This window comes from Hemitrygon akajei, chromosome 29, assembly GCF_048418815.1.
Source record: "Hemitrygon akajei chromosome 29, sHemAka1.3, whole genome shotgun sequence".
Lineage (NCBI taxonomy): Eukaryota > Metazoa > Chordata > Chondrichthyes > Myliobatiformes > Dasyatidae > Hemitrygon > Hemitrygon akajei.
This window is the reverse complement of record NC_133152.1, coordinates 14145933-14434290: the sequence shown is the minus strand read 5'-3', so window position 1 is coordinate 14434290 and position 288358 is coordinate 14145933. Positions and strand designations below refer to the sequence as shown.

Here is a 288358-nt window from a genome sequence, read left to right as displayed (position 1 = left end):
GCATTTAATTAGAGCAAGGGGAATTATGAGGCTATCAGGCAGGAAATTGGAGACTTAAATTGGAAACAGATGTTCTCAGGGAAAAGTACGGAAGAAATGTGGCAAATATTCAGGGGATATTTGTGTGGAGTTCTGTATAGGTACGTTCCAATGAGACAGGAAAGTTATGGTAGGGTACAGGTACCGTGGTGTACAAAGGCTGTAATAAATCTAATCAAGAAGAAAAGGAAAGCTTACAAAAGGTTCAGAGAACTAGGTAATGTTAGGGATCTAGAAGATTATAAGGCTACTAGGAAGGAGCTTAAGAAGGAAATTAGGAGAGCCAAAAGGGGCCATGAGAAGGCCTTGGCGGACAGAATTAAGGAAAATCCCAAGGCATTCTGCAAGTACGTGAAGAGCAAGAGGATAAGACGTGAAAGAATAGGACCTATCAAGTGTGACAGTGGGAAAGTGTGTATGGAACTGGAGGAAGTAGCAGAGGTACTTAATGAATACTTTACTTCAGTATTCACTATGGAAAAGGATCTTGGTGATTGCAGTAATGACTTGCAGCAGACTGAAAAGCTTGAGCATGTAGATATTAAGAAAGAAGATGTGCTGGAGCTTTTGGAAAGTATCAAGTTGGATAAGTTGCCGGGACTAGATGAAATATACCCCAGACTACTGTAGGAGGTGAGGGAGGAGATTGCTGAGCCTCTGGCAATGGTCTTCGGATCATCAATGGGGACGGGAGAGGTTCCGGAGGATTGGAAGGTTGTGGATGTTGTTCCTTGATTCAAGAAAGGGAGTAGAGATAGCCCAGGAAATTATAGACCAGTGAGTCTTACCTCAGTGGTTGGTAAGTTGATGGAGAAGATCCTGAGAGGCAGGGTTTATGTACATTTGGAGAGATATAATATGATTAGGAGTAGTCATCCTGGCTTTGTCAAGGGCAGGTCATGCCTTATGAGCCTGATTGAATTTTCTGAGGATGTGACTAAACACATTGATGAAGGAAGAGCAGTAGATGTAATGTATATGGATTTCAGCAAGGCATTTGATAAGGTACCGCATGCTAGGCTTATTAAGAAAGTAAGGAGGCATGGGATCCAAGGGGACATTGCTTTATGGACCCAGAACTGGCTTGCCCACAGAAGGCAAAGAGTGGTTGTAGACGGGTCATATTCTGCATGGAGGTCGGTCACCAGTGCTGTGCCTCAGGGATCTGTTCTGGGACCCTTACTCTTCGTGATTTTTATAAATGACCTGGATGAGGAAGTGGAGGGATGGGTTAGTTATTTTGCCTAATGACACAAAGGTTGGAGGTGTTGCGGATAGTGTGGAGGGCTGTCAGAGGTTACAGCAGGACATTGATAGAATGCAAAACTGGACTGAGAAGTGGCAGATGGAGTTCAACCCAGGTAAGTGTGAAGTGGTTCATTATGGTAGGTCAAATATGATGGCAGAATATAGTGTTAATGGTAAGACTCTTCGCAGTGTGGAGGATCAGAGGGATCTTGGGGTCCAAGTCCATAGGACGCTCAAAGCAGCTGCGCAGGTTGACTCTGTGATTAAGAAGGCATATGGTGTATTGGCCTTCATTAATTGTGAAATTGAATTTAGGAGCCAAGAAGTAATGTTGTAGCTATATAGGACCCCGGTCAGACCCCACTTGGAGTACTGTGCTCAGTTCTGGTCGCCTCACTACAGAAAGGATGTGGAAGCCATAGAAAGGGTGCAGAGGAGATTTACAGGGATATTGCCTGGATTGGGGAGCATGCCTTATGAGAACAGGTTGAGTGAACTCAGCCTTTTCTCCTTGGAGCGAAGAAGGAGGAGAGGTGACCTGATACAGGTGTATAAGATGATGAGAGGCATTGATCATGTGGATAGTCAGAGGCTTTTTCCCAAGGCTGGAATGGTTGCTACAAGAGGACACAGATTTAAGGTGCTGGGGAGTAGGTACAGAGGAGATGCCAGGGGTAAGTTTTTTACTCAGAAAGTCGTGAGTGCGTGGAATAGGCTGCCAGCAACAGTAGTGGAGGTGGATACGATAGGGTCTTTTAAGAGACTTTTGGATAGGTACATGGAGCTTAGAAAAATAGAGGGCTATAGGTAAGCCTAGTAATTTCTAAGGTAGGGACATGTTCAGCACAACTTTGTGGGCCAAAGGGCCTGTATTATGCTGTAGGTTTTCTATGTTTCTAAATGTTAAACTGTATTATTATCCCATTTCTGGCCTCACTAGTGGGTGACATGGCTAAAAATCCTGAGATCACAACCCTGGAGGTCCTGTCCTTTAACTTAGCACCTAAATTCCTGAACTCACTTTTCAGGACCTGTCACCCTTCTTACCATGTCATTGGTGGTGATGTGGACCATAACTTCTGGTTGCTCATCCTCCCACTTAAGAATGCTGTGAACTCAATCCGAAATGTCCCTGGCCTTGGCACCTAGGAAGCAACATACCTTCCAGGAATCTCGTTCTCATCCACAGAACCTCCTGTCTGTTCCCCAACCACTGAATCATTACAGTTTCCCTCTTCTCCCCTACTCCTTCTCTTCAGAGCCAGACACAGTGTCAGAGACATAACCACTGTGGCTTTCCCCTGCTACATCATCTCCCCCAGCAGTATCCAGAGCAGTATACCTGTTACTGAGGGGAACAGTCACAGGGATACACTGCACTGGCTGCCTACTCCTTCTCCCCCTCCTGAACAGTACTTGATTCGTAACAGATCTTCATTGTTTAATCTTATTCTAAGCAATTTCTCAAAAAAAAAGTAACCAGTGCATTTATATATTTGCATATACATTATTCTGATTAAAATTTCAATTTCTGATTGTTATCTCTAATGGCAGTTAGAAAAGCAGAAGTATCTATTAAATGTGTTTCATTCAAAAATGAACTTTTTGTATCTACTCCGATCTCCATTACATTGATCTAATTTTTACATTTTCAATGCCAATTTATTTTCTCTTTGTAGCCAATTAATTCAGCTGAAGGGATTCTCGTATAAGCTTCAATTTATAAATGAAATCAAATGAAAAAACAAAATCACTTTACTTAGCCTGATATACACATTAAATCCATCTATAGAAGGGGACAGTCTGTGGTGTAAATTCCAATTACAATTCCGGTAATGATCTTTGGATAAGATCTTGCAACTTATACGATGGAAATTCTTGCAATGTAAGTTGATTCCTCTTGGCACCATTTAGTTAATCTCTTATTAATGTTCAGTGTACATTGATCTCAACTCTAAAATCAAAGTGGTATTAAATGTAACATTCCAAAACAGACACATCAAAATGGAATTGTGTATGGAAGGGGAGGGCATGACTGGGACTTGAGCTCCCACACACAGTTTGTATACTCTCCTCATGACTACGTGGGTTTCCTCTGAGAGCTCTTCTTTCCTCTCACATTCCAAAAAGATGCACAGGTTAAGGTCAGTAAGTTATGGGCTTGCTATGCTGATACCAGAAGCATGAAGGCACTTGGGGACTGCCCCGGCCCATCCTCGGACTGTGTTGGTTATTGCTGCAAATGACACATTTCACTATGTTTCAGTGTTAATATTTGTAACAAATAAAGCTAATTTTTCATCTTTAATCTACAAGATAAAACTGGCCAGTTGCCACCAGATCACTCAGCTCAGAATCACTGTAACCCGCATTCTATTTGTCTTTTAATGATCTGAGTGAACTTATGTATGCATTCCAAAATGGCATTTTACTCAATCTTGGTACACGTAATGGAACAACCAATACCAATACGTGTCAAAAGAATCGTAAGTGTTATCTGCAATGCTGTTAAGTGGAGATTACTTATAAATAAGTTACTCAATTGCTCAAATTGATTTCTGCCAAACTTGGCTCAGACACAGCAAAACTCAATATTGATCAATGGACTGAATTCAAATGGTTAGATGTGAGTCACTTCCTTTAAGATCAGAGCAACATTTGATGGATTGTGGAATCAATTTGCCTGGCGAGAACTAAGAAAAAGGGGAACATTTCCCACTGGTTGGAGTCAAACTTACATAATGGAAGATGAATGTGTTTCCGACCAAATGTCTAAGCCCCAGGATGTCAGGAGTTCTACACAACAGTTAGTAGTCCCTACCAGCTTCAGAAATGATCTTCCTTCCATTATGAGATTAGAAATGGAAGGTTTGCTGATGATTACACACCATCCAATTTCATTTGTAATTCGTTTAGAAAATTATGCTTACTATGCTTACATGCATCAAAAACTGGACAACAGATTAAGTGGCAAGTAATGTTCACCTTCAGCCAGAGGGAGACTAACCATCCACCATTGATAGTCAATGGCATCATGTCCAGGCATACATTATGCTTGACAGCCTACATCTCATTGGACCAAACCAAATAAAAATCATGTTACAACAGCAGCGTAGACAGGATAAAAAACTAAAATCAAAATTTCTGAAATAATTGGAGATATACAAAACAATATAGAGGTATTAATACATTAAGCACATGAGGAACATTTTTATAGTAGATTTCACTAGAGATAGATTATGAAATCATCCACTTTGGACTTAAAACAGAACAGGCTAGCTTCCAAATGGCAAAAGTCCAGCATTAGTGGTTGTCTAAATCCAGGTCCACAGAGCATTTAAATACAATGGACAGGTGCACCAAACAACCGAACAAACAAAATGCTAGGCTTTATGTCAGGAAGGTTGGAGAACAATAAAACAGATGATATGCTACATTAAAATAAACTTCTGGTTAAAGCATATCTGAAGACATGTTCTCCTGACTGAGGCATCACAGGAGAAGGAACATCAGAATTTTGCGGCAGCAGATGTTGTGGATGGAGGTCTCTGTACTCAAGTGATCGTGCCCGCTTTCTCTCCTAATGGTGGGGAGAGTTTGCTGCCGACTCTCGAGTCGGAGAATATCGAAATATAAAGCGACACAGCCAATTGTAACACCATAACAGTGACTGTTAGTCTCCGCTTTCGCCATGAAATGGGCAACACCTCTCCATCCCTTGAGAGAGGGAGAGGGAGAAGGAGACTGTGGCATGTCTAATGTTTTTCTGTCATTCATTCCTTGGGGTTCTCTGTTTTTTGTGGATGGCAATGAAGAGCAAGAATTTCAGGTTGAACACTCTATACATTCTCCGATATTAAATTTAAACCATTTAAAGATCTATGACAATGGCAACCATCACTTCAGAGAATAATTTGCTTTGGAGTGACTATATTGCAAATACACCAGAATGATAATTGGACTCAAGGAGTAAAATTACAATCAGAAATTACACAATCCAGTTAGATGTATCCATTTATTTTAGAATAATCTGAAGAGTTACCAAAGACTTTAATGAACGTTCTTAATAATTAATCAGTAACAGGCAAAGTGCTGGATGTGCAGACAGCTAATACAAAACTATATACAAGAATAGAGTATGGGATATGTCCAATGTATTATGAACCTCATAAAACTTAATTTCAGTGGTAGGAAAAATAATAGAATTCCTACTAAAGGACAAAAATGAAAAAAGTTCAGAAATAGAAAGTATCATAATGAATAGTCACTGTGGATTTCAAAATGGAAAATCTTGCTAATTAAACTCATAAATACAGTACCTAAAAAAGTATCCACCTCCCCTTGGAAGGTTTCATGTTTTATTGTTTTACAACATTGAATCACAGTGGATTTAATTTGGCTTTTTTGGCACTGATCAGCAGAAAAAGACTCTTTTGTGTCAAAGTGAAAAGAGATCTCTACAAAGTGATCTAAATTCATTACAAATATAAAACAAAATAATTGTCTGTGTAAGTATTCACCCCCTTTAATATGACACACCCAATCATCACTGGTGCAGCCAATTGGTTTTAGAAGTCGCATAATTAGTTAAATGGAGATTATCTGTGTGTAGTCGCGGTCTTTCAATTGATTGTAGTAGAAATACACCAGTATCTGAAAGGTCCAACTGCTCTAGGATGGGGAGGATAAAGTGTAGGTTAGGGTATGTGTATGTGTACGGTTGGGTGAAGGGATTTAGAATGTGAGTCCATCGCATACGCCGGAGCAGAAGGTGGCGGTAATGCACCATTAAGCTGGGTGCCAACCGCCGTAAAACAAGACGGAGAGAGAGAGAGAGAGGTCCAACTGCTACTGGTAGAGAACAGTGTTAAAGGTATATTGGAATGTGGGGAGAATGATCAGGGGAGGAATTAGTTTTTTTAAGGGCAATGGAACTGGAAAGACGACTTTAGGCAGTCAAGTGAATGGACAATGAGGGACAGTAAATCCTGAAGATGGCAGTAATGCAACAATGTGGATGACAACTGCCGTAAAAACTCAAAGAAGAAGAAGAAGAAGGTTCAACTGCTGGTGAGTCAGTATCCTGGCAGAAACTACACCATGAAGCACAAGTCAGGAGATGGATACAAGAACATTTCCAAGTCACTGAATATCCCTTAGAGTACAGTTTAAGTCAATCATCAAGAAATGGAAAGAAAATGCCACAACTGTAAATCTGCCTAGAGCAGGTCAAATCTGTGTGCAGACATCAATCCAGTTGAGAATTTGTGGCTGGACTTGAAAAGGGCTATTCAATTATAATCCCCATGCAGTCTGACAGAGCAAAATTTGAGTAGTTTTGTAAAGAAGAATGGGGAAAATTTGCAGGGTTCAGAAGTGCAAAGCTGATAGAGACCTATCGACACAGACTCAAGGCTGGGATTACTCAAGGCTGTAATTGCCGCCAAAGGTGCATCTATGAAGTACTAACTTGAAGGGGATGAACACTTATGCAATGATTTTTTTGTGTTTAATAATTGCAATAAATGTAAGCCAATTTGTTTTCACTTTGACACAATTGAGTCTTTTCTATCAGTGTCAAAAAAGTGTAACACATGAAAACTTCCAAGGGGGTGAATACTTTTTATAACCACCGTATGTGCAAATACATTTGTCTCTCAAAGATCTTTATGAAATTGCAAGTTGTATTATTAGTTACTGCCCATGACATCACTGGCATTTAGGGTAGCAATGAAGGTCCTTCATCTCTGTCTGTCCTTTGACTCTCAGATGTAGAGGGAATCTTCATTGCTATTTCTGTAATAATTTGTTTTTACCAATCAAGGTTGATAGCCCTGAGCTAACCCCTGAACCTGGAGGATCATTCTTAGTCAGGCCTCTACTCTTCAACCTGTTTTGCATGAGTGACCCTACCAAGATCCAAAGCATAATGTCCTGACTCCAGCCAACATAGATCTCTGGGTCATTGAGGCATGCAAGTTTCCAACCATGACAAGGTTGTAGTCCCTTGAAAGAAGTTGTATTATAAAGTTAGTTTAAATGAAGTAGGCCACTTTTACTGATGGGAATCCTCCAAGTTGTGGGGTAAATGAACATTTGGGCCTCTGGTAGAGTCAGATTGGTCCAGATTGCCATTATAAACAAACATGGAAATGAAATGCTGAGGCTCCCTGATTGAACAGCTGCATTTTTGTCAAGGATCATGGTGATGGACAACAGCAAGGCAAGGCTGAAGTTTCTAGGCATGGTGGCAGTGGATGTCATTTATTTGGGTTTTCAGAAGGCATTTGATAAGTTGCCACACATGAGGCTGCTTAACAAGAAAAAATCCTATGGTGTTTCAGGAAAGATAATGGCATGGATAGAGGAATGGCTGACAGGCAGGAGGCAGTGAATGGGAATAAAGGGGGCCTCTTCTGGTTGGCTGCCAGTGACTAGTAGTGTTCCTCTGGGATCAGTATTGGGACTGCTGCTTTTTACATTGATTGTCAATGGTTTAGTTAATGGTATTGATGGCTTTGTGGCAAAGTTTGCAGATGATACGAAGATAGCGGAAGGGGTAGGTAGTGCCAAGGAAGCAATGCTATTGTAGCAGGACTTAGACAAATTGAAAGACTGGGCAAAAAAAGTGGCAGATGGAATGCAGTGTTGGGAAATTAATGATAATACATGTTGGTAAAAGGAAAAATAGTGTAGACTATTAACTAAATGGTGACAAGGGTTGAGCATCAGAGTTGCAGAGGGACTTGGGAGTCTTTGTGCAAGACTCCCAGAAGTGTAATTTACAGGTTGAGTCTTTAGTAAAGAAGGCAAATGCAATGATGGCATTTATTTGAAGAGGAAAAGAGTATAAAAACAAGGAGAAAATGCTGAAACTTTATAAGACACTAGTCAGTCTGCACTTGGGGTATTGTCAACAGTTTTGGGCCCCATACCTCAGAAAGGATGTGTTATTGGAGACACTCCAGAGGAGGTTCACGAGGATGATTCTGGGAATGAAGGAGTTAACATATGAGGAGTGTTTGGCAGTTTGGGGCCTGTACTCACTGGAATTTAGAAGACTGCAGTGGGATCTCACTGAAACCTACTGAATGTTGGAAGGACTAGATAGGGTGGATGTTTCCTATGGTGGGGGTATCCAGAACTAGAGGGCACAGCCTCAAAACTGAGGGGAAACCTTTTAGAACAGAGGTAAGGAGGAGCTTTTTTTTAGCTGGACAGTAGTGAATCTGTAGAATGCTCTGCCATAGACTGTGGTGGAGGCCACATCTATGGGTATATTTAAGGTGGAAGTTGATAGAATAATTTCCTGGATGGTCAGGGCATCAAGGGATAGGCAAGAAAGCAGGTGTATGGGGTTGAGTGGGATCTGGAATCAGCCATAGTGGAATGACAGAGCAGACTTGATGGGCTGAATGGCCTAATTCTGCTCCTAGGTCTTTTGGTCTTGAGGAGAACCAGATGCCATGTAGACTCCAGGGTGTACTTGTTCTCCCTGGTAGATACAATGGTCAGACAGACCTGGGGAAGTAGCAAGGACACTCCAGCTAGCAGACACTGATAGGCCAAGTCTACAGGCTACAACTTAATAAGTTAGTAAAGGAAACAGAACACTAACAGCTACTTAGCAAATAGCTCAAACAATGAAGGTAAAGTAGGGATATATTTTTATAACACTTAAGGAATTGACACAACTAACATTAATTACATTGAAATGGAACCAATGCCCTTAACTGCACACAAAAATGTTGGAGGAACACAGCAAGGCAAGTATCTATGAAAGGGAATGACAGTTGAAAGTTCTGAATTTAGACCCTCCATTAGGATTGAAAGGATGGGAGGAGAAGCCAAATAAGAAGGTTGAGGGGTGGGGCGCGAGTACACACTGGTAGGTGATAGGTATAAACAAGTGAAGGGGATGTGGGTGAGAGAGGAGGGATAAACTGGGAGGGAATAGGTGGAAGAGGAGGAAGCGCTGAAGGAGGAGGAATTGGGCAGGAGAGGACAGTGGACCATGGAGCAAAAGAAAGGAGCAGAAGTTAATGGCAGGTGAGTAGAAAAGCAGTGAGGGGGGAACCAGAATGAGGAATGAAAAATCAGGGAAGCAGGAGAGGGATTACTGGAAGTTAGAGAAATTGATGTTCATGCCATCAGGTTAGAAGCTAATCAAATGGGATATGAGGTGTTGCTTCTGAATTTGGCCTCAGCATTGCACTGACCTCTCCTATCAGATTCCTTCTTCTTCAGCCCTTTATCTCTTCCACCTATTCTCTCCCAGCTTCTTGCTTCATTTCCCTTCCCCCACCAACCCACCTTCCCCCTCACCCAGTCTGACCTATCATCTGCTTTCCCTCCCTCACCACCTTATTCTGGCTCCTGTCCCTTGTCCAGTTCTGATGGAAATGTTTCAGTTTAAACACTGACCACTTATTCCCCTCCACAGAAGCTGCCTCACTGGTTCAGCCTCTCCGGAATTTTACTTGTGTTGCTCAAGATTTCCAGTATATGCAAAACCTCTTGGGTTTGCATAATGCCCTTATCTTACTGAATCAATCTGAAATGTTTTATAATATCAACAAACTTGGGAACACACATTAAGAGCACATAGATAAGATTGTTTTAAAAGTTGCTGGTTTACCTGTTGGCTCCAAATAGAAAATTTGCTAAGATGTTATGGGCCAAAGCCAGGTTCCTAAGGTAAATAGCTTGCATAGGAATACAAGATGAGGTCATAGAACATTACAGCACAGAAACAGGCCTTTTGGCCCTTCTTGGCTGTGCCAAACCATTTTTCTGCCTAGTCCCACTGACCTGCACCTGACCCATATCCCTCCATACCCCTCTCATCCATGTACCTGTCCAAGTTTTTCTTAAATGTTAAAAGTGAGCCTGCATTTACCACTTCATCTGGCAGCTCATTCCACACTCCCACAACTCTCTTTGAGAAGAAGCCCGCCCCACCAATGTTCCCTTTAAACTTTTCCCTCTTCACCCTTAAACTATGTCCTCTGGTTTTTTTCCTCCCCTAGCCTCAGTGGAAAAAGCCTGCTTGCATTCACTCTATCTATACCCATCATAATTTTATATACCTCTATCAAGTCTCCCCTCATTCTTCTACACTCCAGGGAATAAAGTCCTAACCTATTCAACCTTTCTCTGTAACTCAGTTTCTCAAGTCCCGGCAACATCCTTGCAAATCTTCTCTGCACTCTTTCAACCTTATTAATATCCTTCCTGTAATTTGGTGACCAAAACTGCACATAATACTCCAAATTTGGCCTCACCAATGCCTTATACAACCTCACCATAATAGTCAGAGATATTAGCAGCAGAGACATATTCTTTGAGAGTTCTGTGTTCACAATCCTATGAAGGATGCACATGTGAATATTCCACCAAAGGTCATCTCCCTCCCCCTCCACCTTGTATTGCACTTTCTCATTGGAGACATTCATCTGCACAAAGCATTTCCTGCAAAAGGGACTCTCCTTTTGCAAGAATGGCATTCTGTGGCATCTTTCCTTCTGTCCCACTCCACAGCTCATGCCAAAATTCCCCAAACCAGTCTACTGTCCTTCAGAAAACTCTCTCTGCCTTGCTCTCTCTAGAACCTTCTCTAGATCCCATTATCTTGATTGGCTGACACACATTCCCAAGCTGAACCGGCTTCTTTAGCCAAAAGCAGTCTCTGTTATTTTTCATATTTATCTGAGCACTGCCATTCATCCATCATCTGAGATGCCTGCTTCACCCAAACTATGTATTCTTTCCCCATCACTTGTGGGCTACACTCCAGAGAACACTCCCAGCCTGAGATAACTTTAACATTTACAAACCAGCAATGTAATAGCTGACACCAGCTCAGAATTCCTATCAGCCAGTGAAGGACTCATTAAATCGTCACATCAGACAACTCCTTTCCCTCACTTCACGGAAATGAGAACAACTGGTCTTTAAAGTCTTCGCCCTCAGCTCCTTTACCCTCCTTCTCTAAAAAATGGACTGCCCATGGCCCCACCTCTCCGGGGTCTCCATATCAGGCAGTGTGTCTTCAGTTACATCACTGCTCATCTGGACTAACACGACATCTGTTCCAGCTGACTGGTCAAAACGCTGTTCGATCCGCATAATTCCCCAATATTTTTGCAGAACTCAGTACTCTGAGCAACAAACAAGAGAAAATCTGCAGATGCTGGAAATCCGAGCACCACACACAAAATGCTGGAGGAACTCAGCAGGCCAGGTAGCATCTAGAAAAAGATTACAAGCAACATTTCAGGCCGAAACCCTTCAGCAGGACTGAGTAACAATTCATCGGGACTTTGAACATCCACCCAGCTCGGAACACAAGCATTATTTGTGGATAATCTCTTTGAATCACACCAAACTTTAATCCCTGCGGCGTCCATAATAATTACGCTAATCACTTCAGTTCAGTTCAGTTTGTTTATTGTCATTTAGAAACCACAAATGCAATGCAGTTAAAAAATGAGACAACATTCCTCCAGAATGATATCACAAAAGCACACGACAAAACAGACTACACCAGAAAATCCACATAACGTTTGTCAATCCCCAAATCCAGAGTCCGGAGAGGCTGCTGCGTATTAATATCGCGCTACCATCTTAGCACATTTCCCGGAAAGGAGCTCCAAACCCACCAGATAAAACAAGACTACCCAGACACACCAAGTCAGGAGACTCTACCACCCAACAAACCAAAAACTAAAGCTACAAGACCTACACAAAACCACATAGTTACATATAGTTATAGTTAACATATAGTTACAACAGTGCAGACAATATCATAATTGATTAAAAAAAAAAGACCATGGGCACAGTAAAAATAGTCCAAAGATGTTAAAAGACTATAAGTTTGGAAGAAACCACCACACAGTTTCCACAAGTCCTCAGGGTCCCGACAGACTCACCATCCCACACCGGCAGCAGAAGGGAATACCCCCACTATGGACTTCCAAGGCGCTGCCGGACTCATCCTCGCAGACGCAGCACACAATGAAAGCTCCGTCAGACCCAGCCTCACAGATGCAGCACACAGTGAAAGTGCCGCGACCACAGTGGACTCCGAGTCCATCGAACCTCCGAGCATCTGGCCATTCCCTCCGGCACAGCCTCTCTGAGCACCACCCTTTGCCGAGCGCACTATGACGCCCCCGCCGACATGACCCCAAGGACTGGGGGCCTGTTCTTCTCAGCAGAGACCCGGCCCTCACAACAGCAGCAGCAACGAAGAAGGCCTTCCTGGAGATTTCCAGATGTTCCTCCGTGCTCCCACGTCCGTTTTTCATCAGATTAGGATTGTGCACGGTACCCCCGCTTAACAAATAACAGAGATCAATTCCGGAGAGGCCGCTGCAAACTGCGTAGCGCCACCATCTTGCCTGTTATTGCCACTTTCCACGACACTAGTTTAAACACTGGCTCAAACACACAAACCGCTTAGCCAATCTTAAACCAGCATTCAAACCGCATCTGAAATCTCCGATCGAAGCCCCCACAAAATGTAACCTTGTAACTTGAGATCAGCATGAGTGCAGGAAGCAACACCAGTGGTGTGTTGATCTACTGGAAAAGGAGTTAAAGGAACTGGGTGAAACAAAATATTTCACAAGAAATCATAATACTCCAAATGTGACACAACTAAAATTCTATACAGTTGTAACATGACTGTGACTGTTTTACTCAGTGCTCCACTTACTGAGGGCAAGCATGCCATAAGGCTCATTACCAACTTATCCACTTGTGTTGCTACTTTTAGAGAATTATGGACTTGCACCCCAGGACAGGACCCAAGTGCGGAGGAATGGCAGGCTCTCTCTGTCACAGCAGTTACTGGCACCGACTCAATCTAGGTGTGGAGGACAGCAGGTTCCACATGAAGAAATAGAAAGAAGAGATTAGATATAGGAATACCAACAGAGACTCGGAGGAATGACTGACTGAGTGACACCACGAGACAATTCATTTCCTCCAACACAATGACTTCATTAAGACACTAAATAGTTCTTTTCAAATAATCATGGAATGCGGAAAAAAACCATGCCAGTCACAATTATCTTGACAAGATTAAACCAAAAGTACAAGAGCTAACAGTTCAAGTCAAGCTTTATTGTCATTTCGACTATAACTGCTGGTACAGTTGTGCTGCCTTTATGGCAGTTATTTAGTTTATAATATTTTCGCTTAGTAATTCATTTGTTAGTATTTTTTAGTTAAAGTTAGGATTGTTTAAGTAAATTCGTTGTCTGTAATATATCGCGGCATGCAATGACATCACATCCGGTTTCGCTGCGTCTTGTGGGAAAATACCGGTTTGGGAAAGACGCAAGGGTGGGGGCCACACATGTGCCAGTCCAGCACGAGAACAGTTGTCTTTCTACGCACCAGAAACATAGTGAAAGCAACGCTGTAAGTCATAGATAATCAATATGTTGAATTAAAATGTTAACGCCGATCCCGTTAAAAGTAACGACGGTCGATAAGGTTTATGTTTTCGTTAGTTAAAGAGTTGCGGATAGTTTGTGTTGAATTTTTTTTAAGCAGTCAATGGCGTAGATAGATTCTGACTGTATGCTGCACTTTAATGTAATGTAGTTGTTGTAGTTTTACCTTTGCAAGTATTCACGATGTAAATGTGATATCTAGAAGGAAACAAATACTGTACCAATCTTGTATTGTTTTATCAACAGTTTTCACCATACGTTAATGTGGAAGAGTGAACAGTAAACGGTTAATCTTACTGTGATTCTGTCTTCATTGACAACGGTTTACCTCGACGTTTAACTCGGGTTCCGTTACACCCGAGCGAGAATGTTACAGTAATAATGAGACAACGTTTTTCAGGACCATGGTGTTACATGACACAGTACAAAAAACTAGACTGAACTACATAATAAAAAAAACACAGAGAAAGCTACACTAGACTACAGACCTACACTGGACTGCATAAAGTGCACAAAAACAGTGCAGGCATTACAATAAATAATAAACAGGACAGTAGGGCAAGGTGTCAGTCCAGGATTCGGGTATTGAGGAATCTGATAGCTTGGGGGAAGAAACTGTTACATAGTCTGGTCGTGAGAGCCCAAGTGCTTCGGAGCCTTTTCTCAGACGGCAGGAGGGAGAAGAGATTGTATGAGGGGTGCATGGGGTCCTTCATAATGCTATTTCCTCTGCGGATGCAGCGTGTAGTGTAAATGTCCGTGATGGTGGGAAGAGAGACCCCGATGATCTTCTCAGCTGACCTCACTATCCGCTGCAGGGTCTTGCGATCCGAGATGGTGCAATTTCTGAACCAGGCAGTGATGCAGCTGCTCAGGATGCTCTCAATACAACCCCTGTAGAATGTGATGAGGATGGGGGGTGGGAGATGGATTTTCCTCAGCCTTTGCAAAAAGTAGAGATGCTGCTGGGATTTCTTTGCTATGGAGCTGGTGTTGAGGGACCAGGTGAGATTCTCCGTCAGGTGAACACCAAGAAATTTGGTGCTGTTTACGATCTCTACCGAGGAGCCGTTGATGTTCAGCAGGGAGCGGTCGCTCTGTGCCCTCCCGAAGTCAACAACCATCTCTTTTGTCTTGTTCACATTAAGAGACAGGTTGTTGGCTCTACACCAGTCCATTAGCCGCTGCACCTCCTCTCTGTAAGCTGACTCATCATTCTTGCTGATGAGACCCACCACGGTCGCATCATCGGCGAACTTGATGATATGGTTCGAGCTGTGTGTTGCAGCATAGTCGTGGGTCAGCAGAGTGAACAGCAGTGGACTGAGCACACAGCCCTGGGGAGCCCCCATGCTCAGTGTGATGGTGTTGGAGATGCTGTTCCCGATCCGGACTGACTGAGGTCTCCCAGTCAGCAAGTCTAGGATCCAGTTACAGAGGGAGGTGTTCAGGCCCAGTAGGCTCAGCTTTCCAATCAGTTTCTGAGGGATGATTGTGTTGAATGCTGAACTGAAGTTTATGAACAGCATCCGAACGTATGTGTCTTTTTTGTCCAGGTGGGTTAGGGGCAGGTGGAGGGTGGTGGCAATGGTGTCATCTGTTGAGCGGTTGGGCCAGTACGCAAACTGCAGGGGGTCCAGTGAGGGGGGGCAGCAGGGTCTTGATATAGTTGTAGTTAAGATAAAGATTAGTAAATACAGGTGCTTAAGAAACCTAGAAGCTCAATGATCTACAGCTAGCCACAGGCCTTCAGGGCTCATGACACCAAGAGACCTCTGTATATCAATGCTCCTAGGGGGCTTTCCATTTGTTGTATACTTTCCTTTTGCATTTGACTTCCTTAAATGTGCACCTCACACTTGTCCAGACTAAACTCCACCTGCCATTTCTCCAACCAAATCTCCAACTGACCTATATCCCACTGACAAACTTCCTGAGTATCCACAAACAAAAGGTAAAGTCGGAGGGGGGGGGGGTAAATTGCACTACTAATTGGGGACAATTTCACAGCTGCATTTAGGGGAGATCAATGGAGAAGTCAGATACCGAGTCCGTTTGGGTAGAACTCAGGAATAGGAAGGGTGCAATCACACTGATGGGATTGTCCTACAGATGCCCTAGTAGACACTGGGACATTGAGGAACAAGTGTGTAATCAGATTAAGGAAATGTGTAAAAATAATATGGTTGTTGTCACTGGGATTTCAACTTCTCTAATAAACACTGGGACCTTCTTAGTGCAAGGGATTCAGAAGGAGCAGAATTGTTAAATCTGTACAGGAAGGTTTCTTAAATCATATGTGGATAATCCAATCAATATGAAGAGTGGCCGTACTGGACCTAGTGTTGGGTAATAAGCCTGGCCAGGTGACTGATCTTTCTGTGGGTGAACAGTTAAGGGAACAGTGACTACAACTCCTTAACTTTCAGGATAGCTATAGATAAGGAAAGGAATGGTGTTTGTGGGAGAGTTTTAAATTGGAATAGGCCAAATTACATATGAGGGCATTAGGCAGGAACTAAGAAGAGTTGATTTGGAACACCTTTTTTCTGGCAAGTCCGCATCAGACATGTAGAGGATGTTTAAAGATCAATTGCACAAAGTACAGGAAAGATATATTCCTGTTAGAAGGAAGGACAGAGATGGAAAGATAAGAGAACCTTGGATGTCTAGAGAGATGATGAAGAAAAAGGAAAAATAAGTAAAACTTCAGAAGTTGGTATCACATGAAGCACATGAGGAGTATAAAGAAGCCAGAAAAGAACTAATGAATTAGGAAAATCAAGGGGCCATGAAAAGTCTTCGGCAAGTAGCATCAAGGTGAATCCCAAGGCATACTATAGAGATAGACATCAAGAGCAAGAGGATTCCTTGGGCGAGAGTGTGACCACTCAAGGATAAAGGGGAACATTTGCTTTAATGCGGAGAATGTGAGTGAGGTACTTAAGAGTATTTTCCTTTAGTATTTACCAAGGAAAAGGATATGGAGGATCAAGAGATCAGTGTAGAGTATATAAATATGTAGGACATTTAGACGTCAAGGAGGAGGAAGTGTTGGGCCTCTTAATGTGTATTAAGGTGGATAAATCCTCAGGACCTGATGGGATTTTCTCCAGGTTATTGAAGGATGCAAGAGATGAGATTGCTGGCCCCTTGACCGGTATCTTCATGTCCTCTCTAGCCACAGGCGAGGTCCAGGAGGACTGGTGAGTGACTAATATTATACCTCTATTTAAGAAGGGGATAATGGAAAATCCAGGAAACTATAGACTGGCGAGTCTCATGTCAGTTGTAGAGAAATTTGTGGAGAAAATTCTTAGGGATAGGATACATGACCTAATTAGGAAAAGCCAGTATGGCTTTGTGTGTGTCAGGTTGGGCCTTATCAACTTGATTAAGTTTTTTGACAAGGTGATGAGAGAGATTGATGTTGTCTACATGGATTTTAGCAAGGCGTTTGACAAAGTCCCTCATGGAAGGCTAATCCAGAAGTGGTAACACTTGCACTCCTCAGTTCACAAATAGAATCTATAGATTCTACAACTTTATACTTTTCCAAATTATACTCTGCCAGATTTTGCCCAGAACACATTTATATCTTTAGAAACTTGTGCTCTTCACAATTTATTCCTAGCTGCGTTTGTGTCATTAACACATTTAGTTACTATGCCTTAGTCCTTTCTTTCAAGTTGCAGTTGTTCACTGCAAAGGGCAGCACAGAAATGCCCTTTGGCTCGCTATATTTGCTCTACTGTGCATTAGCTAACTAGTGACAACTTTTCAATTTCAATCCTATTTTAATCACTTAGCCCACCGAATTTCAGTCGCCATCTACAATGTCAACTTTATTGTCTGTTGGCTAAATGATTCCTTATGGCCCTTTTATTGATGACGCAGTAAAACGTTCTACAATAATGAAGTGGGGTCTCAGCCCGAAATGTCGACTGTTTTCTTTTCTCTTTACTCTTTTCCTAGATGCTACCTGGCCTGCTGAATTCCTCCAGCATTCTGTATGTGTTGTTTTGGATATCCAGCATCTGCAGATTTTCACGTGTCAGCAACGATTACCTTCCTTTATAATTTAATGTTAGGCTTCCTTATTCATAAAAGAATCAATAACTTCCTTGTATTCACTTGTACTATTCATACCTCTGCTGGTCATGCACTTAATGGGTTGTTAAACCTATCCTCCCGAACGGCAGTTACTAAGAAACTCCCATGAATGAGTTTTTGAGGTCACCAAAGTGGTCAGATGGGGGTCAGGCTCCCACTCGAGTATCCCCCGCCCTCACCATCATCTTCAGTCATCAGATATCAGCAGCAGAGACTGGCAAATCGCCCAAGAGTAGTGTGTACCTAGTGGGCTAGGCACACATACCCTTACATTAATCAGTACTGTGTTGCACAAATAAATCATATCAAATCAATTGTAACTCATGCTAAAATCAATCCTGGACTTTCATCATGACAAAGGCAAGCTTGTGGATAATCTGACTAGTAATCTATATAAATTTTAATACGTTGGCTCCTAGATAATTTTATTGAATTAATTACTTTCTATAGCAATAGTCTGGTACAGCTTTCATAAATTCTTTAAAAATGCACTGTGAACCCGCCTGAACCGGGGTTTTACTCAATTTGAATATGATTTTATTTTCTATTTATGATTTAATGTTTGTTGAATTATACATAGTCATCTGCTACTTGTGAATTATTTCAGAATCTGGTTTATTATCACTGGCATGTGTTAGGAAATTTGTTAACTTAGCAGCAGCAGTTCAATGTAATCCATAATATAGAAGAAAAAAATAATAAATAACTAAATCATTTACAGTATATGTATATTGAATAAATTAAAAATTGTGCAAAAATAGAAATATATATTAAAAAGTGAGGTACTGTTCACGGGATTAATATCCATTGAAGAATCAGATGGCAGAGGGGAAGAAGCTGAGTGTGTGCCTTCAGGCTTCTGTACCTCCTACCTGAAGGTAACAGTGAGAAACTGGAGGTTTCTGGAGGTCCTTAATAATGGACGCTGCCTTTCTGAGACACCGCTCCTTGCGGATGTCCTGGGTACTTTGTCGGCTAGTACTTGGGGAGCCGACTAAATTTACGACTCTCTGCAGCTTCTTTCGGACCTGTGCCATAGCCACCACCCCCCCCCCCCCCATACCAGACAGTGATGCAGCCTGTCAGAATCTTCTCCACAGTACAACTATACAAGCTTTTGAGTGTATTTGCTGACATACCAAATCTCTTCAAAGACACTGCCTTGTCTTCTTTATAGCTGCATTGCTATGTTGAGACCAGGTTAGATCCTCATAGATCTTGACACCCAGGAACTTAAAATTGCTCACTCTGTCCACTTCTGATGAGAATTGATATGTGTTCCTTCGTCTTACCCTTCCTGAAGTCCACAACCAGCTCTTTCATCTTACTGACGTTGAGTGCCAGGTTGTTGCTGGACACCACTCCACTATTGGCAGATCTCGCTCCTGTACTCTCTCTCGTCTCCACCTGAAATTCTACCAACAATGGTTGTGTCATCAGCAAATTTATAGATGGTATTTTAGCTATGCCTAGCCATACAGTCATGGGTATAGAGAGATAGAGCAGTGGGCTAAGCACCAGTGTTGATCATCAGCGAGGAGGAGATATTATCACCCATCCGCACAGATAGTGGTCTTCCGGTTAGAAAGTCGAGGGTCCAATTGAAGAGGGAGCTACAGAGACCCAGGTTCTGTAACCTCTCAATCAGGATTGTGGGAATGATAGTGTTAAACACTAAGCTATAATCGATGAACAGGATTCTGATATAGCTGCTCGTATTGTCCAGGTGGTCTAAGGCTGTGTGAAGAGCCAGTGAGATTGCGTCTGGCGTCGACCTATTGTGGCGATAGGAAAATTGTAGTGGGTCCAGGTCCTTGATGATGAGGCGGGAGTTCAGTCGGCGGCAGGAGTTTTGTTGAACTGTAGCTGGATATCGGTTGCTCATTGAACCATTTGATTGTTATCCTGTGATCTAGTTCTGCGTCTTTATTGTAACTGGTTTTAATGGGGTGTTGGGAGGCAACTGCGTATATATGCCCCTTACAGGTCCACAGAAAAAGATTTACACATCGCATAAATGCGACGTCCAGGAGGGGCGGGGCGATAAATCCCAATAGATGCAGCTGTTGCTGCTGTTTAAAGAAGGCTCGACTAACTGCAGCTTCAATGAGTACATTCCCATTGAGGCTGCTCGCAACGCTCGTACTCGAAGGTGGGAGGAGAAAAGTGAGATCGAACTGCTAAAGAAGGGGTTAATAGAAACTGCAGGCACGGAATCTCCCCGTCAGGCTGCGAGGAGTTCTCTCTCCTCCTATTCTGGCACTCACTTCAGTCTGATTGCCGACATCCCCGAGTGAGCAGCTCCTGTTGCCCCGGCACAGAGGGTCCGTCTCCTGAGTTAACAGCCTACCTCGCGGTCTTGTCGCCGCGGCAAGGGCCATGTGCCTCCGTTTCGGCTGCCCGTGTGCCTCGGGGCTGGGCTCACCACAGCAACAGTTGTACCTCTCGGTGCCTGGACCGCTGTAGAGAAGCCCCGCCGCCTCGGGTGGTCGCAGCCGGGGCCGGAGGGACGTTATTCGCTGGTCATGGAATACATGTTCCCCAAGAGGAAGCTGCTCAAGACTTTGCTGACCCTGTCGCTGCTCTTCGCCACCGTAGCCTTCATCCAGAAGCTGAAGTTGGGCGACGGGCTGGGGCTAGGGCTGCGGGTGACGGCGGACGCCAGGTTGATCCCGGCCTGGCACGGTACCGAGAGCGGCCCGGCCCGGACTAATGGCAGCATTGACGGAGGCGGGGAGGTGGTGGCGGGGGCGACCGTGTCCGGCAGCCCAGCCACTGTCGCCGCTCCCCGAACCTGGACCGTGACGGTGACCAACTGCAGCCAGAATGAGTCGGTGCGCGGCTTGAGCTGGTTCTCGGCGCTGGACGCCAAGTTCCAGGAGTACGTGCTGTACCGCCACTGCCGCTACTTCCCCATGCTGCTCAACCATCCCGAGAAGTGCGCGGAGCCCACCGACGTCCTCATCGTCGTCAAGTCGGTGATCGAGCAGCACGACCGGCGGGCTGCCGTCAGGGAAACGTGGGGCCGGGAACGCAGCATCGGGGGTCGCAACATCAGGACTCTCTTCCTGCTAGGCACACCAAGCGACGGCAAGGATCAGCGCAACCTGCAGAAGCTTCTGGAATACGAGGACCTTTTGTACGGCGACATCCTGCAGTGGGACTTCATAGACACTTTCTTCAATCTGACCCTCAAGGAGGTCAATTTCCTCAAGTGGTTCGACATCTACTGCCGCCGCACCCACTTCGTCTTCAAGGGTGACGACGACGTCTTCGTCCACACCGAGAACCTGATGGAGTTCCTGGACTCGCAGACCGATAGCCCCCGGCGCGACACCCTGTTCGTGGGCGACATCATTTTCAGGGCACAGCCCATCAGGAACATTCAGAGCAAGTATTTCATCCCCAAGCAATTGCATGATAAGCCCTATCCGCCGTACGCGGGCGGCGGCGGATTCCTCATGGCGGGCCCACTTGCCAGGCGCCTAGTGGCCGCCTCGGAGAGCATCGAGCTCTACCCCATCGACGACGTGTACCTGGGCATGTGCCTGCAGAAGGTAGGCGTCGAGCCACAGTTGCATTACGCCTTCAGGACGTTTGGGGTCGTCAAGCGTCGGGTGAGCCCCATGAACAGTGATCCCTGCTTCTACAAGAACCTGGTGGTCATCCATAAACTCAGTCCCAAGGGCTTGCTGACGATGTGGAACACAGTCCACAACCGAACTCTCATCTGTGCCAAGAAATACTTTATAAACCTAAACGTGTAATCTTCTCACCGAATAACTTGATTCCAGACTTTCCTGTACGTTAGAAATGTAGGTACTCGGTGTGAGTTGGGAACGAATCGTTTAGAATCAGTGTGGTGTGAATGGTGGGAGTTATTCAGCTCTTATGTTTTGAGTGTGGATAAACCGAGTAAAGGTACTTTTTTTAAAAAAAAAGTAAGAATTGTATATTTTTGAAGTTTATTTTTACACTCTAACGTCCACAAATAACTTGTCAATTGGCACCGAGTTTAGTATTGAGTTTTTTTTAAAGGAAAGGGAAACCGAATCAGAGGCTGAGAGCCACTTGTCTCTTTTTATAGATGAAAACAATTTCTTCGGAAGACCGGATATGATTTGGATAATGACACTAGGTAGCACTTGGTGACTAGGATATAGAAGTAAAATTAATGTAGCGAAAATGATTTGCAGCTTAAGTGATACTGATCTCCCAGACACCGGGTTGAAGGAATAATTTTAACTTGCTTTAAAAACAAACCACATATCATTGATTGTTCCTTTACATTCCCACCCCACCCCTTTTGTATAAACAGGTGTCTGATTTAATTTAGCGCGATGATTGTAATTGTGCATAAACTTTATGGATACAAATACTGTTTTAAGATGCTCCGTTTTCAATGCCCCAAACTCAGGATATTTTTATTATTGATTTTTGGCAGCTGATGAATAGCAGGAGTCAAATTTCAGAGATCTTGCCTTTGACTTGGTTTGCTGTCAGATAGATTGCATCCTTGTTTCTGATTTGAAATAAAGGATCTTTTTGACCTGAATTTAACTGCAAGGTGATTATTTCTAGGGGTAGGAGGTGAAGCAAGCAATCTGATGCAGCTTTCTTGCTTCAGTTCAAAGCTGGCCTTTTCAACCAAAAGGTTGCTGTTGTTTGGTAATAAACTTGCATTTAGAGGTGGATTATTGCCCTTGCTTCCTGTTAAGAAAATCTGCAGTTGATGTTCTAGTAATGAAACCGCCAAGGTCTTTCTGATTATATTGTAGTGGTGGACATGGTCATTGGATGAATGTCATTCCTTAACCTTTTAGGAATACATGAAAACCATGCAGTGCTGTGCACAATCCTGAAAATAATCATTGGCAAATGGTTATTCCTGAAGCTCATTGCCAAGCAAATTTGTAAAATGTTTAGCTGACAAAATAATGGGGGGGAGAAGGAAAAAAAGGGAAACGGTAACATCCTTCTTGTGTAATCTCCCCCATATCCTTTCAAGTCAAATTCTTTTTTTTTCCGTTGTTTAAACCTTTTGGTAATTGTGATCTTTAGATCATTTATAAGATCAAATCAAATTAATATATTGAATTAATAGGTCTGGAAGTTTTGATAGTTTAATATTCTGTAAAATGTTGTGCTTGTTTGACTGGTCAGGGCCATTAATTTCTGTCTTAACTTCAGATGCTGCTCCATGGTCCTGATGAAGGAGCTATGGAATTGCTGAGGTGCACAGAATTTGACATTTGTGCTTCTGCCTGTCATTGTTGTTTCCATCTCCTACAAGTGAAACTGTGTCTTAATGAAGCATTCCACATTGAAGCAAGTGAGCCAGAAAACGTGTGACATGATTTGTCATGATTTATGGACAAATGTTTGAAACATTGTCAACAGATAGTCCTTCCAAACTGGCAACCATCCTTAACTATAATTTGAAGAATAAGTCTTTAGTATTTAAAACTATTTGTCTTGAGGTCTAGGATTTTTTTGGCAAAATTTGAAAATAACTTGCAAAAATGTTTTTGATTTGTTAGATTAATTTTATTCAATGTTTGAGAATCTTGCCAACATAATCAAAATTTAACTTGTACTTCAATATGTAATAAAGTCCAAAATTACTTTCTTTACATTTGTGCTGCCTGCATTTTATTGAGCTCTGTAATCTATCAGAGCATTGAGTAATGCTCAATTGTTTTCTTAAAGTTTATGTATCAAATATGTACAGTTACTCTTGATAACAAATTTGCATTTAAAACTGAAGTAGGGGTGTATTGACTTACTGCCTTCTGTAGTGAGAAATGTACAAATTCCAGATTGTTCCAGGTGAGGTTGTTTTGGTTTAGAGGAGTCATGTTTGCAGGAGTTGATGAGTGTTGTTGGTGTGAGAGTAGTTGGCATGAAGCCTTTATGTGGATTGTGATTTAGCAACCTGCTCAGGGTTTGTGAGAATGGTACACAGGTGTATCCTGGTCATTTTGTATTGGGAAAAGCTTTACCCTGGTAATTCTGCTGTGTGTGTGTGCTGGGCTATTGCCAAAGTTTTAGTCAGTCTGGCTGATGGCTCACCCTCTTGCAGTGGATGTTGCCTGGTAGACAAACATCCAGAATAGAATCCTCTTTATAGACGAACCAAAATGATCCCAGTCACAGTCTGGTATCCAGACTATGCATTCTTAAATCTGCAGAAGTTGTACTCTGAGACCTGGCTGGTGTTGAAATGAGCATAGCTTTTCTTGTAGATGATTCTAAATTATCTTGGGTATAAATCTTAGCTTTCAAATATGAATTTGTTGCCTTTTAGGGTGGGGTAGAGTCAAATACTTGTTAGTCCTGGCATATCTGGTGACAAGAATAAAATGAAACAGAAAAATAAGTGTTTTTGTTCTGAGGAGTTTTAAGAATCAAGGGAAACCAGCAGCCCAAGTTACTCAAAGTATTAATTTTTTTATTTTAATGTGAGAAGTACAAATCAGTTTACACTCAGATGGAAACATCAGTAAAACCCATTTGGCACTTAGATCTTAATCCACCATTCAGTGGGAGTCTGGCTGACCCTCCATCTCATTTCCATTTTCCTGTTTTCTCCCTGTACCCCGTGAATTATTTTCTTTGTTCATTGTTCAAATGTATTCAGTCATTTATAGTAATCTATCCTTTTACACACTGTTCAAGTTAGTCTAATTGGTTTGTCCTCTCCCCTCTCTAATTAGTTTCCATTTGCCATCTCCAACCTGCAGCCACCATTCAGTAAACTGAGCTGTGAACATTGACAACCAAAGCATCCATTGCAATATTACAATCAAAAACCAGCCAGAGTGAACCTTCTTGTTCGTGGATCTTACTTGCAGGTTACTGAAACTCTTAATTTCCATGCATGGGCAGTAAAGTGCAAAAAAATTAGCAAGCTGGACATCAGCTGCAGTGTGTTTGATATCCTGTTCTAACATCGAACACAACACATACTGAGATGGGGGACTAGATACATTCCACAGCAACACACAGAATCTGTGTGTGTGTGTGTGTGTGTGTGTGTGTGTGTGTGTGTGTCTCTCTCTCAACCAAGAAACTATCAACCTCTGCTTTAATGACTTGGCCTCCACAGTCATCTGTGCAAATGAATTCTATAGATTCACTACCTCTTGGCTGAAGAATTTCCTGTTCTAAATGGGCACCCCTCTATTGAAGCTGTGCTCTTTAGTCTTGGACTCACCTGCTATAGGAGTCATCCTCTCCACAACCACCCTGTTGAGACCTTTCAATATTCAATAGACTTTAATGAGAATTCCCCTTTAGCCAGAGAGTAGTGAATCTGTAGAATTTTTTTCACGACAGGCATCTGTGGAGGCCAAGTCATCGGGTATATTTAAGGAAAAGGTTGATAGATTCTTGATTAGTCAGGGCATGAAGCGATACAAGGAAATGGCAGGGGATTGGAGCTGAGAGGGTAAATAGGCCAACCATGATGTAATAGTGGAGAAGACTCGATGGGCCAAGTGGCCTATTTCTGCTCCAATATCTTATGGTCTCTTCTGGTCTTATGGTCCACGTGACACATCTACCTTCAGACCTTTTTGCTTCCCAAGCACCCTCTCCTTAGTAATAGCAACGATACTCCCTTCTGCCCACTGACATTTGAACTTCTGGTATACTGCTAATGTCTTCCACCATGAAGGTTGACACAAAATACTTACTAAGCTCTTTCACCATTTTTTGGTCCCCAATTACTAATTCTCCAACATCATTTTCCAGTGGTCAGTCCTGTATCCACTCCCACCTCTCTTTGTACTATTTACTTATGTATTTAAAAACTTCTTGTATCTTTTATATTTTTAGATATCTTGCCTTCATATTTCATTTTTCTCCTTGTGGTTATTTAGTGCTATCTCTCTTGCTTTTATGCTGTCTTTGACTTCCCTAGTCACCCATGGTTGCCTTATCCTCCCTTTAGAATGCTACTTCAATTTTGTGATGTATCTATCCTGCGCCATTCAAATTACCCACAGAAACTCCAGCCTTTGCTATTCTGCTGTCATCCCTGCTAGTGTTCTCTTCCAATCAACTTTGACCAAGTCCTCTCTCATGCCTCTGTAATTCCATTTTTTTTCTCCACTGTAATACTGCTACATCTGACTTTATCTTCTCCCTCTCAAACTGCAGGGTGAATTCTATCATTCTGTTCCCCGCCCCCGAAGATTCCTTTTACCTTAAGCTCCCTAATAAAATCTTTCATTACACAACACTCATCCATAATGGCCTTCCCTAGTAAGCTCACCCGCAAGCTGCTCTAAAAAGACATCTCACAAGGAAATCTGCAGATGCTGGAAATTCAAACACACACAAAATGCTGGTGGAACACAGCAGACCAGACAGCATCTATAAGGAGAAGCACTGTCGAAGTTTCGGGCTGAGACAGGGTCTGGGCCCGAAACGTCGACAGTGCTTCTCCTTATAGATGCTGCTTGGCCTAAGAAGACATCTCATAGGTATTCTAAAAATTCCCTCTTGGGATCCATGGAATAGGATTAGCCAATCGTGATTAGAAGGACATGTTTCTTTTTTATGTGCTTTTAGTTTCTTATAACTACACATTAACGGAACTGTTAAATATCTGATTACCAAACATACTTCAAAATCATGCACTTGCCTTATGCTAGGGATAAATTGTCAATTGGCAGTCTGGAGATTGAGAGGTAATGAGATGCAGACATTGGAAATGAAGCCCTTCAGGGTGCTCATTTCCGGTGCTTAAGCTCTCATCACCTCTTAGGTTTTCTATGTCAAAGCAGATCTTGATCCTTCTGATGAAGGGTCTGGGCCCAAAACGTCGACAGTGCTTCTCCTTATAGATGCTGCCTGGCCTGCTGTGTTCCACCAGCATTTTGTGTGTGTTGTTTCTTGATCCTCCAGATTGGTATACACAAAACACATGGTGTAGGATGAATGCACCAATGTTGGTATAGCCTAATTGTTTTAATTCCATTGGTTTTGTGAAGGGTCTGGGGATAACTCCATTTTATTTTCTTTGCAATGGGTACAATCTTTTGTACCCATTTAAGATTGTTGATGCTACAGTTGCTCTGATGTTAGATCATCTCTTTCTGCTCTTCAGTAGTTCCCTGGACTGTGCTGTAATGGCAATCAAATTGAATGAAGTTTCTGAAGATGATGACATTTGATAACTAGTCAAACATCAGTCACAATCTTACACAGCTATAAAAAATTTTTAAAAAAATTATGGCTGGATGACTGAATAATGAGAGATTTTAACTTGTATCCTTATAAAATGAATTTTGTTATACTTATCCAGACCACCTTCAAGAAGACGAGAACAGTACTCCAACTCTCTATCCCTGCCTGTATCCTAGGTCTATATTTCTAATTCGTGTAGATTACCTAAACAGGAAAATGCCCAGAAATGCTGGGGTTTTTTTCACACTGTATTTCAAGAACTCCTGTTCAAATGCCATGTGACGAAGTATTGGGGTTTGCCAGTACTTGCCAAAGTAATTATGTTTTTAAAAAAATATATAATTTGGGACTGGACCAAAATGCACACGTAAGACTGTGCTGAGCCTTGCATATAGACAAATGTGAATGGATGTGTAGATATACTCAGAGCAAGCTGGTATGAGCTGCTTCGTGCTGAAACTTTCAGCTAGGAAATATGAAGATTGAGAAAGCGCTTGAAACAGAAAACCAACAGCTGTTACAGTGTATTTTATAAATATTGATGGCATTGTAAATGACCATTTTTCATAGTTTAAAATTTCAACCTAATTTAGTTACTAAACTTCTAAATTTTCCATTAGATAATTGGAATTGGTTTATTATTGTCACATACTGAGATAGTGAAAAGCTTAATTTGAACACTTGATATGAATCAAATCATTGAGGGTAGAACAAGATAAAACAATAGAGTGCAGAATATGTAGAACACGTGAAGGAGAGGCCTGCATGCCCCAAAGGGCCTCAGTCTCCTCAGGAAGTAGAGGCGAATCTGGCCTTTCTTGTACACAGCCTCTGTGTTGGTGCTCCACTCAAGTCTGTCATCCAGGTGCACCCCAGGTACTTGTAGGTCTTCAACACTCCTATGTCTCTCATCATCAAGAGTAACAGGGTACAATGCGGGCTTAGTCTTCCTAAAGTCCATCACCATCTCCTTTGTCTTACTGATGTTGAGTTGCAGGTGATCCAACTTGCACCATTTGACAAAGTCTTCCACCAGGGCCCTGTATTCATCCTCCTATCTGACTATTGCTGTGTTATCAGAGGATCTCTGCAGATGGCATGACTCAGTGTTGTATCTAAAGGCCAAGGTATACAGGGTAAGCAGGAAGGGGGCAATACAGTCCCATGTGGGGCCCAAATGTTGCTTATAGCCATGTCTGGCATACAGCTCTACCCGTCTGCCAGTCAGTTAGTCCATTATCCAGGATACAATGGAAGTGCCAATCTGCATTGAATGGAGCTTTCCCCCCAGCAATGAGGGCTGTATGATACTTTATACTTTATTGTCACCAAACAATTGATACTAGAGCGTACAATCATCACAGCGATATTTGATTAAAAGTATTGAAAGTAAGGTAGTGCAAGTCAGGTCCGGATATTTGGAAAGTACATCCCAGATCCGGGTCAGGATCCATTCAGCAGTCTTACCACAGTTGGAAAGAAGCTGTTCCCAAATCTGACCATACGAATCTTCATGCTCCTGAACCTTCTCCCGGAGGGAAGAGGGACAAAAATTGTGTTGGCTGGGTGGGTAGTGTCCTTGATTATCCTGGCAGTACTGCTCCGACAACATGCGGTGTAAAGTGAGTCCAAGGATGGAAGATTGGTTTGTGTGATGTGCTGGGTTATGTTCACAATCTTTTGCAGCTTCTTCTGGTCTTGGACAGGACAACTGCCATACCAGGTTGTGATGTACCCTAGAAGAATGCTTTCTACGGTGCACCTATAAAAATCAGTGAGGGTTTTAGGGGACAGGCCAAATTTCTTCAGCTTTCTCAGGAAGCAAAGGTGCTGGTGGGCCTTCTTGGCAGTGGACTCTGCTTGATACTGAAGGCACTTGAGAAGTCAAAAAAAACATGATAGAAATAGGGGGTTTTGGACACTGGGCCAGAGCCCTATTTACTTGCTCTATGCTTATGTGACCACTGTGCTTTAAAAATAGTGGTGGCTTTGCCCTCTACAGTAATAAACCTTATCAGATCAATACATTAATGATCCAGTAAATATCTGAAATTGATATAGATAGAATTTTTAAAAGTCAGGCTATTGCAATGAAAGATTAATGAGAATAAATAAATTTTGGACTTTTGAGGAAGTGATGTAGAGCAGTGTACCTAGACTTTAGTAAGGTTTTTGACAGGTTCCCTATGGTAGGCTCATTTAGAAAGTAGAGGTGTGTGATCCAGGGAAACAAAGCTGCATTGGTTCAGAATTGGCATGCCTACAGAAGGCAGAAGATGGTAAAGGATTGAGTATATTCTGACTAGAGGTCAGTGACTAGTAGTGTTCTGCAGAGATCTGTACTGGAAGCACTGCCCTTTGGGATTTTAAGGAATTAGTTGGATAAGGAAATGGAAGGGTGGGTTAGTAAGTTTCCAGATGATATGATGGTTAGTAAAGATGTCAATAGTGTAGGGAGGTTGTAAGTTGCAATGGGTCATTGACAGGATGCCGAGCTGAGCTGAGAAGTGGCAGATGGACTTCAATAAGGACAAGTGATACCCTTTGGAAGGTTGAGGCAGAATAGAAGGTTAATGGTAAGTTCTTAACAGTGTGGAGGAATAGAAGGATTTTGCGTTCCACCTAAAAAGATCTATCAAATGTGCTGCACAATTTGAGAGGATGATAAAGAAGGCAATAGCGTGTTGGCCTTTATTAGGGGACTGAGTGCAAGAGGCGACATTGCAATTCTATAAAGCTGAGGTTTGACCACATTTGGAGTATTGTGTTCTGCTCTGGAATCATCATAGGAAGGGACTGGAATCCTTGGACAGGGTGCAGAGGAGATGTACTAGGATGCTGGCTGGATTAGAAAGGATGCCTTATAAGGAAAGGGTGAGTGAACTAGGGTTGTTCTCTTGAGTGAAGGAGGATGAGAAGTGACTTAATAGAGATGTCCAAGATGAGAGGCACAGTTAGAGGAAACAGCCAGACACTTTTTTTCTCAGAGCGGAAATGACTAATACAGGGGAACTTAATTTTAAGATGATTGGAGCAATGTAGCAGGGATGTCAATAGATGGCTTTTACAGAGTAGTAGGTGCATGGAATGTGTTGCCAGCAGTGGTGCTGGAGATGAATACATTTGGAACACTTAAACTTAGATAGGCACCTACATGAAAGAAAATGGAGAGCTGTGGGGGGAGGGTTGGGTTAGATTGATCTTTGAGTTGGTTAAAAATTCAGTACAACATCGTAGGCTGAATGGCCTGCACAAGTCTATGAACAGTTGCAGTAAGTCAAGATTATACAGTTTGGTTAAATTTATTCTAAAGATAATGTTCAGCAGTGGAGGATTAAACAGATTTGAAAGATTTGTAGAATGCTTATGATAACCTCTTTGAGCTAATATATTAAAGTTGGTAAAATATTTGTTTTCACCTTACAATATAGGTATAATGTCAATCTATAGCAATAAGCCAAAATAAAAAAATGTTGCATACTGGGGGCAGTCTTAGGCTTAATTCCACAGGGATATTTTGGAGGAATGCAATTTACAGTATATAGTTAACAAATAAGGAAATGTTTTTTAAAAATCAGCTATGTGACTCTCATTTTGGGGCAAGCAATAAATCTTAACCATTTTACAATAAAAGAAAATTTCCAGTGAGTTTAGAAAGAACAACCATAAGAAGAGGATTAAATGTGATTTGCAACTGACAGGAAAAAATCTTATTCAAGTTCACATTTGAGGTGGAAGTTATATCAATATTGATTTTCTCAGCTATGCCATGAGTGGTTGCTTTAATTCCCTAGGAAGTTAAACACTGATAGGTTGTTTTGGCAGCTGTTCTGCCTATTGTAAGAATCTCTAAGATATTTTTCACCAATTTTCCCATTTTCTTATATTGAAGAACAGTTTTCCTCCATCTTCTTTCTTGGGTTTTTTTTTTGTTATTGCACCAGGAAACATTAAGGCGAGTTTAAACAAAATTTAACCTTTAACTAGCATGGTTAATTTGTACCTGGACCCTCAAATTCTGGGAATTAAATCAACCATCTGCCTTTCTGGGACTGGAAACATCATCTTACAAGGGGTGGAGTGGGGAGGGACAGATGTAGAGTCATCTGAAGGGCTTGATGTTGAAGGAATTTCCCCACTGAGAATAACAGTACAAGAATCTGGACCAGCATTTCAATGAATTATGGCAAGCCAGATTTTCTTTTCATTGTGTGACTTACTTATCCTTAGTTAAGCTGAGAGGCCACAGTAACAATATAATACCCTCTACTACATTTCTCAGTACTTTTGGTCTCTAAGGTTCTGAGCGTATCCTTACTGTTTTATTGCAATGTGTCAATAATCCAGTAATATATATCTTAATGATGGCCCACCTCTCCCAAATGCAGTTGACTGACTCATCTTTTGGTAATTAATGCCTCCCTTAGCTTTCTGTAATGCCTTAGCAGTTCTTTCAAAGCAAACTCTCCTGGCAACCTTTCCTGGCAACTATTGGCTGTGTTTGCAGTCTGTTCTTTGTACTTCGGCTAAATTTCACATGATCTCACCACTTCCTGTAGCCACACATTGAAAATTCAGCTTCTCAAGTTTCCAGAAAACCTGAAAGAATATGTAAGAAATTTCCTCAGAATTGTCTATTTTGTGTCAGTCTTACATTTGACTTTCTGTTGAACACAGGTCCTCAAAATTGCATCTATATTATAAAATACATCATAAAATACATGCATCTCTTGCCTCACCTACTGCAGATTATACAATTTTCCCCCTGTTTGTTTAAGACCACAAATTAATGAGTCCATTGTCATTAATGTAATTGTGTTCTGTTATAAAATTGATAATCACCTCAAAGGTGTTTTTGGTGAGGAAAACATCTGGATTTATCAGCATTTGAACCGTTTCTGAATGGGCTTCATTCTAGTAATAATCAGAGCGTTAAGATTTCCAAAGGGTTTTGAGGATGAATACTGACTGTGTGGAGCCAAGGCTGAAAATTTGAATCGGGCAGAGCCAAAGCATAAGTTTAGAGAAAAAAATAGTTAAACTTCATCACATACATATGGGAGGGAGATTGAAAATCCAACTGAGTGTTGCCACAACAACCTTGCAATTAACATCAACAAAACTAAAGCACTGATTATCAACTACAGGAGGAAGAAACTAGAGGTCCATCAGCCAGTCTCATTAAGGGAGCAAATGTAGAGAAGGCCAGTAGCTTTAAATTCTATGTTAACGTATCTGAGGATCTATCTTGCAACCAACACAAAAGTGCTATTACAAAGAAGGCAGGAGAGCATCTCTACTTTCTCATAATTGCGCAGATTTGGCATGACACCAAAAACTCTGACAAATTTGTATAGATGCACAGTGGAGAGAATCCTGACTGGTTGCATCACTGTCTGATATGGAAACACCATCACCAGGGAATGGAAAAGATTACAGAAAGTGGTGGATACAGCCAGTCCATCACAGGTAAAGCTCTCCCCATCAAAGAAACAATACCCTCTTCTTACTACTATCAGCGGGCAGGAGGAACAGGAGTCTTAGGTCCTGCATTACCAGTTCAGGAATAGTTATTACTCTACAACCATTATGCTCCTGAACCGGTGTGGATAGCTTCAATAGCTACAACTCTGATTTTATGAGCTACAGACACACTTCAACAATTCTATACAACTCATGTTCTCAGTAAATTTTATTTATTTGCAGTTTATCATCTTTTGTACACTGGTTGTATGTCAGTCTTTGTTTATGTATGGTTTTTCATAAATTCTCTTGTTTTTATTGTATCTATCTACCACTGCCAAGGGTGATGGTAGAGGCAGACACATTTAGGGATATTTAAGAAACACAGATAAGCATATGGATGATGGAAAAATGGAGTGATATGGAGGAGGGAAGGGTTAGATTGATGTTAGAGTAAATTATAAGGTCAGCACAACACAATTGGCAGAAGAGCCTAGACTGTGCTCTGATGTTCTATGTTCAATTTCTTCTTCCTGTAAATTCCTGCAAGAAAATGAATCTCAAGCTAGTAGATGGTAATGTATATATGCACTTTGTGAATTTACTTTCAACAGTAAATTTAGTTTGGGAACTTTTCCAGCACTTTCAGCTTACAAATCATGATTTAGAAACTTATTATGGAGTTTGCACTGTATGCCACATTAATATGTCATCAGGACTTATGAGTGTGGGTCTTCATATTACAGCACCCTCTTTAATGTTGGTGTAGTTAAATGCATGTTTTCTGCTAGTTTGGCTATAAAGTCCATTTTAAATAAAACTGGTTGTCTAAAGACAAGGTGGCTGATGGCAAGATATCCAGCAACTATCCAATTACCATGATATATGTGGATTATTGAGTTCTGTTTAAACCGTCTGTGTGGTCCAAACATTTGTCACTGTACTGAGCCAAGAAACAGGAGAATGAACCAGGTTCAGAAAGACGATCAGTGCCTGCAGTAAGAGATGGTTCAACAATCTCCTCAAAAATGAAACTCTGTCTTTGATGTGAACATCCTTGCCTTATTCTAGAGCATATTATCTGTACTTGGTGCTAGGCCAGTTCAGCAAGAGGATGAGAACACCAACTGACAGTTAATGAAATACAGAATATTTGGGAAAAGCAGAACACGATATAATAATCATCATTGGCAAGGAAGAAGACGTGTCCATTTTCAGAAGTCAGAGGTAGTGTGTGTGTGTGGGAAAGTGGTTTCAGTTAGCTATCGTATGGAAGGTGATTGCCTAATTGCCTTGTCCCTATGGCCAAAGTGCTCTACCAATGTCACAATATGGATTTTGTCCTTCAGAACTATAACTAACACAATATTCACTGTGGGATAAATCCAAGGACATTGTAGGGAATTGTATCATAGACTTTATTGACCTTATTAAAACCATTGATTTTATCAACAGGGAGGAATTGCAGAAAATCTTTTGCAACTTTGGCTACCCTCAGGAATTCATTACCACCAGTTGCTACACGGTGGCGTGAAGTCTGAGATTCTCAAGGATGGATACATCATAGACCTAATCTTATTCTAGGCAGTTTCTAGAATAGGTTACATGGTTGGTACAACATTATGGGCTAAAGGGCCTGTAATGCGCTGTAAAGTTCTATGTCTATGTTCTAATCCCAGGGCAAACTGGGATCAAGCAAGCAGGGGTGTATATATAGGAAAAATAACGTGTGTGGCAAGCACTGAAATTGTGCCCCTGTTCAAACATCTGACACCTATCTTTTAGATAACTTTACCATAATATCAGCTCAAAAATGCAAATCAAGCTCATTAATCTTTTAATTAACAAATTATGGCACTACATGAAAATTATAACTGGAGCTTCCTTGCTTTCACTGATGCAAATTGGTCTATGATGGGATCAAAATCAGTTTCTACACTCAGCAGAGCAAGATCACAAGAGTCTGCTTTGACCCATGGAGGCTCTCAAATACAAAAGTTTTAGTTTTAACTTGCTGAATGATCTTTCACAGCTGGCGATAGAAACTGCGACGGTTAACATAATCTGAATAGCAATGGGAAAATTGGGGAAGACGCTCTCATCTCCATACTGAACAACAAATTGAAGAAGCTCGTCAGGTATTGATATTTTCGTGTGGACCTACCTTGATAGCAACATTCTGCAATCCAAAATTTCTTCATATAGCTGCTGTCCATCAACATCAGAGCTGTACAATTCGCCCAAATTTTCGCACTTTAGGTTGTTACTTTTGGTGCCGTAACACAGTCCCTCAACATCGAGAAGGAACCCAAACTTGGCATTAGTGTCGTGCAAACAAGCAAACCTTTTGTGCATTTCTCTGTGAAGACGGTCAAGTGTTCCCTTCATGACTCTTTCCATTTCCTCCTTAGCTGTTAACCCAGTGTCTCTCAAGTTCTCATCAGCCATTCGTTTCTTTCATCTCTGATGTCTTTCAACTTCAATATTCCATTCGTGACAGAGACTGACTCCTTCAAGTGACTCACTGACCTTTCATCATAAAAATGATCTCAGAGGGCTTTCAAATCCAGGGCAGCATTGTGGAAGTTCATGCTACGATCCTGCAGCCTCTTTTGAATATGGTCAATGCAAATGAGTACTTTGTTCCAAGATCCTAGCAAAATCAGAAAATTGTAACTCAACATGCGGTTGTACAGCTGCCTTGCGTCACTTCTTGTTTCACTGGTCTCGTGTTCATTGTCTATCGTGTCTTGGAGAACTTGTATCTCCTCAAGGTACTTGTTGACGGGCTTCGCTGCTTCTGTCTGAAGAAAATTCTTCTTTCACTATCAGAGGATGGCTTGTCTGACTTTAATAGAAACTGCTCAGTGGCGCCCCCACTTTAAGTGGTGCCCAGGGCATGTGCCATACCTTAGAGTAACTTACTTCCAGTAAGAAATCTCTTAGTATCTTTCCTTTCAGTTAGTCCTGACGAAGGGTCTCAGTCCGAAACGTTGACAGTGCTCTCCCTATAGATGCTGACTGGCCTGCTGTGTTCCACCAGCATTTTGTGTGTGTTGTTTTATGATATCTTGCAGATGCTGGAAAACAACAAAATGAACCATTTGGGAAACGATTCTGTAGAATTCAACCATAATAACTACAGTGAATATGAATGCTGTTAGATTCCATCTGTAAACTTCCTACTAAAATCGAATTGCATTCGCAACAACTATAACCTTGTCAAAATCATTCTAACCACAAATCTAAATTAAATTATCTTCCATTAAAGCAGAGATTCCCAACCATGGTCCAATACCATTAAGCAATGTGTTTGTGGACCCCAGGTTGGGAATCTCAGCATTAAAGGAATGATCTTGAAATTATTCTTAGAGATAGTATTTATAATTATCTGGATAGACAGGATCTGATTAGGAGTAGCCAGCATGGATTTGTGCGTGGAAGGTCATGTTTGACAAACCTTATTGAATTTTTTGAAGAGGTTACGAGGAATGTTGACGAGGGTAAGGCAGTGGATGTAGTCTATATGGACTTCAGCAAGGCCTTTGACAAAGTTCCACATGGAAGGTTAGTTAAGAAGGTTCAGTCATTAGGTATTAATGCTGGAGTAATAAAATGGATTCAACAGTGGCTAGATGGGAGATGCCAGAGAGTAGTGGTGGATAATTGTTTATCGGGATGGAGGCCGGTGACTAGCGGGGTGCCTCAGGGATCTGTTTTGGGCCCAATGTTGTTTGTAATATACATAAATGATCTGGATGATGGGGTGGTAAATTGGATTAGTAAGTATGCTGATGATACTAAGGTAGGAGGTGTTGTGGATAATGAGGTGGGTTTTCAAAGCTTGCAGGGAGATTTATGCCGGTTAGAAGAATGGGCTGAACGTTGGCAGATGGAGTTTAATGCTGAGAAGTGTGAGGTTCTACATTTTGGCAGGAATAATCCAAATAGAACATACAGGGTAAATGGTAGGGCATTGAGGAATGCAGTGGAACAGAGAGATCTAGGAATAACAGTGCATAGTTCCCTGAAGGTGGAGTCTCATGTAGATAGGGTGGTGAAGAAGGCTTTTGGAACGCTGGCCTTTATAAATCAGAGCATTGAGTACAGAAGTTGGGATGTAATGTTAAAATTGTACAAGGCATTGGTAAGGCCAAATTTGGAATATTGTGTACAGTTCTGGTCACCGAATTATAGGAAAGATATCAATAAATTAGAGAGAGTGCAGAGACGATTTACTAGGATGTTACCTGGGTTTCAGCACTTAAGTTACAGAGAAAGGTTGAACAAGTTAGGTCTCTATTCATTGGAGCGTAGAAGGTTGAGGGGGGATTTGATCGAGGTATTTAAAATGTTGAGAGGGATAGATAGAGTTGACGTGAATAGGCTGTTTCCATTGAGAGTAGGGGAGATTCAAACGAGAGGACATGATTTGAGAGTTAGGGGGCAAAAGTTTAAGGGAAACACGAGGAGGTATTTCTTTACTCAGAGAGTGATAGCTGTGTGGAATGAGCTTCCTGTAGAAGTAGTAGAGGCCAGTTCAGTTGTGTCATTTAAGGTAAAATTGGATAGGTATATGGACAGGAAAGGAGTGGAGGGTTATGGGCTGAGTGCGGGTAGGTGGGACTAGGTGAGATTAAGAGTTCGGCACGGACTAGGAGGGCCGGAATGGCCTGTTTCCGTGCTGTGATTGTTATATGGTTATATGGTTATTGCAAAGAAGTCATAAAAAATAAAGCATTTATCAGTCTTGTCAGCAAACATGTTTAACTTGAGTCAAACTTGGTGAAAGGGCAATATTTCCCTTTATAGCATTCTCCACCAAGTATAATTAACCCTAACCCCAGTAAAACAGTGTTGGGACACAGTCATTCTTCAATAATTGTGAGGTTGCTGCCAATCTACAGTGATTCATGGAAAACTTGACTGGGACTCCTGAACTCATTTCTTTTGAGACAAATTTCAGCATCAGGAGGCTTTCATTCCATCATTTGGTTACAGTACTAGCTAGTTCCCAGAGGAAAGTATTGCATTAAATTTTGTGATTCAGTTCCTCAGCACACTTTTCTTCAGCCAGTAACATTCGAGTACATGTATGAGAGGGAAATTTTTTACCCATCACAATAGATTTCTGAGACCAAGTAAGGAAGTCCCAAACAGTGAATACATCAGTGGCTACTTTATAGGTACACCTGATCATTAATTCAAATATCTAATCAGCCAATCATGTGGCAGAAACTCATTGTATAAAAGCATACAGACATGGTCAAGAGGTATGCACTCTTCTTGGGCTTCCAGCCGGGTACAGGTGTCAATGTTAAATGACATTTCGATAACCAACTCCGCCACCTTCATCAGGGATGAGGCCTAGGTATGTCTAGTCTGGTGGTATATACTCAACTCCCATCATCCCTCCCTCCTGATTGGTTAGTCCTCAACCAATCAGGTTTCCGCTGCCTACCTTGTTTAAAATTGTGTTCCTATGGTTACTTGGAGTGAGACCTTCATCTTTGTTAAAATTATTATTCTCTAGTCCTAGTTCAATGTCTTCCTTCACCAGGTGGTCCCAAAAGCCATTGGTGCAGCACAGTATGATATAGAGGTTCAGTTAGTTGTTCAAACCAAACATCGGAATGGGGAAGAAATGTGATTTGACCTTGGAATGATTGTTGGTGCTAAATGGGGTGGTTTAGTATTTCTTGAGACACTGCTGATCTCCTGGGATTTTCATGCACAAGAGTCTTTAGAGTTTACAGAGAATGGTGTGAGAAACAAAAAAAACTTGTAGTTCTGTGGCCGAAAACACTTTGTAGATGAGAGAGGTCAGAGGAGAATGGCCAAACTGGTTCCCTTTGGCCTCTTGGCTGAGTCATAAAAAGTCAAGATCAAAACACCCTAATACTCAACCTGACATTCATAACCTCCAGTTCAGGTGCTGGCATCTGCAAAGTGTTTTAACTGTATTGCAAAACCAATGACTTGGATTAATTTCCTGCTGCTCTCTGTCAGGCGTTTGTATGTTCTGCCTGTGACTGTGTGGGTTTCCTCCCACAGTCCAAAGACATACTGACTGGCAGGTTGAATGGTCATTGTAAATTGTCCTGTGAGTAGGCTAGGGTTAAATCGGGGGTTGCTTAGCAACGCAGTTTGAGGGGTCGGAAAGGCCTATTCCACACTGTATCTCAATTGATCAATAATAAAAAAATAAAGTAAAATAAAATAATTTAATCTAGACATCTGTCCTCCAACTCATTATTAGCATTGCCGTGGATAGATGTTGAATAGAGTGCCTTTTCCTCCCTCTATTCCCTTTGATATTATGTTCTTGTTCTCTTCCTGTTAAAGTTGTGAGCAGGCTTCTCTATCGTCACTATTTGTATGAGTTTCCGGAAGCTTGTACTCATCCTGCAGCTGCAGTATGCTGGTGAGTGATTACGCTTTGACACTCAGGAGTAGCTCCTAAGTTAAGGAGCAGTTGGCACAGAATCTGCAGAAAATCTTTTGCCGTAATACTTGTGTTCTTCCTTGTGTGCACAAGCATATTGAAAAGTAGTTTGGCTAGATTAAGAGGAATGCTGTTCTTGAGTAACATCACTTTTCTGTTTTGGTCTGATTTGTAGTGCTGAGTATTTTGACATTCTCTGCTATGGCATGTTAGTAGTGAGAAGAGGACATGTCTTGGATGGTGATGAAGATGCAAGCAAAAGACAGGCAACTATAGGCCAGTTAGCTTAACATCTGTAGTCGGGAAAATGCTTGAAGCTGTCATTAAGGAAGAAATAGCGAAACATTTAGAAAGGAGTGGTTCCATTAGACAGATGCAGCATGGATTCAGAAAGGGCAGGTCCTGTTTGACAAACTTACTGGAGTTCTTTGAGGACATAATGAGTGCAGTGGATAGAGGGGAACAGGTGGATGTCGTATACTTGGATTTCCAGAAGGCATTTGATAAGGTGCCGCACAAGAGACTTATGAATAAGATACGGATGCATGGAGACAGAGGAAGTGTATTGGCATGGATAGTGGATTGGTTAACCATTAGAAGGCAGAGAGTTGGTATAAATGGGTGTTTCTCTGGTTGGCAGTCAGTAGTAAGTGGTGTTTCACAGAGGTCGGAGCTGGGCCCGCAGCTGTTTACCATTTACACTGATTTGAAAGAGGGGACTGAGTGTAGCATAGCAAAATTTGCTGATGACACTAAACTGAGTGGAAAAGCAAATTGTACAGAGGGCGTGGAGCGTCTGCAGAGGGATATAGATAGGTTAAGTGAGTGGGCCAAGGTCTGGCGGATGGAATACAATGTTGGTAAATGCGAGATCATCCACTTTGGGAGGTATAATAGAAGAGCAGAGTATTATTTAAATTGTGAAAGATGGCAGCATGCTGTTGTGCAGAGGGACTTGGGAGTGTTTGTGCATGAATCGCAAAAAGTTGGTTTGCAGGTACAACAGGTTATTAAGAAGGCAAATGGAATATTGGCCTTCATTGCCAGAGGGATTGAATTCAAGAGTAGGGAAGTCATGCTGCAACTATGCAGGGTACTGGTGAGGCTGCACCTGGTTGATTCCAAGGATGAAGGGGTTAACCTATGAGGAGAGATTGAGTTGCCTGGGATTTATATTCTCGAGTTCAGAAGAATGAGAGGGGATCTTATAGAAACATACAAAATTTTGAAAGGGATAGATAAGATAGAAATAGGAAAGTTGTTTCCACTGGTAGGTGAGTCTAGAACTAGGGGACATTGCCTCAAGATTCAGGGGAGAAGATTTAGGACGGAGATGAGGAGAAACTATTTTTCCCACAGTGTGGTGAATCTGTGGAATTCTCTGCCCGGGGAGGCAGTTGAGGCTTCCTCACTAAATATATTTAAGAAATAGTTAGATGGGTTTTTACATAGTAAGGGAATTAAAGGTTATGGGGAAAAGGCAAGTAGATGGACCTGAGCTTATGGACATTGAATGGCGGGGCACGCTCAATGGGCCGGATGGCCTACTCCTGCTCCTATTTCTTATGTTCTTATGTTGTAAAGTGTTAGAGCTCTCAGCCACAGTCCAATCTTCAGCTGCATACTGTGTAGTCCCTACCACACCTGTTCCTCGTTCCTCACCATTTAAAAAAAAATCCATGTGTCCATCTTGAATGCAGAATAGCTGCTCGCCCATTTCTCTACATTCATTTCCACCTGCTCTGTTGCCATCTTCACTCTGCCACATGTCCAACTCCTCTTTGAAATGTAATCACACCTGGAAACTATCCCCACTGAAGTTCAGAGTAGTGGTGAACTTAAGTCGCAAATCTACAAATACATCATCTACAAGTGGGAAGAGAAAGATATATAGAGGCACCTCAGAAATTCATTACTAGTGAGCAGTTTCAAGTTCTTGGGTAACACGCACAACACGCTGGATGAACTCAGCAGGTCAGGCAGCATCCGTGGAAACGAACAGTCAATGTTTCAGGCTGAGACCCTTCGTCACGACTGAAGAGGGAGGGGGCAGGGGCCCTATAAAGAAGGTGGGGGGAGGGTGGGAAGGAGAAGGCTGGTAGGTGCCAGGTGAAAAACCAATCAGAGGAAAGATCAAGGGGTGGGGGAGGGGAAGCAGGGAGGGGATAGGCAGAAAAGGTGAAGAAGGAATGTAAGGGGAAAGCATTATGGGTAGTAGAAGGAGGTGGAACCATGACGGAAGTGATAGGCAGCGGGAGGAGGAGGCAGAATGAAACTGGGATGGAGAAAGGGAGGGGGAGGGAATTACTGGAAGTTGGAAAATTCAATGTTCATGCCAAGGGGCTGGAGACTACCCAGACGGTGTATGAGGTGTTGCTCCTCCAACCTGAGTTTGGCCTCATCATGGCAGTAGAGGAGGCCATGTATGGACATAACTGAATGGGAATGTGAAGCAGAGTTGAAGTGGGTGGCAACCGGGAGATCCTGTCTGCTGTGGCGGACGGAGTGGAGATGCTCGACGAAACAGTCCCCCAATCTGAGTCGGGTTTCACCGATGTAGAGGAGGCCGCACCGGATGCAATAGATGACCCCAACAGACTCACAAGTGAAGTGTTGCCTCACCTGGAAGGACGGTTTAGGGCCCTGAATGGTGGTAAGAGAGGAGGTGTAGGGACAGGTGTAGTGCCAGGTGGGAGATCCGTGGGGAGGGACATGTGGACCAGGGAGTCTTGGAGGGAACGATCCCTGCGGAAAGTGGAGAGGGGTAGAGAGGGAAAGATGTGTTTAGTGGTGGGGTCCTGTTGACGGTGGCGTAAGTTGAGGAGGATAATGTGCTGGATCCGGAGGCTGGTGGGGTGGTAGGTGAGGACAAGGGGAACACGGTCCCTGTTTTGGTGACGGGAGGATGGGGTGAGGGCCGAAGTGTGGGAAATGGAGGAGATGCGGGTGAGGGCATCATTGATGATGGCAGAAGGGAAACAACGATCCTTAAAGCAAGAGGACATTTGAGATGTCCTGGAACGGAAAGCCTCATCCTGGGAGCAGATGTGGCGGAGACGGAGGAATAGGGAATAGCATTTTTGCATGTGGCAGAGTGGGAAGAGGTATAGTCGAGGTAGTTATGAGAGTAAGTGGGTTTATAGAAGATGTCAGTGGACAGTCTGTCCCCAGAGATGGAGACTGAGAGATCAAGAAAGGGGAGAGCAGTGTCCAAGATGGACCAAGTGAATTTGAGGGCTGGGTGGAAGTTAGAGGCAATGTCGATGAAATTGACGAGCTCAGCATGGGTGCAGGAAGCAGCACCAATGTAGTCGTCAGTGTATCGAAGGAAAAGTTGGGGAGCAGTACCAGTAGAGGTTTGGAGCATAGACTGTTCCACATAATCAACGAAGAGGCAAGCATAACTGGGGCCCATGCAAGTGCTCATAGCTACACCCTTGGTCTGAAGAAAGTGGGAAGAGCCTAAAGAGAAGTTATTAAGTGTGAGTATCAGTTCCACCAATCGGAGGAGTGTGGTGGTGCTGGGGAACTGGTGAGGACTTCTGTCAAGAAAGTAGCGGAAGGCTTTGAGGCCTTCTCATGGGGAATGGAAGTGTATAAGGATTGGGCATCCATAGTGAAAATGAAGTGGTTGGGACCAGGGAACTGGAAGTTATTGAAGAGGTGGAGAGCATGAGATGTATCCCAGATGTAGGTGGGGAGGGACTGAACTATGGGTGACAAAATGGACTCCAGGTAGGCAGATACAAGTTCGGTGGGACAGGAGGAGGCCGAAACTATGGGTCTACCAGGACAGTCAGGCTTGTGGATCTTGGGAAGGAGGTAAAACCGAGCAGTGTGGGGTGTGGAAATTATGAGGTTTTTTTGGCTGAGGATGGAAGATCTCTGGAGTTGATAAGGGCAGTGATGGTATGGGAGACAATGGTTTGATGTTTTTTGGTGGGGTCCTGTTCCAGGGGTAAATAAGAGGTGTTAGAGAGCTGCCATTTGGCCTCAGTGAGGTAGAGGTCCGTCCGCCAGACTACTATGGCACCACCTTTGTCTGCGGGTTTGATGGTGAGGTTAGGATTAGTGCGGAGAGAGTGGAGGGCAGTGAGGTTGGAACAGGAGGGAGGAGTGGTGAAATTGAGACGGTTGATGTCTCGGCAACAGTTGGAGATGAAAAGGCCGAGTGCAGGTAGAAGGCCCGGAGGAGGGGTGATGTCCAGGGGGAGGAGGAGGGTTGAAGACAGGAGAAGGGGTCATCAATAGGGGGAGGGGAATCCTTGTTAAAGTAGTAGGCTCGGAGATGTAGGCGACGGAAGAAGAGTTCAGCGTCATGGCGGGCACGGAACTCACTGAGGTGTGAACGGAGGGGGACAAAAGTGAGGCCCTTTCTAAGCACAGAACGCTCTGCCTCAGAGAGGGGAAGGTCAGAGGGGATGGTGAAGACATGGCAAGGGTTGGAGCTGGGGTCAGAGGAGGGTAAAGAGTGGGAGGTCTCAGGAGGGAGAGGGGTGTTGGGATGTTCAAGGAGAGCGGGTTTGGGGAAGGATGAGGGATCGGGGAATGGAGGGGGGATGAGGGTTAGAGGGAAGGTTGGGAGTCGCAGGGAGGATAGAGGGTAGTGGAGGAATAAGATGAGCGGTAGGAATCAGCGGCAGTAAGAATGGTCCCAGTCTGGAGAGGATCAGGACCTCGGTCTGAGCTGGATCTAGAGCTGGGGGTGGCAGAGCCTGTGGCCTGCAGGGCGCCAGAACTGAGGTCCGAGTCGGAGGCGAGTGAGTCCATGGCCCGCCGGGGGCTGGTGCCTATGTCTTGGAGGCCGTGGTTCCAGTTGGGGTCAGAGTCAGAGGCAGATGGGTCTTCGGCCTACCGAAGGCCTGAGAAGTTGTAGCCCAAGGGGTCGGGGTCCAGGCTGGAGGCGGGCGAGCTTGTGGTCCTTCTTGGACGCGAGGAAAGAAAAGGAACGGCGGTTGGAGGCGTGAATCCGGCGGAGAATGAAGTGTAGGAGAGGTCCATGGCAGATGGTGGAGAGCGAGGCCCGGAGTAGTTGCAGCGAGAGGGACAGGGCCTGTAGGTATCTCCGCATGATGGTGAGTGTGGCGCGGAGAATGCGGTGGGAGCAGTGGTCAATAAAACGGAAGTACCTGGGATCCTCGCTGGGCCCAAACTGGGAGGTCTGGAACCAGAGCTGGAATCCCTGTGGTACGAGATGGCAGCGGAGACACGTTCCCAGGAAGTCAACGTGGCTGTGGTAGTGGGACTGGGTCAGGATGTGGTCGAAGAGTCGGAGAGAAGCGGAGATCACAGAGGGGGAGCAGTGAGAGAGGGTCTCACTGAACTCCTATCGAAGGGAAAATCCTGGGTGTTCTATCTGGGTCCAAGATATTGATGCAATCACAAAGAAGGCACGTCAGTGCTGTACTTCATTAGATGTTTGAGGATATTTGATATTTTACCAATTCCTACAGATGAGCAGTGGACAGCATCTGATGTGTTGCATCTATTTCTTCAGCGGCTTGATTAGGGCATGACTGCGCAAGTGCGTGGACGTCGGCCAGTGAGAACAGTTTGAAAAGAGATACTCTATAGAGCGGATGATGGAGTAGAGGCAGACAGAGTAGGAAGGCTTTGGCTCAACAGGCTTCGGCGATAACAGGACGAGGCGAGGTAGGTTGCCTGTGTAGAACACAGACAGGAAGAATATGTGTGAGGCCGGTGTTCTGTGCTGGGTGTCAGATGTGGGAAGTCCGGACGGCCACATCGGCTCCAGGTGCGTCAAGCTGCAGCTCCTTAGGGACTGCGTTAGGGAACTGGAGATGCAGCTCGATGACCTTCGTCTGGTCAGGGAGAGTGAGGAGGTGATAGGGAGGACCTTGCCCACAGAAGGCCAAAGAGTGGTTGTAGATGGGTCATATTCTGCATGGAGGTCGGTCACCAGTGGTTTGTCTCAGGGATCTGTTCTGGGACCCCCTACTCTTCATGATTTTTATAAATGACCGGGATGAGGAAGTGGAGGGATGGGTTAGTAAATTTGCTGATGACACAAAGGTTGGAGGTGTGGACAGTGTGGAGGGCTGTCAGAGGTTATAGCAGGATATTGACAGGATTCAAAACTGGGCTGAGAAGTGGCAGATGAAATTCAACCCAGATAAGTGTGAAGTGGTTCATTTTGGTAGGTCAAATATGATGGCAGAATATAGTATTAATGGTAGGACTCTTGGCAGTGTGGAGGATCAGAGGGATCTTGGAGTCCGAGTCCATAGGATACACAAAGCTGCTATGCAGGTTGTCTCTCTGGTTAAGAAAGTATACAGTGCATAGGCCTTCATTAATCATGGGATTAAGCTTAGGAGCAGAGAGGTAATGTTGCACCTATATAGGACCCTGGTCAGACCCCATTTGGAATACTGTGCTCAGTTCTGGTCGCCTCACTACAGGAAGGATGTGGAAACCATAGAAAGGGTGCAGAGGAGATCTACAAGGATGTTGCCTGGATTGGGGAGCATGCCTTGTGAGAATAGGTTGAGTGAACTCGGCCTTTTTTCTATGAGCGACGGAGGATGAGAGGTGACCTGGTAGAGATGTATAAGTCGATGAGAAGCATTGATCATGTGGATAGTCAGAGGCTTTTTCCCAGGGCTGAAATGGCTAGCACAAGAAGGCACAATTTTAAGGTGCTTGAGAGTAGGTACAGAAGAGATGTCAGTGGTAAGTTTTTTACGCAGAGAGCGGTGAGTGCGTGGAATAGGCTGCCGACGACACTGGTGGAGGCGGGTACGATCAGGTCTTTTAAGAGACTCCTAGACAGGTACATGGAGCTCAGAAAAATAGAGGGCTATGGGTAACTGTAGGTAATTTCTAAGGTAAGGGCATGTTCGGCACAGCTTTGTGGGCTGAAGGACCTGCACTGTGCTGTAGGTTTTCTGTTTCTATAGCCTGGTATGGAACTTTCAATGCCAGGAATGCATAGGAATGAAAGAGGCTGCAGGGTGTTATAGACTCAGCCAACTCCATCTCAACACAAACCTCCCCACCATCAAGGACAGCTTCAACAGGTGATGCCTCAGGAAGGCAGCATCCATCATTAAGGAACTTCACCATCCAGGCCATGCCCTCTTCTCGTTACTACCATCAAGAAGGAGGCACAGTTGCTGGAAAATACACGCTCAATGATTTCAGATTAGTCTCTTCCCCTCCACCATTAGGTTCCAAATGGTCTATCAACCCATGAACACTACCTCATACCTTCAATTTGCACTAATTGTTTTTATGATTTATAATTTATCAATTTTATATCTTTGTACTGTATTGTCACTGCAAAACAACAACTTTCATGTCATACGTCAGTGATTATAAATCTGATTCTGATTCTGAAAGTGGAAGTCCATCTACAGGAGTGACAAATAGGTCATCCTGCTATGTGCTGCAGGAAAAGTCATTGCTTCAGTATATAAAGGATAAAAGAGAATCGAGGATAGATATAGGACCACTACAAAATGATGCTGGAGATAATGTAATGAGAGATGGCAGAGGAACTGGATGTGTATTTTGCATCAGTTTTCACAGCAGAAGATGTCTGCAGTATACTGGACATTTAAGAGTGTCAGGGAAGTGAGGTTTGTGCAGTGAAAATTATGACTGAGAAGGTGTTCAGGAAGCTTAATGGTCTGAGGGTGGGTAAATCTGGACCTGATGGAATGCACACCCGTATTCTCAAGGAAGTAACTGGAGAGATGGTGGAGGCACTAACAATGATTTTTCAAGAATCGATAGATTCTGGCATTGTACCAGAAGATTGGAAAATCACAACTGCTACTCCGCTATTTAAGAAGGGTGGGAGGCAGCAGAAAGGAAACTATAGACCTGTTACCCTGCCATCTGCCACAGGGAGAGTCCTCCTCAAACACTGATCAAGTTGACAAAGCCTTGGAGCTCAACTGCATGTGCACATACACAAGTGCCAGATGTATATTGTGAGGTTGGGTGACCTTGGTTTGGGATAGGAGACACATGAACAATTTCCCATTCATCCTGTAGACATGCTTCAGTGAGAAGCTTGCTGGAAATAATTAATATTTAATCCATAAGACATAGGAGCAGAATTAGGCCTTTTAGTTAATCAAGTCTGCTCCTCCATTTCATCGTGGCTGATCCATTCCCCCTCATCACCATTCTCCTGCCTTCTCCCCATAACTTTTCACATCCTGACTTGGCGTGTCATCTAAAACTTTGACAAACCTTCTGTAGATGCACAGTGGAGAATATGCTGACTGGTTGTGTCATGGCCTGGAATGGAAGCACCAATGCCCTTGAATGGAAAAGCCTACAAAATATAGGCCCAATCCAGGTAAAAGCCCACCACCACCACGGGGCACATCTACAAGGAGTTCTGTGACAGGAAAGTAGCATCCATTGTCAAGGACCCTCACCCCCAGGCCATGCTCCCTCCTCGCTGCTGCGACCAGGAAGCCTTAGGTCCCATCATCACCAAGTTCAGGAATAGTTGTTACCCCTTAACCGTCAGGCTCCTGAAGCAGAGTGGATAACTTCACTCATCCCAACACCAAGGTCCCAAATGATTCAACAACCTGTAGATTTACTTCCAAGGACTCTACAACTCCTGTTCTCGATATTATTTATTAGTAATTTATCTATTATTATTATTTTGCTTTTGCCCAAACTGTTGTCTTTTGCACTTTGGTTGTTCATGCATCTTTGTAGCTTTTCATAGATTCCATTGCATTTCTTAGTTTTTATTGTGAATGCTTGCAAGAAAATGAAGGTCAGGGAAGTATATGGTGATATATACAGTATGTACCTTGATAATAAATTTACTTTGAAATTTTGAAAGCTATCTTAGCATATTTCTATCAAACTTTCTGAAGCAAGTAACTGAGGATCTAAAGTGGGGTTTTTGCTCCTGTTCAGATGTTAAATAGCATAGCTAGAATGAATTCACACAAAGCCCAGGGTGTGTCTTCAGAGCAAACTTTCTCTTTATTACGCGCTGACATCAACCAGAGTATCAGTCATCCTAGAGTAAATGCTCTCAATCCAAAGTTTTCATTATACTTGTACTGTTTTCTTTATCTACTACCCTTCCCCCTCTCTACTCCCCATGTGCTATGGTAAAGCCTGCTGTGACCCTCTTTAGTGTCAAGCTTCAGTACCTATGAACTATTTGAGCAAGGTGTAAGTCCACTTTTACCTTAAATGTTCAACCCTCTCAATGGACTCGTAGACCAGCTTGGCTCATTAGCTAACAGCCATGTGATTTCAGTAGTGAGAAGGCCACCTTTCACAAGCAATACATGCCTAAGGTCAGTCTTTGGTTGTCCATTGGAATCAATGATGACATCCACTCCTTTAACGGTAAGATCTTTGATGACTATACAGTCCTATCCTGGACCCACAAGTTCTATTGCAGGTGGGACATGTATATGTGGTAGTAGTGGTGGTAGTGATGGCAACCACGGCTGCATTTCTCCTGGCTCTCTTCTGGTTGTTCTTTCCATCTCCAGAATATGAAGCCCATTCCTACACAGCTGTCACCAAGTGTTACGGTCAGTATCTAGGGTCAGTATGATTTGGGGTTCAACCAAACAGGAACATCAGGATGTTCCAATTAAAGGAACCTCATTCTGAGTGAATGCTGTGTAAATACTGCCCATACACAGTTATTGGTAGCCCAGAAATGACAGATTGTATACCAGCATAAAATTATAAAGTAAGTACATTTACTAATTTTTAACTTTATCAAACAGTTAACAGATAAAAAAAAATGTTAAAAGGGCCCATTACGGTTAAGCCAGTCTAAATGTGCACATAAACATTGGAGCTCGTTTCTGTAGTTGCTGGGAGTAGCTTTGCTCATGGCACTGAATTCTCCTGAGCAATCACAGGTAGAACTTCCCTTCTTGAAACCCTCCACCTCATGAAGCACTCCTTGCAATGGGGTCTCCCCTTCGGATGGCGTCTTCCTTGGTGCTCTTCTCTCTGCATCTCCTGCCCAAGAAAACCCAAAACCAGACTATTGTCCTTCAGAAAACTCCTCCTGCCCAGCTCTCGGGAATGTTCCATGCCATCCCACTCCTGATTGGCTGACTCAACATTCCCAAGTTGGACAACATGGCTCCTTATCGTTAGCCGAAGCCAAAACACTCTTACCAGCAGGGCACACTGCTTTTACAGAAAACTGCTAAAATAAAATACCTCACAGCATAGCAGTAGAAATCTTAACCAGGGCATTATATATGTATAATGGTGAGCTACCATCCTGGAGACTTATGAAGAAGTTACTGGGCTAGTAATAATGTAAGAGTTCCCATTAGCCTACAGTTTGTTGCTAGAACTACCGCTGGTTTCCAGAATTTCACTTTCCATGTAATGACAATTTAATAAAGTAAAATTATCTGGGGAATATAATGGGAAGCCAATATGAACAGGTTGATTTAGGCACCCAGTAAAAGTAGGACATTACAGTGCAAAAACAGAGCTTTTGTTCCATTAAGTTTATTGTGGTGAATTTCTCCATATAAAGTACCCATTCTGGCCTCCTCTCCTGTTCATGACCTAGTCCGTTTAAGACTCTTTCTTTCCAAACCACTATGTAACTCAATTCTTTTTGGCCATATTTACTGTCACTAACTGATGATTTAATAGTTTATTCATTTGAGACTTCCTGTATCTGTAAGAGTGGCTGAGAATCAAATGCGTCACAGGGTAATTGGGAGCAACAACAGTTTTTTCTTGTCCAAAAATTGGAAAGGAAGAACCTGCCTTTGGAAATTTACTTTATTCGGGTAACAAGTTTAATGAATTATCTGTAAACAGAGGCTGCCTTGACATCTTATTAGCAAGCTATGATTTTTTCAGACTCTGAATCTATCATGTTGTGTAATTCAATGTATTCAAAGCACAAGAGGTTTCATTTTCCATCAACCTTCTCATTATGTGTTTTGGTATTTTAGCTGTTCCATCACCATGGTTCTGGCGAGAACACTCAGGAATTAAAGGTTATCTGATATCTACCCCATATTACTTTATGCAATTAGTAAGTGAAAAGCTGCAATTGCTCAGGTAGTACCTGTGGAAAGGGGAAAAACTCCAAGTTAATGTTTCAGATCAATTACCTTTCCTTAGATTCTCAGGGTTGTATACTGCATACATACTTCAATAGTAAATGTACTTTGAATTTGACTTAGAGAAACCACATGCGCAATGGATAACTGCTTTGTGGAACTGCTCAGCTTCTCCTATCGTATTCCTAATCTTATCTCTATGTGAATTCAACAAATTTCAGTTAGCCAGCCCTTCCAGCTTGTTTAACAATATCCAGTTTTGATGAAAGGTCATCAATCTGCAACATTAATTAAATCTTTCTTTCTCCGTGGATGCTCATTGACCTGTTTTCTTCTCCAGAATTCTCTTCCATTTTAGCTTTCCCACAACTGTAGTGTTCAGCATCTCAGTTCCAACATCATTTGATTTTAATTATCTTTCTTCTGTCCTCCTCCATTCATTATTCATACCTCCTTTAGTTGAGTTACAATTAATAAGCCCCTCTCAGCTGACACCAGCACTATCTGAATAATTCTCTCTCTGTCTCTCTCTCTCTCTGTCTTGTGTGATTACACCCTATCACATACATCATTTTGCTCTTTTCACTCCCTTCTCACACTTCACTAACTCAAAACATCATTTCTGACTTGCCCTGGTTCTGATGACAGGGTGTAACTCTGTCTCCCCACGGATGCTGAGTATCTGCAGTATTTATTTTTTTTATTTTATAGCTTGAATCCTACCATAAAAGCTACAGAGAGGATTACAGCAGCAACTTGTTCTCTATAGAAAAATCATAGTTGAATTTTCTTGGATATGGTTTGAATAACCATTACTTCCTTAAGTGTAAAATACAAAATAATTTTTTTTTCCTTTTTAAATCTTTTTATTAATTTTAAGAAAAACATAAGTGAAATATGAATACAAAACGTTTGAGAGTACAAAATTAATAGTTTAAATAGACAATCAGATATGTAATAATCAATATATAAAGCCTCCCAAACTCATAGTATTAATGTAAAAGAATCGAAAAAGAGAAAAAAAACCCCCAAAAAACTAAAAGAAAACTTAAAAAAAAAACTAACCAATATGGGCAATTGCATAATGTTAAATACATACAGTAGTGCCGATAACTCCGAACCTCCTCCAAATAATTAAGGATAATAACCGTAAGGTTTAGGATCAGACCATTTAACTCATATGAAAATGTTGAATAAATGGTCTCCAAGTTTCCTCAAATTTAACTGAAGATAAAATAATTTTATTGCTGAACTTGGCTATAACTGGATAATTATCAGAAGATATCTGCCATAATCATTTTGTTGACTTTATCTGCAATTTCCTAAAGCAAAGAATCTTTGGCTGCAGTGTCTCAGGATGTCTCTGTTATTATTGCTAAATCGAGAGCCTTTGTCTCCTGAGCTGCCCTAAATCTAGAGGGGTTCTGTCAACACGAGATGAGGAGGATGTTTAAACTCTTATACCTAGATACAAAAACGCTTAGGTTAATGTGGGTATTAATGTCTGTCCAATAAAGACTGGTGTCCACTAATTTTGCTGCTGCATCAAGACCTCACTAGGTGAAGCCCATATCATGGCTGGTGTGCACAAAGCATCATAGAAACATAGAAAACCTATAGCACAATACAGGCCCTTCAGCCCACAAAGTTGTGCCGAACATGTCCATACCTTGGAAATTACTAGGCTTACCCATAGCCCTCTCTTTTTCTAAGCTCCATGTACCTATCCAAAAGTCTCTTAAAAGACCCTATCATATCCACCTCCACCACCGTTGCCAGTAGCCCATTCCACGCACTCACCACTCTCTGAGTAAAAATCTTACCCCTGACATCTCCTCTGTACCTACTCCCAAGCACCTTAAACCTGTGTCCTCTTGTAGCAACCATTTCAGCCCTGGGAAAAAGCCTCTGTCTATCCACACGATCAATGCCTCTCATCATCTTATACACCTCTATCAGGTCACCTCTCATTCTCCGTCGCTCCAAGGAGAAAAGGCCGAGTTCACTCAACCTGTTCTCATAAGGCATGCTCCCCTATCCAGGCAACATCCTTGTAAATCTCCTCTGCACCCTTTCTGTGGCTTCCACATCCTTCCTGTAGTGAGGCGACCAGAACTGAGCAGAGTACTCCAAGTTTCCAATGCTGCCTTATTCTAACTTCTCTCCTAATTTTTGATCGCTGACTCCCAGCACCAGTGACAGAGACTGCTTGGGTTTAAGGCACTCATGGTGGTACTTGTAATTGCGACTTGAGGACTGCACCAGCATCAGGCATTACCAGGTAGGTAGCTATACCCCGAGGGTTACTGAGAGATGTTTGAAGTTTGGGCTAGGCTGCAGGCTGGAAAGTTGGGGAGTTGCAGTAGGCGAGAGATCCTGCAAGAAACATGCTTCTCAGACCAGCAACAGGAGCTCCAGTGTATCCAGAGTGCCTGGAACCCCCTGATGTCCACTGTAACCAACTCTGTGAAAGGATTCTAGCTTGATCGGGGTGACCCATGAGATTCAAAGTTATTCTACACAAATAAAAGGTGTTCTTGGATCGGAAACCCCACCTAGCATCAGTGGTAAAGACAGAGTGATACAGCGAACTTAAGGTCGATATTCAACAGAATACACATGACCTGTAGAGCAGATGCAGGGTGCAGAGACTACAAGAGAGCTAGAAGTTCCTGGGTAACCACAATATGCTTGGAATCTTCATTCCTGCCATCTATGGCCAAACATATTAGGAGAATCGCACCTTGAGCACTCACTGACAGTTTCAGTCCCATTCCTCTCCGCATAACTTTACAGAACTCTTCAATCTTGACACTATCCTTCGGAATAAGCACCAAATCTCAGTCTCAAATCAAAAATATCTGGTTCAGTTTCACCAACATCTCTGATTGAAAAGGAATTGTAATTGCCCTGAAAAACAACAAGGCCTCTGCAGGAGATAAAATTCCTGCTGGATGGGAATATCAATCACAAATTCACTTTCTCATTGTGCATGTTTGTGAAGAGGACCTCAAATTTTGTCCTTGAGCTATATTTGCATTTCCACATGTTTGAAAGCAAACTTTCAAGTCATCATCAACTCGTATGTCGATGCATAAAAGAAACGGACACACGCTTCACACCCAGTAAATAAAGGCCCTACAGAAAGCTTGATCCTACCATGTGACAATGCCTATTGATGGTTCCTCATCCACAGGGAGGTCCTGGAAGATGTGAACCACACAGAGGAAGTTATTAAAGCTTGTTTTCCAAGCGTCATTGAATATGTCCGTGCCAATGTCTGGGACTCCTAGGCCCATATCAACTTTGGTTCAAAAAGAGCAAGAGAAGGCATTGACAACCATGTGTCCGCTTGTCAGAAGCATACCGAAGTTCAGCAGAAGGAACATCGTGTGTCCTTGCTGTCAAGCACTTTCTGCCCCGTTACAGGGGAGTCTGAGGCCTGCACATTTGTCACATTATCCATTCACAAACAGAAAGATGATTCATCCTACTGGAAGTTGCTGGTGGAACCAAGATAAGAGAGCAGAGGAACTGAATGAGAGTTTACAAGCTGACAATTGAGATAAACAGAACAGCTGTTTTCCCAAATGATTCTATAAATGTTGTTCTGCCAAGTTTTGTCAAAATTCAGTGAATATTTAGTTAGAATTTAAGTTTGTTAACTTTGATGTTCTCTTTGTCAAACTTTGGAGGTGCATACATTGTCACAGGCCCCTCTTCTATTGTAAAACTGAAACTCACAGGAAGGCATGATAAATAAGAGCAAGAGCTTCGGAATTTCAGTTTAAAGTTTCTTCCAAAAGTTGGCATTTTAAAGGGCAGAAACATCCCTCAATTTTGCATGTCTTGCAAATATTTAACTGGTCATCCACTTGATTTAATTTCTCTCTGCACAGATACCGCCTGATTTGTTGATCTTTTTCCCCAATTTTATTTTTTAATTTTTGAAATTAAAACCTTCTCTCTCAAAGGAAAGAGTCCAACATGACAAAGTTTACTAAAAATTTTCATCCAGTAGATTACAAAATCAGGAAAGAGTTCTCAGAATATTGAACCACTTCAGTGGCAGGAGTCAATATTCCTGATAATTGTGTTCAGTTTGTCTCTTCTCAACCCTCCTCCAACTGACCCAAGGCACTCTTATATCTCTTCATTCCCAGTTCTGCTGAACAGTCCATAATCAGGATATTAATAGTTCCTTTCTTTTACTGATCAATAAATTATGTGTATTTCTAAGAGTTTCTGAATTGTATTCATATGCTGCACCTGAGCCAGAAGCAAGGAATTATGCTATTTCCTCTGACCTGTTAGGTTGAGAGGTACAAGGGATTAAATGCCTTTTAGGAGCAGTGACAACATTCCTCCAATTTGTCTTTTGAAACTTTCCAGAACTATTCCCCTGCAGAAACTGAGATAATCCCTGAAATTAGTTAAACATGACTTTTTTTGTTATCTACAGGTGCAAAAGGAGGAAATGGCAAAATAAATCAAGGGACATTTCTCCAAGGCTTTCATATAATGAGCTCTTTTCAGGTCTGTTTTCATACACACTAAAAACAACACACTTGTAGTATCCTTCAACTATCTGTGAAGATATTTAGCCTTATTAGTTGGTAATATGAGATATGATTTTTCAGAATCAGACTGAATATCACTGGCATATGTCATGAAATTAGTTAACTTTACATATACTATATATATGTGTATTAAATAGTTAAATTAAGATAGGTAGTGCAAAAACAGAAATTTTAAAAAAGTAGTGAGGTGGTATTCATTGGTAGTAAGGTAGTGTTCACGGGTTCAAAGTCCATTCAGGAATCAATAGCAGAGGGAAGAAGCTGTTCCTGAATCACTGAGTGTGTGCCTTCAGGCTTCTGTACCTCCTTCCTGATGTCCTGTGTAGTGGGTGTCCTTGATGGTGGAAGCCACTTTTCTGAGGCACCACTCCTTGAAGATAGCTGCTGCGCGGGTTGACTGTGCTGTTAAGAAGGCATATGGTGTATTGGCCTCCATCAACCATGGCATTGAGTTCAAGAGCCGAGAGGTAATGTTACTGCTGTCAGGACCCTGGTCAGACCCCACTTGGAGCACTGTGCTCAGTTCTGGTCACTTCGCTACAGGAAGGATGTGGAAACTGCAGAAAGGGTGCAGAGGAGATTTACAAACATGTTGCCTGGATTGGGGAGCATGCCTTATGAGAATAGGTTGAGTGAACTCGGCCTTTTCTCCTTGGAGCAACGGAGGATGAGAGGTGATCTGATAGAGGTGTATAAGATGATGAGAGGCTTTTCCCCAAGGCTGAAATGGCTAACACAACAGGGCACAGTTTTAAGGTGATTGGAAGTGGGTTCAGAGGAGATGTCAGGGGTAAGTTTTTTACGCAGAGAGTGGTGAGTGCATGGAATGGACTGCCAGTGATGGTGGTGGAGGCGAATACAATAGGGTCCTTTAAGAGACATGGAGCTTAGAAAAATAGAGGGCTATGGGTAAAGTAAATGCATGTTCAGCACAGCATTGTGGGCTGAAGGCCCTGTATTGTGCTGTAGGTTTTCTATGCTTCTATATCCTGGATACTATGGAAGCTAGTGCCCATAATGGAGCTGACTAACTTTCCAATGCTCTGATTAATTCTTGCATGGGTTTAATTTTCCTTTCAGTTTTGCTTCCTTCAATGAAATAAATCCAAATGTCTTAACAATTGAAATATTTTATCTACAAGTATAGTTTAATGGAAAGGTTGCTTGTTCTATGGATCTTAACGTCTCAACTGTCACCTCTATTGTTCCAAGGCTTCTGTAAACCTTAACAAAACATTACATGCTGTGATCACTTTTCTGTTAGTTTTCTGTTTCCTAGTGATGGTCTCTATATCACGCCAAGTTGTTGTGTGATCTTATTTTCAATGACTGGTCACTCCCACTGGTATATTATTCACAGAATAAAAATGACGACATTAATACCATGTCCTTAATTCAAATTACAGGTATAGTTATTGAAAAATCTTAAGTAGAATTGAAGGGTTTTCAAAAATCATTGATGTCATTAGGATGAAATAAGAGATTAGCTCTATTTGTCACAGGTATATTGAAACCTGCAGGGAAATGTGTCATTTGCATCAATGAGTAATTAATTCCAAAGATGTGTTGGACAGCAGCCCACAACTGTCGCAAAGCTTCCCATGAGCACTACTTACTAACCTGTGCGTCTTTGGACTGTGGGAGGAAACTGGAGCATCTGGAGGAAATCTATGTGGTCACAGGGAGAATGTACAAACTCTTTAAAGATAGCAGAGGGAATTGAACCCCAATCGCTGACATGGTAGAGCATTATCATGCCTTCCTCTGGTCCCTCTAATATCTCTGGATGCAGAGACAGCATATTGTCTGTGCTTTTTGTGTTTTAAGAGAAGAAGTAATAAGAGTAAGTTAGAGACACAGGAGATCTGGAAATCTTGAGCAACACATAAAAAAAGCTGGAGGAACTCAGCAAGACAGGCAGCATTCATGGAGGGGGACTAAACAGTTGATGTTTTGGGCCGAGATCAATGACCGTTTACAGACTGTGTTGGTCATTGACACAAATGATGTACCATATAACCATATATAATGGTTATATACAATGTACACGTGACAAATAAAGCTAATCTTAAAGTCTTTAACTCCACACTGGTTCAGCTTCCACTCAAATACACTTAGGGCAATTTACTACCATAAATTATTATACCAACCAGCACATCTTCTTTGGGTAATGGGACACAACAAGAGCAAAGTTTGGAAACTCACAGAGTGTAAGGGAGAATCGGAGAACTTCACAGAGGTGACATTTATGGTGAAGATCAATCTGGATCTGCCGGACTCCCGTGCTATTGTAAGGTCAGTATTCTAGTGAGCCACATCACCACGGAAGTAGAGAAGGTTTTAAACCAAATAATGACAATGGATCAAAGTTGCAAAGATGTGGTGAATTTGTCTTCCCATTCCATCATGGCTTCCTCTACTGCCAAGGTAAGACCACACTTACGTTGGAGGAACAACACCTTATATTCTGCCCGAGTAGCCTCGAACCTGATGGCATGAACATCAATTTCTCTAACATTGGATAATTTCTCCCCTTTCTCTTCTCTTTTTTCTACTCCCTATTCTGGTTCCCCTCTCACCCCTTCTCCTCACCTGCCTATCACTTCCCTCTGGTGCCCTCTTTCATGCTCTGCTGTCCTCACCTACCAGATTCCTTCTTCAGCCCTTTACATCCCGGCTTCTTACTTCTCATCTGTCTCACCTACCCCCTGCTAGCGTATACTCCTTTCCCTTCCCCCCACCTTCTAATTTAAGCTTCTTCCCCCCTTCCTTTCCATTCCAGTCCAGATGAAAGGTGGTGGCTTGATGCATCAACTGTTTCTTTGGGGTCAATAAAGTATCTATCTTTTTGTATTTGTCCCCATAGATGCTGCCTGATTTGCTGAGTTCCTTTAGCACTCTTTTGGTGTTGCTCAAGATTTCCAGCACCTGTAGAATTCCTTGCGTTTTCGATAACTGACATGGGAGGTTACAAAAGTAATGAAACTAGATTAAAATGGGATATGAAATAAAAATAATCAATTGAGATTGTGGATACAATCTAATAGCTGTTACAGAATCAATGACTGCAAGATTATGCACTTTGGGTTTACAGCATTGAATGGTAAGTGGCAACTAGAAGGGACAAGAAGCTAGCAAAAGGAGGAAGGTGAATGTGTTAATTCATTGTAGACTTCATCCAATATTACTCATGTATGCATATCTAAACAAAGAAATAATTTGGGTATTGATAAAGTTAGTAAGTTATTTGTGAGTGTTCAGTTCCAGGCCGTTAATGATTACCATGTGGCAGAATAGAATATGAAGGAATAGACACTCAGCAGGTTGGGCAGCAACCATGGAAACCCTGATTACTGACACTGTAAAGCAGTACACCAGCCAGTCAACTACCATGCCATACTAGTAGCACTTCCTTCTTTATCTCCCTCCGGCAGCTGAATCCTATGATCACACTTTTCTCCACCCCCATTGGCTCCATCTATTTTTTTCTTCTTCTTCTCTGCCTCCATCTTTCATTTACCTGTCACAGCTTCTGACTCCATCACCGCTCACCTCCCTTACCCGGCACAACCTGTCTGTTGCCTTTCACCTCTCCCGAGTCCACCAATCACTGCAGCATCCGACCCCGCCGTTCTTCTGCTCTTTATATTGGCCGTCCCAGCTCTCCGTTCTCAGTCTCAATGCAAGGCTCAGGCCCCAAACATCAACGATTTCTTTCCTCCCGCAGATTCTGCACGACTCGCTGGGTTCCTCAGGCACGTTGTTTGTTGCTCCAGATTCCAGCATCTACGGACTCATGTGTCCAATCTCTTCCGCTTTTCCTGCAGAATTCAACTTCTTGTATTAAGTTTTGAACTCGGGCTGTGAAGGAGACTGGAGAAGTAAACTGAGCAGCAGTGAACCGGTTCTTGATGAGTAAGTAGGACTGTTGTTCCTAGTTAGTATGGCAATGAAGCAGAGTACACAGGGCAGTAATTAGCCTGATTGGATTTGTCCTGTATTTTTTTTGGCAGCCAGACACACCTGGGCAATTTGCCACATGGATGGATTTATGAAAGTGCTCTAAATGTGCTGTTACAATCTGATTAAAGTTGTAGTTAGTCTCTACTCTGGAACAGGTCCCGAGAGTTATAATCGAGGTGATGTCTGGGTCCACTGCCGCTGTTGCACCTCGTGCTCTCAGTCACGTCAACATGTCACGTGGAGTAAATCAAGTAGGGCAAAGGTGCCTGGAACACACTGCCTGGTGTGGTGGTGGAGGCAAACACATTAGAGGCTTTTAAGAGACGTTTGGATTGGCACATGGATGTGAGGAAGGTGGAGGGATATGGGCATTGTATTGGTAGGAGAGATTAGTGTTTGGGTGTTTTTGATTTGCATTTTCGCTGGCTTGGCACAACACTGAGGACCGAAAGGCCTGTTCCTGTGTTGTACTGTTCTGTGATGGCACGGATCCCAAGAAGAACCTACAGTAGTTAGCCGATTTCCGTCTCGGCTTGAGATTGGTTGGAAGCGCATCATTCTTCGGAAATTACATGCCTTTGTTGGGATGTTTCTAGAATCTTCTCTCCTAGTCAGCTGTTCAATCGTCTGCCATCTTTCACCCCTGGCCTCCTTAACTGTTAAGATGCTGCTCAGTGTTTGCTTGAAAAACAGCTCTCAATCTTCTCTCTAGGCATATTGTACCCTTCTGGACTCAATACTGAATTCAAACCAATACAATTACCGCAGAAATTTTTTCAAAAGTTAAATAAATGTGTGAGGAAATTCCTTTGGAAAGGTAAGATGTCAAGAATATCGTTGGAAAAATTGACATGGAAATTTGACCTAGGAGGGTTACAATTACCAAATTTTAAGAATTATTACAAAGCAAATCAACTTAGATTTATTGCATCTTTTTTTGAAGATTTTATATATTGAAGATTACCCGAAGATTTTATATATTGTTCCGTACCCCGTAACTGGGTGTCTTACCAGCAAAGATAGAAGTGTCCGTTGGAGTCTGGTGATACTATTTTCAACAGTATTTATTAGCAAAAATATACAAAATAATATCAATGCGAATATACGGAGAACATGCGTTAGCAATACTAAACCTAAAAGTGCGGGTATAATAATAATCACTAATGAAACAAGCTCTATCATTGTCTAGGGGATAATGAATTGTCAGATGGAAATATAAAGTTCAGTTCAATTCATGCAGACTGCGGTAGTTGTTTGTTGATGTGTTGCAATTGTTGGAGAGAGAGAGAGAGAGAGAGAGAGAGAGAGAGAGAGAGAAAACGTGTGAACAGTAACAGCTATTATCTTGCCAACCTTCCTTTACGATTTTGATCCATCGATGCGTTGTTGTTGTGGCCATTCACGTATGACCCCTCCGTCCTTTAGCTAGACCGTTCTTCCGTGGTGGACTCGTCACCCAGGCAAGGGTGGACACACACACAAGCCCCCACCGGTCTCGCTACAAAACACTGTGAGTTAAAATTTACTGACCCTTCGTTCGGTCTCCGGTCTCCCACCCTGTCTCGTGGGGGTTCTGATGCTCACTAGCGTTTCTCCTGGTGCGTCTGAGGGGTGTTACCCCAGACCTCACTTTTATCCCCACTCACGGGGTTTCAGGTGTCAATCAGGTTGGGATGATGTAACCCATCAAACCAGCCCACTCTGGTTGCCCCCTGAGGGGTTTCAATGCATAGAACAGTACCAAGTAAACAATCCTTCTCCACAAGACAATAGCAGTAAATCAATGGCTTTTATCAGTAGGAGACGTTCCATCTTAGCTGTGTGTCTCTCTCATTCTCTTTCATGAGCTGTTATCAATAACAACTGCCCCGGCAGCTTTCCTTTGTCTCTCTTACTTCCTTGATAACAGCATCGAAATAGTAGCGATTTGCGATTCTCCAAAGGGGGGGGGGGGCATGGGCGACTCTGCACCCTTCTGCCCATCAGAGTTGTTCATTCTTCGTAACAATTTAAATGGGAATCTAAATTGGTACGGGAAAAGAAAGAATCTCCTATACTAAAACATTTGATTGATTTATGGAATAAGATAAATGTTGATGATGAGACAAAGAAATCTTTATTAGCAAAGAGACCTTTAATTCAAAATAAACTTATCCCTTTTACAATGGATAATCAACTTTTATATAACTGGTTTCATAAAGGGATTAGATATATAGGAGACTGTTTTGAAGGAGGTATATTAATGTCATTTGACCAATTAAAGAATAAATATAAAATATCAAATAACACTCTTTTTTGTTATTTCCAATTAAGGGCTTATTTAAGAGATAAGTTGGGTCAAACAAAGTTATTGCCGAAACCTAATGAAATAGAAACTTTAATTTATAAAGGAAAAATTTAAAAAATTATTTCTGGTATGTATAATTTGATTCAAAAACAGGCAATTAAACAAGGAATTCATAAGTCAAGACAAAAATGGGAAACTGATTTGAATATTAAAATTGATGCAACAAGTTGGTCAAGATTATGTCTTGACAGTATGACAAATACAATAACTGTTTGACTAAGATTAGTACAATATAACTTTTTACAACAAATATATATTACACCACAAAAAATAAATAGATTAAACTCAAATTTATCTGATCAATGTTTTCGATGTAATCAAGAAATTGGTACTTTTTTACACTCTACTTGGTCTTGTTTTAAAATTCAACCTTTTTGGACAAATTTAAGAGTTTTACTGGAACAAATTATTGGAATACAACTTCCACATAATCCAACATTATTTTTACTAGGCGATATTGAAGGGATAAAATCGAAATCCAAATTGAATAAATATCAGAAAGAATTCATCAAAATTGCATTGGCAGTAGCCAAAAAGGCTATTGCAGTTACTTGGAAATCAGATTCATACTTAAGTGTAGATCATTGGAAGAATGAAATTTTTAGCTGCATTCCACTTGAAAAAAATACTTATAATTTAAGAGATAAATATGAAATATTTCTGAAAATTTGGCACCCTTATTTACAAAAAATAGGATTAAATATATAGGTGCTCCGAAGATAAATTCATTGGTTATCTGGGGAAAGAAATAAATATACATATTAAAGCTATTATGAACTCCATGGAGCATGTGGGGATCTTCCGATATCCAGGCATTCTTTCTTTCTTTCTTTTTTCTTTTTTTTTTCCTATAGGGTTATGTTAGGGGGGAGGGTTGATAATTTTTTTTTCTGTAACCTATTTGAAAATTTAATTTAAAAAATTTACAAAAAAAATACTGAATTCAATAATTATCATAGGCAACTCAATTCATCTGCCAATATCAAAACCAGCCATTTTTGCTTTAAGTCATCCAGTCGTATTGGCTCAGGTTTCCTCCCTGCATTGGAGCACCCAATCCTCTAGGGTGTTGTAACTGAGAACAAAGTCACCACGCCAACACTGAAGCTAATGGCTATAGAGTGTTTTATTCAGCAACAATGACCAACAGGCATCATATTAAGATACTCTTGGAAGAAGAGGCCCACACGACCTGTTACATGACATTTTTATATGCTAAAGATCAAAGGTAACGGCAGGACAATTCTATAGTTACAATATATCTACAAGACTTCCTTTGAATAACATATAGTTTTCGAAAACCTTAGTCTTCACATCCACACTCCAGACACCCAGAATGAATGTTAATCCCTGCTGACTCCAGGCTGGGTTCATGCATATGCAGACATCTGGGATCAAATGGAGTATCTCTTTGTTTATGATTGACCTCAACCTCTATCTGCAGGAACCCCATTACTCTGAGTTGTGTTTAAAATTCAAACTACAATCCACAATCAATTTGAAGAATGCTTGCTGTTGAAATTAATATTTGCCATATACTGTAACTTCAGAATATGCCTTAACGGTTCCTCCTCTTGCCCCTTCTGTACAAAAATCAATTTGTTCCAGGAAAGGCCAAACTTTAGGGAGGGTCTAATCAAATACAGCAACAAAAACACCCTGTACTTTTGACTGCCTTTCCCAATAACAATAATTTATTTGATAATAAATGATTGAATTACCATTCTAATTACTTAAATGGGTTATTGCAAAATGTCTTTCCTGAAGGTGGTCACCTGAAGATTTTACTCCACAGTATAAACTGTCGTGAGCAAATTCATTTTGCTGCACACTCTGAGACCATGAAATTTCTTTCCTTATTTCTGCACAATGTGAAGATTCTCATCTCTGGAAGAGACCATCTTCTGCCAAGTTCTTCAAATAAGCATGATGAGTCTCCCCATCCCCCCAAGAGCACAGGATCTCCTTCCTGACATGCTTCACAATTCCTTCACATTGCTTTGAGTGTATCTTAATACCAGTTTTCCCCCTCTTGCTGTCTCATTTTCCTCTCTCTGATAGATCCTTTTCCCTAAATCAGAATCAGTATCTCTTTCCCCTTCACTGACATATGACACAAGTCATGAAATGTGTTGTTTTGTGTCTACAGTGTATTGCCATACATTATAAGTACTATGATACTAAATAGTGCAAACAGAGAGCAAAGTTGTTTTATTTTTGGTCCATTCAGTTGACAGGAGGGGAAGAAGCTGTTCCTGCAATTTTGAATGTGCATCTTTAGGGTCCTGTAACTCCTCACTGATGGAAGTAATGAGAAGAGGGCATGCCCTGGGTGGTGAGGGTCCTTCATGATTGATGCCAACTTTCTGAGGCATCGGCTTTTGAAGATGTCCTCAATGCTGGGGAGGTTAATGCCCATGATGTAGCTGGCTGAGTTTGCAACCCTCTGCAACTTTTAACAATCCTGCATAGTGGTGCCTCCACACCAAACAGATTTTTCAACCAATCAGATTGTTCTCCATAGTACAACTGTAGATATTTGCCACAGTGTTTGATGACATAACAAATGCCCCAAGCTTCTAATGGACTGTAGCTGCTGGCTATGGCCTTCTTTGTGATTGCATCAAAATGTTAGTCCCAGAATAGATCTTCAGAGACGTTGACACACGGGAACTTGAAACTGTTAACTCTTTCCACAGCTGAACCTTCAACAAGAATTGCTTCAATAAGAATTGTTCTCCCAATTTCCCCATCCTGAAGTCAACAATTAATTCCTTGTTGCAATACCACTCAACTAGCTAATCTATCTCACTCCTTTATGCCTCCTCATCACAATTTGGGATTCCATCCACCACTGTGACGTCATCAGCAAACATAGATAGCATTTGGACTGTACCTAGCAACATAGTCATGAGTATAGAGGAGACCTAAGCAGGCATGCATCCTTTTAATGAGCCTGTGCTGATTGTCAAGAAGGAGAAGATGCTATTTCAGATCAGCTTTGACTGTAGTGGTCTCCTGATGAGGAAGAGTAGATGTTCCTGGTGTGCGTCTGCAAGCACTGACACTTTCCCAGGATGAATGTGTTGAGATTGAGTGTGGTCTTGTTGGGAATTGTACAGCTCCTGCTTTAGTCCAATGTTACTGGTGAAGTCCAACCCAACACTACTTCTGTGTTGCCCTTAAGGCATTTATTTAACTTTATTATATTTCCACTTTAAATACTTTGTTTGCAACTATTTCTAGTTAAAGTTAAAGGTTGATAGCTACGTTACAGTTTAATGAAGGTAAAGTTCGTTGTCTGTGACAACGCGTTTTCACCATACGTTAATGTGGAAGAGTGAACAGTAAATGGTTAATCTTACTGTGACTCTGTCTTTATTGGCTCCTGTTTAATTTGGTGTTTAGTCAGAGTTTCAACACACTGCTCGAGAACACTACAGTGAAAAGGCGGCATCATTAGATGTTTCGACAAGTGGTACGATGGCTTTGCGATCAAGCATCAAGTCGTTTGCATCCAGCACCAGGAGCAGTAGGACGTCAGCAGGTATGGCTGCCCTCACAAGAGCTAAAGCAGAAGCCGCCAAGGTGCGAGCGTCATACGCTAACCAAGAAGCAAAACTGAAAATGGAAAAGGCTACCAGAGAAGTGAAAAACCAGAGGGAAAGGCAAGGATAGATGCAGAGCTACAAGTGCTGACGCGACAACGAGAAGCTGATGCAGCCATGGTGGAAACAGAAGCATTGGAAAACGTTGAAGAAATGCACGTTCTAGACAAAACAGGAAAATCTACATCAGAAAGGGCCAAATTGGAACACACCAGCGAATATGTCCAATCTCAGATTGACTTGCAGATTCATTCTTCCTCTCCATACTTACCTGTCGGCATCCCATCTCATGAAAAGTCACAGGGAAGCTTCGTTGCATCGCGTCCACCTGGGGAAGACAACTCACAATTGCAACCTTGCAGCAAACTCAAGTGTGAAAGGGCTGACTACAAATACTTCCCGACACCAAACTTACCAGACCTGGCAAGAGCAGAGACAAAGGCTGAAGTCAGAACATCAAATTCCATCATGGACGTACACACTCAGTCATATGCCCCCCAACATATTCCCCCAGCCAGCACATCACCTGCAGCAGAACCCTTGGCACTGTACTTAGTATGACAAAACCTCATCAATTCAGGACTATACCAGTTTGACAATAAGCCCGAAAATTACCGTGCATGGTACTCCTCGTTCACCAGCGCAGCCGGCGGAGTCCAGCTCACAGCAACCCAAGAGTTGGACCTTATGACTAAATGGCTGGGAAAGGAATCAAGTGAACAGGTGAGACACATACGTTCAGTGTACGTCAACAACCCCAAGCTAGCCTTACTCAAAGCATGAGAGAGACTTTGGGAGTGCTAAGCGGCCCCTGAAATTATTGAAAGGGCGCTATTTCAACAGCTGGACAATTTTCCTAGGGTTTCAGCCATGGACCACACTAAACTAAGAGAACTCAGAGATTTACTCATGGAGATTGAAGGTGCTAAAGAAGACGGCTATTTAATTGGCCTATCATATCTAGATACACCACGCGGAATTGGACCAATTGTGGACAAGCTTCCATTTGGGCTGCAGAAAAGGTGGGTGTCTATTGGCTCAGAGTACAAGGAAGAGAACGGTGGCCGATTCCCTCCCTTTAAGTATTTTAGTAGGTTTGTGTGCAAGGAGGCGAAGAAGCGAAACGACCCTAACTTCATGAATCAAGGTAGCACCACAACTCACACCAAGCCAGTCAAATCCACTTTGAACAATTTTAACATCAATAAACCCATCTCAGTGCATAAAACTGAAGTCTCCACAACTAACAATGACCCTAGCAAGAATTGTCCATTGCACAACAAACCCCACACCTCAAAAAATGCAGAATGCTTAGAAAAAAACCCTTTGGCGCAAGAAAGACCCTTCTCAAGGAAATAGAATATGTTTTAAGTGCTGTTCCTCTACCTCCCACCTCGCTAAGGAGTGTACGTTCCCCGTAAAGTGCTTGGAATGCAACAGCACTGATCACGATGGGGCCATGCATCCCAGCCCGACACCGCAAACTGCCAAGGCTCCTTCACCCTCACAAGAGGACAGCGGGGAGGGAGAGGATCAACCCGATACGACTATTGTCAGCTCGAGCTGCACAGAAGTTTGCGGTCAAGGTCAGTCAAGCCATTCTTGCTCAAAGATCTGCCTCACTAAGGTGTACCCTAAGGGAGCCAAAGATAAGGCCATCAAAGCCTACATAATTCAGAATGACCAGAGCAACCGCTCACAAGTCAGACCAGGGTTCTTCGAGTTGTTCAGCATAGAGAGTAATCCATTCCCATACTACCTCAGAACTTGCTCTGGCATTGCAGAAACATATGGCAGGAAGGCAGAAGGCTTCCAGCTCGAGTCGCTGGATGGTTAAGTTGTCATCTGTCTCCCTCCACTCTTGGAGTACAACGAGGTCTTGAATAACCGATCCGAGATTCCGATGCCAAGCTCAGTGCTACACCAACCGCATCTCCACCACATTGCCAAGCACATCCCAGAACTGGATCCAGAAGCAGAAATACTCCTGCTACTTGGAAGAGACATTCTTAGGGTGCACAAAGTCAGGCAGCAGGTCAATGGACCACACGACTCCCCCTTCGTCCAGCGCCTGGATCTGGGCTGAGTGGTGATAGGAGAGGTGTGCCTTGGCAACATACACAAACCAACAGTTAACATGCTCAAGACCAATGTGCTAGAGAGTGGCAGCCATTCAGTTTTTCAGCCCTGCACAAGCTTTATGTGTATCAAGGAAGCACAACAAAGCTCTAACAAGCGTAATAAAGTAACGGAGAAGACACTGGGACAGTCAGTCTTCGCTCAAACTGAGCACGATAATAAACTTGCTCCATCAGTGGAAGACACCATCTTCTTAAAACTAATGGACACAAATGTTTTTAAGAGATGAAGCAAACAGCTGGGTCGCCCCACTACCATTCAGAGAACCACGCCAGCACTTGCCAAACAATAAAGAGCAGGTAGTCATGGAGGCCCACCCACCTGATAACTGTGCTCCAGCGATCAAGGACCTAGATCTAGGTGGAGAAACTATACCCACACAAAGGAGTTTGGGCCTCCTTTCAGAGATCACGACCGACACATCCACGTTCTCCGTTCCGACCACGAACAAACCATTGTTTTTGATCCCCTGGGCCTACTGGTGCCATTTACGATCCAGGGAAGAGCCCTCCTCAGAGAACTTTCCTCCGAGCTCTCCGACTGGGACACTCCACTATCAGAAGACAAGCTAAGCAGATGGGATGCTTGGAGAGGTCCACTTCAAGACCTAAGACAGCTTCATGTCCCACATGGTGTTCCCCGCTCTCAGAAACCAGCCAAAGCAATAGGAACCTGGATTGATCACGGCAAGGAAGAACAAGCACAATGCTTTGAGAACCTGGTATCTAGTTTAAAGGAAATTGGTGAAATTGTCCATATTTACCTGATTGGAAAAGAAGACACTCGGACAGACTCACTGGCAGTGCCTTTGCACTGTGATGATGATGCTATCGACGTCAGTGGGCAAAATCGATTGCGCCAGCAGATTACTGCTGTATGTTGTAGGTGGCCCCATCCCACAACAGATGTGGAAGTGCAACATGGAGACAATGGACTGGGAACAATGCGCATCACTGCCAAGAGATAATCTTCAGCACACCCTTGTATCCGTCCCAAGTGAGGATGCCATTTATCCATTGGAGGAGAAAACCCTTCAGGATACACATTCCAGTGCTGTCATTATTATGTGGTCTGTGACAATATGTGGGTTGAGACTAATCAGCTGGAGACTGCAGTGTCTTGTGCTGCTGTTGTTAACCTTAATGGAACTATCTATCTACTGGGTGGGGAATAGAGTGACCTGGACTTCTTTACCAAATCATCTCATCTCATTCAGTGTTTTTGACACACGTTCCAGGACATGCATGCTGCTATTCACAAGGACCTAATTTTTATAGTAGCTGAAAGAGATTCTCTGCTATATTACGATCCACTGCTTCCCAGGGGCTTGGTGTCCTACACCCTCCTTGTGGAAGATTGCCAGCTGCAATGGGTGTATTTATGTTTTCAGAGGTAAGTGTAAAAAGGGTGATGCCAGAACATTGGAACTGAACCCAGCCACATCTGTAGTATCAGTGATAAGTGGAATTGAGATATTGCTGACAAATTAGCAATTTGTTTTGGTGTGATTCTAACCAAGTACAGTAAGCTGCAGTTTTTAGGATTTAATTTGTTGAGTGCACAAAGTTATTTTGTTTTAAACTTCTGCAGATGACAACAAAATTTCAGCACTATGTTTGTTTACTAAGACATTAATTGACCTAAACAATGTCAAACTGTTGTCATGTTCTATTCCAGACCAAGACCATTTGCAGAGGTAGCTTGACTTCTACTTAAAGACTGATCTAGAGATTAAAGTTCTGTATCATGTTCATAGTGACCTTACAAAGGTCAGGCAGGAAGCGTGTTGCCCTTACGGCATTTATTTAACTTTATTACTTTTCCACTTTAAATAATTTGTTCACAGCCCGTTCCTTAGCCAGAGCCTACAGCAATTTGGGCATCGAGGGAGAGAGGAAGAGGAGAGCCATCCGCAGTACCACCGATGAGGCAGAGAGGGCCTCAAGGTGGCTGTGGCTCAGGAGAGGGGAGCCATGGAGTCATGTGTAGCCAGCCATCTGGACACAAGCTGGGGTCTGATCAGCCCCGGCTGGGTCACCTGGAGAAGGGTGTATGATGTTGAAAGACCCGAAACACCCGATGATTCCAGGAACATCACTGATGATGCGTCCAGAAGCATCAGTGGATGTATGCACACAGTTTGCAACTATTTCTAGTTAAAGTTAAAGGTTGATAACTACGTTACAGTTTAACGAAGGTAAAGTTCATTGTCTGCGATGTATCGCGGCATGTGATGACATCACCCCCGGTTTCACCGTGTCTTGTGGGTAAGTTACGGTTTGGAGAAACAGAAAGGTGGGGGCCTGCACGTGCAGGATCAACGCGAAAAGCTCCATTTCCACCCACAAAGAAACATCATAGAAGCAACACGTTTTCACCATACGTTAATGTGGAAGAGTGAACAGTAAACGGTTAATCTTACTGCGACTCTGTCTTTATTGACTCCTGTTTAACTTGGTGTTTAGTCAGAGTTTCAACACACTGCACGAGAAAACTACAACTTCAAAATATCCTTTCTAGCCAATTTTGCAATCATGTACCATACTTGTTTTGTAGGGGGAACCAATGAGAGCACCCATTTTCAACACAACAAAAATGTGTGCAGTAAAAATTTCAAGGCAAACCTTTTGTTGAAGCATCTGGCAAGGTGAACAAAAAAGGAACATATGTGAACAAAGTTCTTTGATCTGTGGTTGTGAAGTTATGTTAAAGGTGAGACGAGGAAGTTGATTGAAAAATACACGAGCAACACACAAAACAAAAGCTGTGAACAAACCAAATGAACCTACTTTAACTGAACAATAATGGCCTTTAAAAGTATCATCTGACAAAGAGCTTAAGTTACTTGCAGAGCATTTCCATTTTTCCGTGGGTGAATTCCAAGTGCTCAGCACTGAATGCAGGAAATTATGCTATCACTCAACAAATATAATTTACAAGTCTCACTAGCACTGTAGAGAATGAGATCACCTCTGTTCATACAATATTACATTATTACAATGTGGCATCAGATACACATTGAGCAAGAAAAAAGCTCTTACATATTCTTACAGAATGATAAACTGCTGGGAGTGGGTCAAACAACGTCAGTGGATTTTCAACATTTTGGATTGACTGAGAAGTGTAGGATAGGACAGCCAATTAATGGAGGGATGAATCATAAGCAGGTATGTGATAGGTAGAACCAGCTTAATGGGGAGGGAGATTGATGGACAGCTTCTTACCCTCTGCCATCAGATTTCTGAATGGTTCACCAACATCTTTTTGCACCATTTTGTAACATAAAGTAATTTTCATGCCTTGCGCTATACCGCTGCCACAAAACAACACCCTCCACGACCTACGTGTGGCAACTGTGATCAAAGTCACAGGAGAGAAACATCACATTTTTATATCCTACACAACAGTAACAGTTACCTTATTTAATTAATGGATACAAAATAAAGACCTGGTTTGTTATTCACCAGGCGATTTAATACAATTCCAGTGGTTACAATGACATTGTTCACTTCAATATTTTGGATTGACAATGCTTCCTTTGAATTACATATCTACAGTGGCACGTTGGAAAATAGTCTCAAAAGTCCTGAAGGCAGAGAGCCAGGTATCCAAAAATTAATGTTGTCAGGACCGTCTCTGAGTAATCCAGTGTCTGGAATACACAAAAGCAAGTGGTTGCCTACACCTGTGATCATGTTTGGTATGCCAAGTGACAACATCCGTCTGGTCTGCCAGCAAGTCACAATGGTGCGAATAACTTTGCCCATGTTGATTGGTGCAATGTAATTAACAAAAAACCGTTCTCTCACTATTTATCTTAGTCAAAGTGCCAATATGTTTATTAGCAAAAGTGTGCTGTACTCCATCTACTGCTGAAATTTACAATCCACATTAAGAGCTGAAGACTGCTTCTTGTTTGAACTATATTTAAATAACTCCAGAATACTACCTAACAATACGTTAGTGATAATAAACGTGATATGGGTGGGGGTAAGGGGAGGAGGGAGACAGATGGGAGTATAAGGTATGTGCTGTACCCTGTTAAAGTGAAGGTAGAGAGTGGCTGGAAGCTCATTTTGTTTTATGTGTGTCATAGTTTTGAATTTTCTGGATTTCAGCGATGTTCTGCAACATTTCAAAAACCTAACAGCTATGCTTGGCTTTGCCAATTGTCGAAGGCTTTCTGGACAGTTTCTTGGATAGCTCTTCTGGCACACCCCTGATTTCCTACCACATCTCCCAGGACTCTGGCACTACACTGGGGCTGTACTGGTCTGCTCCAGGAAGATCAACCATTTGGATTCAAACCAGGTTAGATGGGGTAATGGGGAAACAGAGTAGTGGATACATGCCGTAAGCCTTGTCAGGAAAGCTGCTCATGAAAAAGATCTTCAAAACCATCTAGTGAACTCCTACTTGCCTTTTCTTGACAGAAAATCAAATCCTGCTTTCAAACAATTATGTGTTATTTTCTCGCTATTGCTTTTCCTTATCCCTTTTCACATCTCAAGCTAGCATAAGTATTTGCAGGTTTTCAGTAAAACGTTAATTCCAAATGTAGGCCATCTTTTTTCTAAAAAATCTGCTAAAATCTCTTGTGTATGTCCAAAAAATTAACTAGTTTCCCATTGCATGTTTTGGTTCTGTGAAAGTGTTTTTGAGGGGCATATTTGCAGCACTGACAGCTTTTCACAACTTGACCTTCAGTACTCACATTTACAGAGGAAGGTGCTTTCAACTGGATATATCGTGAGTTTGGTCTATGTTTCACACTGGCCATGTACTGAGAAATATACCATATTAAGCCATGTATTGGTCAGCCTGTCCAGTCCTTTGATGTGATTTGGGTTACTGGTTCTTTTAGTTCCTCTTTTTTATTTCACTCTTCTTCCCCAGCATTTCTGACTTTCTTCTTTTAAGAGTTATAAACTCTATATTCTTTTTAACTACATACAGAAGTTTCAACAGTCCACCTTTATGTTCCTTGTAAGATTAATCTCATACTTTATCTTTGCTCTCCTAAGCAAACTCTTGATCTGAAGCAACATGCACAAAATGCTGGAGGAACTCAGCCGGCCAGGTTGCATCAGTGGAAGAGGGTAAACAGGCAACATATCAGACCGAGACGCTTCTTCTTTACCGCATTTTGAACCAGTTGATCCATTTGGATGAAATATGAACTAATCCAAAATCCTCATTATTGCTATTCTTGCTGACCATTTTATTTGCATCCTCCTTACATCTATTTGTAAATTTAGTTCAATTTGCATTTTTCCTTTTGTGCTTTTATTCTGAAAAGATTTGACAATTGGTACATTGGTTTCTTAAGTATCATTTTTCATTGTGACTTCCTATTGCAAATACAATCTTAATGCTTTTTGAATTTAGGACCTAGATCTGGATTGAACATTGCACCTTAATAAAGTTAAGATCATCCTTCACAACACAATAATGAACTAACTCCCTGTTACACAGTACCCAGTTCAGAATAATTGTTTCCTTAATTGGCTCCTCAGCTTATCAGTCCAATAAAAGCCGTCCTATGCAGTCTCCAGAAATCCTCCAAAGCATAAGAAAGGAAAAAAGGGAATGAATTGTAGCAGTGTAGATTAAAGAGGAGAATAGAGAGAGAGGAACACACAAAGAGATAGAAACATAGAAAACCTACAGCACAATACAAGTCCTTTGGCCCACAAAGTTGTGCCGAACATGTCTCTACCTTAGAAATTACTAGACTTCTCCATAGCCCTCTATTTTTCTAAGCTCCATGTACTTATCCAAAAGTCTCTTAAAAGACCCTATCGCATCCGCCTCCACCACCGTTGTCGGCAACCATTCCACGCACTCACCACTCTCTGAGTAAAAAACTTACCCCTCTCATCATCTTGTACACCTCTATCAGGTCACCTCTCATCCTCCATCGCTCCAAGGAGAAAAGGCCGAGTTCATTCAACCTGTTCTCGTAAGGCATGCTCCCCAATCCAGGCAACATCCTTGTAAATCTCCTCTGCACCCTTTCTATGTCTTCCACATCCTTCCTGTAGTGAGGCGACCAGAACTGAGCACAGTACTCCAAGTGGGGTCTGACCAGGGTCCTATATAGCTGCAACATTACCTCTCGGTTCCTAAATCCAATTCCACGATTAATGAAGGCCAATACACCGTATGACTTCTTAAACACAGAGTCAACCTACACAACTGCTTTGAGCATTCTATGGACTCGGACTCCAAGATCCCTCTGATCCTCCACACTGCCAAGAGTCTTACCATTAATACTATATTCTGCCATCATATTTGACCTACCAAAATGAACCACTTCACACTTGGATGACCCCTTGGATCCCATGCCTCCTTACTTTCTCAATAAGCCTTGCATGGGGTACCTTATCAAATGCCTTGCTGAAATCCATATACACTACATCTACTGTTCTTCCTTCATCAATGTGTTTAATCACATCCTCAAAAAATTCAATCAGGCTCGTAAGGCATGACCTGCCCTTGACAAAGCCATGCTGGCTATTCTAAATCATATTATACCTCTCCAAATGTTCATAAATCCTGCCTCTGAGGATCTTCTCTATCAACTTACCAACCACAGAAGTAAGACTCACTAGTCTATAATTTCCTGGGCTATCTTTATTCCCTTTCTTGAATAATGGAACAACATCCGCAACCCTTCAATCCTCCGGAACCTCTCCTGTCCCCATTGATGATTCAAAGATCATAGCCAGAGGCTCAGCAATCTCCTCCCTCATCTCCCACGGTAGCCTGGGGTATATCTCATCTGGTCCTGGTGACTTATCCAACTTGATGCTTTCCAAAAGCTCCAGCACATCCTCTTTCTTAATATCTACATGCTCAAGCTTTTCAGTCTGCTGCGTCAGCATGACATCACCAAGATCCTTTTCCATAGTGAATTCTGAAGTAAAGTATTCATTAAGTACCTCCACTACTTCCTCCAGTTCCATACACACTTTCCCACTGTCACACTTTATAGGTCCTATTCTTTCACGTCTTATCCTCTTGCTCTTCACATACTTGTAGAATGCCTTGGGGTTTTCCTTAATCCTGCCCGCCAAGGCCTTCTCATGGCCCCTTCTGGCTCTCCTAATTTCCTTCTTAAGCTCCTTCCTGTTAGCCTTATAATTTTCTAGATCTCTAACATTACCTAGCTCTCTGAACCTTTTGTAAGCTTTTCTTTTCTTCTTGACTAGAGTTATTACAGCCATTGTACACCACGGTTCCTGTAACCTACCATAACTTCCCTGTCTCATTGGAAAGTACCTATACAGAACTCCACACAAATATCCCCTGAACATTTGCCTCATTTCTTCCATACCTTTCCCTGAGAACATCTGCTCCCAATTTAAACTTCCCATTTCTTGCCTGATAGCCCCATAATTCCCCTTACTCCAATTAAACACTTTTCTAACTTGTCTGTTCCTATCTCTCTCCAATGCTATTGTAAAGGAGATAGAATTATGAACACTATCTCCAAAATGCTCTCACACCTGATCAGGTTCACTTCCCCATACCAAATCAAATAGAGCCTCTATTGTAGGCTTATCTACATATTCTGTCAAGAAACCTTCCTGACCACACCTAACAAACTCCACCCAATCTAAACCTCTTGCCCTAGGGAGATGCCAATCAATATTTGGGAAATTAAAATCTCCCATCACGACAACTCTTATTATTACAGCTTTCCAGGATCTGTTTCCCTATCTGCTGCTCGATATCCCTGTTACTATTGGATCTAAGGCACAGAGCTAAGAAACTGTTTTTGGAAGTCATATACTGGTCGGACATATGGACTAATTGGCAGGGACCTTAGGGTTGTTGACGTACAAGTAGAACTTGGGGTGAAAGCCCTTAGCTCGCTGAAAGTGGCAAAGCAGGTGCATAATCTACTGAGTATTCCAGGTATTTTCTGCTTTATTTTAGATGTGCAGATTTTTTGGGCATTCCAGCAGAAGTAACTAAATTGATTTGCTGTCTATGGTGGAATGACTCAGAAGGCTGGGAAGCATGATTGGACAGAGAAATAGCGAACACTTCAGGTCAATAAACCTCCAACTCTCTCGGTCATACCACCATCCTGGGAGTCCTAGATTGTTCAGGCGTTCAGCAGCCGCTGAGAGCAAGACTCCCCCCTCCTGAAGCCCTCTGATTCTGACAATGTTCAGAAGACTAGGTACCCTAAGGAATGAATGGTTGGTATAAAAACAGCAGTTAAAGCTGCTCCTACACGGGTCCAGTAACCCAAGTTTGATCCTGACCTTTGGCGCTGCTTATGTGGAGTCTGCACAACATCCCCATGATCCCGATCCCCATCCTCATGGATTCCACTGGACGCTCCAATTCCTCACACATCCCAAAAGCACATTTATAGGACACCCGGTGACTACAAATTACTCCTTGTGGAACAGAGTGGCATCAGAACGAGAGTGGAATGGACGGGCATGTTACAGAGAACAGGTGGCAAGGAAGTAAGTGATGGAATGGAACCAATATGAATGGTCTATGAACTGGCATAGACTTGATGGGCTGAATGGCCTCCTAAGTTATAAAAAATATGAAAAGGTTGCATTTGTTCAACTGCATTAAATTTATCAATTACACCACAAAATTTGAGCATGTGCACCAGGTCACTTTGAGAATAGGGAAAGGACAAGGACCAGGACAAGAGTTTACCATCAGCAGGTTAAACACACTGGCAGGCTGTTACCAGAGAAACTGAAATGGAAGAACTTTTGAGGGACATGATTTTGCACTAAAAGGCAGAGGACCCATAATCAAAGAACACAGTTGTCTAAGCTGTAGGACTGAAGGCAGTTATGTACATGATAGCATAATGATTATGCTGTTGAATCGAATAAGCCCTTCCATATGGGAATGAGAGTTGAAATCTCACTATGGTAGCTGGTAAATTTAAATTAAATCTGTCTTGAATTTGAAATAAAACGAGCATCTCAGTATTGGCAACCATGAAATTATCAGATTGTTGTAAAATCCACACTCGGTTCATCAGTTCCCCTGAAGACAGCAAGTCTGATTTCATTACCTTGTCTAGCCTAGACATCACTGGAGTCCCGTGAGTATGATTGCTGCTTGACTGCCTGCTGTTTGGAGGCAGTTAGAGATGGACAAACACTGTGGAAATACTGTACCAATAAAGTCCACACCCTGTGACCAAGGAAGGAAATGAAAGTGGATAGCAATTTTGAAAGAAAGGCTTTGGTGAAATTTGAGCAGCAGGGCAGTGATGGATTAACAGGGCTTGGTGTGAGTTAGGACATTGGCAGCAGAGTCTGAAATGAGATCAACTTTATGGAGAACACCCAACAGACCAGAGGGCACTCATTGGTGGATGGAAATAATGAACTCTATAGATCACCAGAAACTGTGGGGTGTGTTCAAAACCTCTCACCCCTGTAGACATGGTAACAATTCATAATGCTTTCATAACTTTCTCCTCGATCCGCTGTTCTGTTCCTACTGTCTCTGGCAACGAAAATCCTCCTCATTTTATCATAATATCTTAAACTACATAATCCCAGTTTTACTAGGAACAAGTGCTAGGAACCATACCAAAGTATATTGTTAGAAACCAAAATTATTCTCTTATGTCTTGGTGTTGGTCACCTTTCAAACTTAGAGACAGGCATGGCTTAGTAAGAAACCAATTTGGTACGGTTTGGCATACATCCTGTAGGAAAGTACAGATTCAGATTGTTATGAAATAGCATTTAATATAACATTTCACAGTAAAAGCAACTTCTTAATGGTGTTGAACCCCAATTGACTTTCTGATTAGAGTTTTGTTCGATAAGGATATACATTTACTCCATCACCTCACCCAGCTTTTCAATTTCCAAACACAACTGGGCAGTCAAGCCGCTGTTTATTGTTACACCATCTTCAAACCTTCTGGGTCTCCAAAAATCTGTTTCACCTCCAAAATGCAAACAGTTTTGGCTGAACTCCAAGATCTTTGAAGGAATAGTGAAGCCAATACAGATTACGCTTACAACCAAAGGTCCACTGTGTTTCCTCTTCCCACACCAGAGACACCGAATCTAATAGTAATTTCTCAGATGAGAACAATTAACGCCACATGTCACAAACATAAACATGTTACACCTCCAGCTACACAAAAATAATAGGACAAATAAAATGTATTTTTCTTCCTGCAATTTTCCTGTAAGTTGTTAAACTGCAGCATGCAACAATTTTTGAACGTTCTTTTCCTCAAAATTCTGTATCAAACCTCAAATGAAATTAGTCTGTATGGGCCAGCACTCCATTTGGCATGACATCTACTGATGGAGACAAAGGGATACTCAATTGCTTTCCTTACCATGGGCATTAAAGCTCATAAAGTCTATTGCATGATTTTTAAAAGATCAGCTTTATTTGTCACATGTACATTGAAACATTAAAACTTACAGTGAAACGTATGGCTTTGTAACAAAGGCAAACACAAATTGAGTGTGTGCTGGGAACGGTCTGCAAGAGTTGCCATGATAACATTACACACCCAAAACTTACTAACCCGCATGGGTTTGGAATGTGGGAGGGAATCAAAGCACCTGGAGGAAACCAATGCAGTCATAGGGAGAATGTACAGACAGCGGCGGGAATTGAACCCCGATCAACAGCGTTGTTAAGCATTATGCTAGGTGCTATGTTACCATGCCACCTGTATCCTATATCACAAACTTTTACCCAAAACCAAATCAGGCAAGCATACAAGAAGATGAATCACACACAAGAACTCATGAGGCTGAGGTTCTTTCCTCACAGTACCACAGTGCCTTCCAACAATAAAAGTTTATGTGGAAAATGCAGACCATTTCCTATCTCTAAGGTGTTACCTCTTGGCAAAGGCAAATATCAATGAGACAACTCACACCACCTTCAATGCCCCATCACAGCTTTTGGTTAATCGAGTAAAGGATGTTTGAAAATTAAGGCATCATGACAAACAAAAAAAATCCTGGCCTACTTATGGCAGATATTATCTGAAAATCCACCAAATGCACTAGAAGGAGAAACGAACGTCTCAGCATTGAGATACAAGTAATACTCTGGCGAATATGTTGGGCAAACAGTTCATTCAAATCTTCGAAATACAACATTTTCCTTCTGACTCCCATGGATCTCTGACCCATGTGTACTCAAATTTGAGAATGCCAAGGGAACACATTGCGAGTATATAGCATCTCACAAACTGCCCATCCTATCAGCCACCTCCTGCCAGACAAATGATAGAATCTGTGGCTCCCACATTGACCTCATCAGCTCTGTGGATTCTGAAATGGATGGAGCAGAATTACTCTTGAACCCATGTACCAGCTGAGAAGAATGAGGGGAAGAAGGTGATGGGAGAGAGAGTTGAGATATTCTAAGCCAAAATGGTTCTGTGTTCTTTGCAACTCCACAATTTCTGATCTACTGTAAAGACATCATTCTCTTTGCAGCCAGTTTCTCATAATGGATCCCATCTAAAAGTTTAACAATCCTGTGAATTGCACAATGATCTAAATTTGTAAATGTGATATTGGAAGATGCTTTGGATTTTCCTCTTATAATTTTGCATTAGAACACACCATGAGAGTATGTAAGCATGAAAATATGTAAATGCTTGCATGTATGTGCATGAGTACATATGCATAAGCATAGCCATTTTTGTGTGCATCACGGTGGGGACACAGGATGTCAACAGGATGCAACAGGATGTTCAAATAAAATAGAGATCTGTTGTCAGTTTCCATTGCTATCAAGTGACTGGTATAATAAACAAACTACTGGAAGAACGTAGCAGGTCAAGCAGCATTTGTGAAGACAAAAGATGCATGTTGATTTTTTTAGTCCAGACCTTGCATCTGGACTGAGGGGAACTGCAGAATACTGTACAGTAGTACAAGGGAGAGTGGTACTGAGGCTCAAAGGCAATCAGAGGAATTGAGGGGGCAGGGCATCAATAGGCAAATGGATCCAGGTTCATGACGGGTAGGGACAGGCGAACAAGAGAATGAAAAACCTAGGTGGTCAGCTGAGGAGGAGAGCACTGGTGGTGTTATTGGAAAATACGGAGTTAATATCATCGGGTTGTATAACGGTTTGTTTGTTGTGTGCTGTGTCGTATGACATGGGTGATCATGGTCTTTCTACGGACATGATTGTTCTTGGAAAATTTTTCTACAGAAGTGGTTTTCCGTTGCCTTCTTCTGGGCAGTATCTTTTCAAGTTTGGTGACCCCAGCCGTTATCAACACTCTTCAGAGATCATCTGCCTGTTTGCATAACAAGAGCTTGTGATACACACCAGCTGCTCATACAACCATCCATCACCTGCTACTATGCTTTCATTTGACCCTGATCAGTTGGGTGGGGGTGTCTAAGCAGGTACTACACTTATTTCAAGGATGATCTGCAAGTTAGCAGAGGGAAAGAGCATCTGACACCTTCTTTGATAGAAACACATCTCCATCCTACTACCCATGAGGTATAATACCCAAGCTGAATATGAGATGATGTTAAGGGTGGTGATGAACAATTTGCATTTATCATCAACATAGCAATAGAGAAGGCTGCGGGCAGACAGTTTGGTTTAGGAGTGGAAAGGAGTTAAAATGAAGTTTAAGATGGCAGAACATAGGCACGTCACAAAGCAGTAGCCTGGCATTTCAGAACAAAGGAGATGTCCTCTTTTGACAAAGAAAGGGGCTTCTTTCCCTCCACCATCAATGCTGCCTTCAACCATATCTCTTCCATTTCATGCACATTAAACTCTCACCCCATCCTCCCACCACCCTACCAGGGACAGGGTTCCCCTTGCCCTCACCTACCACCCCACCAGACTCCAGCACATAATTACACACAGTCCTTACACACCTGGAGAAGAAGGATGCTCATGTGAGAATGCTGTTCTTGGACTACAGTTCAGCATTCAACACCATAGTTCCATCCAGACTCGACAAGAAGCTCAGAGACCTCGGCCTTGACCCTGCCTTGTGCAGCTGGATCCTGGACTTCCTGTCAGATCGACAGCAGGTGGTAAGAGTGGGCTCCCTCACCTCTTAACAGTGTCCTAAGCCCCCTCCTTTACTCTCCGTACGCACATGACTGTGTCACCACCCACAGCTCCAATTTGCTAATTAAATTTGTTGATGATACTACATTGATTTACCTGATCTCAAATAATAACGAGGCAGCCTACAGAGAAGTCATCATCCTGATACAGAGAACAACCTGTAAGAGAACAACCTTTCCTTCAATGTCAAAACAAAGGAGCTGGTTGTGGACTACAGGAGGAATGGAGACAGGCTAACCCCTATTGACATCACATCAGTGTACACATCATCGAGGATTTCACACGATCTCTACATACCGGCTGTGTGGTGAAAAAAAATCATACCAGCGCCTTTTTCACCTCAGGTGGTTGAAGATGTTTGGCATGAGTCCCCAAATCCTAAGGACTCTCCAAAAGGGCACAATTGAGAGCATCCTGACTGGCTGCATCACTGCCTGGTATGGAAACTGTACTTTCCTCAATCGCAGGACTCTGCAGAGAGTGGTGCGGACAGCCCAGCCCATCTGTAGATGTGAACTTCCCACTATTCAGGATATTTACAGAGACAGCTACGTAAAAAAGGCCCAAAGGATCATTGGGGACCCAAATCACCGCAATCACAAACTGTTCCAGCTGCTACCATTCGGGAAATGGTACCACAGCATAAAAGCCAGGACCAACAGACTCCAGGACTGCTTCTTCTACCAGGTCATCAGACTGATTAATTCATACTGATACCATTATCTTTCTATGCTATATGACTGTCCTGTTCTACATATTATTTACTACAAATTACTATAAATTGCAAATTAAGACAAAGAAGTAACGTAAGGTTTTTTACTCATGTATGTGAAGGATGTAAGAAATAAAGTCAATTCAATAATTCTCTGGAACTTGTGCCATCTCCAACAGGATGCCACTAGCAAGCACATCTTTTCCATCTCCATTTTCTGCTTTCTACAGGGATTACTCCCTAAACGACTTCCTTGTCCTTTTATCCCTCCTGGCACTTATCCTTGCAAGTGGAACAAGTGCTACACCTACCCCTATGACTCCTCCCTCACTACAGGACCCCAAACAGTCCTTCCAGGAGAGGTGACACTTCACCTGAAAGTCTGTTGGGTTTCTATACAGTGTCCGGTACTCCCGGTGTGGCCTCCCGTATATCAGCAAGACCCGAAGCCGATTGGCAGACCGCTTTGCCGAGCACCTATGCTCCATCCGCCAGAAGCGAGATCTCCCTGTGGCCACCCATTTTAATTCCACTTCCCATTCTGATATGTCCTCCCCTGCTGTGATGAGGCCACACTCAGGTTGGAGGAACAACACATTATATTCTGTCTGGGTAGCACCCACCCCTCTCCTTCACCATTCCCCATCCCCTTTTCCCTCTCTCACCTTACCTTCTTGCCTACCGGTCACCTCCCTTTGGTGTTCCTCCCACCCCCTCCCATCTTTCATTCTTCCATGGCCTTCAGTTCTCTCCTATTAGATTCCCCCTTCTCCAGTCTTGTATCACTTTCACCAATCAGCTTCCCAGCTCTTTACTTCACCCCGTCCGCTGCTGGTTTCACTTGTCACCTTGTGTTTCTCCCTCCCCTCCCCCCACCTTTTAAATCTACTCCTCATCTTTTTCTCTCCAGTCCTGCTGAAGGGTCTCGGGCTGAAATGTCGACTGTGCTCTTTCCCATAGACACTGCCTGGCCTGCAGAATTCCTCCAGCGTTTTGTGTGTGTGTTGCTCTACCTTCATCAATGTGTCTGTCGATTTTCTCTTGTTTGAGTTGGGTCCAACGCTTGGTAGAGGAGGTCACAAGGGGAGCTTTGAATGCAGTAGGCCAGGTTGGAGGAAGTGTATGTGAACCTCTGCCTCACCAGCAAGGGTTGTTTAGATGGTGGTGAAGCAGGAGATGAAGTCAACTGTTACACCTGTTGGTTGAAGTACCAGAGGATGGAGTCAGTGGCCGGGAAGGAAAGAGCTGGCCAGGGAATCATGAGGAAAGAGGTTCCAATGACTATTAGAATGGGAGTGGTGGTGGGGGGAGGGGGGGGGAGCAGAAGGGAAGGTTGAGTGATACTGGGATCAGATTGGAGCTGCTGGAAGCGGCGAAGGGTGATGCATTGGGTGCACGGAAGGGAGGGGGAATGGCAAGGACTAAAGAAACTCTTAGAACACAGAAATCTACAGTACATTACGGGCCCGTCACCCACAACATTGCATCAACCATGTAACCTCTAGAAACTGCCTAGAATGATGCAGCTCTATAAAACTCTAGTTAGGCCACACTTGGAGTACTGTGTCCAGTTCTGGTCGCCTCAGTATAGGAAGGATGTGGAAGCATTGGAAAGCGTACAGAGGAGATTTACCAGGATGCTGCCTGGTTTAGAGAGTATGGATTATGATCAGAGATTGAGGGAGCTAAGGCTTTACTCTTTGGAGAGAAGGAGGATGAGAGGAGGAGGAGGATGAGAGGAGACATGATAGAGGTGTACAAGATATTAAGAGGAATAGACAGAGTGGACAGCCAGCGCCTCTTCCCCAGGGCACCACTGCTCAGTACAAGAGGACGTGGCTTTAAGGTAAGGGGAGGGAAGTTCAAGGGGGATATTAGAGGAAGGTTTTTCACTCAGAGAGTGGTTGGTGCGTGGAATGCACTGCCTGAGTCAGTGGTGGAGGCAGATACACTAGTGAAGTTTAAGAGACTACTAGACAAGTATATGGAGGAATTTAAGGAAGAGGGTTATATGGGAGGCAGGGTTTGAGGGTCGGCACAACATTGTGGGCCGAAGGGCCTGTACTGTGCTGTACTGTTCTATGTTCTATTTCCCTACCACACAGCCCTCTATTTTTCTGAGCTCCATGTACCTATCTAAGAATACACCACCACCTCTGATGGCAGTACATTCCGTGCACCCACCACTATTGAAAAACTTACCCTCGACATCCCCTCTGTACCTACTTCCAAGCATAGCCCTCTATTTTTCTAAACTCCGTGTACCTATCTAAGAGTCTCTTAAAAGACCCTATGGTATCTATTTCCACCACCATCACCGGCAGTGCATTCCATGCACTCACCACTCTCTGCGTAGAAAACTTACCCCTGACATCCCCCTTGTACCTGCTTCCAAGCATCTTAAAACTATGCCCCCTTGTGTTAGACATTTCAGCCCTGGGAAAAAGTCTCTGGCTATCTACACAATCAATGCCTCTCATTATCTTATACACCTCTATCAAGTCACCTCTCATCCTCCGTCGCTCCAAGGAGAAAAGGCCAAATTCATGCACCCTATTCTCATAAGGCATGCTCAACAATCCAGGCAGCATCCTTGTAAATCTCCTCTGCACTCTCTCCATAGCATTCACATCCTTCCTGTAATGAGGTAACCAGAACTACCCCCCAAGTGGGATCTAACTAAGGTCTTAAATAGCTTAAACGTTACCTTACAGCTCTTGACCTCAATCCAACAGCTGATTAAGGCCAACATACCATAAGCCTTCTTAACAACACTGTCAATCTGCAGAAGAGCTTTGAGTGTCCTATGGACACAAAGCCCAAGATTTTGCTGATCCTCCACACTACCAAGAGTCTTATCATTAATATTATATTCTGTCGTCAAATTTGACCTACCACAATGAAACACTTCACAATTATTTGGGTTGAACTCCATCTGCTACTTCTCAGCCCAATTCTGCATCCTATTGATGTCCCGCTGTAACCTCTGACAACCCTCCAGACTATCCACGACACCCCCAACTTCTGGATCATCAGCAAACTTACTAACCCACCCTTCTGCTTCCTCATTCAGGGCATTTATAAAAATCACGAAGAAGAGGGGTTCCAGAACAGATCCCTGCAGAACACCATTGGTTACCAACCTTCATGCAGAGTACAAACCATCTACAACCACCCTTTGCCTTCTGTGGGCAAGCCAGCTCTGGATCCACAAAGCAAGGTCTCCTTGGATCCCATGTCTCCTTACTTTCTGAATGAGCCTTGCATGGGGAACCTTATCAAATATCTTACTGATATCCACATACACTACATTCACTGCTCTGCCTTCATCAATGTGTTTTGTTCTATCTTCAAAAAATTCAATCAGGCTTGTAAGGTACAGCCCGCCCTTGACAAAGCCATGCTGACTATCCCTAATCAGATTATGTCTCTCCAAATGCTCGTAAATCCTGTCTCTCAGGATCTTCTCCAACAACTTGCCCACCACTGAAGTAAGACTCACTGGTCTATAATTTCCTCGGTTATCTCTATTCCCTTTCTTGAACAAGAGAACAACGTTTGCAACCTTCCAGTCCTCTGGTAGTTCTCCCGTCCCTATTGATGATACAATGATCATTGCCAAAGGCTCAGCAATCTCCTCCCTCACTTTCCACAGTAGCCTGGGGTACATCTTGTCTGGTCCCAGTGACTTATCTAACTTGATGCTTTTCAAAAGCTCCAGCACATCCTCTTTCTTGGCGTCTATATGCTCAATATAATTGCTATGCTGCCCGGAGAGGCTGCGGTGGTAGGAGGGATGGGGGCAGGGGCAGAGATTGAGAACAGACATGCAGGAAATGCATGTTAGAGTTCCATCAATTAGAACAGAAAGGAAACCACATCTCAGGAAGGAGGATATTTCAGAAGCACTCTTAAGAATTTATAACATGGACATGGAGAAACTGAGGAAAAGGGATGACATCTGATTGTAAAGATAATGGAAATAATTCTGTGCTAGTCATTCACTGATGCAATTTTAAATTGTACATCGTTACCATTTGACGAAGGAGAGACTTTCTAAAATATTTCCCAATGTTGACAAGTATTGTGATAGATGTAAAACTGAGATAGCTACACTGACATATATGCTCTGGTCATGTTCTATATTAAAACAGTTTTGGATGTCAGTCTTTTCTACAATTTCTAAAGCACTCAGAATCAACTTACAACGTAATAAATTGACTGTGCTTTTTGGAATAATTCCTCAAAATATCCATGGTATTTCTGTGTCTGACCAACATGTTATTGCATTTGTTACATTGATAGCTAGGAGGGCCATCTTGTTGAAATGGAAGGATATATCAGCTCCTACTTTGTCACAACGGTTCTCTCACGTGATGCTGTGTCTTGGCTTGGAGAAAATTAGAAGTCGAACTTTTGAACCTTTATTTGATTTTGAGAAGAGATGGGGCTCATTTGCTCGTTATTATCATTTCACTTAACTGATAGATTTCCTCCACAATCTAAATGTAAATTTTTTTGATATCTTTCTTTCTTGTTGGCGATTTGATGTTTATATTTTTAGAAGCTTTCTGTATGACGCATGGCTCCGGGGTTGTACCCCCAATGGGTTTCTTTTTTTCCCCTCACTTTTCTTGCTTGGTAGGGTTTTTTTTTTATTCACAAAATTTTCAGTCTTTAAGATAATTTTTTTTAAGGTTGTTGTGTTGTTACTTTGATGTACCTGTGTTATTTTTGAATAATAATAATAAAAAGATTTGAAAAGGAAATAATGGGTGGGTTCTGGATGAGTTCAGGAAACAGCATCAATGTAGTTATTGGTGTAACTGAGAAAGAATTGGGTACGAATATTGGAAATGGTTTGGACCAAGAACAGTTCCACTTAACTGAAAGGACAGGATTACAATGGAAAGAGAGGTTGTATAGGTCAGGACAAGTTCTGCCAAGTGGATGTGTGTTTTAGTTGAGGAAAACTGGTTGGGTATTTGGTCAATAAAAAAAGCGAGGGCCCCAAGTCTTACCCTGATGTGTGACTTGACGTTTATGGAGTCTGGACATTCACAGTAAAGGTAAACTTACTGGCACCAGGGAGGGGAGTGGAAGTGCATGGGGGTATGAGAGGTGTCCAACGTGTAAGTGTGCCTAAAAGCTGAATGCAGCGTAAATATCAAATGGGTAGGTGTTTTCAAGCCACTGCAACTTGCAGAATTTAACATAAGGAATACAGCTCTGTTGCCAACATAGGCAGAATCCTTGTCAAATTAAAGCCAGTTTTTTTAAAAAAAGATAAATAACACGCTTAACTGTTTAGTTTAAAAAATGTATTACAAATATTTCCGAGACCAAACTAGCACAGATGTATTACATTCGTCACACCATCCGGAAAGTAAACAAAGGAAGGATATTGAAGAAAGCGTTCATCCTGTTCTCCATCAATGGTCTTTGATTCCTCCTGAACACTGCAGAATTTCAACAAAAAGTGCTAATCCTTAACTAATGCTCCCTTCTAAGTTATTTAGCCTCAAGGCTTTAAATAGTCTTACCAGAAGCGCAAAAAAGTACCACAACTTATTGCTTTACTTTTTTCTTTACTTTTTCCAGAATTAACTGTCTCCAATGCAGAAATTGCCTTCTCTCACCTGCAAATTTTTGATTTCCTATATATTTTTTGTACTTCAGTACCTCTTGGGCCCCTAGGAGCATTAGGATCAATGAATTACTTACAAAATAAAGCTAGTTATTTAAAAAGCAAAGCAGCCAACAGATCCACAAAACAATTTCAGGAAAATTATCCAGAGACTCAGAGTATCCCTGCCCCACCACACATTTGTCTACACTAGACACTGACATCATTGTGCACCAAACTCACTGTTATTTTGACAGCAAAATCCAGGTTTGTCTCAGTTGATATACATAAAGTGAATGGACAATTGCATAGGAATATGCTTAGTGTTTATGCATTGACAACTTAACTTCAAGGTCCCAAAGTCCCAATCACAACCTCACTGTGTTTCCTCAGGTTACTTGTTTTTTAGTCTGTTTCCTCTCCATCTGAGCTCATTTTTAAACAGCAGTGGCAATTGTCTCATAGCAAGTTGGTTTAAACAGCAGAAAGACAAACATAATTATTAGGACTTAAAGAAAGACCGTCCTTTTGGAAAGCACAGGCAACTTGAGAACTCCGGTCACAGTCACGCAACAATTAACTCGAGCCAACATGAAGAATTTCACTTCCATTTGCAGAAATTAATGTGCTCTTGCAAGAAAAAACAAACCTTTCTTCGATTAAAAACTCTGTGTTGGAGATAATCAGCAAGGGGAGAGGGAGAGGGGGAGAGGGAGAGAGATAATTTTTCAAGTTGATGGCCTTTTCCTAAAAGCTGGACAGGTGAACAGAGAGCAGTGGGTGTGGGGGGCTGTGTGGCTGAGAGTGATAAAACAACAGGAACCTACGTAATAGGATGGCTGCCATGTGTCATACAACTGATATCCCAGGAGACCTGAAATCCTGTAAACTCTCATTCTTCCATGGATTTCATCTGACCTGGTGGTTCCCAGGATGTTGCTTTTATTTCAGATTATGAGCTTTTAAAATTCTCTAATCTTTTTAATGTTATTATAGTAGCCCTTCATAACTTGAGCTCATCAAACTGATCCATAAATTTAAGTACACTTTTGCCCATTATTGCTTTGCTCACTGGCCAACATTGCCTCCTGGATCACCAACATTTTGATGTTAAAATTCTCAACTTTGTGCTCAATCTTTCATTCCTCTGTAGCCTCCATCACCCATTTGAGATCTCTGTACAAGAGAGACTTATTTCTCTGAGGCAGGAGGGCACTGGAACAACCTGCTGTCCTGTGAAACACGTGCCAAATCTCTCAACTCAGATGGACAAGGTTCTGGCTAGGTCAGCATAACCAGATTCTAATTACTGACTACTAACTCAACTGGTCCGGTTGCATAAATATTGTGGTTATCAGAGCTGCTCAGATACCTGGACACCCCTGTGCTGAGTGACTGATCTCTTACACCTCTCCAGTATTTACAAGGCACATCAGGAGTGTGCTGGGATACTCATCGCTTGCCTGGAAGAGCACAACTCAAGCAATAATCAAGAAGCTCAACAGCAAAGTTAAGTGTTTGAATTACTCCATCAACCACACTAAATATTGGTTGCCACCACCAGGTGAACACCAAGGCAATAGTGTATAGCATCTACCCTGAAGTTATTTGCTAAAGGCAATCTGATAGTGCCTTCTAACCCTGGACAAGAGCAACAAATACTCTGACACACCATCGTTTGTAGTGTCCTCCATATTCATCTTTAACTGCCTCTCCTGTGCCACTGGGTCTAAATCCCAGACTACCTTATCCTACTATACTGTGAGAACCGCTCCTAGCAGAAGCAAAGTAGTGGTTCTAAAAGGTTGCTCAGTACCACCTCAAGGGCAATTAAGGACTGGTGTGACCAGGATTTATCCTGAAATTTGAATAAATTAATACGTATGCAATGGTGGGATCAACTTTCAAGGAACACCAGCTTTTCTTTTTAGCTTTATAAGAACATTGCTTGCATATCAGAAGTCCTTAGATACCCAGAAGAAAATGGGGAGACATTGTGCTCAGCCTAATCTCTACATCATATTTCCTCTCCTCCTTACAATTCCTGCAATTCCCAAAGTTTTGAGGCTTCATGGAACAAAACAAAAAAAGATGCTAACAGTGACCAGGCACTCAGGAGTTGGACTCCGAGATTCATTTCTGGCTGCTGATATGGTCTCAATTCTTTCTGAATATTTCTGAATAACCAGACATTTGAAGACTATCAATGTACACTTAAATTGCTAAAATTAAAATAAATAAAGCCTGCATTTACTAACATATTTAACTGAAATAAGATCACTTAAAAAAATCTTTCACACTGCCTTTCTTTTCATATCATTAACCCCCTTGTAAATGGTTGGTCATTAAGTTAGGATACAAATCGTGTCCAGCGTGGCCTAGTCCCTTAAGTCAGTGCTGAATCCAGAGCTGGAGTGGGAAGTCAGATGAACACACACCATTTTGCTCCTGATATCTATGTCTCAAAGTCCAGGTGTGGAAGCCTGACACATGAAGACCAGCTTGCCAGCAGTTCACTGTGATATGAGTAAAGATAAAACAGAAAGTGGAGGTGATGCAGCCACAGGTATTCTGGAGATGGCTGAACATTCCGATGTTTTTAAACTCTCTACAGAGATGTCCATTGTACTATTTTCTGCCATCTGAGTCTGGCCCAGTCCTCTTATGACAGGTGTTAAGGCCACACCCTTTATTTATTATCAAGTTTACAAAGTGATAAAAGTTATTTTAAACACTGCTCTAACAAGTATATAATGGAATACATATTAGTAAAGGACAAGGAATTGTATCTGTATAGAACCGGTTATAAACAAAAGAATCTGGAACACTTTGCAATCAAGCACATAATAATTGTTGAAATTCTGCCAGATTGCATACCACATGTCATCATGTGTGGAAATATGTTAATATAATAATCTTCATTGAGTGATAAGTATTGGCCAAGCCACAGGAAGAAACTTCCTTGCAATTATTCAAAACAACGTCATGGGATTTCATACTTCTGCATGAGAAGGCAGAATGAGCAGATTTAATATCTCATTCCAAAGGGCTCAACATATCTGGAGTAGGATTTAATCTACAACCTTTATCTTATGGACAGGAATGATACCATTAAACTCAAGGCAAACTAAAATGGATTCTGTGTTTTTAAGCTGATAATTGTGCAACATACTAATGTCTATTGCCAGATTATTACTCAACAACCAGGAAAAGCTGGAGTTTGGCTTTTAAAGTACTTCCTCCTCTTTGTACTCTCTTGACCAGAGTTCATTTCGACCTAAATGGTGATGAATTACCTGTTTTTAGAACAAAAGCCTTATGCAAGTTATTTATAAATTTCAAAAGCTGCTATCGCAATACTTCACTGAGTATCGACACACATCAAAGATTTATAGTGGTTTAGTAATACAAAGTAGTAATTAAATAAAATATATCCTTTCTCTGTCCTTGTGCCTTTGATTTTTCATACCTGGTTCTGCCTGGCCATTGATATTGGGGGATGATTGTTCTTTCATGTCTCATCTAACCACTAGTCAGAACAGGAAACCACATGACCATGAACCAGCAGAAGGTCAGGATTACCATCCAAATGATCACTTGATAACTCTAAACATACTGGAGTGTCAACCCATATTGTGTACTACTGTGCATTCTTCATGATACTTCCATAAACCAGTGCCTGGGTCACATTTGAAATTACTGACATGGGCATATATCATTGTTCTTTCACTTACAATAGCAAACCTGCAGACGCTGGAAATTCGAGCAACGCACACAAAATGCTGGAAGAAGAGTAGATTTAAAAGGTGGGGGGGGGGGAAGGGAAGGAGATCTCCTTTCCAGCCCTTAACCTTGCAAGTGCTACACCTGCCCCTGCACCTCCTCCCTCACTGCCATTCAAGGCCCTAAACAGTCCTTCCAGGTGAAGCAACACTTCACCTGTGAGTCTGCTGGGGTCATTTACTGTCTTCGGTGCTCCCAGTGTGGCCTCCTGTACATCGGTGAGGCCCAGCATAGATTGGGAGACCGTTTCCCCAAGCACCTACACTCCATCCGCCAGAACAAGCGGGATCTCCCTGTGGCCACCCATTTTAAATCCACTTCCCATTCCCATTCCGATATGTCCATCCATGGCCTTCTCCACTGTTGTGATGAGGCCACACTTAGGTTGGAGGAATAATACCTTCTATTCCATCTGGGTAGCCTCCAACCTGATGGCATTAACATCGATTTCTAAAACTTCCGGTAATGCCCCCACCCCCCACCATTTCCCATCCCCTTTTCTCTCTCTCACCTCATCGCCTCCCTCTGGTGCTTCTCACCCCCCCCCCCCCTTTCGTTCTTCCATGGCCCTCTCTTTCACCTATCAACTTCTCAGCTCTTTACTTCATCCCTCCCCCTCCCGGGTGTTTCTCTCTTCCCCCTCCCCCTACATTTTAAATCTACTCCTCAGCCTTTTCTCTCCAGTCCTGCTGAAGGGTCTCGGCCCGAGACGTCGACTGCACTTTTTTCCATAGATGCTGCTTGGCTTGTTGAATTCCTCTAGCATTTTGTGTGTGTTGCTCGTTCTTTAACTTGCGGTGCACTTAATATTTCAATTATATTCAATATTGTAAACATATGACTTAAGATTCTTTGTTTGCTTAAATAATTCGTTATGGGTTATATACGAGATCATTACATTACCAAGTTCTATGTGCATGCCTCACTAAAGAAAAAGAAAGGAAAACAAAGTAAACACATTTTTCTGGCTCCCATGTTTTTTTAAAATTTTGATTAGTTTTTGGAGTTACTAAACATAACGTTACCAACTAAACAAGATCCAGGATCTACTTATCTTTAAGCAATGTGAGAACAATATCACATAGATGGCAGTGCTTCAAGAATACCACCCATACGCACCTTTTCAAGCAAAGCTGTCAACAAATGGTCATCTTGCTGACAAGGACCAACATAGACTTGAAGCTGCAATTCAGATCATTGCAGGGGCAGCAGCATTAATGAAAAGATGTTGAGAAATGACATAATGTCTGATATTACTCCTGATATTGTGTCTACATTCTCAGGTCAGAAGAGACTCTCATGATTTTATGGCCTGCTTTTGGGGCATCCAATAAAATAGTAACGTTTCACTGAGTATTGCCACAAATTACAGAACACGCAATACTCTTGATAAGTATCTCTGTCTCTCTTCCACCCATCTAAGATATTTATCAAGAGCCCTGCATACACAGGGCCCTTAGGATTGTCAAGGATCCCTCCCATCTGTCTTACAACCTGCTTGACCCCCTACTATCAGGTAGGAGTACTGTAGCATTAGGACAAGAACTGTTAGGACATGGAACAGCTTCTTCCCACAGGTCACGAGACTACGGAATGCCCTGCCACCATTTACGTATCGTTCCCTGAAGGTGGAATCTCATGTGGATAGGGTGGTGAAGAAAGGAATAGAGGGTTTTGGGCTAAGTGCAGGTAGGTGGGACTAGGTGAGAGTAAGCGTTCAGCATGGACTAGAAGTGCCGAGATGGCCTGTTTCCATGCTGTAATTGTTATTTGGTTATATGGTTATGAGTCACCACTAGCAGTATACTGTTTGCTTTTTAAAACTTGTGTTGTAAATGCACCTTACACTAAATGTCAATCTACTGGAATAAATGTTATTATTTGTTAATTTATTTCTGGTAATATTACTTTATGTGCTTGTGCATGAGTTATATATACCGTGTTGTACCTTGGTCTGGAGGAATATTATTTTGTTTGGCAGTATACATGAACAGTATGTGCCCGAACAATAAACTTGCTCTTATCCAGAACTTCATCCATATTTATTATGGCTGATGTGTTCATTTAACCAAGATTAAAACATAATTACAAGTAATTGTAGCAAAGAATGCAAGTCTAAAAACATCCAAGCAGTGCGTCATCGTCCAGGACAGGATTGCTCAATTGACTAGAACTCCATTCGCCAACCTGAAGATTCAAACAATCCGTCAGCACTGCTTTCTGGCTACAATGTGCAGACCTCACAATATTCATTCTATTACTTCATCTCAATGAAAATTACATCCTTTCACAAGAGATATCTGACATCCTATAGTCTCAAGAAATGACTGACTAATCTCCATGGACATAGTAGGCACAGACTCAGTTTCAGATCACTTGTAACCAAATTGGTGATATGCTACTGTTCTAATTCCTTTCAAGAGTGAAATATTTGAAGACAAAGTTTAGAACTAGTTACAAATTAAGATATATTTTGTCAACATTGATTTGAATAGCTGCCACTTAACATTTTCTGGCATTCAAATATTAAAACATTAGAATCATTTACTCCAATAAAAGATTTTTCTGCCAACTAACTTAAAAGTTATCAGCTTAATTTTAAACGAACACATCTCATCTTTATGGACTAAAGAAAATAATAACACTTTTACAAGAAGCATGCTGTACAATCCTACTAATACTTTATGATCTCTAACCTCTGTGGGAAATAAAACTGATTTTTCACAGCAAGGTTTTAGCAAGCTGACAGTGGGATTTAAGCACTGGCCATCAAATGCAGAATACCGGCACATAGGAATGCCATCATATCTGATGTCCTAACTGATCTTACTGTCATGGAAGGATGATAGGGCTAATAATCGAAAACCTGTCATCAGAATGGAAAATCAGAACTGTGCAAGTGCTATCAACCACAGGAACCAGAGGAAAGGAACTGTAAAAAAAAATAATGTAGCATATTTGATACCAAACAAGAAATCAGTGCAAGCTCCACTAATTGCAAAGGTGGGTGGACAGAGAGAGGATTATGTTACTTGAAACCCTGGATTGTGTTACTGCATTATAATTCTGCCATACCCTTCTATCTTTCTTAAATAATACAGTGCATACAATTTGTATTTTAATCACTCCAGTAACTTCCTTACAGACTTCTCTGAAGGCTCTTGAAATATAAGAAGGGTGAGAACTTACACTTTGCTCTCATTCCCTAACAAATGGATCTCCTATTGACATAGCATTAAGCAAGCATTTCTGTATAAGCCAGTTGGAAATCAACATGTTCTCTAACAGCATTTATATTAAAATTATAACATATTTGTGATACATGGCTGGACTACCAGCATGTTAAAGTGAAATACTTTTGTGAAGACCCGATTTTGATGAAAACTATCTGCCAACACATGGGCCTCCCTTTTATTTTAAGGGAAGATCGACATGCTCTGGGTATATCCAAATTGATTTTCCGTTTTAGATCTATGATTATTATTCAAATAATATTGAATGTGAAGATGTAATATGAAGGAATGAGACTGGCTTGTTCAGCTTGTTTACATTGAAAAGAAAGGAGTGATGAGGAAATCAAGGACGCTGTTGACCAGATGGGTTAGAAGTACATCCAGCTGCAGCTCCTGGTTAACCACTGTATGGAGCTGGAGTTGTGAATAGATTCACTGTAAACTATTGACGGGGCAGAGATGAGCTCACACAGCACCTTCAGTGAGGTCTTCATACAGCCGGCAAAGAATGCACAGGCAGAGGAAATGGATGACTGCCAGGCAGAGTGGAGAAAGATAAGTGTACACCACCCCTCTCTAACACATAACACTTTGGATTACCAGTTGGGAAGAAGGCTTGTTTACGTATCACCAGAGGCTTCTACTGCACAGCAAGGAAGGAAAGAATTGGAACATACAGATTTTTCTGTGGCTGCAAAGGAAATTCCAGGAAGATTCACTGCTTCCCTGGTACTGGTGCCAAGGATGACTCAGATATTCTGGAGGGAGAGTGCTGTTTTAGTGGTATATAGGGTTAAAAAAAAAAATAAGACACTATAAACCAAATGTAGGACATTAGAAGGCAATTTAAAATGTAGAAGCTCAGAATTAATTGTCTAAACACCACTCAGTGAAATTAGTCTTGACGCCAGGTCTTGACCCAAAACATTCTTGTATCTCTACAGATGATGTCTGCTCCACAGAGCTCTTCCAGCAGTGTTTGCTGACTCAGTAATGTGTTAGTAAGATTAGAAATACACCTAAGTATTGGATGAATACAAGGCTGGAGAGATGGTAAGGAAGGAAGAGATTCAGATTACATGGACATCGGAATCAGCTTGAGTGGCAGGGGACTAGTATAAACTGGGCATTACAATTGGATACAACTGACATGAATGTCCTTATGGGTGTGGAAGCTTGTTAGTGCTATCCACGAAGGTCTAAAGTAAAATGGTGAGAGAACGGAGGAACAATTACTCACATGAAAGTGAGAAAACATGAAGCAAAGGTGGAAGGCAGAATAAACAATGGTGAGATGCAAATAGGCCAGTAGAATAGTAAAGAAATCTAATCATGTTAAAAAGACAGATCTAAGAGCATTATGCCTGAACGTGTGGAATGTTTGCAAAAGGTAGATGAAATAACAGCAAATTTTGATATGGCTGCATGGTCACGGAAGAAAGGAGGTGGACATTTAAGAGTACTGGTCTTTTAAGAGTATTTGGTAGAAGGAATGAAAGCAGAGACTATTTTCTAAACAGGGACTTATTTCAGAAATCAGAGTTGCAAGGGGACTTTGGAGTCCTAATATTGGATTATTTAAAGGTTAACTTGCAGGGTAACTCAGTAGTAAGGAAGGCAAATGAAATGTTAGCAATCATTTTGAGAGAACTAGAACGCAAAAACAAGAATGTAATGTTGAGGCATTGGTCAGACCACACTCGGAATATGGTAAACAGCATTGGGCTTCTAATCTAAGAAAGGCTGTACTGGCATTGGAGAGGGTCTGGGGATGTTCAAGAGAATGATCCCAGGAATGAAAGAGTTAAGGTTATGAGGAGCATTTAGTTGATCTGTTCCTGTACTTGCTGGAGTTTAGAAGAATAACATATTAAATATTGAAAGGCCTAGATAGAGTGGACATGGAGAGGATGTTTCCTATAGTGGGGGAAGTTTAGAACCCAAGGGCAAAGTCTCAGAATACAAGGACCACCCTTTAGGACAGAGAAGAGAATTTCTTTAGCCAGAAGGTGGCGAGTCTCTGGAATTCATTGCCACTGGCAGCTGTGAAGACCAAATTGGGTACATTTAAAGTAGATATTGATAGGCTCTTGATTAGTAAGGTTACATGGAGAAGTGAGAATAATGAGGTTGAGTGGGATAATAAATCATCCATGATGAAATGGCAGAGAATGGCCCAATTCTACTTCGTGACTTATGGCCTTACAGTTTTATTCATTATTTTGGAAGGACAAGCAAAATATGAAAAGGGGTGGGATAATGATATTAGTAAATAAGAAAATCTATTCAGTCACAGAAAATATTTAGAAATAAAGTCACTGCTGTAATGCAGACTTCCAATATAACTCGGAGTCCTGCCATGTGCAGAAGTTCGCTGATGACACGGCCATAGTGGGGTGTGTCAGAAATGGACAGGAGGAGGAGTATAGGAAACTGATACAGGACTTTGTGATATGGTGCAACTCAAACTACCTGCGTCTCAATATCACCAAGACCAAGGAGAAGGTGGTGGACTTTAGGAGATCTAGGCCTCATATGGAGCCAGTGATCATTAATGGAGAATGTGTGGAGCAGGTTAAGACCTACAAGTATCTGGGAGTACAGTTAGACGAGAAGCTAGACTGGACTGCCAACACAGATGCCTTGTGCAGGAAGGCACAGAGTCGACTATACTTCCTTAGAAGGTTGGCGTCATTCAATGTCTGTAGTGAGATGCTGAAGATGTTCTATAGGTCAGTTGTGGAGAGTGCCCTCTTCTTTGTGGTGGCGTGTTGGGGAGGAAGCATTAAGAAGAGGGACGCCTCACGTCTTAATAAGCTGGTAAGGAAGGCGGGCTCTGTCGTGGGCAAAGTACTGGAGAGTTTAACATCGGTAGCTGAGCGAAGGACGCTGAGTAGGCTACGGTCAATTATGGATAACTCTGAACATCCTCTACATAGCACCATCCAGAGACAGAGAAGCAGTTTCAGCGACAGGTTACTATCGATGCAATGCTCCTCAGACAGGATGAAGAGGTCAATACTCCCCAATGCCATTAGGCTTTACAATTCTACCGCCAGGACTTAAGAACTTTTTAAAAGCTATTATTAATGCTTTTTGAGATAGTGATTTAGATGCATATCATATTTTTTACTGAGTTAAGTATTGTATGTAATTAGTTTTGCTACAACAAGTGTATGGGACATTGGAAAAAAGTTGAATTTCCCCATGGGGATGAATAAAGTATCTATCTATCTATCTATCTATCTATCTATCAGAGAAATAAATAAATCATCCATATTAATATAAATCATATTGAGCCTGAAGAAATGACTGCCATTTCTAAACAAGTCTAGCTGGTGAACCCTCATTTTAGATACTGCACCCAAAAAGTAAAATTGAAGCAATAGCGTTCATTATTAAATTAAGATTAAAATTAGCAGGATGAAGGCAAAATATAGTCACAAAACAGGTTGACCATGATGCCCTGTCCAAGCCAGTCCCATTTGCTTCTAAATCTCTGTACCTGTCCAGCTGTCTTTTAAAAGTTGTTATTGTACTTTCTTCAACAAACTCCTCTGGTAAGCTGATTCCACAAAGATACCATCTTTTGTGTAAAAAAAACATGTTGTCTCGCGGGTTCCTCTGAAATCTTTCCCTGCTTGCCTTAAATCTATGCCCTCTAATTCTTGACACCCCAACTCTGGGAAAAAACAGTATATTCACTCTGTCTATACTCATCAAGCCTTATACACCTCTCAGTCTATGCTCCATGGAAGAAAGTCATAACTTGTCTAACCAATGCAATAAATTAGTCCCTCAAGTCCTGGCAGCATCCTTGTAAATCTTCTCCGCACTTCTTCCAGTTCAATAACATTTTTCCTATAGCAGAGCAACTAAAACTGAACACAATACTCCAAGTGCAGCCTCAACAGCATTCTGTACAACTGTACAATGACCTTCTAACGTCTATATCCGATGTCTTGGTATATGAAGGCCAGTGTGCATTAGCCTTCCTCACCACCCTGCCCAGCTGTGACTCCACTTTCAGTGAACCATTTTCCCTTTGACACTTTACTTGCTTTAGCCTCTAAAATTGTCACATACCACAACGTGGTCTCCAGTAGAAAGACTAAATGCAGATTGGGTATTTGCTTTCCTTATGCAATATGTAATATTCAAGAAAAAGCAAGGACCTAATCTGTGATTGAGGAAATTGATAAATTGAAAATACAAGTAAATTACCTTTTCATAGGTATAGTGAGAAGAGTGGAGGTGAAAGAGCACATTTTGAAAAATGCGGTTTTGCATGGGAGAAAAAATTGTGTAAGTGATGGTACCTTCACAATCAATATGTAGAAGATCCTTTAGCTTGAGATCAATAACCAGGACTGTGGATTTCTGCCTAACTGGAAGACAGATTAGTACTTTGAAAGTATGGGTGCTGCTTCAGACTATTTCACAATTCTATTGTGTGTTGTGTAGAGTACCAAGATGAAACAATGATGCGGTGGACATGAGTGGATATTCCATTTCTGAGATTCTTTCCTGGATGTTTTTGTTGCAGAGATGGAGGCTAGAAATTAGGCCTTTATTTTGAAGATTCCGAGCAGGTCAATACAACAACAGAATATCTGGTCACAATGTAGTAAAGGGTGACAAAGCAGCAAGCTTTAACTACCAGCAATTAATCAGCTAATTTACTATTCCTGCAACTTTCACACTTAACTTGCACATTGCAATATACAGTATATTTCTGACTAATCAAGCATGTTCATTAGACCAGCTATAAAGTAGTCACCAGGGACAGCACTAAGTGATTCAATTGTAAATATATTTGTAAGGAGGTTCTATTTGCAAATACTGTATTTTACATTAATAAATGAAACAATACATCTTTTTACGAACTTTACCAGAATTGGCTCACTACATTATAATTAATTTCATACCAGCCATGTAATTCTGTCAATGAATATTGACTTCCAGTAGTTTTTCTTCTCCTTCCTCCCTCAGTGAGCTCAACGGGAAGAATGACTCAAAATACATTTATTATCAAAGTATGCATATAGAATACAGCTCTGCAATTCATCCTCCCACAGACAGCCATGAAACAAAGAAACATCATGCAATTAGTTCAAGAAAACTTCATCCAACATGCAAAAAAATAACAAATTGTGCAAATGGCATAAAGCAAGTGGACAACACATAGAATAGCAATCAAACCAGGAGTCCACTAGTATCCAGTTTAGTTCAATTAAGTTACTTGACCCTCCAGGAAACATGGACACTGACCATGAGAAAAGTTTTGCAATAATCAAGTGCATCTTGAATGTTGAGCAAATAAAAACAAAGTGATTGATTATTTTTGATGGGAACTCTGAGCTGCCTGAATTTTGCTGCCAAATCTCCATGACGCACAAGGTCACTTCCTTCTCATAGAAATCAAAATACATGGTTGCTCAGTTCCAATGACATTTCTAACACCGCAGAAAATTTGCTACCTATAATGATCCTTACAGTAAGTAGTGGGAGAGTGTCTAGATTCTTGACCTTTATAATTATGGTTGTCCATATCAGGTGATTGCCCTCATTATCTCAATTACAACGTTTGGAAACCCAACACTTCAGACCTTGTTCCTCAAGATTTAAGATGGGATTGACTAGTATATGGTTGATGGAGCTAAGATTGTGGCAGGGGGTGATTTCTCATCAGCAAAACAGCTTTATTTTTTCTCTTTAGCATCTCTTTTCTCCTTTTCAAGGTGGCTGGGTTTCAGTTGGGAGTCCATGATCTACAGCTGCACTCTTAATGGGTTCTCATTCCCAGAGCTCACCAATGGGCCACTTTCAATATCTCCAGCAAGATATCCATCTACAGGGTGCAGCCTTGTGGACTCAATTCCTTACTGGTGCCAGCAGCTGAGGCGTTGTGGGAGATAGCAACATTGTGACAACAGGCGTGGCATCTGCAAGCCTTGGCAATTGGGGCAATCACTTTCTCTCTTGATGGTAGGGGAGCAGGGTGGAGTTTGCTACCAATTCTCAAGTCAGAGAAACTTGGAATAAAAACAACACTGCAGAATGTAACATCATAACAGCGAGCTGTTTGTTGGTCTCTCCTCCTGCAGTGGAAGAGGTGGGCGTTGATGCTTCCTGCTGCAACTAGTGAGGGGAGTGGGGAGGGTTGATCCTTTGCTGCTGCTTGTGTGTGGGAAGGAGAAGGGGGCTTTGGGATTCTACCATTTTTGTCTTTCATTCTTTGGGGTTCTCTTCTGTTTCGTGGATGTCTGCGAAGAGTAAGAATTTCAGGCGGTATACTGTAGACATTCTCAATAAATGGAACCACTGAGCTTGTAAACGTCATTTTTTTCCACACGCACTTGGTTTGTCTCCCAGGAATTCAAACCCCTTTTGAACTTGTGATCAACAGCCTTAAATTCCTTTTTAAGAAGTGCCTCTAGTGGACTAATCAGGGGCATACATTATTCACTTAATAGTTCAGAGTCATACAGCATGGAAAACAGGTAATGACATTTCTAATATTTGGCCCCACCTATCCACGTCTACCAGAGCTACTCCCATTTGCTGAGATTTTGGGCAATCTCTCTCCAAACCTTTCTTATCCATGTATTTAGTAAAAAGCACTAGCAATTAGTTTCAAGCAAAGCCTGAACACTTTGTAGAACAAGCAAGCAGTCACCATCGAGTTTTAAAGCCGCTTGTGTCCAGAGTATCCACAAAATGGTTTCTGAATGGAGAATGTCGCAGGTTGTGCATCTTGCTCTCCTGATTGGTAAAGAAGATTGTTTTCTGCAGCTGAAATTGCATTTTAATTGGTACGCATCTGATGACAGGAAGCTGTAAGGTGCATTGCATTCATCAAGGGAAGAACATGATTTAATTTCCCAAGGAGTGCCATCTTTTTTCAGATAATAATGCAATTTTGTTTTACTGAGAATTATGATTTGCAATCATACAGCTATAAAACTAATACGATCCTATTAAAAACAAACACCATTCCTCTCCTTGGTAACTGCTGGTTTCCAGCTATAATCTTGGCACAAAAATGAATTTCAGACTATAAATTCATCAATATTACATATTTCCATTTGACATTGCCCAAATCTGCCAAATTTCAACTCATTCAAGCCTTTATTATTCTAAGAGTCAACGATTCCAATTACTTCCTAGCTGCCATCTCATCCTCTATACTTGAGATTATTGAAAACTTTTGCTTGTGTGCTAATTTGCATCAGGTTGCATCCACCCATGAAGTGTGTTAAGAGTTTATTCTGGATTCCAATTAAAACCTGCTCTTGGTTTTCCAATTCTCATCCTTTTCAAAATACTATCATCTAGTATCTCCATATCTGCATAACCTCTAGTCCTATACTAGTATCCTTCATAAAATTCCTTGATTTTGCCATCTCCCTAAATACAAAACACTGGAAACCATCAGATTAAGCAATAACTACGGAAAGAGAAACAGGGTTCATGTTTCATGTTGAAGACCTACTCTAATTTTTTTGCTTTAGAACTGTTAAACAGTTTGATAATATTCCTGATTGGTGGATCTGGAAGAAATTCAGCATTTAATTAGGAAGAAAATTATTCATGCAAGGCTTACTCAGAGATTGGGACAGACAGAAACACATTTCAAAGTATTTTGAACAACTAAAGTGCAAATCTTTTTTTCCTTTACCTTGCTGGTTTAATTTTAAGTTTAGTTTAATTGAACACCTGCAAGGAAGTACAGGAAATGGGCATTAAGCACCTCAGTATTCTCACAGACTTTTCTTTAAACATTAAAAAAGTGAAGAGTATATGCTTCGTATTTATCTGAGACCTGTTTATGAAGACAGGCCTGGATATTGTCTAGTTCTCATACTGATCAGCACAGCCAGTTCATCCATAAGCAAAATGCAATGTTCTACAGAACCATAGAACATTATAGCACAGAAACAGGCCTTTTGGCCCTTCTTGGCTGTGCCAAACGATTTTTCTGCCTAGTTCCACTGACCTGCACCTGGGCCATATCCCTCCAAACCCCTCTCATCCATGTACCTGTCCAGGTTTTTCTTAAATATTAAAAGTGAGCCTGCATTCACCACTTCATCTGGCAGCTCATTCCACACTCCCACAACTCTCTGCGTGAAGAAGCCCCCACTAATGTTCCCTTTAAACTTTTCCCCCTTCACCCTTAACCCATGACCTCTGTTTTTTTTCTCCCCTAGCCTCAGTGGAAAAAGCCTGCTTGCATTCACTCTATTTATACCCATCATAATTTTATACATCTACACTCCAGGCGTATATGAAACAAATAAAACTTGAGAACCTAGAAATTCTGTAATGGAGCCTCACCCTTCTTTCATAAGAGTGATAGATTATTTTAGCAGTTAGCTCCAAGAACTGGCAGGGACTTATTTCTGGAAGGCTGTACACAGAAGGATAAGATTGGGATTTGTTTCATTTGATGCTTTCGTTTGAAAACAACTTGCTATACAGGGACAGTATGAAAAGTTATTACTGGGACAGAGACCATCAACCAAAAACTTTTCAAGTGGGGATGGGAAGAAATAAAGGGAAAGGATCCCAATGCATGTAGTGCTGCACAGTACATTTAGGAAAGCTGAATGTATAGGCTCATGGAAACTATTTAAAGGATTGCGTAAAATCCAACATGAATTAATGAAGACAGATTAAATGTTACAGGAAACTGTAATAAATACAAAACATCTGACACAGATACATACAAATCAGCAAAAAATATACAATATTTGATTTAAGCTAAACACAGTAGTAGAATCTGGAATAAGCAGATTTAATCTCTAATTACTGAATTAATAACACATCATTCATTTAAAAAGCTCAAAACCAACTTTACTCAGTTGTGTTAAATGCTCTGAAACCATGAATCTGAAACAAAGCAAAATTAAATCAGATTATATAAAATCGTTGAATTACTGTCATATGCTGAAGACTGTTTTGGCAATTTTGTTGTTAATCACCTAAGTAAGGCTTCACAGGACTGCAATAGTCAACATGAGCAGCAGGAATGAAAATCCTTTTCTATTATCACTCTTAGCAAAGTTTGATCAAAAATGCCTGTCAAGTGCACAGCAATTTTGAGTCATTTTAAATTGTAAAAAAACTAGTCAGATAGTTAACCTAGTTCTAGTGATTCAAGGTGATTTTATTCAAAGTATTGAAATTTTTTACTGTTCTTCTAACATTTAATAAGAATAATACTTTTCTATTACTTTGACATTGTAGGACTGAATCTTGCTTTTGATCGGAACAAACACCTCAGATAGCACATGATGAAAAGGAAGTACTTTTTGCATAAACACCACATTCAACACAACCCAGGAAGGAATGGGGGGTATTTAACACCTTTAAAAGACAAAATGTGCATTGCAGATAAAGACACTGAGGCATTACAGATTTCAATGGGGATTTTTTTGCAATTTCGTTTTGCACACATTCCAGTATTTCACTGAAAGTCCAGACTTAAATAGATCAAGAACCAGGTGAAGTTTAAAAGTGTATCTCTTTTCAATTGACATTTCATTATGTGCTCCACCCAGGTAATGATTTAACATCAATGCATGAAACCAGAAATACTGCCTTTTATTTTACTTCATGGATCCCATCATGAACATTTCACCATCAATGTTTTCCTTGTCAAGAGTTTACATAAGCAAAGTTAAGTCACTTCACTGTAAATGAGCCTATTCATATAATGAAAGCAATCAAACTTGTACACCAGAGATTCATGAAAAAGCTGCAATAAGTGTCCTGTTGCCAAGCTTTTCTCAATCTCTTTCAGACTGAACTTCCCATGTAAAGGTCGTAGAAATATTTGCTGCAGATTTACTGCATAAAAATTTTACTACAACTTCATGGATAATGTTTATAGTAAATGAGAGTACTTGCTTTTCCTTATCATGATAAGTTTGATTCAATGCCTCTTAGGTGATTGTATAAAAATTTTACTTTCAAACAGGCTAATAAGGGTTTAAACCTTTTATGTGAATTTAGCACAACTGAGATTTTAAATATTATTGAAAGTGTTAAAAGGGACACTGTGGCTGGTCAGAATGCCTTAATCTGAATAGAATTCACAAATTAGACAACAATATTTTAACCAGAATGAATTCCTCTTGAATAAAACGTGGCAAAATTCCATCTAATATTAAGAACAGTTGAACAGTCCTTATTCCCAAGTCTGAAGATGACAATAAATTAAAAATCATTTGGAATCAGTGATCCATCATCATTAGGTCAATACTATTGAGGACAGGTATCAAAATCTTAACCAAACATTTAGCTAATATGAAACCCTTAGAGTCGTCAGAAAGGATTTGCTGTGGCCACTCATGGACTTATCCAAAAAACTGTCATTTTAAATAATTTAATTATGTGGGCCAAAAGGAATCACAAGGATCTGGCAGTGTTTTTTAATATATAGATTTAGCCAGAGCATCTGACCATCAACCACCAGCTGAATTTTAAGGCTTTGGGCAGGATGGGTTTTGATGCCCACTTTATGGATCTCACTTTAGATCTATGTACAAACATAATGGACCAGATCCATTCCTTCATACAAACTATATGCCTTCTGCAAATTCAATTGTTGCTCTGGCCATCTGTTCAACCAAGCACAAAATTTAAAGGAATGATTCCATATATATATATTATTTTCCCAAAAAGAATGTACTTTAAGGACTCCTATAAATGATTACTCCACAGCTGTATAATTGCATTCTCAGCCAAGATTGGTGAGTCAAAAGATGGCAACAAAAAGTGTAAATTGCACATTGAAGTAGTTCTGTTAAAACAGGATTCAGTAGATTACTTGCTTTCCAAATGTTCTGCTTCTGGTTCCTAGGCATCTTTCTGCTACAAAATAAATTTATTGCACTCCATTTTTTCCTTCGTACCAGTGGAGTTCTTTAAAGAATTAAGTGCTGCCTGAGTAGGTTTTTGTCAGAACTTCAAAATGACTCCAAGAGGTCAGGAGTTCTTTACTTTCATGCTAACAGTCTTGTTAATTATATTGTGATTTTACAGCCCTGTGTGCTTTCACAAATGGCAACGCAAACCCAAATGCTTTGAATTGATGATGTGGAAGCTTCATTAGGCTTGCTGCCTGCCTTGTCCAAACTGAATTCAACGACGATTTGCAGTTCTGCTCGTGGTTTTGTTTAATCCTGCTCTTGGAGCAGGTATTTTACTGCTGCTGGTTGGAGAACGTCCTTTAATTCCTGTAGGTCCTGGCCTAGGAGGAGCTGTAGTTCCTGGTTTTGCTGTATAGGGAAAAAACACGATTACATCTATTAAGAACTTCTAATAATATTCTGATAGTCAGAATAGTAGCTTAAAAAACTCGGGAGCTAATTTTAGTAACAGTCTTAATCCTTTCATCACGGAAGATTCAACTCAAACCAATCCGTTAGAAACGAGGAAGACTGCTTAAAAGCAGAACAAAAACAAAAAATTTCTTCACAGTTAATATGTATAAGTAACTTGGAAAGGAAAGTACTTAATCTCTCTTCAGAGAATGTATTTTTATAATAGGGCTATTATAAACACTATAATATTATTATTATTACAAACACTATTCCTCTGATTACAATAATACCAGCTTTGCTTCAATAAATGTCTATTTTCTTGTCAACAAATTAATTTTTGCAACACACAAAAAGTGCTGGAGAAGCTCAGCAGTCCAGGCAGCATCAATGGAAAAGAGTACAGTTGACATTTTGGGTCAAAACCCTTCAGCAGGACTGCTGAGTTTCGGCCTGAAACATCAACTGCACTCTTTTCCATAGATGCTGCCTGGCCCTCTGAGTTCCTCCAGCATTTTGTGTGTTGCTTGGATTTCCAGCATCTGCAGATTCTCTGTTTGGGAATAGCTCAAAATAGCTTTTGTTAAATAGCTCAGTTTGAACACTGAACATTTGGTGGGTTTGAGATTCCCAGAGCTGATGGCTTGTAGATTTTGATAGTGATTTTTGAAAAAGTGAGTAGAACAGTAGGGACATCTGTCAGTCTTGAGATCATACAGTTATTCCACATTTGAGAAGGACCAATAAATAGAAGTGAGGCTTTAAACAGAACGGCCATTGTTGGAGTGGACAGAGTTGGAGTGGAGAGCTTGAGGCATTGGCTCAAAAGGTTTCACAAAAAGAGGCACAGGTTTCTAGCAAGTTTGTCTCTTCCCTTCTTTTTGCACAATTAGAGTAGTGGAAATGCCAGGCAAGATAGTGGAATGCTCATGCCGAATGTGGGAGAGACCGCCAGTGTCCCTGATGTCCAGCACTGCAAAAGGTGCATCTAGCTGCAGCTTCTTTACACCATATTTGGAAATTGGAACTGGAGCTGGATGAACTCCAGGCCATTTGGGAGGTTGAGGGGTTAATTGATAGGCAATAGAGGAAGATATAACACTCAAGGTGCAGGATTCAGATAACTGGGTGACCTCTAGGAGAATAGACAGACAGTACAGGGCACCCCTGTGGCTGCCCACCTCAATAACAAGTATACCGTTTTGGATCTGTTGGGGGGGGGGGGGGGGGAATGAACTAGCAGAGGAAAGCCACAGCAGTGAGATCTCTGGCACTGAGTCTGGCTCTATGATTCAGAAGGGGAGAGAAGAGGCAAGTAGTAGTAATAGGGGATTCACTGGACCAGTGGTTCTGTGGATGAGAACCATGGTCCCGCCATGGTCAGGAACATCTCTGAGGTGACAGCATTCTGAAGTGGAAGGGTGAGCGGCCAGAGGTCGTGGTCCACATTGGTGCCAATGACAGTGGCAGGAAGGGAGATGAGGTCCTGCAAACTGAGTTGGGTGATAAGTTAAAGGACAGGACCTCCAGGGTTGTGAACTCAGGTTTGCTACCCATACCATGTGCTACTGAGGCCAGAAATAGGAAGATAACACTGTTTAACATGCGGCTAAGGAGATGGTGCAAGAGTAAGGGTTTCAGATTTTTGACTTGTTTGGCTCACTTCAAGGAAACGTGGGACCTGTACAGACAGGATGGTTTGGACCTCAACTAGAGGGGGAATTAATATCCTTGTGGGAAGGTGCTGCCTTGGAGGGTTTAAATTAGAGTTGCAGGAGTATGGGAATCAGAGCTAGGACAGATAGTTGAGTGGATGTAGGGAAAGATGTTGTCAAGCCAAGATACAAAGACAGGAATCTAAAGGTTAAGAATGGTGGAAATAATGTTCTGGGTTACATCTACTTCAATGCAAGGAGTATTGTAGGTAAGGTGGATGAGCTTAAAATATGGATCAGCACATTAGACAGGGCAGCTGACAGAGTGTCTGTAGGGAAATACTTTCAATCTTGTGATCATAATTCCATTAGTTTCAAGATAATTATGGAGAAGGATAGGTCTGGTCCCCAGTTTGAGATTTTAAATTGAAGAAGGGCCAATGTTAATGGCATCAGAAATAATCTGGCAAATGCAGATTGGGACGAGTTGTTTCTGGCAAAGACATGCCGAGTAAATAGGAGGCCTTCAAAAGTGAAATATTGAGGATACAGAGTCTGTATGTTCCTGTCAGGATAAATGGCAAGGCTTAGCAAGTTTAGGGAACCTTGGTTTCTGAAAAATGTTGAGTCCCTGGTTAAGATGATGTTTCCTGCGGTTCAAATGTAGTACGCAATCCCAAAACCTTATATGAAGACTGCTGAATTGAAATTTCATCTACAGGAGGTTGTACAATCAAGTGGAAATTACTACTTAGGTAGAAAGTGTTAATGAATTAATTTGTAGGTTGGAAGTAGGCTCATGATTTCATTAGGCAACTCTTGCTAAGGCCCAAATAGTAACACCATTCATGAATACTTTCTAAAAGCTGCTTTAAGTCTGTGATTTTTAAAAAAAGTTTCCTGAGCAGTATTTACCGGCACCCAAGGCCAACGGCAATGGAAAGCAAAATTTGGTGGCTGAGTATGAGCAAAATATTTATATTTCAACGTTTTTGTATCATCAAAACTAGCTTTTAGAGATGTAAATGGCCACTACTGTTGAAACTTTACATTACCAGCAAGTGCATTGTTTTGGTGGGTATAATGTAGATCTATTTTGTTACCAGATGGATAATAGTAACATATTTTCTTTTTAAGAATGGGATACTAGATAAGCAGCTATGCTCGTCAATGACACACAGGAAAGAACTAATTCAATACTTAAAAGTTGGCAAACAAATGATTGCCATTTTGCAGATTTTTGAAGAGGAGGAACAAGAAAGGAAGACCACTTGGAATTGAGCAACACACACAAAACGCTGGAGGAATTGAGCAGGCCAGGCCGCATCTTTAGGAAAAAGTAAACAGTTGATGTTTGGGGCTGAGATCCTCCATCAGGACTGGAAAGGGGGGGGGGGGGGGGGAGTCAGAGCAAGAAAGTGGGGGGGGGGGGGGAGGAGAGAGGGGAGGAAATAGTACAAGGTGACAGGTAAAACTGGGAGACAGTAAAGAGCTGGGAAGTTGATTGCTGAAAGAGAAAAGGGGCTGGAGAAGGGGAAAGGGGGAAGGAGCACCAGAGGGAGTGATGGGCAGGTAAGGAGAAAAGGTGAGAAGGGGAAACAGGAATGGGGAGTGGTGAAAGGGGTCAGAAGGGGAAGGGCAATTACCGGAAGTTAGAGAAATCAATGTTCATGCCATCAGGTTGGAGGCTACCCAAACAGAACATAAGAACATAACAGAACTCCAGCAACCTAAATATGGCCTCATCACAGTAGCAGAGAAGGCCATGGACTGACAAGTCAGAATGGGAATGGGAAGTAGAAATGAAATGTGTGGCCACCGGGAGATCCCACTTTTTGTGGCGGACGGAGTGAAGGCACTCAGCAAAGTGCTCTCTGAATCTATGCCCTGTTTCACCAATATACAGGAGGCCACACACTAGGAGCACAACATACAGTAGATGACACCAACAGACTTGCAGGTGAAATGTCGCCTCACCCGGTAAGAATGTTTGGGGCCCTGAATGGTAGTGAAGGATGAGGTATAGGGGCAGGTGAGACACTTGTTTTGCTTGTAAGGATAAGTAGCAGGAGGGAAATCAATGGTGAGGGACAAGTTGACAAGGGAGTCCGATCCCCATGGAAAGCTGAGGGGGAACGCAGATAGGAAAAGATGTGCTTGTTGGTGGAATCCCACCAATTACAGTGCCTTTTAATAGTATTCACACCCCCCCCCCCCCAGAAGTTTTTGTGTTTTATTGTTTTACAACATTGAATTAGGATTTAATCTGGCTTTTTTTGACATTAATCAAAAGACAACTCTTGACACTGTTGAAGTGAAAACAGATCTCTACAACGTGATCTAGATTAATTACAAATATAAAACACAAAATAATGGATTGTATAACTATTCACCCCCTTTAAGTCAGTATTTAGTAGATGAACCTTTGGCAGCAATTATAGCCTTGAGTCTGTATGGATAGGTCTCCACCAGCTTTGCACATCTGCTCAAGCTCTGTCAGATTGCATGGGGATCATAATTGAATAGCCCTTTTCAAGTCCAGCCACAAATTCTCAACTGGATTGATGTCTGGAATCTGACTTGGCCACTCCAGGATATTAACTTTGTTGTTTTTAAGCAATTTCTGTGTAGCTTTGGCTTTATGCTTGGGTAACTGTCTTGCTGGAAAACAAATCTCCCAAGTCACAGTTCTCTTGCAGGCCGCATCAGGTTTTCCTTGCATTCATTTTACCCTCTTCCTTCACAAGCCTTCCAGGGTGTGCTGCAGTGAAGCATCTCCACAGCATGAAGCAGCCATCACCGTGCTTCACGGTAGGGACGGGCTGTTTTTGATGATGTGCAGTGTTTGGCCTTCGCTAAACATAACATTTAGTCTGATGGCTAAAAAGCTCAATTTTGGTTTCATCAGACCATAGACCTTTCTTCCAGCTGATTTCAGAGTCACCCGCATGTCCCCTGGCACACTTTAGTTGAGATTTCATGCGAGTTTTTTTTCCCAACAGTGGCTTTCTCTTTGCCACCCTCCCATAAAGCTGTGACTGATGAAGCACCCAGGCAACAGTTGTTGCATGTGGAGTCTCTCCCATCTCAGCCACTGAAGCTTGTAACTCCTCCAGAGTTGTCATCAGTCTCTTGGTGACCTCCCTCTCTAGTCCCCTTCTTGTACAGTTCAAGTTTTTGAGGATGGCATGCCCTTGGCAGATATATATCTGTGCCACATTCTTTCCATTTCTTGATGATTGATTTGACTGTACTCCAGGAGATATTCAGTGAACTGTAAATTTTCTTCTATCCATCTCCTGACTTGCAGTTTTCAATCACCTTTTGTCTTCATGGTGTAGTTTTTGCCACAGTACTGACTCACCAGCAGTTGGGCCTTCCAGATACTGGTGTATTTCTACTACAATCAATTGAAACACCTTGACTGCACACAGGTGATCTCCGTTTAACTAATAATGTGACTTCTAAAACCCATTGGCTGCACCAGTGATGACTGGGTGTGTCATATTAAAGGGGGTGAATACTTATGCAATTAATTATTTTGTGTTTTACATTTGTAATGAATTTAGATCACTTTGTAGAGATCTCTTTTTACTTTGACATGAAAGAGTCTTTTTCTCTTGATCAGTGCCAAAAAAAGCCAAATTAAATCCACTGTGATTCAATGTTGGAAAACAATAAAACATGAAAACTTCCAAGAGGGGGTGAATACATTTTATAGCCATTGTACGTGCTGGATGCAGAGGCTGGTGGGGTGGTAAGTGAGGACATGACGAACCCTATCCCAGGTGTACTGGTGGGAGCATGGAGTGAAGGCAAATGTGCGTGATATGGAAGATATCCAAGATAACAGAAATAGGAATAAGTGAATCCTGAAACAGTAATTAAGACAAATTGATAGACTAAGTTGGCTTATTAATGGAACCTTAAAAGGTAAATTCTGCCATCAAAGGTTGAGTTGTTCTTCACACATCTTCAAATAGCCCTCCACTGAATGCCTTGAAGAGGAAGGAATGATGTTTGCTGACCTATTGGATCAGCAGTGAGTGGGACATGAAGGGCATTAGAAAGGTGGGACACTTTCACTGCCTGAATTCAATGGAGCACGATCATATTTTGTGCACTGCCAGTTAAACATTGCCGAAAACAGTAATAACGCCAGTAAAAGAAATTAGAATGAGAAAACATGTGGTGACAGAAATGATTCAAGTGTGTAAAAATAGTTCATAAGTGTCACTCAGGTGTGAAGGTTGAAATTATATTGAAAGGCTTTTGGTTAAAGTTTTTGCACTTTGCAGATATACTTAGGAGCCGAGAGGTAATGTTGCAGCTATATAGGACCCTGGTCAGACCCCCCTTGGGAGGAATGTGCTCAGTTCTGGTTGCCTCACTACAGGAAGGATGTGGAAGCCATAGAAAGGGTGCAGAGGAGATTTACAAGGAAGTTGTCTGGATTGGGGAGCATGCCTTATGAGAATAGGTTGAGTGAACTCGGCCTTTTCTCCTTGGAGCGACGGAGGATGAGAGATGACCTGACAGAGGTGTCTAAGATGATGAGAGGCATTGATTGTGTGCATAGTCAGAGGCTTTTTCCCCAGGGCTGAAATGGCTGTCACAAGAGGACACGTTTAAGGTGCTGGGGAGTAGGTACAGAGGAGATGTCAGGAGTAAGTTTTTTTTACTCAGAGTGGTGAGTGCATGGAATGGGCTGCCGGCAATGATGGAGGAGGCGGATACCATAGGGTCTTTTAGGAGACTTTTGGATAGGTACATGGAGCTTAGAAAAATAGAGAGCTACAGGTAAGCCTAGTAATTTCTAGGGTAGGGACATGTTCGGCACAACTTTGTGGGCCGAAGGGCCTGTATTATGCTGTAAGTTTTCTATTTTTCTATATCTTTGCCTTTGAAATAGTGGGAGGGTAAATCCACCAGTTTTCAAAATTTAGATTCGAGGCAGAAATGCATAAAAAGGGAGATAACTACACATTGACCAGTCTGACCATCTCTTATTTCTCTACATTGGGCTGAAAGACAAAATGATTACATGTAATCTTTGCACAGACCATCTAGGAAAAAAAAATGCCTCCATCACCAATACCAAAGAATACCTAGATTGAACAAATTATTCTGTTTGTGTAGAAATATGCATATTGCTTCAATGCATGTGATTAAATTGAAGAATAATTTAAAACGCAGCTCTTAAAATGGCTTTGATTTATAAAAAGTATTTTACCTTGGAGTTGTTGGGTCCTCTGTAATGTCTGCATTCTGCGGGAGTTCATTTTACAGCCGTCTTTTCCCATGAGATGAAGTTTCCAGGGCTAAGAAAATTGGAAGAACAAGAAGGCTTCTGTTAGTCACAATCTGTGCAGTGAGCAGCTCCTTGTGGAACTGAGATGCAGACAGAGTGTTGGTTGAAATATGTGTAAACCACACAGGGCGAGCAGGTCACCATGTCTGCCAGATAGCACAATTTTTCCTTTCAATGTACAAAGCCATAGCTTTATTCAAAGACTCAACGTATTTTATGAAGTAAAGGCTTAAAACAGGACCACAGTATTTTCTGCACATTTTTCTCTTAAGACTGTAACGCTGAAGTATTCATGTGTCTCTGCAAACCAGACTTTGATAAATTGGAAACCCTAACAGGAATCTCCCAGTTCTTTGCACAAAAAAAAATCACAAGTTTATCTTCACTGTTCAGTTGGGTTAATCTTACCTTATCTCCACTGCAAGAAGAAAATAAGATGAATATTAACAAAAGTCCCATTCATAGACTACGCCATTTGAAATCATTTAATCAGATATATGGAACCTGATTATATCAATGGAACACCCATCTATTTCATCATTATTTCCTCATGTAGCAATGGCCTTAGTCCTAACAGAAGCATGCCCAATTTCCTTCAGCTGTCACAACTTTGCTGTGCAGTTCTTAACGCAGGGCCTCAGCTCTTTATGACACATCCCTCCCCACCCCCCCCACCCCCACCACGGCAGCCAGAGAAACATATACAGTGGCATGCAAAAGTTTGGGCACTCATGGTCAAAATCTGTTACTGTGAACAGTTGAGTAGAAGAGGAATTGATCTCCAAAAGTCATAAAGTTAAAAACGAAACATTCTTTTCAACATTTTAAGCAAGATTAGTGTATTATTTTTCCTTTGTACAATTTTAGAGTGAAAAGAAGGAAAGGAGCACCATGCAAAAGTTTGGGCACCCCAAGAGATTTGAGCTCTCAGATAACTTTTACCAAGGTCTCAGACCTTAATTAGCTTGTTAGGGCTATGGCTTGTTCACAGTCATTGTTAGGAAAAGCCAGGTGATGCAAATTTCAAAGCTTCATAAATACCTTGACTCCTCAAACCTTCTCCCAACAATCAGCAGCCATGGGATCTTCTAACCAGCTGCCTAGCTCTTTGAAAATTAAAATAAATGATGCCCACAAAGCAGGAGAAGACTATAAGAAGACAGCAAAGAGTTTTCAGGTAGCCGTTTCCTCAGTTTGTAATGTAATTAAGAAATGGCAGTTAACAGGAACGATGGAGGTCAAGTTGAAGTCTGGAAGACCAAGAAAACTTTCCAAGAGAACTGCTCATAGGATTGCTAGAAAGGTAAATCAAATCCCCCGTTTGACTGCAAAAGACCTTCAGGAAGATTTAGCAGGCTCTGGAGTGGTGGTGCACTGTTCTACTGTGCAGCGACACCTGCACAAATATGACCTTTGTGGAAGAGTCATCAGAAGAAAACCTTTCCTGCGTCCTCACCACCAAATTCAGCGTCAGAAGTTTGCAAAGGAACATCTAAACAAGCCTGATGCATTTTGGAAACAAGTCCTGTGGACTGATGAAGTTAGAATAGAACTTTTCGGCCGCAATGAGCAAAGGTATGTTTGGAGAAAAAAGGGTGCAGAATTTCATGAAAAGAACACCTCTCCAACTGTTTAAGCATGGGTGTGGATCAACCATGCATTGGGCTTGTGTTGCAGCCAGTAGCATGGGGAACATTTCACTGATAGAGGGATGAATTCCCTCTAGATTCTGGAAGCAAACATCACACCATCTGTTTTTTAAAAAAAAGCTGAAGGTGAAAAGAGGATGGCTTCTACAAATGGACAATGAAACTAAACGCACCTGAAAATCCACAATGGACTACCTCAAGAGGAGCAAGCTGAAGATTTTGCCATGGCCCTCACAGTTCCCCCAACCTAATCATCGAAAATCTGTGGATAGACCTCATGAGCAGTGCATTGCAGACAGTCCAAGAATCTCACAGAACTAGAAGCCTTTTGCAAGGAAGAATGGGTGAAAAATCCCCCAAACAAGAATTGAAAGACTCTTAGCTGGCTCCAGAAAGCATTTACAAGCTGTGATACTTGCCAAAGGGGGTGTTACTAAGTACTGACCATGCAGGGTGCCCAAACTTTTGCCTCGGGCCCCTTTTCCTTTTTTGTTATTTTGAAACTATAAAAGATGGAAATAAAAAAGTAATCTTGCTTAAAATATTAAAGAAATGTGTCATCTTTAACCTTATGCCTTTTAGAAATCAGGTCATCTTTTATTCACTTAGCTATTCAGTTACAGAAATTTCGACCAGGGGTGCCCAAACTTTTGCATGTCACTGTAGTTATAAAGAAGGCAAGACAGCGGCTATACTTTATGAGGAGTTTGAAGAGATGTGGCATGTCAACAAATACACTCAAAAACTTCTATGCATCATTGTCCGGTATGAAGGGGCTACTGCACAGGACCAAAAGAATCTGCAGGAAGTTGTAAATCTAATCAGCTCCATCTTGAATACTAGCCTACAAAGTACCCTGGATACCTTTAGGGAGTGGTGTCTCAGAGGAGCAGCGTTCATTAAGGACCTCCAGCATCCAAGACATGCCCTTTTCTCACTGTTACTATCAGATAGGAGGTACAGAAGCCTGAAGTCACATACTCAGCGATTCAGCAACGGCTTCTTCCCCTCTGCCATCCGATTCCTAAATGGACATTGAATCTCTGGACACTACCTCAATTTTTTTAATATACAGTTGGCCCTCCTTATCCGCAGGGGATTGGTTCCAGGACACCCCGCTGATACCAAAAAAAGCGAATGCTCAAGTCCCTTATACAAAATAGTGTAGTATTTGCATATAACCTATGCACATCCTCCCATATACTTTAAATCATCTCTAGATTACTTATAATACCTAATACAATGTAAATAGTTGTTATACTGCGTTGTTTAGGGAATAATGACAAGGAAAAAAGTCTGTACACGTTCAGTACAGACGCTACCATCGTAGCCCTTCTGGGAATGCTGATGCCGCCTTGGCATCAGCTGATCCCGATTTTCCAGTGAACTTTAATTTCTTGAGGCTGTAGCACTTTACATAGCTAGCTAGCCATCCCTTACTAGCCTTAAACTCCTTCCTCTCGCTCACAACATAAGTAGCAAACGAATGAGATGCGATGCGAACAAAGCTCAACTTCCGGGTTTACCCGATCTGCAGTTGGTTGAATCCGTGCATGCTGAATCTGCGGATAAGGAGGGCCGACTGTACAGTGCTTCTGTTTTTGCACGTTTTTTAAAAAACCTATTCAATATACGTAATTGATTTACTTGTTTATTTATTATTATTTTATTTTATTGATTTATTTTTTTTCTGTGCTAGATTATGTATTGCATTGAACTGCTGCTGCTAAGTTAACAAATTTCATGTCACATGCAGGCGATAATAAACCTGGTTCAGATTCCGTTACATCTGCTATGTGCTGTGTGAAATAATATCTCTCTAAAAATGTTTTGGAATTATTAAAGATGCTGCATAAAAACACATTTTTGGTGTTAACAATAGAATCCAGTCAGTCTGCTATTGTCTCCTCCCTAGATATTTGAATATTGTGTGTACTGCACCAAGCAATGTGACCAACCTGATTCTGATTCTATTCCTGATGCTTCTCTGGCCCAGCAGTGTAAAAGGTGCCAAGCTTCAGATTTTTACTCCTAGTAATCTTTGGAACTTTGAAATGACGAATCAGATGTGCATTGTTCCTTTTATATGTGGCATTGGGGGGACGTCACGTGATGACGTAGGATCGAGACGTGGAAATACAGCTCTCCCGTAAAAAAACAGTAAAATAATGTTTAAGTGAAGAAAAGTTAGTAAATACTTTTTAAAAATTACTTATAAACTACTCAGGATTGTCTTAAGATATGTCTCCTAAACAGAAACAGAAGAAAACTACTACTTTGAAGACAACACAAGTTGGAAAAGAATCAAGGCCAGCAGCCATGAAAGAGCCTCGGGCTCAAGTGCATTTTACCTCCGGCGATACAGAACAGGAAACTGCGGCAACATCAACCGTATCCAAAAAAAAGAGCAACAGGAATTGCGCATGCGTGAAGGAAGGGGCATGCACAAACACAAGCAACCCAAACTACAAATCCCAGCTATGATCGGAACTGAAAGAGAAAGTGAATATGAGGTGGAATCAGATTCTCTGGATAAATCAGACGAAGATGAAGAGACAAACAAAGAAGAGCAACAGGAAGAGGTTGGAGGTGAAATTGGAGACATAAAAAAACCTTTGGTGCAAATAATGCATGAATTAAAAGCATTAAAAGTAATAAAAAAGATATTAAAAATATGAAGATTATGTTTGATAAAATAATGAAAAGACAGGACAAAATGGACAAGAAAATTAAAAACTTGGAAGAAATAACGGGAGACACCATTGATAGAGTGAATAAAATGGAAGATAATATTTCTGCCTGGACATCAGAAAGAAAACAGTTGTTGGAAAAAGTGGATGTACTTGAAAATTTTAACAGACGAAATAATATTAAGATTGTTGGACTTAAAGAAGGTATAGGGGGAGAGGATCCAATAAATTTTTTTCAAAAATGGATTCTGTAAATTTTGGAAATGGAAGAAGGAACCCAGTTAATTGAAGTTGAAAGGGCTCACAGAACCTTAAGATCAAGACCTCAAGTTGATCAAAACCCACGATCAATCTTGATAAAATGCTTAAGATATCAAGATAAAGAAAAGATCCTGAAGGCGGCTACCCAACGTGCCAGAAAGAGAAACGGGCCATTGATGATAAAAGGGAAAATAATTCTTTTCTATCCTGATATAAGTTATGACCTTTTAAAGAGAAAGAAGGAATTTAACCTAGCGAAAAAAGTTTTATGGGAAAAGGGTTATAAATTTATATTGCGCCACCCGGCAACCCTGATAATTTTTTTGAATGACAGGAAAAGATCTTTTACTGATTATCGGGATGCCGAAGAATTTGCACAAGAACTCCCAAATATTCGCTAACCACAGCCAAAGATTTAAAAGTGAAATGGATTAAAGATGAAGACAGGGACAGTGAATGGAGTTGATGGGTGTTTAAGGACAGAAGAATATTTAAATATATTCTTAATTATATGATACAGGGGGAGAAAGGTAAAAATTTGAGGAATATTAATCGAGAGTAGTGATATTATTTTTTTCTTCTCTTATATATACTTTTTTTATGTTACGGGGGAACTTCGGATTGATTGCTACGGGATTCACGTGTGTAATCATGGCGATTGCCATGACCCGTACAACAGAGGGGGGTAATGTTGTGTTTTTTTTTTATTCACAACATTAGTAGGGGGGTATTTTGTTATTTTTTTCTTTAATCTTTCTTTCTTTGCCTGGACAATCGGGGGGGGGGGGGGGGGGGGGGGAGAGACACATAGCAACACGGAGAATTTTAAAAAGATTCCCCAAGGTACTACGAAAGTTGAAGAGTTAGGTATTACTATAGACTGGAGTAACCCTGTTAAAAATAATAACTAATTTACTGTAAATGTTAATGGGCCGGTGAAAAGAAAAAGAATTTTAACATACATTAAGAAAATGAAAATAGATATAGCTTTTAGTTGCATTCCATTTGAAAAAATTACTTATAATTTAAGAGATGAGACTTCCGGTAAGATGGCAATTGTTTAGTTGCTCCAAACTTTTGCTCCATTATACTTCCTATCTTTGCACTATATGTCTCCCTTTTTAAACCTTAGTTTGTTATTTTATTAGATCTCTTTTACCTGCCTGCGAATACATCTATCTTATAATGGCTACAAAAGGTACTAAAATCGGGAAAAAAGAAACTTTCACGGCTCTGTCGGCTGAGATTCTCGCTATTTTGGAACAACATCGACAAGGTACTTTAATGGATATTAAAACTGAATTTAGAACTTCTATCAACCAGCTGGATTCCAAATTGGATCAGATTAATGCCAGAGTGGATGACCATGCTGAACATTTATCTTGCATCGACCTAACTTCTGAAGATTTAAAACGCCGTGTTCAACATCTCGAAACTTTCTGCTCCAACCTAGCGGAGAAGAACAGTAAACTTACTTCCAAAATGGTGGATCTTGAAAATCGGAGCAGACGTTGCAATCTACGAATTCTGGGTTTGCCGGAGGCCATCGAAAAGGGCTCTTCCATCGAATTTTTCTCTTCTTTTCTCTGTGAGATTTTCGGGAAAGAATTTCTTCCGACTCCACCTGAGCTAGAAAGGGCTCACAGTATTTATGTTCCTCGCGCAATTTTGGGTTCCCATCCACGGCCAGTTATTTTATGCTTTCATCGATACCAGGTGAAAAACCGTTTGATTATGGAGGCACGCCGCAGAGGTACTTTTGCTTTTCAAAATACGAACATTCGTTTCGTGGAAGATTATGCCCCCCAGTTCTGAAGATGCGTGCTGAGTTTAAAGGTGTAATGAAAGTGCTTTTTGATTGTGGATTCAGACCTTCTCTTCAAAATCCAGCCGATCTTCGAATTATGCTTACTACTGGAGAATATAAGTGGTTTAAATCAGTGAAAGAGGCTGAGTTGTTTGTTGGAAATCTTCCAGCCATCTTGTCTTCTTCGGAACCGGTCTGACCTTCTAAAATGGTTGATAAGTACTTTTCGAAATAAAGCTCTTTTTTCCGAACTCAGACTTTACTTGAATAATTCAGACATTAACTATTGAGATTCTAAGGGCTCTAGTTGATCTCTCCCTGGACTTGGAGCATTTTTCCTAAATAGATGATTTAAGTTTAATGTTTCCCTGCGGACTTTTAGATTTTACCTGTGTAATTTATTTTACTTCTGTATAACTTTATCTACAGAGAACTACAATTGATCTTAATTTGTTTTGGAGGCTTAGAGTTTTTTATTGAAGGCCTCCCTGTTGGTTGATTTATAGTATAAGATTTGCTTTTTTTCTGTAAACGGCTGATAAGTACTCTCTTTATATTTATAATTTCCCCCTTTCCCCCCCTCCCTTTTTAAAATTTTTTTTTTCTTTCAATCTTTCATAGTTTCTCGCAGGTAGGTTAGTTTTAGTTTTCTTTTCTGATTTTTTTTTGTATTAAGTTTTATACCTTCTCTGTTGAAGTTGTTCCTATTTGTAATTTTGCTCTCTAGTGCATAAATTAGCTATTATTTGCTATATTATATATACAGAACCTTTGTTAACGATACAGAACTGGAAGTCATTTTTGGGTTAATATTTTTTGTAGAGCTAGCTGCTTTTTTGGGTTGCGAGGATGGGGTGGATTCTCCAGTTCCAACACTACTCACTGTTTCTTTTGTTTTCCCTTGTTATTCAGGGCATGTCTCTGTCCTGATCTTACTGATTTATGTTTACATTTTTGCTCCCAGACTGTTATTGTACTGTTTGATTTTTTATATGCCTGCTACCTTCTATGCACTAACAATTGATAATGGATAATACACTTAAATTTGTGAGCTGGAATGTAAAGGGATTGAATCATCCTGTTAAAAGAAGGAAGGTCTTCTCTCATATTAAACAACTCAAAGCTGACATTGCTTTCCTTCAAGGAACTCATATTCGTAGTTTTGATAATTCTCCGCTTTTGTCAAAGTGGATGGGTCAGCATTTTCATTCATCCTTTGCTGCCAAAGCTAGGGGGGGGGTTTCCATCCTTATTAATTCAAATATTCCTTTTGAACTCCATAATAAGATATCTGATACAATTGGCTGTTTTATTATCGTTTCTGGTAAATTATATAATACTAAAGTTGTACTAGCAAACCTGTATGCTCCCAATTTTGATGATGTTAATTTTTTTGAACGTTTTTTCTCCTCACTACCAGATTTAAACTCATACTCTCTTATACTGGGTGGCGATTTCAATTGTTGGTTAGATCCTAATTTGGATCGATCGTCCTCTGTTACTAGATCACCTACTAAATCTGCTTTAGCTATTCACTCTTTTCTTTCTAATTATGGTATCTCAGATATATGGCGTTTCCTTCATCCTACTGAGAGATTATTCTTTTTTTTCCACATGTTCACCATACCTTTACTAGAATTGACTATTTTTTACTTGATAATCAACTTATTCCATTTGTCTATTCTTGTGATTATCAGAGTATACTGATTTCTGATCATGCCCCAATTACTTTGTCTTTAAACTTTCCTGGTCTCCCTCAGAGGAATAAACACTGGCGTTTTAACTCGACTTTATTATCGGATGATGATTTTCTAAAATTTATTAAGGATCAGATAACTTTCTATTTTAACACCAATACATCATCTGAAATGTCATCCCAGATTGTCTGGGATGCCATGAAAGCATATCTGAGGGGTCAAATAATCTCCTATACAGCAAATCTTAATAGAAAGTCCTGTGCAGATCGATTAGACCTAATTAATCAGATTAAAGAATTAGATCAATTGTATGCTCAAACTAAGAATCCTGAATTATACAAGAAGCTTGTAGAACTTCAAACTAAATTTGATCTTCTGTCTTCTCAACCTGTTGAATGCCAACTTCTTGAAAGTAAGAGTCGCTTTTATATTCATGGTGACAAATCTGGTAAATTTCTAGTTAATCAGCTGAGGCGTTCTACAGCTAAACAACATATTACAAAGATCCGGAAGGAGAATGGGGATTTTACATCGGATCACTTAGAAATCAATGACGTATTTAAACATTTTTACTCTCGGCTCTATTCCTCTGAATCTCTGAATGAGAATATTTCTGTTGATCTTTTCTTAAATAATCTGAATATTCCTTCGCTTTCATCTGATTTTAAAGCCAAACTTAATGAGCCTATATCATTAGAAGAAATATCTTTTGCAATTTCTGCATTGTCTTCAGGAAAATCTCCTGGACCTGATGGGTTCCCCGTAGAATTTTATAAATCATTCTCTTCACTTCTTTCTCCTCAGTTACTCTCAGTACTATCTGACTCATTTAATTATGGTAAATTGCCACCCTCTTTTAATGAGGCATCTATTATTCTTTTATTAAAAAAGGGTAAAGACCCAACAAAGTGTTCCTCGTACAGGCCGATTTCTTTGCTTAATGTTGATGTTAAAATCTTGGCCAAAGTTTTGGCTCATAGATTAGAAACTGTTATTCCCTCTATTACTTCTGATGATCAAACTAGTTTTATTAAAAACCGTCTTCCTTTTTAAAATATTTGGCGTTTATTTAATATTTTATATTCACCTTCAACTGGGATTCCTGAATGCGTTATTTCTCTTGATGCGGAGAAAGCATTTGATCGTATAGAGTGGAACTACCTCTTTGCAGTTTTAGAAAAATTTGACTTTGGTCGAAGTTTTATCTCTTGGATCAAATTGCTGTATCTGTGTCCTACCGCCTCTGTTTTGACTAATTTTCAGCAATCCCAGTTATTTAACCTCAAACGTGGCACTCGTCAAGGATGCCCTTTAAGTCCCTTTCTCTTTGATTTGGCTATAGAACCTCTGGCGATAGCATTCCGAAGCTGTCCTGAACTGACCGGGATTTGGAGGGGGGGTGCTGAGCATAAAGTTTCTCTTTATGCTGATGATTTATTACTTTTTCTTTCAAATCCATCCACATCCTTACCTCCAATGTTTTCACTTCTTCATCAGTTTAGCCAGTTTTCTGGCTATAAACTTAATTTACATAAGAGTGAACTTTTTCCAATTAATAAAGAAGCACAAGAATTAGCATTTTGTGACCTCCCTTTTAAAGTAGTTCATAATCAATTTACTTACCTTGGGATTACAGTTACAAGGAAGTTTAAAGATCTTTTTCGTGAAAATTTTGCCAATCTTTTATATACTACAAAACAGAGTCTGTCACAATGGTCACCTTTATCTATGTCCTTGGTAGGTCGTATTAATGTAGTTAAAATGTATGTTCTCCCTAAATTTTTATATTTATCCCAATCTATCCCAATTTTTATTCCTAAAACCTTTTTTGATTCCTTAGACTCTATTATTTTGTCATATCTGTGGAAGAATAAGCGTTCTAGAATTAATGAAGTTTATCTTCAAAAATCTAAAAAAAAGGGTGGCATGGCCTTACCTAACTTTTGTTTATATTATTGGGCAGCTAACATACGTTGTACTACCTTTTGGTCTTTTTTTCATAGCCAACCCGAGTGCCCTAATTGGGTGGCAATGGAGTTGAATTCCACTAAAGATTTATCTATTTCTGCACTTCTTGGCTCTGCACTCCCTAGTAGTTTGTCTAAACTAATTGTTAATCCTCTTGTCAGACACACTTTGCGAATATGGGCTCAGTTTAGGAAATTTTATAGTTTTTATGATTTTTCCCTATCTTACATAATCACCTTTTTTTTTACCTAGTATGTATGATTCAACATTCTATGATTGGTATAGGAAGGGCATTAGACATTTTTAAGATCTTTTTATCGATAATCGCTTCGCATCTTTTCAACAGCTCTCTGCTAAGTTCAATCTGCCTAATGCCCATTTTTTTTAGATATCTCCAAATTAGACACTTTATTAATCCTTTAATTCCTAACTTCCCTGAAATGCCCGAGAAAAATGTTATGGATTTATTTCTTTCTATTAATCCACTGGGTAAAGATTTAATATCATTTATTCGTGATAAATTAGCATTCTTATGGCGTGCCCCTGTGGATAAAATTAGAATGGCTTGGGAGCATGATTTAAATATCTCTTTATCTGATGAGATTTGGGACTTGATTCTCAAATTGGTTAATTCAACCTCTCTTTGTGCTCGCCATTGCCTTTTACAGTTTAAGATTGTTCACAGAGCCCATATGTCTAAATCTAAATTATCTCAATTTTACCCTAATACTAGTCCTCTTTGTGATAAATGCAAAAAGGGCGAGGCTTCTCTTATTCATATGTACTGGTCCTGTCCTAGCTTAGAGAAATTTTGGAAAGATGTTTTTATAACTTTATCCTGTATTCTGAATCACCACTTAGAACCTAACCCTTTAACTGCTCTGTTTGGTTTTCTGGGTGAGACAGATATACGTTTGAGTTCGACTAAGTGTCGAATATTATCTTTTGCTTCTCTCCTGGCTACATGTCTAATCCTCCTTAGATGGAGAGATGTTGCCCCGCCCACACATGCTCAATGGCTTAATGATATTATGTCCTGTTTAGACCTTGAAAAAATTCATTATTCAATTCTTAATTCGGATATAAAGTTTCATAAGGTCTGGGGACCTTTTATTACTTTCATAACCTTCCTCTTAATTAAGGGTTTTTTTTCGGTCCCTTACTTTCAGCTCTTTTTTTTTGGTAGTAGGCATTATTTTCTTCTGTTTTCAAGTGTATTTACAGTTTTGGGGGTTTGAATGTCCTGATTTATATTCTCTATATTGTGTCATGGTTGGTCTGGAGTTTTTTGTTGTTGTGGGGCTTGGGGAGGATACTAACTTTACATGACTTCAATTTGGGTGCTTTCTCAATTATCTTTTTTGTATTATATTATTATTGTATGTTTATTTCTGCACTGTATTAATTTTTTATTTTGGTTTGGGTTTTTTTGTTATTTGTAGTGTTGTAGAAAATGCATAAAAAACCAATAAAAAAATAATAATTTAAGAGATAAATACAAAATATTTCTGAAAATTTGGCGCCCTTGCTTACAAGAGATAGGATTAAATATATAGGTGCTCCGAAGATAAAATTATTGGTTATTTGGGGAAAGAAATAAATATATATATACTAAAGCTATTATGAACTCCATGGAGCATGTGGGGATCTTCCGATATCCAGGCAATCTTTCTTTCTTTCTTTTTTTTTCTCTTTCTACAGGGATATGTTGGGGGGGAGGGGTTAAGGGGAGAGGGGAAGGGTTGATAATTTTTTTCCCCTTCTGTAACCATTTGAAAATTCAATAAAAAAAATTTATATGTGGCATCATTTTCTTTTCAATTTTAAATTCTTTTTCTTAAACATTTACATGGTAATATTCATTTGATGTGTTTGAAACTGTAGAATGATTCAAATTCTGATCAAAAGAAATGATACACTCTGCTCCCCTCTTCCATTTTGGAATAATTTGCCTTCTCACACCACCATGTCGATGGCTACAAATTGCAAGCATTTCACCAGTAATAGAATTAAGGATGACAGGTCAATTAAACTGAATAAGCTTAAATTTTAGGTGATAGGATGCGTGTGCAAAAACTTGGCAAATGGAGTTTAATGAGGCAAAGTGTTGAGGTCTTGCACTGCAGTAGAAAAAACTTAAAAGGCAGACTATCATCTAGTGCAGGGGTACTCAACATTGTGTCCTCAGACTCCTTGCTTTAATTGTATTGGTCCATGGCATAAATAAGGTTGGGAACCCCTGATCTGGAGGAAGAAACTACAAAAGGAATGGGGTTGGTAAGCAGTTAGGAAGGTAGCACCTTTATTGCTAGGAAAGTTGAAGTTTAGAGAAGCATTGTTGCAATTGTATAGTGTTGGGGAGCTGAACCTGAAGTACTATGTGCAGTTTTGGTTCCCTTATTTAAGGAAAACATGCCAGCACTCGAGGTGGTCCTGAAAAGATCCATCAATTTAATTCCTCGGATGAAAAAAACTGTCATTTTTTAAAAACTAGACTTGTGGTTTTCACAATAATGAGGGCTCATCTTATTGAAAGGTACAACAAAACATGGCAAAGTAGATGTTGAGATGGTTCTTCTAATGGAGGTATCCTGAATGAGGAAATTATTACAAGATAAGGAAGCAGGAGTGTTTTTCTCATTGTACTGAATCTCTGGAATTCTGTATGGAACCCCCCCCCCCCCACCCCCGTACACTCTGGTCCCACCAAACCCGTGAGACTGAATTTTTGTATGCCACTGTACTTACTGCCATGAAGCAGAGAGAGTACAGGGAAAATGTGGAGAACATTGAAATCCTCCAAGATGGATTAATAAATTGTTGTTGATTAGATCAATGCAATATATATATATGTTAGAATGATGTTTAAGGCAGTTAACCAGCTTGCTAATGTGCTATATTCCAGGATTGACTTAATCCATATAATGCAGCAAAATAGGAAAAACACTGTCACCTCTCTGAATGTGAAGAAGTGCTCTTCAGCACTATTAAAAGCTTTGCATTCATGTGTTGAGACCAGCTCTTCGTCACTTTGTTGAATTAATTTGCACAATGCACCTCTTCATTTTAGGCAGACTGCCAGCAACCAAAGACGGGCAAAAAGAGATTACAGGAAAGACCATAAGATATCAAAGCCCAAAGTAAAGTTATTACCAAAGCACATGTATGTCCCATACACAACCCTGACATTCATGTTTTGCGGTCATTCACTGTAAATACAAGAAACATAATAGAATCAATGAAAGACTGCATCCAACAGGATGGGCAGACAACCAATGTGCAAAAGGAAACAAAATGTGCAAATACAAAAGTTTTTTTAAAAAACTAACAAGAATATGAGATGAAGCATCCTTGAAAGTGAGTCCATAGCTTATGGGAACAGTTCAGTGATGGGGTGAGTGAAATTATCCCATCTGGTTCAAGTGTCTAATGGTTAAGAGGTAAAAACTGTTCCTGAACCTGATGGTACAGGTCCTGTACCTCATCCCCGCGACAGCGCTTCATGCAGATGTGTTCAATGGAGGGGAAGGCTTTACCCATGCTGGACTGGGCTGTATCCACTACTTTTTGTAGTCTTTTCCACTCAAGAGCATCTGTGTTTCTATACTAGGCCACGATGCAACCAGTCAATACACTTTCCACCACACATCTATAGAAGTTTGTTGAAATTTTAGACAAAGTGCTGAATCTCTGGAAAGGAAGTAGAGGTGCTGCTGTGCTTTCTTTATAATTGCACTTAAGGGCTGGGCCCAGGACAGACCCTCCAAAATAGTAACACCAAGGAATTTAAAGTTGCTGACCCTCTCCATCTCTGATGAGGACTGACTCATGGACTTCTCGTTTCCTCCTCCTGAAGTTAATAATCAGCTCCATGGTCTTGCTGACATTGTAATGCTCGAACGTACTGGAAGAGCACTTCCGGGTTTTCTTGATTCGCAGTTGGCTGAATTTGCGCATGCAGAACTCGCGGATAAGGAGGGCCGACTGTACACATTCTTAAGATGGAAATTACAATTTGTAACCAATTGCAGTTCAGAAGACATGCATCTAGAAGGAGAGTATCCAGTACTTGCAAGATGTCGCCACTGGTTAGCGGCGCCATCTTGCTGGAATAAGAATGCAGATGGCATGATTAATAAAGTTTGCAGATGACAATGAAATTGATGGTATAGTGGAAATGAAAGGTTATCTGAGATTACAACAAAATTGAGATCAACTAGGAAACTGGGCATGAAATAACAGGTGAAATTTAACTCAAGACAAAAGCAAAATGAATAAGTTAAATTAAAGCAGGACATACACAGTAAAAGGGAAAGCTCTGAAGTGTGTACCACAACAGACAGACCTCTGGCGGGGGGGGGGGGGGGGTCCTCGTTGTTTCCCTTAAAGTGTTAACTAAGGAGGGGTGGTGAAGAAGGCATTTGGATTCTTGCCTGTTCAGTCAGGGCACTGAGTACAAGAGTTGGGATATCAGGTTTCAGCCATACAGACATTGGTGGATCCACACTTGAAGCAGTTGTGGTCATTAGGCTATATTAAGCAAGCAAGGATGCAAAATAAATTCTATTTGTTGCTGGGACTGGATAATTTGAATTATAAGGAGGCATTGGATAAGCTGGGACTACTTTCCCTGGAGCTTGAGACTTGAGAGCATAGGCTTAAATTAAGGAGGATAGATTGCAAAGGTACCTGAGGGGTAGTTATCTTCCACACTAAGAATGGTAGGTATATGACCCAAAGTGGTAGAGAAAGGGACAATTAAAACATTTAAGATATGTAGACAGGTACATGGATAGCAAAGCATTAGAGGCAAATGGGTCAAAAATAGCCCTACTATTCCTGTATAAACATAAATCAAAGAACTGATGCATTAAAGAAAATAGATTTATTTAATAATTCTTAACCAAAGGCCCAAGTAATGGTGTCCTTGTTTGCTGAATTCACTGCATCATAGAAACAAAAAGTATTAATGCAAAGGCCCAAAACTGCAGAGAATCTAATTAATTAACACCGAACATGAATATAGTAACACAAAACTACTGGGGTAATGTGTGGATTTAGCTGCAAGGAACACACAAATTTAAAATCAGAACAGGGAGAGTAGTGCCTTTGTGACTATTTGTGACCCAGTGTGGCACTGGCTGACTAAAATATCATTTTATTCAATGTTAAAAATTAAGTTCCAGTAGAAGCATAGGAAAGACTAATATTTATCCTAGAACATATTGCATGTTTGATCTACTGTGTCAATATTCTTCCATTTACCATCTACTAACAATATGTCAATTTCAAGATGTACATTGCAAAATATGTTGCAGTTCAATGCATAGAGCCATGAGGCACTTAGTTTCATTCAATATACCACTGTATAAAACAGTAAACACCATCAATATCATGGATCTCATTTGAGAGCTTACTTAACAGCAGTGGCAGAAGACCACCTACCCATTCTCCTTACTGAATGGACTTGAATGGTTGAAGAGGGAAACAAGTTACTATGGAACAAGCACCTCACTATTTCTCAACTGAATTTAGTTCACTTGTTCTAGAAGTGGATCCCATTACTACTTGAACACTGTTTTATTATTTGGTAGTGGGACAGCCAGCCAAATAAATGAATGAGAAAACAAATCTGAATTGTATCACCCAATTCTCTTTGGACCATGGCCTTGTTAGTGAACTAAATGCTTGTAATGATTTTAAATAGTGATTTTAATAACATTTTAAAAATTAATTTTGCTAATGACTCATGGTCACATAAGTATGCAAAACTAGTCAACATAGTCAAGTTTGCTACAAGTGCCAAATTTCCTAGTGGAAACTTAAATGGGACAACTATGCAAATGATACCTTTTACACATAGGTTTAAGCTGTCAAGTATATTAAGAAAGCTAGTCTATAGGAAACATTATCAAGTATAATTTGAAAACTACATCATGAAAGATAATATGCAGCATGTTAATTTGAAAACAACTTTTCAATTTCACCCAAGTATCTATTTGCTGTTGAACTGTTTTCTCTACACAGCATTACAAGAGGCAGATCTCTCCTCATAACTCAAGGCCTAGAAATTTGTCAGATGATTTTTCTTCCAAAACAAAAGTACCACTAACTAGAGTTAGCATTAAAGTGTGATTATTCTAAATTGCTGAAATTTTGGTGGCAATAATAAATCTGCAGACATCTTTATTTTTATTCAGATATCTTAGAACAAACAAAATCATACTCACGATGGTTGAGGGCCTCAAGTTCTGAGATATAAACATCACCGATTGCTTGCCCTCGTCTAACCATGTAGATGATATGGCCACAAAAGCATAATACTGTCTCTAATTAGAAGGCTAAGGAAATTCAGCAAGTCTCATTGACCCTCACCAATTTCTAATCGATACACTACTGCTCGGTATAGCAACTGCTCTGCCGAAGAAATTGTGGAGCGTGGACCCAGCTCAGTGCATCACAAAATCTGGCCCTCATTCCATGAACCCTGTCTATACTTCCTTCTGTTTGTGAAACTCCACCCAGACGTTCCATTGGGCAAAGGATACAAAAGCCTAAAAACACAGATCATCAGGCTCAAGAACAGATTCAATCCTCCTCTTAAAAGGATCTTGAATGGATCTTCTGTACAATGAATGAACTTTGACCTAGTCTATTTCTTCATGGCCCTTCCACGTTGTTTACCTGCACTGCACATCCTGTAACTGTAACAGTATATTTTGCATCCCCATTGCTTCTCCCTGTGTTCTACTCTGAAGTAGTTTTGAAATGATCTGAGTAAATGGAATGCAAAATAATGTTTCTCCAATATATCTTAGTACATGTGGGAGTGTGGAATAAGCTGCCATCTAACATGGTAAATGTGGGCTCACTCTTAAGTTTTAAGAATAAATTGGATAGATACATGGATGAGGGAGGTCCAGCAGGTCAATGGGATTAGCGGAATAAAGTTTCGGCACAGACTAGAAGAGCCGAATGGCCTGTTTTCTGTGCTGTAGTGTTCTATGGTTCTATGTGATAATAATAAATCAATTACTTATACTTAAGGCCGAGTTGGGTGTTGAAAATACAACTTGCATTTAAAAAATCTGTTCACAGACATTACAGCAATAATCCAGTAAATCAGTATGCTGGCAAGCAAAACTGAGGCACTTTTTTAATTTCATGTCATCACTGCCATAAGAATGCAATTCTTTGTGATGCATTGCAGAGTTCTGCACTCATTATCACTCTGATGAAAGGTCACTGACCTGAAAGAATTCTTTTCATTCTCCACAAACTCTGCCTCCTGCTGAATATTTTCAGCATTTCCCTGTATCAGTTTTGCTTTACAAATACAACTGCAATCAATACTTTAGCACAAAGATAGCAAACAGAATCAATGAAATGTTCCATGTAGCAATCTGGCTCTGAAGGACAAAGAACCCATGACATGGATGATTGACATGATTTTTGCACATGAATAAAGTCTATCTGAAAACCTGGCGTTCCTCTGCAACCGTAGAGGAATAGAGATAAATGTACTTTTTGGTTAGATTTTAGTATTGATTTTAGCAAAATGCAAGAGCTGCTTATTCACCACAGGAACAGGAAACGTCTATAAGCCAGTCCTCATCAGGGGATTACAAGTGGAGAGGGTCATAAACTTTAAATTCCTCAGTGTGATCATTTCAGAGGATCTGTACTGGGTCCAGTATGTAAGTGCATTACTAAGAAGATACTTCTACTTTCTTAGAAGTTTAAGATGATTCAGTATGTGCATGTCATGTAAAACTCTGACAAACTTCTGTAGATGCACAGTGGAGAGTACAGTATGGTTGCATCATGGCCTGATACGGAAACACCAATGCCCTTGAACACAAAAGTTGACAAAGAGCAGTGAATGCATTTTACCATCATAGATAAAGCTCTTCCCACCAATGAGCAAATGCACAAGGAATGCTGCCACAGGAAAGGGCCCTCGCCACCCAGGGCATAGTCTCTTCTCACGGCTAACATCAGGAAGGAGGTAGAGAGCCTTAAGACCCAGCGGTTTTTCATTGATTTTACTGCGTTTGTCTTTACAGTGAATGACTGCAAGAAAATGAATCCCAGGGTGGTATATGGTGACACAGATGTACTTTAATAATAAGTTTACCTTGAACTTCAAATTGAGACAAGGACAACATTGAGTCAAGATGATTTACACCCAGAAATCCATGCTAAAATGGGACACATTTAGTTCCTGTCGGCACCCAACTTAAATGAAAGCAGCTGATACTGCTGCAAAATTAATTACAAAAGGACATTAGTCACATTCCCACTGCAGAGGAGAGGAACATTTTGTACTGATCAATCTATTGATTGCAAGCCAAATAAAACGGAACTTCTATTATTGAAACCTGGCACCTGTGACCCCATTTGTACTTGGAAATGAGCAATTGTGGTAGCTGCTTAAAATAAATATCATTTGGAGTTTTATAAGGGAAATCTTATTGCTGAATCATTGTGGACTTTGTTGGCTTGAAATGTCGGTTCTGCAGGGCATTTCTCTAACAACTAAATGAGAATACTTCTGTTTATTACTCACACTTGTTGTGCCTATAATATTGAGCACCAGTCCAACTCTCAGCTAGTATTCTGACCTGAAGAGTGAAGCTGTTCTAAGCAAAGCATATTTTGTACAGAGGTCAGATTGAGACAAAACTCACTCAACTCAAAACAGAATGGCAGCAGGCCATTGACTGGAAATCAATCATTACTGCGGGATGAGATGGGATCTTGTGCACCATCTAGACATTTCAAGCTGATTGTTGATGTACTATTTTAGTTTAGAAGTAGCTGTCTGAAAACTGAGATTTGCTTCGCATTAGGGATTTTTGTATTTTTCTTATGAAGGAAGTCCTTGGAAGTCCCAAATGTCCCAGGTTCCAGATTTCCTTCTCTTTGTGTACTATTTTCCATTGGCAAATTATTGCAGCCTGGTCACCATTTCTTTCTATCTTTCTGGCAACCATGACAATATTCTCCAAATTGTAGAGAAAAGCTTCAGGAGATTTATGGCTCTCACTGTATCTGCACTCTGGTGAGAAATCACACTGGAGTAGGTGAGGAAGTACAGCACATCCTTGTTCCCCAGGATTTATCCCTATGGAGGTGCAGCTGCTGAAAATGTCTATTCAGTGCACTGGATGGATAAATAGTGCATGCTTTCCTTAAATGTAGATTCATCATGCTGTGATCCACAATAACATACACATTAATAGAGTAAAAATCTTCCCTGCTCATAAAATGGTTAAGTGCTTCACAAGGATACCAGTGAAACCTATGGCTATCAAGGAAGCCAGCAATAATGGCATATCCCAATACCTGACTTATCACGTACCCATCACTGAAATCAAAACAAGTGAAAGCATTTGTTTAAGAGTAGAGCTTGATGTAGAAGTGAACAGCAAATTGCACAAGGAAAGATCTGCTGCACTCTTTAGAAAGAACCTACTGCAAGGAGTACCAAGGTGGAAGTTAGCTACAATAGAGTCCAGTCAATGTCTCTAAAAGTTTTGCCATATTAAATTTCATGTACTGTTGATAACAACCTTGGGAAAACTCAAAAGCTGCAAATGCCATTTTACTGGTCCAAGCTTCATGGTGTTTCTGAAGACACTGGCAGTAGATTAGGTGATTACAAATAGCCTAAAGTTCTTATTTATTCATGGGAAATCATAATTTTATTCAATAATGGAAGGTCAAAGTTCAACGTAAATTTATTATCAAAGTGTGTATGCATATGTCACCATATACTATTTTGAGATTTGTTTTCTCAAATGCTACCACAGTGGCACCACAGGGGCAATAAATCAAGAAGTTTCTTATAGCTAGTCATGGGAAATAGCATGGACTTTATAAAGTGTTTGAAACATTCATAATCAATGAAGTCATCTGCTATCAGCAACTTTTAGAGCATTAAACCATAAGAAACAGGAGCAGAATTGGGCCACTTGGCCCACCAAGTCTGCTCTGTCATTTCATCATAGCTGATCAATTTTCCCTCTCAGCTCCAGTCTCCTGCCTTCCCCCCACATCCCTTCAAGCCCTGACTAATTAAGAATCTATCAACCTGTGCCTCTACGGCTGCCTGTGGCAATGAATTCCATAGATTTAGCACAATCTGGCTAAAGAAATTCCTCATCTCCACCCTAAAAGGATGCTGCTCTATTATGAGCCTGTGTCCTAGTATTAGACACTCCTACCATCGGAAACATCCTCTCCATATCCACTCTTTCAAGGCCTTTCAATATTTGATAGATTTCAATTAGGTCGCCCCTCATTCTAATGAATTTCGGTGAGTATAGCCCCAGAGGTATCAAACGCTCTTCAAATTACAAGCCTTTTAATCCCAGAATCATTTTCATGAACCCTCTCCAACATTAGCATATCCTTTCTCAGATAAGGGCCCAAAATTGCCACAATACTCCAAGTGAGGCCTCACCAGTACTTTATAAAGCCTCAACATTAGCTTCTATATTCTCGCCCTCTTGAAATGAATGCTAATATCACGTTTGCCTTTATCACCATCGACTCAACCTGCAAACTAACCTTGAGGGAATCCTGCACAAGGACTCCCAAGTCCCTTTACACCTCAGATTTTTGAATTTTCTCTCCATTTAGAAAATAATCTATCCTTTTATTTCTTCTACCAAAGTGCATGACCATACATTTCCTGACACAGTATTCTATCTGCCACTCCTTTGCCCATTCTCCTTCTGTAGCCTCTTTATTTCTTCAAAACTACCTGCCCCTCCACCTATCTTCATATTCACCACAAATTTTGCAACAAAGCTATCAACTCCGTCATCCAAGTCATTGACATATAACATAAAAAACCAATAGACTCCTGTGGATCACCACTAGTCACCAGCAGCCAACTAGAAAAAGCTCCCTTTATTCCCACTCTTTGCCTCCTGCCAGTCTGCAACTGCTTTACACATGCTAGAATCTTCCGTGTAATAACCTTGGGCTCTGCAGACTTCCTCCTTCCTTAACACTACCTTCACCTATCTTTGTATTAACTGCAAAATATTCCATAAAGTTATCAATTCCATCATCCAAGTCCCAAAGCCAACCCCTAGTCACCAGCAGCCAAGCCAAATAGGTCCCTTTATTCTGGCACTTTGCCTCCTGCCAATCAGCCAAGCTTCTATCCATGCAAGCACCTTTCCTGTAATACTAAGGATAATGTTAAGCAACCTCATGTGTAGCACCTTGTCAAATGCCTTCTGAAAATCCAAGTACACAACACCCACTAATTCTTCTTTGTCTATCCTGCTTGTTATTTCTTCAAAGAATTCCAACAGATTTGCAAGCAAGATTTTCCCTTGAGGAAACCATGCCCCCAAGTATCCCGAAAACACATCCTAACAATCAACTCCAACATCTTCCCTCCTAGTGTACTCAGACTAACTGGTCTATAGTTTCCTTTCTTCTGCCTCTCTCTCTTCTTGAAGAGAGGAGTGACATTTACAATTTTCCAGTCTTCTGGAACCATTCTAAAATTTAGCGAATTGTTAAAAGATCGTTATCCTTGCCTCCACAATCTCTTCAGCCATCTCTTTCAGAAGCCTGGGGTGTACATCATCTGGTCCAGATGACTTAACTACCTTTAGACCTTCCAGTTTCTTAGGAATTTCCCCATTAATTCTCCCTAGTAATGGCAACATCACACGCTCTTGCCGCCGGCATTCTTGAACTTCTAACATACAGCTATTGTCTTCCATAGTGAAGACCAATTCAAATACTACTTCAATCCATCCAGCATTTCCTTGTCCCCTATTATTACCTCTCCTGCATCATTTTCCAACTTCCCGATATCCATTCTTGCCTCCCTTTTACACTTTATGTATCTCTATAAACTTTTTTTAACCTCTTTAATATATGTGGCCACTTACTTTCATATTCCATCTTTTCCTTCTTAATGACTTTTTTTCATTGTCTTCTGTTGGTCTTCAAAAGCTTCCCAATCCTCTAACTTCCCACTAATTTTTGCTCTATTATATACCCTCTCTTTGGCTTTTATATTGGTTTTGACTTCTTGTGTTATCTTGCCTTTAGAGTACTTCTTCCTCTTTGGCATGCATATATCTGTGCCTCCTGAACTGCTTCCAGAAATTCCAGCCACTGCTGCTCTGCCACCATCCCTGCTGGTGTCCTTTTCAAACCAATTTTGGCCAGTTTCTCTTTCATGCCTCCTAAGTTCACAATTTGTGGGTCATTCATCAGTAGCAAACCTTGTCAGCACTAACAATTTAGGTAGCACAGAATACATAAAATGATAAAAGGCAACATGGTGTATGAGCTGCACTGTTTCCCCATTAACCCTGCAAACTGCACAAGTATTTCTTAGCATCAATTTAAAATTTTAAGCAACATCCTGTTTTGGCAATGTCTCAATTGCCAAGACTCCTTAAACTATAATACTGTAGAATTGTTCAGATACTACCTATTGTATTTTCATTTCATTCTTTTCCTAGATAGTGTAACAGTGAAGGAGAAAACCCATGTTATCTTAACCATATAACAATTACAGCATGGAAACAGGCCATCTCGGCTCTTCTAGTCCATGCCGAACACTTACTCTCACCTAGTCCCACTGACCCGCACTCAGCCCATAACCCTTCATTCCTTTCCTGTCCATATACCTATCCAATTTTACTTTAAATGACAATACTGAACTTGCCTCTACCACTTCTACTGGAAGCTCGTTCCACACAGCTACCACTCTCTGAGTAAAGAAATTCCCCCTCGTGTTACTCTTAAACTTTTGCCCCCTAACTCCCAACTCATGTCCTCCTGTTTGAATCTCCCCTACTCTCAACGGAAAAAGCCTATCCACGTCAACTCTATCTATCCCCCTCATAATTTTAAATACCTCCATCAAGTTCCCCCTCAACCTTCTACGCTCCAAAGAATAAAGACCTAACTTGTTCAATCTTTCCCTGTAGCTTAGGTGCCGAAACCCAGGTAACATTCTAGTAAATCTTCTCTGTACTCTCTCTATTTTGTTGACATCTTTCCTATAATTTGGTGACCAGAACTGTACACAATACCCCAAATTCGGCCTTACCAATGCCTTGTACAACTTTAACATTACATCCCAACTCCTATACTCAATGCTCTGATTTATAAAGGCCAACATACCAAAAGCTTTCTTCACCACCCTATCCACATGAGATTCCACCTTCAGGGAACTATGCACCATTATTCCTAGATCACTCTCTTCTACTGCATTCTTCAATGTCCTACCATTTACGATGTATGTCCTATTCGGATTATTCCTACCAAAATGTAGCACCTCACACTTATCAGCATTAAACTCCATCTGCCATCATTCAGCCCACTCTTCTAACTGGCCTAAATCTCTCTGCAAACTTTGAAAACCTACTTCATTATCCACAACACCACCTACCTTAGTATCATCTGCATGCTTACTAATCCAATTTACCACCCCATAATCCAGATCATTAATGTATATGACAAACAACACTGGACCCAGTACAGATCCCTGAGGCATACCACTAGTCACCTGCCTCCAACCTGACAGTTATCTACCACTACTCTCTGGCATCTCCATTCCAGCCACTGTTGAATTCATTTTACTACTTCAATATTAATACCTAACGATTGAACCTTCCCAACTAACCTTCCGTGCGGAACCTTGTCAAAGGCCTTACTGAAGTCCATATAGACAACATCCACTGCTTTACCTTCGTCAACTTTCCTCGCAACCTCTTCAAAGAATTCAATAAGATTTGTCAAACATGACCTTCCACGCACAAATCCATGTTGACTGTTCCTAATCAGACCCTGTCTATCCAGGTAATTATATATACCATCTCTAAGAATACTTTCCATTAATTTACCCACCACTGACGTCAAACTGACAGGCCTATAATTGCTAGGTTTACTCTTAGAGCACTTTTTAAACAATGGAACCACATGAGCAATATGCCAATCCTCCGGCACCATCCCCGTTTCTAATGACATTTGAAGTACTTCTGTCAGAGCCCCTGCTATTTCTATATCTTCTTCCAGCTAATCAATAGACAATAAACAGAATTCATGAATCCCCAAAAGAATGAAACCATATTCATATTTTAAACTAACTTCATCCTTAATTGACCTCAAGTCAGCTCACTTAGCTGGGAGCACAAAATAAAACAAGCTCCTTGACTGATGTCAAGAGAGATGAAAGCTTCAAGTTCCTATAAGTAAACATCACCAATAGCCTGCCCCAGTCCAACTATATTGACATCATTGAAGCTCACCAGTGCCTCAACATCCTTAAAAGCCTAAAGAAATTTGGCATGTCGCCTTCGATCTTCATTAATTTTTTGTCAATGCATGATGCAGTGCATCGTACAGATGGGGCTCGCCAGTCATGATTGGCAGCTCATCTACGAGAAGAAAAACTCTGATCACAAACCTTCACTGTCTTATGGCTATATCCACTCATGTGGAAGACTTAAGAAGTAAATCCCAAGGGGAAAAATTTGGAGCAGGAGTCCCTAAGACAGTCTGACGTTGAGTTCAACACTGACTGGCAACTTCTGCAATGTTGCTGGTGCCAAACTGTATCAGTCTCTGCTTTTGCTTTGGGTTCACAGAATCACGGAGAGGAGGAATTTGTTAAATGGGCAACAGCTTGCTCTCCATTGTTGGGATGCAATATGCTTGGTCGACCCTGAAAGAATGGAAGCCCCAGATAGAGTGCAACCTATCTGGATGCATCCCAGCTTGGTATAGCAACTGCTCTGCTTGCAAGTAACTGAGAAGAGATGTGAACACAGCTCAGTACATCAGAGAAACCAGCCTCCCTTCTATGGACTCCATTTATATTTCTCACTGCCTCAGTGAAGCACCAGCATAATAAAGACCCCACCCACCCCAGACATTCTCTGTTCTCCACTTCCCATCAGACAGAAGATAATAAAACTTGAAAGCACATACCACCATTATTGAATGCATACTTAGTACAAGATGGAATCTTGACCCTATAGTCTAACTCCTTGTGACCTTGCACCTTTCTTTCTACCTGCAATGCACTTTGTCTGTACTTTAACATTTTATTCTGTGCTCTGTTATTGTTCTACCTTGTACCTCGATGCACCATTGTAATGAATTCATCAGCATGGGTAGCGTGCAAATTTCCTACTGTACCTCAGTACATTGGGCAATAAACCAATTCACCAACTTGGCTTAATACCTTCATTTGCTTATGTGAGCCTACCTGAGGATGCTATTCTTGGACTACAGTTCAACATCATAATTCCCTCCAGGCTCGACAAGAACCTCAGAAACCTCTGCCTTCGCCCTACCTTGTGCAGCTGGATCCTGGACTTCCTGTCAGATCGCTGGTAGGTGGTAAGAGTGGGCTCCCTCACCTCTGCCACTCTGACCCTCAACACAGGTGCTCCTCAGGGCTGTGTCCTAAACCCCCTCCTTTACACTTTGCATACCCATGACTGTGTCGCCACCCACAGCTCCAAACTGCTAATTAAATTTGCTGACTTTACAACATTGATTGGCATAGTCTCAAATATTAACGAGGTAGCCTACAGAGAAGCCATCACCCTGACACAGTGGTGTCAAGAAAACAACCTTTCCCTCAATGTTGCGAAAACAAAGGAACTAGTTGTGGACTACAGGAGGAATGGAGTGACAGGTTATCCCCTATTGACATCAATGCATCTAGGGTTGAGAAGGTGAATAGCTTTAAGTTCCTCATCATTTCACATACACCAGGGGTGTCAAACTACCAGGGATGATTTGGGGGGGGGGGAATATATTCACGACCATTTATTATGTATCAGTACGGCAGCCATACAATAGGTGGCAGTTAACCACCCACTGTGCATAAGCACCTACCACCCTGCACTGAAGACCACTAGGGCCCCACTTACGTCCTCAGATACAGTATTAACACACAGAGTACTCAGGTAAGTAACACCTGTAGCAAGGCTGAGACTGTTTGCTGCTGTGGTTCAAAATGCTTTCCAAAAAAAGTTGTCATTGAAGGTTGGATATTCAACGATAATTGGAAAGATCGTTTTTTCTTCTGTGAGGTCAATGGCAAACCTGTGTGTCTGATATCCTCGCAACAAGTGGCTGTGGCACTATGAGATGTCACACGGAGAAAAATATGACAAGTATGCAGGATGACTCAGAATGCAAAAGGTAAACAAGCTTGAAGCAGCTCTGAAGAAACAGCAATTAGTGTTCACTAAAAGTCGAGAGACTCATGATGGAGCTGTCAAGGCCAGCTATATTATTGCCAACAAAATAGCTGCTGCGTCAAAGCCATACCCAGAGGGGGAATTCATCAAAGCTTGCATGCTGATGGCGGCTGAGCTGGTGCGCCCTGAGAAGAGACAGACTTTTGGTAATAACAGCTTGTCAAGAAATACTGTGGCAGAGAGAATTGGGAGATTCTCTCTTGCAGGAGATTTGAACAGGCAACTAAAAGACAAAGTGAAGTCATTTATTGCCTTCTGTATTGCAAATGATGAGAGCACTGACGTGACTGATGTAGTTCAATTGGGAATATTTATTCGTGGTGTTGACGCACCTTTGACCGTCACCGAGGAGCTGTGGAGATGGTGCCCATGACAAAGACCACAACAGCGAACAATGTTTTCTCCAGCCTCATTGAAGCCTTGGACAGACTGGGGGTTGACTGGAGTCACGCTGTCTGCATGGCAACAGATGGCGTACCGTCCATGGTTGGGAAAAAGGCAGGTGTTGTTGTGAAACTCAGAAAGAAAGTTCAGACACAAAATCCAGAGTAGGAATTCTGGAATTTTCATTGTATTATACACCAAGAGGCGTTATGTAACAGGAGCCTGAAAATGAACAATGTCATGGATGTAGTAATCAAAACGGTTAATTTTATTAGAGCCAAGGGACTCAACCATCGGCAATTTGACACTCTTTTGTCCAAAAGTAATATTGGACACGGCCTACCCTACCACTCTGAAGTCCGCTGGTTGAGCAGAGGGGTTGTGCTCCAACGTTTTTTTCCATTACGTGCAGAAATTGGACTACCGTAGATTCCGGACTACAGAGCGCACCTGATTAAAAGCCGCTGGCTCTAATTTTAGAAATAAAATCAATTTTTTAATTGTAAAGGCCGCATTGGATTTTAGGCCGCACCGGATTTTCGGCCGCAGGTGTCCCACGTTGTAATATGAGATATTTACACAGAAAGATATTACACGTGAGGATTTTTTTAACTTTTAATTAAATCCATATGGTAACAAAAACAAATACATATTGCAAATGCTTTTTTTCGAACCGTGCCCGTACGCGGCTACTTTTAAATATACGTTGCGTATACTTCTTTACTGAACAACATTCCAATATCTCCTAACGACTGGTAAAAAAATATATATATTGCAGCCTACCAGGAAAAGTTATTGATCACCTTTAACTTAAAAGCAGCGTTTTCGCTCAGATCCAAAGCCGCTCGCGTAATGCGCTCCCTCCCTCCGTCCCGTTTCATCGCAAACCGGCATTTTCCCACAAGACACCGCGAAACCGGGTGTGACGTCATAGCATCCCGCGATGTAGTACAGAAAACAAATATAGTTTAAACTAAGTAGGCAGCACAATGCTTCGAGTGTTTTCCATGTTGATGAGGGTGAGTACAAATGACTGATTTACAATAATTTAATTGTGAAAGTGCGCTTGATTTATCGTACAATTTCATTGGACCTCTGTGAACTACTCATCAATTTTATTGGTCTACTGTTATGAGGCAAAATGTTTACGAGGCGGCATGAAAAAAATCATGCATTAGCCGCTTCGGATTATTGGCCGCAAAGTTCAAAGCTGTTCAAAATGTGGGAAAAAAGTAGCGGCTTAAAATCCGGAATCTACGGTATTCATGAATGAGAAAGGGAAATCAGTGGCAGAGTTGGATGACCCAGACTGGCTTCATGATCTTGCACTTTTGGTGGATATAACAGAGCGCTTAAATATGCTTAATGTTAACATGCATGGCCGCAACAAACTTGTTACGTAGTATTACGACAGCATTCGTGCCTTTCAAATTAAGTTAGGCCTGTGGGAGATGCAACTATCCTGGAGCAACCCAGCTCATTTCCCATCTTTACAGTCTGTGCATGTTGCTCATGGGAATAATGACAACATGGACAGGTACAAGGACAAAACATCATGGTTGAAAAGTGAGTTTCAGAATCGTTTCCAAGTCTTCACTCAGCTCCAGATGGAATTTCAAATGGAACTAATTGAAATTCAGTGTAAATTGGCTTTGAAATGTAAATTTGAGACTGTGAGTCTGGACTCATTCTATCAATACCTGGGACCGATGTACCCCAATATGACAGACTTCACCTCAGATCCTTTGCATGTTCGGGACAACATTTCTCTGTGAGCAGGCATTCTCCATAATGAACATTAACAAATCCAAACTGCGCTTGCAGCTGACACACAGACATCTAAATGACACTATGAAAATCACAACTGCCCGGACTCTGGTCCCTGATGTTGATAGGCTGGTTAAAGCCAAGAGATGTCAGGTGTCTGGAAGCAGCAAGTGAAAAATGAGTGGCACTGACACTGTTCGATGCACTGTGACATGTAAGTAAAATGCATTATGAAATATTGAGTGTCATAATATTGTGATTCATTCATTTTCTGACTATTCTATTATTGTAAATGTGATCACTTCAACTAAAATTAGAGGCTAACTGTGTTCATTGCCTGAGTTTGATTGCTGGAAGCAGGCTAATAAAAATTAGGTGCAGTTGTGCATCCTACATTTACAATTTGTTTCATTAGGTCTACATTTGTGTCTGCTAATGTTCGATTTCAAATGGTTTATTAATGGAAAGGGTGAGGCTTCCAAAACAATCTTAGCTAAAATAGCATCGTTTTTTCTCTCTCTCCTCACAACCTTCTTGTAGTCTATGACTGTAAGTTAATACCAATCATAAAAATAATGCTTGCTAGGCAATCTTCTTCATAAGAAACGTAATTCGTGAAGTGAAACACTTTGTAGTTATAGCAGAGACTGAGACACATGAGAGCAGGTTGAAAAAACGAAGGCAACGAAAGCGGTGAGAGCACGCACACGTGCACAACTGATTCGGCCCGCACTAAGTCGTATTTTGCCCAAACCGGCCCGTGACCTAAAATGAATTTGACACCCCTGACGTACACAATAGCATACGCATCACCGAGGATCTCACGTGGTCTGTACATATCTGCTGTGTGGTGAAAAAAGCACAACAGTGCCTCTTTCACCTCAGACGGTTGAAGAAGTTTGGCATGGGCCCCCAAATCCTAAGAACTTTCTACAGCGGCACAATTGAGAGCATCCTGACTGGCTGCATCACTGCCTGGTATGGCAACTGTATTTCCCTCAATCGCAGGGCTCTGCAGAGTGTGGACAACCCAGCACATTTGTAGTTGTGAACTTCCCACTATTCAGCATATTTACAAAGAAAGGTGTGTGAAAAAGGGCCCCAAGGATCAGTGGGGATCAGAGTCACCCCAATCACAAACTGTTCCAGCTGCTACCATCCGGGAAACGGTACCACAGTATGAAAGCCAGGACCAACAGGCTCCGGGACAGCTTCTTCCACCAGGCCATCAGACAGATGAATTCACAGTGATACAATTGTACTTCTATGTGATATTGACTGTCCTGTTGTACATACTATTTATTACAAATTACTATAAATTGCACATTCCACATTAAGATGAAGATGTAATGTAAAGATTTTTACTCCTTGTGTATATGAAGGATGTAAGTAATAAAGTCAATTCAATTTGAGGAAATACATATGCATGAATAATGACTAGTGACAAAGTTGATACATTTAGTTTAACTGCTATTATTATCAGAAACCTTCAGAAAAACAGATAACAGAAGCCAGAAAAAAATACTGGAAGTATTTACAACAATGAAAGAATGGTAACATCTCATCTATAATGTAAAAATTTTAAAAAAAACACTGCATCAAAAAGATGAAGAGAGAAAGGAATTCACACAGCATTTTTAAGGTTCTTACCTCCTCTCCTGGTTGAAAATTTTCATGGCAGAGTGGACAGTGATTGGCAATTTTCTCAGGCTTTGCAGCTGTAGAAAGAGATAGAAGAAAACAGCTCAAAACTCTGTATATTATGCACCTTAACTGTTAACCATTTATCCAGCTTTATAAACTGTCCACATATGAGAATATTTACACATATTGCAAAATACTACAATCTACTGGAATTCTGACCTGATGAGTTTCCACTTCAACTTTGCAACCACATTCTCTATTCAAAGATCATTTGTTAATCAATATGATAGCATATTCACTGTATGATTGAACTAATATTTGGAGGCCTGCATCACTAACCTGGAGATAACAGCCTGAAGCCTACCACAGCAGAAAGATAATTTAAAATCTACTAATTAAATAAATATGGAATAAAAAGCTACCAGTATTGGTAACTTTGACCATTCTAAGACAGTGAGTTAAGTTTCTGATGACAGAGGAATGGACTCTTAGAAATAAATTCTGTTTGCAACTCATTGTTCAAAAATGCCACATCCAGTCCATGATCACTTCATCGATAAACATATAAAACTATTTCTAAATAATCATAACAATTGTTCCATTGTATTGTTACTGGAACTTTCCAATTTACTTTTAATCTTAAAACCCATGAAAGGGCATGTCTCAGCCAGTGACTGAACCAGCATTCCATGAGATTGTGTCACAAGCCATGCTAATTCTCCAATAGACAACATCCACAGCTTTTACTTCATCAACTTTCCTTGTAAGCTCCTTGAAAAAGACACAACCAACCTTACCAACCTACCCAGGGCCTGTCTATCAAATACTTATACAGAGCTTTGAAAACGTAGTTAGCCCCTAAAACTATTTTCACATTTTACTGTCTCATTTTCTGAATTTAAAATATATTGAAGTGGGATTTTTTGAGCTAATCTACAAAACCTGTCAGCAATTTACTCAAAATTAAACACTAAGTTGAGAGGTTCAAAAAGTATTCATCCCCTTTGTAATTATTACACTAACTTTCCTTTGCTGCAACATAAAATATTACCCTACCAATTCACCAAATTTGTTGATGTAGAAAACTGAAGTATCACCTGTTCTCAATGAATTTATCAGGATAAATACCCGTTCTCTCTGTAAAGTTCAACAGTATGGCAGATTTTCAAAAGACCAAACCAAAATGAAGACAAAAGACAAGGCAAGGAAATAATAGAGAAGCTCAAATCTGCAGAAGGATAAAAGATCATCTCAAAGGCACTGAACGTACCTTGGAGCTCAGTGCAATCCTTCATGAAAAGGTGGAAAAACTATGAAACCACAGCCACACTGTCTAGGTCAGGCCACCCCTCTAAACCTGAGTCACTGGAGAAGAACATAGAATAGTACAGCACATTACAGGCCCTTCAGCCCACAATGTTGTGCTGACCCTCAAACCCTGCCTCACATATAACCCCCCACCTTAAATTCCTCCATATACTTGTCTAGTAGTCTCTTAAACTTCACTAGTGTGTCTGCCTCCACCACTGACTCAGGCAGTGCATTCCACGCACCAACCACTCTCTGAGTGAAAAACCTTCCTCTAATATCCCCCTTGAACTTCCCTCCCTTTAACTTAAAGCCATGTTTTTGTAAGAATGGCACTTGTAAGAGAGGTTACTGTGATGCCAACAGTTATTCTGAGTGAGGTACATAAGTCAGTGGCTACAACTGGAGATGATGATGTTCATGGTTCGAGAATCAAGACCTTGCACAAAAAGGGTATTTATGGAAGAGTGACAAGGAAAAAAAGTCCTGACTAAAAAAAATGCATACCTTTGCCCGTAAAGACTTTGCAAAGCATCACCTAGAAGATACTGTAAAGATCAGGAAGAAGGTCTTGTGCTCGAATGAATCTAAATCAGAACATTGTGACCTCAACATTAAGCTGTATGTTTGACACAAATCTAATGCTGTGCATAAGGGTATCACCATTCCTACTGTAAAGTATGGTGCTACGAGGATGCTTTCAGCAGCAGGGACTGATAATCTGGTCAGGACTGATGGGAAGATGAATGATAAATACAGAGAGATCCTGGATAAAAATCTGCTAGCTACAGAAAGTTTAAACTTGTGAGGAAGTTTGTTTTTCAGCAGGATAATGAACCAAAACACACTGTCAGAGCAACCTTGGAGTGGCTGAGTCAAAGTTCTAGCTTTAAACCAATCAAACATCTCTGACAAAACTTCAAGATGGCTGTCCATCACCCCCACTCCCAATTTAACCTGGCACAGTTTGAGTATTTTGCAAGCATTGGGGGGTTGAATACTTTTTCAAGGCACTGTCCCTTAGCGTACCATCCAATAATTGTCCCACACTGATAATAGCCTCACCAGCCTTAATGTTTCATCTTATTCTTTGAACCTTTCTCCCACAACATTTGCTATCCTCCTGTCCTCCAGCACCTCACCTGTGGCAATTCTGCCAGTGCCCCTATAATTTCTACAATAGATCCCACAAAGACTGAGAAGATAGCTTGTCAAAATCTTAGGGATTTATCCACTCTAATTTGCCTCAAGATAGCAGGCACCACCTTTTCTGTAAACCAGATGCAGTCCAAGACCTCACTTCTGTTTTGCTTCAGTTTTATAGACTGTCACTCACCCGAGTAAATACAGATGCAAGAAAATCATTGAAGAATTTGCCATCTCTTTCAGTTCCATGCACAAATGACCACACTGATCTTCAAGTGGACCAACTGTGTCCCTTACTATCCTTTTGCTCTGAATATATCTGTAGAAACTCCTGGGATTCTCCTTCAACATGTCTTTCAAAAGAATCTCATGCTTTCTTTTAGCCCTCCTGATTTCCCTCTTGTATTCCCTTGCGTTTCTTATACTCAAGTATCTCATTTGTTCCTTACTGCCTATACCTGCAATGCACCGCCTTCTTAATCAGGGCATCAATATCCCTCAAAAACCAAAGTTCCTTAAACCAGTTAGCCTTACCTTTTACTCTAATAGGAACATACAAATTCTGTACTCTCAGAATCAGAATCTGGTTTATTATCACCGGCATGTGACATGAAATTTGTTAACTTAGCAGCAGCAGTTCAATGCATACATAATTTAGAAGAAAAAAATAATAATAAACAAGTAAATCAATTACAGTATATGCATATTGAATAGATTTTAAGAAGCGTGCAAAAAAGACAGAAATACTGTATATTTAAAAAAGTGAGGTAGTGTCCAAGGAGTCAATGTACATTCAGGAAACGGATGGCAGAGGAGAAGAAGCTGCTTCTGAATCACTGAGTGTGTGCCTTCAGGCTTCTGTATCTCCTACCTGATGGTAACAGTGAGAAAAAGGTATACCCTGGGTGCGGGAGGTCCTTAATAATGGACACAGCCTTTCTGAGACACTGCTCCCTGAAGATGTCCTGGGTACTTTGTAGGCTAGTACCCAAGATAGAGCTGACTAGATTTATAACCCTCTGCAGCTTCTTTCAGTCCTGTGCAGTAGCCCCCCCCCCCCCCCAATATCAGACAGTGATGCAGTCTGTCAGAATGCTCTCCATGGTACAACCTTCGAAGTTTTTGAGTGTATTTGTTGACATGCCAAATCTCTTCAAACTCCTAATAAAGTATATTTGCTGTCTTGCCTTCTTTATAACTGCATCAATATGTTGGGACCAGGTTGGATCCTCAGAGATCTTGACACCCAGGAATTTGAAGCTGCTCACTCTCTCCACTTCTGATCCATTTATGAGGATTGGTATGTGTTCCTTTGTCTTACCCTTCCTGAAGTCCGCAATCAGTTCTTTCGTCTTACTTGACGTTGAGTGTCAAGTTGTTGCTGTGGCACCATTCCACTAGTTGACATATCTCACTCCTGTATGCCCTCTCATCACCACCTGAGATTCTACCAACAATGGTTGTATCATCAACGAATTTATAGATGCCTAGCCACACAGTCATGTGTATACAGAGAGTAGAGCAGTGGGCTAAGCACACGCCCCTGAGGAGGATATGTTCTCACCAATCCACACAGACTGTCGTCTTCTAGTTTGGAATCTGAGGATCTAATTGCAGAGGGAGGCACAGAGGCCCAGGTTCTGCAACTTCACAATCAGGATTGTGGGAATGACGGTATTAAATGCTGAGCTATAGTCGATGAAAAGCATCCTGACATAGGTGTTTGTGTTGTCCAGGTGGTCTAAAGCAGTGTGGAGAGCCACTGAGATTGCGTCTGTGTTTGACCTATTGTGGTGATAGGCAAATTTCCCTTACAAGGCCTCGGAGTTACGAAGTATTCTTCTGTCAGAAAACAACCTATCCTGCTCTACATCTGCCAGATCTCTATGATGACATCAAAATTTTCCTCTCTCCAATTTAGAATCTCAACCAGAAGGTCCAGTGTTATCCTTCTCAATAATCATCTTGAAACTAATGGAATTATAATCACCAGATCTAAAATGCTCCCCTACACACACTTCTGACACTTTGCCCTGTCTCATTCCCTGACAGGAGATCCCATATCTCTCTCTCACTCTAGCTGGGAACTGTATATACTGATTAAGGCAACTTTTCTGAACACAAATTGACGAAGTCAATTCCATCCAGTCCTTTTACAGTATGGGAGCCCCAGTCAACATGTGGAAAGTTAATATCAACTACTCTCACAACCTTAGTATTCTTGAAACTCTCTGCTACCTCTACAAATTTTCTCCTCTAAATCCTGCTGATTATTGGGAGGTCTGCAATCCCAAATGTGATCATCCCTTTCACATTCCTCAGTTCAACTCACAAAGTCCTCCAGTTTCCTCTGTCTGAGACTGTCATGACAATTTCCCTGAAAAATAATGCTATCCCTCCCTCTTTAATCACCCCTCCCCCCATCATGTCTAAAACAACAGAAGCCCAGAACACTAAGCTGCTAGTCCTGACCCTCCTGCAACCAATACGATTATTGGCTACAATATTACAATTCCACATGCTGATCCATGGTTCAAGTTCATTTGACTAACCTACAATACTCCTTGCATTTAATTAGAGCAATTCAGAATATTAGTCTCACCATGTTCAACCTTTCAGCTCCTATCTTTAGTGCATTTTCTACATTTACTTTCCCTACAACTACTCCACTATTTGCCCTAGTATTCTGGTTGCCAACCCCTGGAACTCCAGCTTAACCCTACACCAACCATTTGCCATTCCTTAGCCCATCTCCCTAACTGTTCAAGATCTCTGCAATTCACTGTAACCTGCTTCACAGTCACCAAGATTCCCAAATTTAGTATCAGCAAACCTGCTCACCAGGCAATGTACATTCACATCAAAATTATTTATATATAAATAACAGGTCCCAGCACAGACCCTGTGGCACTTTACTAGTTACACACTTACAGTCAGAGAATTGACCTTCAACCATCAACCTCTGCTCCCTATCATTGAGCCAATTCTGAATCCACTGAATCTCTTGCAAACTAACCTTTCAGATCAGCCTGTCACATAGGAACTTGTCAAAGGTTTTACTGAAGTCCATACGGACAACATCCACTGCACTACCTTCATTTATCCCTTTAAAAAACACCAAAAGATTCATCAGGCCAGACCTCCCACAATACAATTCCAGGCTGACTATTCCTGATCATGCCTTGACTATCCAAGCAATGGTAGATCCTGTTCCTCAGAATTCCCTCCAGTAACTTCACTCTAAATGAAGTCAGCTTTACCAGTCTTTAGTTCTCTGGTGTCCTTGTTCCCTCCTTGAACAATGGAACAACATTTGCCATCCTCTGGAATCTCACCAGTAGCTAATGATGAAGTCTCTACAAGAGCCTTAACTTCCCATAAGATCTGGGGGTGCACTTGGTCAAGCCCTGGAGATTTGCTCATCTTAATGTGCTTCCAAGCTGCAAATAATGCCTTCTTTGTAAAATGCATATGTCCAAGACCTCACTATGTACTATCACTTCTTTGCATCCATGATATTATCCTTCCTAAACACCATGGAGAAATAGATTAAAAATCTCTTGTGGCTCCATACACAGGCGGCCCTGATGATCTTTAAGAGAACATAGTCTTCCTGGTCATCCTTTTACTGTTAATATAACCTGAGACTACCTCTAATTCTGCCTCCCAAATCTATTTCATATCCTCTTTTTGCACTCCTCGAGTAAGCTTGCACTTAAACATTTTTTATTTGTCAAGGAATTCAAGCCTGAATACAATGTGTGCTTCCTTCTTTTTCGTGACCACAACCTTGAGAAACTCTCATCAGTCAGGGTTACCAAATTTAGTCTCCCTACCCTTCACCCTAACAGGAACATGCTCCACCTGGACTCATGATATGACCCTTTCAAAAGCCTCCCACTTGCCGAATGTTCCTTTGCCTTTAAAAGTCACCCAATTGACCCCAGCTAGACAAACCTAATGCCTTCAAAACCGGCCCTGCTCCAATTCAGGTTTTTAAATATATATATATTTTTAATATTAGCTTTATTTGTCACATGTGCATCAAAACATACAGTGAAATGCATTGTTTTATGTAAAAAAAAATCAGATTGTGCTGGGCAGCGCATAAATGTCACTATGCTTCTGGTGCCAACATAATATACTTATAACTGACCCTAACCATACATCTTTGCAATGTAGGAAGTAACCCATGCAGTCACAGGAAGAACATACAGACAGGGTAGTAACCGATCCCAGCCAGTCATCACTAGTACTGCAGAATGATGCGCTAACTGCCATACTTCCGTGCCATTTCTCTGATACTTTTTCTACCTATGACCATAACTATTTTAAAATAGAAATATGGTTATTGGACCCAAAGTGTTCATCAACTGCTAAATCAGTTACGTGGCCTGCCTTCCTTCAGAGTACGCCCTTGGTCCTTCTAAAGTTTGTATTGCACCATACAAAATTCTACCCCATCCATGCCTTTTGCACTCTGTCAATACCAGGAAAGATGAAACCTCCCTCTAGCACTACCCTACCATTCTCAGAACAATATGCAACTTCTTGATATAACTGCTCCTCAAGGGAATGGGCAAGTCTATAATATAACCCTACCAAGGTGAGTGTTCTCTTCTTCGTTCTAAGCTCTACCCAATAGCTAATGACCTCTCAAGATTATCCTCTTTAAACACTGCTACTGTATCCTCCCTAACCAAAAAGGCCACATTCCCTCTACTCTTCGTTGTTGCTGTCACACCTGAAGCATTAGCACCCCGTAAAATTAGGCTGCAGTTCATCCCTTCTCTCAGCCACGTCTGTTACAGTCACAATATCCCAATCCCTAGAGGCAATCTATTCACTCAGTTTGCCCACCTTATCTGTTAAGCTAAGTGAAGAAATATCCTGATCATATGTTGTCTGTAGAAAATTGAGAGCTTTACAGTATACATGTACAGTGCACAAGCATGTTGATGAACTCTACATATATGGTCACATGGGATTATAATCATGATGTTCTCCCAGATAGAATGCTCAATCAGGGCAGAGTTATGTACATTAGTTTTCTAATACTTAATAAACAAATTAGATTGACAAAACATTTTTTTGGCTTACCATTGCAGTTCTTCATCTTCAGATGTTCCTGGAGATCCTCTTTTGCTATTGCCTCACTACAACGAGGACACTTCCCAAAGCTATCTTTCTTCTCACACTCAGTCAGCCTGTGCTCAGTGAGACTGGCTATTTCTACTACCTGGGCAGAAAAAAGGAATCCAAATTTATTTTTGTAATCACAGCAACTGAATTAATTGCTCACAGAAATAGAATAAGTTACATATATGGAAGACACTGAGGTAGAAGACTTTGCTACCTCCATTATGGTAACAGCTATTGTTAATTCCAATTAACACAGTGTTCCAGCTACTGCAAACAAAGTTCAATCTTGACCCCCAGCACTGTGGAGGTTACACATTTATCCTGTTACGATGTGGATTTCATCTGGGTGTTCAAGCTTCCTTCCACACTCCAAAGATATGCAAGATGGTGGACTAATTAGTTATTATAAATTACCATTCATCTATACAAATAAGGTTATTGTAGGATTAATTTAAATGGGAGCATGATGGTCAGCAGGGACCCAGTGGGTTGAAGGACCAATTTCCATGTTTAACGTCTCCACAATCACCCTAAGAATATCTCTTACACTGTGATGAGGTACTACATGCATTTTCATTAACTAGAAGTTAGTTTCTCATGCACTGCCTTAGGCACTAGGGATATGAGGTTGGTTAAGAGTGCAATGCAAGTTCCACTGAACATAAACATAAGTAAACATGTAGCCTTCTGCAAAACTGCAGAGACAGATACCATGAATGTACTGTGAAAAATGATGGCACCATGATAAGTATCTTGGAGGAGAAATGTTATTAAGCTTTATTTGACAACATACCTTTTCTATCACATACATCGCACTTTACTGATTGGCTTAAAATTAAATGCGAGATTAAAGGTATCACATTTACCCTTTATTCTGCTCTCTAATAAAATCATAGCTACTCATACGATCTTACTGCTTACATTTGTCTTTCACATAACTTTCATTACCTTTTGTTGAAACATTTATCAATTTGTGATTATGAAAGAACAGAATCAAATATAATTTACTGAGGAGTCATGAATTACTCTTCCCTCTGCACAACCATGAGTTCCCTAATTAGCTGGGTTCTTTTAATCTACCCTTGTTTAACCAAGGCTTCTTAATTTTTAAAACATTATTTATACCTCCTTTTTAAAAAGAAACATACTTGAAAGCTTATCCTTTAACCTTCCACATTTCATGTAATGTAACTGTCCAAGGCCAAAAATCTGCCAGAGACAGTGCCTGAAAGTATTCAGTTCCACTAGGATTCTTCCATGGCATTTCAATTATCTACATAAATAGCCCCTTAGTCTGTTGGATTTGCAGTGCTTTATCATTTTACTGTTTAAAATTTTATGTCTAAATCCAAATTGGATGACCCCAAGGTCTCAGTCAGTTTCAGTTTACAGCTCTAGATGCTCTAGATGGTTGGTTACTAAATATTACCGGTAAGTATTTTGCATCCCACTGCAAATGTAAAGACCAAAAAAATCAAATAATTCCCTGAAAGTATTTGCCCAAAAATCTGTCAAATCTTTTAACATCCCTTTGTAATTTATGCAACACCCTGTTCATAAAGCAACAAAGCGCAATGGCTTGTATCACTGGCCATTCCCAATTTTAAATTATCTGCAACTATAATATATAGCTGCAGCCCTAATGTAAATCTTCTGATACCCTACTTGACATATCCCATCATTTTGAATACTTTAAACACAACTCCATGAGGTTTGAGAGACTTTAAAACTAGCCTTTTGTTTTTTCATTGATAGCAAGGAAAACAATCAAACGGGACACCAATTCAAGATGCCAGCCAGATTAACACATTCAAAATCATGAATCATTCTTTTCATGTAGATTTTTCCAAGGTCATTCCTCCACTATTTTTCCTCAGAAACTAAAAGTTGTTCCTTACTTGAACTTTTCTGTAGTAGAATGGGTAGACAAACTTTAGCATTATGGAAAATTGATGGGGTTAACTTTTGAGCAAATCTTGCAAAGTGAGTTGCACGTTCCAATCAGTAGATAAGTCTTTGTGTCAGGTACAAGTTCTGAGTCACATGGTTTCAGTTTACAGCTCTACATGCTTAACCGATTAACTGGGTATCTGGTTGTTTACTAAATGTTTATTAATTTGTCATCCCACTGCAAATGAAAAGACCAATAAAATCAAACCTTCAAAAAAGAAACATTTCCTTAAAAAGTCTTCATTCCATTGACATTATGCTTAAACATAGCACTTCACAGTAACTCTGTGCCAGCTAATAAGCATTATGTTAGTTATGTTGCAGACTTATACTACCGTTTAGTCTGTTCTTTAGAGACTCACGGCCCTGATATCCTCATTTACTCTAGCACGTTGTTGAAATACCACTCTTTATGTGAGAAAGAGCTGATATCAGACCTCACAGCCAGGGAGAGGAAAAACGTGCATCTTAATTCACAACATTTGACATCACGTGCAATATATTGACCAACTCTTTGTTTTCCTTATACATTTATTTTTTTCATCCCTTACTTCTACACTGTCTATAATAGTTTTTCAGCAGTTCCATTCCGTTTCAACACATAGAACAAGAAGTGTGAACTTTTGGTTACTGTATCTCCAAAGTAAGAACTTTAACACAACACTGTCAGTCCCCAATGAGGAATGGAAAAATGAAGAGTATTAATCATCTTGTGTCCTAATGTCACCAATGTGCATTTACACAGGCTTTTGATCGCTATCTTTTTGCCCCTCATTCCAAATCAAACCACATAACAAATTCTTGGAACTTCTGATTTGCACCAAGGTACTGCATTGTACATGTACCTGCAGTATCATTAGCTGGAATGTTAAAATTATTTTGCAGTATTTATTACATTCCAGAATATTTAACTGCAACTTTTTATAAAAGTACAAGTAGAACCAGGATACAAATAATGAGTCATTTGTAAAAACATACATTTTATAGATGCAAATAACATCGTCCTTAGGAGAACGATGGCGCCTAACAGTGAATCCTTTGCTTGCATCTTAGGAAACAGCTCTATTTCTATCTTTAATAGCTCTCTTTTTCCTTTTCAGGGTTCTTTTGAAGACCCTGACCTGGAGTTACATGCTGACTTCGGTTCTTTGAGGGAATGGGACCTGCCGTCGGAGTCTCATGACTGACCCACTATTCGATATGCCAAGGATGTGGCCTAGAAAACTAGTGCGCCTTCAGGGTTCCGTGATTTCGTGGCTCTGGAGGCGGGCAGACTCTAGGTTGGTGCCTCTGCAGGAAATTGGTGTGTTGTAGGAGACAGAAGATCGAAAGCAGCAAGTTGACTGCGTGCCCAGAGGCCCAAGTTCTTTGAGCACAGAGCTCAGAAAAAGCAATGCAACAGACTTCTAACATTGTAAATCAGCGAATTGTTTGTTATATCTCCCCCTTGCTATTAAAAGGGGGACATCTCTTTTTCCCTTATTAGGGAGAGAAAGAGAGAGCCTGTGGTATGTCGAATTACCGGGTGAACAAGCAGTCTTTGGGGTACTGCAAATCTGTGTCTTCACTGATGCTTTGCCGCATGCTTGAGTGCTTGGTGGGGGGTGCCAATTTTTTTTTGCTGGGGGAGTTCGTTGCTTTGCTATGCCATTTAACTGTCGTTCATTCTTTGGGGCACTCCTGTTTTCACAGATGTTTGAGAAGGAAAAGAATTTCAGGATGTATATTGCATTCGTTTCTCTGACATTAAATGTATCTTTGAAATCTCTGAAATATTCTCTATTCAATTGCTCCACCTTCAACACTTGCATTCCCTTGCCCTGCATAACATTTCCCCAAAACAAAGTGCAAAAACAAAATGAAATATTAAGTATGCTGATAACTTGTTAACTTGTAAAACAAGAATGAACATGGTACATAACAACAGGTGTAAAACAAATCAGTACGAATTAAACATACTAAAAAAAAAGATCTGGACCAATGATTAGAACTGGGAGGAACAGGAAATTCAAAAATAAATTCTACACATGAATAAAATCAATATCCTTGCAGAACAAGTTTACTAGTGGTAACTGGGAAGGTTTTAATTTGTGGTGGTGGCTGGGAATAGGAATCAGAGCAGTTGGTCGGAAGTGAAGTTAGATAAATGAGGTTTGTCACGTAATACACAACATCGAAACATACAGTGAAATGTACAGTGAACCTGATGGCATGAACATTGACTTCTCTAAATTCCGTTAATGCCCCTCCTTCCCTTCTTACCCCATCCCTGACATATTTAGTTGTTTGCCTGTTCTACATCTCCCTCTGGTGCTTCTTCCCCCCCCCCCCCCCCCCGCCTTCTTTCTCCTGAGGCCTCCCGTCCCATGATCCTTTCCCTTCTCCAGCTCTGTATCACTTTCGCCAATCACCTTTCCAGCTCTTAGCTTCATCCCACCCCCTCCGGTCTTCTCCTATCATTTTGCATTTCCCCCTCCCCCCACTACTTTCAAATCTCTTACTATCTTTTCTTTCGGTTAGTCCTGATGAAGGGTCTCGGCCCAAAACGTCGACAGCGCTTCTCCCTATAGATGCTGCCTGGCCTGCTGTGTTCTACCAGCATTTTGTGTGTGTTGTTGTGAAATGTATCATTTGTGTCAAGACTAACAGTCTGATGATATGCTGGGCAGCTCGTAAGTGTCGCCATGCTTCCAGCGTCAACTTAGCATGCTTACAACTTACTAACCCATAAACCATACATTGTTGGAATGTGAGAGGAAACTAGAGCAGCCAGAGAAAGCCCACAGGGAGAACATACAAACACCTCACAGACAGTTAACCCTAATCACTAGCATTGTAAAACATTGTGTTAACCACCATGCTGTTGCGCTGTCTGCCGTTGGAGACATGTAAAGTTAAAGAAGGTTGGCTCTTTTCTTACAGAGAATGGTAGGTGTCTGGAACGCGTTGCCAGGAAGATGGTAAATGCAGAAATGATAGCAATGCCTATGAGTCACTTATACAGACATGAAGTTAGGGAATAGGGGGATAAGGATCATATATGCAGGCTAATAGGGTTAGTTTAGACATTGTGGTCAGTGCAAACAGTGGCCAAAAGCTCTGTTCCTACAGTTCTATAAATTTAAAAAAAACTTGAGGGTACTTACTCCTATGTAAATAGCATTTTTGCATATAGTACTTGAAAACACTGAACTTGATCTGACAAGAAAACAATTCAAAATTACAGTGGGTAGGAAAGAAGACTAAATGAATTCCGCATACTTGTTTGCAATGCTCACAGCGTTTCAACATTGGGCAGTGCTTCCAGTAATGGATATCCAAGCCTTCATCAGTAAACATTTCATTCCTCTCCCCACAGAATATGCACAAACTGAAAAAGGAAATTGAGACATAATTTTTAAAAAATCAGTCAATATCAGAATGCAAACCTGCTTAAGATTTTATTTTAGTGAACAGGCTGACCTCTGGATCGTCCAAAATATGGATCAACAGAGAAGTAGGCAAGACAACTTTTGTGAACACACTGCTGAAGGACAGTATATTAAGAATGCAAAGTGATGGCAACAACGCAAGCACACAATGCAAAGAATGCTAACTTAAACAAACATAAGTACAATCATAATCTACATACTTGTTTAGACAAGTTCTACGAAATTATCAAACTGGTTCATTGGTACATGGTTTCAAGTTACAGATTCAAATACAATGCTTCATAAAAATGATTAATGCTTCAATTCCAGCAAGTTTATATGGTACATTACATTTTTGCCACAAAGGATGCCAGTTTCTTCTCCTCCACCATCAAATTTCTGAATGGGCAATGAACCATGAAAACTACTTCACTACTTCTTTTTGCTCTCTTTTTAACTTAATTGATACATATTTCTTATTATAATTTAGTTTTTTCAAGAATTATGTATTGCAATGTACTGCTACTGCAAAATAACAAATTTCATGACATATATCAATGAGATTAAACCTGATTCTGAGCTCTTCTTGAAATATTGAGTGTGTGCCTTAAGCTCTTGCTCCTTCTCCTTGATGGTAGCAATGAGAAGATGGCATATCCTGTGTGATGCAGGTCTTCAATGATGGATGCCAACTTTCTGAGCCATAGCCATTACGAAGAAATCTCGATGCTGGGAAAGCAGTGCTCATGATAGAGTTGGCTGAGTTTACAACTTTATACAGCCTTTTCACATACTTTTTGTACTTTGAACATTGAGGTTTGGTGACTAAAGTCAGATAAATTATTTTAATATTGAGACCTATTAAGTCAGTAAGTGATAGTTAAGACACACAGATATGAAGGCATCAGATTTGACCGCAAGTTCAAGGCCAGACTAGTTAGGATGGGTATGTTTCCTTCTGCAATATTTTTAATGATTTTTTAAAATGACATTCCAATAGTTTCAGTCATCATTACTGATACAAACTTTAAATTCCAACTTAAACTTAGTTAAATGAATTTAGATTACCCCACACCATTTATCTCCAAAATTGATATTCCATATTTGTCAACATTAATCTTTTAATTTTAGTACAACCCCACCTGATTTTGCAACAAAACAAATAAATATTTTGGCATGGAAAAAAAGTTTAAGGATCTGAAAAGACCTTCCATTCAATATAATCACTTTCTGTAATAAAATAGTGTGACCACCACCTTCAAAGAGCAAAGGACTGCCGACCTCATAATCTAACTAATCCCATCTTCCTGCATGAGGCCAGTATCCCTCTAATCACTTCCTGTTCAAAGCATTTCTCATTGAATTCACTTCGACAGGATTGTACTAAAATTAAATGGAATTACTTAAAAGACAGCTTGTCAGGATGTTCGTGAAATGGTACACTGTTCTTGTCAAAAGTGACCAAAATACAAATGAAGGCAACAGACTTGGATATCAGAGCATAGCACGGGTGTATATTGTGGATCTGGGTTTGCTAACTGGTTGCACTCTATCAAGAAACACGAGACTGCTCAAGATTTAAGAGAAAAAAGGAGATGAAAAATAATTCAATTTTGGAAATGATTAACAGAAATCAACATCAAACCAGGTGAAAGGCATAGGATTTTGAAACAGGATCCAAATCAAAAAGCCAAACTAAAGTCAGATAAATAATTTTAATATTGAGACCTACTATAAGTCAGTAAAGTAAGACACACAGATATGAAGGTATCAACACGTACAAATAAGCTGGATGAACTCAGCAGGTCGGGTAGCATCCGTTGAATGGGCAGTCAACATTTCGGGCCAAGACCCTTCATCAGTCCTTTGACCACAGCATCTGCAGTGTACTTTGTGTTTCCTATGAAGGTATCAGTTTTGACCTTAAGTTCAAGCTCCATGCAAGTTGTTGTTGGAGATATGGCACAGATGATTTGAAATTGATTTCAGTGATGAAAACTGATCACATTCACATTCCTCATATTTTAAGTAGATAAGTGGAGTGGTTGATTGATCATACCTACATTCACTATGCACCAATATTCCGTTTACAGAACAGTCATTTGGGCAATCTACCAAAGAGCAACTGATATTTGAATAATTTAGGAGACAACACCTCAACTGTCAGGGCAGGGAAACTGATGCATGTGAACATGAGTGCGCATAGATTTGAAAACGGCAAAAATAAACTCTCACATATAAATTATTAACAACATCATCTGATGTTACATTGTGCACTACAACGCTATATAATCACGGAGCTCAGATGACCTTATTCTGACTATACAGTAACTTAATACATACAATTAGAGCAGGCAAATAAAGTTTTGATTGCTTTAATAAAGGAACAATGTCCTTTAGTATCTTCAGTCATGTTGCTGCTACATTAGCTGATAAGTGACTGCCAGTACACCACATCTAAATATTGCATAAAACATTGATAAAATAAGGCACCTACACATCTATTCTACTTTGCATAAATGTTCACTCAACTCAGAGTTATTACTATTTGATTTAACAGCTTTGGACAGTTTCAACCAGCAATGTAAAAATGTGATAAGAAACATTATGAGTTTCAGTACAGTGTAAAAGTGTGTGTGTTTGTGTCTATATATAGATATATATATGTGTATGTGTGTGTGTATTTGTGTATAGAGACACACACAGTCCTTCATCTGCAGCACACCACCCTCACCATTCCTATCATACTTTGCTGCCGCCAGATTTACAAACTCACTCTTTGCTCCACATTGACAAATACAGTACTGTGCAAATGTCTTAGGCACCCTTGCTATATCTGTGTACCCAAAACTTTTACACAGTACTGTATGAATTTACTTTAGGATGGATTAGTCAGTCCTGAAATAGCCACATTACCATGATTAATCAGTGGTGAACAAACAGCCAAATAGCTGATGAACTGTACCTAAATGTTTCCTCTATATAAAGTACAAAGATCCACTCTCATCCTTCAGAGAATAAGAATCAGGTTTAATATCACCAGCATATGTCGTGAGATTTATTGGCAGCAGTACAATGAAATACATGATAAATAGATATAGAAAAAAACCTGAATTACAGTAAATATCTATGCCTATTACATAGTTAAGTTAAAAGTAGTGCAAAAAAAATGTAGTGAGGTAGTGTTCATGGGTTAATGCCCATTTAGAAATCAGATAGCAGAAGTTCCTGAATTGCTGAGTACGTGCCTTCAGGTTTCTGTACCTAATTCCTGATGGTAACAATGAGAAGGCATGCCCTGAGTGGTGGGGGTCGCCTTCCTATGGCACCACTCCTTGAAGGTGTCTTGGATACTACGGAGGTCAGTAACCATGAAGGCTGAGACTAATCTTACAAGTTTCTGAAACTTACTTCGGTCTTGTGCCGTAGTTGCCCCCCCACCCACCCCATACCAGATGATGATACAGCCTTGGAATTAAAATCTAGATAAACCTGACGATTATTTATAATTACATACCAACCAGCTTGGGACTGAATGTAAATGTAAAGTTACTCACGAATGCACCCTAAATTTTATTCATTCATAATATAGTTGCTGAAGTGCTACATACCAAATTTTACACAATTTACAACGTAACAAAAATGAAGAAAAATAACTAAAGTCATAATGCAAAGGAACCTGGTTGTTACAGGGTTGTAGACATGAGTGTTAAATGTGGGCTTACTTATCCAAATAATCAGCAACAGTGGACTGTTCAATTGATATCTCTGGTTGCAAGGCAGGAACTTTTGTCCCATGATCTAGAAAGAAAAATATTTAAAAATCAAGTAAATAATTACCTTTTCAGTTAATTTCAGAGGTTGATAAAGTTTTAAATGTTAAGGACATCAAAAGATTTATGACTGTTTTCAGAAAGTAGCCCTGACACAAAAGATCAGCCACGATAGAGGAAGGATGTGGAAAACATGCAGAGGAGATTTAGAAGGATGTTGCCTGGATTGGGGAGCATGCCTTATGAAAACAGGTTGAGTGAACTCAGCCTTTCTCCTTGGAGCGATGGAGGATGAGAAGTTGCCTGATAGAGGTGTATAAGATGATGAGAGCCATTGATCATGTGGATAGTCAAGAGGCTTTTTCCTAGGGCTGAAATGGTTGCCACAAGAGGACACAGGTTTAAGGTGCTGGGAGTAGGTACAGAGGAGATGTCAGGGTTAAGGGTTTTTTTTACGCAGCGAGTGGTGAGTGCATGGAATGGGTTGCCGGCAACGGTGGTGGAGGCGGATACAATAGGGTCTTTTAAGAGACTTTTGGATAGATACATGGTGCTCAGAAAAACAGAGGGCTATGGGTAAGCCTAGTAATTTCTAAGGTAGGGACATATTTGGCACGACTTTGCGTGCTGTAGGATTTTCTATGTTTCTATATTACTGAATGACCAAAATGTATGAGAGGACACAAAAGCATCTTCCTAGTACATTTCTTACATTATTTTCATTCTTAATTTCAAATATTAATCACGTTTTGTTACTTCAGCCTGTCATTAATTAATAATACACAAATAAATTGGAAAATTCACATGCATGTGCTGAAGTATTTGGATTGCCTCAGATCACAGCATAATCCTTCTAAATGTTTATATTGAATCATACTTACTTCATTTTTATTGTTAGTCAATAAAGCAATCAGGAAAGAAATCAAGATACAAGTTCATTGTCATACACATGTGCATACATATGCACAGGTGCAATGAAAACTTTACCTATAGCAGTATCTCAGGCACATAGCATTAGAGACATTTATAAAAAAGAAGAAAAAAAATCAAACAAAATTATACAAGAAAAAACATTTTGAGCAAAAATAGTCAATTGTAGGGCCAAGTTATCAAAGTGGTACTGAGTTAGTAATTGGGGGGTTCTGCAGATTGGCTCAAAAATCAAATGGATAAAAGGGAACAGTTATCATTCTGGACACTCAAATTTGAGCAAGTGGTGTTATTTCTATTGCTCAGTTTGTAAGTGATCATTCACCTCAGAGTCACTGTTAAACAAGGAAGTAAAAACATTTGCTCACTAAGTACATTAAGTCTTTATGTACTTAATGTCCTTATGCTACAGTGGCATGCAAAAGTTTGGGCACCCCGGTTAAAATTTCTGTTACTGTGAATACTAAAGTGAGTAGAAGATGAACCTATTTCCAGAAGTCATAATGTTAAAGATGAAACATTCTTTTCAACATTTTAAGCAAGCTTAGTGTTATAGTCGCGCTGATACGCAACAAGTGAAAGCAACACACTGAGTTGAGCAAGGTCTGGTTGAACTGTTTACTGTTTCAATCAGCGTGCGCTTAAGTACCCGTTCCCAGCATCCACCGCTCTCTTTGGGGCGTAAGTGACGTCGTCTTCCGGGCCAAGGTCTGCCCCGCACTCACCAGATGCCGCTGGTTGCGGACTCGCCTGCAACTGTTGGAGCCGGTTCGCTTGCCCCGTTGGCGAGCCGCCGCATGACTGCTGCCCCCCCCCCAGAACCGGCGCTAGGAGGTGCAGTGTCCACAGCCTGCACACTGTCAGTTTTTTTAGGTGGCCGGCCTCATCGTCGTGGGGTGGCACCGCAACCAGGCATTCAAGATCTAGATGCGCCGGTTTGAGACAGTCAATGGTAAAAGTCTCTTCACAACCGCCAATGTCGAGAACGCAGGCCAAATGTGTGGATTAAAAGGGCCTTGAGTGCCTTGTACCTGTCTGTTGCCGGAGGCTGAGGCAGAAAGTCGGTAACGCGGCCCGCTGTCTCCTGGTCGAGGGTGGCCACCACGTAGTAATAACTGGTGGCGCATGAGACAATTTGCCTGACCTGGAACTGGGCCTCTGCTTGCTCGAACCAGACCAGGGGTTGAATGGTCCAGAAGGTTGGCAGTTTAAGGGAAACAGCATTCTGCAGAGCCAAGTCATTCATGCTGGGTCCAAATGCCATTGGACCATCGGGGTCACCAATGTAGTCGCACTGATACGCAACAAGTGAAAGCATCACACTGAGTCAAGTAGGGTCTGGTTGAACCATTTACTGTTGCAATCAGCGCGCGCTTAAGTACCCGCTCTCTGTGGGGCGGAAGTGACGTCGTCTTCCAGGCCGAGGACTGCCCGGCACTCAGAGCTTTCTCGGATGCCGCTGGCTGCAGACTCGCCCGCAACTGTTGGAGCCAGTTCGCTTGCCCTGTTGGCGAGCCGCCCAAGTGTATTATTTTTCTTTTGTACAATTTTAGAGAGAAAAAAAGGGAAAGGAGCACCCCAAAGATCTGAGCTCTCAGATAACTTTTACCAAGGTCTCCGACCTTACTTAACTTGTTAGGGCTACGGCTTGTTCACAGTCATTGTTCGGAAAGGGCAGGTGATGCAAAATTCCAAAGCTAAATAAATACCCTGACTACTCAAACCTTGTCTCAACAATCAGCATCCATGCAGCTGCCTAGCACTCTGAAAATTAAAATAAATTATGCTCACAAAGCAGGAGAAGGCTGTAAGAAGATTGCAAAGCGTTTTCAGGTAGTCGCTTCCTCAGTTTATAATGCAATTAAGAAATGGCAGTTAACAGGAATGGTGGAGGTCAAGTTGAGGTCTGGAAGACCAAGAAAACTTTCCAACAGGACTGCTCGTAGGATTGCAAGAAAGGCAAATCAAAACCCCCATTTGACTGCAAAAAACCTTCAGGAAGATTTAGCAGACTCTGGAGTGGTGGTGCACTGTTCTACTGTGCAGCGACAACTGCACAAATATGACCTTCATGGAAGAGTCATCAGAAGAAAACCTTTCCTGCATCCTCACCACAAAATTCAGTGTCAGAAGTTTGCAAAGGAACATCTAAACAAGCCTGATGCATTTTGGAAACAAGTCCTGTGGACTGATCCAAGTTAAAATAGAACTTTTTGGCCGCAATGAGCAAAGGTATGTCTGGAGAAAAAAGGGTGCAGAATTTCATGAAAAGAACACCTCTCCAACTGTTGAGCACAGGGGTGGATCGATCATGCTTTGGGCTTGTGTTGCAGCCAGTGGCACGGGGAACATTTCGTAGAGGAAGAATGAATTCAATTAAATACCAGCAAATTCTGGAAGCAAACATCACACCGTCTGTAAAAAAGCTAAAGATGAAAAGATGTTGAGCCTAATCTAGCTTCAACCAATAACCGAGTCAGTTTAAAACTGGAAATTCAACAGTGTAAATGCTTTCATTCCTGAGTAATTGCCAAACCACTGGAGTTAAATCAATAGATCTAGCAAAGTTTGTTGTCTATTTTGTCAAATGTATTGGAAAATTCTCTTAGAATATATTTAAAACAATAAGAAATATTTAGTTCCAGTAGAAGAAAGCATGAAATAGTTGCTTACATCCTTTGATTGCCTTGCTCCGTTTGATATCAGAAGGTGAAACATTTTTTCCATTCCGCTTGCAACAATTTTTGCTTCATTGTGAAGGGGGAACAAGATCTAAATTTAAATCCTAGCCTCAGAGGACTCATCATTGAAGGATAAATCTCCAATGGCTTTTCTTTCATATGTGAATGAATAATAGAAATAAATTTACACAAACCTGATTTAGAATGTTTGCTGCTTTCAACATCTTTCCCCTGGAAAAAATGTGAAATTTAAATCATTAGAATCCCTCCAACATGCTTAATTATTGAAATAATCAATGCTTAACATTCAACTGCAGTACCAAGAAAATGCTATACAATCTGACAAAAAACATCCAGAGAAAATATTCTGTTTAAACTACCATACAATGCCTGGCTTCAATGAACAGTTCGGTCTGATCAAAATTGACTGTCCTGTTATGCAAAATATAGTTGGGTTAATTTCCAATTTAAAGACATTAAAATGTTTTTTTTAAACAATTCAATACTATCCCAGTCATTTTTATCATAAAAATCAAAGTTTTATTACTTTATAAAGAAATTCTCAAATTGCCTTACAGAAATTGGACAAACTTATTACCCATTCTGAACACCCCTAAATAGAGTAATTAGCCTAGAGCTAACCAGCTTTCATTCTTGATGGCGGATTTTCTTCCAAGAACGATCATATTGAACCAGTTTGATTTTGGAATAAAACAATTTGGTTTGGTTTATTACTAGTGTCATATGCACAGAGATACAGTGAACAGCTTGTCTTCCATACTGCTCATACAGATCAAATTATTACAGTGCATTGAGGTAGAACACAGTAAAAAAAAAACTACACACAGACCCCACATAACACTGATTCATTACAACACGGTTATTCAATTTTTAATTGAAATTTTTAAAATGACAAAAATTCATACTAAACAACTCTTAAAACTCCTCCAGAGCAGTCGCCATTACAGTAAACAATCAGCCAACGAGTGTGCTTCACATATGCTCTGAGCTACTCCCCACCACCTACAGTTCATGCTCTGCATCCCACGTGTATTAAGCTTTCTTGCTCCCTCACCAATTTATTGCATTTTTTTGTCACACAATGTCTGGGAAACGGCCTGCAACTTCCACTGAGGGTTGTACATCTAAGATGTATTGGAAAAGCATTTACATGGATGTGAAACTGCAATTGGTACGGTGTTTGGAAGCTGGTGAGTGTTAGGTTGATGATGGCGTCTCTTTGAAATTGGCTACATCAATAGTCAGAGCAATTATAAAAAATGGAGACAACATAAAAGCTTCTGCAATGATGACAAAGTTATCAAAGGTGAGTCCTTCAAGGAGCCACTTGCTTGAAAAAACTGAAGACAGACTAAATATATGGGTGGATGGCCAACATAACACAACATGCCCTTAAGTCAGCTGATAATAATGGAAAAGGCAAGAAGCATCTTCAATCATATTCAAGAAGTTGATACGTTGATAACGTTCACAGCCAGCAGAGGTTGGTTTGAAAGATTTAAACAGTGCAGTAACCTCGATAGCATACCTATCGCTGGTGAAGCAGTTAGTGTAGGCAGTAAGGCAGACCAGGGTTTTCCTGCAACAGTAAAGGGCATAATCGAAAAGGACGACCATCCTCCTGAGCTGTCTTCAATGTGGATGAAATGGGCCTATTTTGGAAAAGAATGCCTTCTCATAATTTCATCTCCTGAGAAGAGAAACATGCATGTGTTCAAGGCTGCAAAGGACCGGTTAACTCTCTTGATAGGAGGCAATGCTAAAGGTGACTTTAAGTTAAAGCCTGTGCTTGTGCAATACTCAAACACCACGAGCAATGAAAGGCATTTTAAAGTCAATCTACCAGTGACTGGACAACAAACAAAAAAGCCTGGATGATGACTGATGTTTCCCAAAATTGTTTTGTTTCACATTTTGGTCTAGCAGTGAAGCTGTATTGTTGGGAGCATGACTTTGAATCTAAAGCATTGCTGGTGCTTGACAATCCACCAGGCCACCCTGAAATCCTGACATACTTTTTGTAGAAGTAGTTTAACTTCCACCCAACACCACTTCATTACTTCAACCAATGGACCAAGAAGTAATATCGAATTTTAAAGCCTACTACCTTTGTCGCACATTCAAGCAACTTGTAGAAGAAACAAAAAGGTCAAGACAAACAATCGATCAGGCAATTTTGAGAAAACTACAATGTCATGAAAGTGGTAGACAATATCAGAACAGGCTGAGATGAATTAGATAGATAGATAGAGATAGATAGATACTTTATTCATCCCCATGGGGAAATTCAACTTTTTTCCAATGTCCCATACACTTGCTGTAGCAAAACTAATTACATACAATACTTAACTCAGTAAAAAAATATGATATGCATCTAAATCACCGTCTCAAAAAGCATTAATAGCTTTTAAAAAGTTCTTAAGTCCTGGAGGTAGAATTGTAAAGCCTAATGGCATTGGGAAGTATTGACCTCTTCATCCTGTCTGAGGAGCATTGCATTGATAGTAACCTGTCACTGAAACTGCTTCTCTGTCTCTGGATGGTGCTATGTAGAGGATGTTCAGAGTTATCCATAATTGACCGTAGCCTACTCAGCGCCCTTCGCTCAGCTACCGATGTTAAACTCTCCAGTCCTTTGCCCACGACAGAGCCCGCCTTCCTTACCAGCTTATTAAGACGTGAGGCGTCCCTCTTCTTAATGCTTCCTCCCCAACATGCCACCACAAAGAAGAGGGCGCTCTCCACAACTGACCTATAGAACATCTTCAGCATCTCACTGCAGACATTGAATGACGCCAACCTTCTTAGGAAGTACATTCGACTCTGTGCCTTCCTGCACAAGGCATCTGTGTTGGCAGTCCAGTCAAGCTTCTCGTCTAACTGTACTCCCAGATACTTGTAGGTCTTAACCTGCTTTATTCAAACTAATTAATTAATTACTAATTAAGAAATTAATTACTTCAAACTGCATAAACGGAGTGTGGAAGAAACTATGGTCAGAAGCATGCAACAACATCCGAGAATTTCAGGCGGAACTAATCATCCAAAACATCATTGAACTGGTCAGTGAGGCAGGATTAGAGGATGTTAATTATGGTAATGTTGAAGAGATACTGCATTCTCATGGTGAGAGCCTTAATAACAAAGAACTTCAAGAATTGACTGAGCAACACATCGTGGGTGAATCGGAGGACACAGATGGAGAAGAGGAAACACCAGCAAGAAACCTCACCACAAAATTCCTCAGCAATAGCATCACAACAATCACACAAATCATTGACCAGTTTATCGATAATGACCCTGACTGGGAACGAAGTAGTACGGGAAAGAGAGGTGTTCTCGACATGATTTCCTGCTACCGAGAACTGCTTGATGAGAGGAAACTTATGAGAGGCAGTCAGTCACATCTTAACACCTACTTGAAGAAGGTGGCAAAGTTAGAGAAGAACTCACAGCTTTGTCCCTCCTCTAAGATGTAACCACCACCCGCTTTTCTCCACTGCTGCTGTAATGTGTTGCTACTCCACTGATATACAGGTTAGGCTTATTTGCATGTTTGTTACTCCACAAGTTACTCTGTATAGATAAACAAGCCATCCAGGTACAAGAAGACATCTACCTATGTTTCATTGACTATACAGAAGCTTTTGACACTGTCAGACACCGCAAACTCCTGGAAATGCTTGACATAGATGGGAAAGATATATGTTTCTTAAGAAACTTATACTGGGACCAGACAGCATCCATCAGAATAGAAGGAGAAGTGAGTGAGTATGTGAATATTATGAGAGGAGTCAGGCAAGGTTGTGTCTTTTCATCCAACTTATTCAACCTGTATAGTGAAAATATCTTGAGAAGTATCAAGGACATCAAAGGACTCACAATTGGAGGCCATAATATAATAACATTAGATATGCTGATGACATCGTACTAATAGCTGACTCAGAAACAAAACTTCAAGAATGACTCACTATAGTGGCAGTGGAAAGTAATTGCAGAGGCCTCTCAATCAACACCAAGAAGACAGAAAGCATGGTCATTTCCAGAAAGACAAACATCCCACAATGTGTGATCAAGATCGGAAACACAAACATCAAACACGACAACAAATTCGGATTTCTTGGCAGACAAATAACAAGTGATGGCAGGTGCGACACAGATATCAAATACAGAATAGCAATGGCAAAAGAAGCTTTCCAGAAAATGAAGACCATATTAACAAGACAGAAAGATGAGCATGTACACTAAAAACAGAATACTGCAGTGCTACATTTATTCTATCCTGACTTACAGAACTGAATGCTGGACCATCTCCCCAGCAATGGAAAAGAGACTAGAAACAGCTGAATTATGGCTCTACAGGAGAATGTTAAAAATATCACAGACTACACACACATCAAATGAAGAAGTTCTCAGAAGAGCCCAAGCAGTTAGATCACTCATACCAACAATAAGAGAAAGACAACTCAGATTCCTAGGACATATCATGCAGAAAGATGAACTAGAAAAACTCATACTCTCTGGAAAGATCGAGGGGAGCAAGCCTAGAGGAAGACCTCGGCTTATGTACATCAAAAGCCTAGCTAGGTGGCTACACATCGAGGAAATGTAAGTCATCCAAAGAAGAAGGGGTAGATCTGTATGGAAAACCATGGTCACCAACATCCGCATCGAATATGGTACCTAGACAGACATAAAATATCAGGTTTATTTTTTTTCTTCAGACACAGATGTCAGTTTACATAATGCTATGATGACCAGAGCACTGATTTACATAGTGCTCCACCTCCAAGGAACTCATCGTCAGCGTTAAATGTGTCTGAGCACATAACAATGCAGAATGAAGTGCACAGCTACACAGAAAGTGCAGTGCAGGTAAACAAAGTGCAAGATCCTGACAAGGTTAATTGTGAGGTCAAGAGTCCATCTCACTGTACTAGGGAACGATTAGTCTTATGACAACAGGGTAGAAACTGTCCTTGTAGTATATGCTTTCAGGCTTCTGTATCTTCTACTCAATGGGAGAGGGGAGACAGAGTGTCACTGGGGTGGGTGGGATCTTCCATAGATGCTGCCTGACCTGTTAACTGTTTCCAACATTTTGTGTTTATATGTATCAGTCATATAGCAATTATATTAACTTAGCCATTAAATTCAATCAAAGCTTTTATCGTTAGATTTTTAAAAAAAATCACATTATGCTTAAGTATTAAATTAGTATCATTATTAAAAAAACAATATCTATACAATATTCTAGAAATACCTGACCTGAGAAACAGAGTGAAGAATGAGAAGAAATTAATAAAATTGTTCAGCTACTGAGATGGTTTGAAAAGCATCTGTGTTTTGTCCAAAGTATTAAATAACATAATTCCATGACAAATTAAAAAGGGACATTTTCCACTAGCTTTAATTTCACTATTTGATTAGATACTCAGCAAAGTAAGGCATTGACCTAAAGTTTAATACATGGCATTTATTTTGTTCTAGATGCTGGACAGAAGTTTAGATATTGAAGTGACCTTAGTAACATGTATCAAACCATTGCATATCTGAAACATTGTACTGAATGTCTGTCAAGTTTGTATTTTGCATTATTCATCAAAAAAGTGCCAAACTCTCTATATATCAGGAAAGAAAAAAGACTTACACCACTTCAAGATGGAGTCTCAGGTGGCAAGACCTCTTGGCTGCAGCACAGCCTGGTATGGAAACACCAATGCACTTGATTCAAAATCAGGTTTAACATCACCGGCATATGTTGTGAAATTTGTCGTCTTTGCTGCAGCAGTACAATGCAATACATAACAAAGGGGGAAAAAACTGTAATTAAATACAAACCCCATTTCCAGAAAAGTTGAGATATTTTCCAAAATGCAATAAAAACAAAAATATGTGATATGTTAATTCACGTAAACCTTTATTTAACTGACAAAACTACAAAGAAAATATTTTCAATAGTTTTACTGACCAACTTAATTGTATTTTGTAAATATACACAAATTTAGAATTTGATGGCTGCAACACACTCAACAAAAGTTGGGACAGAGGCATGTTTACCATTGTGTTACATCATCTTTCCTTTTAATAACACTTTTTAATCATTTTGGAACTGAGGATACTAACAGTAGTAGATTTGCAATTGGAAATTTTGTCCATTCTTGCTTGATATAAGACTTCAGCTGCTCAACAGTCCGTGGTCTCTGTTGTCTGATTCTCCTCTTCATGATGCACCATACATTTTCAATAGGAGATAGATCTGGACTGGCTGCAGGCCAGTCAAGCACACACACTCTGTGTCTACAAAGCCATGCAGAAAGCCCGTGCAGAATGTGGTCTGGCATTGTCCTGCTGAAATAAGCATGGACGTCCCAGGAAGAGACGTCGCCTTGATGGCAACATATGTCTTTCTAAAATCCTAATATACGCCTCAGAGTCAATGGTACCTTCACATACATGCAACTCACCCATGCCGTAGGCACTGATGCACCCCCATACCATCACAGATGCTGGCTTTTGCACCTTTCGCTGATAACAATCAGGATGGTTGTTTTCATCTTTGGCACGGAAAACTCGACACCCGTTTTTTCTGAAAACTAGCTGAAATGTGGACTCATCTGATCACAGCACATGGTTCCACAGTCTTTCGATCCATCTGAGATGAGCTCGGGCCCAGAGAACTCGCCAGCGTTTCTGCATTGAGTTGATGTATGGCTTCCTCCTTGCGTAATACAGTTTCAAGTTGCATTTCTGGATGCAGCGACGGACTGTGTTAAGTGACATTGGTTTTCCGAAGTACTCTCGAGCCCAGGTGGCTATAATTGACACAGTAGCATGACGGTTTCTTAGGCAGTGTCGCCTGAGGGCTCGAAGATCATGCGCATTCAACAGTCGTTTCCGACCTTGCCCTTTACGCACTGAGATGTCTCTGAATTCTCTAAATCTTTTCACAATATTGTGTACTGTAGATGTTGAAAGACCTAAATTCTCTGCAATCTTGCGTTGGGAAATGGTCCTCTTGAACTGACTAACAATTCTCTCACGAATTTTGGCACAAAGGGTTGAGCCACAACCCATCCTTGCTTGCAAAGACTGAGCCTTTGATGGATGCTATTTTTATACCTAGTCATGATACCTCACCTGCTACCAATTAGCCTGCTTAATGTGGAGTCTTCCAAACTGGTGTTACTTGAATATTCTGTGCACTTTTCAATCTTATTTTAACTCTGTCCCAACTTTTGTTGAGTGTGTTACAGCCATCAAATTCTAAATTTGTGTATATTTACAAAATACAATTAAGTTGGTCAGTAAAACTATTGAAAATCTTTTCTTTGTACTTTTGTCAGTTAAATAAAGGTTCACGTGAATTAACATATCACAGATTTTTGTTTTTATTGCATTTTGGAAAATATCCCAACTTTTCTGGAAATGGGGTTTGTAGCTAAATTAAATAAGTAGTGCAAAAATAAAAGTAAAAATAAAGTAGAGAGTTAGTATTCATGGGTTCAATGTCCACTTATAAAACTGGATGGCAGAGGGGAAGAAGCTGTTCATGATTCGTTGAATGTGTGCCTTCAGGCTCCTGCATCTCCTTGCTGATGGTAGCAGTGAGAACAGGGCATTTCTTAGGTGATGGGTGTCCTTAATTACAGATGTCGCCTTTTGAGGCATTGCTCCTTGAAGATGTCTTGGATACTAAGGAGCTAGTGTCCATGATGGAGCTAAGTTTACAACTCTCTGCAGCTTATTTCAATCCTAAATGGAAAATCCTACAAAAAGTAGTGGATATGATCCAGTCCATCATGGTAAAGCTGTCTCCCCCTACCATTGAACACATTTACATGGAGCGCTGTTGCAGAAAAGCAGCATCCATCATCAGGGACCCCACCACCCAGGACATGCTCTCTTCTTGCTATTGTCATCAGGATAGTAGCACAGGAGCCTCATGATTCACACCACTGGGTTTGGGAGCAGTTATTACTCCACAACCAGTGGGGTCTTAAACCAGGTTTGATAATTTTTATGAACTTCGTTATCTCAATGTGCATAGATACTGGATATCACCAAAAAAAAATGACATGGAATGTGCAATAATTATGTATCCATATAGGCAGCAACAACTCCACCTTGATTATTCACATTACTGGGGCCTCACAAGGATGCATTCTCAACTCCCTTTTTAATTCCCTGTACATTCATGACTGCGTGACCAGATTCCACTCTAACTTCACTGACATATTGACAGATAACACCATTGTAGTGAACCATGTCCAACAATGAGTTGGAGTACAGGAAGGAGTAGAGAGCTTAGAGATAGTGTTATGATAACAACTTTCCCTTCAAAGTCAGAACAAAAGAGCTGGTCATTGCAAATGCAACTGTTTACATCAGTGGTGTTGAGTTTAAGACAAAAATTTCAAATTCTTAAAGGTAATGATCACCAGTAGCCTATCTTGCTCAACCATGGTGAATGGCACAATGAAGAAATACCAGTCCCTCTGCTTCCTCAGGAAGCTCAAGAAATTTGGCATGTCCTCTTTGACTCACCAAATTGTATTGATAAACTACAGCAAGCATCCGATTTGGACACTTTACAACTCAGTATGACAACAGATCTGCCCATGACTACAGGAAACCACAGAGAGTGGTGGACACTGCTTAGTACATATCAGAAACCAGCCTCCTCTCCACCGACTCTGCACACATTTCTCACTGGCTCAATAAAGCAGCCAGCATAACCGAAGAACCCATCTGCTCCAGATATTATCCCCCACCCCCAACGCTCCCCCCAAAATTCCCATCGGACAGAAGACACAAAAGCCTAAAAGCAGGTTCAAGGACAGCTTTTTTCATTGATATAAGACTACTGAATGTTCTCTAGTATGATAATATGGACTCAATCTCACAATCCTTGTCATTACGACCTTTCATTTTATTGTCTTCCTGCAATGCACTTTCTCAGTGACCACCACTTCATTCTGCACTCTTACTGATTTAGTTTGTACTAACTCAATGCACTGTTGTACTGAGTTGACCTGTATAAACAGTATGTAAGACAAGAATGAACTTTGGTACATTTTGACAATAATAAACCAATTTACTAATTAAACTCCTTATAGATCTGCATTCAGTATTGAGTACTATATTTTAGAAAGGACATTTTGCACAACATAACTGAAGAATGCAACAGGGTGGTAAGAACCACTTTTCACTGTCTATTGATTAAACAAGATTAGAGCTTGTCATTGATGTTATGGAACTATGGTGTGTAATAATACAGCAAACTGACAAACAAAACTTGGTGGGTAGCACAAAATAACCAAATTAACATCTGAGCCACATTACAAAATGAATTTCACTACTTTTGTCTGTTCACCTATCATCTCCAAGACAATTGTTTAAGCCCATTGGCCATGTGAAAAATTACAGAACAACATGGCAACTCATTTAGTCCATCATGTTTCTTATGGCTCCTTGAGCCATCTAATTAATCTTTCATTTGGATTTTAACCCCACTGCACATTTAGTTTATTACTTTCCTACCAACAGTTGTAAGTTGCACCTGAAATCACGTTTATACACCTTTTCAGTTTGGACTTCTGCCTGCATGTCTCTCAATGCTGCTAGCTGTTCCTGAAGAGCTCGAATTTCCTCCTTCTTCCGCCTCTCTGCGTCTTCAGCAGCTGCTTTTTTATGTGCCTATTAGAAACATACGACCAAATAAATCATTTAAAAACATTTGTATCTGCATGAGTGATCATTACTCACATGGCTTTCAATAATTTTTAGTATTATTTCCCCTTTCTTACGTTGTTTTTAATTAATTGTGATGCTTTCTTGACAAAGTCATATTTCATTTATATCATCCAATAAATATTTAATTTTCTTGAAAGCCAAACACTTTCTGTGAACTGGAAGGTGTTAAAAGATCAAATAAAACATCAGTTGACGGAAGCACACTTCCACCATTGCAGAACTTACTCGCTGTTCAGCTTCTGTTGGCTTCCCATCAATTTTTGCAAACCCATCAAAAAGTGATTTGTACAGCACATTTTTGCGAATACTTGCATCTTCAGGTGGAAGATAATGCAAAATTGCACTCCTGTGTTGTCGATACATGTCAAAAATAATCCGTATAGCTGTATCTCGGACTTCCGATGCTGAGTGTTCCAAAGCTTCTGCTGCAAACTTAGAGAAGTTTGAGAGATTATTCATTACCTCACTCAAGAGGAAATATATCTATAAATATTCAACTAGTTTCCCAGTAGGAGCTACAACAAAATCTTTCCTTCCACCAACAAGATGACCTGAAAGGTGTACTGAATTCACTCACAGATGGCACTTCCAATTATTGCCATTGGTTACAGAACATTTCTTCCCCTTATTCCAACTCTCAAACTCCTTGTACTCCAGTGTCAATTACAATCACATTGGGGAGCCTGGAGTCAGAGGCCAAACTGGACAAGAACAAACACAAAGTACACTGCAGATGCTGTGGTCAAATCAACACGTACAAACAAGCTGGATGAACTCAGCAAGTCAGGCAGCATCCATGGAAATGAGCAGTTAACGTATCAGGCCGAGATCCTTCGTCACGACTGAAGAAGGAGGGGGCAGGGGCCCTATAAAGAAGGTGGGGGGAGGGTGGAAGGTGCCAGGTGAAAAACCAATCAGAGGAAAGATCAAGGGGTAGGGGAGGGGAAGCAGGGAAGGGATAGGCAGGAGAGGTGAAGGAGGAATGTAAGGGGAAAACACTATGGGTAGTAGAAGGTAGAATCATGAGAGAGGTGATAGGCAGCTGAAAGAGGAGGCAGAATGAAACTGGGATGGGGGAAGGGAGAGGGAGGGAATTACCGGAAGTTGGAGAATTTGATGTTCATACCAAGGGACTGGAGTCTACCCAGACAGTATATGAGGTGTTGCTCCTCCAACCTGAGTTTGGTTTCCCGACGCAGATTGGGGTACTGCTTCGTCGAGCACCTCCACTCCGTCCACCACAACAAACAGGATCTCCCAGTTGCCATCCACTTCAACTCTACTTCACATTCCCATTCGGATATGTCCATACATGGCGTCCTCTACTGCCATGATGAGGCCAAACTCAGGTTGGAGAAGCAACACCTCATATACTGTCTGGGTAGTCTCCAGCCCCTTGGTATGAACATCGAATTCTCCAACTTCCAGTAATTCCCTCCCTCTCCATTCCCCATCCCACTTTCACTCTGCCTCCTGTTCCAACTGCCCATCACCTCTCTCATGATTCTGCCTTCTTCTACTACCCATAGTGTTTTCCCCTTACATTCCTCCTTCACCTCTCCTGCCTATCCCTTCCCTGATTTCCCTCCCCTACCCCTTGATCTTTCCTCTGATTGGTTTTTCACCTGGCACCTTCCACCCTCCCCCCACCTTCTTTATAGGGCTCCTGCCCCCTTCTTCTTCAGTCCTGACGAAGGGTCTTGGCCCGAAACATTGACTGCTCGTTTCCACGGATGCTGCCTGACCTGCTGAGTTCATCCAGCTTGTTTGTATGTGGACAAGAACAAACCAGATCTAATTCCCTCAAACAAGAATCTACAGACTCAGTCCTGCTGAAGGTTCTCAGGCTGAAACGTTGACTATACTTCCTTTTATAGATGCTGCCTGGCCTGTTGAGTTCCTCCAGCATTTTGTGTCCATCACTCTAATTCCCTCAAGACAGGTTTTAAATATTTTGCTTACAAAAAATCAGTGGCAACATCACCACCAGCAGTTTTTAATTCCAGTTTTAATTATTTGAATTTAAAAATAACAACTGACATGGCGAAATTAGAACTGTATCAATAACCCAATTCTTTGGAAACAAATCCAATAACTTAAGTCATTGAAGAGTCCCAGTCCAAAGACTTACTCTCATTAATTAGATGAATTTGATTAATTAATCAGAACTTTCCTGCAGCATTGTTGGCATGTGTCAAATTACAGTCTGCTACAGATGTTAACTTGATTCTTTCCTTGCATTACCACTAATATAATAACATATATTCCCTAAAAATCACCTTGAAAATTCTTGGAGAATCGTGGCAATCTTTTACTAGCTTAATCTTTCACTAAATGGCTGGCAGTTATCTTGAAAATCCTCAGCAGCAACAACGTGTAGGAGTTTCTATCTGCCATCACCCTTGATGGATCACAGACATACATGCTTCCCTATTGAACTGTGCTTCTGCCAGAGATTGGGATTTGAGCAACATCTCCTTGCCCAGCTGCAGATAATTAAGGTATCCAGACATAACAATCACTTTCAAACAGTTTTGCTACCTATATAAAACTTATGACTTATGCTAGAAGGGCTTGTACAAAGCTATTTTGATAGCTGCATTCCTGTTCTTAACATCCAAGCCAATACTGCACATTACTTAGTAAACACAAACTTATCACTTGCTCATCCACAGCTCTTCAATTAGTCTGCCAAATAGCTTGAGGGGAAAGAGTCAGGTCTAGCACAAGGTCTAGAGTTCCTTTTGGTGTGGTCAAGTTTCATTTATTGACCACAAATCTCTTGCAAGGAATAGTCCAACAATTTACTTTAAATTGTGTTTAACTAAATGAAAATACTGTTCCTTAAACATTATTAAAAGAGAGCAGGAGAGTGAGAGTGAATTAGATGGTTCATACAGATGAGATGAATTGCCTGCTTCGTTGACCTGACATTCTACGCATCTGGATCCCAAATAGCCTCAAACTTCATTCAAAACTTGGATGCACTTAAAACATGAAAAACACTTGCCCTTTTCTCTGTGAGAATATCCAATCCACATTTGTAATATGCCTTTGAGTTCTGAAATGGACTTTGAATGCCTCTGCTTAGATCAATTCAAGATAATGAATACAGCCCCTTTGCTATCCAGGAATGTTTTTCAACAACGATTAGTGCCCTTTTCACTTACATAATAAAAGCTAAACTCAGGACATCCTCCTCCTGCCAGTGTTAGTTAGCTCACCAGTGGTGACTGAAATGTCTGCACCTAAACTGAATTTTGACTTGCCCACCAATATTATAATTCCTGCTGTTTAACACTCGAGCCAAAATCCATCCCAACTTGCATGCTGAAAATGTTATATTACTATCTTTCACCAACCTCTTTCCTTTTTTCACCACAATTCATTCTCAGTGTTATTAGCTCTTTAAATACAAAACAGAAATTATGAACTAGATTAAAAATACAGAACTGCATTCTTTGGTTTATTCATGCAATACTAGTTACAAAGGTTTTATAATCCAGGTAGCCTCACAACAAAATCTCATATGGAGATAGCTAGCAAGTTTTCAGTATTCTATATAGCCTTTTGTCCATAAAGCACTCAGTAAATATCCAAGAATTTAATGTTTATTCCATCTTGAAGCAATGGCAATGAAGTCTTCCAGGATTCAACATCCCAAGAAAGGTAGACATATTTCTCCTGCCCTCTGCCAGTTACTTCTCTTGGATTAGGAGGTTTGTGGTAGCTGTCTCACCGCAACTCTACTTCCAGATGCAGAGAGCAAATTGACAACTACAAGAAACTCAGCCAGGCTTAAATCCCACATCTAGAATGTCTCTATTATCTTTCAGTTAAAATCTTTAACGATTAGAATAATTTGCAACTTTTGGAAAGAGCTACAAACATAAAAACCAAGACACTTACACATTCAAATTTAGGATATTGAAGACAAAAGAAAAAGCCTTCTTTCTGGTCAACAAGCTCCAATTCAGTTGAATGGGCAAACAGCTGTACAAAATTATGCGGAGTACAGATAAGGTCTTTTTCCACTGAGGTTGGGTGAGACTAGAACTAGAGAATTTAAATTAAGGGTGAAATATTTAAGGGGAAACCTGAGGAGGAACTCTGTCACACATAAGTTGGTGTGAGTGTGTTCAACTGCCAGCTGAAGCAAGGGGATATGGATTCGATTGTAACATTTAAGTTTGAATAAATACATGGATGGAAGAGGTATGGAGGGCTGCAGTCCAGGTACTGGCAATTCAACAAGGCAGAGTAATAAGTTTGGCATGGACTTGAGGGCCCTCTTCTGCACTGTATGACTCTGTTGGTCTCTGCACAGGGGGAAAAAGAACTGCCCTTTGATTAGTATACAGAAGCACTAAATAGAAAGCAAGAAATGGATCCTGCTTGACAATGGACTATTCAATCTTTTTAAAATTAGGAAATTAAATCTGTTTCCATTTGCAAACAAGGGGCTAAAAGGTAATGCACCATTTTACCATAGGGTGTTAACATTGTTTTATTAAACTGTAAAAAATTTCCTGAACACTAGTTCAAGATTTGCTGCACTATTACTTGTCAAGTAATTTATACTAAATGGGTTGTAAATAATAAATTCAGATGACAATTATATGAAAAACATTTAAAATAAATTCCAACTCTCCACAGGTTGATATGGATAGAAATCTTTTATTCCATGCCAGAGTTGGTGGGAAAATAGGAGAGAGAAAAGAGGCCTACTTTTAATTAGGTATCCTTCTTGGATTTAATAATTGTGCAAAAATGCTCACAGATTCCCGAGAATTTGACTGTCACTGCAGGGTTTCACTTACCTTCATGACATTGTCTACATTGAAGCCACTATTATCTGTGCCCAACTCCTTCAGTAAACGCTCCACCAATTCAATCTGATTTATTACCAAGCGGACTGGAACTTGTGGTTTCAGAGGCTGCATTAACTGGGGTGGGATAATATGAAGTGGTCGTACTTCTTTCAGCAGTGCCATTTCCTGTGAAGCAGAACATGTTTTTTCCCAATATTGTTGCTTACTTTCATAAATAGTTTAAATGATGCTTCAAAGCTGTCTTATCAAGAGGACAGCACATTTGGTCTCTTATTACATAAGCTGGCATTAATAAATCAGAAACAGAAAATAATATTTTTACAGTTACGGGTTTTTTATAATATTAGTACTGCTCAACTATACTTTGTATCTAGCACCATCGTTTCACCACTGAAAATGTACACACTTGCTATTTCTAAATCATAACATGAAATGACATTTTTCATGAAGGTAAGGATTTCTCAGTTCCACAGGACCAAATAACTAATAGCTCTTGGACCTATTCTTAGCCTTTTTTAAAATTAAATTATATAAGTTTGGCAATAACATCTCCTCCACAAACAGTATAGCTACACCACAAGGCTGTGTGCTTAGCCACCTACTCTACTTGCTTTATACCTATGATTGTGTGACTAAGTACTACTCCAATGCCATATTTAAGTTTGCTGACAACACCACCGTTAATGGCCAAATCAAAGGTGGTGACAAATCAGTTGGTATAGGAGAGACTGAAAATCTGGATGAATGGAGGCACAACAACAACCTCTCACTCATCATCAGCAAAACTAAAGAACTGATTATTGACTACAGGAGGAAGAAGCTGGAAGTTCATAAGCCAGTTCTCATTTGGACATCGGAGGCAACTTTAAATTTTTTGTCATTATCACGACAGAGGATCTGTACTGGGACCAGCAGAAAGTACCATGGCAAGGCATGAAGGCACCTCTACTTTCTAAGAAATGTGCGCAGATTTGCTATGTCATCTAGAACTTTGACAAGCTTCTACAGCACAGTGGAGAGTATCCTGACTGGTTGCAAACAGCCAGGTATGAAAACACCAATGCCCAAGAACATAAAACTCAAAAAAAGTGGTGGATACAGCCCAGTCCATCACAAGTAAAACCTTCCCCATCATTGAGCACATCTACAAATGCTGCCACAAGTAAGCAACATACATCATTAAGGATCCCTACCATCCAGGCCATAATTTCTTCTCGCTGCTACCATAGAACATATGGAAAACACAGAACATAGAAGATGTCATTATTTCCTTTGGCAGCATGGGAGTGGTACATTACCAATTTATGTTGGTACGATATAACAAACTCGTATATGGAAGGCTAGGGCTCAGCTATGGGTCAATGGGACTAGGTTGAGTAATAGTTTAGCGTGAGCAAGATGAGCTGAAGGCCTGTTTCTATGCTGAGGTGCTCTATGATTCTAAACGTCGTCATACTTCACAGCAACAGGCCTTGCAACATACTGAGTTCACACCAGCTATCAAGTGCATATTTAAACTAACACCATTTTCTTCTTCCTACATTCTCATTAATTTAGAATTGGGATAATTTACAATGCCTACCAACCCACACTTCCTTGGAATCGTGAGGAAACATCTGGAAGATATTTGTATGATCACAAGGGCAATCTGCACCATAAAGTGCACCATGTTGCAGGCCAGTTTTGAAATCACATCACTGGAGATGCTCTACTAGCTACACAACTATGCCATCCTAACTGATGTTAATGTGATTCAGATAGCACCAAAGTTAAGAGTTTTCCTATAATCTCTTTTACAAAAAACAGGCAGAATAAGAGTACTGCTAAAATCCTCAAATCCTCCAGTCAAATGTGTCAAATGGCTCTTGCCACACCTCCTGTCCTGACGCCATGACCTTTTCAATCTGGCCCAGTACTTAAATTGCCCAAACATCGGTCACTTCTCATTCTCGAACTGCTCTGGGGCCTGAACCCCACTGCCACAATTCAGCCCAGCATTTAAATTGATCTCACATCAAGACTTCCTTCACTCTTTGGGATGCCATGACTCTACCTTGACACTGCTTCAACCCCACCCCAACTTTGCATGCTTCGACCATGCCTTATCGGCACCATTGTCATCGCTTTCCTTGACCATTTCTTGCTTGCACCTCTGCTTGCTTCTCAACTGTTAGAGCTGATCTTATTAATAAAGTGTTATTAGTAAGGTATTTAATAGTTTTCTTTGCTGTCAATAAGTAGTCGCTGGGCATCACCAGCAACATCTTAAACCAGGATCACAGTTCTGGTCCTTTTTAAGATTTATCAATTACTATAACAAGTTCTTGTCAAACCTGGCTACTGTACTCCACCCCATGAACCCTTTCCTACAGATCAAGAAGAAATGACAATGGACTAAACAATGTGAGGTGGCTTTACAAAAGGTAAAGGAAATAACTGAAAAATTTACAAAAAAGGGCACACTACTTGAAATATTCTCCCTGATGCAAATCTAAACTCTCCCTATTACAGGACAGATCATCCAAAGAGAAACCAGAAAAGACTCCACACCATCTCAGGTCTACATGGCCACTCAAAATGGCTGGAATGAGCATCAGAAATTCCAGTTTCTCCATTTGTACTAGCACCAGGATGAACTTGCCCTTGATGGAGGTTGCTTTCTGTAGGGATTGAGAGCTGTAGTCCATCCAAGCTGAGAGTTAAAAGTGTTAGAGGAACTACATGCTGGTCTTTGAGGCACTATCAAAATGTAAGGGTTTGCTCTAAGCTGTGTCTCATGGCCTGGGATAGATCAGCATATTGAGCAGCTTGCCACGTCCTGTTTGGGATACCAATGTGCCCAGATGCCAAGAGCAGCACCTCTGCATCATTGGGAATAGCCTCCATTTCCCTGGCAAAGTCAACTGTTGGAGAAGAAAGGTGTCCAGAGTTGTCAGAACACTTTGTACCGTCCCATAGTCAACTCCTTCAACCTCCATGGAGGAGGCCCCAAAACCTGAGACTGTTTTACAGCCACAAGCCTCATCTGCCAAGCAGAATGAACCAACCCCCCCACCAATTTATAGTAACTGTACTATGTAGCATAAACATGTGTATTTTATTTATAAACAAAATACACACATTGACTAAAGAGCAATAATTACATATTTGAGTTGAGATGCATTATATATTGAGATTTTCCCGCTCTCCTGCTTTTCTTTCAATTAGTTTTGGAGTTACAAAACATAACAAGAGAGTCCCAATAGTGTAGCAAAAGAGAGACCATCGTTGCTGATTCTACAGCTACTGGTGAATTGCTAATAATATAAATATAAAACCAGGTGGACAAAAGGCATGCAGGAGATCAATTTCAGCAAGTGCATCAACGACTGACAACACCTCAAAGAGGATGCAAGTCAACAGATTGCCAATTTGAGATTTTCTCGTATCTACAATTATTACTGCCATTGTTATTTGGGTAGTAGCATGAGCAGGAGAGAGAACAGTGCAGGTTTGGGAGAAAACAATAAATGAAAAAGGAGATGAGACTTCTGAAATAGTTTCCCCCCCAAAAAGAGTAATGATAGGATAGTAAAAGGACGTGGTAGGGCATAAAAAGAGAACTGCTAATATTAATCAACATGATTACCAGCAAGTTTTGTGAAGTGGGGGGGGGGGGGGGGGGTGGGTGTGGACCTGGTGTGGGGAAGCACTCAGAAGGTGAATCTCATATATGATACAGAGGGGAAGATAGCAAAACTACAGAAAGATGCCATATCTGGACATGGGGAAGAAAGAACGTTAGAAAGGTCTGGATAATGAAATAGAAGTACAGGGAGCAAGAGAAGAAGCTGAACTGATGTCATTAATTTTACCTATAATGTATATAGAGTAAGATTTACACAGCATAGAAGGCTCTTATCTAGGGTAGCCTCACTTACTGACTAGTAATCTATGCCCTTCCTGAGGTCATAAACCTCTTTTGCTCCAGGTCAAATAACCACAGCCTATCCTGTCTCTCCTATAATCAAGCTGTCCAGACCCAGCAACGTTTGTGGATCTTCCCTGCACCCCCTCCAGCTTAATTACATCCTTTTTATAGTTTGCCGACTGGAAATATACTCAGTACTCCAAGTGTGGTCCAAAGTCTTAAATAGCTGCAAGATGACATCCTAACTCCTGAGCTCAATGCTCCAGCCAATGACGAAAATCTAATTCTTCTTCATGAACTGTCTACCTGTGTTGCCACCTCCAAAAACAATGCAAGTTCCCCTAGGTTTCTCCGTACAACAGTAGCACTGAAGATTGGGCCAGACACTATACCCACCCTGGTTTAATTTCCTAAAATGCAACACTTAACTCATACAAAAGTCAAATTCCATCTGCCAATCTTTGCCTACTTTTCCAGTTGATCTACCGCCTATTGTAATGTTAAATGAGTGCCAAGCTACATGCAAGGGAAAGCAAGTGCAAGAATTAGAACCCCTATTCCAATTCTCATACTTAATACAACTTTGCACAAGGACCATTCTCAGAATCAGGTTTAATATTACTGGCACATAATCTGTTGTTTTGTGGCTACAGTACATTGAAATACGTAATAACAACCACAAATTACAATAGATTATATATTTTTTTAAACAAGGTGTATAAGTAAGGGGAAAATATTGAGTTAGTGTTCATGGGTTCATTGCCCATTCATAAATCAGACAGCGGAGGGGAAGAAGCCGTTCCTGAAACATTGAGTGTCTCTCTTCAGGCTCCTGTACCACTCCTCAATAGTAACAATGCGAGGAGGACATGTCCTGGGTGATGGAGGTCCTTAGTGATGGATGCCGCCTCTTTGCTATAGCCAAGGTCTTCATTCTCCCTCAGAATCCAATGCACAAATAGTCAGAGCTGTCCATCAACTTGAGCAGAAAATCTTATTTCTGTGCACATACCATCTTCAGCAATATAGCTTTTGACTGGAACAAGCTAATTCAGTTATCTTCCACAAATGTATGATTCATACTTGTTAATTGCTTTGAAACATGAAAAAAAACTTAAAATTCCTCCAAAACTAATAATCTCAGTAATAAAAACTAATAATTCCAGTGATAACACAATTCTCTGGCTGGTTTCTTAATATGGCAACGTGCTATTTCTCTAAAGGTGTCACTCTATGGTAGTTAAGACACGAGTATAACATGGACTCAAATGCTTACTTGTATGAAATTCATTGCAGCCACTCGAAGGTGTGTTGTCGCATCTCCAGTCTTGCTGAGGAGGATGGGTAATGTTTTTTCAACACAGTGTGCAATTTCCACTTTGCCAAGTTTGTGTTTAGGAGCATACTGTGTTATCAGCATTTTTAGCAACTTCAGAGAGGCTTGGAAAACCTAAGAAACGATATTAATAAAAATAACAAAGATTCTTACACTGACAGCAAAAAATTTTTTCTCAATTTCAGAATAAATGATCTAAAATGTGATCAGATCTTCACATTGTCCTAAAGCTAGATAAAGAAAACCCAATTAGATAAATAACACAAAAAATTACACTTGTTCATTTATTTATTTAGAAAAATGATCCAATATTACATGTATTTGTTGGAAAAAGTATGTGAACCTCTGAGTAATATCTTCTGCAAAAGCTATTTGGAATCAGGTGTTCCAATCAATGAGATGAGATTGGAGGTGTGGGTTGTGGATGCCCTACCCTATTAAAAAAAGACACAAAGTCGGGTTACTGACAGAGCCTGCCCTTCTCAAGAAAGATCCGTTTACGTGCACAATGCCTCGATCTAAACAACTTTCAGAGGACCTTAGAAAAAGAATTGTAGGGATGCATTAAGCTGGAAAAGGCTACAAAAGCATGTCTAAAGGCAGGACTGTTCATCAGTACACAGTAAGAGAAATTATTTACAAATCGAGGAAACTCAGTACTGTTGCCACTCTCTCTAGGAATGGAGATCCTGCAAAGATCACACCATGAGCGCTACGTGCAATGCTGAAGGAGGTGAAAAAGAACCCAAAGGTAACAACAAAGGCCTGCAGAAACCTCTATAACTTGCTAAAGTCTCTGTTCATTTGTCCACTATAAGAAAAATATTGAACAAGAATGGTGTTCATGGAAGGACACCACCAAGGAAATCACTGCTTTCCAAAAAGAAAACATTGCTGCACATCTCAATTTGCAAAAAACCGGCTGGATGTTCCACAATTCTGGGACAATGTTCCACGGACAGATGAGACAAAAGTTGAACTTTTTTGGCAGAAATGCACATTGCTATGTTTGGAAGAAAGGGGACACTGCACACCAACATGAAAACATCATCCCAACTGTTAAGCACGGTGGAAGGAACATCGCGGTTTGGGGCTACTTTGCTGCCTTAGGACCTGAACACAGGTTGCAATTGTTGAGAGAACAATGAATTTAAAATTGTATGAAGACATCTTACAGGAGCATATCAGGGCAGCAGTCTGTCACCTGAAGCTTAAAAGGAGTTGAATAATGCAACAAGACAATTACCAAAAGACAGGAGCAAATCAACAAAAAAATTGTTTAAAAAGAAAATTTATATTTTGGAATAGCTGAGTTAAAATCCAGACCTTAACCCTATAGAAATGTTGCGGAAGGACCTGAAACAAGCAGTTCATGCAAGGAAGGCCATCGACATTCCAGAGATGAAGCAGCTTTGTAAGGAGAAATAGCCTAAAATTCCTCCAAGCCGATTTGCAGAACTGATCAAAAGTTACCAGAAACGTTGTGTTACGAATGTGAAGCAACTCTGAGGGGCCGAAGGGTACAAAGTCGCCCCCTCCTTTTTGAGAATCGCAAGATCGCTATTATTTCGGGTCTGAGACCCAGGAAATGAGAGAGAGACATCCAGAATACACAAGGTTTGGAATGTGTCCTGACATCAGCGGAACGGAACCACTGATAAAATGCCATTGTCTCTTGGAGACGGAATTGTGTATTGAGTACTGTACTATTCATTGAAACCCCTCAGGGGACAACCAGAGTGGTCTGGTTGAGGGATTGCATCATCCCAACCTGATTGACATGAGATCCCGTGAGTAAGGATAAAAGAGGGGTCTGGGGAACAACCCCTTTAGACGCACCAGGAGAAACGCTAGAAATCCTGTGATAGCGTTTTATAGCGAAAGCCGGTGAGAGCTCGTGTGCGTCCTCCCTTGCCGGGGTGGCGGGCTCATCACGGAAGAACGGTTTAGCTAAAGGAGAGGTCACACTTGAACGGCCACGAGACACCTGACGGATCGAAATCATCAAGGAAAGCCGGCAAGTTTTTCTCTCTCTCTCTCTCTCTCCAATTGCAACCCAGCGAAAACCAAAAGACGGCAACTTGTGGAACTGCAGTGAACTTTATATTTCCATCGGACAATACATTATCCCCTAGACAACGATAGAGCTTATTTCTTATTGATTATTATTATACCCGCACTTTTAGATTTAGTATTGACGACATATATTATCTGTATATTTGCATTGATATTATTTTTGTGTATTTTTACTAATAAATACTGTTAAAAATAGTATCATCAGACTTCAACGGACGTCTCTATCTTTGCTGGTAAGTGACCCAGTTACGGGGTACGTAACAGTTGGTTGAAGTTATTACTGTACAAAGGGATCACACAAGTTACTGAGAGCAGTGGTTCACATACTTTTTCCAACAAATACATGTAATATTGGATCATTTTTCTCAATAAATAAATGAACAACTAAAAGGTTTTTTTGTGTTATATATTCAACTGAGTTCTGTATATCTGGTTTTAGGACTTATATGAAGATCTGATCATATATTAAGTCATATTTACACAGAAATAGAGAAAATTCTACAGGGTTTACAAACTTTCCAGCACCACTGTATTTAAGATCCACCATAAAAGACAGAATTATGCATCCCTTAGTAAATTCACAAGCAGCAAGATGAAAATTAAAGGTCATTGAAAGAAATAGCCCATCTAGAATTAGATTAATGGCTTTGGGGGAAGGAATATCTAAAAATATCAAGTGCAGGATAATTAATCAACTATTATGGAGAGCAGTCAAACAATCTGGTCCGTCAAACCTGCTCAACTCTTCAACATAATCATAGCTGGTCCACATGTCAGTTACATTTAGCTCCAAAATGTATCTGCCTTACCTCTCGAGTACATGTAAGATGCTGGGAAAGGTTTCACTGCTAACATAATGGTCTTCCTGTAGAAGCAGTGTTTGGGTTATGGTTAAGAGATAATGGGTGCTTTGGAATGTAGCCATCCAATCAGGGGAACTAGTTTTTGTGTAGTGTGCCTAACACCAATGTGAGCTGGGGTCCTTTGTTTGGCAGGAGATGAAGAGAGGAAATGCTGGAGAGAACTAGTCACAGGATTTGACCTGGTAGAGGACAGTGATTCGATGGAGCAAGGTGGCAAAGTCAACTGAGGATTAGTGAATATCAGTGAAGTGTTGAGCTCCAACTTGTGCACATTTAACTGTTTAATTAAAATGGGCCCTTTTTGTTTGTTTTTTCTTTTCTTTACTAACACATTTAGTTAAGATTCATAAATACAATTTCTTTAATCGCATGCAGTGTGCTGCCTGTTATTTCTTGGCACTGAGCTGTAATAGGGGAGCAAATTACACAACATCCACATAAACCAGGTTTGGGGTGGGAGAACTGTCTCAATCTCACAGGTTTGGTGGGACCAGAGTGTGCATTCCCTAGACTTAACGCAGCCAAAGAAACCCGGGGGGGGGGGGGCTTCCATACAGAATTCCAGAGATTCAGTACAATGAGAAAAACACTCCTGCTTCCTTATCTTGTAATAATTTCCTCATTCAGGATACCTCCATTAGAAGAACCATCTCAACATCTACTTTGCCATGCCCTCTTGGGATTTTGTACCTTTCAACAAGATGAGCCCTCGTCATTGTTAAAACCACAAGTCTAATTTATTTTTTTAAAACACGAGACAGCCTTTTCATCCCAGGAATTAAATTGATGGATCTTTTCAGGACCACCTCGAGTGCTGGCATGTTTTCCTTAAATAAGGGAACCAAAACTGCACATAGTACTTCAGGTTCAGCTCCGCAACAATGCTTCTCTAAACTTCAACTTCCCTAGCAATAAAGGCCTTCCTAACTGCTTACTGCAACTGCGTGCTAACTTCCGAGTTTCAAGCATTAGACAACCCCATTCCTTTGTAGTTTCTCCCTCCAGATCAGGGGTTCCCAACCTTATTTATGCCATGGACCAATACCATTAAAGCAAGGAGTCTGTGGACACAATGTTGAGTACCCCTGCACTAGATGATAGTCTGCCTTTAAGCTTTTTCTACTGCAGTGCAAGACCTCAACACTTTGCCTCATTAAACTCCATTTGCCAAGTTTTTGCAAACTCAACTTATCACCTAAAATTTTAAGCTTATTCAGTTTAATTGACCTGTCATCCTTAATTCTGTTACTGGTGAAATGCTTGCAATTTGTAGCCATCAACATGGTTTGTGAAGGCAAATTATTCCAATACGGAACAGAGAAGCAGAGTGTATAATTTCTTTTGATCAGAATTTCAAACATTCGACACTTTCAAACACATCAAATGAATATTACTATGTAAATGTTTAAGAAATTCTTATATATCAGATAATTCAGATTTATCTCCCTACTGTGACAGATGTAATAATGGAGAAGCTTCATTAATTCATATGTTTTGGACTTGTCCAAATCTTGAAAAATATTGGAAGGAAGTTTTTCAAATTTTTTCCTTACTTTTTAAAGTCAATTTTAAGCCTAACCCTCTGACAGCCCTATTTGGTATTGTTGCAGGATAAGATATTAAGTTGAAGGCATCTGATTTACATATTTTGACCTTTAGTTCTCTTATAGCTAGGAGGATGCTTTTGTTTAAATGGAAAGATGTTCTTCCTCCTACTCATGCTCAATGGCTATGTGACGTTATGTCATGTTCAGATTTAGAGAAGATTCATTGTTCAATTTCTGAATCTCATCATGAATTTCAAACATTGTGGGGACCTTTTCTGAATTATTTTAAAAACCTTCAATTCATTGTTTAAACTCAGATGTTGGCTATTATTAATTTTTATTATATAAGGTATTTACCTTCTTTTCTCCTTAATGAACAGCTTCAACCTTGGTAGGGGTTAGACTCTTTTTCTTTTGTAATAAATTAGTATAGTTCAATATAACTATTGATTAACTTATATGAATACAGGGGAATGTTACTGTTATTATGAACAGATACAATGTAACTGATAGTTTTTTTTAATCTTTTCTGACCTTTTATATATACTTTCTTGTACTCTGTATTGTTCTATGTAGAAAATAATAAAAACACTGGAAAAGAAAAAGGAATTAAAATTGAAAACAAAATGATGCCATATGAAAACAAAATGATGCCACAAATAATGCAATGTTGGTCACATTGCTTGGTGCAGTACACACAATATTCAAATATCTAGGGAGGAGACAATAGCAGACTGACTGGATTCTATTGTTAACACCAAAAACTTGTTTTTATGCAGCATCTTTAATAATTCCAAAACATTTTTAGAGAGATATTATTTCACACAGCACATACCAGATGTAACAGAATCAGAACCAGGATTATCATCTCTGGCATGTGACATGAAATTTGTTAACTTAGCAGCAGTTCAATGCAATACATAATCTAGCACAGAAAAAAATAACAAATAAAATAAAAATAAATAAACAAGTAATAAATAATTACGTATATTGAATAGGTTTTTTAAAAATGTGCAAAAACAGAAATATTGCCCCATCAGCCCTCCTTATCTGCAGATTCAACCAACTGTGGATCGGGAAAACCCGGAAGTTGAGCACTGCTTGCCTCGCGTCTCTTTCATTCGCTACTTGTTTTGTGGGCGAGAGGAAGGAGTTTAAGGCTAGTAAGGGATGGCTGGCTAGCTATGTAAAGTGCTACAGCCTCAAGAACTTAAAGATCACGACAGAACTTAAAGACTCCGAGGCAGCATCAGCGTTCCCAGAAGAGCTACGATGGTACTGTCTGTACTGAGCATATACAGACTTTTTTTTTCTTGTCATTATTCCCTAAACAATACAGTATAACAACTACTTATTGTATTCGGTATAAGTAACCGAGAGATGATTTAAAGTATATGAGAGGATGTGCGTAGGCTATATGCAAATACGCCATTTTATACAAGGTACTTGAGCATCTGTGTTTTTTGGTATCACAGAACCAATCCCCTGCGGATAAGGAGGGCCAAAAAAGTGAGTTAGTGTTCAAAGATTCAATGTCCATTTAGGAATCGGATGGCAGAGGGGAAGAAGCTGTTGCTGAATCGCTGTGTGAGGGCCTTCAGGCTTCTATACCTCCTACCTGATGCTAACGGTGAGAAAAGGGCACGTCCTGGATGCTGGAGGTCCTTAATAATGGACGCTGCCATTCTGACACACCACTCCCTAAAGATGTCCTGGATACTTTGTAGGCTAGTGCACAAAATGGAGCTGTTTAGATTTACAACTTTCTGCAGCATCTTTCGGTCCTGTGCAATAGCCCCTCCATACCAAACAATGATGCATAAAGTTTTTGAGTGTATTTGTTGACATGCCAAATCTCTTCAAACTCCTAATAAAGTATAGCCACTGTCTTGCCTTCTTTATAACTACATTGGCATGCAAAAGTTTGGGCACCCCAGTCAAAATTTCTGCTGTGAATAGCTAATCGAGTAAAAGATAACCTGATTTCCAAAAGCCATAAAGTTAAAGATGACACAATTCTTTAATATTTTAAGCAAGATTACTTTTTTATTTCCATCTTTTACAGTTTCAAAATAACAAAAGGAAAAGGGCCCGAAGCAAAAGTTTGGGCACCCTGCATGGTCAGTACTCAGTAACACCCCCTTTGGCAAGTATCACAGCTTGTAAATGCTTTCTGTAGCCAACTAAGAGTCTTTCAATTCTTGTTTGGGGGATTTTTGCCCATTCTTCCTAGTTCTGTGAGATTCTTGGGCCGTCTTGCATGTACTGCTCTTTTGAGATCTATCCTCAGATTTTCGATGATGTTTAGGTCGGGGGACTGTGAGGGCCACGGCAAAATCTTCAGCTGTGCCTTGAGGTAGTCCACTGTGGATTTTGAGGTGTGTTTAGGATCATTATCCTGTTGTAGAAGCCATCCTCTTTTCATCTTCAGCCTTTTTTTTTTTACAGACGGTGTGACGTTTGCTTCAAGAATTTGCTGGTATTTAACTTATTTCATTCTTCCCTCTACCAGTGAAATGTTCCCCGTGCCACTGGCTGCAACACAAGCCCAAAGCATGATCGATCCACCCCTGTGCTCAACAGTTGGAGAGGTGTTCTTTTCATGAAATTCTGCACCCTTTTTTCTCCAAACATACCTTTGCTCATTGCGGCCAAAAAGTTCCATTTTAACTTGATCGGTCCACAGGACTTGTTTCCAAAATGCATCAGGTTTGTTTAGATGGTCCTTTGCAAACTTCTGACACTGAATTTGGTGGTGAGGATGCAGGAAAGGTTTTCTTCTGATGACTCTTCTGCGAAGGTCACATTTGTGCAGGTGTCGCTGCATAGTAGAACAGTGCACCACCACTCCAGTGTCTGCTAACTCTTCCTGAAGGTCTTATGCAGTCAAACGGGGGATTTGATTTGCCTTTCTAGCAATCTTACAAACAGTTCTCTCGGAAAGTTTTCTTGGTCTTCCAGACCTCAACTTGACCTCCACCGTTCCTGTTAACTGCCATTTCTTAATTACATTACGAACTGAGGAAACGACTACCTGAAAACGCTTTGCTGTCTTCTTATAGCCTTCTCCTGCTTTGTGGGCATGATTTATTTTAATTTTCAGAGTGCTAGGCAGCTGCTGAGAGGAGCCCATGGCTGCTGATTGTTGAGACAAGGTTTGAGCAGTCAGGGTATTTATGAAGCTTTGAAATTTGCATCACCTGGCCTTTCCTAACGATGACTGTGAACAAGCCGTAGCCCTAACAAGCTAATTAAGGTCTGAGACCTTGGTAAAATTTATCTAAGAGCTCAAAACTCTTGGGGTGCCCAAACTTTTGCATGGTGCTCCTTCCCTTTTTTTCCCCACTCTAAAATTGTACAAAAGGAAAATAATCCACTAATCTTGCTTAAAATGTTAAAAAGATTGTTTCATAAGACTTTTGGAGATCAGTTCATCTTCTACTCAAGTATTCATAGTGACAGAAATTTTGACCAGGGGTGCCCAAACTTTTGCATGCCGCTGTACATATGTTACAGATTCTGAAGATGCTAGAAATCCAGGACAACACACACAAAATAGAATGTTTGCCTTCCAACTCAGATCAGCAGGTGGTAGATAAGGGACCCTCATGAAGATTGATGGGGAAAGGATACGAATAATGGAACATAAATATAAACCAGCAGTTCACCACAGGACAGTCTGGCCTTGAACGAAGCTGCTAAAAAAACAAAACAAAGCCTGCCTCTGCTGACAACAACATTCAGTGAAGAGGAAATTCCCACTGAAACCTAGGAAAAGCTAAAGAAGCTACAATTCAACTTATTTATCTTGGCAGCAGCTGCAGTGAAGCGGTATTAAAGTTGCTGACAAGACCCAATGGACTACACATATAAAAAATCATCCTTTCAAAACAAATTCAACATTTGCTTAATTTTTTTTTTAAAGTGGATACGATGGAAGACATTGGTAGCTAGAATTATATGTGCTGTTAAATAATATTTCTGATTATTGTCTCTCACTAAAATAACCAGTGCAAAGGAGGTGGCCAAACTACAAAACCTGTGAGGAAGAATTACAATTATGGACTTGATTTATTCTAAGCAATTGTCCTTAAAAGAATGCAGTACTGTTTATTTTCAGCAAACAAGGAAACTGAACAATAGTTTATTGGTAGCTCAGGTTGAGGGGTTTAACATTGTGGTGTTCAACAAACTTGGCAATTAGCTTGAAGATATTTCATTACCAGTCAAGTTGACATCCTGAACTGGTGATGAAATGTCTGCAAGCTAATTGCCAAGCTCAACAAACACCACAACAATTAACAATTCAGCAAGATTCAAGGCAATAGCCAGTTAACAACTTCGATCTAAATTTACTCTGCCAAACTTGAACCATTGGTTTGTGAAAACGAAGCCAGTATTTAGAACTACCAATCTTCTTGATCTGTACTACATTCTCTCTGAGGCAAAGAGTGACTTGCTTCCTCTCCAGTTGTTGTCTAGAAATAATTGATGAGACCAGTGTGGGATCCACAAACTCTGCCACATATGCATCAAGATACACTTTTGGCTCTTACATTTTGGGACATCACTGTATTCCAGAGTTCAATCCATGGGTTTTCCCAAGGTGTTCCTGTTTCCTCTCACAGTTCAAAGATGTACTGGGTAGGTTAACCAGTCGTTGTAAATTGTCCCATGTTGGGATGGGTTAATCAAGGCTGCTAGGGCAGTGTGACTGAACTGGCTCCATAGCTGTGGCCTGCAGTCATAGGCCTCCTGGACTGGCTTCACTTGTCTCAGCGCTAAATGAGCTCCATGGTCGTGACCTACAGTCATCAGGCTCCTCGACTGGCTTCACTCGCCCTAGCGCCAAACTGGTTCCATGGCTGTGGACGCACTTTTGGGGACTCTGTGGATCATATTGTGTTTTGTTTGCTTTTTTATTATTTGCACGATTTGTTCTTTTTATGCACATTGGGTGCTTGACTATCTTGGTCATCTGGACTTTTTTTTTTAAATGGGTTCTAATGTGTTTCTTTGTTTTATGGCTGCTGGCAAGGAGGCAAATCCCAAAGTTATATGTAGTATATGTTACTTTGATAATAAATCTACTTTAAACTTTGAACATGGTGGGTATGCTTTGCTGGCGCCAGAAAGTGTGGCAATTCTTATGGGCTGCCCTGAACATCCTTAGATTGTGTTGATTGTTAACGCAAAAGGTGTATTTGACTGCATCCGTATGTTTATATAAATGAATCTGGAAAAAAATCTTGATTTTGGCATCAAACTGATACTTGGCTGCCCCCTACTGGCAATTACAAAATACATTAATTATAAATGAATAGAGTGTAACTTCAAAGTTACATAAATTTGGAATTCAGAAATAATGATGTAAAAATTTGAGAAATAAAATAAAATTCACTCCAACAGAACTTGTGTGTGTGGGGAGGCAGAAGCAGCAAATTTTTTCAGCTCTTTCTTGACAGATACACAGATGAAGTGCTGATGAGGTTGGTTATGAAATATCAACTCTTGCCAGAGGACTGACATGGAACTACTTCAATTTGCCTACCATCACAACAGGTCAACAAAAGACACCATTTCACTGGCTCTTCACTCAGCCCTGAAATATCTAACATTCTTCACTGACTACAGCTCTGCATTCAATACTATCATCCCTCAAAACAAATCAATAAGTGCCAAGACCTATATGCTTCAATATCTCCTTGTGCAACTGGGTCCTCAATTTCAAAAACTTGCAGACCCCGGTCAGTTTGGAGCATGAAAGTGCCATCACAAAGAAAGGATGTCAGCACCTCTACTTCCTTAGAGGTTTGCACAGATTCAACATGTCATCTATAACTTTAACAAATTTCCATGGAGAGCATCCTGACTGATTACATCATGGCCTGATATGGAAACACAGATGCACAAGAACAGAAAAGCCAATAAAAAGTTGTGATACAGACCATTCCATCAAAGGAAAAGCCTTCCCCACCACTGAGCACATCTACAAGGAATGCTGCCACAGGAAAGTAGCATCCATTACCAATGACAAGAAACTACCTAGGCCATGCTTTCTTCTCGCTGCTGCCATCAGGTGGTACGACTGCCTTAGGTTTCATACCACCAGGTCCAGTTACAGTTATTATCCTTCAACTGTGAGGTTCCTAAAACAACACAGATAACTTCACTCACCTCAACACAGAACTGATCCCACAACCTATGGACTTGCTTTCAAGAACTCTGCAACTCATGTTCTCAGTTTTGTCTGATCTATTTTTTTATTTATTGTATGTGTACAGTTTGTCTTGTTCACATTGGCTGTTTGTCAGTCTTTGCGTGTAGTTTTTCACTGATTCTACTGCATTTATTTTTTCTACTGTGAATACTTGCATGAAAATGAATCTCAGAAGTATATGGTGACATATACATAGCTTGATAATAAATTTTACTTTGAACTTTGATATGGCTTCAATGCAAACTATTTCCTTGGAATACAATCCACCCATTCAGTAACAGAATTTACCTGTTGTCACCTTAAAAAGTAATTTCCCTTCCATTACATCTTCCATGCCATTTACCATATTTCTTGGTTATATTAGTTTTTGGACCATAAACATTGTTCCTCTGCTTTACAAGAAAGGCATTTTAATTTCCCCAATGCATTCTGGGAGCCAATAAAACTGAGAAAAATCAAATATTAGATTGTTCAGCATCCAGCTCACTTATTAGTGAGCATGAGCAAGCAATCCAGAATGCCAGCAGGGTGTATGGCTGCAACACTTCCTAGAGTCTGAAGAACATCTGGGGCTCAAAGATGTGGACCTGATGTGCCGCGATCCTGAATACTTACAAATTTCCTGCTCTTTCTGAACTCACCAGGTTCACTGCAAAATCTATTATACTTCTGTATAGCATGTTTTTAAAAAGCTAATAAAAGGTGTTTGATGTTTTAAATAACAGAGTAGTTCAGATAATCTGCTAGTCCAGCACCAAAGTATGGAGTATGCAAGATTATTGGAGTTTTACATCATGGAAGGTAGCTCCAGCAACTTCACAATTCAGTATGCAGAAATCAAAGTTGCAATTCATTCTTCAATGAATTGAAAATTACAAAACAACCAGTTGATTTTGATGGTATCAAATAATATACTCCAAGTAACCTACATTATTCTGGGTGACTATTTAATCTAGGGGATTGAAAATATATAATTTTGCAAGAAGAAAGTTAATTGAAGATGAGTCTATAAAAGTAAATATATTAGGATGCCTAGGAATGCAAAGTTAATGATGATTAGATAGGACCAGCTATGATCCAACTGAGTGACAAGAGTGGGCTGAAAGCACATTTTAGCCCAACAGTGGTTCTTGGTTCTTTTTTCTTCTTACCCTCAGAACTTAGGAACAGATACTGATAACAAATAATTTTGGTTAATTTTAAACCTCATCCTTCTTAAGACTACCATGTTTCTCAATTTACCCACTTTGCTCAAAAAGACTCAGCCTGTCCAAATCTCTCTTTGTAACTGAAGTCCTGCAATCCAGACAACATTCTTATGAATCTTTTCTGCATCCTCTCCAACTTATCACATCTTTCCTACAGTGTGGCAATTAGAACTGCACAACATTAATCCAAGTGCCACCAGTCAATATTTTGAACACTTTGTAAAACTGCAAAATGAAATCCTTACTCTTTTGCACTCAGTCTCAACTGATGAAGGCAAGCATGACACATGCCATTTTCACCACCCTACCTACCCATGTTGCTACTTTTAGTGAATCATGAGCTTTTACACACAGGTCTTTATTCAGAATTTCCCGGGACCTTGCCATTAACTCCATGTCCTGTCTTGGTTTAACTTCCCAAAAGCATCATTTTAAATTTGTACAAATTAAGTATTATCTGCCAACCTTTGCCCATTTTCCCAGCTGATCAATATTCTGATGTAACTATAGTCAACCTTCTTCAAATTTCACAACACCTCCAATTTTATGTTTAAATCCTACTGAAGCTTCATGTCTTTTAGAGCCATTTGACAAAGTTTCTCATGGGATGCTGACACAAATTCCTGTTGAAAATCAATATATAAATTCCAGAGATAAATGTTGCGGTTCAGCGATCATCCTCCCCCAGTAATAAGCTTCCACGGTTGTTGACTGTGCATGTACTGTGGTACTAGAAACTTGCTGACCCTTTAGAATGTTCTTTATTTCTGCATAGATATGATCTAAAATTTGATCAGATTTCACGTTGATCAGTCCTGCACATCGGCTTGGAGGAATTTTAGTCCATTCCTTCTCACAAAACTGCTTCAACTCTGAGCTGTTGGTAGGCTTCCTTACACGGAACTACTTGCTTCAGGTCTTTCCATAACATTTCTATAGGCTTAAGGTCAGGACGTTGACTCAGCCATTCCAAAACATGAAATTTCTTCTGCTTTAACCATTCATTGGTAAACTGACCTGTGTGTTTAAGGTTGTTGTCTTGCTGCATGACCCACTTTCTCTTGAGTTTCAGTTCACGGATAGATACCCTGACATTTTCCTGTAGAATTTGCTGGTACAATTCAGAATTCCTAGTTCCATCAATGATGGAAAGCCATCTTGGTCTTGAGGCAGCAAAGCAAGCCCAAACCATGACACTGCCACCACCACATATTACAGATGGGATGAAATTCTGATGCTGGAATGCAGTGTTTGCTTTTCTCCAAGCAAAACACATCTTATTTTAGCCAAAATGTTCTATTTTGGACTCATCCATCCACAGAACATTCTTCCAATAGCCTTCTGGCTCATCCACATGGTCTTTAGCAAACTTTAGATGAGCAGTATTGTTCCTCTTGGAAAACAGTGGCTTTCTCCTTGCAAAGCTTCCATGCACATTGTTTGCCTGATGTTACGCTCATGAACACTGACGTTAGCCAATGCAAGAGAGGCCTGTAGTTCCTTAGATGATCCTTGTGAGCTCCTGGAATATTGCACACCTTGCTCTTAAAGTGATTTTTGTTGGTTGACCGCTCCTGGGGAGAGTAGCAATAATGTTGAATTTCCTCCATTTGTACACCATTCTACCTGTGAATTGGTGGAGCCCAAACTCTTTAGAAATGGTTTTGTATCCTTTTCCAGCCTGGTGAGCATCAACAACTTTTTTTTCTGAGGTCCTCAGAGATCTCCTTTGATCAAGGCATGGTACACTTTCAAACACCTGTGCAATAAAGATCAAACTTTGATAGTGAAGACCCAGGTTTATGTTCTTTATATGGGCAGGCTATCCCACACTCACACCTGATTGTCATTCCACTGGTTGAAGTACCTGACTCTAATTTCCTCTTTTAATGAACTGATAATCCTAGAGGTTCACATACCTCTTCCAACAAATACATGTAATATTGGATCATTTTTCTCAATAAATAAATGAACAAGCATAATGTTTTTTGTGTTATTTATTTATTTGGGTCCTCTTTATCTAGTTTTAGGACAGTGAAGATCTGATCATATTTTAGGTCACATTTATGTAGAAATAGGGAAAATTCTAAATGGTTCACAAACTTTCTAGCACCACTGTAACTGAAAAGCCATATGCAAATACACTGAAATGCATTGGTGAAACCACAGCACAAGAATAATTTCAGGAAGAAGTGTCACTGTCAGAGTCAGATGGAGTCAAAAAAAAGTAATTTTAGCTGAAGAGTATGATCAGTGTTCAGTACTTACAGATGATACTTTATCCTTAATCGCTCTACGAACAAGGAAGATTGCTGCTCGTAACATATTCTTTAGCTCATCCTTAGTTAGATCATCAGAAACAGTGGAAAGCTTCTTATAAACAGCCAGCAAAGCATCTTCCCTATACGACCAAGTTTTTGAATAGGCACCAGCCACCTTTGACAAACAAAATATTTGAACAGAAATATACAAAAGGTATTGAATGAGTTAACAGAAATTATGAATAGATTGAAAATTATGCTACTCTATCTGTCTGCAGTAACTATAGAGATTCTACCCATACACAGCTTCCATGACAATGGAACCACTAGTATTCTTTACAATGATTAGAAACACTGAGGATCATAATGTTCTGACATAGTAGAATTTTGATAATCTAATTCCATTTGCTTCCAAATCCTGAAGGTCAGACATCTAGCTCATGCATTCCTGATGAAGGGTCTTGGCCCGAAATGTTGGCTACTCTTTTCTCACGGATGCTGCCTGACCTGCTGAGTTCTTCCAGCGTTGTGTACGTATTCTTAGCTCGTGCTCATGCTTGTCTGGACAGCAAGGAGGACGTGTGGTCAAAGCAGAGGTTGGGAGTATGGCCAGAGTTTGATCTACACTGTGGACTGGGTTTATGGCAAACCAAGATAAAGATTCAGAACATCAGGGTTTCAGAAATATGGATAAATTTGCAGCTGCAGTCAGGGTCTGGAGTATTTGCATCTTTCTCACAACACTTAAAATTTTTAGGTTTACTGGAAATTATACACTATTACATACCATAGACACTAAATATGTTATTTATTATTATATGACTATGTTTGGTATTAACATCCAATACCCAGAAAATCTGCTAATCTCACAAGACCATAGTTTTACTGTTTAACCTGATGTACAGGATATGCTCATGCACCAGATGATCTATATAATTATACAATTAATCTATATAATTAATATTATCATTCCTGAAGCAGGTAGCCACCTCAAATTCCGGTCCTCCTCTGAGGTAAACTAAACAATCAGATAAGGTGCAATCAAAATGATGCCAATACTGATGAGGAGGTGGTCCATTGGGAGACTTTAAGTGTAAAAATATATGTACCCGATGACCAGCAATGCTACAACCTCAATCTATTCAATTGTTGGAAAAATATGATCAAAACAGAATATATAAACCATTATTTTTCCTGCATCCAGTACCGATGGAGTCGGTTATTAGCAGTTCTGGATTTGTTACCAGGGATGTAATGCTGAGACTTTATAAGGCATTAGTCAGACCACATTTGGAGTGTTAGGAGCAGCTTTGGGCCTTATATCAAATAAGGGATGCTTTGAAACACTTCCTTTGTTTCATATGGTACCATTCACAAAGTTCACCTACTTCCAATTTGAGTAATATATCTCACCTTTCCCCCATTAGTAGGGTCGGGCTCTGAATCAGTGGGGCTTGGTTATTTTGGGGGAGGGTCAAACTGATGACCTGGATCTCTTCAGAGGGCCCTAGCATGGACACAGAACGCCATCTCCCTGCGTGGTCTCCCCACAGTCACTCAGACTGCTCTACGGTCCTGTATCGTCATGGAGTCCGGTGGAGGAGTGCCAACTTCCTGGAGTTGGGTTACAGAACTGATCTGCCCACTGACCCCATTCTGGATACGACCCAGAGGAGTTTCAATGACCCCAGACTCATTTCAGAGGTGGGGAAATCTCCAGGGAGTTGTGGGAGTCTGCAGACATCATCATTCACCAATTAGTGGGATAAATTAATCGTTGCCATGGTAATGTAACAGCACATCACTATTACAGCTCGGGGCGCCAGAGTTCAATTCCAGCGTCATCTGTAAGGAGTCTCTGTCCGTCCTCCCCATGGAATGAATGGGTTTTCCCTGGGTTCTCCGGTTTCCTCCCACAGTCCAAAGACGTATCGGGTGGGTCAATTGGTCATTGTAAATTATCCCATGATGACGATCGGCTTTTTCGGGATTGTCGAGCGTCGCAGAGGCTGTGTGGCCAAAGGGTCAGAAGGCCCTACTCCATGTTTTATTGCCAAATAGATAAATAAATAAGAGAGATTTAAACTTTTGTTGAATGTCACGAAACAGGAATAAACCTGGAAACTACAGTGTTGAACGACCTGCCTGAGCAAGTGGTGGATGCCTTTTCAATTTCAATGTTCAAGAGGAGTTTGGTTGGTATATGGATGGAAGAGATGGACATCTATGGTCTGGGTAAGGCAGTTTAAATAGTTCAGCATGGACTGGATGGGCCAAAGGGCCTGTTTCTGTGCTGTAGCTTTCTGTGACTCTCATTCTATTCCATTCTTTGATTTAATTTTCAAGTTGTGCCTGACTCATCTGATCTAATTAATCTTCAGAGGTCTCCAATATCTGGATGACCTTCACCAGTTTTATTTCCTTTGTCTCACTCCCATCTGTTTTCCAGTCTCTTTGTTCTCCTCAACTACTACCCTATATACTTTCCCTACAAAGCATTTGCACTTCTCTTTCCTTTTCTGATAAAGGGTCAACCACACAAATTGCAATTCCATTTCTCTCCTCAGAGCCACATGACCTGAGTATTTCAGAAATTTCTAGTTTATTGAAATTGCTACTCGTTTCAAGCTCTTGTCTAAAAATCAAAATCTCACCAGTAATAGAATGCATTTCCAAAAATAATAATAGCCAATATCACATAATACTCATTTATCTACAAATGTTGGAGGAAATACTCACCAGAGCCTCTCCAAATAACTCAACGGCAAAACTAGCTTCTCTGAAAGCTTTCTCTGTTAGTGGCTCTGGTTCTCCAGTAATCCCATTTCCTGATGTAGGCAAAGGGTCTGTGTTTTTAGCAAGATTCTCATTAATGTCTAGCTGGGGAACACTGTACAATTCTGAAGGCTTGCGTTGAGCTGGCAGGGGTCTCTCATCATAGGGAAGTGAGCTTGCATCCACCTACAGAAAGAAAGTGAAAACAGGAATGTGATGGTTGGACTTGTGTTTATGTTCTTCTTGTGACTTCTCCTTATATGATCCTGTGATGCTTATGCAAGCTTTTCATTGTACCTGTGCATAGATGTACCTGAGCATGTGATTATGAACTAGAGTAACTTTGATGAAGACTCAGGGCCTGTTTCTATGCTGTTCCATGTTATATGCCTCTATAACCCTACAACTCATATTCTCAGTATTCTTTATTTACTTATTTATTTGTTTTTGCACATTGGCTGTATGTCAGTCTGTGTGTAGGTTTTCACTGATTCCATTGTATTTCTCTTCTACTGTAAATGCCTGCAAAAAATGAATCTCAAGATAGTATGTGGTGATTTGCAGTGCCTATAAAAAGCATTCATTCCCTTGGAAGTTTTCATGTTTTGTTGTTTTACAACATTGAATCACAGTGGATTTAATTTGACATTTTTGACACTGATCAACAGAAAAATACTCTTTCATGTCAAAGTGAAAATAGATCTCTACAAAGTGATTTAAATTAATTACAAATATAAAACACAAAATATTTGATTGCACAAGTATTCACCCCCTTCAAGTCAGTATTTAGTAGATTCACCTTTGGCAACAATTACAGCCTTGAATCTGTGTTAATAGGTCTCTATCAGCTATGCACATTTGGACATTGCAATTTTCCCCCATCCTTCTTTACAAAACTGCTCAAGCTCTGGAGATTGCATGGGGATTGTGAGTGAACAGCTCTTTCTCAAGTCCAGCCACAGATTCTCAATTGGATTGTCGTCTGCACTCTGCCTTAACCACTCCAGGACATTAACTTTGTTGTTTTTAACCCATTCCTGTGCACCCTGGCTTTATGATTTGGGTAATTGTCTTGCTGGAAAACAAATCTTCTCCCAAGTCGCAGTTCCCTTATAGAGTGCATCAGGTTTTCCTCCAAGATTTCCTTTTATTTTACTGCATTCATTTTACTCTCTATCTTCACAAGCATTGTAGGGCCTGCTGCAGTGAAGCATCACCACAGCATGATGCAGCCACCACCAGGCTTCACGGTATGGATGGTGTGTTTTTGATGATGTGCAGTGTTTGGCTTATGCCAAACATAGTGTTTAGTCTGAAAAAGATCAATTTTGGTTTCATCAGACTATAGAACCTTTTCAGGCTGACTTCAAAGTCTCCCATGTATCTTCTGGTAAACTCTAACCAAGATTTCATGTGCGTTTTTTTCCAACACTGGCTTTCTCTTTGTCTCTCTCCCATAAAGCTGTGATCAGTGAAGCACATGGGCAATAGTTGTTGTCTGCACAGCCTCTACCATCTCAGCCACTGAAGCTTGCAACTCCTTCAGAGTTATCATCAGTCTCTTGGTGGCCTCCCTCACTAGTCCCCTTCCTGCACGACCACTCAGTTTTTGAGGATGACCTGCTCTAGGTAGATTTACAGCCGTGGCATATTTTTTTCCATTTCTTGATGATTGACTTAACTGTACTCCAAAGGATTTTCAGTGACGTGGAAATTTTCTTGTATCCATCTTCTGACATGTGCTTTTCAATACCTTTTCCTGAAGTGTTCTTTTGTCTTCATGGTGTAGTTTTTGCCAGGATACTGACTCACCAGCAGTTGGAATTTCCAGATACAGGTGTATTTTTACTACAATAAATTGAAACACCTTGACTGCACATGTCTCCAAAAACAAATTTCCATTAAATTAATTATGTGACTTCTAAAACCAATTGTTGGCACCAGTGATGATCTGGTGTGTCATATTAAAGGGAGTGAATACTTATGCAATCAATTATTTTGTTTTATATTTGCAATTAAGATCTCTTTGTAGAGAAATGTTTTTACTTTTACCCAAGAGTTGCTTTCTATTGATCAGTGTCAAAAAAGCCAAATTAAATCCAGTGATTCAATTACATAAAACAATAAAACATGAAAATTTCATTGGGGGGGGGAGGTTAATACTTTTTATAGGCACTGTATACAGTATGTACCTAGACAATAAAGTTAATTTGAACATTTGAGCTCAAGCCTCAACACCACCAAGGACATCTTCAACATGTAGTGCTTTATGAAGGCGGCATTAAGAACCCTCACCAAACAGCACATGCCCTCTTCTCATTGCTACCATCGGGGAGGTGGTACAGGAGCCTAATGACCCAGACTCAACCCTTTATGAATAGCTTATTCCCCTTGCCATCGCATTTCTGAATAGTTGATGAACACTACCTTGTGTTCGGTTTTTGTACAGTTTAGTTATTGTAACTTACAGTAGCTTCTCTTGCACTACTGCCGCCACAAGACAATGAATTTCACATTCATATATCAGTGATAATAAACCTGATTATTTTAAAATAAATCTGTCCAGATTAATTTCCTTTGATATGTCAACACATTTGACAATGGGAGAGTAAAACAGAACCTCTTGGAGCATTAGCAACGTCAGTGGTGTTAATATCAAATATATCACAATCATATTACATTAATTTGAAGACTGCAATTCCAGGCTCCAGCAATCTAACCTGTCTAAGTATTTTCATTCCTTCTTTCAAAGGCCAGGGTTTGAAAGTGCTGCTCTGGGGGGTTTAAACTAGATTTGCAGGGGGAGGGGAACCAGAGTGTTAGAGCAGATAGTGACGTGGAGGAGGATAAAGGTCATGCGAGAACTGCACGTATAGTGCATGGAGTAAAACCAGATCTAACATATAAAGAGGCTTTGAGGAAAGAGAAGCAGAATAAAGGGTGCAAAGGTAATAAGGTAGAAGGGCTAAAGTGCCTGTACTTCAATGCAAGAAGCATCAGGAACAAAGGTGATGAACTGAGAGCTTGGATACATGCATGTAATTATGATGTAGTGGCCATTACAGAGACTTGGCTGGCACCAGAGCAGGAATGGATTCTCAATATTCCTGGATTTCAGCGCTTTAAAAGGGATGGGGGGGAGGGGAGGAAAGGCAGCATTACTATTACAGCTACAGAAAGGGTGGGTAGTGTAGCGGGATCCTCTTTTGAGATAGTATAGGTGGAAGTCAGGAACAGGAAGGGAGCAGTTACTCTATTAGGAGTATTCTATAGGCCCCCTGGTAGCAGCAGAGATACTGAGGAGCAGATTGAGAGGCAGATTTTGGAAAGGAGCAAAAATAACAGGGTTATTATCATAGGTGACTTTAACTTCCCTAATATTGATTGGCACCTGATTAGTTCCAAAGATATAGGCGGGGCAGAGTTTGTTAAGTGTGTCCAGGACGGATTCCTGTCACAGTATGTTGACAGGCCAACTAGGGGGAGTGCCATACTAGATCCTGTATTACGTAATGAACTGGATCAGGTTACAGATCTCTCAGTGGGTGAGCATCTGGGGGGGTAGTGACCACTGCTCTCTGGCCTTTAGCATTATCATGGAAAAGGATAGAATCAAGAGAGAACAGGAAAATTTTTAATTGGGGAAGGACAAATTATGAGGCTATAAGGCTAAAACTTGCGGGTGTGAATTGGGATGATGTTTTTGCAGGGAAATGTACAATGGACATGTGGTCGATGTTTAGAGATTTCTTGCACGATGTTAGGGATAAATTTGTCCCGGTGAGGAAAATAAAGAAGGAATCATGGGTGACAAGTGAGGTGGAAAATCTAGTCAGGTGGAAGAAGGCAGCATACATGAGGTTTAGGAAGCAAGGATCAGATGGGTCTATTGAGGAATATAGGGTAGCAAGAAAGGAGCTTAAGAAGGGGCTGAGGAGAGCAAGAAGGGGGCATAAGAAGGCATTGGTGAGTAGGGTAAAGGAAAAGGATTTTCACTTTTACAAAAAAAAAGACACGCGCTTTATAAGTGTGTTTACCCCGAGAAAGACTATGATGACCGTGAAGCCTTGTGCAGGCAGTTGAGCGCGCATGTGTGTACGTGCACACACATGTACATACGTATGCCTGTCCGTGCCGATTTTCTTTTTCTCCAAATCGATTTTGGCTCACTGTCTTCCCAATTTTGATAAATAAAACTACACCGTACCTACAATATTTCTACTTTATATAGCTGTATATTTATCATATCATTCCTGATTTTGCTACATGTTAGTGTTATTTGGTATGATTTGGTAGGTTATTTTTTGGGTCTGGGAATGCTCAAAAATTTTTCCCACATAAATTAATGGTAATTGCTTCTTCGCTTTACGGCATTTCGGCTTACAAACGGTTCCACAGGAACTCTCCACCTTTGGATAGCGGGGGAAACCTGTACTAAGTCCAGTTCTGGTTGCCTCACTATAGGAAGGATGTGGAAGCATTGGAAAGGGTACAGAGCAGATTTACCAGGATGCTGCCTGGTTTAGAGAGTATGCATTATGATCATAGATTAAGGAGCTAGGGCTTTACTCTTTGGAGAGGAGGAGGATGAGAGGAGACATGATGGAGGTATACAAGATATTAAGAGGAATAGATAGAGTGGACAGCCAGCGCCTCTTCTCCAGGGCACCACTGCTCAATACAAGAGGACATGGCTTTAAGGTTTGAGGTGGGAAGCTCAAGGGGGATATCAGAGGAAGGTTTTTTTACTCAGAGAGTGGTTGGTACGTGGAATGCACTGCCTGAGTTAGTGGTGGAGGCAGATACACTAGTGAAATTTAAGAGACTACTAGACAGGTATATGGAGGAATTTAAGGTGGGGAGTTATATGGGAGGCAGGGTTTAAGGGCTGGCACAACATTGTGGGCCGAAGGGCCTGGACTGAGATGTACAATATTCTATGTTCTATTAAAACTTACGTTAAAACATGAAGCATACCTTTGGAGAAGGTAACCTGACAGGTGGGGCAGGAGAATGCAGTGGTGTAGGAGACACCACAGAGGTCTGGTATTGTAGATCAGAATTTGCTTGGTGTGCTTCTTCCAGATGGGCTTTCACAGATGCCTGTTCAAATTCTACTCCCAGATCCTTTGGTTGTTGAAGCTTACTGGGGTGATTCACTGGTTCAAGAGGAAACTCTGGAAGTTTTCGAATCTGTACAGTCGAAACATCATTAATTTCTAAACTAATAAATATTAGAACTCATGGAGTCATCTGGTCAACTATAATTACTTTCTTCATGACAAGATGAACTCTAGCATGTTAAATTCTTTTAATAATAAAAGATACAGTAAAATATTTAACATCAACTATCCTGATTCTTAATTGTGATTCACGGTACATCTAGCTCAGAAAGAAGACGACTTACTCAGGGACGACAAAAGCACAAGACTTGGATTTACTGAGTGACCCTTACAATTCCACTTAACAGCCAATAAAATGCTTTTACTGCCATAATGCTGAAACTACACAAATTCACCAAAACAGAACATTGTGGAACTAGCAAAAACAAAAACGTACTCTTTCTGATGTATCACTGGTTACTTCACTGTCTCCTGTACAGGCTCCAATGCATAGGATCAAAAAAGCTGCTCAGGATTGCACACACAGCCAGCTCCATCAAGAGCACTAGCCTCCCTACCAAGGACATCTTCAGAAGGTGGTGCCTTCAGGCGGGGCCATTCAAAACATGCCCTCTTTTCATTACCTCCATTCAGGAGGTGGTACAGAAGCCTTAAGACACACACTCAACAATTCAGAAACACCTTCCTCTCTTCTGCCATCAGATTTATGAACCCATTATCTCAATCTTTACACTTTTTTTTTACCCCTTTGCCATCAGATTTCCCATCAGTCCATAAACTCTTAACATTTCTTATCGTAATGTATAGTCATCTTGTACATTTTGCCTGCCACAAAGCACATTTCACACCATACATCAGTGATAATAAACCTGATTCTGATTCAAAGATTCATGAGCATCTTCCAGAAGTAATTTCCAATCTCTTTTCAATTGAACATGAAAATGGAAACAAAAATCATACTGGTAAACTGGCTTAAGGAGCTAATTACCTGCTTGAAAATGTTACTAAAATTTAATTTTGTGTGCAGAATTTATACTGACCATTCCCATGTCCAACAGATTGTGCAGCTCCAGTTGCTTGTAAACTGTCATTCTATAATCATCCATTTGTAGTTTCTTCTGCTTCGCCAGATCATAGTCCTCTTTCTCTATGGCACATCGCTTTTCCACCTCATAACGGCCTAGACGTTCTCCAACCTGAATAACAAATTTGAACAATTTAAAAATAAACATTTACATAACTAATTTTCAAAGCAATTCTTAAAATTACTTCTACAATAATATAAATATAATGATCATGCTGGACTTTAATTGTCCCAACTTTTTTCTTCAGACCCAATAAAAAGCTAAATTCAAAATTCTGATTTTTTTTTTGAAGTTCTGTATTATCTTTTGCATGGTTGTCCAGCAAAATTGAACTTACTTTTCAAATATTCAAAATCTACAGCATTTTTGTAATAATTACTCACTACCTGGTTTAACAATTTTGAAAATACCTAACACTAAAAGATGGCAGTACAGGAAAGGAAATGATCAATACTGAGCCAAAAATAAGGTGACTTTGCATTCAGAGATTATTTTCATCTGTATTTGGATCTTACCAACGCTAAGTATCAGGGCTTTTCCCCCTGAATCAACACGCAAAACATAACTTTAATTTTTAAAACTCATCAGATTAAATCAGAATTATAAAATAAACAGGTTTTAATTATAATATGCTCTTTATAGACCAGTGTTGAATGATACTGGTGGCAGCGTTAGCTGCACATCTTTGCATATTATATTTAGCCACCTGCAAGGCGAGGGAGAAAATGCTCCCCTTAGTCGAACTCTTCAACCACAAGTAACATCTCAACGGAACAGCAGGGTGTCAAAATAGATAACCTTACTTTTGAACTTTGGCTTCCAGGAGCCAATGAAGTAATTAAAAATTATCAAATTCAAAATGGATTTTCTAGAACATAGACAGGATAACACCTTCAATCTGATAACATCATTTTCCATTTTGTTGCAATTCAATCTTTTTAATCTAATATTACACAGAAACTCTTCCACTCTATATGTAGGATGTCTGAATTCTTGATTATTTGGCAATACCTAGAATGTGGCTCAGGCAGAGAGGCTGTGTTGAACTGACAACAGTATTCCCTGCATATATACAAGTCAAACCTTGCTTTACAACACAACTGCCTGGTTCACATAATAGATAATCTAGCCACCTTAATGTTATTGTGCTGTTTGTGACATTTCTATAACCCAAAAGTCTGTCACTTTAATTCAAATAGCAATCCAGTGCAAAAGTACTTCATGCCGAATACATATACTTTCCCAAACCTGCCCCAATTTCTGCAATTCATAAATTAATGCAAAGTACAGGGTTTTTTCCCCCAATTTACTCCTCAAAATCTTGTTGGTCAGTGGCATTTTGTATCAATGCTGAATATTGAACAATGTTATCCTGTTGAACAAACACATTATACATGAGACTATCACAGAACGAAAGCATGTCATCCCATCAGTTGAGACCCGCTTTCAATCTTCTTGGAAAGAATGATAAGCTATCAAATTCATTCACAATGAATTACATTACTAATTCCTGGCAGTTCAGGATGGAATTAAAATTATTTTCTTTCAGGGCTTAAATACACCTTAATGAATTGCCGTTGACATTTTTGTCCTCCAAGAACATATTAATACAATTTAAACAGCAATATGTTTGCAAGTGATTGCAGCCTCAGTAAAGGTTAAGTCGATATTTCAGCTGCCAGTTGCACTATCTCCCAACTTTCCCAAATACAGCGGGATTTTAACAAGTGACCTGCAATCTGATTAAACCTGAACAACTTAAAGGTCAGTACAACCACAAAACATTGAAGCATAATGCAACAAAACATTTCACAGCACATCACCAAAGTTCTTGAAAAAATATGATAAGTATATGAAGTACATAACAAAATCATTCTTAAAAGGAGATAGAGAGAAATGAGAGAATTCTAGAGCTTGGGACCTGAGCAGTTAAGCACAGAATTGCCATGGACAGGATGGTAAAAAATACAGTACATGCAAGAAGAGCGAAATAAAGTTGAAACTGCATAAAGATGAAAGGATTAGTTAAGACTATTGAGAAATAAGAAAAGGTAACTGGGGAATGTATTCCTGTGCTTATCCTGCAAAATCCATTACAACTAATAAATTAATTTTCACTGTGCTACAAATGCAATTGCAAATTTACATACACCACAGTCACAGACACAATAGAATGTATGAGAAATTAATCCATTGCAGGATGATTAATTACTGATCAGGATGTGAACAACTCCCCAGCCTTTCTCCCCCACTCCCCAATTTTGATACAAAATTCTACATAACTAAGAAGGGTCTTCTGGTAAGATGGCAGCAGCACCTTCTGCAGGGTCAACAAAAAGTACTACTCTCCTATTTAAATACATTTTTTATGACTGCAAGATCACAAGATCCTGCTAATCAATGAGAACTTAAAGTACTGCAGGTCTACCCATCAGCAAGTTGATCATTGGCAGAGAAAATGAAGAAACTGCACATTGCGTTGTTGTCTGAGTCAAAGGATGCATACAGAGAGTGACTATCTTGGTCACTTTTCTTGTGACCACAAGACCCTTTTTGAACATTGTTAATGTGGAATGCCACTGATTCATTGGCTGAGAGCAGCAGTGGACAGCAAGGAGCTGTGTGGCTTCAGTCGTAGCAAGGATCAGGCCACTAACTGCGGTGTCACCTGCTTACAGCCACCAAGGGAGGTGTCGAAGCCAGTGCACTCCACCTCGTTTGGTGTGGTGCGGCATCGGTGCTGCCTGCCCAGTGTTCGCTCGGCAGAAGATCAGCTCTATTGTGGTTGAGTGCAGAAATCTGCATCATTGATGGATTAAGAGTCTAGACTATACATATTTTTTGCATGGTTGTATCTTATTGATATCCTATATGTGCTTGCTATCTTGTATGTGCAAGGTCTAGGCCTCAAGCCGCTACAGTCAGTGCCCCCCCCCCCCCCCCCCACCATTCTCTTGGCAGAAGACAAACTCTGTTGTGGTCGGCTGCAGATATCCGTGGTTCGAGTCACATCTTTCATTGTGTGCCTGTATCTTACCGATGCACTTATGCGCTTGCTATCTTGTACATGCTATGTGTGCTTTGTGCTGTGTGACAATTGGTACTGTGTTCTACAACTTGGCCGTGGAGCAATGCTGTCTCATTTGGCTGTATTCATGGGTATTTGTGTATAGATAGTCAGAGGGTGGTAAATCTGGAATTTGTTGCCATGAGTGGCTGTGGAGGCCAAGTCATTGGATGCATTTAAGGCAGGGATAGCTAAATTCTTGATTAGCCAAGGCATCAAAGGGTATGGGAAGATGACTGGAAGAATTGGATCAGCCCATGATTGAATGGCGGAGCAGACTCGATGGGCCAAATCGCCTACTTCTGTTCCTATATCTTCTGCTCTTATAGTTGAATGACAATTAAACTTGAATTGAATCTGCAATATGGTCATTTACACTTGAAAGAGAACACCAACATAATAATCTTACTTTAGTATCATCTTGATTATATCTTTAAACCAATCATTCAGATTACTTGAAGTGGAGACGTAATTGACATCATGGCTGATCAAAGCATAGCATTAAAATAGTTGGTTTCAATAAACAGGATGTGCTAAAGGACTACTTCTATCTCTCTAAAACCTACTTCAATTTAAAACTCATTTCAATGAATTATGTTATAAAATTATTTACAAGCATCATTCCCATTAATTCAATTATTTCTGAAATATTGTCACAGTGCAACATCTGTGATGACACCAATTACAGTATGTGAAACCTTCAATTAAATCAATACCATTTTCAGGCACAAATGCCACATCCAATATTGTCTGTAAACAACAGCTATCTACATATTTCAGTAAAATATCTTTAATACAGAAACCTAAAAATTAGTATAGCCTTGATCAACTTTATATTCAAATATCAGACAATTAATGTTGAAAATTTAACTAAAATTCTGAATGTTTGATTTATAAAGCGTAATTAACATGTTGCTGTGATAACGCCACAAATTAGTATATATATTTGAATACCACATTTTACCTTCTGAAGATCAGCTATAGCTTGTTTAAGTTTCTTTGCAAAATCATAGCGCTCATGTTTAACTGCTTCATGTTTCTCTTCATCCAATTTACGTATTATTTGGGCCACCTCAGGATCTTGGTACATATCAAAGGCCAAATCATCCAAGGGCGAGATAACCTCTGACTTACTGAAAACAAAAGTAATGATAACTTGAATAAATCAGAGTTTTTAATAAACTTAAGTTGGATTTCACCTTATCCAACTCAAAAAAAAATCATTTTTGCTGCTGTTCAAAGTTGAAGTTTTGCAACTGACATACAGCTGCAAGTCTAATCTCGTTCTTGTTATTTCAATATGGATTGAGAATTGGTCAAAAGAAAGCAAACAGTAGGTCAAACAGATCTGTCAATGTGGCATGCTGTAACTAAAGGCCATTTATACTTCTGCGTCAAATCTATGCCGTATGTATGGCGTAGCTGTGTACCCTACAGTGTAGCCTGACGCGCACCTCCCCAAAAATGTAACTACGCATTGTGGCAACACAGATCACAACAACAGTGATTGGTCCGCTAGGTAGCATTCGCATTTCCACCTACGCATTTCTGGTTGCTTCTTCTTCTCTGCCAATATTTGAAATGCATTTCCTCATCCATGTCTCTCAGTGGCTGGACAAGCACAGAAAATTCACCCTCCTTCTGCCTCAATCCGTTCAATGGTCGTACACACCATCTCCTCTGATGTCTTCTCTCTTTTCTGCGTTGCAGTAATTTCAAGCAAGTAACTCTTGTTCAACATTTATTAGCTCCAATTCCAACATTATGCGCTGTTTCAGTCGCCATTGTTTGAACTACACAAAGAAACTCAACACAGTGGCATAGAAACCCCATCACCAACTAGCGTTTTGGCGGTGAATTGTAAAGCGATGCAGATACACCAATGCACAGGTATAAATGCTGACAACGGTGTAGGCCAATTGCATAGGCTACAGCGTAGAGCCTATGCAGAAGTATAAATCAGCCTTTATGGGATACGCAATGGAATATACTTCTCAATTTATATCAACCATTTGGCGAGGAGACAAAATGCCATGTTTGCTAATTAAATAAAAAGTGACAATAGATTGGATAACACCGATGATCGAAAGGAACAGAGGTATACTTGTACTCAGGTAACTGAAAGCCAACACGTAGGCACAAGTTATGAGGGAAGTAAATGGTATATTGCCTTTTATTACAAGAGGATTAAGTACCAGAATAAAGATTGCTGACTGTAATCTCTGACAGCGCCTCAGAGAGACCACACCTTCAATACTGTTTACAGTTTTAGTCTCGTTAACTAAAGGAGGATAGATTTGTCGAAGAGAGTGAGCTTGACTGGAATCCTGGAATTGTAGTTTTGCTACGCATAACATATTTTGTGAAGTTGAATAAATGTCAATTACAATAAAAGAGAGGACACTAAATAATATTGATGAACCAACCAAAACTGCTTCTGTTAGTACCACAGCACCATTCTCTCTGCAGCTTAATGACATTATTTATAGTAAGGAACTATTCCATCCTAATTGTTCTTTTTAAGTTTCAAAGGATTTGTTCCTTTCTTATATGTTTGTGTGGCAATTCAACTAAAGGCATGGGATTTTTAAAAACTAGGACACTTCCAAACAGATTCATATTAATATACAATTAATATGAATTAGGAATAGTTCTTTACTACACAATTAAATAACTTTCCATCAAGAACTCAAAAATAAAACTCAAACTTGAGACTTCACTGACAAAATACGTACATTGACCTGCACTCCATGATAAAGTGCAATGACTCTTACAACTTTAGTTTTGCTGCTTAAATACTCAACTACTTACCCAAAGTAAGTTCCATCAAGTGCTGGATCATCTGGGCTGCATCCAAGATAGCGATCAATCAACTTATCTTTCGAAGGCTGCGAGAAAAAAAAGTAAACTTTACAATGCATTGCATAAATTGAATTTTTTTTTGAGATCAACAGAAAGATTGTGGCCTCAGACTGTGCTGTGCACTTTCGTCATATGGTTTCTCCGCTGCCAGGGGTGGCAAGACTTTAATACATGTGCCCAAAATGGCATGTACAAAAATTTTGTCAGCACACATTATGCAGAGCTGCCCATCGATTCTTTAAATCCCGCCCATAATAAAGACAGTAATTACCTTTACTTCCAAATGAAGCAGAGAGTATTTTTTACAACCCAAGAGCAATGGGATGTTTCACAGGAAAGGACTTGCACTGGCTCTGACCCAGCTAGATGGTTGTGCGATCATGTGACATTAGATGACATGTTTTGAAAGCCTTGTAGATCTGGTGTACTATCCATCAGTGTTTGGTTAGTAAACAGTTACAATAACATTACTATTTAGAACTGTTATTTTTCAATTGCCTTTTTAAAATAATTTTTGAATAGGTTTTCTAAAATGATTTCAATCTCATATACTTTCACTAAGGCAATGAAAACAATGTAAATATTGTGACTAATTCTTTAATCAGTGATAATCTCTGCTCAAAATTACCATGGCATGTGAGAGAATTTTGTTTTAAAAAAATATTATCTCCAATTTGGGAACACATTATCAAAAAGGTTCGCCAAGCCAATACAAGGTGTTTTGGTTTCCTTGCACATAAAATGTGGATTAACTGGAATTAATTAAAATTAACTGTCTACTCATATGATCCTTTAATGTGGGAAAAGAATGAGAAGTGAGTGTTAGGCACACCAGGATTCCAGGGAATCAAATTGATGGGGTTGTTGTGCTACATTCAAAAGCCAAATAGTCTCCTGCTCTAAGTATGCAGAACATTCTTCCCTTGAATTTTCAAAACCATGATGTGAGGGAAGTAGAAAGGTCCACAAGGTTAGCAATATTGAAATGACCAGAGAAAAAGTAATAAATTTCTTATTTGGAGTAAAAGACATGGGGTGCCAATAAAATGTTAATAACTTAGAATTATGATGCATAATAAACCATGTGCTGAAAATGCTGAACTAGCAATGAGAAATATGCACAGAAGCTGAAAAAGTGATGTCCATGTAGAGTTTGTGCATGCTCCATGCCCCTCAGCACCACCTGCACACCCCCCAACTGAAACTGAATGGTTCAGACTTTTCTAACATCCCAAAACCAGCAGGCCACTAGATTAGGGACAAATTTAATGTGGCCAATGTGGTTAGCTGATAAGAATCAGTGAAAATAAAATGAATTCCAGTAAGATGGTGTCACCTCGGATGCAGTGGCCTCTACGGGGCCACCAAAGGTGTTTTTTTAAATGTATTTTTTTATGATTGATGGATATTAAGAACTTAAAGTACGACAGGTCAACCCCATTAGTGAGTTGCTCGCTGGCAGAGAAACTGAAGCTGGATGGCACGGATTCTACTGCTGCCTGCATCAGAGGTGCCTCAGAGTGGGTGTGTAGTCTAACAGTGAGTGAACATCTTAATTGCTTTTATTGTGATGGCAAGACCCTGTTGGACCTTGTTAAAGTGGATTGCTGCAAGTCCAATTCACAGTTTTATTAGGAAAAGGCAGAGGAGCTGCATAGCCTCAGTTGGAGCAAGGACTAGGCCTCAAGCTATGGTACTGCCTGTGTGCTGCCCTCCAGTCTTCACTCAGAAGACAAGATGTACAGTCGGCCCTCCTTATCTGCGGGGGATTGGTTCCAAGACACCCCGCGGATACCAAATATCACGGATGCTCAAGGCCCTTATTTAACCTATTTCAGTGCGGTGGTCTTTAGGACCCAGCGGAATCCCGGACTTTATTTAACATGTCTCAGTGCGGTGGACATTAGGACCCCGCGCAGTTCTGAATCCGCAAAGTTTCTGTTCACGAAAATAATCACGATTGAAAATAAGGTGGAAGTAATAAAGTGATCAGAAAGAGGTGAAACGCCATCAGTCATTGGAAAAGCGTTAGGCTACAGTCGGTCAATGATCTGAACAATTTTAATTGAGCATGTGAAATGCCCTGCCCCAATGAAAGCTACAATTATAACTAATCAGCAGTGGTTTAATTATTGAAATACATATGTTTCTTCAGTGTTTTATATGCATAGAAAGGTAAAATATGTACTATATACTAAGAAAAACGTTTGACTGACTGACGCTAAATAATACCAGATGTACCTGTTTGGACCTCAAATCCGACTTAAAGATGGGTCTCAGGAATGGAACTTATTCATAACCCGGGGACTGCCTGTACTTTTAAATCATTTCTAGATTACTTATAATACCTAATACAATGTAAATGCTATGTAAATAGTTCTTATACTGTATTGTTTAGGGAATAATGACAAGAAAAAATAGTCTGTACATGCTCAAACAATGAGTGCTGGAAGAGCACTTCCGGGTTTTCCCGATCCGCGGCTGGTTGAATCCGCACATGCGGAATCCGCGGATAAGGAGGGCCAACTGTATTGTAATCAACTGCAGATTATTGCAACATGCATGGACTCAGGGACTTGAACAGTATTTTTTTTGTGTGTGATTGAATTTTATTGTTGTCTCATATATGCCATGTGTTCCTTGTGCTGTTGGTACTGTGTTTTGCATTGGAGCAATATTGATCCATTTGGCTGTATTCATGGGCATTCATGTATAGTTGAACAACAATCAAATTTGAAACTAAATGTGCTTCCTTTTCCACAAGAACAAAATGGGTGCTTGATGGTTAGTGCAGACAAATCAATCTCCTGAGAAGATTGGTGGTTAGTGCAAAAATCATTCCTGAGCACATTCAATATTCTACACTTTTCCCATTATTGTAATCAAAAGTGAGGTGAAAAATCTAATCTGAAATAACCAACCTCTTCAAAAATGTTGTGCACATCAGCTTCTGATCACCTGTAACCAGCCAACAACCCTCCCAAGCTTTCACATATTGTTTACATTGTCTTGAATATTTTCAGCATTTGACATTCAATTTTTTTCTACTTTCCAGCTACTCAATGTACTTCAGCTGTACCAGCTCCAAATTAAGAATAACATATGAAAATAAAATTTCTACTCACAGTTATGCACATCTCCTTATATTCCATGGGTTCTCCAAGGATATTTACAGCCACCAGTGCTACCTAAAAGTTAAAAATATTTAGACATCAAAATGTCATCTTGTGTGCTGTGTATATACAGTGCCTTGAAGTATTCACCCCCGCAACTATTTTCATATTTTACTGTCTCATTGTCTAAATTTAAAATATCGCACACTTTTACAAGACACTGTATTTACTGTTTACTTTTTAACATGTATTGTAAATGCACCTTGCATGTTAATTTATTTGTGGTAATATTACTTTGTGTGTGAGTTATATGTATTGTGTTGTGCACTTAGATGGTCTAGAGGAACATTGTCTCATTTGGCAGTATACTGCCCATGTGTAAGGTTGAATGGCAATAAAGCGAACATGAATTCAGTTTTAAATAAGTTACTCAACACCAAGTAGCAATTCCAAAGATGTTTCAGCTTGAGGTAGCAGCTTTCTGGTTTTCGTCATCCAAATCTTTTTCAAAATCTTGTATTTCTATTACATGTCCTTGCATTCTTCTGAATTACAATGAATGTAGGCTGGACTTGGTCAGTTTCTCCCTCATTGGAATCTGGGTGACCTCTCCCAAATCCAAGGCTCAATCTAGTGTATCTGTATCACACCATAGTGGTAAATAGATGTTTGCACAGAGACCAAAGTGGTAAATACAGTGTCTTGTAAAAGTGTGCAATACATTTTAAATTTAGAAAATGATACACTAAATAACACTTTGATCACTCATAAAAGAAACAGAAATTCAACTCATCCTTTACAAAAGAAACTGACACAAACAAGATGTATCCCGGACAAGCCCCCAATTTATGTTATGTCCCCCTGTTGGATCTAGTTGAGAGGTGTCAGGGATGCAATATAAAGACAAGTCCACCCTCAATGCTGTGAGTTGTTTGTGACGAGAAAAGTACAAGGCAGGCACAGGCAGTCCTATTTGCAGTATCTTTAGAGTTTTTAAGACGTATTTACAATATGGGGACAAACAAATCCAAGGGAGCAATCCAAAAGCCAAACTCCATAATATGAAAACACAGGTCGAATCACGAAGACTACAAGTTTATTAATATGGAAACCAGCGCGATTCTTTAACTATCGACTCTCCCCAGCGGCTCGCTATCCCCCACTTCCCAAATGCCGGCTTCTTTAAATTGTGCTCTCCAAGTCGTGACTGAAGAGGTCCTGACAGGGAGGCAGCTTCAGCAGTGATCTAAACTGAGAATGAAAGTGACTTGGCAAACCAAAACTCGGGCACACCATGCACATGCACATAACAGAAAGGGATAGGAAGGTGGAGGCAAGAAAGTTGTGTCGAGAGACTTGAACTGGAGGACATAGCTTTAAGGTTCAGGGGAATAAATTTAGCATGGAGATCAGGACAAAACTCCTTTTCCCATCTGTGGAATTCTCTGCCCAAACTACTTCATTAAATATGATACTGTTAGATAACTTTTGTATAGCAGGAGAATTAAGGGTTACGGCGGAAAGAGGGTAGGTGAAGCTGGAACATGTGGCCCCTATGTCATTGGTGCCAAAGGAGTTTTAAAAAACTTCATATCTTCAATGGATGATATCTTCTGACTTCCATCAGAAATCATGGCAAGCTCCATTATTAACGCTTAATTTTCTGTTTGACTTTTCCCTTGTTTTGTTCAATTTCTTGTCTAGCGTGGATTTAAATATGGAGTTGCTTGTAATTTTACAATCTAATTGACATCAGCCATGATTTTAGTTAATGGCAGAACAGGTTCGATGAGCCAGATGGCCTATTTCTACTCTTATTTCTTATGTTTTAATGCTATGTTCCAAGTAGATAAAAGGAATGGTACATAAAAGATAAAACTTGAAGAATCCCTGAATACAAAGACTCTCCTCATAAATACATTTTTAAGTGTGCATAAAATTATCGCATTACCTGGTTGTACAAGTTATATCTGTTGACATGATTTTTGTGGAAAGTTAATTTCAGATATTTTCCAACTGCATCAACGTGGACAGACTTAAGTTCTCGAGCTTTGAAACCTGTCTTCTGGTTATCTGACAGGGAAACATATCTGTAAAAACAAGTTAATTTACATAAATATTTAATAAGCTGTATGAAACAGATGAACTTCAGCACTTTTAAAGCAGTATCTTGCAATTAGATAGTAAAATTTCAAGCAACTCCATAGTAAAATTTCACTTGCTCCCTGGCATCAAGTTCCACACATCCACCACTCTATGTAAAAAAAAAACACTTAATGTCTGATATCCCCCATTCTTTCCTCCAATCACCTTAAAATTATGCCTCCTCATATTAGCCATTTCCACCCTGGGGGAAAAATGAGTCTATTTATGCTTCCTATAATTAGATGACAAGAACTAAACACAATATTCCAAGTGTGGTCTAACCAGGGCTTTATAGAACTGCAACAATTCCTCACAATTCCTGAATTCAATGCCCCAAGGAAGGCTAACACATGATTTGCTTCCTTAACAACCCTATCAGTATATGTGGCAACTGTAAGGGATCTGTGGATCTGCCTTAAAAATTTGACCTTCCAACATTTATCACTTCACACTTTTCAGGGCTGAATTCAATCTGCCACTTTGTAGCTGGATCTGCAAAGGAGATTTACCAGGATGTTGTCTGGATTAGACAGCATGTCTAGGAAGGACAGGCTGAGTGAACGAGAACATTTTTCCATTATTGTTCAAGAGGAGAGGCAACGTGATAGAGATGTACAAGATGTATGAAGGATAAATTGAGTGGATAGCCAAAGGCTATTTCCAGAGTGGTAATGGCTAATCCATGGGGCATAAACTTCAAGCGAGTGTGAAAGTATAGGGGTGATGTCAGAGACAAATTGTTTTTTTAAATTTTTAAACAGAGAATTGTGTGTACACAAAATGTGCTCCATTTGTAGACTGACCAAAATGACCAAAATGTAGGAGCAAATTCATTAGGGGCATTTAAGAAACTCAGGACAGGCACATGGATGATAGAAAAATGGCAGACTCTGCAGGAGGGAAGGGTTACAGTATGTTAACAGATCAGCACAACACTGTGGGCCAAAGTTCTGTACTGTGTCATTTTCTAATGTGCCATTGTAACCTACAATTATGCCACAGAGTTTGTGAACCCTGTACAATTTTCTCTACTTCTGCATAAATATGACCCAAAATGTGATCAGATCACACAAGTCCTAAAACTAGATAAAGAGAACCCAATTAAAGAAGTAACAAAAAAATCATACTTGTTCATTCATTTATTGAGAAAAATGTTCCAATATTACATGTATTTGTTGGGTGAACCTCTGAAGTAATGCCTTCCACAGAAGCTATTTGGAATCAGATGTTCTAATCAATGAGAAGTGACTGGAGGCGTGGGTTGCAGAGGTGCCCTACCCTATAAAAACGATGCACAAAGTCAGGTTACTGGTAGAGCCTGCTCTTAAGAAAGATCTGTTCATGTGCACCGTGTGTCAATCAAAACAACTTTCAGAGGACCTTAGAAGAATTGTAGAGATGCATCAAGCTGGAAAAAGATACAAAAGCATTTCCAAAGCCCAGAGTGTTCATCAGTCCACAGTAAGAAAAATGGTCTACAAATGGAGGAAACTCAGTACTGTTGCTACTCTCCCTAGCAGTAGGCATCCTACAAAGGTAACACCAAGAGCACAACGTGCAATACTGAAAGAGGTAAAAAAGAACCCAAGGGTAACAGCAAAAGACCTACAGAAATCCATAGAATTTGTTAAAGCTTCTGTTCCACACTAAGAAAAGCACCAAACAAGAATGGTGTTCATGGAAGGACACCACAGAAGAAACTACTACTGTCAAAAAACATTGCTGCACGTCTCAAGTTTGCAAAAGACCACCTGGATATTCTGCAACACTTCTGGGACAGTGTTCTTTGGACAGATGAGACAAAAGTTAAACGTTTTGGCAGAAATGCACATTGCTGTGTTTGGAGGAAAAAGGCACTGCACACTAACACCAAAACCTCATCCCAACCATGAAGCATGGTGGAAGGAGTATCACATTTGGGACTGCTTTGCTGCCTCAGGCCCTGGATAGCTTGGAATCGATGAGGGCACAATGAATTTGAAATCATGTCAAGACATTTTACAGGAGAATATTAGGGTTCTGGTCTGTCACCTAAAGCTTAATGGAAGTTGAATAATGCAACAAGATGATGATCTGAAAGACAAGAGTAAATCAACAACAGAATGGTTTACAAAGAAGAAAATTCCTGTTTTGGAATGGCCAAGTCAAAGTCCTGATCTTAGTCCTACAGAATTGTTATGGAAGGACCTGAAGCAAGCAGTTTATGCAAGGAAGCCCAGCAACATCCCAGAGTTGAAGCAGTTTGAATAGCCTAAAATTCCTCGAAGCCAATGTGCTACAACCAAACTGGAAACGTTTGGTTGAAGTTATTAGTGTACAAGGGGATCATAGCAGTTACCGAAAGCAAAGGTTCAAATACTTTTTCCAATAAACATAATATTGGATCATTTTTCTCAATAAATAAATGAAAAAGTATAAAGTTTTTTGAGTTACTTATTTAATTGGGTTCTCTTCATTAGTTTTAGGACTTGTGTGATGATCTGATCACATTTTAGGTTATATTTATGCAGAAATAGAGAAAAAATTGTACAGGGTTCACAAACTTTCTAGCACCACTGTTGAACAATCTTCTATAATATCCACACCACCACCAACCTTTGCATCATATGCAAAATTACAAATTCACCTCTCTACTTTTTCAACTAACTTTACGTCATCTGCAAACTTACTAACTCACCCTTCCATTTTCTCATCTCATTTATAAAAATCACAAAGAACAGGGATCCCAGAACAGATCCCTGCAGAATACCATTGGTCACCAACTTCCAGACAGAATATGCTCCATCTACCCTCTGCCTTCTCTGGCAAGCCAATTTCTGAATCCATACAATCAAGTTTCTCTGGATCCCATGCTACCTGACTTTCTGACCAAGCAGTACATCCACTTTAACATAAACATTGACAGGAATCAGATCTGGGCTGATAAGTGGCAGATGGAGTTCAATCCAGAAAAATGTGAAGTTACACACTTTGGAAGGTTGAACTGGAAGGGAGAGTACAGAGTGAATAGCAGATTCTTAACAGTGTGGAGAAACAAAGGTATCTGGGGATCCATGTCCATATAATCGTCAAAGCTGCCAAGCAAACTAATAGGGTGATTAAGAAGGCATATGGTATGCTGGCATCGTTAGTCAGGGGACTAATTTCAAAAACCGCGAGATAATGTTGAAGCTCTATATAACTCTGGATAGACCATACTTGGAGTATTGTGTTCAGTTCTGGATTTTTTGTTATCGGAAGGATGTGAAAGCTTTAAAGAGGAGAGGATATTTACTAGGATACTGCCTGAACTGGAGAGCATGCCTTATGAGGAAAGATTGAGCGAGCTGGGGCTTTTCTTTTTGGAGTGGAGGACGAGAGGTAACTTGAGAAAGTTATGCAAGATGACAAGAGGCACTGATAAAAGCCAGCACCCTTTTCTCAGGAAAGAAATGGCTAATACGAGAGGGCAGAATTTTAAGGTGACTGGAGGAAAGTATGCGGTGTCAGAGGTAGGTTGTTTGTTGTTAAGTTTTTTTTAAACAAAGAGTGATGGGTGCAAGGATTGCTACCAGTGGTGGTGGTAGCAGCAGATACTTTAGGTACATTTAAGAGCCCATTAGATAGGTACATAGATGAAAGAAAAACAGAGGGCTATGTTGGAGAGAAGCATTAAGATTGAACTTGAAGTCGGTTAGGAGGTCAGCACAACATTGTGGGCCAAAGGATCTGTACTGTGTTGTACTATTCAATGTTCTATGAAAACACTTAAAGAAATATGCTTCCCCTTTCCTATTAGAGAATATTTTCAATTTCTTAAGATGTTTTCTCTGTTTGGTTTCTACTGAAGGACATTTCAAAATCTTATTGTTTTTCAACAAGTGGCAGCATAGTTATGTTGAAATCTGCTGATCTGACATTCAGCCATACCCAAGTCTATGAAATGTATCCACGTGTTGCAACCCAAAGTGATCTGGAAGACTGTCACTGATGTAAAATTCAATTTTTGTAGAAATCAAATACTGGTGTGCAAGTAACTGAAGTTTGCGAATCCTACACCGCTCCACCATTTGTAGGATAATCTCCTGTGGGTAGAGGCAGAACCTAAAGAAATCAAATTAAACAGATTTCATTAAGAAAATATGCATCTTTCCTATTACCAATCCCCATTCATTGTACCATCTAGAAAAAAAAGAACTGAATGGAAAACAAATTGGACTGCGGCAATTTTACTTCTTTTGTCAATGCATAGCCACAGAGTGATGGTCTAATTAACTCAAATCAATCTTGGCTTTTTTACAATCCTTTCTGCAGAACTCACAATTAATGGGATAACTTGATACCTTGCATTGCTTATCAACAAAGGATCCTGGAGTCTCACTCAGACAGGCAGTAAACCACCTTTTAACCCTAGCCAAATTGCAGGACAATTTAAAATGACTAATTAACCTACAAACCTGGGCCTCTTCAGTTGATGGGAGGAAACAGGAGCACACAGAGGAAATTCACATGGTCACGTGGAGAACTTAGAAACTCCTTACAGAGCTGGAACTAAGCTGTAATCGTGTTGTACTAACCACTATGCTACCTTGGATACATACAAAAACTCGTCAACAGATTACCAAAAACTGAAAATCTTTTGAGAACTGACGTTTCAAAATATATCAGATGTTTGACACAAACAACTGATGCCTGATTGCCCATGCAGCTGTTCACACTCGGACAACTGCTCATTGACAGATCTGCATTATACCTGATCTTTATTGGGCAAAAACTTAAAGCAATTTGAGATTTAAAAAAATAATATTCATCTTTGAAACATTTTTAGTAAGTATTTCAGACAAAATATTCTGAAGCAGAGCAACAAGGGCCTGAAACATGCATATCAACCATCTTCATGCACATGGAATATGCTAACTTAATGGATTAGAAAACTGCAACCCATTCAGCAAAGCCTTGTGTGGCTCTAACACAAGTTTCACAAAGGATTAAACCCAAGGAAAATTTAATTGCCAAAAGCTTTACCCGACAGTATTTCTAACCAATCCTGATTCTCAGCATTCAAAGTTTCAGTTAACCTAACTGCAGAAAACAAACAACTGTACTTTTCTTCTGCTGTTGGTATTAGGTAATTCCAAAAAGTTAATGCTCCATTGATGGGCCATCCAGTTGTGAAACTAGTGACAATTCTTCCAGCAACACAAAGGCTTTCGTATTCATGCAAAATCCATATCTTCTAGAAAAGTAAGAATTAAGCGACTAGAAATTCTTAGAGCAACACACATAAAATGCTAGAGGAACTCAGGTCAAGCAGCATCTATGAAAATGAATGAAAAGTTAACGTTTCAAGCCAAGACTCTTCATCAGGATGACAACTACTGGAAATCCTCTGCTGTTTCCCATTTGGAAGTGTAAATCTGCATGGGAATTAATAGCATTGCTTTGATTTTCCTTACCTCGGTGACCGCCAGCCACTAACTGTTGGAGCATGCACCATCAGTTCATTTGAATTATAACCATCTTCGTGGCCAGATGAGCTTATAGCAACAAATCCAATTTTGTGGGGCATTCTGGAAAGTTAAGCTGTAATCAGACAAATTAAAACAAATGAAGAAGCTGCACAGATGTCCATATATTGAAATATTTTGGTAACATTGTAGCATAATTGATATTTCCAAGAAACATTCAAAAACCCCAAATTAGGAAGGATATGCACTTGCTTCTATATCTGCCTTAGATAATTTGAAAATAAGTTTAAAGCCAATGTTTTTAATGTCCCAGTTAATGATTCAGCAGTCATAGCAACAAATTAAAGAGACTGTTCCATGATACAGCAAGGGCAGCATGGCAGTGTCGTGTTAGCATAATGTCTTACAGTACATGCGGCCCAGGTTTAATTCTCGTGGGCTGCCTGTAAATATGCATGTATGTTCTCCTTGTGACCATGTGGATTTTCTCTGGGCACTCTGGTGTCCTCCCTCAGTCCAAGGATGTAACAGTCAGTAGGTTACTTGCTCATTGTAAATTACCCTGTGATTAGGCTAGGATTAAATCAGAGATTGCTGGGCAACATAGCTTGAAGGACCAGAAGGGCCTATTCCACAATGCATCCCAATAAATAAATAAATAAATAAATAATCAAAATGACTCGAGCTTAAAGATTCTGCAAAGGGACTCCAGAAGGATTCAATTTCAAATTGGAATGCAAGCTTAATGTTTCAGAGAATTTATTTTCCTCCATGCAAATGCACACATTCAATATGAAACATTGTAAAGTCTATCAAAAAGGGAAAGTAAAAACCTTCACTAAAATATCTAACAAAAGGATAGTTTCTATCCTGCAATTAAAATGTATTTATAGTCAGTTTGACATTCATTGGTTACATAGAATCTACATCTATCTGTACCTTTATTTTGACCATTGAAAATATGTAGGAGATTGAAAGCTATTCTTGATTCATTATTGAAGTGGCTATAAAGGATGGTCTGATTTTCAGCTTATTAAACTTTTGATTGAAAATGATAAGCATTGTGACATAACCAAAATATTTCTGAATGAAGTGCTAACCAGTTAAACACATAACATGGACACTCACATGGCGTCAGCTAAACCTGCCTCTTCATTGTCTATATAGAACAGTCAATGTTTGAAGCCTTAGAACCATAGAACATTACAGCACAGAAACAGGCCTTTTGACCCTTCTTGGCTGTGCCAAACCATTTTTCTGCCTAGTCCTACTGATCTGCACCTAGACCATATCCCTTTCATCCACGTACCTGTCCAAGTTTTTCTTAAATGTTAAAAGTAAGCCTGCATTCACCACTTCAACTGGCAGCTTCTCCCGTTATACTCCATAATTCTTCCTCTACTACACTGATGACTGCACTGGCAGTCAATTTTATCAACTTCACCTCTAACTTTCACCCTACTCTTAAATTCATTTGGTCTATTTCTGACACCTCCCTCCCCTTTCTTGATCTGTCTCCATCCATGAAGACAAACTGTCAACTGACATCTTTTATAAACCAACTGATTCCCAGAGTTATCTCGACTATACTTCTTCCCAGACTTTCTCCTGTAAAAATGCTATTCCCTTTTCTCAGTTTCTTGCCTGTACCACTTCTATTCCCAGGATATGGCTTTCCTTTACAGGACATCAGAGATGTCCTCCTTTAAAGCATCGGATTTCCCTCCCTCTATTGACGCTGCCCTCACCCGCATTTCCTCCATTTCCTGAACATCCGTGCCTACCCTGTCTCTCTAATAGTGATGAAGTCCCTGTTGTCATTACCTACTACCCTATCAGCTTCTGCATCCAACACATTATCCTCCACAACTTCAGCCATAACCAAAGGGATCGTACTCCTAAGCACATCTTTACCTCCCCCTCTCTCCCCACAACCCCCCACACGGCTTTGAGCAGGAATTGCTCCCTCCTGTCCATTCGTCTCTTCCCACAAATCTTCCCCTATGCACTTATCCCTACAAGCGGCCTAGGGACTACAACTGCCTATACCCCTCTTCCCCTACTTCCATTCAGGGCCCCAAATAGTCCATGTGAGACAAAACTTCTGTGAATCAGCTGGGGTGATCTATTGTGTCCAGTGCTCCTGATGTGGCTTCATCCACATTGGTGAGAACTGTCATAAATTGGGGGACCACTTAGTCAAGCACCTGTGCATCATCTGCCACAAGCGGGACTTCCCGGTGGCCAAACATTTTAATTCCCATTACAAAGTGTCGGTCCGTGGCCTCCTCTTGTGCCAAGATGAAACCACCCCCAGGATGGAGGACCAACATGCCTTGGTACCCTCCAACTGATGGTATATCCATTTCTCCCTCCAGTGAACAAATTCCCCCCACTCCTCTATTCCCATTCTGACGTGTTCCTTCTTCTCATCTGCCTATAACTTCCCCTTGGGTCCCCACCTCCTTCAGTTTCTCCTATGGTCCATTCTCCTCCCCCATCAGATTCTTTTTTCTCCAGCCCTTAACCTTTCCCACGCAACTGCCTTCACTTCCAGCTAACCTCTTTCCCCTCTTTCCACCTTTTTATACTGGCACCTCCCTCTTCCTTCTTAATTCTGAAGAAGGGTCTCAGCTTGAAACATTGACTGTTTATTCTTTTCTGTAGATGCTGTCTGACCTGCTGAGTTCCTCCAACTCTTTGTGTGCATTGCCTAACATTAATACAAAAGCTTCTAATAAGCCAACGTTAAAATGATCTAAAAGCAACTGTACTTTAAAGTGCTTAATCTAGAAGAACAAAGTGCGTGGTTGCACTTTTTTTAATTGAAGACAACAGTTATGGAGGTTGAACTTCTACCACTAATGTTTTAACAAACACATCAGGCTGTCAAAGTTTATGCAACAGAACTAAAGACAAAATGACCCATTATACTGAAATTCAATTCAAATACACTATGGAATAGCAGAACTAGATAGGCAAACGAGCAAAACTGACTGAGATCCAAGTGCAAATCAAAATGAGTTCAATGCCAGGTAGAATAGATTTGAAAGTGTCAAGATCTATCGACAAAGTGAAACCAATACACATGTACAGTATTACCTTCCAGCCTCTGGCAGCAGGCAGTCTTATTGCTTTGCCCTTCCAGAAGGGCAGCCTAATAGTAGGGGGAAAAAAAAAATTTCAGTAATTTCCTAATCGGCTGGCTAGAAAATTCAGCACCTCTAATTATCTTTTTACCCATATTTCAAAGTAATATGAAAGTGGTAAAGGAAACATTTGAACTGAACAGAAAATGTACCAACTAAGTTATTATAAAAGGCCACTTCCTCAAAGATTAAACATCAAAACTCCTAAAATATGTTAAATGCAATTATCCTACCTATGTTAATGCAGTTCCAACTGAATATGGTAGAATTTTCAAAAACAATCCAAAAATCAAACAACTGCATATCATGAGCCATGCATTTCTAAGGTAATTACCTCAGGGCACAGGAAGCAATTTTGAGATTATAATCCTGGAGGTCCTGCTTTTGAACTTCTACAAAACACTAGAAATTCAGGACCTCATCTCTCTTCTTACCTACGTCAATAGGACCAACATGGGCATCAACTTTTAATTATGGATTCACAAGGAGGCTGAGTAGTGACAGGCATGGCAAATCAAGGCCAGGTCATCTTTCTTTTTTCAGCCTAGTATTTCATTCAGTTAGAAGTTGAATTTAGTGGAGTGGGTATGCTCCTCCTGTGAAATTTGGGAGATCACTATCAATGACAACTGTGTTTGTAGTAAGTGTCCATTTTCAACTTTTCTTGAAACACATGGACCAGCTGAAACAAGTTAGATTCACTGAGGAGTATAATTAAACATAAAGCATTAGAGATGGGAGTTTTCCGGTGGGAGAGGGGCTTCATCACACCACAGGTTATACCAGATATACAAATGCCCACCAGGAGGGGTAGGCAGGTAGTGCAATAGTCCCTTGTGTCTATTCCCATCTCTAACAAGCAGTTCTGGATACTGTTCGATGGCTAGCCTCGCAGAGAAAGCAGCAGTAATCGAATCAGTGGTAACATGACTAGCTCTGTTGTGTAGCAGGGAAGGCTGAAATATAGTTTAGTAGCATTATGGACCTTGATAGACAGGGACATTATTCAATAGGCCACACTGACATTTCGGTGGACACACAGTGATTCCAAGATGATGCATTGTCTTTCAGGAACTAGGGTCAGGGACGTCACTGAGAAATTGGTCAGGATATAGGAAGGATGTGTCAACTATGGGAAACTGTGCAGGTGCAGAACATTCTGAAAGGGGTGGTGAGCAGCCAGAAGCTGTGGTCCATATTAGTACTAACAACCTGTGCAGAAAGAGGGGTGAGGTCCAGGAAAAGGAATTTAGGGAAAATTGAAACAAGGGACTTTTAGGGCAATTATCTAGCATTATGTCATATGGTAGTAGATTTTAAAACAGCAAGAGAAAACAGCTAAATATATGGCTAAGGAATTGATGCATGCAGGCCTTCAGATACTCAGCAATCCTGAGGAAGGGCCTCAGCCCGAAACATTTGTCTGCTTATTCGCCACCGTAGATGCTGCCTGATTTGCTGAGTTCCTCCAGCATTTTGGGTTGGCATATATTGAGATATTTGAAGCCTTTTCCAGGACAGGGCTAATTGAATCTCCCTGCATCCAATGTCTCAGCAGGGAGACTTGCCATCGTTGAGATTATTTTAAATAGTAACACCAGAGTGGGACCCAAAATTACAGTGCAACTTAAGGAAAGACAGAAGCACATACTGTATTGTGAATAGAGCAGGGAACTCCAGTGGGCAGAGTTGGGGGGGGGGTGGGGGGGGAGAGAGAGAAGGTCATATGAGTGCTGGGGGGTTTAACTGCATTCCCTTTAATGCAAGGAGCTATACAGATAAAGCAGATTATCTGAGAGGTTATATCAGCCTGTAGGATTAAATTGTGCTAATCACAGAAACATGGCGAACGAAAGGCAGCTCAGTGTTTCTGGATTATTTTCAGGGGTGATGGGACTAGAGGGTCTCAAAGGGGGTCGGGGGGGGGGCTGTTGTATTGGTCACTGGTTAGGGAAAACTCAGGAAAGATACCTGGAGAGATTGGCAACTTAAGCTTTATGGGTAGAATTTATAAGTAAGGGGGAAATCACTTTAGGGAACTGGGATTTAGGGAAGTGTGTAAAGGAGACCAAAGAAGCAACTTTTATTTATCCAGAAGCTTATTGTAAAATGAAACAAGCTGAAAGAGTTAAATACAATGGAGGTATTTATGAAGTATTTGGACGACTGCATGAATAAGAGTATTATGGACCAAACGAGACTAACTAACTAGGCATTTCATTTTACATGATCGACTCGACTCGAGCCAAAGGACCTTTCTCAGAGGTGGAAGAGCAAAGAGGGAAAACGCTGGAAATGCTCAACGGGTCGGGCGGCCTCTGCAGAAGAGTTCTGAAGAAAGGGCGACCTGACACGAGGAATGTGGACAAGCGAAGTAAAACTCTCCGATGCGAGAGGAGTGTGGGCGCGGCGAGCCACCGCAACTGCCCCGATACCCGATGAGCAGGGCCGGACTGGCGCACTCGAGAGAGAGCAGTCAGCCCTCAGCCGCCCAACCGGAGAACGTGCTGAAACCTTCTCCGGACCCCGGGCTCTGTACCCAGTTCCGTCGGAGCAGTCACCCTAACGCCGGAAACCCCGTCTACGGCCATCATACACACATCTTTCCCGTGAAGCCGACCTGCCCTCCGGCGCCCCGATTTAACGTCCAGCCGCCAACACGTCTCGCCGCCGCAGGCCCGGACACACACCGCATCTCCATAACCACCGCCGCCAACAGCGCACACTGCGCAGGCGCCAGTTTCCCCGCCGGAAGTGGCTGGCTGAGAGCGACGCATGCGCATCTCAAAATCATTTTGTCTGTATCGCGTCGTTCTGCGTTGTTCTTGCTCTGCCACCTAGGTGATGTTATTTATTTACAGATACGGCATGGTAACAGGCCTTTCCGGATCAAGAAAACTTAATATCAAGATACAAAATGGTGTATCAAAGTTCAAATGGACCTTTAAGTATTATGTATAGTATAGTTTATTATAATTACATGCAGGAAATACAATTTGTAAAAGTCTTTATTCGTGGTACTCTTAATACATTCTTTTCCAATGAGTCAATGCCAGCCATGTATCCTCTGACACTGTACACCCATGAAGTGTTTGAGAGGCTGTCTCGTCAATGTTCAAGACGTAGCAGAACCCGAGACTGTAGTCCTGCAGCACAAAGCATCGCCAGCGGCTGCACAGAGCTTCCTTGAGCACGTACTTCTTCATCCTGGAATTTCGGCATAAAGTCAAAGTGAACTTATTATCAAAGTACGTATATGTCACCATATACGACATTGTGATTCATTTTCTTCCAGGCATTTACAGGAAGATAAAGAAATACAACCGAATTTATTTAAAAACTATACTTAAAGACTGACAACCAACCTATGTGCAAAATGCGCAAGTTAAATAAATAAATACTGAAAACATGAGTTGTAGGGCCCTTTAAAGTGAATCTACAGGTTATGGAATCAATTCAGAGTTGAGGTAAGTGAAGTTAACAACTGATTCTGGAGCCCGATACTTGCAGGGTAACTGGTCCTGAGCCTGGCTGTGTGGGATCTCAGGCCCTTGCACTTCCTACCCAAAGGTAGAAGTGAGAAGACAGCATAATCTGGATGGTGGGGATCATTGAAGATGGATGCTGCTTTCTTGTGGCAGCGCTACTTGTAAATGTGCTCAAAGGTAGGGAGCACTTTGCCTGTGATGGACGTGGCTGTATCCACCACAGTCTGAAAACTTCCATTCCTGGGCATTGGTGTTTCCATAAAAGGCCATAATGCAGCCAGTCAGGATACTCTACTGTGCATCCATAGAAGCTTGTCAAAGTTTTAGGTGACATGCCGAATCTACACAAACTTCTAAGAAAGTAGAGGCACTGTTGTGTGTTCTTTGTGATGGCGCTTATGTGCTGGTCCAAGGAAGAACCTCTGACACGATAATGCCAAGCAATATAAAGTTATTGATCCTCTTCATCTCTGATCCCTAATGAAGACTGGCTCAGGGTCTCCTGTACTCAATAATCAGAACTTTAGTTTTGCTGCCCTTAAGTGAGAGGTTATTACAATCTTCCTCTTATATGCCAACTTATCACCACTTTTGGTGATGACACCAACAACAGTGGTGTCATCAGCAAATGTAAATATAGCATTGGAGCTGCAATTAGCTACATAATCATCGGTATAAAGTGAATAGAGCACATCCTTGTGCACCTGTGCTGATGGAAATTGGGGAGATGTTGCTAATCCGAACTGACTTGAGACTGCAAGTGTGGAAATCGAGGAACCAGTTGCACACGCAGGAATCAGCGCCTAGGCGTTGGTGCTTATGTGTTAGTCTTGAGTGTTAAATGCTGAGCTGTAGACAATGAAGAGTATCCTGATGTAGATTTGCATCTTTATTATCCAGATGTTCCAGTGCTGGGTGAAGAGCCAATGAAAAGGCACCTGCTGTTGACCTGTTGTAGCGGCAGACAAATTGTAGTGGATCCAGATCTATGATGTGATGACCTCTATAACCAGTGGAGCAGACAGTGTCAGTGGAGAGAGAAAAACAGAATTAATATCACAATTGGATTGCTAGTTCTAATACAAACAGAAAAAAAGCATTATCTGAATTTGTTGAATATTACATTGAGTCCTGAAGGCAGTAATATACCCAGATAAAAATTAAATGCTGCCAGGTTTATTCTGACCATTCAAGAGGGTAGATACAGATAGATTAGTGCGGGATTGGGATGGAGAATTAAAGTGAAGTTCAGGAAATATGTGGATTACAGATTATTTTAGCACTGCGTGTAGCACACCGCTACAGATTACAGAATAGAGTGCTTCGCAAGCAGTCACCCAGTGCGTAATCAGTTTCTCTACTGAAGAGAAGGCCAGATTGTGAACCAGGTGTTGCCTTCCAAAAATTCACAAGGTTTTCCTTGTGTTCTCTTCCTGCTCTTTCTCTGTATTTTAAAGTCTGATAACTGATTACAGGTATATAGGACCCTGGTCAGACCCCACTTGGAGTACTGTGCTCAGTTCTGGTCGCCTCACTACAGGAAGGATGTGGAAACCATAGAAAGGGTGCACAGGAGGATGTTGCCTGGACTGGGGAGCATGCCTTATGAGAATAGGTTGAGTAAACTCAGCCTTTTCACATTGGAGCAACTGAGGATGAGAGCTGACCTGATAGAGGTGTATGAGACAATGAGAGGCATTGATCGTGTGGTGAGTCAGAGGCTTTTTCCCAGGGCTGAAATGGCTAACATGAGAGGGCATAGTTCTAAAGTGCTTGGAAGAAGGTACAGAGGAGATGTCAGCGTTAAGTTTTTTATGCAGAAAGTGGTGAATGTGTGGAATGGGTTGCCAGCAATGGTGGTGGAAGCGGATACGATGGGGTCTTTTGAGCATCATTTTCCAGTCGTCCAATATCAACTTTCACCTCTCTTTTATTCTTTTGATATCCTGCTTTATGCTATTGGCTACTCTGCCCTCATATTTCATCTTTTCTCTTCTTACAGCTTTTAAGTTGCTTTCTGTTGGATTTTAAAAGCTTCCCAATCTTCCAATTTCCCACTCACTTTTGCTACCTTATATGCACTTACTTGGCTTTTATTCCCTTGTCAGCCACAATTGCCTACCTCTGCTATTTGAGAACTTCTTCTGTGGGACATATCTATCCTGTGCCTTGTGAACTATTCCCAGAAACTTCATCCATTTCTGCTCTGCCATCATCCCCACCAGTATCCTTCTCCAACCCACCTGGCCAAGCTCCTCTCATGTCTCTGTAATTCCCTTTATTCCATATTGATACTGATACATGTGAGTTATATTTCTCCTTCTCAAACTGTAGTGTGAATTCAATCATATTATGATCACTATCTCCTAAGGGTTCCTTTATGTTAAGCTCCCGAATTAGATCTGGGTTATTACACAATACCCAGTCTAAGACAGCCTTTCCCCGCGTAGGCTCAAGCACAAGCTGCTCTTAAAAGCCATTTCGTAGGCATTCAACAAATTCCCTCTCTCGCGATCTGACACCAACCTAATTTTCCCAATCCCCTTGCATAATGAAGTCCCCTATTACAATTGTGTCATTACCCTTATAAAATGCCTATTGCAGTTCCCTTTGCAATCTCATCCTCCACATCTTAGCTACTATTTGAAGGCCTATATATGATTCCCATAATTTTTTTTTACCCTTGCAATTTCTTAATTCTACTGACTAAGATTCAACATTCTCTGACCGTATGTCACCTCTTTCTAAAGATGTAATTCCATTTCTTACCAATAGAGCCACACCACTGCCCAGACTTTCCTGCCTGTCCTTTCAGTACTATTCTTTGATGGTAAGCTCCCAACTATGGCCGTCTTTCAGCTGTGACTCAGTGATGCCTACAATGTTATAACGACGAATCTCTAACTGCGCCACGAGTTTGTCCACCTTATCCTGAATGCTACGTGCATTTAAATACAGCATCTTCAGTCCTATCTTTGTCACCCTTTTGAATTTTGCCTCTATGGTACAATTTAATTCATTGCTCTGTCTGCATTTGTACTCAACCATTGGCTTGTCCTTCCTTACATCCATCATCTACTTGTAAACCTGCTGGCTCATCCTCAGCTCTATCATCCTGGTTCCCATGCCCCTGCCATATTGGTTTAAACCGCTCCCAACAAACAGCTCTAGTAAATCTGCCCTCAGAGTCAAGTGCAACCCATCCCTTTTGTACAGGTCTCACCTGCCCCAGGAGAGGTCCCAATTATCCAGAAACCTGAATCCCTGCCCCTGCTCCAATTCTTCAGCCACACGTTTACAGTATCTGCCACCTCATCCCTCTCCTACCCTCACTGTGGCGTGGCACAGGCAGCAATCCCAAGATTACTACCTTTGAGGTCCTGCTTCCCAGATTCCTTCCCAACTCCCTGTATTCTTTTTCAGCACCTCTTCCTTTTTCATTGCCACCGATATGTACCACGACTTCTGGCAGCTCACCCTCCCTTTTCAGAATATTGTGGACACACCCAGAACATCATGGACCCTGGCACCTGGGAGTCAAACTACCATCCGTGTTTCCTTTTCACATCCACAGAACTGCTTGTCCATCTCCTGAATATAGAGTCCCCTATTACTGTTGCCATCCTCGTCAGTTCCCTATCCTTCTGAGCCATAAGGCCAGACTCCCCCCTGCAGCCCACGGTACTCAAAATGGAGTACTTATTGTTGAGGGGGATGGACACAGGGGTGCTCTCCACTATCTGATGTTTTCCCTTCCCTCTCCTGACAGTTACCAGTCTGTCTCCTCTAGCCTTGGGCTGACTACCTCCCTGTAGCTCCTGTTTTATCACTTTCTCTAACAAGCTGAAGGTCATCAAGCTGTAGCTCCAGTTTCCTAACATGGTCTCTAAGGAGCTGCATCTTGATGCACCTGGGGCAGATGTGGCCATCGAGAAGGCTGGAAGTCTCCTGGAAATCCCACATCTGACACCCAGAGCAGAACACTGGTGCTATGTATATATGCTATCTTATGTACAGTATTCGAATTTACTGTGTTCTTTATTGTGTTTTTTTGTGCTGCATTGGATCCACAGTAACAATTATTTCACTCTCCTTTACGCTTGTGTACTAGAAATGACATGAAACAATCTTGAAACTAATTTTTAAAAATTCTAGATCAATTTATTCATCAGTAATAATGACCATGAAATGCTTCTGATCCACTAAAATTCTCCAGATGTTAAACCTGCTATCGTTAACCAGTTTTCTGACTTCATTATGGCTGGATTTTCTTCATATTCAGAAATCTTATCAATCTCTGTCATGAATGACTGGGCCTCCACAGCTCTTCATGGTGCAGATTTACAAAGATTCACCATCTTATGTGTGAAGAAATCCCTTCAAATTTCATCAAATCTCAATCCTAAATTCTTATCTCTTTTCAGTGAGCCTGTAGGAATTTTGTAATCTTTAGTGAGACTGTATCTCATTGTCCTAAATTCTGGAAAATATGGGCCTAGCCCACTTAATTTCAATAAAGACACAGACTTTCAGTATCCCAAAGACTACTCATTCACCTGGTAATTTGACATACCATGGGCTCTCTCTCCCTAATAAGGGAAACTACTGATGGTAAACTAATAGATTGGCCCAATACTCTGCTATCTAAACATCTAAGATCTCAATAGTTCAGTACCTGTCTCAAGGGTCTTGTTTTCTGAATTCCCTTTAATGCTCCAGGGCCCTAGATCCTGCACTGCCTCCAAGAGTCCAAGAGATCCTCCTCCTTTCACACACTGACAATTTCTATGCTCACATTAAACTAAAGGCACAAGAGACTGCAGATGCTGGAATCAGAGGTCTCAACCCAAAATGGCAACTATCCACTTCCACACATTTCTTCCCACAGATGATGCCTGACCCACTGAGTTCCTCTAGCATCCTGTTGTTTGCATTTTTAAACTAAATTGGGGCCTTGGTTTGCACACACTAATTCATTGTAATCCTAATTCCCCTGCTGTCCTGAAACTCATGATTTCTGGTTCCCATGCTTCCTTGAAACTTATTGGGTTCACTGGAAATTAATAAATTATATTGGTAAATTGGTTTTATTATCGTTACTTGTACCAAGGTATAGTGAAAAATGTTGTTTTGCATGCCATACATACAGATAATTTCATCACATGAGTACAATTAGGTCTTCTGAAGCATTCCTTCATGATCAAGCGTGGTACGGCTGAGATGTTGATGTAGAACTGTTTCTCTCCCATTAGCTCATTCATGAAGAAGTCCTCAGTTAAAGGTTCCAAAGCATCCAGAGGCTGGATAGGGAAAGGTTCTTCTGCCCAAACAAGAACTATAGTTGGCATGGAGGAGTCTAAATTCAAGGATGTGCTGAGTTTCTAAGGGGTCTTTGACTCTGATCATTGGAGGGTAGGGGCTAGTCATGGACATTGAAGGAGGAGGGATTGTGGGCAATGTTGTGGAGGGTGGGGTCATTTTGGAACAGCACTGGGGAAGTTTGAATGGGGGGAGGGCAGCATTGCAGGGGAGTCAATTGAAGAAACCTAGAGGGAATGGATTGAGTTAGTATTGGGTATGTTCATTTTGGAGCAGTAATGGAAGAAGTTGATTGGGAAGAGTAATGATGGAAGGACAAATTGGACAACAATGAGGGAGAGTTAATTGGAGGCAGCAATGAGGGAGCAGTTTGAGTTACTAATAGGAAGGGTTGACGGGATGGCGTTGAAGGTGCTTTAACTGAGGACATCATAAGGGAAGGAATTATTGGGGAAGTTGATATTATTCATCTGGGGCAGATTGGGTAGAGAAGCACTGACATTGATATTGAGGATATGGAAATGAAAACTGTATCATGTTGGGGTGCATAATTTAGGGGTCATGGGTGTTGGAACTGAGATCACCAGAGCTGCGAGGACGATGTTGAATGTGGAGTGCACTCTTATTTCAGTAAGTTTCCCACTTAGCTGCACATCTTACAGCTTGGTGTCTTGGGTTTAAGAGCATATTCTCCCAGGAGTGACCTGCAGCAAACATCCCAGAACAAAGTCCGAGTTCTTGCCCTAAAGCAACATTGCAGAGGGGGAGGAAAGAGAGCACATGGTCACCTGACATAAAAGTCACACCATAAAACAAAGCTTTTGTTGACAACTGTTTATGCCAGATTCTATTGATCTTCAATCATTTACTCAGAAAAACAAGAGCTGTGCAATCAAATTTGTAGATTTGTTGAGTAATAGTGCTCAACTGTTATTTATAATGCTTGTTAGTTCTTTAATTCAGACATGTTTACCACTTGTATCTCCACTCAATTTACAGCACTTCTTAACTCCTGAATTAACATTTTGAATGCATTGTCTGAAAGGAGTGAAGAATTAACTAAGGTTGCAAACAAAATGTTTTCTGATGAGAAATCGTACAAGAGATGAAAATTGCTACTGAATTTTATTAAAGAAGCTGGTGAAAACATTTCAGCTGAACATTGTGAGAATGATCTAAAGTGGTTTAAAGATTACCTGTGTGTTATATCTTGAAGTCATGTTTATCTGGACTAAGTAACCTCTTCTAATAGACCATATATAATTTGCCCTCATACTTCTCCTCCCTTTATTTCATAATCTTCAATTGGCTTCTGAAGATCTTGATGATCATGGTTGTGTCATCCTGCCTTTAGAATACTTGTCTTCTCTAGGATGCTTCAGCCATGAGAAATATCCCTTCCACATCTACTCTGTCTAGGCCTTTTAACAATCAATGAGATACCTTCCCCCCCTCCCCAATCCTTCTAAATTCAAGTGAGTACAAGCCAAGGGCCATCAAAAGTTCCTTGTATGTCAACCCCTTCATTCCTGGAATCATCCTTGTGAACCTCCTCTGAACCCTCTCCAATGCCAGCACATCTTTTCTTGGATGAGGAGTTCAAACCTGTTCACAATACTCAAGGTGAGGCCTCACCAGTGCCTTATAAAGCCTCAGCATCACATCCCTGCTCTTGTATTCTAGACCTCTTGAAATGAATGCTAACATTGCATTTAGAAACAGAAAACCTACAGCACAATACAGGCCCTTTGGCCCATAAGGTTGTGCCGAACATGTCCCTACCTCAGGAATAACTAGGCTTACCTTTAGCCCTCTATTTTTCTAATCTCCATGTACCTATCCAAAAGTCTCTTAAAAGAACCTATCGTATCTGCTTCCACCATCATCGCCGGCAGCCCATTCCACGCACTCACCACTCTCTGAGTAAAAACTTACTCCTGACATCTCCTCTGTACCTGCTCCCCAGCACCTTAAACCTGTGTCCTCTTGTGGCAACCATTCCAGCCCTGGGAAAAAGCCTCTGACTATTCACATGATCAATGCCTCTCATCATCTTATACACCTCTATCAGGTCACCTCTCATCCTTCTTTGCTCCCAGGACTATCATAACATTGCCCTTTTGACACAGCTTTTTCTATTTCCTATTATAATCAAGGTCATATTACCCTTGCAGTTTCTTAATTCAACCCACAAGTGTTCAACACCTTCCAATCCTATGCTACATCTTCCTACTGATTTGATGCCATTCTTTAACAGCAGAGCCACACAACCTCCCATGTGACCTTCCTATCCCTCTGATACAATGTGTAACCTTGGACATTCATTTCCCAGCTACAACCATCCTTCAGCCATAATTTAGTGATGGTCACAACATCATACCTGACAATCTGTAATAGTGCAACAAGATCATTGACCTTATTTCTTATTCTTCATGTGTTGAATTTCCCCATGGGGATGAATAAAGTATCTATCTATCTTATTTCTTATGCTCTGCGCACTGAGATATAACACTTGGAGTACTGTATTTGCTACCATTTTTGATTCTGCATCCTTAATACACTGGCTGCAATTTTGTCCTAACATCTGCCTGTCCTTTTTGATAGTCTGACTGCACGCTATCTTTGCTTTTTTTTTAACCATCCCTCCTATCCCGTGCGTTCACTTCGGATCCCACCTCCCTGCCAAATTAGTCTAAACCCTCCCCAACAGCTCTAACAAACCTGTCTGCGAGAATATTGACCCCCTTGTATTCAGGTGCACCCCTCACGTTTGTACAGGTCATGTCTCCCCAGAGGAGATCTCAATGAAACCCTGCTCCCTGCACCAGCTTCTCAGCCACGGATTTATCTGCCAAATCATCCCGTTTCTACCCTCACTGGCACGTGGCACAGGTAGCAATTCAGAAATTGCTACTCTGGAGGTCCCGCTTCTCAGCTTTCTGCCTAGCTCTCACTAGATACTCTCTTCAGGACCTCTTTGATTTTCCTTCCTATGTCATTGGTACCAATATGCACCAAGAATTCTGGCTGCTTTCTCTGCCCCTCCAAAATGGTGTGGACGTGATCCAAGGCGTCCGTGACCCTGGCTCCTGGGAGGCAACGTACCATTTGGGTGTCCCGTTCACGTCCACAGAATCTCCTGTCTGTTCGGCTGACCATTGAGTCCCCGATCACTACCGCTCCCCTCTGCTCCCCGTTTCCCTTCTGCACTCGGGACTCAGCCTCAGTGGCATTCCCCTGGCAGGTCACACCCCACAACAGTATCCTGTACTTATTATTGAGGGGATAGCCACAGGGGCGCTCTCCGCTTACTGGGTATTCACATTTCCATTTCTCCTGACAGTCACCCAGCCACTCACCTCCTGCAACTTAAAGGTGACTACTTTCCCTGAAACTCTGATCGATAATCGCCTCACTCTCCTGTACAAGCCGAAGGTCATCCAGCTGCTGCTCCTGATCTCTAACACAGCCTTCAAGGAGCTGGATTTTTAACAAATATAAATTTAATTAATAATACTATGTAAAAGTTGAAAATTACTATAATTATATATGTATATTAAATAATTAAATTAATTAAGTAGGGCAAAAGCTGAAATGAAAAATAGTGAAGTATTGTTCCTGGGTTCAATGTCCATTCAGAAATCAGGTGGCAGAGGGGAGGAAGCTGTTACTGAATTTCTGAGTGTATGCCTTCAAGTTCCTGGACCTCCTACCTGATGGTAACAATGAGAAGAGGGCATGCACTGGTTGGCGGGGGTCCTTAATGATGAACACCGCCTTTTCTAGGCAGCGATCCTTGCAGATGTCTTGGTTACTACGGAGGCTAGCACCCATGATGGTGCTGACTAATATGACAACTCTCTGCAGTTTACTTCGATCCTATGCAGTCGGCCCCTCCCCATACCAGACGGAGCCTGTCAGAACGCTCTCTACGGTACAGCTGTAGGAATTTTCGAGTGTTTTAAATCTCACCAAACTCCTGATGAAACATAGTGGTTGTCTTGCCTTCTTTATAGCCGCATCAATATGTTGGGACCAGGTTCGGTCCCCAGAGATAGTGACACGCGGGAACTTGCTCCCTCTCTCTACTTCCGATCCCTCTATAAGGACTGGTATGTGTTCCTTCGTCTGACCCTCTCTGAAGTCCGCAATCAGCTGCGGCAACGCTCAACTAGCTGGTATATTTAGCAACCACCCTGCTAACCATCTGTATTCAACATAACACACAAAATGCTGGAAAAAAAACTTAGCAGGCCAGGCAGCATTTATGGGAAAAGGTACAGTCGACATTTCGGGCCGAAACCCTCTGGCAGTCGACTGTATGTTCTTCCATAGGTGCTGCCTGGCCCTGCCGTGTTACTCCAGCATTTTGTACGTGTTGCTCGGAATTCCGGCAGCTGCACATTTTCTCGTTTGTGTATTCAACATAAGTGTGATTTTGTAAAGGCCAAATCCCAAATAAATGGAAGAAAGGAAGAGGAACTTGTCCACACGCAGTGATCTTGTATAACGTCAGCTCATTGACCTGAGATATTAACTCACACCGAGTGCTCCTGGACGGCGGAGGATTTTCAATCGCCTCCGTCCTTTGTGCGGCTGAACCTGCCTCCTCCGCGCTCCCCTGACCGGGAGTCTTCGCGGGGAACGCGCGTGCGCAAGCTGTAACAACCATGGGCAGCAATCGATCCAAATTATTTAAAGTGAAGAGCTTGAACAAGGACACAAAGTACGGTATCGTGGCCCGCAACTTGGACGAGCTGTTAGAAAAAGGATGTAAGAAATTGCAGGTAAATTTTTAATAGATCGAATACAAAAGAACCTGAATAACTGAAGCGGGATCGGCTGTGAGCAAGCAACCCGGAAATGTCGTTCATTTCTCTAATGTTGAATTTCACGTTCTTGAGTTGGCTTACTTTACAAACTTTCATTGTCATTAAAGAACGATGTCTTCCGTACTTGGTAGCACGGTTTATTGGCTTATATATTGGTTTTAGATTCGTTTAAAGTTGAACTGGAACAAAGTCCGAAAGTATGACACCCTTTTCTTTTGAATCGGGAGTCGGGTCCCAGATCAGGCGAGAATAAAGGGTCTCTTGCCACTCAGTTTGAAACATCCTTTGGTTTCCGCAAATTGGGCATCATGATTAGACCATCGTTTCCACCAGTGTTACAATCTATCCGAACCTATAGATGTTAATGAGACCACCCCATCCGGCAGTCGCTGTTTGCCTCACTAAGTGTTTCCGACAGTTTAGCTCGGATTCCAGCATCTGGAGCCCCTTGTTGCTCCAGTCTTGAATACGAACACGCCACCAGTTGGTGTTCACCGCTCATGCTTTGCTAATGCAGCTCATCAAAATAGTAAACACCGATGTGAAGCTGAGGATAATGTGGTTACCATACTACCTTTTCCCATCTTCCCCAGAATGAGCAGGATCTTGCGCATTATAACACAAAAAACCATTCAGCCCATCAGGTCCAGGCTAGTTGCAATCAGTCCCAATGCCTGTTTCATTATTTCTCCGGAATCCTGTCACATCTTCTCTCATACTGTTCTTCTGGCTTTTTTTCTCACTCGCATGCACAGATAGTGACATATTGGAACCAAAATAGATAGAATTTAAATATTTGACACAAAGCAGTCAGGGCTGCGGGGAACTGACACAGAAGAGGAGTTGGGGTCAGCATAGATCGGGCATAATCATCTGAAATGGTCGGGCAGCATCGAGAAGCTTGTGATTCTTCTAAGCCTGGAAGCTTACAGATTGTGTAATCTGCAAATTGAGGAACTGGCCGCCATTTCAAAACATTTTTATAAAAATAATAAGCAATACTGATCAAATCCTCAGTATGGCTTGGGGTTCAAAATCCTTTCCAGAAATTTGAACATAAAGCCATAGTCGAGACTTTGGTCACTGAGGTGTGATCTTTTTGATTCAGCTACAAGTCAAGAATATTTCTCAAGTTTGACATCTTGTGAAATGATTCGTGAATAAACGGGGAGAAATCTGTCGTTTGGCTGTTATTGAGAAGAAATGATCACGTTGCTGTTTGTCAGAGTTTGCTATCTGTAGAATGGCTGTTGTAATTCCCACATAACCACAGTGTCTGCTCTTCTAAGCTACTTTACTGAATATAAAACACATTTGGATCATTAATTATCATGAAAACCACTATGTGAAGGCAGATTTTTCTTCCTCCATTTCTTCTTCTTTAGGATCTAGGATGACATGCATTCACTCCAGATTACTGGGACTTGAGAACGGTGTTAAGACCAATGTCAGACCCACAGACTGTCAGAGGTGGAGAAGGAGGTTCTCACCTAAGAGGTTCTGTGTTCCTTCCTATGTTTACACTGGGCTTCTGCATTCTCTGGACAAGGGGACTCAGATTTGCAGTATGATGGAAAACCCTTCAGATGTTTACACTGTTCTTCTTGATAATCCGTTACCAGGACAGAGCCCAGAATTGTGGCATGTCCATCTGAGTCAGGCAAACCTGCTTAGGGTTGGCTCCAAAGATTCAGCTCAGTTGTGACCAGATCATAACTTGGACAATGACTTGGAGCTTGGCCTGCAAACATGTGGCACCTTTATGCTGTAACTCCAGGACTGAAATTGGAGTGACCTTGGTCCTGGAGGGGACATTGCATGTAAACTTTTCCACTTGCCTCACAGACCAGCTCCATTCAGCATAAAGGAGAAAATCAATGTTTACAGAAACCACTATAAATCATTTACAAAGCTGCTGACAAAAATGAAAAATGGAGACAGCAAGGATCTCGACCAGCTGCAATTTGCTTATCACCACAATTGGTCTGCATTGGATGCAATCTCACTGGCTCCGCACTTGGCCCCGGAACACCCGGACAATAACAATACTTTCATCAGGCTGCTGTTTATTGACTACAGCTCAATATTCAACACTATCATACCCTCAGTCTGATCAACAAGCTCCAAACCCTAGGCACTATAACCGGATCCATGATTTCCTCACCATGAGATCACAGTCAGTGTGGATTGGCAACAGGATCTCCTTGTCGCTGACGATCAACACTCACACCTCAAGGCTGTGTGCTTAGCCAACTGCTCTATTCTCCCTACACCCACGATTGCGTGGCTATGTACAGCTCAAACCGCATCTGTTAATTTGCCGATGACACAATTATTGTTGGCCGAATTTCAGATGGTGACGAGGAGGACCGAGATAGATCAGCTGGTTGTGTGGCATTGCAGCAACAACCCTGCACTCAACACCAGTTAGACCAAGGAATTGATCTGCCGATTTCAGGGAGGGTAATTCAAAGGAACACAGACCAGTCCTCATTGAGGGATGAGAAGTGGGAAGGGTACACAGTTTCAATTTCTTGGGTGTCAGCATCTCTGAGGATCTATTGGACCTGGGCCCAACCTACTGATATATTTCATTTGGTGTTTGAGGAGCATTGGTATGTCACCAAAGGCATATAATTTTCTAATTCTGTATCAAATTCTTACAGGTGTACCAGAGAGAGCACTCTAACTGGTTGCATCGTCATTTGGTATGGGGGGGGGGGGGGGAGGGACTCTACAGGATCAGCAAAAGCTGCAGAAAGTGATAAACTCAGTCAGCTCCATCATGGGCACCAGCCTCCCCATCATCCAGGATACCTGAGAAAGACAATGCCTGAATAGGTGGGCGTCCATCATTAAGGACTCCCATCACCCAGGACATGTCCTCCTGTCATTGCTACCATCAAGGAAGGTGTACAGGAGCCTGAAGACACACGCTCAATATTTCAGGAATGACTTCTTCCTCTCCGCCATCAGATTTCTGAATGGACAATGAATCCATGAACACTACCTCAGTATTTTGTTCTCTCTATTTGCATTACTTATTTAATTTAACCTTTCTTTAATATATTCTAATTGTAATTTATCATTTTATTGTTATGTATTACAATGTATTACTGCCAAAAAACAAATTTCATGACATATGCCAGTGATATTAAATCTGATTTTGATTCTGAGTCAGATGTAACACTTTCATCTTCAATGAATACATTATATGTTGATTTGAACATAAATGTTTTCAAATTGTTAACAGTGTAGCATGACAGATAAGCTGTGCCCTCTTCTAATCAGCACATTGTGACATCACACTTCAATAGATACATCCGATGTTGAGTGTCATTGAAGTAGTTCTGAAACATATTTCTTTTGTGTATCTAAGTCCTTATCTTTAGTTTTGCCAGTTTGGCTCCGAAGTCGTACCCATTGAATAGTGAATTGCACTGACACTTTTCACCAATTCTCAGTAATTCAAATACAAAATATTAAATTTTGCTCTGGTGTATTTCCTCAAAAAATAACCATGCTTTTTTTCCATTTTTGTAGATTCTCCCCCCCTCCGCCCCCAGCTATGTAATGATATATCTATGCAATCTTGGATTTGCACGCCAAATAGCAAAATAATGGTACTAACTGAATCAACTCTGTGACCTGCACTAATGTAGAGCACATCTGTCCAGAATTACCCTGATGTTTAGTTAAACTGGGCCCAGAATCTGTGATCATGCTGATTTCAATGGGAAGAATTGTGGAGTACAAAGGGAGAAATTTAGTTCCAATTTTTATTCTGGTTTTATTTAATATTTTAAAAAAATTATTAAGTGTTTTAGATATTTTCTTCTTTATCTTTAAATGAATTTTAATGAACCTCCCTACTTGTAAGTCAGTAGTGAGTCAGGTACACTTAGATTCAGGAAAGTTTTGGGTACAGCCATTCCTCAGTTTTACTAGTGGAACTCTTTAACTATTCATGGCTCTCTCTGGAGCCTTAGTTGAGATAGCCCAGTGACTACGAACCAGGGCGTGCAGGACCAAAAAGATAGAGTCTGCATATAGGAGACCACAGGCAGTGGACCCAAGTCACAAATGAATGTCTAAAAAATTAGTTAATTGAAATGACAACATTGTTTATTATATTTGATAACTACTGGTTATTGTTTTGACTAGCTGCCACAAAACAAATGTCGTGTGTGCCTAAATGAAGATGGGACAGAAATTGATGCAGACTATTTCTTAACCTTGAAGGATAACTGCGAGCTCATCATTCTGGAGGAAGGGCAAGAGTGGAAAGAAGGTAAATGAGGGTGGCTGGTGATGAACAGGGTTGGCTATTTTGGTAGAAGGTTAGTGGATGGCATGGCAGGGGAGTGGTTTTATATTTAGAGGGAACTATTCCAGGGATTTGGGTTTAGATGTGGTGGAGTGGCAATGGCAATCATTAGTGTACAGGGAAGAAGTTGAATTTGATAGTCTAGAGCAAATACGTCTTCCCTTCTTAATCCAAAAAAAGGTGATCTGCACAACACACAAAGTGCTGGGGATACTCAGCGTGTAAGGAGCATCTATGGAGGGAAGTGGGCTGTCTATATTTCACATTGAGAGTTCTCATCTGGACCTATTTGGAGTCCAGGTGAATGGTGTTGACCCAAATGTCAACTGCCCACGTCCCACCGCAGATTCTGCCTGGTCTGCTGAGTTCCTTCAGCTGCTCTAGACTCCAGCGCCTGCAGTTTCTTGTGTCTCAGAGGTGATCACCATCTTGCTTTAGCTACACTGTCTCAACACAACTCCAGTTCTCACCATTCAACAAACCCAGTGCTTTTACGTTTTGTTCGTCAAAATAGTGGACGCTAAATTTTCCACACTGTAGCCATCAACCATGTTCCTATGCACTCATATAGCCTGTCTATTTCTTGTGGAAGTCCCTTTACATCCTCCTCATTATTCACAATCCTTCAGGGTTTTGTATCACTAGCAACGTTGAAAATATGACCTCTGGTCACCTCAGCCAAATGTTTGATATAGATTGTGAAGATCCAGGGAGTAAGCTCACAAACTTTTCTAGACATACTTTAATTAATCCCCTTTTTTCTCATTAGTCTCCTATTTCTGGTATATCTTCCATGAAAACACATGCAAGTACTTGTTTAATTTCTCTATCATTTCCTTGTTCTCTGATACAAATTCTCCTAACCAGTAAAATAAAGCTCCACTTGCCTTTTCTGCTCCTTCCCGTTTAACACATCCATAGATACTCTGTTAATTTTCTGAGTTTTTTCAGATACAATTTGGATTGCTCTGGTTTACTGATAGATTTTATCCTCCTCCAGACTTGTATCCAACTTCTACTAATAGTTACTATATAAAAACTCTTCTTTTGATTTAATTTCAGCTGTCAGTCACTTTTCCTGTTGTAGTTCTTCTGTAAAGGAACTATGTTTTGATAATTATGTACTTTTGCATTGTATGCTAGGCACTGTTCCTGTTTGCAGTTATATAGGACCCTGGTCAGACCCCACTTGGAGTACTGTGCTCAATTCTGGTTGCCTCATTACAGGAAGGACGTGGAAACCATAGAAAGGGTGCAGAGGAGACTTACAAGGACTTTGCCTGGATTGGGGAGCATGCCTTTTGAGAATAGGCTGAGTGAACTCGGCCTTTTCTCCCTGGAGCGAAGGAGGATGAGAGGTGACCTGATGGAGGTGTATAAGATGATGAGACATTGATCATGTGGATAGTCAGAGGCTTTTTCCCAGGGCTGAAATGGCTAGCACAAGAGGGCAAAGTTTTAAGGTGCTTGGAAGTAGGTACAGAGGAGATGTCAGGGGTAATTTTTTTTATACAGAGAGTGCTGAGTGAGTGGAATGGGCTGTCGATGATGGTGGTGGAGGCAGAAACGATAGGGTCTTTTAAGAGACTCCTGGATAGGTACATGGAGCTTAGAAAAATAGAGGGCTATGGGTAAGTCTAGGTAGTTCTAAGGTAAGGACACGTTCAGCAAAGCTTTGTGGGCTGAAGGGCCTGTGTTGTGCTGTAGGTTTTCTATGTTTCTGTGTTCTATGTTTCATACCTATATAGTTTTATTTATTTAGATTTATGATTGAATTGCACTGCCTACAAATTAACTTCGAAGTATCTTTTACCTTTAAGTATTCTTTGCATCTACCTTCTGGGAGATCTCTGTTACGTCCAGTTGGTTGGTCAGACCAACATCTGTTCTTATTTGTTAATTCAGACATAGAATGTCATTGAGTATTGGAACAGCATGATTCCACATGTAGTTTTATGTATCAAGACACAGTGTAAACAATATGAAGGATGCTTTGCAGTTTGTTCCAGCTTCTGTTGAAATTATTGAGGGAGGGATGTTTGGATAGGTACATGGATGGTAGGTGTATGGAGGATTATGATTCTGGTGCAGATAAATGGGAATAGGCAGTTTAAATGGTTTGACACAGACTAGGTGGGCCAAAGGGCCTGTTTCTGAGCTGTACTTTTCTCTGACTCTAACCAAATTACAGAGCATCTTAAAAGGCGTTTTCTTCCAAAGCATTCATTCATGATCAAGGTTGATGTGGCTGGGATGTTAATGTAGAACTGTTCCTCTCCCATTACCTTTTGTGAAAAAGACCTCAATTAAACATTCCAAGGCATCCTGAGGGTGGATCGGGAAAAGCCTCAGCTGTCCGAACAAGAACTGTAGTTGACATTGGGATGGGTGAGCTTTTCCAGAGTCCTGTGACTTTGGTATTTGAAGGGTGAGGTCTTTCTGAACAGTACTGGGGAAGTTTGAATGGGGGAGGGCAGCACTGGAGGAGGGTCAATTGGGGCAACCTACAGGGAATGCATTGAGTTGGTATTGGGCAGATTTGTAGATTTAATGAGTAATAATGCTTGGCCGTTATTTATAATGCTTATTACTACTTCAATTCAGACATGTTTAACACTTGTATCTCCATTTAATTTACAGCATTTCTTGTCTCTTTGGATATTGTTTGCAATTCATTGAATAGTAAAGATAGCGAAAAACTAACTCGGATTGCAAACCAAGAGCTTTTTGACGAGAGTTCAGCCAAGAGACGGAAATTTCTACAGGATTATATTACATTAGCTGGTGAAAATACTTCGGCTGAAAATCGTGACGAAGATAAAAATTGGTTTGAAGGTGAACTGTGTGTTATATCTTGAAATCATGTTCATCTGGACTAAGTAACTTACTCTCATAGACCATGCATAATTTGCACCACATCCTTTCCTTCCGTTTACTCCATAATCTTCTGAAGACTTTGACCTTTGCAGTGGTTTCAGCAATCCTCCAGATCAGCAGTGTTTGTAATTAGCCTACATCATGAAGTTTAACAAATTTTCTGATTGGGTTATGCTCCTACCTTCAGTCCACACACATCTACACAGAGTAACTTTATAACTGGGATCACTAATTCACCTTCCCCTGTTCAGCTTCTTTTTAATGCTAATTGTAAAAAAAAACATTACCATCAACAGTAAACTGTATAATCCAATTAAGTCCCACCTTTATCACAAAACTCAGTTAACAAATTGCATGTAAAAAAGAAACTCACCAACTCTGACGTTAATTTTTTTCTGTAATGGGCTCAACAGTACTGGAGACACAGATGTATCAGATTTAATACAGAATTCATACTTTCATGTACTTTCATAGTAGTCAATATCTTTGTTGTTTAGCTTTATGCTTCAATGACAAATACAGAAAATGACAATAATTCCTTTAAGAAAGATCAGGAATCCTAATGGTTTGGTTTCTGGCTCACTGGCAGCTGTTTCTTGCACTCCCTTTAAATCGACTGGAGTCCTGTTCCTGTGTTCCCTCGAAACTCAATGGGGCCCTATTTAGTGTTGCTTCCTTTAAACACACTGAGACTCCACTTCTCACATTCACTTTTAATATATCAGGTTCACTGGAAATTTTATTATACCACTACATAACATCTCAGAAAAGTTAATAGTGTACTGAGGTATTGAGATCTCTCTTAATACCCAAGTACACTATTAACTCTTTTGAGATGTTATGCAATGGTAGATCAGATTTTCTTGAAAATCTTTGTCTATCACTAATGTCTTGGGCTTAGTAGATTAATAGAGTAACTGTACTTTGTGATTGTTGGCACAAATCATAGCAATAATGATAGGATTTGCTGTTTTGTAGGTGTGGAATCACGATTCAAAACTAAATCACAATACATGAGATACAACTGTGCCCATCGAATGAGAAATTATCTGAGAGAGGTATGGAATTGCAAGAGTTTGCCAAAGTAAAATTTGATCCCTAATGCTTCCTTCCCTTATGTTTTCAAAATCAAAGCTCTTAAGTTGTTATTTAGATTGCTACAATCAAATATATAGAAGGCAACACTGGAGTAGGTAAATGTATTTCATGTCCCTTAGTGTGGTTCATTTACTTTGAAAATGAATGCATGTTTGAGCAAACAGTAGAGTTGTCTGCTCCAGCTGTATTGAGCACCATGTGTTAGACTCTACACCTGTAAGATTTGGACTATTATATCTTTGAGTCAGAGTATGGAACTCATTATAGTACACTGGCTAATATTTAACTTCCAAATAAAACCATTAAGAAGTGGAACTATTGTTCACATTCTATCTTCACATTATTGTTTTTGGAAGCTAATTTTCTGCAAATTGGTTGCCATGCTTCCCCATGTTTCAAAGTACATTTATTATCAAATAATGTATAAATTATACAACCTTGAGATTTGTCTGCTTACAAGCAGCCACAAAGTGAGAAACCCAAAAGAACCCAATCGATTAAAAAAAGACCATCAGCCAAGGTGCAGATAGAGAGAGAAATGCAAATCATGTAAACAGTAAGCGCATTCATAATTGAACTGAGTGCATAGACTTCGGAGCCCGGAGCCGCCTCAGTCTCAGTTCATGAAACAGTGGGGTCAATTGCTGCAAAGCTTGGAGCAGCCGGAGCAGGCTCACCAGTCTCAGCGCAGCAGAAAGAGGAGTAAATGTTGTGGAAGAGCAAACAGCATCGGCTCAACCTTCAGCTCCAGTCCAGACATCCTGCTTTTTCAGTTATAGGCTGTACTTCATATTTTTTTCTTGGTTTTTGATCATATTGGAATGACCTGAGGCTGTGAAAAAGCAGGTACTTTAGAGAAGCTCCAGTATTATTATTTTGATCATTTCCTTGAAGCTTCCTGAGTCTTTGCTAATGTTCATACCACTATAAATAAAGAAAAATGAAAAACATCCAGGTTAGCCAGCTTCTCCCTTGACCAGACCAAATTCCTGCTTTCTTATCCCTTGGGTTTAGAATTAAGGAACTCAATATATAAACAGAAACTCAGTCAAAGGTTTGGCATGGAATTCAAAATAATTGTCACTTTTAATTAAGACTGATGTGTGTGTGTGTGTGTGTGTGTGTTTTAAAATTCAGACTTCACAATTTCTCCCATGCCCTTTCTATTCTTCTGTGGAACTGGCTTCTGTTGTAACAAATTGCATTTATATAGCTTCTGAAATATCCCAGTCACTTCACAGGAGAAGCACAAATCAAAACACAGGACAGTGCCAGAAAATTTTAAAGGTTGAAAGGTTCATTTATTATCAAAGCATGTATGCAGTATACAACTCTGAGATTGGTCTTCTCCAGATAGCCACGAAACAAAGAAAAAACATAGAAATGGTTCAGAAAAGAACATCAAAACCATCCCCCTTCCCGCACAAAAAAGAAATATAAAGGCAGATGATCAAAAGCTTGGTCTCTGAGTTAGATTTTAAAGAAGAGATGAGGGAAGAAATATTTGATCCTCTTACTATATGGGTTGCTGAAGCAGTTAACTGCATAGGAGCCTTCAACAATCATGAATCTGAAAGCATGGTTGTCAGTGTTGGACCTATGCAATCAATTCCTCGGATATATTCTCATTCACAGTTAGTCTTTTATGGGCAAACTGTATTCCCCCATTCTACTGGAGCACCATCTGAGAGTGCGCTGACCAGCCGTATCACAGTCTGGTCTGGGAATTACACAGCATCTGACCGACCTCATCATACCTGAATGGACTGTGAGGACTGCTGAGAGAATCACTGGGGTCTTCCTCCCTCCCCCCGCCACTGATCCAGCACATATACCAGAAGTGCTGCATTCACTGAGCCCTCAGCATTATCAGAGACCCATCTCACAATCTCTTTGGCCTGCTCTCAGGCAGAAGGACAAGATATAATAACAAGGAATATTAGGCTGGTTAACAGTTTCTTCCCCCAGGCTGTGAGACTTCTGAACACCCTGCTACCACTCAGTACACATTATTTATGACAGCACCAGTAGCTTTTTACTGCTGGCTATTGAACTAAATGTATTATATGCATTTTATGTCAACTTTTATATCCACAGAATATTATTTTTATAATCTGTTAATATTATTGTGTTAATATTATTTTATGTACTGTGATATATGTACTGTGTCCTGCACCTTAGCCCCAGGGGAACCTTGCTTCATTTAGCTGCACATACGTGTACACTTGAATGACAATAAACTTGAACTTGAAATCAGTTGTTTTACAGCTCCAGCGTATTTACGTTCAGGATTCAGTTTAAGAAGAAACTTGATTATTGTAAATGCATAATTTTCTTTTACAGGTTAAGAACCATTCGAAAGAACTTGGTAGAGACAAGGGGAAAATGTATGATACTTTTGTGAAAAGAATCGAGAGACACCTTAAAGATAAGCGTTTCAATGAATGGTACTTTGACAGGAAAGCAAACGCAAATGCAAATGAAGGAAGTCCGCTTTGTGATTCTGACGGATATTTTAAATGCCAGGTAATTGTTGATTATTAATTTTCTTTTACAGTAATCACTGATAAAGCTGGTCTTAAAGCGCATACCTTGTTACCCTTGAGAAGGTGATAACAAATGAGTGCCCTTCTGAGCCATTTCAAGAACCTTCGGCTTCAGAGTCACAAACCTCTGATAATAAAACTGACATTGTAACCAAAAGTGGTATAAAAGTAAAAAGGAAGGACGTATATTTTCTGTGGCATCTCTAAAGACAAAAGGAATGGATTATAGTAAATACTGCCTAGCCCGTGACATCCTCTGGTTAGTCAGAGTCAGGGGATCGGAGGAAACTAATGGGGCTAACGTGGAAGCACAGACTCCTCAGCAGTCATGGGAGAGGTTGTGGATGGGTGGGTGGCTAGTTTGTGAGGTTGCTCATTCACTGATTACCTCAGTGAGCTCCTGATGGGTGGCTTTGAGGTTTACAGTACCATCCTGACTGCTCCTTCTCCAATCATGGGCCTACAGAATATACTATCTGTGAGGCATAATCACTGTCATAACAATCAAATATTTTGCTTTTTGGGATAAATATTGCCTTAAATGTTGGTAAGAATTTATTTTTCTCTCTTGGAGTGAGGTTTGGGATCTTTCATGTCCACTGGGATGACTCTGGTCGAATCTGAAAAGCACCACGTCCATTGGCACTGCATTTTGTCAGTGCTGCAATAGAAGGTCAGCCAGAACTTTGCACTCACTTCTCTGGAATGGGATGCAAACACAAACTCAGAGCAGATCTTTTTTAATCCATATTTAGATCTCTTGTTCCCCCACTAGACACCATTGTTGTACTGTTGATTAAAGGGAATTTGAGGAGTATTGCAGAGTTTTAGCATTTTTTTTTGGATTAGAGCAAGAATTCAACTGCATTGCCTCCAAGTAACAAACCATGCCATTTAAGCAAGGTCATCAGCCAATCTCTCTTCAAGCTAAACATAATGTCACATTGAAATCAAGTGATTTGCTTTTCATTTCCAGGGGTCATTTGACAAACATTCCTGTGAGTTTTTTCATTGCATTAATCCATATAGTAGCAGGGGAAACAGAATTAAGTTCAGCACCTGGAATCTGGATCATCGGTAAGTGATGAAATCAAAACTTATTTTTCAAGAAGATTAGGAATAAATAGCTCTTTTCTGAAAACATGTTATGATGATTTGTATTTGTCAGCCTAAATTGCCATTTAAATGGTTGCCTTTGAATGTTAATGTTCCAGATACAGGAGGACAAAAGCTAATTCTCAGGAGTCTATTCAGATAAAATACCAATCCAATGACAGTATACAGTATTAGGTTTTCACAAGATTTTGAATCACTGGTCTGATCTTGGAGTAGGTTAAAGAATCAGCTGAACATCATGGGCCAAAGGGCCTGTGCTGTTCTATTTATAAAGTAAACTTAAAACTCTCTCATCTTGCCCAGTTTAAGCTGATGCATTCTCATCTGTGTACAGTATAAATGTGTTTTCTTTTCATCCTCCTGTCCAAAGTTTAATGACTTTTGCTCTTATCCATCACACATTAAAATTATTCATTCATAAAAATAACTAAATTTTGAAGTGTTCTACTTAACACTAGATCGGAAAAAAAAATTGGGAATTTTGCCAAAATCTATACAGTACAACTCTGCTAGTCTGACACAGTTAAGACTTTGGTGCTTACAGGCCTGATGGATTTTCCAGACTTTCGGGTGTTATTTACATTTCATACCCCAACACACTTCCAATTTGCTTTTTTAGATGTCATGTGGCCTTATAATAAACGTACTAATGAACTGGGTATTTAAAAGGAGCACAGGAACGAGGGGTGTTGGTGTATGGAAGTGGTGCTTGGTAATTGGGCTCCTGGGGAGTGGAAAGAAAATACAGAAAACATCACGATGACGGAGATGCAGATGCGTCAGCATTTCAGAATAACTGAACAGCAGGCTTCTAATGTAATACCATTTGCTTTCGTCAGGCAGTATTCCAAGCATATAAGAAAACCTATTTCTTCATTATAAAAACATCACCAGGTTTAGGAACCCTTCAACCATCAAGCTGTTGAACCAGCATTGATAACTCCACTCACCTGAACTCTGAACTGATTCCACAATCTATGGACTCTCTTTCAAGAGGTCTACAACTCATGTTCTCAATATTTATTTATTACTTTTTTTTTGTATTTTCACAGTTTGTCTTTTACACTTTGGTTGTTTGTCCATCTTTGTTTGTATGCAATTTTTCATTAATTCCATTTTATTTCTTTGTATCTACTGTGAAATACTCTCAAGATGAAGAATCTTAAGGTAATATATGGTGACGTGTGAAAGTTGATCATAAATTTAAACTTTGAACTGTAAATCTTTCTTGTAATATCACTTTAAATGGTAAGACATATTAAGAGAACTGGTATTAACTGGGGTAAAGACAGTGGCCCATGCCAATCTCCATGGCACAAGAGAAAAGGGAAATTACAACATGCCATTTTAAGCACTGCCCCAACCCTGCCTGGAACTGATGGATGATGGTCATTTGCCTGGAACATAACTCCACAAAGGGTTGAAGGAATGACGCTGAACTATTGCATGCAGCGTAATGTCCTAGCCACATGCATACTCTGGTAATGGATCAGTGGCCTCCAGAAAGCAGGAAATATGTTGGTGTCTGTGGAGGCTGCAAGATGTTGGCAAAGCCCATGAGTGAGGGAAGTCTGACCTGCTCCCAGGACAGGATTCGGCCTGGTGTCTCTTCAGCCCGGGTTTGAGAGGTTACAGAGCAGGCTCTGGCTCCAAGATGGCAATACCTAGTGTTAGCTTGCTTGCTCCTAATCCTAGTGGAGAACATTATTTTACGCTGAAGGACGGTGAGAGCTAATTCTCAACAGGAGCCACAAGACAAAATGAAAAATTGCTTATGTGGGGAATCTAAACAAAAATAAAACGTAAGACTTAGGAGCAGGATTGCCCATCAAAGCTGCTCCACCATTTCGTCATAACTGATACAGTATTGCTCTCAACCTTCCCTCGTAACCTTTGACACCATGACTAATCAAAAATCGATCAAACTCTGCTTTAAATATACTCAATGACTTGGCTTCCATGGCTGTCCATAGCAATGAATTCCACAAATTCACTACTGGCTGTCTGAAGAAATACCTCCACATCTAAAAAATAGAAAATACTGGAAAAATTCAGGAGGTTAGACAGCATCTGTAGAAAGAGAAGCAGACTTATCCTTTCAGGTCAAAGACTATTTGTCAGAATTCTTCAGAACCTTCTGACGAGGGATTTTCAAATTGAATTGTTAACAATATTACCCTGTTCATAGATGCTGTCCATATTACAGTTATACAATTTTATCTGTATTATCTGCTAAGGGACTTTAATTTTTAAAGTTTATTCCATAGTTTAGGCAGGGCCCTGCTTTGTTATTGTTAAGTTCCAACGTGTTCATCTATTATTTAATTTTATCATCCTTAGTTCAGTATTTTCTTCACAGAGTGGAGAAGAAACGGGTTATAATTCCAGATATCGTCAAAGCTGTGGAAAATAAGGACATGAATGATAACAAGGTTATAGAATTCTATGAACTTTTGTTTACTATAAAAAATCTGAAGCTAGTTGACATCCTCTGCCACGATAAAAGGAAGCACAATATTTCTGCGTGATTTACCTCTGATGTGCAAATGAAGGTTGAATATATGTAATGATTTTAAGAAATGATGTAATCAATACCAAATTGTGCACTCTTTTATCATTTTATCAACATGATCATTGACTGTGATTACTGTCTACGACAGATTATTTAACATTGTGGAAATAAATTAAATATTTACTTTCGTCTCATAGGTTAATCATGTATCTATTACTCGAAAGCTGCTAGACTTGTGCAGTGTGCTGGTTAAATTAATGGATTAGTATCCAAGGGCAGCATGGTAGCGTAGTGGTTAGCAGAATGCTTTACAGTATAGATGACCCGGGTTCAATTCCCGCCACTGCCTGTCAGGAATCTGTACATTTTCCCCGTGACTGTGAGAGTTTCCTCCACCGGGTGCTCCAGTTTCCTCTTACAGTACATGTACCGGTTGGTAGTTTAATTGGTCAGTGTAAACTGTATGGTGATTAGGCTAGTGTTGCGAGCGTGCCGCAACTCTGAGGGGCCGAGGGGTGCAGAGTGGCCCCCTCCTTTTTGAGAGTCGCGGGATCGCTGTTGATGCGGGTCTGGGACCCAGGAAATGAGAGAGAGACACGCAGAATCCACAAGGGGTTTGGAATGTCCTGGCCCCTCAGCGATACAAAGCCACGGAAAACGGCCATTGTCTCTTGGAGATGGAATTGTGTATTGAGTACTGTACTATTCATTGAGGCCCTCGGGGAGTGACCAAAGTGGGCTGGGTGAGGGATGGCATCATCCCAACCTGGTTGACGTCTGAGGCCCCGTGAGTGGGGATGGAGGAGGGTCTGGGGAACGACCCCTTCAGACGCACCAGGAGAAACGCTAGAAATCCCGTGACAGCGTTTAATAGCGACAGCCGGTGGGGCCCGCGTGCATCCTTTCCCGTTGCCTGGGATTGGCAGGACTGACCACGGAAGAACGGCTTAGCTAAAAAGGAAAAGAACACCCACGACATTTCGAAGGATCGACATCATAAAAAAGGAAACTCTGGCAAGTTCCAAAATCTCTCTCTTGACTCCAACCAAAGGCTGCAGCCTGAATGAACTAAAGTGACTTTTATATTTCCATTGGACAATACATTATCCCCTAGACAACGATAGAGCTATTTCTTATTGATTATTATTATACCCGCGCTTTTAGATTTAGTATTGACGATGTATATTATCTGTATGTTTGCATTGATATTATTTTTGTGTATTTTTTCACAATAAATACTGTGAAAAATAGTGCCATCAGACTTCAACGGACCTCTCTATCTTTGCTGGTAAGTGACCCAGTTACAGGGTACGTAACACTAGGATTAAATTAAAGCGTGGCTTGAAGGTCCGGAAGGGCCTACCCTACTCTGCCCTACATCTGAATAAATAAATAAACTGACTTGGTGTGGGCAGGGAATGTCAATATCCCATCTACACCATTTGAGTCAGGGACCAAGGAGATGCGTCTGCTGAAGGTGCTGCTGGGATCAAAATTAAAAAGCAAAACAACAGAGGCAATATTGGCACAGGTATATTAGAATGACAGACGTTAATGTGTGGCTCTAAGTTTGGTATTGGAGAAATGAGAGCAGGTCCTATGAACGGGCTTTACCCGAATCAGGTGGGGACTAGTATCCTAGGGAACTGAATCGCAACTTGCATAACAGCTCGATGAGATAGTTGTTTGAGAGAGAAACTAAATCATAGGGGCTAGTGTTCAGATGAGGGGAGGTTTTGAAAGTTAGAGAGAAAGATGGTGCAAAGGAGGGGAATGGGGAATGATAAATGGAGTCCTTTAGGATATGCAAAGCAGAACCAGAAAGACTGATAAATGTTATGAAACTTGTTGCTTTGGCAGCAGTAGAATGCAAGACGTAAAATTAACTACAAGTTACAAAAATAAAAAATAAGTTATGCAGAAGAGGAAAATTGGTAGAGAAACAATTAAATGCACACAGGATAGGTGAATTAGTGAAAAATAGATATGAATAGCTTCAATTTTACCTATCACCCATGAGCGTCTGTATCCAGCGCCTCATTCTCTCCAACTTCCACTACCTACAATGGGATCCTGCCACTAAGCACATGTTACCCCCAACCCCCAACTCTCCACTTTCTGTAGGGATCATTCTCTACACGATTCTTGTCCATTCATCCCTCCCCACCGATCTCCCTCCTGGCACTTTTCCCCGCAAGCAGAAGTGTTACACCTGCCCTTACAGTTGTCTCCCCACCATGATTCAGGACCCCAAGCAATCTATTCCGGTGAGACATCAGTTCATCTGGGAGTCTACCAGGGTCACCTACTCTGTCTGGTGCTGTCATTGCAGCCCCCTCTAGATTCTGGGACCACTTCGCTGAGCACCTTAACACTGTCCACCACAAAAGGTGAGATTATCCATGGCCTATTTCTATTTCCAATTTTCATTGCCACTCTGACTTGTCAGTTTATGGCCTCCTCTACTGCCAGGAGGGGGCCATATTCATGTTGGAGGAGCAACACCTTACATTACATCTGGGTAGCCTCCAACAGGAGGGCATCATCTCTCACCTCTTTTCCTTCCCTGCCTATCACCCCCTTTAGTGCCCCTCTTCCTTCCCTTTCTTCCCAGGTCCACTGTACTCTCCTATCAGACTCCTTCTTCACAGCTTTACCTTTTTCCACCTATCACCTCCTTATTTCTTACTTCAACCCCACATTTCACACCCACCCATCTTCCCCTCAACTGGTTTCACCTGTCACCTGTCAACTTGTACTTTTCCTCTCCCCACCTTCTTATTTTGGTTTCTTTTTCCTTCTCCATTTGAAAGGTCTCAGTCTGAAATGTCGACTGTTTATTCTAAGTCCTGTAGCCTCTTTACTTCCTCAGACACATCTTTGTATCGTCTGCAAACTTTGCAACAAAGCCATCAATTCCATCATCCAAATTATTGACATATAGTGTAAAAAGGGTTCTATTATTCATTTCCATAAATGCAGCCTGACCTGCAGAGTTGCCCCAGCAATTTGTCTGTGTTGCTCAAGATTTCCAGCATATACAGAAGCTCTTGTGTTTATGGTTCTTTATGATTTATATAGTTGCAAAGTGATTGAGATTGGGAAATGTCAATTCCAAAATACTTAATATTTATTTGAGATAGGCAAAACGGAAAAATGAGAGTGATAATTTCAATTAAAAAATGGGATGAAGTTCCTGAAGAAAGTATTAAAACTTGGAAAATCAACAAGTAGAATTTTGGTGACCTGAGAAACAATGAGCAGTAGAAAATATTGGTGAGAATTATTTGTTGATTCCCAAGCAGAGTGAATACTACAAGGTACAGCATAAACCAGGAATTAGAGGAGCATATAGTAAGTATGGTAGGCTTCAATATGCATCAAGAGTGGGCAGATTGAATGAGCAGTATTAGCAAGTTTTCAAGTTTAGTAAGTTGGAAATCTAATGATAGCAGGTTATTTTTGATCTAGTATTGTGCAATGAAGTTACAATGCTTTTTTAGAAAAAGTGATCATAATATGATAGAATCTTTATATAACTGTAATGCCCTGGTTCACGTCTTTACAGTTATGCTGTGGATACTTCATGTAGCAGCTCTGTAAGAGCAGTTTGTAATACCTGTGTATACCAGTCTTATGGTGTGTGACCAGTCGCTGAACTCTTCAGAGAAAATCAATTACACTGGGTGCTAATAGGCCATCAGAAGAACCCAGGTATCCAAAGGAGGCAGGAAATAGAAACCACACAATTCTGGAAATAAGGAAATGTTTATAAGTAAAACATTACATACTTTATATTACTTTACTTAATATTTACATGAGCAAGAACAATTCAAAGTTCCAACATTCTGTTTAGGTTCCAAATCTTAGATATCAACAAAAGCCAAACTCCTGTTTAGTTAGAATCAGTGATATTCATTAGAATAATCTTTGTTACACCAATTTCTCTAACTGCTTAGATCTAATGTTACTCCCTATTTAAAAGTTTACAGACTAAACTTCCCTTTTTACTTATCCCTAATTAGTTAGAAAACCAAATACAACTCCTTTTCTCAAGTATGATTATTAACTTCAGTTCCAGACAGCATATTTCCAAGTTTAAATTAAAATTCGAAAATATATATACACACAGTTTAACTCCAAATCTCCAACATCGCAACTCTTAAACAAAGTAAATCTCATTTAGTAACTTATAAAAGTCTTTGCAAAAATAATCAGTTCTTGCAGAAAATCAAATTCGGATTCTTCAAATGAAAATAAAGGTGTATATCTAACCATACTAAATCCTCTGCGTCATTACACATTTTGTTCCCGCGCTGGTTCTTCACCCGGGTGGCTCGCCTCCTTGGTTCATTGGATGAAATAGTTGATCATCCACAGTAAGTCAATTCACAAACTTGTATAAAACTTGACCAAATGCCTTGATATGATTTTGCAGACCTAGTTCCCAACTATGCGGCAGGGATTTTGAACACTAGTCTCTGCCGATATTGTCTCGTTAAAGCTGCTGCACGTTATAGCCTTAGCTTCATTAAATCTTTTATCGCTGTTGTCTCTCCTCAAGGGGTTTCACCCAGAGGGTTTCAATTTAGTAAGGTAAAGATACTCACTACTAATTCCACTGTTAACAGTTCATGTCTTCAACTTCTAATTGATGTTGCGTTTTTCTCCTTGTCCGTCCAGTGTCCAGCCCGCCACTCCCTTGCATAGCGTTTTTTTTTTCAAATTCTTTTTTAAAAAGCGGTAAACCTTGTTTTCATCCCTCCGCAGGTAGAACTTTCTAACATTACAATTTAATTCACCTGGGTTACAAGTTTGTTCTGCTTTTAGCCTGTCTGGGTTACTGTTGAAGATAAGGGATGACATGGAATGTGTGCCATTCAATTGGCGGGAGATTCTCTTGTTGAGGGACAATAAAATTGGTCTTGGCTTGGGTTCAGCGGAGGGAGAGAAGGCGCTGAGGAGAACTGGTCGTAGCGGACGATGCGGTGGGAGACCCGTTTGTTCGAGATGGATTGGGAGCGACGTTTGGAAGGTGGTGTGCGCTTTCAAGTTGACCGAGGGCCCAGCGCGTGAGTGACAGAGAAGTTCAAGATAAGCTCTAACTTGTGCAGATCTGACTGTTTGATGAGAATGGGCCCTTGGTCCTGAAAAACGTCTCATTTTTACTATGCACTGTACCAGCAGTTATGGTCGAAATGACAATAAAAGTTGACTTGACTTGACTTTTCTTTTTATTATCCTTTACTAGCCCTTTAATTAAGTTATGATACATAAATATAATTCATTTAATCATAAGCAGTGTACTGTCTGTTATTTGGTGGCACTAATTTGTAACAGGGTAGCACATTACACAGCATTCATACAAACCATGTTTGGGGTGGGACAAGCAATCTCAATCTCACAAGTTTGGTAGGACCAGAATGTGTCTTCCCTAGACTTACACAGCCAAGGAAGCCAGGGTCTTTCATTACCATTGAGAACAATTTCATGTAATCTTAAATCAGGGCATTAAATCTGAAAAAAGTAAACTATGAAGTTATGAAATGTGATCTGCCCTTGTTTAGTTAGGAAAACAAGGCCTTCTACATGAATTACTGAAAAGTATTGCGTAATGTTATAATTTCTAACTTGGCACAAATATGTTAGTGAACTAAGCAACATACTACAAATTCTAAAAATATTTACTGACTCCAAATTATTAGTTCAAATGTCATCCTTGGAGTGACATTTCGTATTCTGTCTCCCCAGCTGTTTCTTAAAATGACGGGAATGAATTGAACGGGCTGAAACTAGCAACTAATATGACCTCAAGGAGCTACAAACATAAATATTGCCTTTTGTACCTATATGCTGGTGTTTTTTCAGAAGCTGAAGTTGGAGATGCTGGTTGAGAGACATGCTTCTTCTGTTAGTTGCTCAATTGTCCATCTTCATTCACAAATGGATAGGTGGAGCTGCAAAGCTTGGCTTGATCCGTTAACTGTGTATACTATGCTGCTTTTCTCTTTAACCTGCGTGGTCCTTCTCATGGTTTCCCCAATGAGCACCTCACTTTCAAATACCCCGGCGCCTCACCGACCATGTCTTGCTGTACATCCCACTGAATGTAGTGGTAGTTAATAGTGTTATTCCTACGCAACTCTGAATAAACTGGATGATATTTGCACTGAGTTGAAAAAGGACCCAGTTTGCAGCAAGCTCATACTCTGAGCATGGATGGCCAGTTGTTCCAAAAGGAGCACATGATCTCAGACTTCACTGGCTTGAATGAGACATACTCACCATTCTTGATAGTTTGCCGCTAATGGGCTTCAGACTCATCATGCTTGCTCCTATGCACGCCGTATCTTCAGTCAAATCCACCAAGGACATCAAGGCATCAAAAAGATGCCACCTAAGAGCAAGGCAGTCTGTGTGGTGGCCTGGTCTGAGCACACAGCTGGGAGATTATGTAAAGCAATATGAAGCAACAGAAAATGCACAAAAATCATGCTGAACCCTCTGTCCCACAGAATTCCCAGACTTTCGACAGCAAATTGCAGGCATCAGACATTTTTGAGCTGAAAAGACACTCACTGTCCATTATTCCTCACAGAATGTGGAGGTGTAGGCTGCTCTCTACTAAGTTACACAGCACCTGAAAGCTGTATTCGCTCACCATGGAACACCAGAGACACTTGTGACAGACAACAGTTCACAGTTTGGCAGTTCAGAATTCAAAGCATTTGCGCGAGACTATGAGGTTAAAGAAACAGTCCACTGTACTCATGAGCAAATGGAGAAGCAGAAAGAGCAGTGCAAGTTGTTAAGAGTCTCCTACTGAAGGCAAAATACCCCAACAATCACTTGTGACCAACACACGGCGAACTCAGGCAGAACAGGCATACACGCATGCGCCTTCAAAGTCCACCAAAGGTACAGGAAGAAATATGAGGAGTGATTGATAAGTTCGTGACCTAAGGTAAAAGGAGTCAATTTTAGAAAACCTAGCACATTTATTTTTCAACATAGTCCCCTCCTACATTTATACACTTAGTCCAGTGGTCGTGGAGCATATGGATCTTGGACCTCCAGAAAGTGTCCACAGATGGGGTGATTGATAAGTTCATGGCCTAATGTAGAAGGAGATGAGTTATACAGCTCTTGTTACATGCACATGCAGGTCAACTCTTTGAGTGATTACGCAGAAAGTTTGAAGTTAATAACTCATCTTCTACTGTCAGCCACAAACTTATCAATCACCCCGATGAGTTATTAACTTCAAACTTTCTGCATAATCACACAAATAAAGGGTTGATGCTCACTTTGAAATCTCCACATATGCCAATGGCTCTGGCCTTCCCTTTCTTGGACACTGGGACAATAGACTTGGTACAATCACTCCAGTCAACCTTGGAAAGAATGTCAGATGCCTCAAGCTCTGCAGTTTGGCATTCACTTTAGGACGTAGTGTGTAAAGCACTGGACGTGCTTTATGGAGTGCAATTCTGGCCTTCATGCCTTTGAGTTTGCCAATACCCTTCTCAAACACTTTCTCATTAGCATTAAGCAGCTGTGACAGTCTCTGGTTAGTGCTACCATTTGGCTGCAGTTGCCTGTTGATGACACATTGAGAGCTTCGATTGTGTGCCAGTCTAGTTGGATTTTTCTCAACCATTCACATCTGAGAAGTGCTGACCCTTGCCTTTTTAATACAGAAAGCTCTAACTGCTGTGTTTGGCCTCCATGTGTCACATTCACTTTCATTTTTCCTTTGGGAGACACTTTTTCTCCAGTGTAGGTCTTCAGCATCACTGAGGCCTTTTCTAATGGTAGCTTGGAAAATAGTCTGTTGTAGTCAGCCTCTGAAATTATAGACAAAGCTGACTCTGTATCCAGCTCCATTTTCAGTTTTACACCAGTCACAGCTATTGTGATCCATATGATTTTGTGATCTGCTTCAGTAATGCTATGTAGTTCTCGGCATGACAGATCACCTTTGTTGTTATTTGGGTGCTTTGACTATGCATGTATAACACCTGTGTAGCATTGGTCTTACCTTGTGTGGCTGGTTGCCAGACTCTTTATGAGAAAATCAAATTGCTTTTTACTGCACCAGGTGCTAGTAAGCCATTAGAAACTCTAAGTATTAGGAGGAGGCAGCAAAGAGAAAACACACACTTCTAGAGCAAACATGAGGAAATCTGCAGATGCTGGAAATCCAAACAACACACTCAAAATGCTGGTGGAACACAGCAGGCCAGGCAGCATCTATAAGGAGGAGCACTGTCGATGTTTCGGGCCGAGACCCTTCGTCAGGAAAGATAGTAAGAGATTTGAAAGTAGCGGGGGGAGGGGGAAATGCAAAATGACAGGAGAAGACCGGAGGGGGTGGGATGAAGCTAAGAGCTGGAAAGGTGATTGGCGAAAGTGATACAGAGCTGGAGAAGGGAAAGGATCATGGGACAGGAGGCCTCGGGAGAAAGAAAGGGGGGGGGGGGGTAAGCATCAGAGGGAGATGGAGAACAGACAAACAACTAAATATGTCAGGGATAGGGTAAGAAGGGGAGGAGGGGTTTTCAAGTAGGGCAGAGATAAGTTTTGTTTACAAAAAACTGCAAAATATACAAAATATTTACATGAGTAAGAACAATTCAAACTTCCAACATTCTGTTCAGCTTCCAAATCTCAGAAATCAAACAAAAATCAAATTTATTTTTTGTTAGAATCGGTGAGATTCATTAGAATCATATTTATTACTCCAATTTCTGTAACTAGATCGAGTGTTATTCCCTTTTTAAAAGTCTACAGACTAACCTTTCCTTTTTATTTGTCCCTCATTAGTTAGAAGACTAATTGGATTCCTATTCATAAGTATTATGGTTAACATCAGTTCCAGTTAGTATGTCTACAAATTCAAAAAATATATATACACAGTTTAACTCCTCTCACGACAATTCTCCAACATCAGAACTTTTAAATAAAATAAATTTCGTTCAGTAACTTAACAAATACTTCGCGAAAATAATCAGTTCTTGCAGAAAATCAAATTCTGATCCTCTGAATGAAAATAAACCTGTACATCCAACCGTATTAAATCCTCTACCTCATTAAACATTTCGTTCCTGCGCTGGTTCTTCGATCTTGGGTGGCTCACCATCTTGTTTCTTGGTTCGTTGAAAGAAATATTTGATCATCCACGGAAAGTTGATTCACACACCTATACAAGAAAAAAACCCCGAACTGTATACAACAGGATTACAATCCATAAGTTTTTGTACACATTCTATTTCAAAATAACTTAATATCACATTGTCACTTTCAAATATTTCTCCATTACAACACGACCGAACATATTTCACATACAAATTATACACTCGGAAACAGTAAAAGTTTTACCTCATCAAATCCCTTGGTATGAATGATCAGAACTAATTCCCGGTTACACGGTAGCGATTTTGGACACTGGTCTCTGCCGATATTGCTATATGTATTTATTATGGCCATAGCTACAATAGATCTTTTATCGCTATTGTCTCTCCTCCAGGGGTTTCACCCTAACCCTAGGGGTTTCACCCTAATCCTAGGGGCTTCACCCCAACCCTAGGGGTTTCACCCTAACCCTAGGGTTTTCAAGTAGGGCAGAGATGTTCAGTACGAATTCAGTAAACCTCGTCTTCATCCCTCCACAGGGGGAGCTGAATTAACCTGACTTACTCATGCCACATACAAACCTGTGTACAAACGTATCAGAAAGTCCATCTCTAAAGTCATAGTATTGGGAAAATTTGTGCAATTTTGTAACGTATTCAGCAATGCTTTTATCCTTTGACTGGTTCCCTTTGTTAAGCCTAAATGTCTCAGCTACCAGCGGTTTAGGGCTCAAGTGTTTTTGTAATATTGTAACAATTTTGTTGAATGTCTTTAGCTTTCAGAAGTTATACAGTTGCGTAAAAGCTTGCACGTTTTAGCACCCATTACTCTAAGAAACGTGTCAGCGTTCTTTCCCACATCCACGTCGTTTGCGTTACAATACCGTTCAACCCTCTCGATATGCGATTCCCAGTTCTCATTAGCACTATCAGATTTGTTAACTTGCCCGACTCACCTTATTTTTGCTTTAGCGTTGCTAGGTTTATTTCATCATTGTGCGACTTTCGCTGTGTGCAATGCAGTGACGCTTTGTTAGCGTCCGCGACGGCCCTCTCCCGATGGGATTCTTTCTTTCCTCTCGCTGTCTCTCTCCCAGGTCTGTTGTCCCGTAACTGTCGGTGCAGTTGGTGATATTCGCTGGCATTCAGGTTCGTACTCGACGCCAATTTGCTGTGTCTGTACAACTACATATCATTTCTTCACGTGCTTTGGGTAGGCAAGCCCAAAGTCAACGAGGGTTCAAAAAAAAAAAATAACCCGATGGCTACTCTCAGCTGGTTTGGCCGGCCTGGAGTGTGGCCGCTGTCGCATGCAAGCAGCTTACCTGGAGCCACAGGTGAGTGCTGAGTGCTGGGTGAGGACCAAAGGTGAAGGACCTACCGCGGAAGGTACGGCAGGTCCTCACACCAGAGGTGCTACCCCTCCTTAAGCACCAGCTGGTTCAACTGGCAGGAAGGCATTGTCGAGCGCGAAGAGCACGGAGATCATCCTGACCTATCTCCTGTTGTCTTGACTCTTGCCTTGCCATTGGATCCAGATAGACTAGGGCGAGAGAGCGAGACTGACGACCTGCGCAAATCCTCCTCCCTTAATCAAACTCAGCCCAAGTCCTGACATCCCACCCAAGGGTGTCAGTGGTCCTTATTGCAAGCGACGGACAGACACTTTAATTAAAATGAAAGCACGCATGAGGAGAAGGTCCATTCACTTTGCGCTGAGAGAAAGAGAAATGCACATGCATGGACAACAGGTCAGTGTGCATAGGTAAATTATCAGTCCATATGTAGTGCTAAGGGGAGTCATTAGTTTAAAAGAAATAGATCCATGCATTACACATACAGAGTTTTTCTTTTTTATTTCAAGAAGGGGAGATATAGTGGTAGTTAATTATGACCAGAGTTGATTAGTGGCTTTAAGGTAAAAGAACTCTTAGGGGTAAGTGATGATAATACGATTGAATTCACCCTGACACTTGAGGAGAAGCTGAAGTCAGATCTATCAGCATTACAGTGGAGTGAAGGGAACTACAGAACCATGAGAGAGGAACTGGCCAGAATTGATTGGAAAGGAACGCTGGCCGGGCTGACGACGGAGCAGCAGTGGCTGGAATTTCTGGAAGCCATTCAGGAGGCACAGGATATACACATCCCAAAGAGGAAGAAGCATTCCAAAGGCAAGATGACACAACTGTGGCTAACAGGAGAATTCAAAGCCAACATAAAAGCCAAAGGGAAAGCATATAATGGAACAAAAAAGTTAGTGGGAAGTTAGAGGATTGGGAAGCTCTTAAAAACCACCAGAAGGCAACTAAAAATGTCATTAAGAAGGTAAGGAAGGACTACAAAAGTAAGCTAGCCAATAGTATTAAAGAGGATACCAAATGTTTCTACGGATACATGAATTGTAAAAGGGAGGTGAGAGTGGATACAGACCATAGGAAAACGATGCTGGAGAGGTAGTAATGGGGGGACAACGAAGTAGCAAATAGACTGAAGAAGTATTTTGCATCAGTCTTCACTGTGGAAGACAATAGCAGTATGGTGGAAGTTTTACATGTCAGGGGTCCGTGAAGCGTCTGAAGTTACCATAACTAGAGAAAAGGTTATTGGGAAACTGAAAGGCCTGAAGATAGATAAGTCACCCGAACTGCATGGTGTACACCCGAGAGTTATAACAGAGGTGGCTGAAGAGAATTGTGGAGGTATCAGTATTGGTCCTGTAGTTCCCAGGGAACTACATCTGCATGAAGTGCATCCAGCTGCAGCTCCTTGAAGACCGTGTTAGGGATCTGGAGCAGCAGCAGCTGGATGATCTTCGGCTTGTACAGGAGAGTGAGGATATAATTGATCAGAGTTATTGAGGAAGTAGTCATCCTGAAGTTGCAGGAGGCGAGTAGCTGGGTGACTGTCAGGAGTAAATCGGCAGTTAGAGCAGAGCACACCTGTGACCATGCCCCTCAAAAATTAGTATACCACTTTGGATACTTCTGTGGGAGGTGACCTCCCAGGGGAACGCGACGGCGACTGGATTCCAGGCACTGAGTATGGTCCATGATGCAGAAGGGAAAGAGAGAGAAGAAGTGATCGGTGACTCAATAGCGAGGGGAACAGACAGAGGATTCTGTGGACTTGAATGGGACACGTGGATGGTATGTTGCCTCCCAGGTGCTGGGGTCGGGGGTGTATCAGATCGTGTCCACAACATTTTGGAGAGGGAGGGAGAGCAGCCAGATGTCTTTGTACAAATTGGTACCAATGACATAGGGAGGAAAAACCAAGTGTTCAAGTGCTCAAAAGTGACGGGTTGCACCTGAACCCAAGGGGGACCAATATTATCATGGGCAGGTTTGTTAGGGCAGTTGGGAAGGGTTTAAACTAATTTGGCAGGGTGGTTGGGAACTGGAGTGATGGGATAGGACGGATGGTAAAAAATTAAAGATAGCATGCAGTCAGACTGTCAGGAAGGGCAGGCAGGTGATGGGAAATATTCGCAGCCAACAGGGTGAGCATCAGTACATTAGGGATGCAAAATCAAAAAGGGTAGCAAATACGGTACTTAAGGTGTTGTATCGCAATGCGCGGAGTATAAGAAATAAGGTGAATGATCTTGTTGCATTATTACAGATTGCCAGGTACGATGTTGCGGCCATCACTGAATCGTGGCTGAAGGATGTAGTTGGAGCTAAATGTCCAAGGTTACACGTAGTATCGGAGGGATAGGAAGGTAGGCAGAGGGGGAGGCGTAGCTCTACTATGGCATCAAATCAGCAGAAAGATGTGACATAGGATCGGAAGATGTTGAATCCTTGTGGGTTGAATTAAGAAACTGCAAGGGTAAAAGGATCCTGATGGCAGTTATATATAGGCCTCCCAACAGTGGCTGGGAGGTGGACCACAGATTACAACAGGAAATAGAAAAGGCAAGTCAAAAGGGCAACGTTTTGATAGTCATGGGAAATTTTAACATGCAGGTCGATTGGGAAAATTAGTTTGGTAATGGATCTCAAGAGAGTGAGTTTGGTGAATGCCTAAGAGATGGCTTTTTAGAGCAATTTGTCATTGAGCCTACTGAAGGAGATTAGGGAGCTTAAGGTAAAATAATCCTTAGAAACCAGTGATCACAATATGATAAAATAGGCCATAGTTAGCATGGTTTCCTCAAGGGAAAATCATGCCTGAGATATCTAACAAGCCGAATTGACAAAGGTTGATGTGTACTTGGATTTTCGGGTCTTTGACAAGATGCCATACATGAGGAGCTTAACGTGCTATGAGCCTGTGCTATTACAGGTGTAATGCCCTGGTTAAGATTTTTACTGCTATGCTGTAGTTATTTCATTTTAGCAGTTTTCTAAGAGCAGTCTGCTCTGCTTTCAGCCTATTTTGGGTTGAGCCGAGATAAGGGGCTTTACTGTTCAACTTAGGGATGTGGTGTTGGCCAATCAGTATGGTGGAATTGAGGGAAGGTTTCTCAGCAGACTGGACAGAGAGGTTTTTGTGAGGGACGCTGGTGTGAGTCGAAGCTGGAAGAAGGAGGGGTGAGAGTGCCACCCCTGTTGCACAAGGTGCTTTGTGCAGATGAATGGCTCATTGATGAAAGGCGGAAGGACTCCTGTTTGTTCAAGATGGATTTTCGGAAGGTGGTGTGTGCTTTCATGCAGTCCCGAGTGTCCAGCATGTGAGTTCAAGACAAATGCAAGATGAGCTCCAACTTCTGTACACATTTGACTGTTTAGTTATGATGGGCCCTTTCGTTTTTTCTTTCTTTTCTTTAAATGTTTGGTTAATCGTATTCTTTATAATTGTATGCAGTGTATGATCTGTTACTTCTTGCTGTTGGCAGTTGCGGGTGATGGCAGTAAATCACACAGCCTTCACACAAACCGGGGTTTGGGTGGGCGAGATATCCCAACCTCACTGGTTTGGTGGGACCAAAGTCATAGTCACCCGAGACGTACGGAGCCTGAGAAAGGTGGGTTCCTTGCTGCAGAGTCCGGTGGCTGTTATCGAGGGGCTAATGAACTGTATTTCCAGAGATACCCAGTAAAAAGGGGCTTCACTGTGGGTGCTGTCATCCGGGTTTGAATTCGTTGAATGCTGCGTGGTTGCCTTAATAATTGATTAAGTGATTTTGTGTTTAAACCTGTGTTAAACTATTGTCTGGGAAAGTGATTAAGATACATGGTTATGGACGCTGCAGGGATTAAGCGTTGGCGCGATTCTAACTAAGGTTTGTATTCTGAGTGGAGAGGATATCCACAGCCCAGATGCATTGTTGATCAGGGTTTTAAGTAATGTTGAAGTGTTAGACAAAGTTACGATCATGGAGCGGCGATTTGACCGAACAGCGGGCACAGATGTGGTTTTAGTTCAGACTGGCAATGACTTTCCGGGAGTGGATCTGCCTGTCACCATTTGGAGTCCCGGGAGAGGCGGGGCCATGGGCTATCCACACCTTTCAGAGAAGAGGGGAGCATAGGCAAGGGTGCCGAATTGGAAGTTGACTTTCCCGTAGCTGAGGGTGGAGACTTTAAAGAGAGGTTGCTCCCGTTCCGGCAGAGTGACGGGAAGCAGTTGTCTGATGTGATAGGTCCAATGAGTCCTTCGGCTGTTGATTTAAATTCTGAGCTCATTTTTGGCTGTTACATCACTGGCTGATAAACGCAGAAGTATATCTGTAGAGAGCCAGAGTTATTGTAGGCTGGGAGTGCTCCCTGGGGTCCAGCCCACACCCGGTGGGGAAAAAGAATATGAGACACCTCAGTTACTGGATGAATGGCTGTGCTTAGATAATATGAACAAAAAACAGACTGATAGAGAGCTTACAGGGGCCGGTGGCTGATATAGTGAGGTTCCTCAAGGCAGAAAATCTATTAGTCACATCAGCTAATTCAGGGGTCTCCAACCTTTTTTTTTTGCACTGCCGGACCGGTTTAATATTGACAATATTCTTGCGGACCGGCCGGGAGGTGGGTGCGTGTGTTAATCACGACCGGAATATAGATGATAAGTCACTTATAAATGGCTAATACACTCAATTTAGTTTCTAAAAGGGTTTATCTAACGAATTTAATATTAAACACACAGCGCATATTTTCCTTGTATGAACATATAAAATCATTGCAGCGCATCAGTGAGAGGACAAAGTAAGGGCCGGAGGTCCCCGTGCCGGGGCCGCGGCGGTCGCAGTCCGGAGACAGGGCGCGCCCGCCCCCTTGTAGGATCTATCGACCAACAGAAGTTTGTCTCGGTGGATGGCTTTCAGTAGATCGCAGCGAAGTAACTGCTCTGCTACTTACGAAACCCTGAGCCCCAATTAGGTTGTCTGCGAATATTTTAACACCGGGTTCCCCACTAACATTCGGTGTGCTAAACAGGTTCAGAAGCGGCGCGCATCTGTCCGCGCTCCGGGTCAGTAGCGACGGCACTTCTGCCGGCTGTGCGAGGCAGCGGGTTACCCAGTGATCCCCGGCGCGAGGGTATCACTGCGTTCGGGTGACTGATGACCTCCCGTGTGTTCAAGTTCAACAGTGGGCGTGACGGAATGAGGAAAAGTGCAGCTGACTCATATCGTTTTCTCGCGGCCCGGTGGTTGGGGACCACTGTTTTGGATGCTATCGGTTGGTGTTGCCACCAAGCCTGACAAGGCCGATAGGAAACCGGCCCCACTGGTGGGATGTACCAAGGGGAAGGCTGCTACTGAGCAGGGTTTCTTGACCAGAGGAGTGACCGTATTTTATGTTACAACTGTGAAGAAGATGGACATTTCAAACGGGAGAGTGAAGGACAGAAAAGTCTTTGGAAAGTAAATCTGCGGTTCATTAAACAGAAAAGAAAAGCGTTACAACTATGGAGGGACCCAGTAAAGGAATGGGCTGACGTTTCATAGAGTATACGTTCTTATCAGTGTATCGAGGGAAATACTAAAGTACAAAACACTATTCCTGAAGGTTCAGTGGGACCAAGCTCTGGTGTATCCATATGGATTGAAGGTGTTTGTGCTGGAGCCATACTTGACACAGGTTCTCGAGTTATTTTGCTTTATAGATCCAGTTACAATTGGTAATTGACACATTTACCATTGACGCCACTCAGTGCCCTTGAGATTCGGGGGCTTAATACTGATGAATACCCGTGCGATGGTTACTTGTGGTTGAAGTGGGAGTTTTCGGAAGCAGATGTTGATGTAACTAAGACTATAGACACACCAGTGTTGGTCTGCCCGGATCCAGTTGAAAAGGGTGGAGTTTTCATTCTTGTGTGAACAAATACTTCCATTATGAGAAAGCTCCTGGGAGCATGCAAGCAGAAAAATGGAGAGAACTTTTTGAAAACCTTGTTCATTCCCCGAGTTCAGCTGTTTTTTTTTCAGAAGGTGCAAGTTTCTCCTAAGCAAGATGTTGAGCAGAAACGAGGAACTGTGTGGTGCACCCGGTCTAAACCTGTCATGTTACGTCCTGGAGGAGTAGCTAGAGTGACAGGAACCCTTGAATTTGCCAGAATACCCAAAGAATGGAAAAAAAGAAAATTAACTGAGATTTTGGGACGCCAGGGTGCATTTTCTACAGACGAGTCTGATGTTGGTTACTCCAGGAGTACTTGCCACACTATTGGAGTGACTGAGGGCGCCGCTTTCCGAGAGGTCTCGCCGGTTAGCACCAGCGGAAGGTGAGGATGTTTGGCTGCAGCAGTTTAAACCGACGGAAGTTAAATTCGGTCAAGGAGCAGGGGCCTGAGACGCCAGGAAACACAAGTGATAGACAGAGAGAGAGAGAGAGACGCCCTCTAGTGGACAGGAAGGGACACAAGGGGTGGTTGAAGTTGGAGGAGCCAAAGGTGGGATAAGGAGGTCTCAAAGAGTCAGGAAACCCACAATAGGCTGGCCTATGGCGCACTGGGGGAAGAGAGTACTGCAACTTTCCCCCCAAGTGAGCTACTTCACTACCATTCACAAATAGAGTCCTGACATCATGAAATTCCTTTGTCAATGATGGGTTGATAAGTTTCAGCAATGAGGACATGACTACTTTTGGTTGGGGGGAGGGGAAGAGTGTAATTCTGGTTTAGATTTTACTGCTGTGTTGCAGGTATTTCATATTAGCAGTTCTGTAAGAGCAGTCTGTTCTGCTTTCAGCCTGTTTGGGTTTGAGCTGAGATAAAGAGCTTTGTTGTTCAACTTAGGAATGTGGAGTCAGCTAATCAGGATGGTGGAGTTGGGAGCAGCTTCTAGGGAACGCTGGGTGGAGAGGTTTTTGTGAGGTATACTGGTGTGGGTCGAGGTCTTTTTGCTGGGAGCTGGGAGAAGACAGGAGAGGAGATGCTTGTGGATGCTGTCCTGTTGCACAAAGTGCTTTGTGCAGGTGAATGGCTTCAAGGAGGAAAAACCAATACTACCGGTGGAGAGCTCGTTAGTTTCAGATGGATTCTGAGCGACATTCTGAAGGTGGTGTGTGAGTTAAAGACAAGATGAGTTCCAACTTGTGTACATTTGACTGTTTAGTTATGAGGGCCCTTTTGTTTTTTTTTCATTTAACAACTGGTTAACATTCTTAAATATACTTCATTTATAATTATATGCAGTGTACAATCTGTTATTTCTTGCTGACGGTGACTGTGGAGGGAGGGAGTGGCAGTAAATCGCACAGCGTTCACAAAAACTGGGGTTTGGGTGGGCGAGATATCCCAACCTCACGGGCTTGGCAAGACCCAAGTCATATACAGACATACAGAGCCTGAGAAAGGTGGGTTCCTCACTGCAGAGTCCATTGGCTGTTAGTGAGGGGTTAACAAGCTGCATTTCCAGAGATGCCCAGTAAAAAGGGGTTTCACAGGAAAGATTCTAGCATGGATAAAGCAGTGGCTGATTGGCAGGAGGCACAGAGTGGGAATACAGGGAGCCTTTTCTGGTTGGCTGCTGGTGACTAGTGGTCTTCCATAGGGATCGGTGTTGGGACCGATTATTTTTGCGTTATATGTCGATGATTTGGATGATGGGATTGATGGCTTTGTTGCAAAATTTGCAAACAATATGAAGATAGGTGGAGGAGCAGATAGTTTTGAGGAAGTGGAGAAATTACAGATGGATTTAGACAGATTATGAGAATGGGCAAAGAAATGGCAGATGGAATACAGTGTCAGGAAGTGTATGGTCATGTACTTTGGTAGAAGAGATGAAAGGATTGACTATTTTCTAAATGGAGAGAAAATACAAAAAACTGAGGTGCAAAGGGGCTTGGCAGTCCTTGTGTAGGAGTCCCTAAGGGTTAATCTGCAGGTTGAGTCTGTCGTAAGGAAAGCAAATGCAATGTTAGCATTTGCTTCAAGAGGACTAGAATATATAAACAAGGACGTAATGTTGAAACTTTATAAAGCACTGGTGAAGTTTCACTTGGAGTATTGTAAGCAGGTTTGGGCCACTCATCGTAGAAAAAATGTGCTGAAACTGGACAGCATTCAAAGGAGGTACACAAACATGCCTCCAAGATTGAATGGCTTGTTATATGAAGAGTGTCTGGGCTTATATTCACTCGAATTTAATAGAATGAGGAATGACCTCATTAAAATCTATTGATTGGTGAAAGGCCTTGATAGAGTGGATGTGGGAAGGACGTTTCCTATGGTGATAGAGTCTAAGACCAGAGAACACAGCCTCATAAGAGGGGTATCCTTTTAGAACCATAAGATATAGGAGCAAAATTAGCCATTCAGCCCATTGAGTCTGCTCTGCCACTCCATCACGGCTGATCCCGGATCTCAGTCATCCCCACGCAACTGCCTTCTCGCCATATCGTTTGATGCCCTGACTGATCAAGAAATGATCAACTTCTGCCTTAAATATATACATGGACTTGGCCTCCACCCCAGTCTGTGGCAGAGCATTCCACAGATTTACTACTCTCTGGCTTAAAAAAAATCCTCACCACCTGTTCTAAAAGGTTGCTCCTCAATTTTGAGGCTGTGCCCTCTAGTTCTGGATACCCCCACCACCGGAAATATCCTCTCCACGACAATGCTATCTAGTCCTTTTAACATTCAGTAGGTTTCAATGAGATCCCCCCTGCATTTTTCTAAATTCCAGTAAGTACAGGCCCAATGCTGTCAAACACTCCCCGTATATTAACCCCTTCATTTCTGGAATCATCCTCGTGAACCTCCTCTCAACTCTTTCCAATGAAATCACATCCTTTCTAAGATATGGGGCCCCAACTATTATAAATACTCCATGTGCAGTGTGATTAGTGTCTTATAAAGCCTCAGCATTATCTCCTTGCTTTTATATTCTATTCCCCTTGAAATAAATGCCAACATTGCATCTGCATTCTTTACCACAGACTGAACCTGTAAATTAACCTTCTGGGACAAAGGGACCTTGCACGAGGCCTCCTAAATCCTTCTGCACTCTGATGTTTGAACTTCCTCTGCATTTAAATAATAGAATCTCCTCTAGACTCTCTCCAAAGATAACACATCCTTTCTGAGGTATGGGGCCCAAAACTGTTGACAATACTCCAAGTGCAGCCTGACTAGTGTCTTATAAAATCTCAGCATTATCTCTTTGCTTTGACTGTATATGCTATTCCCCTTGAAATAAATGCCAACATAGTAGTTGCCTTTTTTTGACACAGACTCCACCTGTAAATTAACCTTCTGGGAGTCTTGGATGAATACTCTGAAGTCCCTCTGCACCACTGATGTTGGAACCTTCTCCCCATTCAGATAATAGTCCGCACCCATCGTTCCTTTTACCAAAATGCATTGTCATATTTTTCCCAATACTGTATTCCATCTCTTGTTTTTTTGCCTGTTCTTCCAATTTGTCTAAGTCCTGCTACAATCGCATTGCTTCCTCAGCACTACCTACCCCTCCATCTTTGTATCATTCGCAAACTTTGCCACAAAGCCATCAATTCCATTATCCAAATCATTGACAAACAATGTGAAAAGTAGCGGTTCCAATACTGATTCCTGAGCAACATCGCTAGTCACCAGCAGCCAACTAGAAAAGGCCCCATTTATTCCCACTCACTGCCTCCTGCCTGTCAGCCATTCCGGTATGCATGCCAGTATCTTTCCTGTAACTCTATAGGATTTTATCTTGTTTTATCATGTGTGGCACCTTATCAAATGCCTTCTGAAAATCCAGGTAAATGACACCCCCTGTCTCTCCTTTATCCACCCTGTTTGTTACTCCCTTGAAGAACTCTAACAGATTTGTCAGGCAAGATTTCCCTTTACAGAAACCATGCTGACTTTGACTTATTTTATCATTAGTCCCTAAGTACCTCAAAATCTCATCCTTAATAACATCCCAACCACTGAGGTTAGGCAAACTGGCCTATAATTTCCCTTCTTTTGCCTTCCTCCCTTTTTAAAGAATGGAGTGACATTTGCAATATTTCAGTCCTCCAGGATCATGCGAGAATCAAGTGATTCTTAAAAGATCATGACCAATGCATCCGTTATCACTTCAGCAACCTCTCTCAGGACTCTAAGATGTAGTCCATCTGGCCCAGTCCCCCATCTCTTTTGCTTCCCTTTCTGTTCTTTTTGAAACATCTAAAGCCTGGCACACTCAGCAGCCATTCCTGCTCATGAAACATCCAAGTCTCTGTAATGGCCACAATGTCATAGTTTCACGTATTGATCCATGCTCTAAGTTCATCCACCTTGTTTATGATACTCCTTGCATTAAAATAGACACATCTCACACATCAGGCTGAGTGCATCTCTACTCTAGAATCTGCCTGCCCTTCTTCACAAACTCCCTACAAACTGTCTCTACTTGTGCTCCAACCTGACCATCCTCTGCCTCTTCACTTCGGTTCCCACCCCCCTGCAAATCTAGTTAAATATGGCATTGGAGCTGTGCTTACCTTCACAGTAATAAATATGAGTAGAGCAGGGGGCTAAGCACACAGCCTTGTGGTGCACCTGTGCTGAGGGAGATTGTGGAGGAGATATTGTTGCAATATGTAGGGTAAAGCAACTCAATCCAGGTCTTCAGTAAACCCAAATGCGCACAACTAGAGTTCATTTCAATAGAAGAACCTAATTTTTATCAACAGTGCTTAGGAAAATCTTTCTACCAATTACAATATGAAGACACACCAAACAAAATAATTAGAAAATCCTCATCTACCTGGTTGTGACCTTTGCAAATTATTTGTTTTCCTGTACTGTACTTTCGAACTATAACACCATATTCTGCTTTCTGTTTTTCTTTTTACTGCCTCGAAGTACTTGTATGTGGCATAATCAATCTTATGGCACCCAAACAAGTTTTTCATTGTACAACAATAAACTAATAGAATCAAAATAGCTTACTGAAAGGTTTATTATTTCCAAATTACACCTTCATAGCTCATCAGTTGATTGTTAACTTTTCTGAACATATAATGTTCTATTCAAATGTGAATAGATTGAAAACAAAATGTGTTCTTTTTTATTCAAGCCTTTGGTTTAAATAAGGCACTGGTCTAACTTTTGCCATTATGGACCCACTGCCCAAAGTTACATACACTGATGCCAACAGTTGATGTTGCTCAGACGGACAATCCCAGAGACAAGCAACACAGAGCTGAATGGTGGCAGATCTCGAGTGTGAAGGATGAGAAATAACATGGCCAGAAGAATCCCTACTTACAGAGCTCCTCTGAAAGTTGGTGTGATCTTGCTCCAGGATCAAATATTGAAGCTGTAAATACTTTTTCAACTGTTTCAGAAAGATGTAAGAATAAACTGAAAGACTAATTTCTTTTAAAAAGGCAAAATGAACAGAAATTATTCAAAAACACTTTTCTCTTACTTTCTTATTTGAATTCCTACAACTCCACTTAAAATTAATATGCTCAATGATACTAATACTGTATCCTGAGTGGATTTTCCCAGTAGATCCCAATGGGTTATTGGTCATTTTAAGTGACATCCAGCTGTGCTCCTGGATTTCCATGAGAATTAATGAAAACATTGTTGGGGACTGTTTTTGGCACTTCCACATTTTCATAGAGGTGTCAAAGATTAGACACACAGATGCTGAAAAATACTGGTATTTCTGTGCAAAGTACACAGGGTTTGTAATCTGTTATTTGTATTTCAGAATGGGGTTCACTAATGAAACAAATTATTTAAGATGAGATTCTATCACTTAATTGTTTAACAGATTTCACAAATACAATACTAGATAATGAATCATGGCTTTGAGATTTATATTTATAATGGAAAGGAGACATTAATTTCCCCAATAATGTTTTTATTAATTCCACTTGGGAAACAGTGAAGAATGGCACAAAGCCCAGAGGGAGGCAGAACCAAACTTCTTGCAGAACTTCCACAGAGGAAAAATTTGAAAAATGGCTTTGGCAGAACACTAATGATTGAAGCAGAATTATCTATAAACATTACTTGGAAAAGAGGATTTTGTCCCTTCAAAAGGAAGAGATATTCAAGAAGTAAACAGTTCCACTTATCTTCTCCCTTTACTGCATGGTAAATCTGGTAAAGCTATATAATACAAAATCATTTCAATTTTATTAAAGCAAACAAAAATTACCAACATGCTTATAGAAAGGCAGAGGATCACTGAAAAACTTAAGTAGAATAATACGATTTCAGTTGTAGCCTTCTCTACCATGATCAAAAACATTCTGGAAAACAATTAGCGTTTCTTCTTTTGTCACTGAACACCTATCATATTAATAAGATAAATGACACCATGAGAAGGAAAATAGTCTTTTTATTCTTCATATTAAAGTACGAATGGACTCAGACAGGGAGAGGACTGCTGGTTGAAATTTCTGTAATTATTCTTGCTGTTGCTTTGTTCTAGTACTCTGATAGTTATATTGGAAAAATTGTCCTTTCACTTCATCTGACATTGATTGCAGCTTTTCCCTGCCTTTACAAAGGCACTGATATTTTCACAATACTGAAATTAAGTACAATTTACGATGAGTTATAAACCCTTTCTCTAAACTATTATGTATAAATTGAAGCATACAACATTCTAAAAGTGAGTGGACATCAATTTAATATAACCTATTCAATTTGGGCAAAAGAATACATTTCCAAGCATGATAACATTTCAGTCCACTTCCAGTTTATAATGCAATATTAAGCTCAATATTCTCAACTTAAAGTAATTTCTTCTGCGTTGTTCCCACCACACCCCCCCCCACAACCCCGAGAAACACTATAAAACTGCTTAAATGAATAGGTTAGTCTCTGCTTTGAATTGCAGTTATGATTTTAAGTAGCAGGTCTGATACCATTTCAAGCCAACATTGGTAAAGGCTGTGCACAAATGCCAAACCCGATGTTTGCTTCCACTTCCAACTTTAACACCAGCTATCACTATTTTGATTTACTGGTCTATTAATAGAAGTGTAAGTAAAGGCCAGGGGTGCTTTAAGTGCAAATTTAAGTTACTGATTACAGAAGAAAGTCACAGAATTAAACAAACAGGATGTGGGTAAAATAACTAAACCAAAACGTCAAATCTGAAAAAACACAGATTTACGATGAGTAATCAAAATGTAACAGCTGGTCAACTACCACGTTGCTTCCAGACAGGTTCGACTCTGCGATAATTAGGTGTACAATCAGATGGACGTCTTTGGTTTGACTTTCCTGGTTAACAGTTTCCATTTGTGTTTTTACAAGATCATCACAAACACTTATCCATCACGTCCGATGCATTTTGCAAAACAGGATTCACTTTTGTTTCAGTTTCCGCTGGCACCTTTCAAAGCAAAACATATTATTAGCTGCTGGACTTGTATTTTTCACTGCCCATAAGACTAGCTGAAATAAATTCAGTATCATGCTTGCATTGCATTAAAATCTCAGAAACTTAAGGAAAAGCCTACAGAAGTGGCAGAAGCTGTGACACAAGGTTTACGAGTGCTTTAAAATTCAGCTGTATATAGATAGCAAGGAGCAAAGGATGTTGGGAATGGCAAGGGCAGAGTGCCATGGGAAGGGTGTGGAACAGGTGGCATAGGAGTGGCAGGGGTGGGGAGTGGGGCAGGTGCAGACATACCCAGCCGTGAGATACCAAGCAATATCATTTGATTTCAAACAATTGGTTTATTGATCATTACAGAACGTTTCCATGGTGCTTCCTGCTCCCTCCCCTCTCCCCCTTTTTCCAACCATGATTCCTCTCTCTCTCTGCCCCGTTCCCACTCTCAACGACCCATCTAAGAATCAGGTTTTATCATCATTGCAAATGTTATGAAATCTGGTTTATGTGACAGCAGTACAGTGCCATACATAAAATTACTACAGTACTGTGCACAAGTCTTAGGCACTGCACTGTGATAAACCAATTATTTGGATTCAGATTACCTTGCCCGGTGTCTCAGGGCTGTGTTTCTGCACCTGAGCCAACCCCCAACATGGCACTCCCTCTATGCCACCTACCCCACAGCCTTCCCGCGGTGCCCCACCCTTAACATTCCCAGCATCCTTAGCTCCCATCAGACTTACAAACTCACTCGCCACTCCACGTTGACAAATACAGCACTGTGCAAAAGTCTTAGGCATCCTAGCCATCTATACGCGCCCAAGACTTTTGCACAGTATTGTGAATATAAAACCAGAGAGAAACAAAATCAGACTTCTAAAAACACTATAGGGAGGTAAAAGAGACTAATATGAACATGTAGAATGTGATGAGAAATAAACAAAAATATTGCTGGGAACTAGCAGAACTTTTTGTATCTTCATTATCCATAGGCAGGGCATTGGAGGAATCGGAAAAACTCTGGCAATCAGAATGAGGTTTAATATCACCGGCATAGATCATGAAATCTGTTGTCTTTGTGGCAGTAATACAATGCAATGCATAATAATAGAGAAAAAACTGAATTACAGTGAGCATGTATAATAATTAGTTAATTAAACGTGTATGCAAATTAAAAATAAAAAGTAGTGTTCATGGGTTCAATGTCCATTCAGAAATCGGAAGGCAGAGGGGAAGAAGTTGTTCCTGAATTGTTGAGTGTGTGCCCTCAGGCTCCTGTACTTCCTTCCTGATGGAGCAATGAAAACTGGGTATGTCCTGGGTGATGGGGTCCTTAATGATGGATGCCGCCTTTTTGAGGTATCACTCCTTGAAGATGTCCAGGGTACTATGGAGGCCAGTGCCCATGATGGAGCTGACTAGTTTACAACCCTCTGCAGCTTCTTCCGATCCTGTGCACCCACTCCCAATCCCAGATGGTATGCAGCCAGTTTAATGTTCTCCGAAGTACATCATTTGTGAGTGTCTTTGTTGACATACCAAATTTCTTCAAACTCCTTTAGCTAACGTGCCTTTTCTTCAGAATGGCAGCAGGGAAAAGCCAGGGAATTACAAGTTGGTTAGCCTTTCATTGATGGTGGGAATGTTATTGGAAGGAATTCTGGGGTCAGGATTCATGTTCATATGAAAGACAAGAACTGATTAGGGATAGTCAGCATGGCTTTGTGAATGGGAAGTCATGCATCACAAATTTGAAGAAGTTTTTACAGAAGAGTTGACCAAGAGTATTGACAAGGGCAGGGTGGGGCACACACTGGCTACAGGTTCTGCATCAGCTTGGAAGTAGGTACAGAGGAGATGTCAGGGGCAAGTTTTATTTCTTTTATGCAGAGAGTGGTGAGTGCGTGGAATGGGCTGCCGGTGATGGTGGTGGAGGCAGACACAATAGGGTCTTTTAAGAGGCTTCTGGATAGGTACATGGAGCTTAGAAAAATAGAGGGCTATGGGTAACCCGAGGTAATTTCTAAAGTAAGTACATGTTCGGCACAGTATTGTGGGCCGAAGGGCCGGTATTGTGCTGCAGGTTTTCTATGTTTCTATAAGTTAATTTGGAAGGTCAGAAAACAGGGTGAGCTGGCCAATTATATACAAAATTGGTTTGGTGCTTGGAGACAGCAGGTGATAGAGGAGGGTTGTGTTACAAACTAGAAGCTTGTGACTAGTGCTGTGCCACAGGTATTGGTGCTGGGTCCTCTAGCGTTTGTCATATATTAATAAGTTGAATGATAATATAGTTCCATATCTTTCAAACTATCTCTCAGGCAGTTCTGGCATATTGGTTGTGTTATGACCCGGTTGGAATTTAAGCATTTGAAGAAGTACATTCCTACACCTTCATTATTTCTTAATAAAAAGGCACTTGTCCACCTCCTCCAATTGATCCAGTGACTTCTTATGACCAATAGATATTGCACCCCAATATTTTATGGAGTATTGATATCAGTAAGTAAATAATACTCTTGGTCATCTCTTCAAGAAAAACTTCATCCAACCCACCATCCAAAGTAGCCAAAGTTGAAATCCATGTTATAATACTGAGAGACAAATACAATGAAAGACTCATTTTTCTAAAAATAAACTTTAGACTAATAAAGGATGTGGGTAATTTTGAAGTACAATAATCTGTTGAAAATTCTGATGGTTTGCCATTTGGCTCACTTGGTGAAATTAGCTGTGCTTCTTTGTTTAATTTTAATTAAATGAAACCAAGGAACAATAAGTAAAGATCGTTCACTTACTAACCCCTTGTTTCCCTTCATCGCATAATGCTAATTTCTGATGGTTTAACACCTGGCTCAACAAGGTCCATGCTCCCATTAACTCACCAGGGCCCCAATTCCCAACATTTACGCTAAGTTGTAGTTCAATTTGTACTTTACTGATGGCAGCTACAAGTAAAATTTAAAAATAAGCTTCTACTAAATTAGCAACACCACTCTTTTGTGGCTGTTTGAAAAACATGACAGCAATGGCACTCAACCTTATTATCATACCTCATTTTCTGATGGAGGTAACACTTGTGGCTTCACTTCTGTTTTTTCTGCTATCCTGTCTTCTGGTTCTTCATCCTCTTCATCTTTTGCAATGAAGTGACGTCTCCTATACTCTCGCCTGGTGACAGAATCCAGGAGTGGTACTGATTGTGGAAGATCCTGAAACATCCATTGAGTTGTTTTCATACAAAATAGGTCAAAATGTATTTTCCTTCTACTGATTTGAGGGACTGTCAAAGAAGGGTTATATGAGGAACTTGAAACTACACTACACTTTTACTATGTACTGTACCAGCAGTTATGGTCGAAATGACAATAAAAGTGACTTGACTTGACTAAAGTGACGTGATAGGAATATTCATTATTCATATCTGTGTAGAAGAAGACCCATCTCTGAAATTGGAGGATTACAAACTGCCTTCACTGAAATTTATCTGGTTTTTTACATTTGTATTTTAACTTGAGATTCACCAGTACACAAAGTTTCACCTTCCTAATGTAATCAATTGCAATGGTGTAATTTTTAGAGACTTCGCAATCAATTTTCTCTTAACAGTAAAATTTCAGATGTCTCAAAAGTAAAGAAACATTAATTTTACTCTTAAATAGGCAGAAAGTAATTTTAAATTTCATAAGAGGAACCAGGTCTCATGTGATTAGAGCAAAAAAAAACTGCAGATGCTGGATATCCTAAACAAGAACAGAAAAGGCTACCTCAAGTTAAGGCAGCATCACTAGAGAAAGAAATAAAGATGGCATTTCAGAACTTCAAAAAGTGATAAACAAGCATGTTAACTGTCTCAGTATGAGGGTGGGAGGAGGGAGGAAGGAAAGGGAAGGAGATTGGAGGAGAACAGAGTGGGCATCTATGAAGAGTTGTCAAGATAAAAATTTACGTTAATATCTGCAAAAGAAAAAAGAATCAAATTGAAACAGAGAGGTACAACAACATTTCTACAGAGGAAAACAACATCAGGAAGTGAAAAGGAGCACAAATGGCACAGTTGTTATATATTTAGGAGGTTGTCAAGCAAGGATTGGGGGGTGGGGAGAATGGTAGAAGAAGTTTAAAGAAAAGTGGGAAGACAGAAGTTACCTGAATTGCTGAGCATTTCCAACATTCTCTGTTTTTGCTCATATGATTACACATTGGATTCTGACTTGGATCCAACTAAGAATGCTTAAAGAATAATTCTCCACACATGACCCCCAAAGCATAGTAAAGTGCTTCCTTCTATGTTGATAATAATACTCTCAATAGCTCTACATTCTCAGACAAAGGCTCATCTGAAGGAGGTTTGTGCATTGCATAATTATAAATAATATATATGCATAGCATATTTGTAACTTAGAGAAACTGCATGATGATTATAAATGGCAACTGATGCATTAACATTGTTAAACTTACAGATATAATTTGTAAATCAAGACCCAATCCAGGAGACCTTGGCAAATGCTTTTTTAAAAATGGTTGTCAAGAAATTCGTATTTCCCTTATTGGAGGGCACAACATCAAATAATTTCAGACACTTTTCCACAGCTTACAGGGTGTATTTGTAGGTAATTATAACAGGCAATACTTTATATTGCTTTAGTGCCAAATCACTTGGTAATGTTGCTTTATAAGCTTAAAATTATTTCAAAGGAAATAAAAGAACCACATTTAAGTTGATGTATCTTCAGCAAAAGGGAAGTTGTTGGTATCTAACATTGTACCAATAATTTAGTCAGAGCTGGAGTTCAGGAAGATTGTAGAAAAAGACAGATTAAGTCAGTAAAGATTCTAAGGGATATCAATTCTTTACTCAAATGCAAATTACTTGATGTTTTCCATTCCTCTTAAGTGATAACTTACTTTTGGTAGGTGAATAACAGAGAATAATAATAATAATTATTATTGCTTATAGCACTTACTTGCATAATCTCCACATTTCCGAAGAATTTGCCCACAGGCATTGGCTGATTGCTATCCTCGTCCAGAAAAATGCTGTTATCTATTTTAAATGAGGTGCCTGGTGATTGATCAATCTCCATAGTATCTTTCCTTTCTGTATCACTATCTGGGCTTTCTGTCTTTTCAACATCTTCCTTGTTTTCTAACACTGGCTTCATGGATATTTCTGTTAGCAGATGATTATTATTGTCCATTTCTTCCGTTTCAGTGGCATGGTCTCCATGCTTTTCAGTCTCTCCCCACTCCGAGCTGACTGTCGAAGGTGTCTGGTTTTCCTGGGCTGCTACATTCTCTTCAGTGCATACTTCGTGAGTAAGTGGCTTCTCATTCTCTTCTATTGACTTGTGTGAAGGTTTGTGAGGAAGAATGACAGCAGTATCTTCTAGTTCCTGCTCAGTAACTGGAGCTTCCTCTTTTGTCTGTACTTCCACTCTTTCACATTTCTGCTTTTTTGAGGGATGATTACTTGTGCTGGAATCTGACTTGTTCAATGAAAGCACGGTTTCACATGAAGTCTGCAGCAAAACACACAGATTCACTATCATTAAATGCCACCTTGTTTCAAGTACTAATTTTATTTAGACTATTAGCTGATCTTATTTAGCTAATGGGAGATTCGACTCCTATTAGTGATAATCCTGCTTAACATTTTGGTACACTACATAGAAGAAGCAAGGAAACTAGTATTTTTTTTTACCCTTAGCCATGTATTTATTGTACCCCTATTTCACTGAATTCATTAACATTGTTCCATAACAGTGAAAATTTAAAAAAAAATGCTCTATCTTTTTTTAATATAACTCCAATTGTTCTTCCAGAGATAATCTATTTTTCATAAAAAAGTTAAAACTGCACCACTGGAAGATTACATAATTCAAATAGAATTCAAATACTATGAAAAAGACTTCATTCACTATTTTACTTTGCTACTATTTGAACAATTCTGCAGTAATTGCTAAACAATTGAAATCAATATTTTTGGCCATTTTTACATTTATGAATGAACTTTTCTCGGGCTTCCAGCCAGGTACAATATCAATTATAATTGCTGGAAGCCCGAGAAGAGTTTATTTGTCATATACGCTGAGAAAACACTAGATCCTTTTTCATTTTTATGTATATTTAAAATGTGGTGTTGGGTGCATGCCTGTTACACACAGAAAAAAAACCAAAATTTGATATTACTTGAAACTCGGAATTGATTTCAGCAGTTGACCGAATCATTTCACCTAGATTTCTCCAAGGAACCAATGTGGCAACATAAAGTATAATCATTCTTGTGGTAAAAGTAAATAAATGTTTTCAAAATAAGAGTAAATGAAACACAGCCAGGTATCAAAATGACAGATGCTGGAAATTTGAAATTAAAACTGAAAATGCTGGAAAAACTCGGCAGTCAGGCAGCATCTGTGGGAAGAGTAACAAGTTGGAATATCAAGCAAGGATGAATTAGTTTCATCATAGCCACAGTTTAGTGGAATGGTACTTCAGCATTTTGCTTCTCTCCATCCTCCTAATTTGCAATTTCAAGAAGCACAGTGATAACTTTTTCCAGTGTTACATCACATGACTGAAATCATGTCAAGGCAGTTTTAAAAAGTGCAGGAGGGAGTAGGAGTGATGCCTGATTGAGATCATTGATTTAATTTTTCCAAGGGCTTCACATTGGTCATGAATTGATCACATGAATTTCACTAAATGGCAAGGTTAGTGCTCATTCGCCAGGAAACAAGTGCCATATTTTTAATCCAAAAATTAAAAAAAACTTCATGAGTTACCATTACGCTGCTGCAACATAGCATGTATTATGTCATCCCACGTCTGATGCATCAGAAGTGAAAAAAAAAACACTTAAGAGTATTTCCTAGATCTAAGCAACTATTTAAATGGCGAAATTCTGCCAGGCATTTAAGCTTTATTCTTTTTCTTTGTGTCAAACAAGATTTTAATGAGCCCAGTAAATAAACGTCCTTGCTATGGTGAGCGGTCTTTTTGAGGGCATGGAGGCTTCCAGCATTGCAGTCTCAACAGTTCTAAGAACAATTATTGATACCAGGTAACACACACAAAACGCTGCAGGAACTCAGCAGGCCAGGCAGCATCTACGGGAAAGAGTACAGTCGACGTTGTGGGCCAAGACCCTTCAGCAGGACTTGATACCAGGTGTTTCTTTCAATGGGGAGACACACTGGAAAAGTTAAAAGGTGATGGGACTTCCGGTAAGGTGGCGATTGCTTAGTTGCTCCGAACTTTTGCTCCGTTATTCTTCTTACCTTTGCACTATGTGTCTCCCTTCTTAAACCTTAGTTAGGTATTTTATTAGTTCTCTTCTACCTGCCTGCGAACACATCTATCTTATAATGGCTACCAAAAGCACTAAAACCGGGAAAAAGGAAACTTCTACAGCTTTGTCGGCTGACATTCTCGCTGTTCTGGAACAACATCGACAAGCTACTTTAATGGATTTTAGAACTGAATTTAGAACTTCTTTCAACTAGCTGAATGTCAAACTGGATCAGATTAATGCTAGAGTGGATGATCATGATGAACATTTATCTCGCAATGACGTAACTTCTGAAGATTTAAAACGCCGTGTTCAATATCTTGAAACTCTCTGCTCCAACCTAGAGGAGAAGAATAGTAAACTTTTTTCCAAAATGGTGGATCTTGAAAATCGGAGCAGACGTTGCAATCTACGAATTCTTGGTTTGCCAGAGGCCACCGAAAAGGGCTCTCCCGTTGAATTTTTTTCCAAGTTTCTCTGTGAGATTTTCGGGAAAGAATTTTTTCCGACTCCACCTGAGCTTGAAAGGGCACACAGGATCTATGTTCCGCGAGCAATTCTGGGTTCCCGCCCACGGCCGATTATTTTATGCTTTCATCAATACCAGGTGAAAAACCGTTTGATGATGGAGGCACGCCGCAGAGGTACTTTTGCCTTTCAAAATACGGTCATTCGTTTTGTGGAGGATTTTGCCCCCCAGGTTCTGAAGATGCGTGCTGAGTTTAAAGGTGTAATGAAAGTGCTTTTTGATCGCGGATTCAGACCCTTTCTTCGAAACCCAGCCGATCTTTGAATTACGCTTACTACTGGAGATTATAAGTGGTTTAAATCAGTGAAGGAGGCTGAGGCGTTTGTTGGAAGTCTCCCAGCCACCTCGTCTTCTTCGGAACCAGCCTGACCTTCTAAAATGGTTGATAAGTACTTCTTGAAGTAAAACTATCTTTTCCGAACTCAGACTTTACTTGAATAATTCAGTCATTATCTAATGAAACTCTAAGGGCTATAGTCAATCTCTCCCTGGACCTGGTGCGTTTTTTCTAAATAGATAATTTAAGTTTAATGTTTCCCTGCGAACTTTTAGATTATACCTGTGTAATCTATTTTATTTTTGTATAACCTTATCTATAGAGAACTACAATTGTCTTTAACTTGTTTTGGAGGTTTGGAGTTTTTATTGAAGGCCTCCCTGTTGGTTGATTCATAGTTTAAGTTTTGCTTTTTTTTTCTGTAAATGGTTGATAAGGACTCTCTTTGAATTTTATAATTTCCCCCTTTTCTCCCTCCTTTTTTTTTCTTTTAATCTTTTATAATTTTTCGCTGGTAGGTTAGTTTTAGTTTTCTTCTGATTTTCTTTGTATTAAGTTTTATACTTCTGTTGAAGTTGTTCCTATTTATAATTTTGTTTTCTAGCGCATAAATTAGTTATTATTTGCTATATTATTTATACGGAACTTTTGTTAACGACACAGAACTGGAAGTCATACTTGGGTTAATTTTTTTGGTAGAGCTAGCTGCTTTTTTAGATAGCCGTCTAATTTTGGGTTGCGACGGGGGGTGGATTCCCCAGTTCCAACACTACTCACTGTTTCTTTTGTTTTCCTTTGTTATTCAGGACATGTCTCTGTTTTGATTCTACAGATCTATGTTTACATTTTTGCTCCCAGACTGTTATTGTACTGCTTGATTTTTTATATGTCTGCTACCTTCTATGCACTAACAATTGATAATGGTTAATTCACTTAAATTTGTGAGCTGGAATGTAAAGGGACTGAATCATCCTGTTAAAAGAAGGAAGGTCTTCTCCCATTTTAAACAACTCAAAGCTGACATTGCTTTCCTTCAAGAAACTCATATTCGTAGTTTTGATAATTCTCGGCTTCTGTCAAAGTGGGCGGGTCAGCATTTTCATTCATCCTTTGCTGCCAAAGCTAGGGGGGGGGGGTCTCCATCCTTATTAATTCAAATATTCCTTTTGAACTCCATAATAAGATATCTGATACAAATGGCCGTTTTATTATTGTTTCTGGTAAATTATACAATACTAAAGTTGTACTAGCAAACCTGTATGCTCCCAATTTTGATGATGTTAATTTTTTTGAACGTTTTTTCTCCTCGCTACCAGATTTAAACTCATACTCTCTTATACTGGGTGGCGATTTCAATTGTTGGTTAGATCCTAATTTGGATCGATCGTCCTCTGTTACTCGACTACTTACTAAATCTGCCTTAGCTATTCACTCTTTTCTCTCTAATTATGGTATCTCTGATATATGGCGTTTCCTTCATCCCACTGAGAGAGACTACTCTTTTTTTTCACATGTTCACCATACCTTTACTAGAATTGACTACTTTTTACTCGATAATCAACTTATTCCATCTGTCTATTCTTGTGACTATCAGAGTATACTGATTTCTGACCATGCCCCAATTACTTTATCTTTAAATTTTCCTGGTCACCCTCAGAGGAATAAACACTGGCGTTTTGACTCGACTTTATTATCGGATGATGATTTTCTAAAATTTATTAAGGATCAGATAACCTTTTATTTTAACACCAATACATCATCTGAAATGTCATCCCAGATTGTCTGGGATGCCATGAAAGCATATTTGAGGGGTCAAATAATCTCCTATACAGCAAATCTTAATAGAAAGTCCTGTGCAGATCGATTAGGCCTCATTAATCAGATTAAAGAATTGGATCAACTGTATGCTCAAACTAAGAATCCTGAATTATACAAGAAGCGTGTAGAACTTCAAACTAAATTTAATCTTCTGTCTACTCAACCTGTCAAACGCCAACTTCTTGAAAGTAAGAGTCGCTTCTATATTCATGGTGACAAATCTGGTAAATTTCTAGCCAATGAGCTGAGACGTTCCAAAGCCAAACAACATATTACAAAGATCCGGAAGGAGAATGGAGACTTTACATCGGATCACTTAGAAATCAATGACGCATTTAAAAATTTCTATTCTCGACTTTATTCCTCTGAATCTTTGAATGACAATATCTCTGTTGATCACTTTTTAAATAATCTGAATATTCCTTCGCTTTCATCTGATTTTAAAGCCAAACTTAATGTGCCTATTTCATCAGAAGAAATATCTTTTGCAATTTCTGCATTGTCTTCAGGGAAATCTCCTGGACCTGATGGGTTCCCCATAGAATTTTATAAATCATTCTCTTCACTTCTTTCCCCTCAGTTATTCTCAGTATTATCTGACTCGTTTAATTACGGTAAATTGCCACCCTCTTTTAATGAGGCATCTATTATTCTTTTATTAAAAAAGGGTAAAGACCCAACAGAGTGTTCCTCGTATAGGCCGATTTCTTTGCTCAATGTTGATGTTAAAATCTTGGCCAAAGTTTTGGCTTATAGATTAGAAACTGTTATCCCCTCTATTATTTCTGATGATCAAACTGGTTTTATTAAAAATCGTCTTCCTTTTTTTAACATTCGGCGTTTATTTAACATTTTATATTCACTTTCAACTGGGATTCCTGAATGTGTTATTTCCCTCGATGCGGAGAAAGCATTTGATCGTATAGAGTGGAACTACCTTTTTGCAGTTTTAGAAAAATTTGACTTCGGTCAAAGTTTTATCTCTTGGATCAAATTGCTGTATTTGTGTCCTACTGCCTCTGTTTTGACTAATTTTCAGAAATCCCAGTTATTTAACCTCAAACATGGCACCCACCAGGGATGCCCTTTAAGTCCCTTTCTCTTTGATTTGGCTATAGAACCTTTGGCGATAGCTTTTCGAAATTGTCCTGAATTGACCGGGATTTGGAGAGAGGGTGTTGAGCATAGAGTTTCTCTTTATGCTGCTGACTTATTACTTTTTCTTTCAAATCCGTCTACATCCTTACCTCCAATGTTTTCACTTCTTGATCAGTTTAGCCAGTTCTCTGGCTATAAACTTAATTTACATAAGAGCGAACTTTTCCCAATTAATAAAGAAGCACAAGAATTAACATTTCGTGATCTCCCTTTTAAAGTAGTTCATAATCAATTTACTTATCTTGGGATTACAGTCACAAGGAAGTTTAAAGATCTCTTTCGTGAAAATTTTGCCAATCTTTCATATACTATAAAACAGAGTCTGTTACAATGGTCACCTCTATCTATGTCTTTGGTAGGTCCTATCAATGTTGTTAAAATGTATGTTCTCCCTAAACTTTTATATTTATTTCAATCAATCCCAATTTTTATTCCTAAATCTTTTTTTGATTCCTTAGACTCTATTATTTTGTCATATCTGTGGAAGAATAAGCGCTCTAGAATTAATAAAGTTTATCTCCAAAAATCTAAAAAAGAGGGTGGCATGGCTTTACCTAACTTTCGTTTATATTATTGGGCAGCCAATATACGTTGTGCTACCTTT

General features: G+C 40.6%; 4 protein-coding genes, 1 long non-coding RNA gene and 1 pseudogene across 9 annotated transcripts in view; 3 read left to right on the top strand and 3 right to left on the bottom strand.

Annotated features, from left to right (window-relative positions):
• Nucleotides 1-19925: 19925 nt before the first annotated feature.
• b3gnt7l (UDP-GlcNAc:betaGal beta-1,3-N-acetylglucosaminyltransferase 7, like) lies at nucleotides 19926-23497 on the top strand. Its single transcript, XM_073031691.1, has one exon. It carries the CDS (start codon nucleotides 20390-20392, stop codon nucleotides 21629-21631), a length of 1242 nt encoding a protein of 413 aa, XP_072887792.1. The 5' UTR covers nucleotides 19926-20389; the 3' UTR covers nucleotides 21632-23497.
• Nucleotides 23498-65401: 41904 nt separating this feature from the next.
• Nucleotides 65402-68178, top strand: LOC140718187 (kelch repeat and BTB domain-containing protein 4 pseudogene; annotated as a pseudogene).
• Nucleotides 68179-98130: 29952 nt separating this feature from the next.
• On the bottom strand, nucleotides 98131-227435 carry cep104 (centrosomal protein 104). Of its 2 annotated transcripts, none has more exons than XM_073031715.1 (23): nucleotides 227310-227435; nucleotides 224643-224697; nucleotides 221529-221655; nucleotides 220003-220176; nucleotides 215900-216038; nucleotides 213961-214023; nucleotides 210785-210861; nucleotides 208938-209106; nucleotides 204862-205017; nucleotides 203676-203891; nucleotides 198663-198884; nucleotides 195931-196098; nucleotides 181689-181862; nucleotides 176491-176667; nucleotides 171896-172102; nucleotides 171497-171613; nucleotides 162088-162124; nucleotides 158235-158310; nucleotides 154361-154469; nucleotides 149108-149246; nucleotides 141560-141627; nucleotides 111341-111428; nucleotides 98131-104410 (listed from the first exon to the last, which is right to left on the bottom strand). In XM_073031715.1, the coding sequence occupies exons 3-23, from the start codon at nucleotides 221639-221641 to the stop codon at nucleotides 104274-104276; spliced, it is 2826 nt and encodes a 941-aa protein (XP_072887816.1). In that variant the 5' UTR covers nucleotides 221642-221655; nucleotides 224643-224697; nucleotides 227310-227435; the 3' UTR covers nucleotides 98131-104273. The 2 variants fall into 2 exon arrangements, with proteins under 2 accessions (XP_072887816.1, XP_072887817.1); XM_073031716.1 differs by having other exon boundaries at nucleotides 227290-227427.
• A 215-nt stretch (nucleotides 227436-227650) lies between these two features.
• Nucleotides 227651-238135, bottom strand: LOC140718225 (uncharacterized). Its single transcript, XR_012096656.1, has 5 exons — nucleotides 238022-238135; nucleotides 236856-236976; nucleotides 233325-234239; nucleotides 228882-229180; nucleotides 227651-227896 (listed from the first exon to the last, which is right to left on the bottom strand). It is a non-coding gene; the product is annotated as an uncharacterized lncRNA (long non-coding RNA).
• dffb (DNA fragmentation factor, beta polypeptide (caspase-activated DNase)) lies at nucleotides 238042-254057 on the top strand. Its single transcript, XM_073031690.1, has 7 exons — nucleotides 238042-238283; nucleotides 242493-242619; nucleotides 245296-245490; nucleotides 246511-246590; nucleotides 248974-249156; nucleotides 250153-250253; nucleotides 252652-254057. Exons 1-7 carry the CDS (start codon nucleotides 238167-238169, stop codon nucleotides 252818-252820), a joined length of 972 nt encoding a protein of 323 aa, XP_072887791.1. The 5' UTR covers nucleotides 238042-238166; the 3' UTR covers nucleotides 252821-254057.
• Nucleotides 254058-275653: 21596 nt separating this feature from the next.
• The window catches only part of c29h1orf174 (chromosome 29 C1orf174 homolog), a 35547-nt gene continuing 22842 nt past the window's right edge, over nucleotides 275654-288358 (bottom strand). For 3 of the 4 annotated variants that reach the window (XM_073031686.1, XM_073031687.1, XM_073031688.1), the window contains 3 exons: nucleotides 281649-282203; nucleotides 279735-279893; nucleotides 275654-276675 (listed from right to left, as the gene is read on the bottom strand). In XM_073031686.1, the coding sequence (XP_072887787.1) occupies nucleotides 276601-276675; nucleotides 279735-279893; nucleotides 281649-282203 (789 nt within the window). In that variant the 3' untranslated portion in view covers nucleotides 275654-276600. The remainder of the gene's footprint in view (nucleotides 276676-279734; nucleotides 279894-281648; nucleotides 282204-288358) is intronic. The other variant, XM_073031689.1, reaches the window with a different exon arrangement.

Bases quoted from the DNA above. Each gene is read 5' to 3' on its own strand.
- b3gnt7l (XM_073031691.1), top strand. From the start codon at position 20,390: ATGGAATACATGTTCCCCAAGAGGAAGCTGCTCAAGACTTTGCTGACC.
- cep104 (XM_073031715.1), bottom strand. From the start codon at position 221,641: ATGCCCCACAAAATTGGATTTGTTGCTATAAGCTCATCTGGCCACGAA. The intron at 210,862-213,960 runs GTGAGTAGAAAT...TTTTTCTCGCAG, and splicing joins ATAAGGAGATGTGCATAACT to CCTTCGAAAGATAAGTTGAT. The intron at 172,103-176,490 runs GTAAGTGAAACC...AACTTCTCTAAG, and splicing joins ATGTAGACAATGTCATGAAG to TTTGCAGCAGAAGCTTTGGA.
- dffb (XM_073031690.1), top strand. From the start codon at position 238,167: ATGGGCAGCAATCGATCCAAATTATTTAAAGTGAAGAGCTTGAACAAG. The intron at 245,491-246,510 runs GTGAACTGTGTG...GCTGTTTTGTAG, and splicing joins AGATAAAAATTGGTTTGAAG to GTGTGGAATCACGATTCAAA. The intron at 246,591-248,973 runs GTATGGAATTGC...TTTCTTTTACAG, and splicing joins TGAGAAATTATCTGAGAGAG to GTTAAGAACCATTCGAAAGA.